The 261,992-nt window shown below is 41.5% G+C and overlaps 1 protein-coding gene across 21 annotated transcripts; it reads left to right on the forward strand.

The window, feature by feature from the left end:
- The first annotated feature begins 28,045 nt into the window (after window positions 1-28,045).
- Window positions 28,046-240,806, forward strand: KIF13A (kinesin family member 13A). 21 transcript variants are annotated; one of them, XM_067006712.1, is made up of 41 exons: window positions 28,046-28,144; window positions 28,418-28,508; window positions 112,231-112,243; window positions 139,434-139,494; window positions 155,522-155,614; window positions 156,443-156,623; window positions 159,479-159,566; window positions 167,326-167,460; window positions 168,142-168,254; window positions 178,228-178,339; window positions 178,713-178,925; window positions 181,032-181,142; window positions 182,776-182,910; window positions 184,641-184,771; window positions 191,832-191,918; window positions 192,005-192,171; window positions 193,269-193,388; window positions 198,064-198,277; window positions 200,153-200,315; window positions 201,569-201,709; window positions 202,455-202,604; window positions 205,916-206,077; window positions 206,597-206,770; window positions 209,372-209,523; window positions 210,565-210,697; window positions 210,882-211,028; window positions 215,226-215,264; window positions 216,890-216,989; window positions 218,650-218,776; window positions 219,626-219,681; window positions 221,281-221,405; window positions 221,916-222,092; window positions 222,802-222,894; window positions 223,044-223,200; window positions 224,181-224,254; window positions 226,036-226,083; window positions 227,155-227,266; window positions 228,972-229,123; window positions 230,087-230,128; window positions 236,263-237,054; window positions 239,261-240,806. In XM_067006712.1, the coding sequence occupies exons 1-41, from the start codon at window positions 28,090-28,092 to the stop codon at window positions 239,279-239,281; spliced, it is 5,457 nt and encodes a 1,818-aa protein (XP_066862813.1). In that variant the 5' UTR covers window positions 28,046-28,089; the 3' UTR covers window positions 239,282-240,806. The 21 variants fall into 21 exon arrangements, with proteins under 21 accessions (XP_066862813.1, XP_066862814.1, XP_066862815.1 ...); XM_067006713.1 differs by having other exon boundaries at window positions 227,155-227,260; XM_067006714.1 differs by lacking the exon at window positions 230,087-230,128.
- The last annotated feature ends 21,186 nt before the right edge of the window (window positions 240,807-261,992 follow it).

Raw genomic sequence — 261,992 nt, forward strand, 5'->3', positions numbered from 1 at the left:
GTGCAGGGGCTTAGTTGCTCTGCGGCATGTGGGATCTTCCTGGACCAGGGCTCAAACCCGTGTTCCCTGCATTGGCAGGTGGATTCTTAACCACTGCGCCACCAGGGAAGCCCGGCATATTAAATATTATAACAAACATTTATAATGGAAAAAATTTTAAGTAATACAAAGTCCCAGTGGTGAAGTTCAATTAATCTTGGCTGGTGGCAAAGCACTGAGTACGATAAACCCCAGGAGTCTATGTGAGAATCTCAGCTGGTACAGGATGGAGACGGTGAGAAATGGAAGTGGAGTTTTATCTAAGAGAGCAGAGGCTTTAAACGATCGAGAAACCCTACCTTAACCTAAGTGGTATAACTTAGATGTCGTTTCAGTACAGTCCCAGGTTTTTCTGGCCTCTCCAAATACCCTCACATGGTGGACGCTTACTTCAGTTGCTTCTGTGTGATGCTTTCTCTACACTTTCTTCTCATCTTATCAGTCCTCTGAATCCTGACCCTTATTTTCCCATATGGATGACTTTCTCTTTGGCTGATATTGGGGAGGAAAATTAGGGCATCTGCACGATCTTTCTTCTATATTAATGACATTGATTAGTGTAAGAATGAAATATTTGTCCAAAATTGCTTACAAAGGTTAATAACAGAACCTGGTTGTGATACACCCAAAGAGGCAGTAAAAACCCAGCATCTAGAGAGAACAGATACTTCAGCTGTCAGAGAAACAAGAACTGCATCTCTCACCCACTGAACAATGACGTTGTCCTCTAAGTTCTAACATTTACTGACTGGAAATGTCAGAACTCAACAAATGATGATTCTATTGTTTTCTTTTTTCACATATGAATGCTAAAATCTAATTTATTTTCTTCCATGGTGCAAAGTTCCTCAACTTAGTCAAATTCAGGCTCCAAATGTGTGCACATCCATCTTTTTGCCTTAAAAGCCAAAGATGTACCTCAATTTATTTTTTAAAAAATTGGTTTTATCTTCTGAAAATAACTTCAATTTTTTTAATTAAAATTTTTTTTTTATTGAGGTACAGTTGATTTAAAATGTTGTGGTAGGTTCTGGTGTACAGCGAAGCGATTCAGTCATACATACGTATATATCTATTTTTTTCAAATTCTTTTCCCTTATAGGTTATTACAAAATATTGAGTAGAGTTCCCTGGGCTATACAGTAGGTCCTTGTTGGCTATCTATTTTATACATAGTAATGTGTAAATATTAATCCCAAACTCCTAATTTATCCCTCCCCTCCCAAATGTTATCTTCTTAAATGCAAATTCCTGATGTTAATGAGAATCTTCAGGTATAGTAAAGAGACTTACTGGCTGTTTGGTTTGGGAAATTTTAATTTAATAACTTTTGATCCTCAATTTCTTTATGAAATGTTTAGAGTATGACTTAGTCACAGGGCTTTGGTGAGACATAAGTGAATTTTCTTCAGTGGTAAATAGCACTTCTGTCCCTTCAGTTGTTCAGGCAAGAAACTTATGAATCATTCCCAATGCCTCTTGCTCTCTCACTCTCCATATTCAATCCAAAAACAAATCTAAAGTGTCCATCAACAGATGAATGGATAAGGAAGATGTGGCACATATATACAATGGAATATTACTCAGCCATAAAAAGAAATGAAAGTGAGTTATTTGTAATGAGGTGGATAGACCTGGAGTCTGTCATACAGAGTGAAGTAAGTCAGAAGGAGAAAAACAAATACCGTATGCTAACACATATATATGGAATCTAAAAAAAAAAAATGTCATGAAGAGATTAGTGGTAGGATGGGAATAAAACACTGACCTACTAGAGCATGGACTTGAGGATATGGGGAGGGGGAAGGGTAAGCTGTGACGATGTGAGAGAGTGGCAGGGACATATACACACTACCAAATGTAAATTAGATAGCTAGTGGGAAGCTGCAGCATAGCACAGGGAGTTCACCTCTGTGCTTTGTGACCACCTAGAGGGGTGGGATAGGGAGGGTGGGAGGGAGGGTGACACAAGAGGGAAGAGATATGGGAGCATATGTATATGTATAACTGATTCACTTTGTTGTAAAGGAGAAACTAACACACTATTGTAAAACAGTTATACTCAAATAAAGATGTTAAAAAAAAAAACACCAAAAAACAAATCCAGTAGGTGCAACCTTCAAAATATACCTCAAGCTTTTCCACTTGTCTCCCTTGCTACAGCTATTATCGTTTTAGACACCTTAGTTTCTTATGGACTATTGCTCTAATCCTCTGACTGGTTCCTCCACTTTTACTCTTACATCCTCATTTTCCTTACCACATAGAAGCATGGTTGTTTTTTGTTGTTTTTTTGTTTTTGTTTTTGCGGTACACAGGCCTCTCACTGTTGTGGCCTCTCCCGTTGCAGAGCACAGGCTCCGGACGCGCAGGCCCAGCGGCCATGGCTCACGGGCACAGCCGCTCCGCAGCATGTGGGATCTTCCCAGACCGGGGCATGAACCCGCGTCCCCTGCATCGGCAGGTGGACTCTCAACCGCTGTGCCACCAGGGAAGCCCCCAAGCCCTCATTTTAATATCAGTTCTCTAAATCTTAGTGTTCTAGTGGCAAGAATAGACAAGGAGAGACAAGCCTAAGAAAAGTGCATGAATGAAAGAAGAGAGCTACGTGAATCTAAAGCCTTGAGCAAAACCAATCTAAATTGGTTTCCCCCAATTATCCATTGGGTCCCCCAGGTGGGAGACAGCCTCGAGCCAGTCAGCTATTTAGGGGAAACCAATCCAAATGGGTCAATCCTAGAAAAGGACCTGCCACTTACTTTCAACAGCTCTACTGTCTGTCACACCAAATTTCCACTCCCTCACACCAGAGCCATAAAATATCCTTGGCCTTGACCATTCATACCAGGATCCAAGAACTTTCCCTTAAGGTCAGCATGGACTAAAAATCTGGTGACCTGTGATCTATTCCCAACACTTGCAAGAAAAGCTGCCTATATTAGAATAAGACACTTGGTGCTAGCTTGCTCAATTTTAAAATATCTTGGTTAGACAATAAGAACCTAAATACTTGCTTCATTATAGGACCTTAGTCAAATCCTTTGGTATCTCTGAACATTGTTTCTGAATCTATCAAATGGACTGTATGTGTCAGAATTTTTTCATTGTGATGTCAGAAACACAACAGAAAATAACTTATACAGCCACCCCGGCCTCACATCTTTCTAGCTTAACAACTCCAGAGTGAAACAAGCTTCTGTCTCCAGGAGAGACTCTGAGTAGTGAACCTGGGGTCACAAACCATCCCTGAGACAGTCACTGGCTGGATGGAGTCCATATACCCTTATAGTCAGGGAGGAGGGGACACCACCGCTGGTACTACACAGAGTAGAGTAGGGTGGTTTTCTTCAAGGAAAGTTACTGATAAATAAAAACATGTTAACTATACTACAAAAGCCTAACATAATAATGAAGATGATGATGAGGGTGATAATAATAATAGTAATAAGGCCCACACTAAGGCACTTAATCATGAATTTTCTGAAAACTGGGGATAAAGGGAGGATTTAGTTAATTTTGGATAATTATCTTCAAATATGCTCCTTGCTGAGGATTGAGATGATTATGGTATGTTTTCTGCAAATGCTCTCTTCTCTTATTGAAAGCCATTATTATTTTCCTTCCTTTTGCCCTTTGCATTCTGCTCACCATCAAATAATAAACCAAATCTCTTTTTATTTGCCAGCAGAAAATTGTCAAACATACGGGGGACTCATTCACAGAGCAGAATTCTCAAAGGAAAGGTCTGGAGCCCTGTTGCATGTTAGGGTTTGACTAAAGCAGGTAACGAACCTCAGCCAAGTGATGCTTTTAAATTCACAACTCAGTTGGAATATTTCTTGTTTTTTTTTTAAAGGCGTCTTTCTTTTGAAAGGCTATTTTTCAAACCCTCTAATGAAAAAGCTGGGGGATATTGCTATCAATTCTTCCTTTCGTCCCCAAGCAAATAGCATTCCTCTGCCTTGAACAGATGGGGCTCTGTGTGATAAATAACCCAGTGTTTCAGTCCAGCAGCGGATGGCGCTGACATCTTGTCCCCAGTGTTTATAAGCTGGGCTGTCCCTCTGCTTTCATTTCCTCTGATTAGACTGGAGCAGTGTTTAAGAACTCATAAATGGCGAGGGTTCGTTCCAGCCAACCTCGCATGCCAGCCGTTCTTTAGGATAATGATGAGAAGGGTGAGTGCCTTCTAGGAAGGGTTCTGGAGAGGGTGGGAGGTGCGGAGGAGGAAGGAGAGTAGAGCCTCTCACGCCTGCACTGCCTTAGCGCTCTCACTGTATTAATAGCTCAGGCACTGACTGCTGCTGTTAATTGCTATTCCCAGAGGGTTCAGCTGAGTTTCCATTTACAGAGGCAGCTCTAACAAAGAGGGCACACACATATGTACACCACACACACACACACACACACACACACACACACACGCAAAGAAATGTCCATCATTACTGAGTGAGAAAATCACCCATCTCTTCAGGAACGTCAGAGTGTTTGCTGTTCTAATGATTTCACCTGCACTGGATGGAGCTTAGAATATGATTAATGTGACATCAAAGTCCCCTTTATCACACCCTTGCAGATAAGGGCGGCCTGCAGCAGCTACCTTCCAAAGGAGTAGGGATAGACTATGTAACAGTAAACGATGGACAGAGAAAATAAATTCTGGAGCAAAGGGATAAGTTTACATTTCCAAACCTGCAATTTGTTCCTATGTTGTTGAATATTCTTCAGAAGTATTGTGGGTTGGTTCAAAACCAATGATGTTTACATATTTCTGCGTATAAATACCTTTGGGTGCAATTTTCCTTTCTGCCTCTGTTTGACACTCATTTAAAAAAAACTCCATGTAATTAGGACCAGTTGCCAAATGCTTAATGTACATGATCTCTAAACAGTCAACCGCAACAAATCTTTCTTGATAGGCTCTGAGTGCTGGGTGCAGGGGATTGTTGCCCTCATGGAGCTTCCAGTCTGGTCATTTAACATGCCTCTTTTTTTTTTTTTTTTGCGGTACATGGGCCTCTCACCGTTGTGGCCTCTCCCGTTGCAGAGCACAGGCTCCGGACGCGCAGGCTCAGCGGCCATGGCTCACGGGTCTAGCCGCTCCGCGGCATGTGGGATCTTCCCGGACCGGGGCACGAACCCGTGTCCCCTGCATCAGCAGGCGGATGCTCAACCACTGCACCACCAGGGAAGCCCTAACATGCCTCTTGAGTGTGGAATCCAAGTTGCTTGGGGTCAGAAATGGGAGGAGCAGCTCTTTAAGAAAGAGAATATAGGGGGAATTCCCTGGCGGTCCAGTGGTTAGGACTTGGCTTGTTCACTGCCAAGGGTGTGGGTTAGATCCCTGGTCAAGGAACTAAGATTCTGCAAGCCGCACTGTGCAGCCAAAAAAAAAGAAAGAAAGAAAGAAAGAAAGAGAATATAAATGTACTATTCCAAATATTTATTTAGAATGAATAAAGAAATTACAAAAAATTGTAAAAGAGGCCTATCTGAGTGAAAAACCCGTCTCAAATGTTTCATAGTAAATCCTCTGATGGGGAGGTAGGTAGTGTCTTCTCTCAGTTTTACAGATACAAAAAACTGATGTTGCATGAGCCAATGTCTGATTTGGGGTCAGTAAGATTAAGCATTCCACTGCTTCTCAATCCAAGGAAGTATAATCAAGGCCTGGAGGGTATCCAGGTGGAAACAGCTTTTCCTCAGCCAAGGCGTGGCTCAGATTCTGCTGGCAGGAAAAACAAGATACTGCCCAGACGTCTCTGCTTCCATCCAAACCAGGGGACAATATGACCCCTTGAAACATTTATTACGATCTTAGGTCTTGTTTTTCTTGGGGTTCAGGTCCTTGCAGTTTGGACATTTCTGACTTTCCCTGCGGTTAGGCCTGGTTTAAAATTCCATGTGTGATGCTCTGTGACTTTTGCCTGTAGAATAAAGAGGGCGAAGCAGGTTATCTTTTCCCAAACTTTTCCTCAGAGCATCAGACCCACAGGGTGTGTACAAGCATTGTGACAAAGAGGCGCGTGGGCACAATAGCTTGGAAATGCTGGATGAATGAAGGTGAAAACTGATTTCTTTAGTACTGTTCTCTTCAGGGGCCTTATTTCGCTAACGTGCACAGTTGCCCTCCAAGAGGGAAATATAGCATGCAGCTTTTCCCAAACTGACTCTATGTAACAATTATTTATTGAGAGATTACTGTGTGCCAGGCTCTGTTCTAGATGCTGGGGACACAGCAGTGAGTGAACGACATGATACAGAACCTCTTCTTCCCCAGAGTAGCATACAAGACCAGGGTTTCATGACTCCACCTTGGGAAAGACTAGGCTGGATATTCTCTGAGTCCCGTCCATTTCTCACATTCTGTGAACAAGGATAAGCAGCCATTTGGTCACCCCAACTGTGGACAGAGTGTTTCACCTACAGTCTCAGCCCCACCCAGTTCTTGAGCCTTAATTTAGGAGGCGCCTATTTCCTCAAAAGAAAGCCCCCATACCGCTTTCGGGTTTGGCCCCCAACCACATGTCCAGTCTCATCTCCTCCTATGTCCTGTGCGTTCCAGCCACACTATTGTTTTTTCGTTTTTCCAAACAATCCATGCTTCCTTGTGCCTCTGGGCCTTAGCATATGCTTTGAACCTCCTTCACCTTGTTCACTCGGCAAATCTCTGTTCGTTTTTTATTGGAGTAAAATTCACATAACATAAAATTAACCATTGAAGACTATACAATTTGATGGCATTTAGTACAGTCACAATGTTGTGAAACCACTACCTCTATCTAGTTCCAGAACTTTTTCATCACCCCAAAAGAAACCCCATACATATTAAGCAGCCATTCTACTTTCCCGCCTCCCCTCAGCCCCTAGAACCATTAATCTACTTTCTGTCTCTAGTTTGGATATTTCATGTAAATGAAAACATATAATACGTGACATTTTTGACCAGCTTCTGTCAATTAGCATAATTTCAGTACTTCATTCCTTTTATGGCTGAATAATAGTCCATTGCATGGATAAACCACATTTTGTTCAGGTATTCGTTAGTTTATAAACATTTGGGTTGTTTTCACTTTCCGGCTATTATGAGTCATGCTGCTAGAAACATTCACATACAAGTTTTTGTGTAGACATCAATTCTCTTTGGTGTATACCTAGGAGTGGAATTTCTGGGTCATATGATAATTCTGTTTAACTTTTTTGAGGACCTGACAAACTGTTTTCTACGATGGCTGCACCATTTTACATTCCTACCAGCAGTGTAAGAGGTTTCTAGTTTCTTTCTGTTCTATTTTTTCTTTTTTTTTTAAAGATTCAGCTCAAGCTTCATCTCCATTGTAAAGCTCACCATAGCATCTTTTTGTTTTTTCTTGTAACAAGATGAGTTTAATAGTTATTTCATATAAAAAAAATAGCCAGGGGCTTCCCTGGTGGCGCAGTGGTTGAGAGACCGCCTGCCGATGCAGGGGACACGGGTTCGTGCCCCGGTCCGGGAGGATCCCACGTGCCGCGGAGCGGCTGGGCCCGTGAGCCGTGGCTGCTGAGCCTGCGCGTCCGGAGCCTGTGCTCCGCAACAGGAGAGGCCACAACAGTGAGAGGCCCGCATACCGCAAAAAAAAAAAAAAAAAAAAAAAAAAAAGCCAGAAAGAGTATACAACACAAATATAGTGAGATCCATAATAAGTTTCCCTTAGTTTTTAAGTTCACCATAGCATCTTTTGTGTCCTTGCACTGGTCACTCTGTATTTCTATATTGGTCTCCCACACCAGAGATCTCCTTAAATGTGATACAATTACTTCCTCATATTTATATTCCCAGTACTAAGCCTTCAATCAAAACTTGTTGAAGAAATGAATGAATGAACTAGCAGATAATGTCTGAAATTAGTTTTTCAATGTTTAACGGCTGTGTTGTGTGGGGCGATGCCTTGGTATCCTCTTGCTTAGGACCCGCTACGTCTCCCTCATCCCTGTCTTTGTTATCCAGTCTATAAACCTGGGTATTTGTGCCCTAGCCTCCTAATTAATTCCCCAGTTTCCTCCTGAGACTGAAATCTCAATCAGACAAGTCCCCTTGTCTGATTCCTGAAAATGTAATGGATTTATCCAGCCACCACGATCCACTCTGGGGAGTGAGCCCTGCCCGCATGCTTCCAGCCACTGTGTGGGATCCTGCGCTACCCCTCACAGGTCAGCACACGTGGAGACCTGTATTCTCCCCACATCAGATATAGATACTGCACGACACTGAACTCAAATGGCCACAACTTTTAGAACACCCTCTGCAGGGCTATGAGCGGAGGGCTATATCACAAAGAACAAAGCTTAGAGCCCAGTTCATTGGCTTACCTTCAACCCGTTCCATATCATCGTTCTTCTTCCTTCTCTTCTGCTTCCTCTTCTACTTTCTCCTCTTCCATCATTTTTATTTCTCCTCTTCCTTCAATTCCTTCTCTCCTTCTTCTACCTCCATCCCTCCACCTCCTTCTCTCCCCCTTTTTCCGTCTCCTTTTTTTCTTCCTCTTCATCTCCTCATTCTCCACAGCCCTTTGTATGCTTTATGATCTTATAATCAAAGTTGTGACAATCTCTAGACTGTTCCATCGTCTACCGCTAACAAGGTCAGGCTGTTCTTGATGGTGATGATGATGACAGTTATCAGATGTTTCCTCTTCACATGTACCATCTGTCAGCCTTGCAAAGCTCTCTGTGAGCCTGAGAAAGGATGTGTCTCTTGCCCAAGGCCATACAATTAAAAACATGGATCTGGGATTTCAGCCTATGTCGGTCTGGATCTAAAACCCAACCTTCTTACACTCCACTGCTCTAATTCCCCTGATATGAGTTTCCTTGCTACGACGACCACAACCTTCTCCCAGTTCCAATGGAACCGTGATCTTTTTCGAAAGGAAACTGCCAACAGCCTGGTTAATACCTCACACGTGACATTCTTACCCTCAGGGCCTCCTCAGTCAAGACACAGCAGCTCCCTCCAAGCCTTTTCCCTGTCCTAAGTGTTGCTCCTTAAGTCTTGCTGACTTGAACTACTCATTGGCAGTTTATGACATTCTGCTTTATACTTGATAGCAACACATACTGATTTATTTTTTTTAATATATGTCATATGCTAGTCATACTAATAGATTTGTAAACCTATTGTATTTTTTGGAGTACCTCTCAAAAGTCATTAAAATATTTATATTCTTTGATTCACTAGTACTATGTCTGGGAATTGATCACAAGGGAAATACATTTTGAAAAAGCGACGTATAATGATGTTTATAGTGGCATTAATAGAATATATATTTTTTAAATGTTTCTTTTTAAAAAAGCAGGTTATTTATTTATTTATTTTGGCTGTGTTGGGTCTTCGCTGATGCGCACAGGCCTTCTCTAGTTGTGGTGAGCGGGGGCTACTCTTCGCTGAGGTGCGCGGGCTTCTCATTGCGGTGGCTTCTCTTGTTGCGGAGCACAGGCTATAGGCGCGCAGGCTTCAGTAGTTGTGGTTCGCGGGCTCAGTCGTTGTGGCATGCGGGCTTAGTTGCTCCGCGGCATGTGGGATCTTCCCGGACCAGGGCTCGAACCCGTGTCCCCTGCATTGGCAGGCGGATTCTTAACCACTGCCCCACCAGGGAAGTCCAATAGGATATTTAAAAAATCAAAGACACCCCCCCGCCAAAACCCTAGATGTTTAACAGTTCAGAGTGATGAAGTAAATTACATATGAATGATGGGATATTATGTAGCTACTGAAAAGAATAAATGTGATGGTTATGTCTTAACACTGAAACTAGTAAAAGTTGTAGGCTACAATTCTGTATACACTATGATCCAACTATTTGAAAGTGACATGCATATATCAATACAGGTTGGAATGGATCTCATAGTTAGAAAATAGATATAAAGTTAAAGTGGTGTGAGAATGGGTGGGGATTTTTCTCTCTCTTTTTTTTTAAATCAGAATTTCTTCTTTGCAACATTTTTAAATGGATGAAATGGTGGACTGTTAAAGTTCTGAGACAGTTCTAGATGGTGGGTGGGTCTCTTCATTGATACTCAAGTTCATCTATAGGTGGCAATGGCTCTTCACCCCAGTGAGCAGTGGAAGTCTTGGGCATGACAGCTCTGGCTTCTCAAGTGGTCTCATGGCAAGAGTAACCTGCCAGGGGGCTTCCCTTCCCTGGTGGCGCAGTGGTTGAGAGTCCGCCTGCCGATGCAGGGGACACGGGTTCGTGCCCCGGTCCGGGAAGATCCCACATGCCGCGGAGCGGCTGGGCCCGTGAGCCATGGCCGCTGAGCCTGTGCTCCATAGCAGGAGAAGCCACAACAGTGAGAGGCCCGTGTACCGCAAAAAAATAAAGTAACTTGCCAGAGAATTGTTTTTTTTAACATCTTTATTGGAGTATAATTGCTTTACGATGGTGTGTTAGTTTCTGCTGTATAACAAGGTGAATCAGTTATCCATATACATATATCCCCATATCCCCTCCCTCTTGCGTCTCCCTCCCTATCCCACCCCTCTAGGTGGTCACAAAGCACGGAGCTGATCTCCCTGTGCTATGCAGCTGCCAGAGAATTTAATTTGGGATGAATACATCCCAGTGACATTGGAGTGTGAAGCGCCAGGAAACAAGAAAATGGAATTGATTTGCACAACATTTCAGCTAGAGTACCCACCTGGGATGGTCTATAAACAGATAGGAACCTTTGAGGCAAACTTCGTAAAAATTAGCAAAGTAGCCTCGTAAAAATTCAGGCTCTCCCCCCAAATTGGAGATTGTTTAATTTTCTCCTCCCTAAATGCTTCCTCAGATTAACTGCACCCATGTGTTGCTTAAATACATTCTTCTCTGCACAGTGAAAGAGGCAGGAATTTTAATGGTGATAAATTAAATGTCTATAACCAACACACTAGGATCCAAATAGTAAATGTTAATCAGAGCTGTTAAGTAAACCATGACAAAATTCTTTTTCATACCAACGCTTCATCGGCAATGAGAGGGACATGACCAGTCTAGCCCCAAAGAGGGAAGACTCACCTGCAGAACTCATCTCAGAGACATTCCAGAATGATTAGGCATCACACAGGCCACAACGTGAAAGGATTTGGTCGGGCTGGGAGTCAGCAGTTCTTCTGGGAAGCGTTTCATGCTTAAAAGCTAATAACGTTATCCTGGAACTCAGAGAAAGGATTAATAATGGAGGTTTAACCTTCAGATAACACTTAGTACACTTAGTTGCTCCAGAATATCCAAATCCTTGAAGACAAAAAAGAGGAAGAATGTTTGCAGTCAAATCATAGCTTTGGAAACACCGAACTTCCTTTAAAAAGGCAGATGGGTGGATGTTGAACTAAATTCAAGGGTGTGTCTGTTCATTGGGTGGATCAAGATGATGCATCAGTGCTGCTTCACCTACAGACAACAGTGTGATCTCAGACCCTAGGAACAGCTCTGTCCTCTGGGTACAGCCCCTAGGAAGCCCAGGTTGAAATCACTTCTTTGTATTATTAGTCAGCCACCAATTGTTTTTCAGATGAGTATTCCATTCATCCTGGCTATGTGACCACTAAAGTCTGAAAGCCCTAACTTACTGCCATACAGATTAAATGATCTCTGTAGTTCAGAGGCAGGATGATGTGCTCAACTGAGAAAAGGAGTGATTTCTAATTCACAACCAGAGACCAAAGCAGGGGGCCAGGAGACAAGGATCCAACGTACAACTACAGTTATGATGGGTATGGAGGGAAAGTGCCAATACATACATTTCATGGCTATAAGAACAGGAAGCTCGTGTCAGTACAGGTGCTCCAAGAGTCACGTGTCAAATGGGGATTCAATACGCAAGGAGTTCAGCAGGAAAAATTCCTGCATGAGAGAAAATGAGGAGAAAGCCATGCAAGGCTCGTAGGACCATCAGACTATCACGCAAATCTGACCTTAAGGGAAGGCGAGGGGGAAGGAAGATTGGGTAGAAGTGTGTCCTCAACTGCTGTGCAATTAAAGGAAGGCTCAGCAAGCCATTGGGTAGCCCCCAACCACAGTCAGCTGTAGAGGCATCCCCTGTCTTGCAGAATGGCCTGCCTTAGCATCTTTGCTTCATTCAGTCCCCGGCAGCCCTTGGGGGGCATCCCCTCAGCACACACACTTCAGTGGATTTCAGAGCACAGGGCTGGGGTTCTTGCTCAGTTACACTTCCCAAAACCGGAGGTCTAGAAAGCCCAGTCTCAGAGTTGCCTACAAATCAAAACCCCACTAGTACTGACGAAAGGGTGGTTTGGGTAAGGATACAGATTTTTGAATATAGGCAGCTGATGGAAAACAAAAACAAAACAAAACAAAACAAGAAAACCAAGAACCAAGCTTTGGGAGAAAGTTAAAGGTGAGCAGAGAAAGGGCAGGATCAATTTCTTACCTTAACTATGAGCCTAGCCTACTAACCCGCTAACTTGACCCACGAAAACAAACAAAACTGACACTAACCAGCTATTTTGCTATAGAAAAGTCAACATTCATTGACTAATACTGACAGTTGTTATGGTTTGGACTTTAGCCTCAAAAGATGAAGAAGATTGGATTTAACCAGATGTTGGATTTTAGAATATTTTCCCCAAAGAACAACTGATCTGTTGAATATATTGCTCTGGATGGAGTTGGAATAAATTTATACCAGAATCTTGGATATCTGCCTGTTTATTTTGAATAATACTAGGCTAATAAAACACAGGCCAAAGCATCTCTCTGAAACAGATCAGTCAAATCAAATGAAATATATGGAAAAAGGCCCAAGTGCAAATGAAAATTTACTACATGGTTAAGTTGGCATTTCTAATTAGCAGGCAAAAGATAATTTGATAAATTGTGTTGGAACAACTGGTAGCCATCTGGAAAAAAAATTTTTGAATTCTTACTTCATATGTTACACCAGAATAAACTCAAGAAGGATTAAACATTTAAATGTTAAGATAAAATAAAAGTACTCTTGGGAGAATTTTAAAATCCTCTCTGAGTGGCAAAGGACTTTCAAAATGTGAAACAATACCCACATGCCATGAAAAAATAGAAATATTAATCTGACCAAAAAAAAGTAGTTTTTGCATGGGGAAAAACACCTTAAAAAAATGGAAGACATAAGCTATAAAAATGCTTTTGCAATTTATATTATACAAAGGCCCAATTTCCCTAAAATATAAAGAGATCCTATAAGTCAGTAAGAAAGACCATCAACCAATAGAAAAATGGGCAAAGCAGATGAAGAGCTATCTCATGAAAAAATATATAAATGGTTCTTCAATATATAAACATGTAACTTCATTTATAATAAGAAAAATGGAAGTTAAAATCATGCTAAAAAGTGAAAAAGCAGAATTTTTCTGAGATGCTAGTGTTTTACTATCATACTGGCAGAGAGGAATAGCATGCTGCCTTAGCTTTGGTCTCCTGAGAAGCAGGGACCCAGATGGGATTAGATATGCAAGAGGTGGATTAGGGGCCTTCCAGTGAAGGCAAAAGAGAGCCTTAGCCCCTGATGCTGATCTGACCCCTGGGAAGGCGAGAAGGAAGGAGGAGAGAGGCTTGGATAGGGAGAGTCTCAGGCTTCAGCAGTTCTAAGAGAGTTCGCCCAGGCTGATAGAGAGTCCTTGAGCTGAAGTCACCTACAGAGGAATCCCACATCTTGCAGGAATGGACCTTTGAAGTCCTGGCTGTGCTTAGCCACCGGCTGGGTGGAGCCTGTGGGAAGCCTGGCTTCATTGCACATGCAGTGGTGGATTCCAAACACTGCAGTAATAATTACACTTTCTGCAGCACGAAGTCTGAGTGGTGCATTTTCAAGGCCATCATGCATGCTTTGTTAGCAAAGTTAGAGGGAAACAGGCATTCTACATTGCTGATGGGAGTGTAACTTGGTATAAACTCTACAGAGGGCAATGAGCTGGACCTCTCAAAATTTTCAATGTACAAGCCACTTGAGCCTGCAATCCCACTTCTGCGAATTTTTCTTAGAGACGTGTATGTTTGAGAACATTCGCTTTGGCATGGTCTGTGATAGCAAAAGATTGGTAATAACCTAAATGTGCATTCAGTAAGGAGCTAATTAAATAAATTATAAAACATCATGCAGCTATAACCAAAGAAGAAGGAAGCTCTTCCTGGACTGATATGAAACAATCCTTAAGCTACACTATTAAGTGACAAAGGCAAGGTGATGAACAGTACAAATAGTATGTGAAAATTTGGGTTCAGAGTTTCTATGGGGGGGGGTATAGATGTACAAATTTGCTTATAAATGCAGAGAATATCTCTGGAGAACACAAGAAACAGGAAACATTCCTTGTCCGGAGGAGAGGAACCCAGCTACTGGGGGCCATGATGGGAGGGACAATTTTCACTGATTATCATGTTTTCCTTTTGAGTTTTGAATCATGTGAATTCAGAAATTAAACACAAACCTATCTGCATAAATACAAATTTAAAAAGAATGTGTCTTCCTGACACATTCTGATGCATGCTGTTGCTCTCCTCAATAAATGAGAAGTGGATACTGTGTCCCTAGGGGATAATTACTCCGCATAAATTACCTTGGGTCAGCCTCCCAGCTACTGACATAGAAACTCTCCCCTCACAGAGTCTAAATACTTAAAATTTACAAATCAATATAAAAAGCTTAAATAAAACATGTTTTATGCATCAACCTTGACAAATGTGCCTTCACAATGGTCTGCAGGGTTCACATTTCAGAGCTTTGGATCCTTCAGGATCTCACTCAGGAATGTAATATTGGGATAGAGCTGGCCGTTGACCTCCCCCTTCTCTTGTCATGTCCCACTCCATCCTGAATCATGACCGCCCTCCCCTGCACACATGTGGACCAGTCTGCATATTCACAGCTCATTTACACCTCTGAAAACATTCCTCCTTTGACCCCCCCTCAGGGCAGCAGCATGGGCAACCCAAAGAAAGATGGAGGAACCCGGAAAGAGATGCATATAGATTCCGGAAGCAGCATCGAGGCCATTTGGGAATTTCAAAGCATCAGGTATCTGGAGAGCAGACAACAGCTGGGGTGGTGGAATTCTAATGTGTCAGGTTGGCTGGGCTGGATGCTATTTCTCAGAAGTCCCTTACCTGGGTGTCTTGTGGGAGAGTTGGTGGGTGAAAGGAACAGCAGCCATTGTGTAAGTCATGTGCACAGTTGCTAGTCGGCTGCCTCACCTCACGCCCACGGGCCAGGAGCCTGCAAATGCTGCATCTGCCCCTGGGTCCTCCTCAAGCTTCTCTGACTCCTAGGCCAGCTGTGTGTGTGTTTAGCTCCGTGACAGGGGCCCTGGCTTTTGCAGGACACCCATACCATTGAGGTCAGAGTCAACAAGAACTGACATGGGTTTCAGTCAATCTTCATGGGGCTCCTGGGCTCCAGTCTGCTCTTGATCTTCCCACTTATGTCCATCTTCCCTTCCCACCGCCTGCCCTGTGGACTTCAAGCAACAGCATCAGACATGATGACAGCAGCCTTACAGAGGCTGCTTAATCACTCCCATTAGTGTGCAAGGTCAAAGCCCTACAACAACTCTCTCTCCCTGCAACCCTCCCCACAAATGCGTGCGTGTATGTGTATGTGTGTGCATATGTGTGTGTGCGTGTGCGTGCGTGTGGGTATGTGTGTGCATTGCGTGTGTGTGTGCATGTGTATGTGTGTGTGCATATGTGTGCGTGCGTGTGTGTGTGTGTGTGTAGATATGTACATCCCCCTAGTCATTCTGTTTCTCAGGTTGAACCCTAATTCAAAGGTGTGGGCTCAATGGTCACATCCCCTTGGCCCTGTGGACTTCTTGCCCTATGAGAATGGGCATGGCTGGAGCAGGGCCATCCTGTAAAGCAGAGCACCCAGGTCAGGGGTCTCAGGTGCCCAGGAATAAGGGGACACATCCCAGGGTAAGAAGAGGACAGAAGGTGCCTGGAGAAAGGTAACTATTTAAGACAGATGGTCAGGGGTTATTGTGGAACATTTTGTATTATTTTAACCTTCTGATTTCTTTATCATGGTCATGCTCCTGTGTTCAATACCATCATTGTGTCTGATCATGAATTATTGACAAAGTTCATTAAAAAACCTAATTTGCTTTGCACTAGGTTTGCAAATGACCTATTTTAGGTTCATAATTATCTCCATTTGCAAAATGCATCTACTTGTTTTGTGAGAAATTACCTGTTTCTAGTATTAGAGCCTTTCTTTAGAAATTTTTTATTTGTATTTATTTTTATTTTTAGACTATTATGAAATATTCTTAAACATTATAAATCAAGAGAATATTATAATAAACCCCAACATAACAAGCACCTATATTAACTGACGTTAAGCCACTTCTGCATCATCTGTGATACATATTTGATAAAGTATTTAAAGCAAATCCCAGACATCATATTTTCCTTTAACTAGTTCAGCATCTTTTTTAAACATGACATTAATTACATAACCAAAATACTATTATCACTTCACAAAAGTAACAATTTTAAGCACATTTTACTTAATTATCTTCTAATATCCAATCCATATTGAAATTTCGCTGACTGGCCCCAAAATATCTCTTCACATAGTTGATTTGTTTGAATCAGGATCAAATACTCCATACACTGCATTTGGTTGTTTTGTTTTAAAGGCTTTTACAGGAAAATTTATTGTCACTCCTTTCTCCCCTCGTCAAACTTATGAAGATACTTGACCTTTTATAATAATGATTTCATAGACTGTGGAGGCAATAAATACATATGTATCCAGAGCCTTTTCAAGGTCAATAGATGCTTGAACTTCACTGAGCTCTTGTGGAGAAAGCATTCACATAACCAGCAAGGGTCTCAACAGCCTTACAAGTGTTGCCTTACAATCTATTTTTGGAAACACATCTTTCCACGGCCACTACAGTGCATTAGTTCCTCCACAGAAATATGGGGTTTTCTTATTCAAAAGGAAACATTTTTAGAGCCATATTTCTTCCATTTGTCTCAGAATTTTGGCAAAGTCTTTAGGAAATGCTTTCTAAAATTACAAAGCTGTACCAGCAGCGCTACCTGGAAAGCAGAGCAAGGGAGTAGGAAATAAAGCATCCCTCAGCAAGGGCTTCGTATGGAAACCCGAAGTCCTCCTAGCTCCCATGAAAGCACTTTCCCTGGAGAAAGATTTTGCAGGTTATTCTTCTCTTTCCATCTTAAAAACCTTCTGGAGACAACTACAACCCCTGCCAGCAAAGATCTATAGAAGTGTTTAAGAGGGCCTAGGAGGTTAGAAATTATAGTCAAAGGAACAGACACATATTCTGAATCTTTCAGTGAAGGAAAAAGGGTTTCTTCACTTCCACAGGGAGGGAAATATTACTTCATTTACAGCTGCCTTTAATTGACTCCAAACAAGATTAGTTTGTGACTTTCCCATGGAATTTTCACTCATCTGTCTTTTTTTTTAATATGAAAAACTTGTATTCATTTACTCAAATATATAATTGTCACCATTCTAGAACAATTATTTTTCACTGATTTATTCAACCCCCTTATTATAAGTATTATATTTTAGTTTATATTTGACTCTGTTTCTTGCATTTCTATTCTGATCTGTTTTCCCCTTCTACTGGTTTCAGTGTACATGAGTTATTGAATTTATAATACAAATTTTAAATAATTACTATTATAATAAATATTATTTTATTATTTTAAATCACTACTAATACTTTATGTTTTAATATTTACTGTGTATTAGGCACAATGCTAAGTGTTTTAAATGGATTATAACACAAGTTACTCAGGCCTCTACAAAGGGCATAGTACATCTATCTTAATCAGTTGAAGTAATAATTGTTCAGAGAATGTAACTAAATTGTCTAGAATTGCATAGCTAACAACTAGTTGTCTGTCTTGATATTAACGTCAGTAAAAGAAAACTGTTTTGTTTTTTTTTAAAAAAACAAATATATCAGTGCTTGTTCATGGCCAAGAGCATCGTCTTTACTGAACATTCCAAGGAGCCAGGGGTTTGGGGGAGTTGGGGCCAGACACAGGGTGAATTAGTATCTTTGGTGGCATAAGGCAAAGACACTGGAGTCTGACACATTACGGGAATTACAGGGAAAGCCAATAGGAACCCTTTCTTCACTGGGTTCTGCAAGAGAATTAAGCCCAATGCCCCAAGGCATCCATTGTGTGTACTGAATTAACTTTTCTCCCAGGCATCTAGCGCAGGGCTAGTTCTGTGCTAACCTTGGGAGAAATGATTAAACAGTCACTGGAATCATTTTCTGTGTTCTGTGGTTCGGAGGAGAAACCTGGGTTGATGAAAGTCTACAAAGCATCAAGTTAAAAGGCGTGGGCAGAGCGCCAGGCAGAGGCCTGAAACAACGTCTGGAGTTGAGGTCAAGTAAGACCTTAGGCTCGCCAGGCCTGCAGCTTCACAGAAAAGGAGTTTTGAATGGAAAACCTGTGTCCTGGCCAAGGGTTAACATCCTGAAAGGTGTTAGGGAGTGCGTGGAGCCGGGGTGGACAGTCCCCTTCAAAGCAAGTTCACACATTCCAGTGATGACATCTTAGCACTCTGGGGTCTCATCTCTTGGAATTGCCATCACTTTCATGAGAGCAAGCAGACTAGTTTATTTTCACTTATACTTTGGTTTTGTACCAGCCAGTATTACCCAGCAGATTCACGCATTTTACCTCTAGACTTAACTACAAATGACTTTAAGCTGTTTATGAACAAACTGAAAAGACAACCTGTGGAATGGGAAAAAATATTTGCAAATCATATTTGATAACAGGTTAATATCCAAAACATAGAAAGAGCTCATATAACTCAATAGCAAAAAACCAAATAACCCAAGTTAAAAACAGGCAAAGAAGCTACATTGATATTTCTCCAAAGATATAAGAAAGGCCAACAAGCACATGAAAAGATGTTCAACATCCCTAGTCATTAAGGAAATGCAAATTAAAACCACAGTGTGATATCACTTCACACCCGTTGGAATGGCCATCATCAAAGCAAGACAAGAGAAAAACTGCTGATGTGGATGTGGAGAAAAGGGAACCCTTGGGCACTGGTGCTGGGAATGTAAATTGGTGCAACCATTATGGAAAACAGTATGGCGAATCCTCCAAAAATTGAAAATAGGGCTATCGTGTGATCCAGCAATTCCACTTCTGGGAATATAACCAAAGGTAACTAAAACACTAAACTGGAAAGATATTTGCAACCCTATGTTCTTAGCAGCATTATTTATAATAGCCAAGATGTGGAAACAACCTAAGTGTCCATCAATGGATGAATGAATAGAGAAGTTGTGGTATATATATATATATATATATATATATATATATGTATATGTATGTACACACAATGGAATATTATTTAACCATAAAAAATGAGGAAATCCTTCCATTTGTGACAACATGGATAGACATTGAAGGCATTATCCTGTGAAATAACTCAGAGAAAAACAAATAGTGTATAATCTCACTTATATGTGGGATTTAAAAAACAGAAACAAAAACAAAAAACAACAACAGGGACTCCCCTGGTGGCGCAGTGGTTAAGAATCCACCTGCCAATGCAGGGGACACGGGCTCGATCCCTGGTCTGGGAAGATCCCACATGCCACGGAGCAACTAAGCCCGTGCACCGCAACTACTGAGCCTGCGCTCTAGAGCCCGCGAGCCACAACTACTGGAGCCTGTGTGCCTAGAGCCCGTGCTCCGCAACAAGAGAAGCCACCGCGATGAGAAGCCTGCACACCGCAATGAAGAATAGCCCCCGCTCGCCGCAACTAGAGAAAGCCCGCGGGTAGCAAAGAAGACCCAATGCAGCCAAAAATAAATAAATAAATAAATAAACAAACAAACAACTGTATTAAAAACAACAACAACAAACTCATAGAAAAATACATCAGACTTGTGGCTACTAGAGGCGGGGGTGGGGGGAGCGGGAACTGGAGGATGGTGGTCAAAACATCCAAACTTTCAGTTATAAGATGAATCAGCATTAGGGATGCAAAACGATGTAGAATATGATGACTACAGCTGACACTGCTGTGTGCTATATAAGTGAGTTGTTAAGAGAGTAGATCCCAGGAGTTCTCACCACAAGGAGAAGATTTTGTTTCCTTTTCTTCTTCTTTCTTTTTTTAAGATTGTATTTATATGAGAAGATGGATGTTCGCAGAATCTATTGTGATCATCATTTCACAATACATGTAAACCAAACCATCGTGCTGTACGCCTTAAACTTACACAGTGATGTATGTCAGTTATTTCTCAGTAGAACTGGAAAAAAAAAAAAAAATCAAGCCCATCTTCCTGGCTTTGTTACTGACCGGCTGTGTGACTTCAGTCACACCACCTAATGTCTCAGGTGCCAGTTTTTCTAAGGCAGTAATTGGATTAAATGATCTCTCAGATCCTTTCCAGCTGGAAAATCCCAGGACCAGGTGACAAATGAAGACCTGACAATGCTGAGAATGTTGACAAGAACGTGTCACAGCCTCTGAAGGGAAAAGAATTTTAAAACATCACGATAACCCGTGCATTTACTTCCATGCTATTTTGCAAAGGACAGAGAACCCACTACTCAATTCATTCATTCAATGGACACTCCTGAGAAGATACTGGGTGTCAGGCTCTGTGCCATGGGCTAGCCATATGCAGATGAGCAGGGCACGTTTTCTACCATCTTGAACAACAGTAAGAATGAAAACATCTACCTTTTCCTGGGTTCCTTTGAAGTGCCCATGACTTCATAGATTCTAATTCCTTAAGGAGCTCACAATCCAAGAGGGAGACAGCTAATCAAACCAATGGATTGCAGATGCCTTTAACTGACTCCAGACAAGATTAGTTTGCTAATTTCCCATGGAATTCTCACTGTCTTCAGTCTGTCTTGATAGTAATTTGACTAAAAGAAAATTGTTGCTTTTTTTTCAAACAAATGTATCCATGCTTGTTCATTGACAAGAGCATTGTCCTGACTGAACATTATTACTGATAATGTTACTAATAATGGCCCATCATAACCCACTTTTCTATTCTATCTCCCATAGTATTTTATGACTCTTTTATGGAAGCTGCATAACGCATTAAACTGTAAAGCATAATAGTAACAGACTATTACTTATATTGCCTATCTTATTTTTTTGTGCCAGGAAAATATAGGTAAGTCAGGGCAAATCTATTATCCTTCTTAGGAAAATCACTCACATGCATGTTCCAATTTGTATGTGCATTGAAATCCCAAGGCCACCACTTCCCAGATATTTGACCTTGAACAAGTTACCTAAATTTTCTCTTTATTTTTTACCTATCATATAATGAAGAAGAATAATAATAGTGTGTACCTCAGAGAGTTATTGTGAGAATTAAATAATTAAACTGTGCTTGGGAAGTAGTCAATGCTGAATAAATATTCATTACTGTGAGCTATTGTGAGACATAAATAGTATTGTGGTAGATGGTTTGGAGCCCTTCTCTAAAGGAAAAAACTCACTTTGTTTTCCATCTACTCACTACTCACTGAATCTGTCTGTTCTCCAAATGTGTGGGGTTTTCACCCTTATCAAGCAGTTCTCCAATTTTCAGGAGACACCAACTGGGTTTCCTAAAATTTAACTCATTTCTGACACTATCCACCTGGAAGTAGCTTCAGATCCCACAGGTTAAGGGCTCAGGCCAAAAAGACTGCTCTCCCTTCCCACCTCAGATATCAATACCAAGTCCAGGTCATCCTACGTGTTCCCATGACCCCCTCCTCTGTTCAATAATTTGGAGAGCAGCTCACAAAACTCAGGAAAACAGTTTATGTACTAGATTACTTGTTGATTTTAAAAGGATACAACTCAGTTAGCCAGGTGGAAGGGAGGTGTGTGGGAAGCGGCACAGAGCTTCCATGCCCTCCACAGGTACACTACGTTCCCAGCGCCTCTATATGTTCATAATACTGGAAGCTTCCCAAACCCCATCTTCATGTTTGATTCAACCTCCAGCCCCTCTCCCCTCGTCTGAGATAGGGGTGGTGGGGGTAGGTGAGCTTTAAGTTCCAACCTTGTAAGCACATGGTCAGTTTCCCTGGCAACCAGCCCTCATCCTGTGGTTATCTTTACAAAAATCACCTCGTTTCCCCTTTAATGCTCTGGAGCTATTTCAGGAATGAAGGATTCAAGCCAAATATTATAGTGAAAGATGCTCCTATGCTCTAATCACTTAGTAATTACAAGAGTTTTAGGAGCTGTGAGTCAGGAACCACGATGAACACCAAAATATATATTTCTTTTTAACAAATCATTTTGCATTTTTGATAGAAAATGATAACACAAAAGGTGCATTAGAATGGCCACACTTTTATATTGATGGCAATACAATTTTTATAAATTTCTTTTGGGAAGCAATTTTTCACCAGGTATAAATACATTCCTATCTGGTAATCAACATTCTGGGAATCCTTCCTGGATTTAATAATACAAAATGCAGGAGAAGGTGCATGAATGGAGGTGTTAATTTATGTGTGTGTTTTATAAGTTTAAAGTTGGATGCATATATAGTTCTTATCATATGACAACATCACACCCACCTTGGGGGAGAATTACTCCCCCGCCCCATCAATGCTAGCCTTGACCATGTGACTTGCTTTGGCCAATGAAAATTGAGAAGTGATACGCATCATTTCTGAGCAAAAGCTGGAAGAGCCATTGTGTGGTCTGCCATCTTTCCCTTTCCTTCTGCCACAAAACTGGCATTGTCCCGGCTCAGGGCTGTTTCATTGGCCTGGGAGTGGAAATGAAAATGACTGGAGCAGAGCCACAGCCAGGCTGTGATGGACAAGCCACATGAGTGAGGCATAAAGCCTTGTTTTAATAAGTCACTGAGATTCGAAGGTTGTTGGGTTACCATGGCGTAACTTAGCCTAGGCTGACGGATACCTTTGTTAAAGTAGATTTATAGAAAGCCTCTTATTTAAGTATTTGCCTGCACCATCATTACTCTTTGATCCTCTGTAGACTTAAGCCATTAGCAGTTTTTACATCGGCCTGGAAGCCCCCTTCCGGCTGAAATAGCTTGAAATCGGATGATTCCAGAGTCTCTGGGATGTTTGTTGATCAGGTGTCTGTCGGATCTTCAGAACCCATGGCATTTCCAGTTTCTAGAGTAAAGCTCTATTAACCAGCTCTTCCTAAAGAAGAGCATATGTGTAAAGTGCACAGACCGGAGGGGGTGGGAGTGGGCGTCTAGTGGCTCGTGGGTGCAGCAGCTGCATTCGTTGCTTAAGCTGAACTTTGGGGATTGTAGAGATGGTTGAAAAGAATATCCGGCCACGCTGTGCTGTCAGGGAAGCCCTCCCAGCCTGTCCGTAGCTCAGGCCCACGACCAGGATCTTCTCTGTCTAGGTCAGCTCTCTGATGAGGCTTTACTTCTACACAGCAGGCCCGTGACCTCAACAAGCTGCCTTGTTCTTCCCCGAGCTTCTTTTTCCCCAGACTGACTCCAGAATGCCACAGTCTGTCTGGTTCCCAGAACTCCCCTTGCTGCTGCTGGAGAAAAAGCACGTCCATCCTTTTATTAGCTTTTTTTTTTTTTTTTTCCTGCTTACTTCAATTTAGTAGAGAGAGATAAGAAAAACAAAACAAAACAAAAAACTGAGCCTGGGTGCCTTAGAAGTGTTCAGATTCTTCTTAAGAAGTCCATGCAGTTAAAATCCCTGGTCTACGGCCTGTGGCACCTTCTTAGATGGATAACCACTGGGATTTCTGCTTGCCAAATGTCTGAAGTTGGGGTTCCCACAAGCTCCCCTCCCCACCCTTTGGGACCTTCTTTCCATAGAAGGGCCCCGGGGACGCCCCCCAGCCCCCCAGCCCTTCATAGCAAATCAGCCTGAAGAGCCAACAGTGGCAGGACAACAGGTTCCCTTTGCGGACTTGAGTGGGTAATTTGTACTTTTGAGGGAATGCCACTTGCGCGTGGCAGAGCTGGAATTTGAACCCGGGTTGCATGACCCCCGAGTGCATGCTTTCACTCCCTGCACTGTACTGCCTTTCATTTTTCATCGTGTTTATAATCTACGTCCAACTCTACATATTCCCCTTCTAAAGGGACTCATGGATGAAGGGCAATGTCAGTAGTATTTTGTGTCATTTATCGACATTCTCCAAGATGACAAAATACCATTGCTACTGCTCTATGAGCATCTTCTTGTCTTTTCAGTCCCACTGGCACTTTCCCCAGGTTAATTCTATTCTCACTGTGGAATCTATAGGAGCAGGAGTGAAGCTCAGCCTTGATAGAGACCTGGAAGCAGAACCTGGAAGGTTTTCAAAAACCTGAAAACCTAAACAGTTCTCACTTCCCTAAGTATCCTTCACAATGGCTTCTGAATTCTTCTTTTTCAGAGCAGTGTTCCAGGCCTCCCTGTGAGCATGAAGAATACAGCCTCTCCGCAGCCCTCAGGTTGACTTCAGGGGGTGCCAGCTTCCACTTACAACGCTGTGATGAGAGTTTCACCAGTATTTACTTATTTTATCCTCATAGCAACCCTATGAAGTAGGGACTTTTTCCATCATCAGTCACCACCATCCTATTTCACAAATAAGGAAACTGATGTCCAGAATAGTTAATACAGATTTTCTTGCTCAGAAAAGGAAGGTTCAGGATTCAAACCAGATAGTTTGATTCCAAGGGTCACACCCTCAGTCACAACCCTATGAATCCCAAGCCCAGATTTCCAGGGGGAAGAATCTGATAGACCCAGCTTGTGGCAGGAATAGCCCTTGGGGTCCAATGAACTGTATCAGGAATGTGGGGCTATGTAGTACAAACATGGTAGCTGAGGCCCAGAAGCCAAGGGGTGGGGTGTCAGGGGAGAGGGACCAGCAGTTCTCAGAAAAAGTGGAACATCGTATGCTAGGCATTTACTCAGAAAGGTGTCTACTACATCCTGTGGGGTAGAAGTTCAGATTCCCCATTTACTCATGAACCAGCTGAAGATGGGGGGTGCGGTGCAGTGGGGAGTTCAAAACTTGTTCCAGGCTACCCATGAGACAAGGTTCAAATACAGCCCATCTAATTCCTTACTTTATCATAATCTACTATTATAGGAGGATACCCAGGACAGTTGAGAGAATGCATTATGTGGCAAAGTGTATTTTCCAAAAAAGGCTGCAACAGGTATCTCCCACCTCACATGATCTTACAAGATTAACTGTGACATTTCCCCCACTGAGATAAGGGGACTATAGTTCTCTCCTGAGATTGGAGAGGGCTAGTGAGCCTACAGAAGTGACAGGACAGAATTTCTAAGGTAAGTTCATAAAAGCTGAAAGAGCTCACATTGGTGCTCTTACAATGCTCATGCTTAGAACCTAACCACCATGCTGCGAGGAGCTCAAGCCCGCCCATGCAGAAAGACCATATAGTTCCTAGAGATACCTGTCGTGCTCCAGCTGTTCCAACTCCCCGTACTCCGCCCCCCACCAATTCCAGCTCTCATCTGACTGCAGTCTCTGCAATCTCATGATTGAGCCAGATGAGCCCCTCCCAAATTGTTTTAAGCTGCTGATTTGGGGGGAGGATGTGTGATAAAACCAGAACAGCATATTCTTCTCAGGAGCAGAGGTCTTCAGAAGAATGTGAGAACCATCTTCACGTATCTGAAGGGCTGCCACGCAGAAGAGGAGGTTGACTTGGAGTGGGGAAGCTCTAGGTGGCAGCACTAAAATCAACAGTTGGAATTTACAGGGAGGCAAATTTGATTCTTCACAGAGCCCTTCTCCAACTGTGGAGTTTTAGAGCCATCCACTAGTGAGCGCTCGGCCAGCAAACATACCCAAGCAGAGCGATGACCGATTTGGGGGAGGTTGTAGAAGGGTCCAGAAGACCCCAAAAGGCACATTCCCAGCCTAAAAAGATGTAATTTCAAATGAGTTAAGGCTAAATCTGTTTTGAAGAAGAAACAGTTCTTCTTAGAAGAGGTGAGAACTAATCTGTGTCTTTAAAGTTGGAGAGGGTTGGGAAAGGTGAAAAGCAGGACCACTCAGCAAAAAAAAAAAAAAAAAGGGGGGACTTCCCTGTTGGCACAGTACTTAAGACTCCCTACTCCCAATGCAGGGGTCTGGGGTTTCATCCCGGGTCAGTGAACTAGATCCCACGTGCACTCTGCAACTAAGAGTTTGCACACCACAACTAAGGAGTCCACCTGCCACAACTAAGACCCAGCGGAAACCAAAAAACAAACAAAACAAAAATCAGTGGAAACTATTTAACCAGCAACACCAAATTAATCATGGCCCTCTCACCTTAAGACCTATTCTTATCTGTGTATGGTGTGTTATGGGTCATCCTCCTCCCAGACCCTCTCCAGTCAGCTGCAACCCTCAATTCTCACATCCCAGTGGTTGCTAAGTCTTTCACTCTTATCTCCACAGTAAGTCCTGCCTCTGCCCTTAAGTGTTCCATCTGCACTACCATTGGCTTTGCTCTAGCTATCATCCCCTCTTATCTAGATGACATTCTTTTAAGAATCAGTCCTGGGAATTCCCTGGTGGTCCAGTGGTTAGGACTCCCCACTTTCACTGCCGAGGGCAAGTGCGCTGCAAAGCCAAAAGCAAACCAAACCAACCAAACAAAAAAACACCCCAAAGAGGCAGTCCTGGGCTCCAAGACCAAAGCCTTCATTCAGTTCCCATTGCCTTTGGAATAAAGTTGAAATTTCTTAGGTATTCAAGGCTTTCGTGATATGACAGAGAAGGTGGTGGTGTCAAGCCCATACTTGGGACCTGTTGGAGACAGAATTAAACCTCAAAGCACCTGCCAGCGGTCTAGTCATACCTGACTCGGGGCTGTTTTTCCCGCCACAGAGTGTGTGTCTGTAGCACAGGATGCGTGACTTTATTCATGTTTTTGGGTGTCCTGCACAGCACTTTGCACACAGTTGGCCCCCAATACAACTTCCAGTGACCTTGTGAATGATTGAATTTCTACACGTAAGCAAACTGGAAAGATTTCCCCAGATCTAAACTCGGGATTTTAGACTTGGGTATGCTTCAACATGCCCGGCTCCCAGTAAGCGCCCAAGAAGCACTTGTTGAACCGCATAGAAGAAATCAGATTCCCCCGGTTCCGCCCTGGCAGCGAGGTGGGCCTTTGGCAGGACGACGGAATCCATGTCTATTAAATTCTTATGTAAGAGTGAATGACCCTCCAGCCCACTTGACAGCTCTCCCGCAAGAAAAGTGCAAAGGCAGGGGAAGGAAGCGAGAGCAGTCTTTGCAAACACACTCTTTTCGGTGGCAGAGGCACAGATTGATTTCCAGTCTCGGTTCACCACACGCATCTGAAAATGCAGCTGCGCGCTCTGTGCGGTGCCGGGCGGGCGGAGGGGGCGGCGTGCCGGCATTTCGGTTGAGGCGTATTTCATTCCGTGGGTAAGGCCTGCCCACCCGGCACGCCCAAGAGCTCTGGGGCTGCGGTGACAGCGGCCCCACAAGGTGACTCGAGTTCAAGGCGGTGCCCGTGGGGTCCCCGCAGGCGCGGGTGCAGGCCGGGCCCGGAGAAACCGGGCGCCCCGCCCCGGACTGCAGCGGCCCCCAGCGCCGCGCCGCTCGCCGTCCCCTCCGGGTTCCGCTGGGCGCCGCGCGCCGCCGGACCGGGCCTCCCCGAGCCGCGGGGGCGCGGGCGCGGCGAGGCGCGGAAGATGGCGGCGCGGCCGGGCCCGGGGCGGCCGCGAGGGGCCGCGGCGCTCTGCGGTCGGCTGGGCCGGCGCGGCTAGAGCGGCGCCTGGGCCCGGGCGGCGCGGCCTCCTCCCGCCGCCGCCGCCGCCGCCGCGCCCCGCCCCGCGCGCCCGCCCGCGCGCCCGCCCCTCCCCGGGCAGCGGCCGTGCCCCGCGTCGCGCTCCCCCGGGATGGCCCGCGCGCCTCGGCGCTGCCTTACGGAGCACACGGCGGAGCAGCGGCGGCGGCCGCGCTCGGGGGGCGCGCGGCTGCGGCGGCGGCGGCGCCGCGCGTGAGGGGCCGCCTGGGGCCGAGCGGGCGCCGCCAACATGTCGGATACCAAGGTAAAAGTTGCCGTCCGTGTCCGGCCCCTGAACCGACGAGGTGAGGAGCTTTCCGCTCTTTTTCGTTTGTGGTCGGGATGAGGGCGGGGGCAACTTTGGAAACTGCGGGGCCGCGGTGCTGGAGCGGCGGGAGCGGAGCCGGAGCCGGAGCGCCGGGGCGGAGGCGGCGCCCGCACCGGCCGCGGGGACCCGGTGCGCCGGCTCCCGGCTCCGGGCTCGGCCGCCTCCCGGGGGAGTCCCGCGCGGCGCGCAGAGGCGGGGTGCGGGCACGGATGCTCGGCTTGGCAACGTTCGTTTTCCCTTTTGCTTTCAGAACTGGAACTGAACACCAAGTGCGTGGTGGAGATGGAAGGGAATCAAACGGTCCTGCACCCTCCTCCTTCTAACACCAAACAGGGAGAAAGGTAAAGCGGGTGCCGAGAGCGCGGGCAGGAGGGTGCAGCCCCACCGCCTCCTGCAAGTTTGAGCCAGGAAAATGGGAGTGCTCTTGCCTATTGTTAGGAGGACGGCTTCAAGTTTGTCGCACGCTCCTGTCTAAAGCAGTTGCAAGTCCAAGTTCCTCTCTCTCCTCCCCCTTGTCCCCTCCCATCTAGAGCGGCATCAGGCAGGGCACCCCGGCCTGAACCAGGACCAGTCCACTGTGTCCCTGGCCGGCTTCGAGGCACCCGGAGGGGGCCGGATGGGACCCTAGAGATGATTAGTCCAATAGCCACATTTTACAGATGAGAAAACTGAGGCCTGAGGCGAGCAAGTGACCACCCCAAGGCCTGGTTCGTGGAACCCAGTGCCCCTGGTTCTTTCCACCACTGTACTGTTTGCTTTATTTGGCAGAACTGTTAAGGAACTTTGTGTGTAAAATGGGGGGTGGGAGGGAACACACACACACCCCCCCCCACAATAAAGCAGAACAGTTTTGTACGATGCAGGCTCAGGCCTGGACCATTTAAGATCTATTTTTTTGTTGGTGCTGGGTTGAGATAATGCCTGAATGTAATGCGCGAATTTCGATTTTCAAGGAAACAAAAGTAGTGCCCGGAGCTGTGTAGACACTGGGGGGATGTTTAAAAGGGACTGCATTTACTAGATGGCAACATTTGCATTTGAAAAGTGGTAACTGTTGGATCCTTATTAATTCTGCTGTATTCCACGCAACAGTATGGGAAAATGCCCTAAAATAATTTGAATATTTGGCATTTTTTTGGTAAGCCCCTGAGAAGAAAACGGTTGGAATTCATTTAGTATAGCAATGCAGTAGCTTGTAAAAATAGGAAAGAGAAACCAGGGAGATTTGACAAAATTAATTCCTCTCTGACAGAGTTTGTGTTTCTAAAAGTCACCTGTTGATTGATGTGTTACAATTTAGTGATTTTTGTTGTTGTTCTTCTTCAGAGATTTTTTTCACTAAAGAGAGACTCTGAAGTAGAGTTTGTTACTTTATTGCTAAAGGAAGCAACTGCCTTCATTCTATAATCATGTGGTGTTCAGGCGTAGTTTTACTAAATTTGGGGGGGAGAAATTATCAGGAGGTGAGTTTGGGGATTCTTTGCTTTTTGTGCTGAGGCTAGAAATTTTTATCCAATGTGCAAACATTCTGCTTCCTGTAGCAGATTGTTACGGTGATTGTAAATAGCTAAGTTGTATTTAAAATACGTTAAATACTTTTCAGTAATGGATGTATCCTTGAATAATATTTTTAGATACATTTTAGATATTTATAGGATTTTAGACACATTTATATATTACTTAGTAAGTAAACTCATTGAGTAAATTAAGATATTTACAGATTAAATTAGTCTCCCACATCACCAACATTTCCATCCCCCCCCTCCCCCCGCCGGCAAACTGAATATTGTTTGAGAAAAAAATTCTGCTGGGTCAGAGTCTTCAAAGCAGTCTAGGAAACAGGTAGAATGTTAACTCCTTTTATGTAGCTGTGGCTTCTGTTTCCCTTGCTGGTTTGACACCTGCTCCTTGTCACTCTTAACCATCAGGAGTGTTACTGTTAGCTACTATTTAATGAAATGAAGCTTTGTCATTTGTGGGCAGACACAGATTTAGTGTTGTGGAATTTGGATAGAAATTACAGCTGTAGATGGTTGGAACTGCTAAATAATCAATTGATCATTTTTAGGGCCACCACTGCGGTTACTAATCAGCATCTTTTAAGGAATGATTTGAAGGGTGACTTGGGGATTTACCCATCTGCTTGCTTCTTGGAATAGCCCCTTATCTGGAACTATAAGAATAGCACTGAAACATGGGTGTTCTCTTGTTCTGACCTCCTGACAGATATGATTCTTTGAGTGGTGGATGGGCCCTTTCTGTGGGCTTCTGCCTGGGTGCCTGTCATTCAGTTTACAGACAGACTGGGAGGAGTGAACACAGCAGTGCCGCTTGCAGGTTAGGATTACTGTCTTTGCAAGGAGGGAGGCACCAAATGCATTTTGATTTTCATTATGCAGCTTGGTTTTATGTTTCTCCAGTGGGTCTTCCCTTAAAGCAACAGTGCATTTAAAAATAGAAACAGTTCCTCCCTTGGGTTCTGGGTTGATTAATTGCAACGATGCTTCATGTCATGTTTGCAATTCATTTCTATCATTTGTCTTGGATAGAGCTCAGAGCGAGGCAAGACTATTATTTTTCTTACCTAGAAGTCCAAGGTTTGAAGTGTAAGAAGTTTTAAAGTAATATTGGCAAACCTGTGTCCAATTGACTATCACTTTTTTTCCTGAATATTGCAAGAAATTACTAATGTATTAATGGTTGGAATTTTAAGTTACCGGGTGAAAGCTTCCACTCCTACCGGTAAAAACAAACAAGAGTGCATTGGTTTCCAGGAAAAGAAACAGATAGGCTTAGCTTTCATAATTTTCCCCCTTTATGGAATCAAAGCCAAAACTACATGTTAAGGACTAAAAGATCACAGGTCTTCTGAGGTTAAAGATGTTTGTTTTGGTTCTGAAATTCTAAGATTATAATACACCACGGAGGTCCAGGTTAATAGTTGATGTGTTTATCAATCACCATTCTGAAACATCAAGACATATATGAATATATTTCTTAAAATACCATTGCATTACCATGCAGGAGACATTTATGAAGTTCAGATCATGCGGATACCATGCTTAGCTCAGGGGATCCAAAGATCACTACGGACCCATTGCCTGTGCCAGAGACTCTCACCTTTGAGAGATGTGGGAAAACAGGGGAAAAAATAATTTTAAAAAAATGTGGTGGATTATGTAGATTACACTTTTCCCACTATATATGCCGTATCATTTGGAAATTACCTGTTTGCTCTTCTGTCTCCTCTCCTCTCCTTGAGGCTCTGAGATCTGGGAAGGCAGGTACCTTGTCCTACTGACTTTTGTGTCCCATGCTTCCAAACAGCATCTGGCACATAGCAGGCCCTCAGCAAATGTCTGCAGTGTGATGGTTTGCAGCGTGATGGAGTGCTGAGGAGGGGCTGTGGATGTGACCCGGGGTCTTGGCATCCTGCAAAGACAGGTGGCATTTGTGCCTGTCACTTGAGTGCTAAGAGTACAGGTTCACTTTTTCAAGATCGGGAGAAAGTCTTTTGTCAAAGTTTAAGCATACCTGCCTCAAATTACTTCTGGGTGATTGTGCGTGGGTGCAGGATGTGGAATAGGGTGCAAGCCAGACAATTCATGAAGGGGGAATAGAATGAGAACCCCTAATTTGCCAAAATAGGTAATAGTGTTAAAATCAAAGTATAACCAGATGTACAGTGAAAGCTCTCCTCTCGGCCCACTTGTCACCCCTACTCTGCCCGTCCCCTCACCTCTCCCAGAAAAGTACCCACAGTCATTAACTTCTCATGCATATTTTCAAACACACACACATTATATATATATATATATATATATATATTTCAACAAATATCTTTTCTATAATTAAATACCAGTATACTGACTTTTTTTTTTTTTTTTTTGCGGTACGCATGCCTCTCACTGCTGTGGCCTCTCCCGTTGCGGAGCACAGGCTCCGGACGCGCAGGCTCAGCGGCCATGGCTCATGGGCCCAGCCGCTCCGCGGCACGTGGGATCCTCCCGCACCGGGGCACGAACCCGCCGCCCCTGCGTCGGCAGGCGGACTCTCAACCACTGCGCCACCAGGGAAGCCCTACTCCTTCATTTTTTATATTTATTTTTTTAATATCCTGTATGGGTGGTAGTAGTGGTTTTAAAAATATACATACCCATGTGTATATAATCTGATCTTTATAACTTTTAAGAAGTGAAGCTTTATCATGAGAGTATAATGGAACTTGCTTTCTGCAGAAATTTTTGTTCTTATTTTAAATCATTTTAAAGTAAGTGAATTGTAGGGTAAGCAGCCAAAGCATGTGCATATATCGATATAACCTAGCTAAGTTAAAAGAAAAATTGGACTAAATTTAGGGTTTTAGTAAAGGAGCATCAAAGTTTTGTAACTTGCCCAGTTTTTCCATACTGCAGGGTGGGTCAGTGTAACTTTTAAGGTATATGAGGGCGGGTCAGTGGAAGAATGCTACATCGTGGTCGACTGCATCTATACTTTCTAGTTTATGCGTTATATGTTGCAAGTTTTTGATTGTTTATTCCACCAGGCTGGCTTCCACTGCTCTTCCAAAGTCTTCTAGGATGGTTCCTTCTGTTCAAGTATATCTGTAGACTGGAAATTTAAAAATTAGTTAAAATCATATAAAATGAAAAAGATTCATCACCTAAGAAGCAGTAATATTCCACATTATCTGATTGACTTTGAGTTTTATTGTGTTTTCTGTGTTGTTACTCTTCTCTCTGGCTCAAATATTACAAAGTTGACTGTAAGAAAGCAGAGTATTTAGATTTCAATAATATAGGAGTGAGCATTCTTCATGCATGATATCAGTGGCATTTTAAAGAGTGTTATAATGGAATATTTTCATTAGCTGTCACGTTTTTCATTTCTTTGCTTTACAATAAAGATAGTCATCTCTCACTTTAAAAAACAGAACTAAAGGGCTTCCCTGGTGGCGCAGTGGTTGAGAGTCCGCCTGCCGATGCAGGGGACACAGGTTCGTGTCCCGGTCCGGGAAGATCCCACGTGCCGCGGAGCGGCTGGGCCCGTGAGCCATGGCCGCTGAGCCTGCGCGTCCGGAGCCTGTGCTCCGCAACGGGAGAGGCCACCACAGTGAGAGGCCTGCGTACCGCAGAAAAAAAAAAAAAAAACAGAACTAAAAGTAATTATAATGCTGTGTAGATAGTGATTTAAAAATTATTTTGTTCACAGTTAAACATACATTTTACATTATGCACTGTTGTGTGTACATATGTGAAGGTTCATGAAAAAATTTACTATTTGCAATGTGTCTGTTATTTTCTACCACCTTCTTTTTTCTTTATAAGGGAACTTTATTTTTATTTATTTATTTTTGGCTGCATTGGGTCTTCGTTCCTGTGTGCGGGCTTTCTCTAGTTGTGGCGAGCAGGGGCTACTCTTCATTGCGCTGTATGGGCTTCTCATTGCGGTGGCTTTTCTCATTGCGGAGCACCGGCTCATGGCACGCAGTCTTCAGTAGTTGTGGCTCGAGGGCTCTAGAGCACAGGCTCAGTAGTTGTGGCACATGGGCTTAGTTGCTCTGTGGCATGTGGGATCTTCCTGGACCATGGCTCGAACCCGTGTCCCCTGCATTGGCAGGTGGATTCTTAACCACTGTGTCACCAGGGAAGCCCTACCTGCTTTTGTTTTAATTCATTTTAGAAATGATGATTGAGACTTACAGAATTAATTTCACAACCTGCTAAATGGTCACAAGTTTATAATTTGAAAAATACAAGTTTAGTGGCTAAGAGGTTGGGTTCTGCATAGATATATTTGTATATATATTTTAAAATCAGTATAATAGTTTGAAGTGTGAAGTAGTTTTATACTTTATAAAGGCTGTGGTTTAAAAAGAAGAATCCTCTTCATTTTTAGTCCCAGAGGCAGCCACATATAGTGATTTTAGCTTGTTCTTTTGGAATTTCCCTCCATATTTCTGAGTAACATGCTGGTAATGCTAGTTTTTAATTCGTTCTCTCTGTTCTCTTTCTGTGCCTTATTCTCACCCCATCCCTGAATTCTCCCCATCCCCCATTTTCCCAATATAGTTATATAATGTATCAATAGTGTTTCTATTATTTAAATGACTGTATAGAACATTATTTACAGTTGAGCCATGTACTCTTCCATGATTTCTCCTATCATACAAAACTTTTTGTTTTCCCTGGAGTTAATAATTGTTTTTATTTTTTTCCTTTCTCTCTAATTTGCTTCTTTTCTACGTACTTACCCTTAATTCAACATTTAAATTATCTGTCCCTTGCCCACATCTCCTTTCAAGACATTTGGATATATCAAATGCTCTCTTGATTTCATCTTCTTAGAGACATTTCTCCTTGACCCTTCTAACATGTTCCTTTATGAACTGGTAACCTTCTCTGCCTGATGTAGCTGTCATCCTGGGGGTTCCTGTCACATCATTCTGAGAATTCCTTTTATTTCTCTTCTGTGTGGAATCTGTTTTTCTGTTTCTTTTTTCTTTCTTGGGTTACTGCCTCAATTTTGTAGAGCATATCCTTTGGTAGCTTCCTGAGAAAGAATGTTTGGGAAGTAAGGAATTTTGAAACCATGAAAATATCTTTATTCTACCCACTTACCTCGTTAATAGTTTGGATGGGTATCAGATTCTCTTTTGAAGATATTGTTGCTTTAATGTCTTCTAGCTTCCAGTGTTTCTCTTGAGAAGTCCAAAGCTATTTGGATTTCTTATCCTTTAGACGTGACCTAGATTTTCCCTTTCTGGAATCCTATAGAATATTTTCTTCCCCATTTTTGTGAAATCACAATGGTGGGCCTTTTGGACCTGGAAACTTGCATCCTTCAGTTCTGAAAAAAGAAATTATTGAATTAATTCATCAGCAAACACTTTTTAAAATTTACTCAGTTCTTTTCTGGAACACTTACTTGGACATGGGGTTTCCTGAACTGGTCCTCTAATTATTTTTCTTTTCTACTTTTTATCTCTTGTTTTTATTCAACCTTCTGGGAGATTTCATCTACTTTATCTTTCAACCCTATGTTTAATTTTTATCATATATTTAATTTCCAAGAACTCTTACAGTCTTTTTTTGTTTATTTTTTAAATAGCATCCTATGCTTGTTTTCTGGTTGTGGCATTTTCTATGTCTTTCTGAGGACACTAGTTTCCTCTATATAATTGGTCTTTTTTTTTTTAGTGCATAGTTTTGTTGGTGTTGGTGTCTGTCTTTTATGTTAAATCTCAAATGTATAGATTTTGGGCTTTCTCTAGGACAAAGACTATATATGATTTATCTTTGTGTTCTTAGGGCCTAGATTCAAGAATGTCCAGCACACAGAAAGCATTTTGTCAATTCTCTTTGTTGTTTTAAAAAAATTATTATTATTAAATGATTCTGTCAACTCCCTTTTCTTTTTAGCTTCCAACAATAGAAATAAAAATGCTTTTCTTTTTCTTAAGAGCACGTGTAAATGCTAGAATTAAAGGTAGTAGCTGCCTTATACAACTCTTAGCTACCCACATTAATGAAGATAATCAGTGTAATCTGTACCAAAGCTGGAAAAATTAGAAAAATCCTGTTTTTGTATCACTGTTGCAAAAATTTTAGTTAGGAGATTTATTTATTTTTTGGTCATCATTAATTTTAAAATATGTATGCTTATTGGGCTGGGGAAAGTTTTCAAAATGATACCAAACTGGCCAGTTTATCATCCACTTGGCTTCTTCTGGCAAAATCTAGTTAGAGATAAGTGGATAACTTGGATTGTTTCCAATTTTCAATAAAATTATACATGCTGCACACTCATATTTTAAAGAAATTTATAGGCCTTCCCTGGTGGCGCAGTGGTTAAGAATCTGGCTGCCATTGTAGGGAACACACAGGTTCAAGCCCTGGTCAGGGAAGATCCCACATGCTGTGGAGCAACTAAGCCCATGTGCCACAACTACTGAGCCTGCGCTGTAGAGCCTGTGAGCCACAACTGCTGAGCCCACTCACCACAACTACTGAAGCCCGCACGCCTGGAGCCCATGCTCCACGACAAGAGAAGCCACCGCAGTGAGAAGCTCGTGTACCGCAGCAAAGAGTAGCCCCTGTTCGCCGCAACTAGAGAGAGCCCGTGGGCAGCAATGAAGACCCAACACAGACAAAAATAAAAAAAAATTTTTTAAAAAAGAAATTTATAAGAAAAAGTCTTCCACAGATAGTAAGCTTTCTGAAGACATCAAGGTCTCTCAGTTATTCAACCACAGTTATTACCCTTTCTCAAATCTTCACTGGAGCTATTGAGAGTTTAAAGGAGTTTGGAGAACATTACTGGCAAATGAAACGGAGAAACCAACAAGACATATAGAAAGGCTCAGAAAGAGAACTTTGTACCTTCACAACATAGGAAATGAAGTTTACTAACAACACAGCTGTCAATAAAGGAAGTATGCTAAAATTCACATGAAAACAATCAAGAGTTGATTTATATGGGATTCAGGGGCTATCTTTTCAAAGATTACTCTACACAATATTTCTGGGAATTTAGATTTGCAAATATAAGAAGAAAATATGAGAAATTCTTCCTTGGAAATTAGTTTATTTGGCATTTTACCACCCAACAACTATGTGGAAACTAAATAAGCATGGGAAAAATGTCAAGTTTTCACATCTCTAAAATTTTATTGTAAAAATAGGTAATTCTTATATTTGTAAGATCTAAGGTTAAAAAAAGAAAAGTAGGAGAAATTCTTGTAGACTCTCAGAATTAGGAGGACAACCAGTCCAAGCCTTATCATTTGCTTGAATGCAGTCTTGATTTCATTTTACTACGAGATGAACAATTCAGTGAATAATTGATGAAGCAGTAGAACTGTTTTACCAAATCATTCTTGAAATGAACTTTTCATGTCAAAGCACAATTGTGTCTTTTAAAAAGATTGCTTCCTTAGATAATCTAAAATGTTTTATAAGAAGCATGACAGAAATTTAAAAGGGCGGTGGGGGCAGGGGGAAGGTGTCATTGTCTGGGCAAACCTAACAAATCCATTATTCTTATTTTTCCCCTTCATTTTGTCCTTGTCCATATAATATAAATATTTGTAATTACAATTTTGTGTTTTGCTTTTCTCGCATTTATATTTTGTCATGCAACATAGTTTTCATAATTATAATTTTAATTATTGAGTAGTTTGTTGAGTTTCATAATTTTAAACCATATTTCTATATTTCTGGACCTGAAAGTTGTTCCTCTTAATGATTGTAAATAACTGAGAGCATCTTCAAGGAACTTTCTAAGAATCCTTTGCTAATTGCGAGGCATTTCTTCCCAAGCAAGCTTGCTACCACAAAAATACATCTTTGAAATTGCATGACAACATGAACTATTCCCGTATATTACGAAGGAGTTAAAAGTTGATAATTTTCGGATTTAAGTATGAGCTAGATCATGGAAAAAATGATTTTGTGTGGACAGTAATAACCCAGGGGTTCTCACACTTAAGAGTGCATCAGGGGACTTCCCTGGTGGTCCAGTGGTTAAGAATCTGCATTCCAATGAAGGGGATGTGGGTTCAATCCCTGGTCATGGAACTAAGATCTCACATGGCATGGGGCAACTAAGCTCACATTATGCAACTACTGAGCCCTCGTGCCGCAACTACTGAGCCCATGTGCCACAACTAGAGAAAAAGCCCGCATGCGATAATGAAGAGCACACGTGCTGCAGCTAAGATCTGATGTAGCCAAATAAATATCAAGAAAAGAAAAAAACAGTCCCACCCAAAAGGTTCTGATCCAGTAGCTTGACTTGAGAATTTGCATTTCTAACAAGTTCCCAGGTGATGCTGATGCTGTTAGTTCCGGACCAAGCTTTGAGAATCACTGCTTTAGACCAGGACTGTCCAATAGAATTTTCTGTGATGATGGAAATGTTTTACGCATCTGCTCTCCAATATGGTGACGACTGGCCACGCATGATTACCGAGCACTTGAAATGTGGCTAGTGCAACCAAAGAACTGAATTTTAAATTTTATTTCATTTTCATTAGTTTAAATTTAAACTGCAGGTGGCTACTGTATTGGACAGTAGGGGTCTGGACATGGTTCTAAACCTTGGTTGCATGTTAGAATCAACTGGGGGCCTTTAACAATCGATGCCTGCGTCCTACCCCCAGAGTTTCTGGCTTAATTGGGCTGTAGTGCACCTTAGGCACTGGGATTTTTAAACGCTTTCCAGATGTCCCAGTTATGATTGTTGTTTAACAAGTCATCCCTGAAGTTAGTGGTCTGAAACCACCATTTTTTTAATGCCCCTGGGCTCTGGGGGTCGGGAATTTGGACAAAGTAGATATGACTTTTCTCTGCTCCTCAGCGTCTGGGGCCTCATCTTGAAGACTAGAAGTCTGAGGGTGTGGCCATCGGAGGGCTTGACCGGGTTGAACATCGGAGGTGGTTAGCGCACATGGTTAGTAGTTGACTCTCATGTGTAGTGAAGGTTGACAAACACTGATCTAGTTTAATAAAGCAGGCTTTAAAGCCCAGTTTCACAGCTTGTCCTTTGGTTTATTTTACCATTCTGATTGTGATCATGTATGCAAATTCTCATAACCATTAACATTCTCAAAACTAAAGTCTGAAAGCCTCATAAAATCAGCCTAAATATTTACCTTATTAAGGTGACTTATGGAACTGTAATAGGGTCTTCGTATTATTATGAAAGTTAAGCCTCACAAAGTTAAATAAATTCTCTCCCATTTGAGAAAAGCCGCCTATTCTCTAGCCAGGTGTATTTAATCAAAATACCTCTTCTTATTTCTTTTTACTTAAACTGTGGCAGAGGGGGAAGGAATTACCTCCATTATCTGTCCTTCAGCTGACTCCTCCACCTGGCTTCTTGGGAAGCACAGGTTTCTCAGCTTTCTAATGGCCTGTGGACCACAGTTCCCTGCTTCAGGCCCTGGAACTATGTGGCAGTCCCAACCTCAACTCCTGTACCATTGCAGAGCCCTAGGGACCCCGTCTGTGTGGAGGCTCAGGACGATGTGGTGACTGGATGGGAAGTCTGGATGCTGCAGGGACCTGCCACTAACGTGGTCCGTATTCTTGAGCTAGCCATTAACACTTCATCTGTCAAACTGCGGGCTAGACTAGGTAACCGGTAAGGTTTTTTAAGCTCTAAAATGTAGATTTATCCCAACTATACTTACATGTAGAGTTGAATCAAATAGAGTAATAGGTAACATTTACAGGGGCTGAAATGGGTTGGGTTGTAATTTACTTCTTGTCAGAGTGTTAGGAAAACCGGGGAGGGAGGGTCACTGTTCTTGGGAGGCTCTGTTTGCCTGCAGTAGCTGATGCGAGAATTGAAGGTGTCAAGTGAAATAAGACAGCCACTAGCTCCAGATAGCTGAAGCCATTATCAGCTAGCCGGGGAGCCCGGGTTCTTTACAGACATTCTACATGCCTCCTGTCTCAGCTAGGACAGCAGGTTTTATACATGTCTACAGGGCATTATAAATCTTCTGATTTGGTCCTTTCTATTAGTTTTTATCTTGTACAGTTGTGTTCTTTTGGGGAACCAGTGATTTCTAAGCTGTTCTCTCAGGCATACAGCTGTTTTATGTGATAAGTCTGTATGTATGGGGGTGGAGAAATGACATTTCCAGAGCTGTTAGTCTAAAACTTACTTGGGCAGTTTGTTTTGTTTCTGAGGGTTCTGTTATAACCTAACCAAAAGAATGGGTAATTCCCAATATTTCTTATCTTCAACTGTGAGATGAATTCTGTTTAGTGGGAGAGAGAGAGAGTGTGTGTTTCTTTTCGGGTTTGTGTCCTCTTACCCATTCTTTTGAAAGCAGAGTGGAGTTATTGATTCTGTCTGACCCTTTAGAGTCTGGTCTGTAGGTGTGATGAGCTTTGCTACTGTTAGAAGAGGTGTGAGGAAAAGCATCTGTGTGCAGTTGCCTTGACAGAAGAAGTTCGGAGGCTTGTTTTTTTTTTAAAGACAGGGAACAGGAAGGAAGGCTTTGAGGAAAGGGAAGCTTTACTGTTTGTTGTTGGCTCTTTGTGTTGTCTTGAAGAGACACTCCCTAGATTGTACACCCACCAAGAGTGACCACAGCTATTCATGTATCTCAAGCTGGGAGCCTCAGGGGAAAATCAGAAAGGGCAAAACCATGCTGAACTGCTCAGACATTCCGTTGCAATATTGAGTAGATCTATCCCCAATTTTGGAAGAGCCATGCAGGAAACCCTCATGTAGTTTGTAGAGCAGATTAATAAGCCTTTAAATATACTTACATTTTGTAGTTTAATAAAACAAGTCCTCAGAATTGTTGCTTTCTGTGCCCACCTATCTATAATCCCAGCTCAGTAGAGAATGTGTCAAGATGTATAGCTGAACTTGTAACTGCTTTTTAAAATTGGATAACAAACTGTTATGTTTTGTTTTGTCTTTTGTTCTCTATCTTTAGTAACTTCTATTTATATTGTTAATTAAAGTTTAGTATTCCCTGTACAAATTGTAACAGGGGATGGTTACATTATTGTGTTAAGAAAGAGCCTTAAAAGTACTTGTTTCTAGGGTAATGCTGTGAGTAAGGAGGAAGAAGTGAGGTAGGGAAAGCTTATCAAGATAATGGTGTTAAATTTGAGCAGCCTTATCCAGTTTTAAACATCTGCCTTTTTGATCTAGAGTTACTGTAACAAACAGGTAACATTAGCATGGTAATGTAACTAAGTTTGTTTTGTTTTGTTTTGTTTTTGATGCCTTTAAGTTTTGCTGGCTTTGACAGTTATCAATAGAATAGTATTTCCCTCTCTGCAGTGACAGCTTAGTCTGCGTTTTTGTGATGAATTATGCAGTGGAAATAATTTTTCCCAATTTTTTTTCCTTTAAATACTGAACAAAGAGTCTTCCTTATTTGTGTGTATAAATGAATTTTTTCTGAATGGCAGGGTACATCTTTGCTTTTGTAGTTTGATACATTGAAATAACCTCACCCATCTATTTAAAAGTTAGCCCAGATAAAGTTTAAATGTTCATAAGTATGTGAATTACTTTGTATTTGAGCCAGAGCTTTTACTCGATGAAAGGAAATCTTTTATTTGCCTTTTGTGTGTTTCTGTGGCCATCCTGTTGGGTGTAGATATCTAGTTTTGTAAAACACTATCAAGTATTGGGACAGAATGATGTAGTGGCTGAGAGCCACTCAGAGGACTTGGGAGACCAACTGCTTATATTTGAAACTGATTATGTAACTGACCAGCTGCAAAATATGGGGCAAGTCCCTTAACCCTCTGTGCCTGTGTAGTTCCTCATCAGTAAAATGGAAATAATAAAATTACAGACCCATAGCAGTTGTGAGGATTACCTGAAAAACTGGGTTCACTTCTTGGTGGGTGTCCGAGAGGGAGAAGGAGGATTTATTACTTGTAGCAAGTAAGGAAAACACAGGGGATCTTTCTGAAAGCTGTGGTTCCCCAGCAGCAGAATTGGGGAAGTTTTAAGCTAAGGGTAGGTGCATATTCATGAAGGGGCTTGAGCCCAGGAGAATTCAGCATAGAATTGGGGCAAAGGTCAACAGAGTCCAGGCTTTAGTTGATTGAAGTCACAAAAGGTCAACTTCAACATTCTGTCCTCCACCAGAGTGGGGACCTTCTTTCCTACAGACTCAAAAATATGTATCAGATTACTATGTATACCCCTTGAGGAGGAACTAGGACTCGGTTTTACGCTGAACTGTGTTTCTTGACTGCTTTCCCTTTGTTCCTGCATCCCCTTGCTTCATTTAAGAGCATTAATTACTGAGACCTGTTCAAGGGCAAGCACTGTGGCCAGGCTTAGATCCCCAAATGGCTTAGGTCAAAATGGCTTCTCTTCTGTCAAGGAAGCCATGCCTGGTTCACTTCCTCCAGGGACCCCCTACCCCATCTGTTTATAATAGCAGGGTACCTTGCACAGAGCACACATTAAGTGTTGACAATTTAATATTTTTATTAACATGGAACACTTAAAGCTTGTTGACCTACGCTTTGCTTCTCATTACAAGTTTAATAAATGAAGTTTTTTTTTTTAACATCTAAGAAGAGCAATTAAAGAAGGATGTCTCTGGGCTTCCCTGGTGGCGCAGTGGTTGAGAGTCCACCTGCCGATGCAGGGGACACGGGTTCGTGCCCCGGTCTGGGAGGATCCCACATGCCGGAGTGGGCTGGGCCCCGTGAGCCATGGCCGCTGAGCCTGCGCGTCCGGAGCCTGTGCTCCGCGACGGGAGTGGCCACAGCAGTGGGAGGCCCCGCGTACCAAAAAGAAAAAAAAAAAAAAGTACGTCTCAAAATTTTTGCTTTTAATTGTTATGCATTTTCTGATTACTTCTGATTTAAATGTGTACACTTCATGCAGTATGTGGTGACACTTTGTGGTGTTAAATCAGACACTTGCCATGTCTCAGCTGACAGACCACAGGAGCAGTGCTCTGTGGAGATGGATGTGTTGAATTTTGTTGAAAGGGAAATTCCTTCTATGACAGGTGTTCGCCAGTCTGGTCATTTGGCAGTCATTCCTTTGGGTAAAGAATATATGCCCCTAAATTGTATGTGAACGCATTAGGAAGTGTAATTTTTTGACAACATTTTGACATGTTTGTAAAAGTATGTTTAGGAAGAATGGGGGGCTGGCGATGGGAGGCTGCACCAAAGCCCTGGGATGAGATCTGAGGGGGAAAACGCAGTGCAAAGAGCTTGCCCCGGAATTTGACGCATTGCCAAACTATCTGAATAACAAGAGAGTTCCAGGTAGTGGGTGTCCGTGCATTGTTTCCTTAGACACAGTACATTCTCAGTAAATGTCTGTTGTGCTTGATTGTATTTCTGTTAATTGGATATATGGTTACTAGGCTGTAGTTAGTATAGGAGATTTGTAGGTGGTCAGTACTACCTAGTCATAGACTGACTTCTGAGGAAATGAACATCTGAAGCTACTGAAACATTGTATTCAGTAATATTGGGTTTCTATGCTTTTTTTTTTTTTATTCTGAGGAAACTGACTTTATTATCCCAATCCCCAGGCTGGTGACTCTTGTTCCAATGTTTACCATACTGGAGACATGGACTCGGGGCCTCTCTAAAAATTCAAAATAGAGACATAGTTTTTCTTGTATATCTGGTTCTCTGGCACCCCTTAACTGAATATACATTATCCTGAACTCTCTTATTTATTTATCTGTCCGTTGGTAATCTTCTGGTTTTTGGTAGTCTTTCACTGACACACTAAAATGCAGAAAATACATTTAGGCTATTTTACAGAAATATTCGAGTTTCCTTTGAACTTACTAGTCATTTTCTTAAACATTTTTTGCAAAAAGATATACCAATATGGAAACCTAAATGCATGCAGATTTGTGGGTTTTTTAAAATAAGGGAGCGATGTACGCCTTCTCAGAAATTTCGGTCAGATTATCCAATTTCCTGTGTGCAGAAATACACGAAAACTAGAGCGGAAGATAAAGAAAAATGTTGATGTACTAAATACTTCGTACATTTACGTGAGTGGTCGTCCCGTGTGTGCTCTGCTTTTCTCCTTTCTCCCTCTACATGTCAAACACCTCGGCCAGCACTCCCAGCCTGTGGCTTTGTAAGTGGGGAAAATACAGGCGTGTTCCTCCCGTTTGCCTCACCCTCTCTCAGCCGTGTCCTTTGATGTCTTCCAGGCTCTCAGAGTTTGGTGCTGCTGCCCTTGTTCCACCCGTGGAAGCAGAGAACTTGATGGGGCGGTGGGAGGAGGAAGAATTAAAGGAATTGAATTGGCCTGGGCCCTGACCCTCGTCAGAGCCGTCTCAGTGATCTGGAGTCAGCATTAGTCTGAGACTGGGGAGACAGGGTCAGACTACATGGGCCCCATTCCGTAGCTGGAATGTTTTAAAGTATCTGAGGTATGTATTAGGTATCTTCAGTTTTCATTTGGGAAGATAAAGCCTTTTTTTACTTGATTAGTCAACCTGCATGGTTAAACTGGCTGTTCATCCGCATGAATCAGAGCCTGTCAGAGAGAGTATCATTCCAGGTGGGACCCTGAATGCAGAGGAGCATTTTTATTTCAGGATTCTGAGACGGGATCTAATGACAACATGAAAGTGAAGCGATTTCACATCAGTTACACGCGTACAGCAATTTGTCTGCTTCAGTTACCCGTGTGTGTTTGATTCTGATCAATGTCAACGCTGTCTTTGACTGCAAGTCTGGATCCCGGATAGGCCCGGCTCTGGGAACTCCTCCCTAAGCCCCTCATCTAGTGAATTCTTTCTAGGGATGTCAGTGATAGGTCCTGGCAGGCGTGTTGAGCAGAAAGAGGTTATAGCCGTTCGGAAGCCTTGAATCCGTTACCCTGATCATTCTGGTGCCTTTTCTCCATCCATGTGGCCAAAACCCGTGGCCCTGAGTAAAGACAGAAATAAGTATTGCAGAAGGCCGGCTTGTTCACATGTGTTTGCCTACAGTGGGCTGCTGTGAACGTGCACGCAGGTTGGTCCTTGATCTGATTTGGAGTTGGTTAAGTAGGAGTAATGTGGTATTTGTGGTGGGTACTGAAAACTCGTTAGGATTTGAATGTGTAGAAAAACCAAACCAAAGCTACCTCTTTCTGGCGTCTCCTCCTTGAAATCACCAAGCCCCTGGGTAGAATGAGGTAATTTTAGAGTACCCTCACTTGTAATGTTTGCAGCGCAAATGCTTGCTAGCCAGAGTCCCGTGGTCCCATTCTTGAAGCCATCTCTGCCCTGGTCGTCCCACAGGTGCCCCGTGTCATTAGGAAGTAGCAGGCTGCCCTTTTCTGAGCAAGGTGGAATTGAGAGAAGCTGTAGTTTAGGAACTGGTGTGCATTTCGGGGCCTATACGCTGGGAAAAAACAATACTGTTCATGTTTCTAGTTTTCTGAAAAGCTGTCTTTCGCAAAAGCTCTTCCGTTGCTTGTGGCTTCTCGCTTGCAGTATGTGGCCCTTTAATAAAGACTTGTGCTTTGACAGCAGGGTATCACATCAGCACATACAGCCACGTGGCACTGGCGTCCTGACTGTATGTCCCTGTGTGAAAATTGTCAGTGGGGGCAGAGGCCCTGGCCAGTATCTGGTGCCACCTGCTCTGGGGGCTGTTGCGTGGAGGCCAGCCTGGTGGGAACTGCCTAGTATCTCCTATGCTTGCTCTGACGGGGGCGGCAGATAGATGCTAGCAGGGCTCCTTGCTGTTTTGCACAGTTTCGTGAATGATCTTTGGGGTGTGTCAGTCTTCCGAACTTGACGCACCTGTTTCTCATTTTGCCCAGGCTCTAGCCTTGACATTGGGCTGGACTTTTGGGAAGAAGCTTGGCATTTTATATTTTAATAAACGGTCCAATCTTCTTTGTCTCTTTTGGTGGTTGGGGAGCTCTGTGGGTGGTGGAGAGGAGATAGAGCACTTGTAGGCATCGTGTGGGTACCTTAGTCCAAGTGCACCGACCACTTGCCACCTCCACCCCAAAGGTCAGCTGATCCCCTTGGAGGGTGGGCACATGTGGACAGGCCTGCTCTGAAGAGGCCGCCCAGGGATTCTGGTTACGTGGCTCAGGAACCCTAGCTCTGTGAAGAGCTATTCCAGGCTCCTGGTCCTTCTCCACTAGCTTCTAGAGAGTTTTCCAGGTTTGAGGCGTGGCTTACTGTGAACATTTTGTTAGTGCCTGTGTGCATGCTTGTGTACTTGCGTATTTGTTTATTTAGCTTATCTGCAAGCAGAATGATACTTGTAAAGTGCCTTGTGTTCATTTACTGACAGTTCATTATAGCTCTGTGAGTTCTGTCATGGAGTGCTGAGTAAATGTTTCCAAATACTTGAGTGGAAGATAATAATAACCGACTTCATGGCCCTGGAGAGTTTGTGCAAATGGCTTATTGCTCCTTCTAGATGTAAACTTAGGGCAGAACCCCTGGTTTTATTTATCTTCGGTTTCTTTGTTCCTTTCCCCCAGTAGCCAGCACATGCCTCGTGCATAGTAGGTGCCTCCTAGATGCTTATGATCGGATGCCGTGAAAGATATGGATCTGCATTTTACAAGAAGAGCTGTGCCTGGTACATGAGTCTACGGGTGGAGTGTTTTTTATGTGATCTTCAGGCTGTGTCTGTCATGTCATTTGTGGTTTTGCCACTTCTAGTCTGGGCCTTAGGAGACCTTTAATTTTTGCACTCTATTATTTCATAGTTATAGGCTCTGCACTGTTACGTGATCTGTTTGTCTTCGATAATGGCAGTACAAATGTGGCTCTTGAGCCTTACAACTTTGACTACCACTGCCCGGGGCTGACAAAGCAGAGGCCGTAGCTGCTTAGTATCCCTTAAGTAAAGGTCGATCCAGCCATGGGGTCACCCAGACTTTGACAAAGTTCACATTTTTAATGTCTGCTGCGTACCATATGTGGCAGCCTCGGCAGCAAGCTCTGTGCGGGTAACTAGCAGAAGAGAATCCTGTCCTGGGCAGAGTCGTGAGGTTAGGTATGTTCCACTTCCTGTCGTGCTAGAGCTTTTGTCTGCCCCAGAGGTGGTATGCCATCCCAGACTTGGGTGGATCCTAGAGCAAGCTGACTTGGTTGGCACTGCTGTGAGTCGATATGAGAAGAGAGGAGGTGCTATGGGGAGAGCCGGTGGGGGCGGGGCACAGAACTGAGAGGAAGGGAGGATGCTGGGGTGGTGGGGAGTTGCCCGTGCATCTTCCTCCAGCTTCATCTGGAGTCCGGTGCCTGTTACCCTGGGTCAGCTCCCTGAGTTTTAGGGGCTGCTGGCCCACTTACTCTTCTTTCTCCTAGTGGGTAAGGGCACCTCTCATCCTCTGGTTCCTAGGCAGTTGGGTTGATTCGGCATCTTTTACTTGTTCTCGAGGCAGTGTTTTTGTTGTTGTTTTAATTCTGAAGCACACGTACCAAATGATGCTCTAAGATGGTCACTCTCCCAGGGGTTCTTCGAGGGTGGTGGGCAGTTTGTAGCGCATTGTCCAAGAGTGCACGTTGGAGTGGGAGTCGCGTGAGGCTGGCACTCTACAGGGATAGCTTTGAATCTGTTTTTATTTATATTTTAAAGTAAACTATTACAGACTTTATTAAGACTCCACAGCCGTTGTAGACTTTCTTTAATAAGCACTTTATTGACAAGTTACTTTTTTTTTTTTTTTTTTTTTTTTTTTTTTTTTTTTGCGGTACGCGGGCCTCTCACTGTTGTGGCCTCTCCCGTTGCGGAGCACAGGCTCCGGACGCACAGGCTCAGCGGCCATGGCTCACGGGCTTAGTTGCTCCGCGGCACGTGGGATCTTCCCGGACCAGGGCACGAACCCGCGTCCCCTGCATCGGCAGGCGGGCTCTCAACCACTGCGCCACCAGGGAAGCCCGACAAGTTACTTTTGATACATGTCACAGTGATTACCAAACATTCACTAGTAACAGTCCCATGGCTGAGCCTTGTTGGGTCCAGAAATCAGAGCAGGAAGGCAGAAGGCTCAGTGGGGAGCCAGCTGAGAGTAGGGGAGACCCCTCGCTGCAGGTCTTACCAGGGGGAGGTGAAAGATGTGGGACGGTTTACTGGGAGTTGTTGCCAGCAGTAGTTTGTATGGTCAGGTATTTCTTGACTCTGGAGAGAACCAGGCATCCAGGTTCCTGGAACCTGCAGGCTTCTAGGAAAGCTTTGGAATTTGGATAGTTTTCTCCACTTTAGGCAAGTTCAGTTTTCCAATCCTTGAGCAGCTGGGTGTGAGATGGACTCCTGCTATCTTTCCTTCTTCACAGCACTTTAAAAATGACAAAGTAACAAACAAAACAGTTCTACTTTTATTATTATTATTTTTAAACACAAGGGTCTGTGTGGCTGACCTTTTGGGAACTCAGGCTAACTTTTGCTTGGCTTAGGGCTTCCAAATGCAGGGAAGCAAGAGGCATATTTCCTTCTTTCTCTTTTTGAAATCTTAAATAACTTTTTAATATAATTTTTTTCTAATTATAAAAGTGATGCACATTCACTGTTAAACAACTTAGAAGATATAGGATATTAGAGAGATGTAAAATAAAATTTGCTCATCGTCCTATTAATATTTTGATGCAATTCCCTTTTAATGTGCATGATATTTTATACTGCTGAATGAAGAACTTATTTCTTAAGGTTATGAAAACACAGCAATTGCGTACTGCGTCTAGGCTGTAACACTAAAATCTTAGAATACTAACTTCAGCTCAGCATTAGTCCAAGTCAGAGTTCTCACGGACATTTTGTGTGTGTGTTGCTTTATCTTTGTCTAAAATTAATTAATCAATTTTATTTTTGGCTGCGTTGGGTCTTCGTTGCTGTGCGCAGGCTTTCTCCAGTTGCGGTGAGCAGGGGCTACTCTTCGTCGCGGTGCGCGGGCTTCTCATTGCGGTGGCTTCTCTTGTTGCCGAGCACGGGCTCTAGGCGCGCAGGCTTCCGTAGTTGTGGCACACGGGCTTAGTTGCTCTGCAGCATGTGGGATCTTCCGGGGCCAGGGCTCGAACCCGTGTCCCCTGCATTGGCAGGTGGATTCTTAACTACTGTGCCAACAGGGAAGCCCTGTTGCTTTATCTTTAATATCTCTCTTCACCAAAGCTTTCCCCTCCTCAGGCTACCTTTTCCTTGAGAAAGTGCTCAGCACCAAAGGGAATAGAATGTCTACTCAGCCAAGCGTGATCTGTGGAATATTTGGAATGTTCCCTCCCTCACTGATGAGGCAGCCTTAGCGGCACTAGTTCTGGAATCCAGGCTCCCTGGGTGTAAATCTCAGCACCGGTGCTTACTAGCTGAGTGATCTTGAGCAAGCTGCTTAACCTCACCAAGCTATAATTTTCAACTTGGTTTAAAATAGATAAAGCACTTAAAATGATTTGTGGCACATGGAAAATATTAAGTGTTAGCTATTTTTATTAGTGCATTGTTATTAATGCAGTAGTAAGAACCGTAAAACAGGGTTGATGCTGAAGTAGTATGATGAATAATGACGATAAGAACAAAAATACTTTTAGATAATTTCTCAGACTTATTTGATGGGAGGATGTAGTTGTCTATGCCTGATCTATGTTGAAACAATCAAACATTGTACTGTATTTGGATTAGGTCTAGTTTTTATTCATATCCTCCATTTATGTAAATGCTCAAATTGTCACATCTTGGCCAATAAGAATCTTCTTAATTGTGTTCTTTCATCTACTCTTCAGAACTTTTGAAAGTATTCTTGCTCACTGGCAAAATTATGTTCCAGAATCTTGAATACTTACTGTGTCAAGATATAAATCCATTTAGTGGAAAAGAACATTAGAGACAAATTCCAATTGGTGCACCAGGTTATATCTCATATGTATTAAAGTTGCTATGTTAGGTCACTTTAGAGAGAGAATTAAAAATACACACATGCACACGTATAATTTTTATGAGTTGACATTGATAATTTTAATTTTAACCTTGCCTTTATCATACTACTTACCTATTTGAAAGTTTTTAACCCCACTGTTGTACTTCTTTTTAATTTGATAAGCTTGTGATTATTTCTTAATCTAAAATTGTGACTAAAGCTAATGTGCTCTTTATCACCACAAAGATAAACTTAAAATAAAACAACAAGGTCAATATCAATCCTGATACTAAAGCTACTAAATAAGTAACAAGATTTAACATCACAGATGTCTTCGATGGCTGTGCTCTGAAAACATCTCACTAATGAAGCACAGTTAAATTACTTTGTTTTGAGTCACTTGTAATATTTTTTTTTCCTTCCGGCTTCTAAAAAGAGAATGGAACTTTTGACTCAGTAAAAGCTATGTAAAATTTTGTAAGGACCAGGGAAAGAGTTTCTATGTCTGGACTGAGTTTCTCTCAATAACTGTTGAAATATTGACCAATAAAATGGTCTTTAGATTTGAATCAAATAAACAAGAGCCTTATTTTTAGTATTTGTATTTAGTATTTTAGTATTTAGTATTTTTAGTATTTAGTATTTTTTTTTTAGTATTATTTTTAGTATTTGAACACTGTTCTCAGCTAGTCAAGTTTTAGATGTTTGTATGTCTAGCCTTAATGGAAACATTATTACCAAATTAAATATGTGGACAGACCATATCTAGAGATTAAACATGACCCAAACTAAAAACTATCAGAGAAAACTAATCCCGCATTTTGAGTTGGGACACCTTAGTTTCCTTTGATTTTTTTTTTTTTTTTTTTTAATATACCTTTCAGAATTCTAAAAACATTTATCTGGAACAAAATCAAGTCATCTTTGAAGATCTTCAGATGGTGTTTACTTAAGTCTGTGAAAAATTTGCCGGGCTAGTATCATTTTTGTCCAATACACATTATTAACAAAAAAAACAAAAAACAAAAAAACAAAAATCCCCAAACCAAAAAATACCCCAAACTTTAAACTTCTGTGTTTCTTTTCAAGAGACCAGCATCAGGGTATGCTCAGCTTGACAGCATTCTACTTTTATTTTCTGCTTTATCAATGATGAGCTCCAATACTTATTATCTTTGCTTTTTCTACATTTGAGGGCAATAGGGAATAAGGTACAGTTTCCAGATGTCAACTTTTGAGAACCACAGACAAGACTTATTAACACATCCTTTTAGGCCAATGAATCATCATAGCTTCTGACAAGTAGGAAAATGGACTTATTTGAACATTATTTGCATTTTGCCTACCATTTTTCAAATGCATTTTATGAGAATTAGTGAGGTGGCTACAAAATGAGCAGCTAAAAGAAGAGGAAGAGAGTTAATGGAGCTGGTTTACTCTAAACTGAATGATTAGTTCCTGGATAACATTCTTTAAAATCAACTTTATTGAGGTGTAATTTACCTGCAATAAAATGCACCCATGTTAAGTGTACACGTTCTTGCGTTGTAGTAACTGCACACATCTGTGTAACCACCACCATAAAGATCCAGAACATTTCCATCAAATAATTCTCTTGGGTCCTCTTGCAGTCATTGGTAATACATTGTTCATGTTGTAAAACTTTTTCTCCCCATGTTAACCCACATGCCACTCTTCCTCCTTCTCTGGATCCCACTTTTATTGGTCACAATGTTGAAAGGGAAGCAAGACCCTTCGATGTCTACACCCACTGGTCATATAATTACACTATATGGGATAAATGATTTTCCTTGTGAACTTGAAGTTTACAGTGCAGTAGGAGAGAGGACGGACAGACCTGCAGTCTAAATAATTGACTCAAATGCATACATGTTAAGATACTTTGAGTCTGGCTGAAAACATAAACTTCATCCTACTCGTTGCATTGTCATTAATAAGCCAGAACTAATTGGAGAAATCATATTTTGAGTCAAGCATGAGGAAGATTCTAATTGAATGGAAAGATGTAGCGTGGCTGTGTTTATCCCTACAACAATGGAGGCTCCAAGGACAGGGGGAGAAAGGGCCACTGGGAACTTGTCAGGTCAGATAGACGTAAGAGTCTTGAGCTCTCTGTGGCTGAGCTGTCTCCGGGTCTCACTCAGGGTACCTGGCAATGACCTCCAGACTCAGGTGAACGTTCGTTCAGCTCCCACACCAGCATCAGCTTTTCCCTGAGGGCCGGGCCAGGGTCCCACGGCTCCGTCTGGCTCCACCTTCAGGCTCCTGCCTCTTCCTGGCTCTGCGCATCTCTGTAGTCAGGGTCTGCTGTTTGCTGCCTCCCTCCCCAGGTGCCTTCGCAGATCTTTTCTGTACTCTTCCCCTTTATGGCCTTTGTTATGGCTTACTACTCGCTTCTCTCCTGCGTCTTGGCCTTTGCAGGAAAAGCCTGACCTTTTACAGCTATTTCAAGCCTGTACTTCAATTTATTACCATATTTTCTCTGAATCAAAAATACTATCCATTGTAAGACTTGTCAGTAGTGAGGTGCCACAAAAGAAAGAAAAACTGTTACTAATTGAGTCATTAAGCCTTGATTATAAGATGTGTCCCAATTCCCAAATGTTAAAATGTGGATAAAAAACAGTATCACCAACTAAACTGAGCACTCCGGAGCACAGACTGGAACACAGGGCTTGGGGAGGATATCCAAAGTAAAAGGAGAAGAAGAGAAATAGTTTGACACTGGGAGTAAGATGCCCAGTGTACATTGTAAAGTCTGTGTAGTTTCTGGAGGTGGACCTCATATTTGGCTGGAATATTCTAGAAGCCCATGCAAAAAGAAAAACACTATGAGTTATATGTCTATAAGAAGAAAACAAACCAGTTGCTCAAAAGTAAAATAGCTATTGTTGTTACTAAGCCCTGGATGAAATATTTCCATCTCCTCTTTTTAAAAAAAAAAAAAATATTTATTTATGTTTGGCTGCCTTGGATCTTTGTTGCTTGGCGTGGACTTTCTTTTTTAGTTGTGGCAAGCGGGGGCTACTCTTCGTTGTGGTGCATGGGCTTTTCATTGTGGTGGCTTCTCTTGTTGGGCATGGGCTGTAGGCGTGTAGGCTTCAGTAGTTGTGGCATGCGGGCTCATTAGTTGTGGTACACGGGCTCAGTAGTTGTGGTACACGGGCTCAGTAGTTGTGGCTCACGGGCTCTAGAGCGCAGGCTCAGTAGTTGTGGCGGGTCTTAATTGCTCCATGGCATGTGGGGTCTTCCTGGACCGGGGCTTGAACCCGTGTCCCCTGCATTGGCAGGCGGATTCTCAACCACTCTGCCACCAGGGAAGCCCCGTATCTTCATACAGTGTCATTTAGTGAACAGTATCCTCAACAGCATCTTTACTATCAATGCAATCACGTTTCCCCCCCAGCTTTATTGAGATATAATTGACATAGGACATCGTGTAACTTTAAAGTATACAACGTGTTGATTTGATGCACTTTTATGTTGCAAAAATAATCACCACCTTAGCTTAGCTCACACCTCCATCACGCCACATAATTACCATTTCTTTTTTGTGGTGAGAGCGCTTAAGATCTGGTCTCTTAGCAACTTTCAAGTATATGATATAGTATTACAAACTATAATTGCCATGCTGTGCGTTAGATCCCCCAAACTTTAAATGCAGTCACTTTGAGTGGACTGTTTTTGTCTGTTTAATTTACAGTAGTTTGTTGGTAAAATATTGTAAATGCAGTTTGTCTCTCTTGGTCTGACCTAATTAAGGAATAATATAAAGGGCTTAAAATATATTTGGTGCTTGTTGGGCCAATTTTATGGTGATTTCAAGTCCCTAACTTGATTCCTGGGATTTGGTTAGGCTCATATCTTAACTTGCTTGATTATCTCCACATCAGTTGCTACTTCCCACCTTGGTAATCTCAGCTCCTTATCAGGTCCCCCGCCACTCCAGCAAAGTCCCACTCCTTACCAGGTCCAGATCTTACGAAGTTGCATATTGAAATTCTTACATTGTTATCTTCTCCAGTCTGAAATGTCCTTTTCGCCTCCTCTCCACAAACTCATGTTCATTAGTTCTTTTTAGGTGATTCAAAATCCATCCTCCTTTCTCTGACCCTTGTTTTAACTTCAACCCCCCTTAACATTATTTAGATAATTTTAACTATGTTATGAACTTGTTCATTTACTTTTTCATAATTAAAAAACAAAACCCAGATTGTAAGTTCAGCTTTTCTTAGATTCCATATATGTGATATTAGATAGTATTTGTCTTTGTCTGGCTTATTGCACTTAACATAATGTCCTCAGGGTCCACCCATGTTGTCACAAATGGCAGGATTTCCTTCCTTCTCATCACTGACTAATATTCCAGACGCGTGCGTGCATGCACGCACACACACCCCACACCACACAGTCATCTTTATCCTTTCATCCATTGACAGGCACTTAGGTTGTTTCCATTTCCATATCTTGGCTATTGTGAACAATGTTGCAATAATCATGGGAGTGTATGTTTCTCCTTGATATCTTGCTGTTATTTCCTTTGGGTATACACTCAGAAGTGGAATTGCCTGATCATATGGTAATTCTGTTTTTAATTTTTTGAGGAACCTCCATGTTGTTCTCCATAATGGCTGCACCAATTTACAGTCCCACCAACAACGTCCAAGGGTTCCCTTTTCTCCACATCCTTGGCAATGCTTGTTATCTCTTTCCTTCTTGATGATAGCCATTCTGACAGGTGTGAGATGATATTTCCTTGTAGTTTTGATATGCATTTCCCTAATGATTAGTGATGTTGGGAATCTATTTATGTACCTGTTGGCCATTGGGATACCTTCTTTGGAAAAAATGTCTATTTCATTCCTCTGCCAGTTTTTAAATCAGATGTTTGTTTTTTATTATTGAGTTATGTATATGAGTTCTTTATGTAGTTTGGGTATTAACTCCTTATCCCATATATGGCTTGCAAATACTTTCTCCCAGTCTATTTTTGTCCTTTTCGATTGTTTCTGTTGTTGTGAAGAATTTTTTATTTTTAATTTCCATTGACTCATACTCTTTACTTATGATTCTACCATGTTGGTAACTTTTAACTCCTAACATTTCTCTACTGGTTGGGGAATCACAAATGCCATCCAGAATGAATGCATAATGCAGCTTTTCCTAGACTGTAACCACAGCCTCTTGGGGAGGGCATGTTAGTTGGTGGGAACTGAGAACTTTTAGTTGCACGAGGAAAACTACCATTAGATGTCCCCGACGTTCATATTCATTTTTGGGGTTAATGTGGTGGTTTAATAAGTGTAAATTGAAAATGACCTATTTTGCCTGAAGAGGAGTCCTATCTACTTCAGGCAGGGTAGACCTCTATTTGCTGGGGAGAAAACTACTGACACAAAAGGTGTTAGAATCATCTTATTTTAGGATTGTTTAGTGACTGCCTGTTTCCAGCTAGTTTATTTTTCTAAGAATACATTCTTTCCTCTCCTGCTTTCCAACTCTTGACTTGTATGTGTTCATACAGAGAAACATCTGGTATTCCGAGAATTTTATTTTTGGTGGCAACTGAATATTACTGTACTTGCATTATATCTAGTTCCCAAGCATAATGGAGCATGGTTAATAAAGAGCAATTTGCAAATGTACATAAAATTCATGGTTCTGTATGAGTATGGCTGAATAGCCCATGCACGCTCTATGAACATAAATGAGAATGTCTCTCTAGAAGCTCTCATGAACTTCAGGCATCATGTCAGTTTTACTCGTCATTGTGTACTTAGCACACAGGCTTAACAGTAAACATTGAATGAATGATAAGATGTATATAGCTCCTAAACAGTGACTTGTAGGTAGCTTGCCAACATATTAATTTTTCATTTAGAAATAAGTAACACAGAACTGTTAGCATTGCCAAAATATGTTCATAATTGAATTTTTATCCATTCAAGAAAATAAATAGGGGATGAAAATCAGTTTAGTGTTGGGGTAAATAAAACCAGGACAATGGATTAGATGGAGTAAATGAAATTAAAATACAAGAATAAGTCATACACCAAGAATTAGTTGAAAGTATCACATTATACATTCAAGGAGACTATGAAGCAGTTGAATAGAAGTTTGAAATTTGAAATACTATGAGGGTAGTGGATGGGAAAAAGTAAATTGCTGTTAGAATATCCAATTGTTGTCTTTGCCTCTCAAAACTCAAATAACAGCTGTACTACATTTATAGAGAATAGCCTTTACTATTTATAGCTTGAGAACCAATGTTACAAGCAACAAACTATGTATTAGGATATTTACAGACATTTTACTTCACAATTTTAGTTACTCAGAATTCTGATGTATCTGGTTTTCACCAGATACGGGGTTAGTTGTGTGCTGTGCAGAACCCCCTATGCAAATAAAGATTTTCTTAAAGAACAGTTGCAAGAAATTTTTCTGCTAAGAGGGGCCAGAGATAACATTTTCCAGGGAACAGTTTTTGCCACTTCAGTGGATTTAGAGTTTAGGGTGGTGTGATGGATCATCTGGAGACAGTAGATGAAATCAGTATCGCTGAAGATAAATTACAGTTGATTAGAATGGGTGATGACTGTGCTTTGGTTAAATCCCTCATTGTGCACAAGGTATAATTGGAACTAGATGAAAGCATAGCGGCTTGTAGAGGCAGGTGTCTATTATATAAAAAGCTTTCTATTTCTGTGTCAGGTTATCAGACAGAAGGCTGCTTCAGTAGCAGGGTTTGGTGACATTTCATGGTTGAAAATTTTCTCTGTGAGTATTTCCTGGAGGAAGACTGGTGCAAGACTTTAGAGTGTTCTTTCAAAGCTTTTTGTAAAGCTGTGGGAGCCATTGTGATGGCCAGTTTCATGATAGAGTGTGAACGCGAAGGAAAAAACCTCTACCAGGCTGTTAGATACTCCATACACATCATGTCTTCAAATATTGTGATCACCCTAATACTACCTTCACTAATTATTTCGTTTAGGCAAAACCTGTCTCCCTAGTTAGATTGTTAATTTCCTGCCTATTGAGATCCTGTCTTGGATTTCATGTTCCTCTCTTGGCTGTTCTTACAGTGCTAGGCAAGAAGTGGGTGACGGATAAGACTGTGCTAATTCATTTGCAGAGGGAGGGCCACAAGCAGGTGGCACTCACAGCTGCAGGGCTGACAGCCTTTGAAAGAATGTGCGCGCTCTGGACTTCTGTGGACCTTCTTCGCAACGAGTCCCTAGAGCAGGGGCTGTAGGCACAGCCTCTGGAGCCAGACTGTCTGAGTTCAAATCCCAGCTTTTTCAGGGACCCTGGACAAGTTACCTGACCTCTCCATGCCACAGTTTCCTCATTTGTAAATGAGGATGACAGGACCTACTTGAGGTGGCTGTAAGGACTACGTGAGTTAATGCTTGAAGAGTGTACTTAGAACAGTGCCTGGCAGTGAATCTGCATCCGCTTGCTTTGCCTCTCATTTACCCTCAAATTGCTAGACCGTAAGATTTAAAGTAATATTTGCTTTTAAAAATTGTATTTATGATCTGAAACAGATGGAGGTCATTTCAGGCAAATCTGTACACGAGGATAACAGTCACTATCAGTGGCATCATCTTTAACCGTAAAAGACAATAGTTGGCGTGATGAATAAATTTGCTTGTATTTAAGCAGTTATGTAGATGTGCGAACACCAAGTTGGTATAAATTAAATGTACAGGTTAGTGCATGGAAACAAACTGTATTGATTTGGTATAACCTTTTCCTGGGACTTTGCAAGAAGTCACAGTAAACAGGGAACTGCCAGCTTACACATAGCACACAGCCTCTTTGGTTTAATAAACCGTGACTTTGCTTTCAGCTGTTACTACATCCAAATGGCCACATCATTAAGATTAGTTCCACTGGTGTATTGGAGTAAGATAAGATAAGTTTTGACCCAGAAATAGGTACTTTTTGTGTTACAAACAACGAGTGAGTGCCTTTTGTTGTGTTTGCTCAAGAAAGGCACTTGTGCAAGTATATTTGTGGAAATTACAGGGAAGATTTGTTTAGCCAGATGTCCAGATTGGTGTGTGCAGGGAGAAAAATCCACATGAAACTTTGTCCAGTCAGTTATTTATATACCTGAGTGGTTCAGAAATGAAAGAAAGCAGAGTGGCTGTTAAATGAATTGGTAGAGTAGATCTGTGATTGTAGTTGTTATGTTTAAATAAAAACAGGTGCTAGTCCTGGCTTGGCTGCTGACTACCAGATCCTGGGCAAGTAACTTAACATCTGCAGAAACAGCCCCAGTTTGTAAATTGAGGAGGTTGGACCAGATCATAAGTAAGGCTTCATCTGACTCTCATGTTCAGTGATTCTGAATTTAAAGAATTGTATAAAAGTCTTTGTAAACATGCACGTAATAGCCAGTTGAACTTTGGTCATAGAATCAGTATAATTCTACCTGTTGTGAAAATGTCTTAAATGTAATGTAAAGGAAGATATAATATTGAAAAGCAGGCAAAATCAGGTAATTAGAATGAAAACTAAGAAAAGTTTTTCTGAAGAAGCCTAATACTGTATTTTAAATTATGCTGTATATTATACTTAAAATGTAATACTGGTAGCATGTTTAGTAAGCTGCATTTATTGAGCAGCTGTTCCAAACCTGAGGAATGATGGGATTTGTGGAGACCTTAGCCACCCCTCCCCGCAAAAAGGGGGGGGAAGATGTTGTCCTTGAACCATAGGAGTTTATTACCTGTTCAAAAATACTGATCTAATTATTTAGTTTTAAGGAATTTTTTCAATTTCAGTTAAGTGATACCTATCATAGGGGCTTAAAAATTTTTTTTTTGCCTTTCCCCCTGGTTATTAAGAGAATAAATGATAAACGAGAAACCACCCTCTTCCCTTTTACTTCCTAAGGGCAGTCTTTTTTTTTTTTTTTTTTTGTGGTATGCGGGCCTCACCGCTGTGGCCTCCCCCGTTGTGGAGCACAGGCTCCGGACGCCCAGGCCCAGCGGCCATGGCTCACGGGCCCAGCCGCTCCGCGGCATGCGGGATCCTCCCAGACCGGGGCACGAACCCGTGTCCCCTGCACCGGCAGGCGGACCCCCAACCACTGCACCACCAGGGAAGCCCCTTGGGCAGTCATTTTTAAAAGTTTGGTTTGTATCCTTTGAGAAAGAGAGGGAATATGGATGTGTATTCAGGCACCTGTGTATATATGTATATGCATATAATTTTACCTAAATCAGATCATATGAAGCATTCTCTAGGTTGCTTTTTAACTTAACAGAATAATGCCTTCCTTTACCTGTGAATGCATATGTGGCTACCTCATTCATTTTAACTGTTTCTTTTTTAACTACATTTCATTGTATGGATGAATGATAATTTATTTACTCATTCTCCTATTGAGGATATAGCTGGATAAGTTTTCACTATAAACAGTACTCCAGTGAGCATCATTTTTCCTTTTGAGGCCAAAAAATGAATTTATTTGGACTTTGTTAGGACAGCAGCCCAGGAGACACAGATCCAAGAAGCACTTGAATTGTGTTCTGCCAGACTACAAAATGGGTCAAGTTTATTCCAGTGAGCATCATTATATATTTATCTTTGCCTTCTTATTTCTGCAATATAAATTTTTTTGAAATTTATATTAGGTAAAAGGATCTGAGCATTTAAATTTTAAATACACACTGTCAAATTGCTTCTAGAAAAGTTGTATATAAAATATTTTTGGAAGTGTAAAACATTGTTTAAAAATCTATTTTTAAATTAAAAAAAATTGAAGTATAGTTGAGTTACAATATTAGTTTCAGGTGTACAACATAGTGATTCAAAAATTTTATAGATTATACCCTATTTAAAGTTGTTACATAATATTGGCTATATTCCCTTATGCTTAAAAAAATTTTTTTTTTAAGAAGGAAAGATCTGATGAAAATGAGGCCCTGAATGTTATATAGCTGATGACTAGATCAATAAAATGTGGTCTACTCATACAATGCAATATTAGGTGGCAATAAAAAGGAATGAAGTGATGATGTGTGCTACAACATGCGTGAGCCTTTAAAACATGATGCTAAATCACAAAAGCCCGTCATAAAGGACCACATATTATATGATTCCATTTATATGAGAAGTCCAGACAGGCAAATCCATAGAGACAAAGTATGATTGGTGGTTGTCTAGGCCTGGGGTGGGGGTGCTGTGGGAAATGGGGAGACTGCAAATGGGTAAGGGATTTTCTTTTGGGGTGTTGAGAATGTTCTACAATTGTGGTGATGACTGCACAACTCTGTGAATATACCAAAACCCATTGAATTGTACACTTTAAATGGGTGAATTGTATGGTATATGGATTATATCTCAATAGTCATTTTTAAAAATGAAGTATATGGAGAATTGCATCAGAGCAGACGTGGAAAGTAGATTCTGGCAGTGTGGAGCTCCTTTGGTGTGGATTAGTGATAACCCACATATTTAGTTATTCACAGCCAATAGTATTCTTTTAAGATATTTAAAATTAAAAACTTTAAAGTCCTTCAGTAGTTAGAAGTTTTTCTAGGTGGATGGTTAAGGGATATTTATAATCTAAGTATTTTTTTAATGTTTCATTTGGATTTGGTTAGGTACAATTAAAAGTGTACTTGAGGATTATTAGAGGAATAAAGATGAATTCCTAAGATGGAGAGAGAGCTATTGCTTATGATTTTGCAAATGCTCAACTGTTGAATAAATAATGCTTTTGTTAAAATTCCATGGGACGCTCATCCAGAAAATAGGGTATAAGAAAGGGATGTGTGTTTGCATGCATATGTTCTACTATCTGTTGGTCCTAAAGAATGTAAGAAGGTAAATTTGACCAGTGAAATCCATAATTACAGTGCTTTATTTGGTAATTCATTAATAAATTACTTTGTAATATCACATGTATTTGAGTAATTATATTTTTAATCTTCTGTTTCTCTAATCAGAAATTAGGTTTGCCCTCAGATTTGTTCATATCCCCTCTGGTTGGTTAGAATTGAATCAGCTCGCTCACAGCCCTTCTTTTCCTTGTACACTAGGAAGCAGAGATTTGTAATTTTGTATTTACAGAGATCAACAGAAAAGATCAGATGCCCCACACGCTGAGGCTCTGCCAGATGTAATTTACATTTGAACAAGGATTTACAAAAGAACAAGGATTAAGTTAAACAATTAGAGCAGTATGCTACAGACTATATCCTAGGAAAACTATTTGGGTCAATAGTTTTTGTTTTCAACAGGCTCTTGCATTGTGAGTGCCCAATAAATTGGTTGTAATTAATAATTGTCTTAGTGCAAGTCTTTGTGTAGGAAGAAGAGAGCTAGCTAAAATTAGTTTGTGACTGCATTTTGTAGAATTGTATCATTTTGGTTAATCAGTGAATTTTATTTGGTTAATCAGTGAATCATTATAAAACCATTATAATGATTACTTTTAAAGCCCACCAGTACTGTATTTGTCATTTCTTAACGGTGTTTAGTTTTGGCCTCTTAGTTTGTCATTCTTTAGGCATCCAAGCTTGAGTTGGCACTCTTTTTCCTCCCTCCCTCCCTCCCTCCCTCCCTCCCTTCCTCCCTTCCTTCCTTCCTTCCTTCCTTCCTTCCTTTCTTCTTTCCTTCCTCGCAGTATTATGACAATCTGTGTTGTGCAGGGTATTTTAAACTGGGGTCAGTGAATCCCCTCCAATTAGATGTAAAATGATGGAGGCATGTGCAATTTCCAAGGGTGAGAGTTCATATCTTTCATCAAAATTTCAAAGATTTTCACAACTCTAGAAAATTAAGAACACTGTTGTCAGGTATATTTTATGATTGTGTTTAAAAGCATGTTTTTCTTTTCCTATCCTAACTGGTTTCCTATCCCAACTGCACTAACAACAGAATACATTTAGAGAGCCAAAGTCTCCAGACCTTGGTCACATTGTTGTTTATACAGAAGTGCTGAAATATAACAGCAGCTGTCTGTTATTTCTCTAATCACTCAGTAGCCAGAATTAAAATGTTGTGGCTGGCTTTAACTCATAGCAGGAATACCTTTGTGGTTACTCTCATAAATATTAAGCAGGACTTTTTCCAAAAGCCATTGGTCACATGCTTTGTCTCACTAGTAATTAACTTATCAATGAGCTGTGGCACACTCTGGTGACTTTTCCCTAAAAGATTTATACTTAACAGCAAACCAGGGCATGATAATTTTTTCTATGCAAAGTGCCTTTTTGACCCAGAGGAGGTTAATGTAAATTTCTAATGAACTATGATGTATGGTGGTAGGCGAGTTTCAGCACCCCTGTTGAGATGGCATACACTCCCATATCATCTGGTCTTATTTTTCCTTAAGTCATGTTGTATATTGTACATTTGACTTGTGTATTCATATTGAATATAATATTGTAAAGCAAGAAGCTGTTTATTGTTAGTTGAAAGGTATCTATTAGAGTATGGATTTTGCTTTCAAAGAGCTTATATTCTCTCCTGCACAGCCCTTTGTACTGTGAAAGAGGACGTGATTGAATATATGTCGTTTGGGAACAAAAGCATTTCTTCTCTTCAGTTTTTCTTTTTCTTTTTTTTTTTTTTTTTGGCGGTACGCGGGCCTCTCACTGTTGTGGCCTCTCCCGTTGCGGAGCACAGGCTCCGGATGCGCAGGCTCAGCGGCCACGGCTCACGGGCTCAGCCGCTCCGCAGCATGTGGGATCTTCTCGGACCGGGGCACGAACCCGTGTCCCCTGCATCGGCAGGCGGACTCTCAACCGCTGCGCCACCAGGGAAGCCCCTCCCTTCATTGTTTATGCAGCATAGCTTATTGTACTTTAGAAAATGCACAGTGCTTGGACTTCCCTGGTGGCGCAGTGGTTAAGAATCCGCCTGCCAATGCAGGGGACATGGGTTCGAGCTCTGGGCGGGAAAGATCCCCACAGGCCGTGGAGCAGCTGAGCCCACGAGCCACAACTACTGAAGCCCACGTGTCTAGAGTCCGTGCTCTGCAACAAGAGAAGCCACCGCAATGAGAAGCCCGTGCACTGCAATGAAGAGTAGCCCCACGAAAAGTAGCCCCTGCTCGCCGCAACTAGAGAAAGCCCGCACGCAGCGCTGAAGACCCAACGCAGCCAAAAATAAATAAATTTATTTTAAGAAAAAAGTAAATCCACAGTGCTTGAGAGGGTGAATTGATTTCTGTCACTGTTTTCAGAAGTTGGGAGAGATTTGTCTTTTTGTATTTCTTAGTCCCCAAAGAAAGCAGTACTCTTTTTAAACAGAAATTTGTGAATCTACAGTGTCCTCTCCCAAAGCGCCAGCACTTCCGGTGTCATAAGAAACCACTTTGCTCCTGGATGACAATATTAGGCCAGGACCCTTTAATAGTGTACTGTTGGATGCTTCAGTCTGGTTATTCCAGAACCTCTTCATCTGAGACCAGTGGGAGGGAGCAGGTAATGCACTTCTGCGATTCATTACACTCCAACGTGACTAGAATAGGATAGAGGCATAAAAAGGGTGTTCTCAGTATCCAGTGATGTTTCTTATGCTGACTTTTCAGTCTCTCCTTGGGCAACAGTTAAAAATTTTTTTTAAATTTTGGAAAAAAATGTCAAGTTGCAAGAATAGCAAGCTTCCACATTTTAAGCCTTTGCTGCATTTGCTTAATATCTCTGTGTATATATAACACATATTTTTATAAATATGTATATAAATTTTATCTTGGGGGAATTCCCTGGTGGTCCAGTGGTTAGGACTCGGTGCTTCATTGTTGTGGCCGGGGTTCAATCCCTTGTTGGGGAACTAGGATCCCATAAGCCGTGTGGTGCGACCAAAAAAAAAAAAAATATTTTTTGAGCTCTTTGAGAGTAGTTTGCATATATCATAGCCCTTTAGCCCTTAATATTTAAGGGTGTATTTTCTAAGAGGATAACCCAAATTAGAAAATTTAATCAAATTTTGAAATTTTGACGTTAAGGAGGAACCTGGAAACGAAATAAAGTAGCTAGCCTTAATTATTATTTGTTATCACATTTTGCTAAGATAAATTTGTTCATTTTCAGTTGAGCTCTCTAAAACAGAACTATTTACATTTCCTTTATTTAAAAAAAATTTTGAAACATTGCATATGTAACAAAGGAGTATATCATTTATATGTTTGGTCTTAACAGTTAAGAAAAAATTGAAGTACCCTGTATCACCACCCAATTTGTACTTTTGAAGCCCCTTGTATGACTTTCCTAACTCCCTTCATTTCCATTGCCCCGGAAAGGAAATTACTCTTCAGACTTTTGTGTACTTCTTTCTCTTAATTTTCTTTATTAACTTAACTACATTTACTTCTGTGTTTGCCTGGTGTTGACCTTTTTGTAAATGGATTGATTCTCTTTGCACTTTTTCCTCCATTTGCTCAACTTTTACGGCAGAGAGCTTTATTAAGGCATAATTTGCATGTAGTAAAATTTACCCATGTAGCATACAGTTTGGTGAGCGTTGGTAAATGTCTATCATCGTGCAGTCATCTCCACAATCAACTTTTTTTTTGAGATATATTAGTCCATGTTGATGCATGTAGCTGCAGTGTATTCACTTTTGCTGTTGTGCAGTATTCTATTGTATGAATATACTAACGTTTATCCTTTTGTTGTCAGTGGCCATTTGGGTAGTTTCCAGGTTTGGGCTTTTATGAACAATGCTGTTATGCACATTACTGCTGGATGTGTGCATGTTAAACTTTACCATATATGTATAAAATTGTTTTCCAAAGTGATTACATCACCATCAGTAGTATAGGATAATGATGCTACTTGTGCTAATGATAGTACTTAATATTATCCAACTTTAAAATTTTTATCAATTTGGAGCATGTGAAATACTATCTCAATTGTGATTTTAATTTGCGTTTCCTACATAACTAATAAGGTGAACATCTTTTCATATATTCATTGGCTTTTGATTTGCTTTCTTTTTAAAGTGCTTGCTCATTTTTTGCCCACTTGGCTTATTTTTTGTTTTTTTCTAATTGAGCCCTAGGAGTTATTTTCAGACTGTGCATATTACTCTTTTGTCATATACAAATATCTTTTCGCCAGCTTGTGGTTTCTCTTTTCACTTGGTTTTAATTGCTTTTGATTATCAGAAGTTCTAGTTTTAAAAATACTCAAATCTATTCTTTATTTTTATTTAAAGTTAATATTTTATGTCTTGTTTTTAAAAGTCCTTTACTACCTGAGGGCCATAAAATACTCTTTTGTATTTTCTTCTGTAAATTTTAAAATTTTACATTTCACATTTACATCTTTGATTTAAATGCTTGAAGTCGATTTTTTAAAATATGGTATGAGGTAGACATTAATTTTCCCTCTATATAGATAACCTATTGCCCCAGCACTGTGTATTGACTATCCCAGCTTTTCCCACTCATCTGTGATACTAGTTCTGTCATATCAGGTTTCCAGATAACCAAGGATCACTTTCTGAGCTCTTGATTCTGTTTCAGAGCTCTGTGTGTCTCTCCCTGGGTACTCTGTCCTCTGTATTACCGATAACCATAGGGCCAGCTTCCCGTCTTTGCTCTGCTTCAGGGGTAGCTTGGTCCTTCTTATAGATTTCCATTAAGAAACTCTGTTGTTAGGTCAGTCTCCCAAGGCCTTGGAAATAAAAGCAAAAATAAATGAATAGTACCTAATCAAACTATAATCTTTTGCATAGCAAAGGAAGCCATAAACAAAGTGAAAAGACAACCTATGGACTGGGAGAAAGTATTTGCAAATGATGCAACCGACAAGGGCTTAATTTCTAAAATATACAAAAAGAAATTATGTTGTGATCACCTTGGGTGTATAGCTCAATGTGGAAGGAACTGACATCTTTACAGTACTGAATTTTCTAATCCAAGAATACGGTATATCTCTGTTTCTTCTTTAACAATAGAAATTTTAAATTAAAAAAGTCTTCATAAAGTTCTTACACAGCTTTTGTAAGATTTGCACCTAGGTACTTAAAAAATTTTTTTTTTGGCTAAGTGGGTATCTTTTAAAAAACTTTATTGCAGTATATAATATGATATGTGCACTTTTCTATATGTATAAATGAACAGCTTGCTGAATTCTAAAACTGAACACCAGCACCCAGATCAAAAACCAGAACATTTGCAGTTCCCTAGCAGCCATTCTCATCTTCCTTTCCCGTTACTGTCCTGACTCCCAAAACCATGGATCAGTTTGGCCTGTTGATATACTTGTAATGTAAATGAACCAGAGAGTCTGTGTTCTTCTCTAACTGGCTTCTTTTGCTCAGTGTTATTTTTGTGATCATCTAGTTGTAGATTGTTCACTCTCATCGGTGTGTAGTATTCAGTTGTGTGAATATACCACAAGTAGACATTTAAAGTTGCATTTTCTGAGTCATTTTGTTGTAGCTTAGAACTGCTATTGACTTTAGTATATACTGATTTTTTATAGGCAGTAACCTTGCTAAATTCTCATTAATTCTAATATCTCTTTGCAGATTGTTTTGGGCTTTCTTTATAGTTGGTCATATTGTTTGCTAATAATGATGTACTGTTTCAGGTTGTTTTTTTTTTTTTTTTTTTTCTGGTCCTCATATCTTTCATTTCTTTTGATCAAGATAAGAGACAAGCGTAAAACAAGCCAGATGCAAAAAAAAATGGGATAAATATTTTATGAATAAATTAGACAGGTTTTCCTTAGATTTTGGAAGAGAAATTGAGCTGGAATTTCTAGTGTATTTTTTAACGACTCTAAGGTTCTGCTACTGTCTAGTGCCTGTGCGGTTTGGACAGGGGGAGTCTTGTTTGGGAGGAGTGATTCCAGGGGCAGTGGCTTCTTTGCCCTTGGCCTCTGGTTCACATGTGTGCAACTGGAAATGAATCTCTTTCGTGGGATCTTGACAGGCTGTCACAATTGGTTAATCTCTTCTTGGTTTACCAGTGCAGCTGGAGAGCCAGAGGTTGTAGGGGCAGTGGTAATCTGTGTTCTAGCATATAAGTTTGTCACTTAATTGAATGAAATAGATTTGGGGCACACGGCACCCAGAAAGGCACAAGTAAGTTCTACTCTCCTGGGTCTGCATCTGAAAGACTCTAGTGTATATGGATTAATTGAAACTCCGAGAAGACAGGGTGAGGTTTTAAAAGAAAGTTAAAGTCACAAAAATCTTGAATCACAGGTTGCCATGTGATTTCTCAGAAGATGACAGTGATAAAAACAGTAAGGCTCACCTATGAAGTATCAACAGGGAATTTTTGCTTTGTTTGTTTGTTTTTTTGCGTTTTTTGCGGTATGCGGGCCTCTCCCGCCGCGGAGCACAGGCTCCGGACGCGCAGGCTCAGTGGCCACGGACCACGGGCCCAGCCGCTCCGCGGCACGTGGGATCTTCCCAGACCGGGGTACGAACCCGCGTCCCCTGCATCGGCAGGTGGACTCTCAGCCACTGTGCCACCAGGGAAGCCCAGGGAATTTTTATAACTACAGGCTAAAACTGTATAGTAATATAATTATAGCTTGAGATGCTGAGTAGTGAGAAAAGTCTTTAATAAGTATGTGATGATTAGAAAAGCATATTTCTAGCTCGTGATTCTTTTCTCTTATGTGTTGAAGGTGGATGCAGGAAAGTGATAAGCATCATCCTAATGCAGTTGAAGCTTTCTTAAGTGATCTCCATTTAACCATTTAACTGGTGCTCCCTGCTCTTTCCGTAACACAGATCAACTGATGTCCGTGGTGGGTGGAATGTTCCTGGACATTCCAGTTGGATCCCCAGGCATTTCCATCCATCCCAATGGAGTTGTAAGGTACCAAGCATTAGTAGTATTTGACCTTAAGTTATGGAATTTAATTAAATATTATGTAAGTCAATGAAATATGAATGCAAAAAGATGAACTTCTATGAAATATAGAATCAGTGACGGTGAGTTCTTAAAGTGTGGTTCCCAGATCAGCAGCATCAAGAGCTTCTGGGAACTGTTAAAAATGCAGATTCTTGGGCCCTACCAGAGACCTGATGAATCAGAAACTCTGAGAGTAAGCCCCAGGAATCCGTGTTTTACCAAACCCTCCTGGTGATTCTGCAGCATGCTCACGTTTGAGAACCACTGTGCTAAAACATATTGCAGTTGATCTAAGTACAGGAAGGGAGAGGGATTATAAAAATATAGGAAGCTTCTTTCTGCACTCAGATTGTGTTTCAGAGATCTTTTAGTTCTTGATTGTCTTTAAAGAAACAGAAACCAAAAATTGGTAACGGGTAATGGTGTAGTTTACGTAGAAAAAACAACCAGAACTCCATTCAGCAGACCATTTTCCAAGAAATGTCCTTTGCCTCACATCTAAAGATTGGTGAATGAATGAACATATGCTATAAATTAACATAAACGTGTTTAGAAGTACTAGTATCAGTTTTTATGATTCTCTGCTTTAATCTGTTTTTTCCACTTACTGTCCAGCTGCTGAAGTGAGTCCATGCGAGAGGAGAGCTTTGACTGTATTTGATAAATCTAGTCACCAGGGCTGATAGGCATCCAGTATGTACTGGAAGAGCTGGTCAGCCAGAATTTGTTCTGAAATATGTTGTGTCGTTTGATCCTTATCATAACTTTATGAAGTAGGTACCCGTTTTAGAGATGGGTGGGGCTCAAATTTGAAGATTATACAGCTAATTAAATGACAGCACCAAAATTTAAATCTAGATTGTTCTCCTGGCGGCGTAGTCTAAATATCAGTGAACAGAAATATGTATATTGATATAGAATACCTTGGATCTTTGAGAAGAAAGAGAACCAGGAATTTGGTATCTATGGCAAGGCCTTCGAATCCTCACCATGGGCCCCCTGTGCCCCAGTGTTTCCCATAATAATGTTCATAGTGAATAGCATATACAACCCATATTTTCCTGAATCATACATCTAGGAAGTATAGTGAGTTTCTGCTGTATTTCACTCTGAATTGAGAATCAAGGCAAAAAACAAATGTATTAGCTTGCTAGGACGACTGTAATAAAGTGCCATAGACTGCGTGGCTTAAATAACAGAACTTTATTTTCTTACAGTGCTGGAGGCCAGAAATCTGAAATTAAGGTGTGGGTAGGGTTGGTTTCCTCTGAAGCATCTCTCCTTGGCTTGTAGACGGCTGTCCTCTCCCTGTGTCTTCACGTGGTCATCCCTCTGTGTGCGTCTGTGTCCTAATCTCCTTTTCTTATAAGGACATCAGTCGTATTGGATTAGGGCCCACTTTAATGACCTCATTTTAACTTAAAGACCCCACCTCCAGATCTACTCATGTTCTGAGGTACTGGGGGTTAGGACTTCAACATAAGAATTTGGGGGAGACACAAGCCCCTAACAACAACTAAGATGCTTTTGGTTAATTAGAATTTTCCCAGAAGGTCAAGATGTTTTATTTGAGATTTGAATGTCCTTGACTTCTCTTTTTTTTAAAACATAATTAGACCAGAGTTCATGGAACCAGGCTAATTTGAAATCCAGGTGAGAGCAAACCAGCTTCTTAATGGGTTTTAGTAGAGCAATATATTTGGGTAGCAGAATGGATTCCATCCTTCAAAGACCAGTTAAAGCTTCTTTGATGATTTAGAATCACATATGTTAATGCTAACCAATGAAAAGTTCGTCATAAAAACTGCTAACTACAGGAATTATCGTTATGGGGGGAAAAAAACCTTGTAGGACTTGAAGTGTAAATAATCCTGGTTTACATCAGGTTAATTACGCAGCCATTACTACAAGTTCTGCCTTCAGCTGCATTTTACGTATGTCCCTCCCGTGAGAGCTGCTTCTGAAAACGTGTCAGCTTTGTCTGGTAAGGAGAAAGTGGAGTTCTCGCTGAATTCTGCTGGTGCATCTTGAAAGAAGGGAAACAGTCATTGGAAGGAAAAAGTATACGCAGTATGTGATTGATTTTTGACCCCTAGTTAGGTTTGACTCTTAGGTTCACTAACAGCGTTTCCCTCCCATGTGTAAAATCCGTTAAACAGTAATGCTTTTTCATAGCAAATAATTTCTGTGCCCTCATCTCTCATTACTCAGTGTGATGGTTGTTAGAAATGTAGAATCTCAGCCGCCGACCCAGGTTTAGTGAATCAAAACCTGTATTTTAATAAGATTCACAGGTAAGCTGTAGGCATATTCAAGTTTAAGAAGCACTGCTTTGGATGGTGATAACAACAGGACTTTAATGGAATTTTAAAAATAAAAGAATGTCCTACAATGTGTTTTGCCTCTGTTTCCGTTCCATTGTTATGTCCAGTTGGTCTCGGCAGAATTCTGGAGGATTCTCTGGCTTGTTATCAGCTACATAACCTTCTTTTTCCTTCCATTTCCTCGTTTATAAAAGAAAATAAGACCTTAGTGTGGAAAGATTAAAGGAGTAAATGTATGTAGGGCTTTTAGAACAGTGCCGGGCACAGAGAGTTCCGCACCCAGCAACTTCTGTTGTTACCATTATTCTTATTAATTATTACTGCCAATCACCACTACCACTACCAGAACCAAATCAAACAGCAATGACTTCGTCTAGTGCAATGCCTACTACAGAAGTAATAAATGTCACAATTTTTTTTTTTTTTTTTTCTGGTACGCGGGCCTCTCACCGCTGTGGCCTCTCCCGTTGCAGAGCATAGGCTCCGGACGCGCAGGCTCAGCGGCCATGGCTCACGGGCCCAGCCGCTCTGCGGCACGTGGGATCTTCCCAGACCGGGGCACGAACCCGTGTCCCCTGCATCGGCAGGCGGACTCTCAACCACTGTGCCACCAGGGAAGCCTCACAATTATTTTATGAAGAGCAATTCCTACCATGAATACAAATGTCATACTAACCTATCAGATAATTCACCCAAACTTTTAAACCCCTCTTTGAAACAAATATAAAATGACAACAAAATATTTAAAAGCTTGGTGGAGAAAAGGTGTGCATGAACCATCCATTTTTCTGTTGCCTGTCTACCATGAAGAAACTCAAGCTCGGTGTTTCGGTCAGGATTTTTTTTTTTTTTTTTTTTTTACAGAAATCGTTGTATCCTCACCAGAAAAGCTCTGGTGGCAACAGTCATTGGGCACATGTATTTGTTACAACTGGCAGTCCAGAAACCTGGGCTCTGGTCCTGTCTGCTGCTGACTAGCCGTGCTGACCTGAGCAAATTACATACATGTGAAATGAGATTGGACTCCATCATCGCTAGTGCTCTCATTCTGAGAATCATGTATGTAACATGATTGTTACATAACATGTATGTATGTAACATTCCAGTACGGCCTGTATGAGACTCATTGCCATTTCAGATGGTTAGACTCTCAGACCCTGATAGCAAAAGAGTTGAATGATAAGCTTCTGCTAGAATGGCCTTGAGGAGCTATTATAAATAAAAACAAATCAAGTATAACTTATATCTCTGTTATGTTACGATGAAGTATATCATCGCTGCTTTGCTGAATATTGGATTTCAGATGTACTGAAATATCTGTTACTAAGATATGCACCAGAATGTCTTATGTCTTCCTTGCAGGAAATGTTGTTTATAGATATCTTCTGTTGTTTTACTGTTAATACGTAGCAGATGCATGGGGAGGGGGAAAGCATCCTAGAGCACCTTTGAGTTTTTCCAAGATTTAAAATTGGTTCTCTTTGAATTTTTATTCTATTGGAACAAATAATGGAGGTCTTAAAGAAGAAGGAATTTGTGCCAACTTGCTTACAGAGCAATTGCGTATGTATTAGAGTTAAGTGACTCTTGTCTTTATCATTGTGGGGTTTTTGACGTGCACAACTATAAAATTTCACGTGATTGGTTGACTAAATTGAACTGGTTTTACAGAATGAGTAAATAAAAATTAACTGAGTACATCCTACATATTAAAACACTGCCTTTGCTGGTTAAAGATGTAGCCTCTACAGGAGTTAGGTTCTAAAGACTTTCAGTTCCAACATAATGGTTCAAGGAAGACCTACACATGGCAAGATTTTTTTTTTTTTTTTAAGTACCATATTGAATCCAACTTAGCTCAGAAAACTAATATACTAGTTTCTGACATTTCGGTGAGACTTAGTTGCCAGATTTCAAGGGAAAGATATTTCAGTTAGTGCTTCTTTATTCTTTGAATGGAATTTATTTTAGATTAAGTCATAAGTGTGTGTTTCAAGGCTGACGTAATAGAATAAGCCCTATTCTTCATTAGGTGAAATGGTAGACTTACACATTCCCTCATCTTTCAGGGCCAGGGTATATATTCCATCTTCCTGAAGACCTTCATGATTTCTTCTGCTGGGAGCAATGTCTCCACCCTCCAAATTTCAGGAGCACTTCATCCCTTTCTTATTGCATTGATCACATCTTATGTTATTTTACCATTTTTTTGTATGCTTGTTTTATTATCCTTCCTTCCCCCCTCCTCCTTCCTTCAGCCGGTCTTTGTTGAGCACCTACTATGTGCCAGGCACCCTACTTCCTGACACATAGTAGCTGTGTCAGTTGGGTTGCCTTCTGTTTAAAAGCAGGATAGGTTCTCATCCATTCTTACATTGTACAACTAATAGTCAAAGAACTATCAATGCTTGAGGTGCTGAGTCCATCTCTAGAATTCTCTAATCAAAAGCCTGAATAAATCACCCCAGTTCTCCACTTAAAAGGCACCATTGCTTCCCATAACTACATGAAGAGACCTTTTGTCACTTTTCCAAACAACACAATTAGACATACTGCATCTTCAGGGCTATGAAGTGAGCTCTTGTAAGCTATGCTCAGCAGCTGCAACAAACATCTACCAGGATGATGGAGTAAGGCAATCAGAGGTCACTGCTACCTCGGAGGGTGATCCCTACTGAGTGTGCTTTCACTAAGATTTAGGACCAGCCAGCAATGACAACTCCTGGAATCACCAGAGACTTCTAATTGCTGTTCTTGACTTTGGATTGTTGGTGGCCAGTGCGAAATCCAGACTCCTTATTCTTTTCCCCTAACAAATTTTCTAGTTGTCGCTATTTGGTTTTTTTCCCCTCTGAGGGAATGAGAACACATTGAAATGTAACACATAAATCTGCTTCGTAGAAATCCTACTATGTGTGTCAAAATGAATATGTTTTAAAAAATAATATGTTAGTATTGCTCATTAATTTCACTTGTGAATACAATTGAGATTGTCGCTTTGCTGAATTTTAGGAGGTTTGTTAACTTTCAGGAGCCTCATCTATGAACTAGGGTAATAGTAGCGACATCATGGGATCACTGTGCACGGATGAAACAATATGTGTGAAATACTTGGCACCGGGCCTGGCACGTCATACCTTCAACTTTTAAAAAAATTTTTATTTGCCTTTCCTTCTTACAACATAGCTTGGGACTGTGAGGCATAGAACAGTGCATACACTTAAGCCTCTCAAAAATGTGAGGCTCGTGTTTGGGGAGTGGGTGGGGTAGGGGCAAGTTGGCACAAATTCCTTCTTCTTTAAGACCTCCATTATTTGTTCCAATAGAATAAAAACTCAAAGAGAACCAATTTTAAATCTTGGAAAAACTCAAAGGTGCTCTAGGATGCTTTCCCCCTCCCCATGCATCTGCTACGTATTAACAGTAAAACAACACTGCCTTACTGAAAGTTTAGGGCAACGTGAAATAAGAAAGAATAAGAATCCACCTGCCAATGCAGGGGATACAGGTTCGAGCCCTGGTCCGGGGAGATCCCACATGCTGTGTTAACAACTAAGCCGGTGCGCAACAACTACTGAGCCTGCGCTCTAGAGCCCATGAGCCACAACTACTGAGCCTGTGAGCCACAGTTACTGAGCCTGCGCACCTAGAGCCCATGCTCCGCAACAAGAGAAGCCACCTCAGTGAGAAGCCCACGCACCGCAATGAAGAGTAGCCCCCACTCGCCACAACTAGAGAAAGACTGAGTGCAGCAACAAAGACCCAACACAGCCAAAAATAAAATAAATAAATTTATTTTAAAAAAAGAAATATGTAAATATATTGGCCTTTGCCCAAGTTCGTGATGCAGAGATCCTAAATCCCTTGTAATTTTCTAGGTGATGGGGACATCTTTTGTTGTAATGAGGCGACTCTTGGTAGGCCCCCGGTTGGGGACTGTTCACGAGAAAGACCAAACCATAAATAGAGACTTGGAACCTTCAGCCCCTTTCTGCCTTCTCCTGAATCGGTGACTGGAAATGCAATTAATAATCGATCATGCCTATGTGATGGAGCCGCCATAAAAAAGCCAGAAATGTGGGGTTCAAAGGGCTCCCGGGTTGGTGAGCAAACATCCCTGTGCCAGGAGGGTGGCGCATCCGAACTCCACGGAGACAGCAGCTCCCGCACTTGCGACCTTTGTGGATCTCTCCCTATGTACCTCTTCGTCTGGTTGTTCATCCATATCTTTTATCATACCCTTTATTACATAATAAACTGGTACGTGTAAGTGTTTCCCTGAGTTCTGTGAGCTATTTTGGCAAACGACTGAACCTGAGGAGGAGGATCTATACACCTCCGGTGTATAGATGGTTGTTCAGAAGCACAGGTGATAACCTGGACTTGCAGCTGGTATCTGAGGTGGTGGGGGGACTGAGCCCTTAACGACGGGGTCTGATGCTCACTCCTGGTAGACGGTGTCAGAATTGCTTGGTGGGGAAACTCACAGATCTGGTGTCAGAAGTGGTGTGAGTATAAGAGTAAAGGGAAAACGGTGGTTTTTTTTCTACACAGGCAATGACGAGGTAGCCCAGCCCTCTCTCCTCCGCTGGCTGATGAACTGTTCTAATAGTGTCACTTCAACATGGACTTCTACATAAGTGATAAGAAGTCACGATTAGTTATTCATATTCATTTGAGTTGGTTGGGTAGGGTCTTCTGTATTATTCTCACTGAAGGAAGTTTCTGTTTTCATTTTAAAAACAACCTCTGCACAGTCAGTGCACTAAGATGAAAGGTGGTGAGGTTTAAAAAGTAAGAGTCATTGTGGTTTTAAGATCTCTTTAAAGCCAAGTAAAGCAGCAGATTCTGTCTTAACTCAAGAATCGGGTTGGGGCTTCCCTGGTGGCGCAGTGGTTAGGAATCCGTCTGCCGATGCAGGGGACCCGGGTTCGAGCCCCGGGCCGGGAAGATCCCACATGCCGGGGAGCAACCAAGCCCGTGCGCCACAATTCCTGAAGCCCGCGTGCCTGGGGCCCGTGCTCCGCAACAGGAGAAGCCACCGCAGTGAGAAGCCCGCGCACCGCAACGAAGAGTAGCCCCCGCTCGCCGCAGCTAGAGGGGGCCCGCGTGCAGCAACGAAGACCCAACGCAGCCAAGGACAGATAAATAAATAAATTAATTAATTAATTTAAAAAAAGAAAAAAAAAAGAATCAGGTTGGAAATAATTTATCTTTTTAAAAGCCTCATTTATACTAATCGGTGTAGTAGAAACCAACTTTTGAATTTTGAAATGAGCCAGTTTTTTGTTATATTACCTGTATAAATCTAAGAAGATAAAAATTTTTGTTTACAAGATAGTCTTATAAAAATATCAAGGGTAGTCTTCCATCTCTCCCCCTTCCCCTCTTCTATAGATTAGGGCGAGAGTCCTGAATTTTGAGAGAATTAAAATGTCTTCTCCTTTTGGGGCTTGGTACTTGGAGGTTCGTGGACCTGCTAGGGTAGTAATTCTCCATACCTGGCTACATGTTAAAATCACTTGGGTGCTTTTAAAAAAATATTCTGCACGGCCCATCCCCAGAGCTTCTGATCACTTGAGGAGGACAGAAAGATACAACAAGGTCGGGCGCCCCAAGGACCCAGCTTCCCGCGGGATTGTATGCCCAGGTTTCCTTGCACCCACTCCCCCCAGCAGAATTGCAGCTGAGCCAGGGGTCAGGGGCACTGAATTGCCCTCATTGAGCCCCTGGGGACTCGGGGTTTTTCTGCTTCCTACTGCCTTGGGTCTCAAACTGGCTGTCCTTAGCAGGAAATGTCTGCGAAAGACAGGAGGAGGTTAAGCAGGAACCTTTTTTTTTTTCCCCTAAAGAGAATAAATGTTTCTTCAGCGTCTGCTTGTGACATTTATTCAGGAGAGTGACTAATTTAAAAGAAAAGATTACTAAGGCATTAAAACGCTCATTGTAGAAAATTTGAGAACTATGGAAAAGCACAAACAAGAAAAGAAAGAAATATCTGCAATCCCACCTCCATGAAGGAGAACCGCTGTTAACATTTTTGCCTTTTAATGCCCCTTCATCTTGCCCAGGTAAATTAGGAAAATGACAAAAATAGCCAAAATTAAACTTTCATTTATTGAATATTCATTTTGGGCCAACAAATGAAGTTGCTGTTGCCCTTAGAGTGGTAAGAATCCTGTAGTTCAAGGTGTAAAGAAATTTGCTTCAGGTGTTGCAGCTGATAAGCCAATACAGGATCTACCTGGTTGCAGGGTGAGGGGTTCTAATCCCTGGGAGACGGCAATATTTATATTTGTGTATTGCTTAAAAAAAAAATTGGGTCACATTGGACATTGGCCATATTTATGACATGCAGTTAGCACAAGAGTATTATTTTTAGGTGTTGTCTTTCTATTATGACATTACTGGCGAGTCTGTTTATGATATTAGAATATTGCCAGAATATCTCATTTGACTTTCTAGCTGCGGAAGCATGTAGCCTGGGGAGAGTTCAGGGTTCCTAAATTAGGAATGGGGTGGTGTTCAGCCTCCCTTTTCTCTAGTAAGCAGCTGGCTGATGTTTCTCCCATGACCACCTGCCAGGGAGTGAGAGCCAAAGCCTGGGCTCTGCTCTGACCCCACCAGGGTCACCTAAGGATTTGAAGGAGGCCAGCACCCTTTGGCCATTAGGCAGTCATGACCAAAATATAGCCTCCTTTGTAATTACAATGAAAATCTGTCCTGGATTTTATAAAAATTTTTTTCCCTCTTTTTATTCTTTTCCACTTATATGCTTGTTTCCTCCATTATTTAAAAAATAAAATAAAATTGACCCTAAATGGCATAATTTACATGGAACTCAGTTATAAAAAGCCGCTCTTTTTGTTTATAAGAGAAAGTATAACTCTAAGTCCTATGTTTCCATAGTTACATTGCATTGTAATAAGATAAAAGTCAGACTGAAAGAGAGATCCGAAAGGCACTCCATGCATTGACTGAGATGAATGTGGTTATAAAGCAGCTGTACCAGGTTTTTAGTCAGGAGCTTGGCAGGCAGGTTGAACTGCCTGAAATCTCCCATTGGACGAAGGGCATTTCTAATGCTTTGTGTTTAAGGTAAAAATGGATTAAGGAAAGTTGGACCGTTGCTTCTGTGTTGGGGGTTTGTATTTTACCAATACTTAGAAATATGATTTACTAACTTTGTTCCTTTTGGAACTGTACGTGGTATTTTTCCCCCATGCAGGAAATCAATAAAATCAATAAAATTAAAAGTCTAAGTTGCCAGCTTGATCATTCTGGTTTCTACTCCTTTTTAGCTCCCATTCATTTCATTGTTTTCTTTATTCCAAGAATCCTGGAGACTTTAGGCTGAGTATATATTTTACTGGGTTCAAACTTTTTCTTTTATTCTGCCTATTTAAACGGCATTACCAACAAGGACCTACTGTCTAGCATGGGGAACTATACTCAGTATCTTATAATAACCTATAATAGAAAATAATCTAAAAAAGAATAGAGATATACATACATATATATAACCGAATCACTTTGCTGTACACCTGAAACTAACACATTGTAAATCAACAATATTTCAATAAAAGTTTAAAAAATAGGGGCTTCCCTGGTGGCGCAGTGGTTGAGAGTCCTCCTGCCGATTCAGGGGACACGGGTTCGTGCCCCGGTCCGGGAAGATCCCACGTGCCGCGGAGTGGCTGGGCCCGTGAGCCGTGGCCGCTGAGCCTGCGCATCCGGAGCCTGTGCTCCGCAATGGGAGAGGCCACAGCAGCGAGAGGCCCGCGTACTGAAAAAAAAAAAAAAAAAAAGTTTAAAAAATAAATGGCATTAATTTTTAAAAACATGTTGTTTAATGTGCTTTTGTGATTAGATTACTTGATGAGACCCGGAGTGGGAGAGGGGTAAGGAAATGGTACATGGTCAAAAAAATCCAACAATAGTGTTCTCTATTTGAAACGTTTATTATTGTTTTTTAACAGTAAAACTAGTGTGAAGTCATCCAAGTTGCTTGATTTTTGCTTCATTTTCTAAATTTAATAGGAACTGAAAAAGGGTAGATTCAAGATTAGGTATGAAAATTTCAATAGTGATTAATAGTCTCCACTGTAGAGTTGTAAATTGCCTTTAACTCACTCTTTAATGGACCAGTGCAAATACACTGCTCTGAGAGTTGGTAATTGATGCTTGTTTGCATGGCTCTGAGTAATTTATAGATTAGCTTATGCTGCTTTCTGAGATTCATAGAATCTCTTTCTGTTTAATGTATCACAATTCAGCCTGCTGTGTTCAGTATATAAGAACGTAAAAAACTCTGATGCTTTTGGAACTTGGAGCAGAACTTCAGATAGTCCATCAGTGGGGTTTTACCATTTATGAAGTTTCTGATCTCATCGATTGTCATTTCCTTAAAAATCTGCTCAGTAGGAGAACAGTTATTCTAATTCACAAGAAAACGGACCCTGCTTTTTTTAAACATCCCTCTCCGCTAAGCAGGGGAAGGATACCATTTATTATCCATGTCATCAAGTTAAAAGGACATTTTAATAACATAAAATGTCTAAAGGTAAAAAATGAGGTTGGAAAACCTGATTGAATTACTCTCTTAAGAAGAAGACTATAAAATTTCTTCCATCCCCCCTCTTTTTTTTTTTTTTCTGTGATTAATTTCAGGAAGTAGCTGCTTGGAGTTAAAACCAGAACTTTTCATCTTTTTCCACATAAAATGTATTATAAACCTGGTTTTATTTTCAGGGCAAGGGTCTAATTACTATGGTTCCATTCCTTTTAACTTTCTGTCATTCTTTTAAAGCAATTCTCCCTGTGGCCAATCTTGTTAGTTTTCTGCCCTTTATACTGTGCTTGTGTTACCAGGGATTTGCTACTAAAGGTTGTTTTCAGGAGCCCCCCTCTTGTGAACTGTGTATGACATTTGTCTGCTGCAGGTAAAACAGCCATTAGAAAAATGATTTTATTGCAGGATCAAATAAGATGGCTTTTCATGAATGAAACTTTTTTTTTTTTTTTTTTTTGAATGCAACTTATCTCACATCACTTCCTGGTAAGAAAAGCAACCAAATTATGGATGGGGCAAAGGTTCATGAGAGAAGTTGTGTTCTGTCTTATGTTTCCTAGTTCCTTGATATGAGAAGTGATGGCTTCATGAATTTTGGCCCCAGCATATGGATTCTGATACTACAAATTGCTATTATTATTAATACAGGTGACATGGTTAATTTTTAAAGAAACAAAGTCTGCAATTAAAGCAAGGCAAAACATTTAAGACAGAAGAAACAGAGCTATTTTTGTAACCCAAAGACCAAAAATATTTTGGTGCATGGTTTTTGTTTTCAAGGAGGGTGACCTCTGAGCAAATCTGTGCATTCTGTGGTTTGGCCTGGGTCTGGTCAGTACCTCTCTGCCTCCTTTGGGTCATCTCTGCCTAATGTAGGGTGCTTTCACCCTCCTGGTGCCTGCAGATCTTACCTACACTCTTCCTACATCAAAATGGAAAAAGGATGGATGATCTGATTCACTATTTTTCCTCCTTCATAGTCATTGTACTTTCACTGGACCTTTTATTTGAGGTATTTCCTCCCCTTTTAAGACAGCACCATTATTACTAACACGTATCGATCACTTGTTGCACGGCTGTTCCTGTGCTAGGTGTATAACAGTCTTGTAGGGTGGATGAAAGTATATCATTTTATGAGATAAGGGCCATAAATCTCAGTTTAAGCAATTTGTTGGAAGCCACATAGCTCAGGAGTGGAGGTGCCGATTCTCTTCCGACCCGTAGCCTTGAGTCTTTTCTCTGCGTTACTTTGATCTCTACCTGTGGGTTGAAGAGTTGCCCTTTGAAAGATACTGCTGTAGTAAACGACAGGGTAGGCAGTCCCCACGATTTAGGACTAACATGCTCACTTACCTGATCCAATCCGTCATCGGCCTTTTTGGTGGCCCCAGGTCATCTAGGTACATATTTTGTGGTTTCTGGCACACCTGTTACATTTCAGTGGTACTTCCAGACCATAGCTACTTCGTAGCTTCTACCTCTTCATAACATCCAGTATGACTAACAATATTATTGATCATAATAATAGCTAAAACATACAGATAAGAAATTGTTTTATTCACTTTGCATAATCATTTAATCCTCACAAAACTCTGTTAATCCCATTTTCTAAATGAGCGAACCGAGGCTCAGTGGTGGGTGATTTGGGCAAGTCACCCAGCTGCTAAGTGGTGAACCTGGCACTCGGGCCTGGGCATTCTGGCTTCAGTCTGCAGGTTAACTGTTTCTCCACAACACCTTTCATCCTGTGCCTGCGATACCTTGTCCAACTCCACTTGTGAAGTTTCTCAAAAGAAGAATGTATTTGGAATGTATTCTTTTCTTTGTTGTTGAGGGGAGAGAGGGCAAGCCAAAAACTCTTTTACAGATGCTGCAAAATCTTATACTCGCACTGTCTTGGGTTTCCTTTGTTGCCATCACTTGAGAGCTCTTAAGGTCACCTCCTCCAATTGTATCACTCTTATAGAAGAGGAAACTAAGGCCCAGAAAGATTTAACAATGTGCCTGAGGTCACAAAGCTTATGTTTTGTAAAGTAACAATGATATATTGCAGATATTCTTATCTTACCATGAACTGATTTTTTTTTTTCCAGTTAAGTTTTTGGATAACCTTGAGCAAATAAAAAGCTTGACTTTTCCTCTGCTTTACTCTGTTGTGGTTTCCCTGGAGCTGGCAAAGATTTTCGAAATGTATATGTTCCAGGACTTGAGAAATAACTTGGTGAAACTAATCAAGATCTTCGTGAGATGTTGGAGCTGCTGACTCCAGTTTTCTTCTCTTCCTATTCTCCAGACTTCCTCCTGGCTTCAACCCTGTTATCCCAGTCAAGGTCCCTGGCCTGTACATAGGCTTCCAGAGCTTGCATTGCTTTTCTGGAATTTGTGCCATAGTGGTCTACAGCACAAGGGTGTTTGGGTGACAGTTCCGGTGTGTGCAGACTGGTGGGTCAGGGAACTGTTTCTGGCCCTGGTATGTTGGAAAACAAAGCAAGGTTTCTAAGTAACCCCCAAATAGATTCATGGACAGGATAGAGAAGCTATTACAGATGTTCTTTATTTCTTAAAAAAAGATCTAAAAACTTTATGAAACTACTTAGGGATTTTTTAAAAGTGGATTTTGATAGGTTCCCACGTTGCTAACTGACTTATTATTTAGCCATCAGTATTTTAGTCTGGCTGACTCTGATGTTTAATGGCATTTGTTATATGAAACATTTTGTATTATTTTTCACTTTTACAGAAGACATTCAGGCATACAATAGAGTATGCAATATTTAGTTAATTTATAAAATATAAGCTTGGTGCCCAACATGAGTTTAAAATTTTAAACAATGTGTATGTCATGACCCCATTTTGCGGAGAGAAGTGTGTGTGTGTGTGTGTGTGTGTAGCATATGTCAGAGGTTCTCAAACTTTGTCACACATCAGAATCATCTACAGGTCTCGTTAAGATACAGGTTGCTGGGTCCCACCCATAGAATTTCTTATTCAGTAGGTCTTGGTTGGGGCCTGAGAATTGGCTTTTCTAACAAGTTTCCAGATACTGATGCTCTTAATTGGGGACCACATTGTGAGAACCATTGTGGGAGAGAGAAGCATAGAAAAAAGTCTACAAGTATACTGCACCATAAAGTTAACAGTAGTTACCTCATTTCTGGGTAATGCGATTACAAGGGCTTTTATTTTTATCTTTATGCTTTTCTGTATCCCCACCCCCCATGACTGAGTATTACAGATATCATCAGAAGAAACAGCATTTAAAAATTTTTTGCAGGTTCTAGTATTTCAATTCTCATGAGCACATATAGTTTCTGTTCTCCATTGTCTAGTCTTATACTACTGCCATTATTTTTAAAAAGTTTTGAGAACTCTGTTTTGTGTCCCTTGTTTTTATTTTGTCTTCCCAAGATGCGAGCATTTAGAAGGGTGTATTTTGTCACATGGAGTTCTTGTTTCTGTTGTGGTGCTAAACATGAAGTGTTCAATAGGTTCTCAGTAGCTCAGTTAGTTAGAATATCAGATTCTTTTAGGCCACATCACTTCTCTTGAGACCCCACGGGATCCTATTTCATGAATACAGATTGTATTTGATATGCCTTTGATAGAGGAAGGTCTCCTCAGAATCAGAAAGAAGAGTAAAGAATTTGTCCAAGGCAACCAAAGTAAGTCAAGACCAAAATGACTATCTAACTCTGTTGACCTCAGAATAAATCAACCAGCCACCAACCAAAAAAATCTCGGCACTGAACTATCACTTCATCATAAAGGCTCTCCAAAGTTCACCCCTTACAGTTTTAAAAATAATATGTGCATAACAGCAAACATGAAAAACAAAACCTCAAGAATGTAGTGCTTTCCCATGAAAGAATAGCAAGGGTATTATGCATATATGTGAGTTTCATTAATATTCTAGGAAGGGCCTCTCTTAATTGAATATATGTTTAGATGTTGACTAGCTGAGAAACCACAGGACTTAGAATCCAGAGAACTAATTTCTAGGTCTGTTAAATTTTAGGCATATTACTTAGCCCCTTGGGTTAAGCCCTAGAGTGTCAATGGTAACATTGGCCCTCTGAACGCTGTGGGTTGTTACCGTGATCAAGTGAATCAACTCTCAGAAAACCTGGTTAGAAATGTTTTATAGCTCTAAGGCAGTGGTGTGATCTGAGCAGTGATTTCATCAGTGCCCCTTTCTCGTCCCCAACCCTGTGGTCTCTTACGGAAATTTACGTGACTCCTGGTCCTTGGGCTTTAGAGAACATTGAGGCAATGTTTGGCAGGTCCAGGTTCTTCTTGTCCACCTTTCATCCTGCCCAGCCAATTTGGCAGGAATGTGCATTGGCCTTTGTATGACCTCTGAAGTCAGACAGCTTTAGGAAAAGCAAGACCTTTTCTGAAGGGTGTTTTTCCTGATAATTCCATTAAGTTCCTTTCCAATTAAGATGTCTCCCGGAAGTTAAAGTAAGTTACAGTCTCTACGGAAATCCATAAATCTGTTATATAAAAAAGTGATCTCTCACCTGAGGAATTTGTCACTTCATTGTTCACTGCCTCTCTTAGGAAGCTAAGGAACTAGGCCTTTGTAACCTCCCTTATAAGTTCTTACTTCTTCACAGTTCCAGCTAAGCTTACACTTAATCTGTCTACTTCCTAAGTAAATACCCCAGAATGGTTTGATGTGTACTGACGAAAATTTCAAAATAACTTGTGAATTCCTAAGAAAGGGGTGATTTTGCTCTGCATTCTGGTTCCCATAGCACCGGACAAGTTTGGGGTACCTCTGAATTCATTTTACCCTTTGAAGAGGAGAAGGATAATACACTTCAGGAATGGTACCGTCTTTTTAAGCATTGCAAGCAGACTGTAACCCCATTTGTAGTTTTCTTTGCCTTAAGGGTTAGTGAGTCTCATGTAACAGTCTCCCTACTTGTCAGCTGTCCTTCAACACTCTATGCCGTTGACTGTTGTCTGTGGTTGTGGGATTGGTATGATCATGAAGGTTGGCTAAGACATGCATGTGTAGTTGCTTCACTCCTGCTGGAGAAGGAGGTCAAAAAGGTAAAACCAGGTGACTGGAATGTGTTTTTTAGCCCCAAACATACTTTATTCTAATCTCTACAAAGCAGTTAATGGTTTAGAAAATTAATTATGGGCATCTTGCACCTGTTTCTGGAAGAGCTGCTCTGTTGGTTGGAGAAATTCTTTTGAGTTACTGCTTATCACATGAGCTCGTTCTGGAACGCTCACATGATCAGATTATTTGTAATCTTGTGTTTAGCTTTTACGTTTATTTACAGTGCCTGTGATCTTACCTTAAATTCTTCCTCAACATTTCCATTGCATACTGGTCTTTCTAAGTTCACCTTTAAAATATTAGTGTGACCCAAATTATTCTGAAGTTGAAGTTTAGGATTTGATGTGACCTCTATTATATGTTTTTTGCTAATGTCTTTTTAAACATTATAACTTTTTGGATGGTTATCTTATGATGACATTTAACACAGTAGGGGAAGAAAAATAATTCTCCCTCTATCCTCTTGAGTTCATGGCTGAGACCGCTGTAATAAATTATTAACAAGAGAAAAATACACAAATATTCTCATGTATACATGAGAAAGACCCAAGCAAAAATGAGTAACTCCCTGAGGGGGCCTAAGCCACCACCTTTAATATCATCTTCAGCTAAAGACAAAAGAAAGGTAGGGGTTGTGTGTGTGTGTGTGTGTGTGTGTGTGTGTGTGTGTGTGTGTGGCAGTTACATGAATTTACCAGGAAAAGAACAAGAACAGTATAAATAAGGGTAAGGGTTGTTAGATTGAAGTCCGTGCCATCTCCATTGAGTTTCTTATGATTTAGAGTCAGCCTTCTCTCCCTGGTACAGAGAGGGATAATATTACAATGGTTATTTCCTTTATAAATGTAGATGTCCCTTAAAAAAAGAGTAACTTTTCTGTTTTCTGAGCTTCTCCAATATCTGCTATTTCTCAATAATCCTTATGCCGAAGGAACATATTTTCGGATGGCATAATCTGCTATCCTTCAGCACACGTGGCCTTACTTGGAGCAGGGAAATATTTCTTGCTTTGTACTATTGTAATAGTAAGATGTCTTGAACAGCATGATACAGAGCAGCAAAGAAAGAGGTATTTATTGTGAGGCTTTTACTACTTTACAGTCTACTTGAATCATACGGATATGGAGGCCTGATTGTACTATACCATTTTATATAACGGACTTGAGCATCTGCAGATTCCTGTATCTGTAGGGGATCCTGGAACCAATCCCCCAAGGATACCAAGGGATGATTGTATATAGCAGAATAGAATGAACTCTGAACTGTCTTTTCCTTTGTGGTCAGTGAAGTAGAACCTATTGTGGCCTCTGTTTCCCAAAGTGTCTTTTGGGGGTGGCCTCTGATGTAGCAAGCAAACTGGTGTTGCCAGGTTCTAATTTGTTTCACCAAATCCCCAGGTTTTTAGCTACCTGGACCTACTGTCACCACCACCCCAGGCTTCCTAAGAGCATCCTGATTCCTGTTATCTATGCTGACTGGTGTGAAAAGATTCCTTTGAACTTCATCCAAGACTGGTTTGGAATCCTTCAAACATTTTGAAGAATAAGAAACTCCAAGGTGGGGAGGGGCGGGCGGTATGGGGGATTAAGAGGTACAAACTATTATGTATAAAATAGCCTACACGCATCTATTGTACAGCACAGGGAATATAGCCGATATTTTATAATAACTACAAATGGAGACCTTTAAACATTGCGGATCACTATATTGTACACTTGTAACTTCTATAATACTTTACAGCAACTATACTTCAGTTTAAAAAAATGAAACTCCAAGAGTATGTTTACATGAAATACCCAAGCTGTAGAGAAGCATATAATATATACCTGAGTGGTGTTCATTTTGGTTCATCAAACCGTATTTTGCCAAGCCTGAGAGTGAGGTGAGTTGGCCCAGCTCAGTCGCTCCCTGATCTTGGTTTATTTTCATACTTAAACCAGCCTGGGAAGTAGAAACCTCAACTTTGGCAGGAGATTTACAGCTTTCATATATTGTATTTTCTCACAGCCTGCACTTTCACCTAGTATACCTAATAGGACGATTCTGAATGGCTTTTCTCTTTAAAGTCTGACTTTCACATATGACCCGGCTGCTGATTATGAAAAGTGTTGTCACTCCTCGACAGCATCTGCCCCCGGGGTGTTTGGGGGCTGGGGCTCCAGCGCTGCTGGGACTCCAGCGCCGCTGGGACGCACACTGCTTGCTTGTTGATACCGAGAGTCTTCTGGCCTGGGCCAGCCTCCCCTGGATTATCACCACCCTGTTCCTTCTAGGAGAAATCTTGCTTTTTTATCTGTCTCTGAACTCAGTGATTATGAAAGTAGGGAATTATCTAGACGCAGATTGTTTATTGTGGTGAAATATACATAACATACCATTTATCATTTAACTATTCTCAGTGCGGTGATAGGTACATTCATGGTGTTGTGCAACCATCATTATTTTCAGAACTTTTTCATCATCCCAAACAGGAGCTTAGTACCCATTAAACAGTAACTCCCCATTACTCCTTCTCCTAGCTCCTGGTACCTCTAGTCTCCTTTATGTCTGTGTGAATTTAAGTATTCTTAGTCCCTCAAAAATGTAGAATCTTTCAATATTTGTCTTTTTGTTTTTGGTTTATTTCACTTAGCGTAATGCCGTCAAGGTTCACCCATGTTGTAGCATGCATCAGAATTTCCTCCTTAAGGCTGAATAATATTTCCTGTGTGTATATATCTCATTTTGTTTATCCATTCATCTGTTGATGGACATTTGGGTTGTTTCCGTATTTTGGCTGTTGCTAATAATGCTGCTATGCACATGGATATACAAATATCTTTTGGGGTCCCTACTTTCAGTTCTTTTGGGGAAATACCCAGAAGTGGAATCGCTGGACCCTGATTACATTTTAAGGCACCACTTTCAGATCTGACTATAAGGTAGTCTTCATCTGCATATACCTGATTTTACTTAAGCATTCTCCAGCTATTACACACCTAAATTATAAGTAATTTTTCCATCAAAGAAAGTTTCAATCTCCTGCTTATTAGGCCTCTGCTTTCTCAGTGAGTGTGGAATTGGGGTTATTGTCTAGTCAAGAAGCAGCTAGCTAAGCTTTGTTTCGAATCCCAGGAAAACCGTCTAAATGTGTCCTCAAATACACAAGGAGATAGATACATTTAGGAACTCATGGAACATTATAAGAACTGAATTTCTTGGCAGGCTTATATTTTAACAAAAGATAAACAGTGCTTTTCTTTTCAGAATTAATAGATACTTGGATGTAATGACCACTTCCATTACACGTTTGTTGGACATCTTCACTGTAAGATGAGCCGGTAACCTGAGAATGTCATCGGTATGCTTGCCTCTGCGGTGCTATGGGCACAGCAGATTCTCATAAGAGTTGGGTTAGGGGCAGGGTAGAAATAACTGACATCTTTAGTAAATGTCACTATTTATACTACCAAACAGTTTTCCTTCTGATTTGCCTCTGTCCTATCCAAATATTCTCTTTGTTTTAAGTAAGTAATTTCCAGAGCAAACTGACAGCTAAGTGTCTGTTTTACTAAGTGTCCCTTTTCCCTTCTAAGAGATAACACTGTCTTTGTCATCATTCTCATGGCCACTCTCCGTGAATGACTGCAGTTAATTGAACCGATTTCTTAATTAAGCGTTGAGGTGAAGAACGTCACTTGAATGCAGTGGGCACATATGCACACACTAGGGACAATCTGCCCTTACTCACAGGGATGTGTTGTTTATGTGCTCTCCTAAGTTCAGTGCATGGGAAGTGTTCTGCTTTCTGTCGTGCAGCTGTCTCTTTAAAGTGATGGAAAAACCATCTACACAAGATAGAATATAATGTCATCCAGGTATGTAGCTTTAAGCGTCATCTTTATTCTGACCTCTTGTGCATGCAGACTGCCTATTTGCCTTCTCCACTTAGATGTCTAATTGGCCTCTCAAAGTTAGCATGTTTAAAACCAAACTTCTGATTCCCCCCCCCCCCAAACTCGCTCTTCTCAGTCTTAACTGTTTTAGTAGTAGAAGGTGATTCCAGTCTTCCTCTTGAACAGTTGGCTTTCTCATTGGTTCCTCTCTTACCCGCACACCTCACATCAGTTCATGAGCACGCTGAAAATTTAAGTTAAAACGATAAGTGGTATGTTATGCATATTTCACCACAATAAACAATCTGAGTATAGATAATTACCTACTTTCATGATCACTGGGTTCTGAGATAAGAGAGCAAGATTTCTCTTAGAAGGATTAACACCAAGATTTCTCCTGGTGATAATCCAGGGGAGGCTGGCCCAGGCAAGAAGACTCTGCTCTTGTCCTGAAGGAGACCTCTTAACATCTCGGTCCCCAGGCACACACTTGCCTCAGGGTTTTTGCTCTTCTCAGTCCCTCCACCTTGAATCTTCTCCTCCCAGGTACCTGACGGATGGATTTGAAGTATTTGTTGATTTGTTTTTTCTTTTGGAAAGCACATTTAGAGGGAGGGGTGAATTGGATTTGATTCTAATATGGAGATCCTGTGTAAAGACAAACACCTTCTTAAAGAGTGTATCCAAATCTATCTCCTGTCTTAGCTATTGTACATCATAAGGTGTAGGGGAGGTCAGGTAACCCATGTTTTATAGGCATCTGTTGCTGTCACTTCTGAACCAGCCCAGTGTTCATTTCATACCCACCTGCAACCAGCAACAAGAGAAAGAAATTGTGCGTGGAACATAATAATTATAGTAAGTGTATTTCCATCTACATGTGGGAGACTTCGCAGCTTAACAGTCTTCTTTGAAGATTGCTTTTTCTCTGGCTTTTTGCCCTTTCTGATCCACAGCTTCTCAGCTCACAGTGCTGTCCTTCCTCTAACTCTTTGTCCTTGTTCTACTCTCTGTAAGGGAGACCCATTTTTTCTTTGGGCAAAGAAAGAACATTTAGTCCATCCTAAATGCAAGCTTTATTTAAGAGAGTCTGTCCTCTTTGTAGAAATGTGTTTATTGCTTATAGACTTTTCATTTCACCTGCCAAGTCCTATTACTCGAGTGACTAAAAAAATCTGCAGTTTATTTATAAAAGTACTTTTATCGATTAATCCAAGAAGAAATGTAAACGTTTAAATCAGACAAAAGGAGAACAAGGCGCACTAACACATTAAAATGTAAATTAACAGCATGGAGAGCGTCCTGTGGGCACATAGCATAACTTATTTCAAGTCCAAGACTGGAAGTTGTGCAGAAAACCCCTAAAATGTCTGTTGTAAGCAGCTCTAACAAGCACTGTAGCTAATGGCAGGAAAATATTCCAAATCAAATACAGGTCCTGCTGGAACCTACGGATGTGACTTTTCTAAGCATGTTAATATCTCAAATATTATGTAACTGGAAATATAATCTGCTCACTATGGTATCTTTCAGTTTTAACAAATATTTATTCCGTGATCATGGGTGTTTTTTTTCCCAAAAGTTTTAAATAGAATTAATTTTTAAATTCTGGAATCTTATTTTGGAGTAAAAGATTTTTTTAAATTGAAGTATAGTTGATTTGCAATGTGTTAATTTCTGCTGTACAGCAAAGTGATTCAGTTATACATATATATATATATATATAAATATATATACATTCTTTTTTAAAATATTCTTTTCCATTATGGTTTATCATAGGATATTGAATATGCTTCTCTGTGCTCTACAGTAGGACCTTGTTGTTTATCCAGTCTATATATAAAAGCTGACATCTGCTCACCCCAATCTCCCACGCCATCCCTCCCCCAACCCTCTCCCCCTTGGCAACCACCAGTCCGTTCTCTATGTCCGTGAGTCTGTTTCTGTTTCATAGATGGATTCATTTGTGTCATATTTTAGATTGCACATATAAGTGATATCATATGGTATTTTTCCTTCTCTTTCTGACTTACTGAAGTGAAAGATTTTTGAGCAACTCCACGTATTAGCTATTGAAGTAGGTGCAGAAGCTATTACAGGATGACACACGGCTGAGCTGACGAGCTTACTGTGTACATACCGGTTGCTGTCCTCTTGGGGCTGCGCTGCTAGATGACTCTTAGGGAAAGATTTTTGAGAGTTTGGGCTTCCCTGCCACCTGAGATCAGACACGAAGACTGCTGGCATATTCCTAGCTGCGATGTTGGTAAAAGGTGACTGGAGAATCAGGGGAAGTTGGGAAAGGGTTAAAGAGCTCTTATGTGAACCTTCAAGTGCAGCTCGTGCAGGATTTGGGTCTGCTGCCTTTTTGCTGTCCCTTGTCATTTGTCTAAGTGGTTCATTTGAAAATTTGTGTCCATTAATGCAGTAATTGTGTGAGGAGGGTCACTCCTAATCACTGTATACTGTCTTTCCACAAGCATGAAAAAAACCTAGACTGTCAGCTACCAAAAAAATGCAGGAGCTCGCGTCTGGCAGCCTCCAAGTCTCTGGAACAAGGAAGATGTCATGGAATTTCCTGTTTTAATTGCAAAGACCAGTTGAGTTCCAGGGCCATTCTTGACCTTATCATGGTTGATGAGTCTCTCCAAATAGAAGTCTCCCGATTCATCCACTTTTTTTTTTTTTTACAAAATGTCTTTTTACTACCTCTACTTTGAACGTATATCAGGCACTTTAGAACATCTAGAAAGACTAGATATTTCAAAAAAGGACTTATTGTCCACTACATATACAGTAGTAAGGAGTAAAATGCACACACAAAACCAAGGTTCTAATATGCAAACGTCTTCTAACTGTGACCAGTCTGGCACAGAACCTTCTTTTCTTCCTCCTCAACGCCTTCCACTCCACGTCCTCTAAGCCACTGGACAAACGTGGACCTCTGTGGCTCCTGATGTCGCCTCTACTAGAGGCGGTCAAACAGCTCCATTTCGAAAAGTCATTTCCAGAAGACATTTCTTTTATACGGTTTTTTTTTTTTAAAGAAACAAATGGGCATTTACAAGACATGTGACTTTAACTCTATCATACGTCGGCAACCTCTTCACATCTAGAAGACCTACATGTAGCGAAAAGTTTTCTTTCGAAAGGTTGGGGGGGAAGTTGAGAGCAGCTTTTTCATATTCTATACACAGGCCTTCTATAAACGGCCAGTAAATCTTCCCACAGGGTGGCGGGCACTTCCTATTGGCCGCACGTGGTACGTGATTCTACCATTTCTATCTTCCGACATCGAGGTCTTGGTAGAACGACGACCCACCGCCGGATGACCCGCTAACGTTCCACCCGTCGTCGACCGGGGCTCCGCTCACCTTCCGGGCCCGTTAAGGCCTTTGCCCGTCGTTGTCCGGACGAGGTGAGGTCTCGTCCAACTGGGACAGAGAGGTCCCCTCAGGTCCCGGATCCGCGCGGGCTCCAAGGCCTAAGGGTGGCTGAGCTGGCGTCCACCTAGACCCCCGTTCCCCGGGCCCTCCGCGGCGTTCCAGTGGCCGCCATTCTTCTCGCCCTGCCACGCCCGACGCCCAAAGGCGCCACGTTCTTGGTGGCCTGCGGGAGGCTTCGCCTGACCGCTGCAGCGTGGGGTCAAGAGACCCGGCGGTGGGCGGGCTCCGGGCTCCGAGGGGCCGCCGCCATTAGGTCGCGGAGGTGGGGGCGTGGGGGGGGCAGTTCGTTGCTGCTTCCAGGCTCGGGCCCTGCCAGCGGGTGGCTGCGGCGAGGGCTCTGGGGCTCAGCAAGACACAGCCTGAGCCTGTCCCGGGGCCCCTCAGTTCACCTGCCGACCGGAGGCCGCAGGGCCTGGAGGGCCCCGGGCTAGAAGGCCGCGATCCGCTTCTCTCCGCGCTCTCTGCCGGAACTCCGGACACTTTATTTTTTTAAAAAAATTTGTTTGTAAGACTTAAGGAGAGGCACTGTTTTTTCTTTTTTCTTTTTAAATTTTGAAATATACCATATATACAAAAGTGTATAAAACATACATAAAGACTAATAATAATAAAATTGAACACCCACATACTCTCCATTCAGCTGAAGAAACAGATTACCTGTGCTTAAGAAAAGGAGAGTGGATGGAAGGCAGTATTGCTTTCAAAATAACCTCACTTTCCTGATTTTTGTGTTCATTATATCCCTTAGCTTTTTTCTTTCTTATTTTTAAAAACAGTTTTATGTTTAACTGTGCATCCCCAAACAATATTTTGTTTAGTTTTGCCCTTATCGGGGAACTTTATAGAAATGGAACCATACTCAATATATTATTTGGGGACTTGCTTCTTTCTCTCAGCATTTATGTTTTTGAGATTCATCCACATTGATGTGTAGTATTAATAACTGTAGTTCATGTTCTTGTACTGCTATTAAGGATTGTATCGTGTGGATCGCCACCATGTCTTTTTCCATTCTCCAGGTTTGTTTCTTTGTTGGTATTTGGAAAGCAATATGGACCCCAAATTTAGCAAGTCAACTTGCCACCTAAAGCTTCAGAGTTTGGCCCCTTTCTGGTCAAATTCCCTGAGTCTATGTTGGGAATTTCCAAGTGGTTTGCTTTCATTTGTGGGAATACTGACTGTCCTCATTTCTGGAGACCTTCTAGAGAATGGACTTGTTTTGCCTTCTCCAGGGGTTGTTAGTTCTTGACCTGATTCTCCTAGGTCTGGAATCACAGCCCCATTTCTGCAGGATCTTGCGTATGAGTCTTTCCCTGTGAAAACCACACTTCCTTTAAGGGCTGATCTTTTGTGGAGGTGGAGGGACAGCTAGAAACCCAGACGCTCTAGCTAGAAGCAGGCTGGTCTTCAGAGCACAGGAAGATACTGAGACACGCTCTTCTTCCTGTGCTCGGCTTTCCAAGGGCATCCTCCTCCCTTCCCCTCCCCTCCCCACCCTGTTTCTCCTCTGGAATTGGCAGGTGTTCTGTTCCATTGTGCCCCCTACCGAGGGAGCCACTTTAGGGGCACTCCCATTGTTTAGTTTCAGATACCTCTGTGGAAGCTCTAATAAAAAGCTCAGCAGGTTATATTTATTTTCAAATTTAGGAACATTTTCTGGAAAGATTGTTCTAAGGGGTTACAGGTGTCATCGTTACGGTCTTATGACACTTTTGAAGGTAGGTCTCAGAATAAGTGAGTAGGTTTTTCCTCTTTCATAAAGTGGAGCCTGTGAGTGTGTTATTCTATATTAACTGGGTTTTGTTACTTGAGATTTGTTCAGCTTTCCTTGAAGTGTGTTCTCCTGAACTTATATTAACGGTTGCCACATAGGGAAAAGTAATTCTGCAGTAAAATAAAGTTAAATCAGTTTCTTTGCTACAGGAGTTCTCAGAGCCTTCAATACACTGTTGTGCTTTGTGAATATTTAAATGGGGAGCTGGTAGAGACGGGAGTTCAAAAACATGTCTGATTATAGAATCCCCCCTCTTAGTGTATCTCGCAGTAATAATCCGCCCCTGAATACTCTTTGGGAAAGAAGGCATCATTAATATATTTTCCGTCGTTTACGTTGGCTTCTTTTACCTAGATCTCAGGATTGCAGTGGAATCTCCTAGTGCCTTAAGATATGTCCATATGTCTTGAGGGAGGATGTGAACCTTTAAGGGCAAACTTATTATTTTCAGTTCACTTTCGATTTAGAATACATAGGCCAAACGATCAAGTGTGTGTGTGTGTGTGTGAGTGAATAAGAGTAGGGCAAAGAAGGAGTTTTGTAAATTGAGAGAAGAATACTCAGCTTTTAATGGATATTCATTGCCCTCGGAATTATATTCTATGGAAGTAGCAGAATAACAAAAAGGGCCCAAACCAAAATTATCTTTTTGTAAATGTCTCCAGGCAAAGAAAGATTTCGTGTATGAAAACACTGATGAAAATGGTTGATCTTCCCAATGATTGTAAACAAAAAAGTTTTCTACCTTCCTCCCTCCCTCCCTCCCTCCCTCCCTCCCTCCCTCCCTTCCTTTTTGGTGAGAAGTGAAGATGATGATGCAAAGGACACTGAGTTATCTTTTTTTAAAAGACTTGTTTTATGACAGGTACAAGGTCTGCCGATTTGGCACATTATATAGATTTTATTTTGGGCCTTGTCAGGAGTACGTTTTCTTCTGTTGTTTACTGTTCTATGTTCTCTTGGCCTTGAACATATAAAAGAGATGGAGACTGAAATGAAAACTGCATCTAATTATACCTCTTCTACCAAAATACTAAAACCAAAAGCAGAGAAGCCAGCTCAATTCTTATACATTTTATTTGTTTGTTTGTTTGTTTGTTTATTTATTTATGGCTGCGTTGGGTCTTCGTTGCTGTGCGCAGGCTTTCTCTAGTTGTGGTGAGCTGGGGCTACTCTTCGTTGCGGTTTGCGGGCTCCTCATCGTGGTGGCTTCTCTTGATGCAGAGCACGGGCTCTAGGCGCGCAGGCCTCAGTAGTTGTGGCTTGTGGGCTCTAGAGCGCAGGCTCAGTAGTTGTGGCTCACGGGCTTAGTTGCTCCGCGGCATGTGGGATCTTCCCAGACCAGGGATAGAACCCGTGTCCCCTGCATCGGCAGGTGGATTCTTTTTTTTTTTTTGTGGTATGCGGGCCTCTCACTGTTGTGGCCTCTCCCATTGCAGAGCATAGGCTCCGGACGCACAGGCTCAGCGGCCATGGCTCACGGGCCCAGCTGCTCCGCGGCATGTGGGATCTTCCCAGACCGGGGCACGAACCCGTGTCCCCTGCATTGGCAGGCGGATTCTCAACCACTGCGCCACGAGGGAAGCCCTGGCAGGTGGATTCTTAAGCACTGTGCCACCAGGGAAGCCCAGAGAAGCTCAATTCTGAATAACTGAAAATTGGCTATAATCCTTATCTAAAATATTTCTTATTCTGATAAAAAAAATTTTCAGCTCTCCCTGCTGCTTAGATTTTCCCACCCATAAGTACTTTAATATAAGTAAAATTTCCAGATAACTGACACTTACTTATTCCTTCAAATGCCAGACCTTAACCATTTTGCTCTGTTTTCCCCTCTGTCTTAAGCAGAGGCCAGCGGTGACTGGACGTGATCGCGAGCAGCTATCATTGTCCGTGTGATGAAAGGAGCTTGGGTTGCTCTGAGCTTCCCATCTCTTGTCACAGTGTTGGGTTGTCAGGAGGCCAATCCTGCTGCCACCTCCCTTCTTAGCCTTGGATGGTGGCTGTCCTGCCTGCTGGGTGCTGGAAGAGTAGACAGCAGAGCAGGTCGAATGGGCGTGCGTACAGCAGCTCCAGAATGAGCGCCTAGTCCTCTCCAGCAGGAGTAGAGGTGTGGCTGACCCCTTGGGGCTGTCGAACATCTCTTTCTGGTGCTCATAGGCTTTCATCTGGATACAGGAGGACTGAGGTCCTTGGGGAAAGGAGTGCTTCCTATCCTTAGATCCGTGTAAAACCTAGATGAGCCCTTTGGAAGTTTATAATCTACTTGTTTGCTTCCCCAAACTGAATATGAATCCACCTTGGCTCGGACATTAATATAACTTTTGAAATTCTCTAATAGCCTTATCTCAGGAGCATTAGCTATTCCTTATCTGCACAAGGCTGGCCATGTACGGATACTTGTTGAGGACGGGTTCATTGTAGTCTCTCGTTATACGATGGATGTGGTGTGAGGTTGCGTGATGCTGTATTATACTATTCCCTCTGCATTTGTATGCGTTTGAAATTTCCCCTAATAAAGCATTTGTAAAAACATAACACTGCATATGTATTTGATTGGTTTTCAGACAAACCTCAAAGAGTGGAGTTACTCAGGGAAACATCACGTTGTCTCAAATGGTACTAGTAACCTAGTGATGAGAGCCACGGACTTCATATATCCATAATTCACTTAACAGATATTTATTAATCTGGTGCCTGACAATGTTCTAGGCACTAGGAACAAGATAGAGGGAAGTCCTTATTTCCATGGATCTTACAACTGTTAGATCCAGGGGAGAAGGTCTGTAGATAAGTAACCAGGTAAAGGAGATGGTTTAAAGTGGTGAAAGGTACTGTGAGGAAAAGAGCCGAGTAACATGAGGCAGCCTAGGTGAGGTGATGCCGGCGGCAGCAGCACGAACTCGAGAGTTAAAGAAGGCTTCCCCGAGGGGAGCAGGCCGTGCGGAGGGAGGGCACCCCAGGCAGAGGGGAGCTTCTGCGCAGGCGCCCTGGGATGCGGATGCTTTCTTTGGGGGGCGCCTCTCACCTTTAGGAAAGCGACCCCAGAGAACGTGCAGTCCAGCCAGTTTATCTGACCCACGTGCCCACTGACACCCAGAATCAATGCCTGCAACTCTAAGAGCTGTCGAGTAATCCAATAAATAAGCCAGTAAACATATCCTTATTAAGAGGACTTTCAAATCAGTCATTAACCAAAACAAAGCAGTCACTTTTCTGCAGTAGTAAAATAAAGGTACCCAGTTACTTGTATAAAAATAGACTTCCTTTCGAGTATGACCATCATAAATGACTGTGTGGGATATCTGCGTTCTTTTGGGATGTAGTTCTGAGATTGTATTTTATGCGTGTGTTTGTTTCTTCAGTAAACATGTATTCTGTCCTGTGTAGCAAGCACTGTGCAAACTGGACAGGACAGAGCCGGGACGATTGTGACCCAGCCTCTGCCTGGGGGGCACTCAGAGTGGGAAGAGACAGGTGTCTGTGACCAGGCCAAGTGCTTATCAAGTGCCAGGTGTGGGGTAGGTGGTCATGAGCAAAGCAGACCCGGGCGCAGTCCCGGTGTAGCTCAGCTTTAAGTGGACAAGACAGACAATAAAGCACAACACTGACAAAGTATGATGGGTGCCATGAGGAAAACTGATAGTGAACAGAAAGGGAGTTCAAGATGGGGCAGTCAGGGAAGGCCTCTCTGGGGAGGTGGCAGTCTTGTCTAGTATGAAAAAGAACCAGGGGAGAGGACATTCCTGGCAGAGCAGCATGGGTGGTGGCTCTGAGTCAGAGAAGAGTTTTATGAGTTTACGGTGGTTAGAAAGGAGAAGACGGAAGGTGGGAAAGGTGAACAGAGGCCAAATCCTATAGAGGACATTAAGGAATTTGTTGACATCCCAAGTGCCACAGGGAGTTATTGCAGGGTATTAAACCAGGAGAATGGTAGGAAATTTATTTTCAAAAGATCATTCTGGTTGCAAGGTTAGATGTGGAGTTAAAGGAATACACCAAAAAGATCCTAATCCTAGTTTTACCATTTGCTTAGTCTTGTAGGCTGTTTACTCATCTGAGAAATGGGGCTAATAAAGTCCACCTCTTGTGGTGGGGAGGATTGAGTGAATAAGATAAGGTGTCAAGAATCGTGTAATGGCCAGAATATGCTCAATAACATCATTACCCTCCTTGTTCTCCCTCCTTCTCATAGAGTAAAATACAGAAGGAAAGTGCTCTGGAATCAGTCTCTGGGGGCCTTGGGGACAGCATCGCTGGGCCCAGTGGCAGCTCTGTAAGGGGATGGGTCCTGTGTCCAGCTGTGGAGCGTTTTGTCTTTCTATTTGAGGTTGATCTGACCCATTCAAGAACTGGATTAGTAATAATGGCTTTATTAATGACTTGCTCCAAATGAGATGATGAGTTTAGTATAACAGATTTCCCCCTTTTTTCTTGATGCCTTCTGAAGGAGAGAAGTAAGTTGTGAATGCAGTACTACTATCGCTCCTTTACTGATAATTCTCAGAGTTCTATCAGGAGGATCTGTGAACCTTAACGCTTCTTGTTTGTATCTCGCACGCTCATGTAGACTAAAGACACGGTCTTCACTTAATTTACTTGTTGTCTGGAATCTCTAAACATCTTCCACAAATAATGAGGTTTTTTTTTTTAAAGTTTGGAGGAGAACATTTAATTCTCAAAAATTCCGTCGTAATGGTCTTCACTGGGTTCATGTGTGAGTTTGCCTAGTGGGTAAAAGATTTGTTTTTTTTAACCATGTAAATAGTACGTGCAAAGAAAATGCTGTTCAGTGGTGTGGGCATAATACATATAACACAGGAAAGCAGCAGCTGCCCTCAGAGAGTCGGTAGTATGATTATAGCCTTGTGTTAATAATCCTAAACTTTCATGAATTGGTCTCAGACTTGCCTGTGGTCGATTCTGCTCTGGGATGGTGACCGGCATTGGAGGGAGATTACATGTGGAGTGTGGTTAAGTGGTATTATTTTGTCTTTTGTTTTGTTTTGTTTTTTGAGAGAGTTTATTTTTTGCTTAGCTTAAAAAAATCTTTTAATAAAAACTTCCATTAGAGCCATTTGAGGTTCCCAGCAAAACTGAGCGGAAGGTAGAGATTTCCGATATACCCACTGCCTCTACTCATACATAGCCTCCCCCATGATCAACATCCTGCACTAGAACAGTACATTTGTTACAGTTGATCAACCTACACTGCACTGACACATCATAATCGCCCAAACTCCGTAGTTTACATTAGGTAGGGTTCACTCGTGCTGTTGTACATTGTATGTATTTGGACAAATGACATATATCCATTGTTGTACCATACAGGATGTTTTCATTGCCCTAAAAAATCCTCTGTGCTCTACCTATTCATCCCTTCCCATCCTCCCAGACTCAGGCACCTACCCATCTTTTTACTGTGTCCATAGTTTTGCCTTTTCCAGAATGTCATATAGTTGAAATTATACAGTATGGAGCCTTTTCAGGTTGGCTTCTTTCACTTAGTAATATGCATTTAAGTTTCCTCCATGTGTTTTCCTGGCTTGACAGGTCATTTCTTTTTAGTGCTGTGGTTGGATATAATTTAATATTGATCCATGGGTCCTGCCTTGAATGTTTTTAGATATACCTGGGCTCTAGAATCAAACTGTTCCTAGTTTGCCGTCCTCAATGAAGGTTGAGTTGTAATTTTCCTGCCTTCATGATTCAACTCAGTGAGACTTTGAAGTTTAATGGCTCTGCACAGACGTCTTACAGCCCAAGTGGGCTGCTGAGTCAGCGTGTCTTGACCTCACAGCCCTCAGGGAGGTGAGTCCTGCAGGCTCTCAAAGTCCACAAGCATCTGGCGTCAGCACCACAGCTGTTTCTATGGCAGATGGAAAGAAGGAGATTATAGGTAAAATAAACAGCTGAAAGTGGGAGCATTCCATTACTAGAAAGTGGTCGAGGCAAGAACAGAACCCCCGCAGTCTGGTTTCTGCATCCCTGCTCTTAGCCACGATGCTGGACTGGCTCTCTCTCTCTCTCTCTTTTTTTTTTTTTTAAACACCTTTATTAGAGTATAATTGCTTTACAATGGTGTGTTAGTTTCTGCTTGATAACGAAGTGAATCAGTTATACATATACATATGTCCCCATATCTCTTCCCTCTTGCAGCTCCCTCCCTCCCACCCTCCCTATCCCACCCCTCTAGGTGGTCACAAACCACCTAGCTGATCTCCCTGTGCTATGTGGCTCATTCACACTAGCTACGTTTGGTAGTGTATATATGTCCATGCCACTCTCTCACTTTGTCCCAGCTTACACTTGCCCGTCCCTGTATCCTCAAGTCCATTCTCTAGTAGGTCTGCATCTTTATTCCCTTCTTGCCCCTAGGTTCTTCAGACCATTTCTTTTTTCTTTTTTTTTAAGATTCCATATATATATGTTAGCATACAGTATTTGTTTTCCTCTTTCTGACTTACTTCACTCTGTATGACAGTCTCTAGGTCCATCCACCTCACTACAAATAACTCAGTTTCGTTCCTTTCTAATGGCTGAGTAATATTCCATTGTATATATGTGCCACATCTTCTTTATCCATTCATCTGTTGATGAACAGTTAGGTTGCTTCCATGTCCTGGCTATCGTAAATAGAGCTGCAATGAACATTTTGGTACATGACTCTTTTTGAATTATGGTTTTCTCAGGGTATATGCCCAGTAGTGGGATTGCTGGTTTGTATCGTAGTTCTATTTTTAGTTTTTTCAGGAACCTCCGTACTGTTCTCCATAGTGGCTGTATCAATTTACATTCCCACCAACAGTGCAAGAGGATTCCCTTTTCTCCACACCCTCTCCAGCATTTATTGTTTGTAGATGTTTTGATGGTGGCCATTCTGACCAGTGTGAGATGATATCTCATTGTAGTATTGATTTGCATTTCTCTAATGATTAATGATGTTGAACATTCTTTCATGTGTTTGTTAGCAATCTGTATATCTTCTTTGGAGAAATGTCTATTTAGGTCTTCTGCCCATTTTTGGATTGGGTTTTTTTTTTTTTTTTTTTTTTTTTTTTTTTTTGCGGTATGCGGGCCTCTCACTGTTGTGGCCTCTCCCGTTGCGGAGCACAGGCTCCGGACGCGCAGGCCTAGCGGCCATGGCTCACGGGCCCAGCCGCTCCGTGGCACGTGGGATCTTCCCGGACCGGGGCACGAACCTGTGTCCCCTGCATCGGCAGGCGGATTCTCAACCACTGCGCCACCAGGGAAGCCCTGGGTTGTTTGTTTTTTTGATATTCAGCTGCATGAGTTGATTGTATGTTTTGGAGATTAATCCTTTGTCAGTTGCTTCATTTGCAAATATTTTCTCCAATTCTGAGGGTTGGCTTTTCATCTTGTTTATGGTTTCCTTTGCTGTGCAAAAGCTTTTAAGTTTCATTAGGTCCCATTTGTTGACTTTTGTTTTTATTTCCATTTCTCTAGGAGGTGGGTCAGAAAGGATCTTGCTGTGATCCATGTCATAAAGTGTTCTGCCTATGTTTTCCTCTAAGAGTTTGATGGTGTCTGGCCTTACATTTAGGTCTTTAATCCATTTTGAGTTTATTTTTGTGTATGGTGTTAGGGAGTGTTCTAATTTCATTCTTTCACATCTAGCTGTCCAGTTTTCCCATTACCACTTATTGAAGAGGCTGTCTTTTCTCCACTGTATATTCTTGCCTCCTTTATCAAAGATAAGGTGACCATGTGTGCGTGGGTTTATCTCTGGGCTTTCTATACTGTTCCATTGATCTATATTTCTGTTTTTGTGCCAGTACCAGACTGTCTTGATACTGTAGCTTTGTAGTATAGTCTGAAGTCAGGGAGCCTGATTCCTTCAGCTCCGTTTTTCGTTCTCAAGATTGCTTTGCCTATTTGGGGTCTTTGGTGTTTCCATACAAATTGTGAAATTTTTTGTTCTAGTTCTGTGAAAAATGCCAGTGGTAGTTTGATAGGGATTGCATTGAATCTGTAGATTGCTTTGGGTAGTAGAGTCATTTTCACAATGTTGCTTCCAATCCAAGAACATGGACTATCTCTCCATCTATTTGTTTCATCTTTAATTTCTTTCATCAGTGTCTTATAATTTTCTGCATACAGGTCTTTTGTCTCCTTAGGTAGGTTTATACCTAGATATTTTATTCTTTTTGTTGCAGTGGTAAATGGGAGTGTTTTCTTAATTTCTCTTTCAGATTTTTCATCATTAGTGTATAGGAATGCAAGAGATTTATGTGCATTAATTTTGTATCCTGCTGTTTAGTTTTCTGGTAGCATCTTTAGAATTCTCTAGGTATAGTATCATGTCATCTGCAAACAGTGACAGCTTTACTTCTTTTCCAATTTGTATTCCTTTTATTTCCTTTTCTTCTCTGATTGCTGTGACTAAAATTTCCAAAACTATGTTGAATAATAGTGGTGAGAGTTGGCAACCTTGTCTTATTCCTATTCTTAGTGGAAATGGTTTCAGTTCTTCACCATTGAGGACAATGTTGGCTGTGGGTTTGTCATATATGGCCTTTATTATGTTGAGGTAAGTTCCCTCTATGCCTGCTTTCTGGAGGATTTTATTGTAAATGGGCATTGAATTTTGTTGAAATCTTTCTCTGCTGCTGTTGAGATGATCATATGGTTTTTCTCCTTCAGTTTGTTAATACGGTGTATCACGTTGATTGATTTGCGTATATTGAAGAATCCTTGCATTCCTGGGATAAACCCCACTTGATCATAGTGTATGATCCTTTTAATGTGCTATTGGATTCTGTTTGCTAGTATTTGGTTGAGGATTTTTGCATCTATGTTCATCAGTGATACTGCTCTGTAGTTTTCTTTCTTTGTGACATTTTGTCTGGTTTTGGTATCAGAGTGATGGTGGTCTCGTAGAATGAGTTTGGGAGTTTTCCTCCCTCTGCTATATTTTGGAAGAGTTTAAGAAGGATAGGTGTTAGCTCTTCTCTAAATGTTTGATAGAATTCGCCTGTGAAGCCATCTGGTCCTGGGCTTTTGTTTGTTGGAAGATTTTTAATCACATAGTAGAATAAACCTGATATTAGGAGAGATTGGTAACTCACTGATTGGCTGATTGGGTCCTTTAACCAGCGCTCACTGAATACAAATTATTTGCAAGCCATTTGATGCACACCAAGAGGGCTTCAGTCAGTTTCAAGTAGATGGTCATCACTGTGTCTCCCTGCCTAGTCAGTGGAGATGGTATGGCCTATGTCTTTAAAACTTGAGTCTTGCTGGGTGGCAGAGAGATTGTATATCTGTGCAGAAAAAAAATGACGATTTTAAAAAATGGAATTTTATTGTATTATATTTATACATTCTTACAACCCTAGAACATTTTTGGAGGATCATCAGAGTTGTAAAATAATAAAATTAATTTATAAAACTTGAAGTGATTAGAAAACCTCTAGTGGGAATTCTAAGACTTTGCTCTTATTCACTTTATTTTAGAAGTTTCTTGCTTCTATAATAAAGTTGATACATCTTTATTGCAGAAAAATATTTTTGTAATTAAAAAATTTTTATTACTGCTATTCATATATTTTTTAAATGCAGGTTTTTAAAGTTGAGGTTTAGTTGATGTATAATATTATATAAATTTCAGGTGTACAACATAGTGTTTCACAATTTTTAGAGGTTGTGTTTCATTTATAGTTGTTACAAAATATTGGCTATATTCGCTGTGTTGTAAAATATATCCTTGTAGCGTATTTATTTTATACAGAGTAGTTTGTACCTCTTACTCCCTCCCCCTCTCTTGCCCCTCCCCGCTTTTTCCCTCTCCCCACTGGTAACCACTAGTTTGTTCTCTATATCTGTGACTCTGTTTCTTTTTAGTTATATTCGCTAGTTTGTTTATTTTTTAGATTCCACATATAAGTGATATCATACAGTATTTGTCTTTCTCTGTCTGACTTACTTCACTCAGCATAATACCCTCCAAGTCCATCCATGTTGTTGCAAATGGCAACATTTCATTCTTTTTTATGGCTGAGTAGCAGTTCATCATATATATATATATATAGCACCACATCTTCTTTATCCATTCGTCTGTTGATGGTCACTTAGGTTGCTTCCTTATCTTGGCAATTGTAAATAATGCTGCCATAAACATTGGGGTGCATGTATCTTTCCGAATTAGTGGTTTTGTTTTTTTTCAGACATATACCCAGGAGTGGAATTGCTGGGTTATAAGGTAGTACTATTTTTAGTTTTTTGAGGAACCTCCATACTGTTTTCCACAGTGACTGCACCAGTTTAATTCCCACCAACAGTGTTGGAGGGTTCCCTTTTCTCCACACCTTTGCCAGCATTTTTTAATTGTGTTCTTTTTGATGATAGCAGAAAATGTTTTTGACAAAGACTAACAAAACGGCACTTTGTTTTTTTTTTTTTTTTTAAATCACCTTGTCTCGCTGTTCATTTCAGTGGACTACAGTAGTGAAGCTTTCAAACTATAAATGTTCTTCGTGGCCTATAGGGCATATCTTACTTTGGTAATGCAGTTCTGTGCTTTGGTACTCAGCTGAAAATTCAAGGTCTTATTTTGGGAAAGGGCCAAAAACTGTTTGCTCCTTTGGGTTCTGTTTCTAATGCTGACCCCTGACCTTTTTTTTTTTTTTTCTTTAATATCTTTATTGGAGTATAATTGCTTTACAATGTTGTGTTAGTTTCTGCTGTATAACAAAGTGAATCAGCTGTATGCATATATATATATATATCCCCATATCTCCTCCCTCTTGCGTCTCCCTCCCACCCTCCCTATCCCACCCCTCTAGGTGCTCACAAAGCACCAAGCTTATCTCCCTGTGCTATGCGGCTGCTTCCCACTAGCTATCTGTCTTACACTTAGTAGTGTATATATGTCAGTGCCACTCTCTCACTTCGTCCCAGCTTCCCCTTCCCCCTCCCCGCGTCCTCAAGTCCATTTTCTACATCTGCGTCTTTATTCCTGCCCTGACCTTTTTTAATGCCAGCTTTCCAAGTCCTGAAATAGTACTTCTAGATTCTTCAGCTTCATACTGAGAAAATAAATGACAAATTTAAAAATACTAGGTCATTTTAAAATAAAGGCTACCTTTAAAATTAAATCATTATCCCTGTGGTCACTTTGTCGGCTGTCATGGGTATAGCAGTGCATGGGGCCAGATGTCAGGTGAGACCCGCCCGATGATGTATGCTCAAGTGTTGTCCATTATGCAGCTGACCTTGGCTCTTTGCTAAAAAAAAATTAATATCCTAGTTTAGTTCTTATAAGGGTGTTCAACTTCATATATGTTTATCTAATTATTTCCAAGGTTTGTTTTTTCTCTCTATTCTTTTCCTTCCTTTATCATACGTGTTTTCTTAAAAACCTTTTTTTTTTTCCTTATGGGAGAAAAACCCTGTTTTAGAAGTGCTGTCATAGCCAGAAATCACTGTGTCATTGACAACATAGTGAGTGTTTTTTTCCCTCAAGGTTTTACTATTATACATCCATTTAAGGTATGCCATCACTGAGGGAAAAAGAATGCAGGGCACCTTTCTGGGCCTGGGGTCTCCTGCCAGTCCTGGGCTGCCTCTCTGTTGCTCCCAGGTGGTCCTCATTGCTGCTGACCCCCTCAGTCATTCCTGTCTTCCCAGCAAGGACACTTGAGACTCAGAATATTTTGTATTCACTTTCATGCTCGTGTATTCTTTTTTTCCTCTAAAACTCATTTCTGAAAACATTTTGAACATCTTGAACTTTTTTTAAAGAGTATAAGACCATCCATATATCCGTTGGCGGCGTTCCAACAATGGTCGACATTCAGCTGTCCTTGTCTGAAGAGCGTATTTTAAACATCATGTTTCTCTTCATTTTTATGAACATAACTTTTCTCTATTGCCAAAAGAAAGTGCTCTTGTTCTTCAGCTCCCAGTAACTTTTTCCTAGATAAAATTAGTTGGAGCTATGTTAACATTTTGCATTCACTGTCCAGGAGGGCTGTTTGTTGTAGCACCAACAATAGCATGTAACATTTATTGAACAATAACTATGCACCAGTGGTGTGTAGCATTATCCTGGCCACTGAGTGTGGTCCTGAAGGGGTGCTTTTCTAGCCTTATTTTATTTTTTTAAATTTATTTTTATTTATTTTTTGTATTTTGGCCACGCTGCATGGCATGCAGGATGGTTCCCCAACCAGGAATCGAACCCGGACCTCCACAGTGAAAGCACCAAACCCTAACCACTAGGCAACCAGGGAACTCCCCTTCTTTCCCCATTTTATAAACACAGGAACTGAGGCTCAGAGGGTTTACATAAATGTGCCCCAAGTCAACATGACTAGCTGATGGCAGAGCCAGAGTTGTTTGGCTCCAAATCCTTAAATCTTCACCACTATCCTGTCTTACTTCTTGCAGAAATTCCAGCCAAATGTAGTTATGCCAGAAAGATGCAGTCCAAAATATACCCCCCAACACCAAAATTAAGCCACAAGTCTTTCCACTCTGGTGTCAGTTTAGTTCAGTTTTTCTTTTTGAGTTTTATTGAAAATGAGAGCAAGTTAAATGGAGTGGTAAATTTTTAAAAGAAGTAGTTCACACTGAAGGAATATTGGGATGATTGGGTTTTTAAATTGCAGATGCATTTGGGATTTTTAAACTCAACAACACATAAAATATGAAGATAGTTGAAGCCATTTGTTCCTTCATTCATCTCATCAGGGCGGCTCCAATGTCTGCAACGGAAGGACCATAAGAAGTCATTCCACACGACGCAGCGGTGGTTCCGTCCCCGCGGATGTAGAGCGGGGAGGTCAGGTGGTAGGGCACGTCAGTCAGCACATTTTACAGAATCTTCCTTCAAATCAACTGTTTGCTCTCTCCTTTCCATCCTACTTTTTCTCTTGCCTTTGCCTCTATGCCAACTTACACACCACACAGGCTGCGGTCGTTGCCAAGTAGAGGGTCACCAGTACATCTCACTGCTGACTGTGTAGTTGGTGTGGCCTCGATCACACCCTCTTAAAACACATCTGGCCATGTTACACTCATTGCACAATGAGTGTACAATATTCATTCATTGCACAATATTCATCCGTAACAGTCGCTTCTGGGAGAAGTCAAAGTCTGAGTGGCACTCGGTGCCCTCTGTGCTTTGGTTGCTGTCTATTATTTCTACTCGATTGTTCTCAATCCCCTCTGCGTACCTGCTGCTCCCTGAGCCTACCCGGTACTCTCCAACTTTGTTTCTGCTCTTCTCTGCCTGACGTTTGCTCCCAGCACATCTGTATGCACGTTTTGGTGGCTTTATTCATAGCCCTCTCCAGGGGTGCTCATTTTCTGCTCCCCCGGGGAAGGTGGTAGTTTGCCACCTTCTTCTGACTCTACACTGCCATGGAGCAGCCATTCCTCTCGCGTGTAAAAGCCATTCCTCCTTTGAGATTCTCCTACACGTTCCTGAAGGACCTCGACACAGAGCTAATTGATACCGTTAAGCACGTGGATGACCCACGTGGACACAGATGAGCCGCGTCATTGAACGTTCGCATACATTGCTCTCCAGGACCCTAGCCTAGGCTCAAAGGGCTTTCACGAAAATCTTCTAGACTCAAAAGAGGCAATATACGGTAGCTGTTATGAGTGGGGGGGGAGGGGAGGGGGCTCTACAGCCAGAGACGGCCTGGGCTTGAATCATGGCACTGCTGCCAGTTCACTGCGTGACTTTGAGTAAGTCACGCCATCTCTGTTCCTTACACCCAGTATTTTTCATCTCAAAAAAAATAATAAAGGGAACTTCATAGGGTTATCAAATACATTAAATGAGTAAAATCAGGTAGGACTAACAGAAAAATATAGTTAGAGCTCCGTAAGTGTTAGTTATGAATTAAAGTGATGATCGTCCATTCCATTTCACAGACATACTGCTGTGACCAGCTCGGAGTTTACCGTTCTGAAACATTACACCTCAGTCATTGACTGCAACATCTTCTCCTGCTACCACTACACCATCTTTGCTCTTTCACTTTATCCAGACCACGAGTTTCTTCTTGCTTGCTGTTTTCTCCCAGCCTGTCATCCTCCTCCTGACTTGACTTCCTTCTCGACCCAGCCTGTGCTCTATTGGTTATTCCCGTTGGACTGTATCAGCCTCTGTCCAGCCACAGGGATTTGAGTTCTTGTGAAGCACCACCGTCAGAAATATTCATAGGTAGAAAAATCAAAGTCTTCTAGAAAATAGGAGGTTAGGAGGAAGGCAGTATTAAACATACCTTAAACCCAGTAGATTCCAGAGGACATACTCTTCCAAGCAAACCAGATATATTGGTGTTAAAAGTCTGCTCTGGTTGGTAACATTTCCCCTTAAATGAATCAGCTTCCTATTTAAAAAAGGATAACCAACAAAGACCTATTGTATAGCCCAGGGAACTCTGCGAAGTGCTATGGGGCAGCCTGGATGGGAGGGGAGTCTGGGGGAGAATGGGTACATGTATATGCATGGCCGAGTCGCTTTGCTGCGCACCTCAAAAATCACAACGTTGTTAATCGGCTATACTCCAGTATAAAGTCAAAAGTTAAAAAAAAAAAGAATCAGCTTCAGAAAATTTTGCTGTAGCTTCATATAAGCTTTATGACCTGCTGACTCTATTACCTCTTTTTTAAGGTTTTAAAACCAGGCTTTGTCATGGAATTTAATGCTTTTGGCATTTGCATTCTTCTTGTGGTTGGTTTGAGAGGCTCTTCAAAATATGTAACCCCATCTGCTTTTTATAACTCATAGAAGTGCTTGTTATATGTTTTAAATGTATGAATATGTTCATTTGTTGGTATACAAGTATATAAACTCATCTTCAAACTGAAGTTAATCAACTGTCATCAAAGATGAACCTTTATACCTACCTATCCAACCAAATCCCAACCCTGTATCATCCTGTGTCCCACTGTCTCTTTCTGTGGACAAACTACTGAGCTCGGTGACAGAACAGTCCTACGATGCTCTGGTCCTCAAGCGAGCTGTGTACTCCGATGCTTTTTGCACACGCGGTTCTCCCTATTGGGATGACGTTTCTTCAACCTGTCAGCTGGGTGCCTCTATTCAGCCTTCTAGATTTCCCTCTCTGAGCAACTTCTCTTCTTTCCCAGTTCATCTTTCCCTCTTTGGGGCGTCTCTGCACATCACAGAATGTGTATAAGTTCCATTTATTGTTGTCTGAAAGGCAGCATGTCTAATTTATTTTTGTACCTCAACAAAGTAGCACACAGTATGTGTTTAAATATTTGTTGACTGAATATAGCTCTTTGTTTCTGTCTGTGCTTTGACACTCATCACAGCCCACTTGATATTAGTTATTCACGTATGTGTCCGTCTCTGTTACAAGGTGTTAAGCTTCTTGAGGTCAGAGATCATGCCTCATTCCTCTAATGTCCCTCAAAGCACCTCTGATATGCAGTGTAGGAATCGGTACTCATTAAACGCTTGCTGGTTAACAGGATTACTTGGACTCTGTTGTGACCCAGTGTTTAGCTCTCCAAGTGGGAAGTGAAAATCAAGGGCTTTATAAAGTATATGTCCTTAGAGTAATCTCCAGGAGTCAAATGTCACTTAGCTCTATATCTTTCTGATGGAGGTTGTGGCAGTTTCCAACCGTCAATCAATGACATCATTAACACATGGAAGAGAACTTTCTGTTTTAGAAGAAGTCACTGATCATTCATGTCTCCTGAAGCACTGACTGGGGTTAGGGCTTGTGGACATCAGGGTCTTTGGCCATCTAACTTGTAAGTAGCTCACTGTAGTCAACAGGCTGTAAATAATGGACAAAAGACTCCTTGTCCCAGAAATCTTTCAGTGTGAGGTGTGAGGAAAGAACGACAGCTATATAGGATTGCTGTCGTTGTAATATGCTGTTTATACTGCCTTATTTATTTCACACTCTTGTTAAACTTTTCAGGTTTGTACTATCTACTAAATTAAGTACTGACGGCTCATTTCAAGACTTGGCCCGATATAGATCCAGCTTATCTTTACAGCCCCTTTTCCATGTGTGTGTGTCTCCTCTCGTCTCACCAAACTGAACCTGCATTTCTGAACCGAGTTGACCTCCGAAGGTTCTGAGGGCTTGACCCTTGTTCGCATCCCATCGAACTTCTCTGTATGAATGCTGATCTAGAGAAATAATTATTTTAAAGTAAGACATTGGAAACAGTCTACATTTTCTGACAATCCTTGACATCTTCTCTGCTATTAAATGCAAGCAAACTTGCCCCCGTGGAAATTCCCAGGTTCGATCCCTGGTTGGGGAACTAAGATCCCACAAGTCACGTGGCATGGCCAAAAAAAAAAAAAAAAAAAAAAAAATCTTGCCCCCAAATTTTGGAATTGTGGGATTGAGCTGGTGGTGGAAGAAAATCCTCACATCTAGATTATGTTTAACCCATTAATGTAAAAAATTACTTCTGAGTTCTTATAATGATTTCAGTTCTACATAAATATGTGGCATTGGGGACTGAGATCATGCAAGTAGCATGTGGCATAGCCTCTGCCTTCAAGGGGTTTAGGTCTTGAGGATACACGAGATTCCAATTCAGACAGAATCACTGAAGGCTACAGGACTTTATGTGTGCTCATGAGTGTTAAGTTGTTTTGTTGACCATAGGAATCCTGGGGTATCAGAGGTAGTGAAGGCCAAGGTGCTCTCAAACAATTGATGAGGAATTGAGAGAGTGGAGCTTTGAGCTGGATGTTGGAGAGGAGAAAATTCTATCGGGCAGAAGGGGGTGAAAGGCATGGAAATTACATGAGTTGTGTGAGAAATGCACACAGTGTGGGTGACCTTGCAGAGATCCATCAACTTGCTTGTCCTTGGAGAGGAAGGAAGCTTTGGTGTTTTGCAAAGGAAAGTTCTTTGTAGTTCATTGGATGTTTGTTAGCCAGGAATATCGCCTCTCTCTCTAAGTGAGCCACGCAGGTATCAGCAATAGGCTGGACCTAACAGAGTTAGACGGAACTCTTTGTTGTTAAGACTTTATTGATATAATCAACAAAGGCTGTAACTTAGAAAAAAAGTATTTAATATTGACTATGTTCCTGATAGATTTTTATATTATTAATTTTCTTTCATAGATACATATGTGAGAATTTTAATCTTTACATTGCAATATCACATTAGTTGTTTTTTTCCCAAAGGATAGCATGCTGTATTTGGTTGTAGTATCAGTATTACTCATGTTGGAAAATTTTTTCTTCACAGGCCCCCCAAAATGATATATAACCTCTGGGGATTGGGGCAGTAAACTATGGTTCTGAATTAGGATAACTTAGTTGCTTATCACCTAATTCAAACCTCAAGAAATGTTTGTTTACCAGTTAATGAAGTACAGTTGTGATAAACTAAATGACCTACTTTTCCTTCTATAGCCAGGATCCTTGTTCTACACTAAGCGATGAGTAATTCGGGTAGTGGCAGTTTCGCTTAGTGGCTTGCCTCTCTCCCATGCATCCCAGTCTCACTTTATTCTTAACAAGCCATCCTTAGAAACACGAAAGAAGGTAGCAGAACTACATTGGCATTCCCATGTTATGTGCTATCTTTCTAAGAGAGAGGGATATACTTACAAAGTACTTAAAATGTTGAAATAGGACTGGTTTCCTGATAGGAATAAAGAAAACTGTATTGAAATATCAATAAGGAAATGATAACTCTATTATTGGACAGCGAAGGAGGTCAGTGTACTACTGTCTACAAACCAGGACTTGTTCTGTGCCACTGGTGAGGGTTATGGTACAGTCCTGAAGCGCGTGAGAACCCTGGAGAAATCCCTGGGGTTTCTGTTAGCATGTGCTACCCCCATTAGATTACTTGGTTCATTGTAGCCTAAACGCGAAGCATTTATTTTATTAATTTGGCCCATGCTGTTTCATATGGTTGCCTTACCGCAAGCCAAGTCAAGTGGCTTTTCTTTACCCTGTTAAATAAAGCCGTGATTTAAATGGCTTTTAAATAAGAGAAGGCATTGTCAAAAGTACTGTGCATGAGGTTTTTATCATTGTTCTTACCTGCTCAGAACAGATGTCTTCTAGAGCAGTTGTTCCACTTAAGGACATTTTCTTGGCAGAAACCTCAAGTTTTATGCACAAAGACCCCGGGCTTCCTTAGAATTAAAAACACTGATGCAATTTTATAACAACATCTATAAATGTTTATCTTGTTTTAAAGGACAGACGCACAGAATGTTGAGACTTGCTTAATAGCAGCCAGAGATACCAGTTTTTCTAGAAAGTTTCTCTCTAAAACCTGAAGACAAAAATCACATTCCTATTGTGCCTTCCTGGGGTCTTAACATAAGGACTCATTAATTTTTAGCCAATTTATGGAATTTCAAGAAGATAATTTTTTATCTTCATCATTATAAGAAATGTCATGATTTTCTTTCCCTAGATTTAAAGGTTAGAGTTACCTACCTGACTGTGGAATCCATGGAGTTTCTTTCCTTGATTCGGAGCTCTGGGTTTTATTTGGGGCCCTCAGAGTTCTGTGGGGAGTGTTAGACACAATGATGGAGAAAGAGCACCATGCTGGTTTTGCCTGTACCTTTTGGTTTCCATGCCCTCTGCCCTGGAAAATCCATTTCTTATTCTCATGATTCTTTTCCCTGTGAAGAAGGATTGAAGCCACTGGAAAAAGTCCCCCATTTCTATTTAACAATAATTTTGCAGTTTCTGAATTGATGATATTGGAGGTTGATTAAGAATAACCACATCGGGCTTCCCTGGTGGCGTAGTGGTTGAGAGTCCGCCTGCCAATGCAGGGGACGCGGGTTCGTGCCCCGGTCCGGGAAGATCCCACGTGCCGCGGAGCGGCTGGGCCCGTGAGCCATGGCCGCTGAGCCTGCGCGTCCGGAGCCTGTGCTCCGCAACGGGAGAGGCCACAGCAGTGAGAGGCCCGCGTACCGCAAAAAAAAAAAAAAAATGCGTGTGTTGTTGGTGATAAGGAAGGATGTAACTTGCTTTTAAATTTCTATTCAGAGTTGAAATATGTGAAAATTGTCGTCTAAACCATGGTTTTTAATTGGGGAAAAAATCCCATATTGATTAGAGTATTTTTCAAAGGAAATATACATGTATATTAAGGTGAATTTAAGAAAAATTTAAATGTGAAAATTGATTTTAAAGTATTTGACTGCATGCAGTATGACTGCAACATCTTTCTTTATTCTGATGCTCTTTCTGTTGGCTTTTTTAGAATCATTAAAAATACCTCTGAATGACTGGATACATTCTATTAAACCATGAAAGAAACTGACGCCCGCGCTATATATATATATATATATATATATATATATATTTTTTTTTTTTTTTTTTTTTTTTTTTTTTTTTTTTTTGCGGTACGCGGGCCTCTCACTGCTGTGGCTTCTCCCCTTGCGGAGCACAGGCTCCGGACGCGCAGGCTCAGCGGCCATGGCTCACGGGCCCAGCCGCTCCGCGGCATGAGGGATCCTCCCGGACCGGGGCACGAACCCGCGTCCCTTGCATCAGCAGGTGGACTCTCAACCACTGCGCCTCCAGGGAAGCCCTCGCACTATAGTTTTGAACAAATATAAAAGTTTATCACCTCAGGCAGTGAAGTGAATATGGCTCCTGTCTTTGAGAAGTTGAATATCTTTCAGATCATGTAATCAAGATGCTGAGTTTCCCTTGTTTTTTTTTCTCTTTCATTGCTTCCTTCTGACGTGTGCCTGCTGTGTTGACAACCCTCTCTACGTCTGCTGCTGAATGTTTTGTTTCCATCATTCAGGAAACCTCCCAAGGTAAGCACTGATATGGAATTTGGCATGCATGCTGGCCACGTGTGCCAAAATCCTGAATTTTATCCATCACAATAACCCATGTGAAGCACCTCTGCTTTTGAGAAGACAAATTGGCATTCTAATGTAAAACTTAAACCATGAGCAAACAATTAATGTTGGTAATGATATAAAATGCTAATGGTCCTCTACATTTACAAAGCACTTTCATACATTATTTCATTCTTGGAATTAATGCTTGGGTCAGAACAAACCTGTTTGGTTACTGTTTCTGTTTTATTGATGATGAAATGAGGCTCAGAGAGATGAAATAAAATGTCCTAATTCACAGATAGGGTAAGCGGAGAACTAGATAATATCACTACCTAGAAAATGGAAAAACAAAAATGGTAACATAATGATAGGTTAGTAACTATGGTTATTGACTGGACAAACTATCTTTTCTGGATCCTACTAAGAATAATTGATAACATCAGAAAAATTCTCCATACTTTTAGGGTTTCAACCATCTACCAACTTTATGTGCTTTTTTTGGAGTTTCTAGCCAATCACAAAGTCCACTAATTAGAGCTAGCTCCCTTGTTCTGGCCAGCCTTTGATGGCATGTGTGCCAAATGTTAGAGAGTAGGTAGGAAAAGAAGAAAATGAGAAGCAGGGCATCTGAATGACCAACTCCTAAATAATTGAAGGCTGATTTTATTACTGGTGAGTATTTTATTGGGTATCCAAGGGACACTTAGTGCCAAAAGGAAGGAAAAATGCAACAAGCCCCTGACCAGTGATGCTGGTTATAGCTTTGTTTTTTGAGATGGGATCAAGTCAGGCTACACCCACACACATTATCTGGTCAGAATCTAAGGCATGTTGAGTGAGGGGAAGAAATCCGGAATAGATTAGGTTTCCTTACCTCTGGGATTATGAAGGAAAATCTAACTTAGCTTTTGAAGTATTAAAAGCGACTAAATTGCTAAATGTTAGCCTTTATGTTTATTGAAGGCAGTATAGGAATGGTCCTTGGGACGAAGAGTTCCGGCTCCAAGAAGGAAGGCATACATTGAACAAATAATGCGAAATCTTTTTTTTTTTTTTTTTTTTTTTTTGTGGTACGCGGGCCTCTCACTGCTGTGGTCTCTCCCGTTGCGGAGCACAGGCTCCGGACGCGCAGGCTCAGCGGCCATGGCTCACGGGCCCAGCTGCTCCGCGGCATGTGGGATCTTCCCGGACCGGGGCACGAACCCGCGTCCCCTGCATCGGCAGGCGGATTCTCAACCACTGCGCCACCAGGGAAGCCCCGAAATCTTTTAAGAAAGAGGAAATATATGATGTTTAGAAGTATAAGCACTGGCATCCTGGCCAAATCTGGGGGATTGGAAGGTTCTCCCTGAGCAATTGTTGATGTGGATATATCCCTAAAATTTGCAACCAAAAATGTCTCTGCTACTCAGAAAGATGGGAGCTCCCCTTAAGTAGCTCTTCCTTCCCTTGCTGTTGGTTCCTAGAGGTTTCAGAACAGACAGTCAACCTTGTGATATATTTCATCTTTCCCTACAGAAAAAGGCAATGAAATCCTGAGCAATTCCACATGTGGTTACTTAATGTAGGAGAAACAGTGAAAGGAAAAAGAGGCACAAAAACACATTTTCTTAAAAATCGCTAATTGCTTTATACACAGAAAATGTTCTGGTTATTTTCTATCCAGTATCTATAGTATGGTGGTTTCACTAGGTATCCTACTGATAGTTCCTAAGAAGTGTCATGAAATTATCAAAATAAAATGAATGTTAAATCACCACATTTAAATACGTATGTGCATGCCATGAGACACATCTGGAAAGTATAAAGATCATTTGAAATAAAATAAATGACATAATAGAGTCAAATTTTTTAAAAAGTCACTAAAATAGATAAGGTCTTTTCTTGCAGAAACTGTAAATATTGAAAGCAAATGGGAAATGGAAAGATATTTTTAATTATGATTATATAAGCATGAAATTTTACTAATTTAAGACAGTGAGATTTTGAACATGAATAATTAGCAAAAGCATCAAAGAAGACAGGTTGTTTCGATTTAACAAATATTCTGGGTAGGGGCCAAGTGCTGCATGAATCAGACCTGATCCTAGCATTCTAAAACGGTTGGGGTAGGGAACATATGCACAATATAAAATCAGTTGTGTTAAAGGCCACAAGAGGAAAATATTTGTGGAACTCATAGCATGAAGAGTCCTGTTCTGACTTCTGCAGAACTGGCAGCTAAGACTGGACAAAATATTAAAAACCTATACTTGTAGGCACTGGAAAAATACCAAGTTAATGGACAATTACCAGACCAAGATCTAAGAGGAGGTGGAAATGTAGAGAGGTGAATCTGGTATTTGGGTGTTTGCCATTCAGACAAAAGTAGCTTAAAGGCAGAGCTGTGTTTCTGACAGTCTTGTAGGGTCTAGGGGACCTAGGGGGGAAAAGTGTTGGAATTCAGGGTCTTCCAGAGGTGGAATCCTTGGCAAACTTCTTATGGTTTTGGTTGGCAACATGGTTTGCAACCCAGCCTTGAGTGGGGTGTAAGGGTGAAACAGAAGTAAACCAGTCCTCACATGGATTGTTGTGTGATTGCAAGTTTCTTTGTGTGATCCAGGAAGTCTCGAGCACTAAAAATGGATCAAAGTGATCCTAGAATGCAGGTCCCCATCTCACCTGGCAGGAAAGCAAATGTAATCCTGTCTCTAATGATTCTACAAGGCATTTAAAAAATACAATGTGCAGCATCCAATCAAAGATAGAGGTGCATTGCAAGATAAGGCAACGTGAACAAGAACTATGCTAATATATATATATATGGAATCTAAAAAAATGGTACTGATGGACCTAGTGCCAGGGCAGAAATAAAGATGCAGACACAGAGAATGGACTTGAGGACACGGAGGGGAAAGGGAAGCTGGGACTCAGTGAGAGAGTAGCATTGACGTATATACACTACCAAATGTAAAATAGATAGCTAGTGGGAAGCTGCTGCATAGCACAGGGAGATCAACTTGATGCTTTGTGCTGACCTAAAGGGGTGGGATAGGGAGGGTGGGAGGGAGACCACAAGAGGGAGGGAATATGGAGATACATGTATGCATACAGCTGATTCACTTTGTTGTACAGCAGAAACTAACACAACATTGTAAAGCAATTATACTCCAATAAAGATTTTTAAAAAAACTAACATAAAGAAGTAGAATCACAGATTCTTCAGATATTCAAATTGTTAGGCATGAACTTTAAACTAACTATGCTTATTATATTCAAAGAGATAAGAGACAAGATTTTAAAATGTTAGAGAGGACTGGAAATTATATAAAGTGATAAAACAAATTTGGAAAATTACCCAACAGGAATTCTTACCCTGACAAACCCCAAACCAAAATTAAGAACTTAGGGTTTAGCAGCAGAATAGATCCAGCTGAAGAGAGAGTTAAATAATTAGAATATAGGTTAGCAGAAAATATCAAAATGAAGTACAGAGGAGACAAATGGTGCTGGAACAACTGGACATCCACATGCACAGAAATGAACTTAGACCTTATACCCTTCACAAAAATTAACTCAAAATGGATCATAGATCTAAATATAAAATGCAAAACCATAGAACTTCTAGAAAATAACATAAGGGAAATCTTGGAAAACGTGGGGTTGGTGATCAGTTTTTAGATACAACATTGAAAGCCTATCCATAAAAATAAAATTGATTAATGGGATTTCATTAAAAGTAAGAACTTCAGCTCTGCAAAGACACTGTTTATAGAATAAAAAGGAAGCTACAGACTAGGAGAAAATATTTGTAAAACTAATCTGATAAAGGACAATTATCCAAAATATACCAAGAACTCTTAAAACTCAACAGTAAGAAAGTGAACTACCCAATGGAAAAAAATGGGCAAAAGACCAGAAAAGACCCTTCATCGAAGAAGATACACAAATGGCAAACACACACATGAAAGAATGCTCAACATCCTATGTCATAAGGAAATTACACATTAAAACAACACTGAGATACCACTACACACCTATTAGAATGGCTAAAATCCAAAAATCTGTCAAGACCAAAGCTTGTGAGGATGTGGAACTCTCTGTTGCTGGTGAGAATGGAAAGTGATGTAGAAAGACAACGTGGAAGTTTCATGTAATGCTGAACATATTCTTATCATACAACCAAGCAGTCATGCTTCTAGATATTTACTCAAATGAGTTGAAAATTTCTGTCTATACAGAAACCTGCACATGAGTGTTTACAGCAGCTTCATTCAAAATTGCCAAAAACTGGAAGCATCCAAGATGTCCTTCAGTAAGGGGATGGATAAGCAAACTGTGGTCATGATCCTGATTCTTCTCTCAGGCCTGACCCCAAAGGGAAAGTGCCCACTGGACCTTACAAATCTCGCCACCAACTTGGATTCTCTTGTCATTAATATGTGTTTTCCTAAGGAATATCTTTTCATTATTCTCTGTGTGGGCAGTTATTGAAATTATGTCTGATTATATGATGATGGTAAATAATCATCACCTAACTGCAATATTTACTGTTTCTATTACGTGTAAGGATTTTGTACATTTTACTAAAAAATATTCTAAGGTAGAAGTGCTGATTAGGAGAAAGGAGGGGCTGTCATTTTGAATATTTGGTTGAGTTCTCACTATTCCTACCCAACTGTTATGAAGGAAAAAATCTCACATTCTTTATATCCATCCCTGGAACTGTACTCTTAGAATGCTATTTTCATTGTTACAATTAATAATAGCTATCTTTAATTCAGCACTTACAATATGCCAGGTCCATCCACTTTATTTTTTATTTTATTTTATTTTTTTTGGCTGTGTCGAGTCTTGGTTTTGGCACATGGGATCTTTGTTGAGGCATGCAGGAACTTTCTCGTTACAGTGTGTGGTCTGCTTGGGTTTCTCTCTAGTTGTGGCGTGTGGGCTCCAGGGCATGTGGGCTCTGTAGTTTGTAGCACACGGGCTTGGTTGCCCTGCGGCATGTGGGATCTTAGTCCCCCAACCAGGGATCAAACCTGCCTCCCCTGAATTGGAAGGCAGACTCTTTACAACTGGACCACCTGAGGAGTCCCTGCCAGATCCACTTTAAATCCAAATTAAAATTCAATGCCAACTTGGATGCCTTCAGAGAGGAAGGGAGGAAATGAGTAGTTGCCAGGAGGAGTGAGAGGAGAGGAGAGATGAATAAATAGGTGAATTACAGGATTTTTAGGGCAGTGAAACTATTCTGTATGATACTTTAAGGGTGGATTATGACATTATGCATTTATCAAAACTCAGGACTGTACAGCTCAAAAGAGTGAACCTTAATGTATGGAGTTTAGTTATTAATAATGTATCAATATTGGTTTATCTATTTATAACAAATATAACACACTAATGCAAGTTATTAGTAATGGGAAACTGCCAAGGGGTGTTCAAGAAGAGGGAGTATATGGAAACTCTTTGCACTAGCTGCTCAGTTTTTCTGTAAACCTAAACTCCTTTAAAAAATTATTATGAAACAATAAATGTAATTCATACAGAAGAAAAAAGAAAAGCCATGTGATCATCTCAGTAGATGCAGAAAAAAGCATTTGACAAAGTTCAACACTTATTTATGATATAAACTTGCAGCAAGCTAGTAGTAGACAGAAATCTCCTTAAAATGGTAAAGGGCATCCATTACACATCTTCAGCTGTCATCGTATTTAACTTTCCATCCAAGATGGGGAATAAGACGAGGATATTGCTCTAGCTACCTCTATTCAACACTGACTGGAGTTCTTAGCCAGTGTAATTAGGCAAGAAAAAAAATAAAAGAAATTCACCAATAAAGATGTTAAAAAAAAAAAGAAATTCAGATTGGGAAGAAGAAAGCAAAAGCATCTTTATTTGTAGATAATAAGGTCATATATTTGAAAAAAATTAAGAAATCTCTAAATAAACTTCTAGACCTTAACAAGTGGCAACGTAGCAAGAAAAAGGTGAAAATACAAATTGTACTTCTTTACACTAGCATGAACAATTAGAAAATAAAAATTTAAAACAACCCAATAAATTACAGTAGCTTCAAGAACGTTAAATACTTATGGACATACTTAGTGAAAAATGCACAAGACCTTTTTATTAACATCCCACATACATTTGGTCATTGGATTGTAGACAGATGTGCCGAGAGATGGAGAAAATATCAACTGTGTTCAGAGAATGACATAGCATAGAGATGGACTACTGGTACATGAAGGGGTGTCCTGGGTGACACATCCAGAAGGAGGTTGAGGAAATTCCCTGGTGGTCCAGTGGTTAGGACTCTGCACTTCACTGCCAAGGGCCCAGGTTCGATCCCTGGTCGGGGAACTAAGATCCAGCAAGCCATGTGGTGTGGCCAAAAAAAAAAGAAAAAAAGAAGGAGGTTGAAACCAAATCCAGCTGTGGAAGACGTTGACGCCAGGGTTGAACCTTGATACCTTCAGTGTCTCTGTTGCCTATTTTGAACAAGGCAATGGTGTAGTTCAGGCTCCCTTTCAGAAGGTTAATCTGAAAGCAGAGCATAAAATAAATTGGGTTTGGTCAGTGGGTGGGCTTGGGATGGTATTCAATAAAATGTGCCAGGAAAGAGGTAATGAGGGCCTGCACTGGCACGGTGCCATGAGACTGGAGAAGAGGAAGGGAAGAATATCAAAACATTGCAGAACTAAAGTAAAGTATCCAGAACTTGGGTGCATATAGCATGTGGGAGAAGACAATACAACAAGAGGAGTCAGAGTTCAGGTTTAGAGTGGGTTGAATTGGAAATGATGGTAAAGCATCTCATAGAGATACCTAGCAGGTTGTACAAGGTTTGTAGTCTGCCCTAGAAAGGTCAGGTAAATTCTTGTGGGAAGGCGATAGGAGATAAAGGAAGAGGTATTGATTATGTTGTCAAGGAAGAAAGGATTAAATGGAATAGAAGACCTGAGAATAGAGGCTAACACCCTGGGACCCATCCTGCTCTAGGGAATGGAAAGATGGGGAAGAACCAATGAAAACTCAGAAGAGAAAGCAGGTACTCATGTGGTACTGCTGCTCGTGATGGCATTGAGGGCACATACTTACACTCACCAAATTGTTTTCCTTTTTTCTTAAAAGTTATTTTTTCTAGTGTTGTATTAGGACAAGGAAAAAAATATTCTTCTGGTTGACATTTAAAAGTGAGATTAAACTTTTTTTGTATTGCATGGTTATGTAGCATATTAGAATAGAAAGGAAAATTTACACAAACTTATCCTGGTATAAATTGTCTTGTACTATACATTTGGATTTTTCTCTTTGGTGTTACATTTTGTAAATTTGTACTCCAGAGCGGAGAAACATTTATTTTAGCATGGGCTGAGTGCATACCTATTAATCCTTTAACCAGGAGCATATTATGCAGTGTTTGTTGGAGTGTGTTCTACTTCCATTAAAAAGAAAAATAAGCTTTAGACAAACACGGAGACACCTGCTTTATGCCTCCTCGTTAGTTTAAAACAAAGAGCCTTGGGACTTCCCTCGTGCTGCAGTGGTTAAGAATCCACCTGCCAGTGCAGGGGACACTGGTTCGAGCCCGGTCTGGGAAGATCCCACATGCCACGGAGCAGCTAAGCCCATGCGCCACAACTACTGAGCCTGCGCTCTAGAGCCCTTGAGCCACAGCTACTGAGTCCATGTGCTGCAACTGGTGAAGCCTGCACACCTAGAGCCTGTGCTCTGCAACAAGAGAAGCCACCGCAGTAAGAAGCTCGCGCACCGCAACGAAGAGTAGCCCCCGCTCGCCGCAACTAGAGAAAGCCTGCACGCAGCAACGAAGACCCAGTGCAGCCAAAAATAAATAAATAAATAAATAAAACAGAGCCTTTGCCTCATAATTTTCAGGGTTGGAATAGGTGTGTTTTTCCTTATTGGTCTGAGTGTAGCTTTGAGTCTAAGGCTTTGGTCTTAGGGGTATTTTGCAGATGGAGGTAAAGACGGGACATTGCTTGTTTGGTTAGCCACCTTCTCACAAGCGTTGGATTTTGGCAGAGAGGTGGTGCAGAGGGAGAAGACACATATGTAAGATCTCTATCTAATTATGTGTTATGCATGCTTTATTGATAGAAAACAGGAAAATGTCCCAGTCACAGTAGCTTTGCCTTCAGAAGCCCACTTCTGGATCTCCCCGATGGCCCTAGAATCTCAGGCGTGTTCTAGGACCCTTCACTCCTCCTGCTTTTGTCATTTCCGGCCCAAGTGTCTTACTTTCCCCCAGAGCCACGCTGAAATACATGCAGAGAAAAACAAATGAATTCTTCCTCCTTTTGCTGTTTTCTTCTTCATCCCTCGGTGTTTACTGAGCACCTTCCATGTGCCAAGTGAGCACTTCGGAGCTGGAAGAAATTTCCGAACTCAGACTGTTCAGACCCTCTTCTTTAAGACCAAGGAGACTGACGCTTAAGGAATGAATCAGCCAAGACCATCCAGTGAGAGAGCTTTTGGGCCCCCATTCTAGGCCTTCTGATTGCTGCTACTATCTGTACATGGTTGTAAAGTGTGTTTTCCATTTGTTGGGTTTTATGCAGTAAAGGAGATGGGAAAGAGTAAGAAGGAAGAGTTTGGGGGAAATGTAAATATCTGCAAGATCACTTCGATAAGGATCATATTCTTTTTTCCTCGGTTTGCTCATCTTTAGAGTCATGATCATCGTTCCAGTATCTCCATAAGTTAGGGTAAGAGTCGTCTGAACAGCTTGATCTTGTTAGTTAAACTCGCTTTAAACGTTTTTTATTTTATTTACAAGCATTGTTAGGAACTGCCGAGCCTCAGGGTGTTTAATCCCTCTTCTAGTTACATAAATTTGTTGGCAAAATTGTGAGCAGGAGAAGATGACATCATAACAGAATAAAACTGTTACTTTTTGAAGGCAGTTTCCCTTAAAGAGTCATGCTGCCATACCAAAAACCTGCCTTTGCAAAAACTACTCAGAAAAGAGTAGGGGGAAGTCTTACTCTGTACAGCCTGTGCCATCGGAAGTGCAGTTTCATTCAGACTTGTTTTACAGTGTGTGACCACCATCATTTTCCTCGTTCACTTTGTGCATTTCTGAAAACCGAGTGTTGGCCTCAAACGACATGAGTTCCTAGACCTGTGCTGTCCAATGCAGCAGCCTCTTAGCCACGTGTGGCTTTCGAGCGTGTGCTAGGTGGCGGGTCAAAATTGAGGTTTTTGTAAGTGTAAAATACACACCAGACATCAAAGAATTAGTATGAGAAAAAAAAAAGATAAATTTTTAGGTGTATTAGGGTACATTAAAATATTATTAAAATTGCTTTATCTCTTTACTTTTTAATGTGCCTATAGACACAATTTAAATGACATATGTAGCTTGGATCATATTTCTGTCAGACAGCACTGTTTCAGGCCAAACACATGACTAAGTACGGAATGTCTTTTCGGCATCCGTCCTGAGGCTTTTGTTTATTTCTTTTACCCTGTTAAATACAGCCGCTCTGCTGTCACCCCTTACATTTCTGCCTTTATATCTGAGTCCGTGAGTGTTGCAGCTGCACGAATTGAATGGCAACACAGCCTTCCTGCTGTGCGTTTTCCCTAGGAAGCATTTTTACTTTATTCATTCAAAGGTCATTAATTCAACAATTATTAATTGAGAACATTTGCAGGAAGTATTGTGGGGATCAAGAGGTGATTCAACTAGTGGTTCCTGCTCTCTGGAATTCAGTGCGGTGAGGAAGATTAAACATATACAGCACTGTGAGTAGTGGAAAATAGATTATGATAAACATCAGCATTCATTGTTCCAATATGTTGTGACTCCGGAGGAAGAAAAGCTTCCTAGTTAAAAGTGGATCTTGAGGAGGGCCTTCAAGTATGGGGAAGGTTTCAAAAGGCAGAAGTATGGTATAGGAATCAAGATGTATGCCAGGAACAGAAACAAAGTAATTGATGGTAGAGGAAAACTTTCTCTGTTCCTAACACATCTGACCCCATATGTATGGGTTTTCCAAGCCAAACAATTCTCTTTGGATACCAACTGGGTAGCCTACAAGTCACTTCAGTTCTGACAGTAACTCCCCAGAGCTGGCACAGACCCCATAGATAAAGGGCTCAGTCCCACAAGACTGTGCTCCCTCAGACACTAATAGCAAGTAGTGGGTTTCCAGGTTAAATGCTTCTGACTTTGCTACAGATCAGGACTTTCCAAGACCCCCCACCCCCTCAGGTTTGCTAGTTGGCTAGAATGGCTTACAAATCTCAGGAAAACACTTACTTAGGTTTACCGGTTTATGATAAAGGGTACAGGTGAGCAGTCAGAGGAAGAGGTATGTATGGAGAAGTCCGGAAGTGTCCCGGACACAGGAGCTCCCGCCCTTGTGGAGTCACGTCACCCTCCTGGCACATGGATGTCACCAACCCGGAAGCTCTCTGAACCTTCTCACTGAGGGGATTTTTTTTTTTTTAACATCTTTATTAGAGCATAATTGCTTTACAATGTTATCTAAGTTTCTGCTGTATAACAAAGTGAGTCATCTATATGCATATGTATATCCCCATATCCCCTCCCTCTTGTCTCCCTCCCACCCTCCCTATCCCACCCCTCTCGGTGGTGGTGGTGGTGGTGGTCTCAAAGCACTGAGCTGATCTCCCTGTGCTATGCGGCAGCTTCCCACTAGCTACCTATTTTACATTTGGTAGTGTATATATGTCCATGCCACTCTCTCACTTCATCCCAGCTTACCCTTCCCCGGCCCTGTGTCCTCAAGTCCATTCTCTACATCTCTGTCTTTATTCCTGTCCTGCCCTTATGTTCATTAGAACCTTTTTTTTTTTTTAGATTCCATATATATGTGTTAGCATACGGTATTTGTTTTTCTTTTTCTGACTTGCTTCACTCTGTACGACAGACTCTAGGTCCATCCACCTCCCTACAATAACTCAATTTCGTTTCTTTTTATGGCTGAGTAATATTCCATTGTATATATGTGCCACATCTTCTTTATCCATTCATCTGTGGATGGACACTTAGGTTGCTTCCATGTCCTGGCTATTGTAAATTCACTGAGGGAATTTTAGGGAGACACGATCGATTATTAACTCAGTCTCCAAGCCCTCTCCCATTCCTAGAGATGGTGGGAGTGGGGCTGAAAGTTCTAGGTTTCTAGTCAAGGCTTGTCTTTCTGGCAGCCGGCCCCCATCCTGAAGTTATCTACAGTTCTGCAATAAGTTGCCTTATTTAGAACAAAAGAGGCTTCTATCACCTGGGAGCTTCCAAGGTGATAGAGCTCCTAAATGGAGCTCAGTGTCAGGAATAAAAGACTTCCTATCACTCACAAAAGTCCAAGAGCTTTAGGTGCTCTGTGTCAGGGACCAAACATATATTTCTCATAACATCACAGATGTCTTGGGAAGTGCAAATTTTGGTAGAGTACAGGTCATCCCCAGCAGTGAACCCTGTCACCCTTTACAGCTTGATCTGACTGCACAATAAATGTTTGCAACCCCTGGACCACCTCAGGTGCTTCTGTGACCTGGGGCCTTGGAGTCAGCACAGCCTCCTCTATGTGCTGGACCACCAGGCCTGGTCCAGCAGAGGGTGGTAGGCACATGAGGTGAGGCCTTGGTCTGGAGGTTCTGAACCAGACCCAGAGATTGCTCGTGGTAGGTGATATCAAGGTGACTCAAATTCCATCTGGGTTTAATTTTTTTCCTTCTTAATGAGCAACATTATTCAGATATTAAAGCTGAATAATAAAGGATTAAACTTGGAAGGAATGGAGTATTTGAAAGAGTTGGAATTGAGTTAGTGCTGAATGGAAGCTCTATGCTCTGTCAAAATATTGGTATGGGATTTGGGAGAAATAGTTCCTATTTTCAAGTTTTTGAAACTCTGGATGGTTTTCAGAGTACTTTTTCGGGGGTGCCTTTTTCCATGGGACTGTTTATATTCATAACTTTCAATCCATTCGATGGATGATCAAGCCTCGTTTATTTCTTCCCTTAACAGCTCTCGTATTTGTATATTTCTTCCTGCAGTAGTTGGGGGTCTTTCAGCTAAAAGTGACGGGAACTCAAACTAAGTGAGCCATAAGATAAATGTGTTAGAAGGACTCTCGGAAGTATCAAAGAACTCAAGGACAGGAAGTGGCTGGCGTTCAACTACAAGTACTTCCTGCCTCCCCATCTCCTTCTCTGTCCCCATGTGTGTCCCCTTTGTTTCTTTCTCTCTCACTGCAGACCAGCTCTGTCTGCTTTTCTGGTCCACCTGGTTAGAAACATGGCCTTGACATGTCCCAGATTTTACAGCATTAAGATTTTACAGTCATTAAAGAAAGACTGGTTTGACTTTCTTAGTCCCAAATCCAGAAATCCCATCAGGCACCCACTTGAGACCAGTTAACTGTGGTCAAGGGATCATGGGACTGTGAGTGGTCCAGCCTGAGCGCCTATGTGTGTCTTCCCTGCCTTCCCCTCCCCCACCCCCAAGAAATCACATATATAATGTGTGAATTTATATGCCATATAAAAATATAGCAACGACCCATCGGAACCAAATGGCTGGAGTGCAGGTTAGTATAATTCTGCAAAGAAAAGGTGCTATTTCTAGAATAAATGAGGAATGGGCCTCTGGACCAAAGAAAAGAGTGCCTATATTCACTACAGCTCCTCTCTGTCCCCGCTGAGCCTGGGTATTAGAAGCTTTCACCTTCATCATAATGATTTGCTTACTGGACTCTTTTCCTCCTGTTTTACACCAGTTCAGTCCATCTTCTGTGTCGCTGCCACTGTGATCATTCCAAAGTGAGAATGTGATCCTGTCATTTGCCAACAAGCTAAAGTCCAGCCTTCTTAATAACAAAGCATGTAAAGTCTTACATGCACTGACCTCAGCCTGTGCCCCGTTTTTCTCTCTTTCTTCCCCTCCCCACTGCCCTTTGCACACTACTCCCATCACGCCCAGCTCCTTACCTCTGTTGCTTGGCTAGCTCCGCTTTTACCTGGACTGCTTTTCCAACTTGTCTTCTCAGTAATTTGTCTTTCAGAATTCAGCTCAGGCTTTGCCTCCTCTGGAAACCTTTCCTGATCCTTGCCACCCCGACCCCCTGCCGTGTAATTATTCCATCTTTGTATTCCTGCCAAACCCTGTACAGTCAGCTGTCTGTGTCCACGGGTCCCACAGCCACAGATTCAGCCAACTGCAGACTGAAATTTTCAGGGCAAAAAAAAAAAAAAAATTTCCAAGGAGCTCCAAAAAGCAAAACTTGAATTTGTCACACTCCAGCAACTGTTTACATAGCATTTATATTGCATTAGGTTTTGTAAGTAATCCAGAGATGATTTACAGTATATGGGAAGATGTGTACGGCTTGTATGCAAACACTGCAACATTTTATGTAAGGGACTTGAGCATCCTTGGATTTTCGTATCCATGGCTGTCCTAGAACCAGTCGCCCAGGGATATCGAGGGAGAACTATTCTACGTATTGTACTCTTTCCTTTTCCTGGTTACTTTCCTCAAATAGAATCTGAGAGCCTGATAACTAGTTGGCTCTTATTTCTGTCCCAATTAGCTCATAATACATACTCAGTAAATGCCTATTAAATGCATGCAAAAATAAATTAATTCTTTGAAGAAACACTGCTTCATGAGCCCTTAGAAATTTGAGCTGCCATGTAGAACAGTACTTTCCATGACATAGTTGTTTCCTATAGCTTTGAGGTCCCTGGGATCAGGACCCATGCCTCATTGCTGGTAGATGTGCAACAGATGCTGTCAGCTTGCTTTGAGTCTTTAAGATGCTTGACATCTTTACAGTTGGACAATATTGACATTATTTGGTGTGCATATATAGGCAACTGTAAAGGAAATGATTGATCCCCTTGTAAAAGGATAGCAGTTACTTGACAACTTTTTAAATGTGAAGTTGGTGTCCATCAATAGAACTCACCAGTAATCAGAATGATCGTTCTGGCTGGTGTCCCTTCTTTGATGCCCAGGAGCAGATATGCTCAAATACAGGCTGGAGTTAGCACTGGCAGAGATGCTTTTGGAAATAGCAGTGATGAAGACAGTTCTGATCACAGAGGCTCTCCTTTCAATTTCAGTCCTGCTTCTCCAAGTTGAATGAAGCTTAACTCTACTTTTTTTGTGACGCTTCACATCTCTGATATTAGGAGAAAGAGATGAAAAAGCAAAAAATGTTGAAACTTGGTGTTAAAAGGAAAATTTCAACGTGACATGAAATGTAGGACTTTAATTCTTTTTAGTCTGGTTCAGTTCTCATAACACAATGTGGGGACACATGACCACATTTGGCATATGTATTTCATGTTAATTTTACTCTTTCAAATGGACAAAATTGAAAAGTAACCACCAACAGGACATTGGCTCGCCGATATTTATAAAACCAGAGAAATACGGTTTGTGGCAAGATCTCAGGCACAGTTTCCAAAATCAGTAGTGGCCAGGACAGGCAGTTAGTTGCAGCTGACTCTGCAGATGTGAACAGTGGATGAATTGTATCCAGAGAGGAGGATGACAGGATAGCATGAGTGCAGAGAGACACACTCCTTCGTGCAAAGCAAAGCCAGCCCACATAGAGTAGACTTTTCTCCCCCACGGGAAGCCCTTTTGATTCTTTATTTGGGGGCTAGGAAGTACACAGTGTGTTTTGTATTGATCCTTTTGACACAGAGCTCAATGAACTATAGCAACTCTCTTGTCATGGCCATATGAACCTTTTTTGCCTTTTCTTTTTTCTTTCTTCATTTGCTTCATCAAATAGGGAGCACGTATCTACTGTGTCTATGCCTGTAATGACTGAAGAAATGAATTAGCACAGGCCCTGGCTCAGGAAACCTCCCAGCTTGAGCAGACTGTAACACACTTAGGATGGTGCCTGGTACATAATAAATTCTCTATAAATGGCAGCTGTACTGTTAACGGGGGAGAGGACCCCCTCAGTAGATACCATCAAAACTGATAACAGTAGCTGCCGCATACTGAGTCTTACTGTGCACCAAGCATCGTATCAGTAGACAGTTCGCTAAAATGCCCACAGTTCTAATTTAATATAAAATGTGTGATTACTTATGTAGAGTGTGTATTCGAGAGGAGAAGCTATGGACTGAGGCAGCACAGAGGAGGGAAGTCAAGGAAGCATTGGAGGAGGTGACATTTAGGCAGGTATTGAAGAATGGCCAATGAGGTGAAGAGAAACAGGGGACTGCAGGAAGGGGAGACTTTCTTAGACTTCTACATTTTCTTTTCTTTTTTCCCCTGGACTTCCCACCAGAGGATTTCTTGGTCATTGGTGGAAGCGCTCAGAGCTGAAGAGATGGTTGACTCTTGACATAATATGTAGGTGAATAGGGGAGCTTGTTCCTGTCTTTTGGGAAAGGGGTGGGAATCCAGTAAACACACAAATAATGTCTGTACGGTGACACCTGTCTTGTCACTTCCACAGTTGAGTGGAAACAGACTTTGACCAAGGACTGTTGTGTTATCTACTACCCTGCAGCACTGTGGGAGGATTCACACTCACCCGTGCGGGTTGTTTTAAGCAGCCATCATGTGAGATAACAGATTTACAAGGTGGTTTCAGTGAACAGTCATTCACCATGACATTGCTTTAAAAAGTAAATTCTCAGAGTATTTTTGTTTGGTGGAATTATGTACAATAAAACCATTAGGAAAACCAAGGTCCTGATCTCTCAGAATTAATTATATAGAACAAAGGAAATCTCTCTATCTCTTTCTCATACACATACACACACAATCTGGTCAGATAGGTATGAAATTCAGAGTAAGAAGTAGTGTCCTTAAGAAAGGTTTCATAAGGGAGTGACATGTGAGATGATGCTGAAATAGTTTAATAAGGAGAAATTTGAAAGGAAGTAGTCTTTGACTCACTTTGCTAGAACTCTGATGTGTATGTTTTTAGATATTTCTTTGCCTAAAATTAAATTATCTTGAGAAGAGTATTGGGTTAATGACTTTCTGCCTAGAGAGGAGTTGAAGGGTATGAAAGTGATTTTGGAAAAAAACATGCTTTTTAATTTTCAAGAATAGTTCTTTTATGTTTTCTCTTTGTGACTAGACCAAAAGTGACTAGAGGACAAAAATCCATGGCTAATGCATATTTGAGTTCCCTGTAGTACCTAAAACTGAGAGGGGTGGCAACTAGGTATTGGCTGAATGCTTTCTGGATGAAATGTTTTATAACTGGAGAACATGTTAGTGAAAGTGTGCAAGTAGAAAGGACAAATGAAAGGATACAGAGGTAATACAATTGAAAGTACCTTTACATTTGGTTTTTATGGATCAGGAAAATGATTACAGATCACATTTCTTAGAACACCAATGCCCTCTTATTCTTCAAGGAATATAGAAGATGCTTTCTTTCTTTCATTTTTAAAAATGGCAAGTTGAATTTTGCTGAAATGCCAATGAGATGGGACTTTTAGATAAGAGTGGACTTTCACTGTGCTGCATCCTGCTCCTAAGTCCTGAGGCTTGTTTGCCTCAGAGTGTATATCACCCAGCACATTTGCCTTATTAAAAACAGCTTGTGATAACTTTATAGGATGTTCAGCAGTTCACAGAGATGCAAAGCTAACATTTTTAAGAGTGTGTGGAAGGTGGGACAGATATGTACAGCAAGCTGCAAGGAATTAAATGCTGGTCTGAATTTTACAAGTTGGAAACTGAGAGAAAGGAATGGGATTCTGAGAAGGTGGAGTCACATTTTATTGAAAACAGTGAAGACAATGACTTTCAGATTTTAAAAACAACTGGGGAGCATCTGTACCTTTGGCTCTTTTTCTAGTTGAAGGATCTTGGAAGTTGTGGGTCTCTACGAAAAAAGGTCTCACGATGTTGATTGGCATTGATGAAATATGAAAAATACTTGGTTTCCAAATTTGATTTTTTTTTTTTGCTCAGTTGTATCCATTAAGAAGTCCCCGCCCCCACCCTTGCCCTTCGCAGGCCTGCGGGACTAAGCGTCGCGGCGGCGCACTCGTGGCAAGAATCGGAGGAGCAGGAAACAGCAAGGATAGGCTCAGGGCCCAAGTCCCTCAGATTCCCCTCAGTTGTTGGAAGTAGCATCCAAACTGAGTGTCAGAAGCCACTCCATTCCTCTCCTGTGGTGAGCCACCTCCACCCTCCATCATTACAGATTTCTCTAGACACCTCAGTGTCCCAGTTTGTCTCCTACAGAGGTGTGCATAAAGATCCTCTACCTGACTTAGAATTGTACTAGCTTAGCAAAACTTGGAGGTCTATTGAAGAAATTTAAAAAGTAGAGTAAAGGGTCACCTTTGTGACCAGAGCCAACATTGCAGCTTGAACATCACTGAGCTGGAAGCCTGGGACAGAGAAACAGGGTTAATCTTGATTAATGGTGGAACAAATTTTGGACCTGTTGAGATTGAGAAGAGTGATTTCTTTGAGATCCTGAAGGGTGAGATCAAAGCCACCTGTCTGCCAGACAGGATACTGGACACTGGAGCGAGAGAGACAGGAGACCTCCCTATTCATATCTGACCATACAGTACCAGCCAGGAGATCTCCGTGGGTCCCAGAGGCAGACCTCACCTCAAAACTCTGGGATGACCTTGGATATTCCACAGGCTGCATGTCAGGCCTGTGCCTCTGAGGTGGGAGAGCAGAGTTCAGGACATTGGTCCACCAGAGACCTCCCGGTCTCCATGGAGACCTCCCGGCTCCATGTAATATCAAACAGTGAAATCTCTCCCAGAGATCTCCATCTCAACACTAAGACCCAGCTCCAGTCAACGACCGGCAAGCTACAGTGCTGGACACCCTATGCCAAACAACTAGCAAGACAGCAACACAACCTCACCCATTAGCACAGAGCCTGCCTAAAATCATAATAAGGTCACAGACGCCCCAAAACACACCATCGGATGCAGTCCTGCCCACCAGAAAGACAAGATCCAGCCTCATCCACCAGAACACAGGCACCAGTCCCCTCCACCAGGAGGCCTACACAACCCACTGAACCAACCTTAGCCACTGGGGGCAGACACCGAAAACAGCGGGAACTACGAACCTGCAGCCTGTGAAAAGGAGACCCCAAACACAGTAAGTGAAGCAAAATGAGAAGACAGAGAAACACACAGCAGATGAAGGAGCAAGGTGAAAACCCACCAGACCAAACAAATGAAGAGAAAATAGTCAATCTACCTGAAAAAAGAATTCAGAGTAATGATAGTAAAGATGATCCAAAATCTTGGGAAAAAAATGGAGAAAATACAAGAAACATTTAACGAGGACCTAGGAGAACTAAAGAGCAAACAAACTGATGAACAACACAATAAATGAAATTTAAAATTCTCTAGAAGGAATCAATAGCAGATTAACTGACACAGAAGAACGGATAAGTGACTTGGAAGATAAAATAGTGGAAATAACTACTGCAGAGCAGAATGAAGAAAAAAGAATGAAAAGAACTCAGGACAGTCTCAGAGACCTCTGGGACAACATTAAACACACCAACATTCGAATTATAGGGGTCCCAGAAAAAGAAGAGAAAAAGAAAGGGACTGAGAAAATATTTGAAGAGATTATAGTTGAAAACTTCCCTAATAAGGGAAAGGAAATAGTTAATCAAGTCCAGGAAGCACAGAGAGTCCCATACAGGATAAATCCAAGGAGAAACACACCAACACACATATTAATCAAACTAGCAAAAATTAAATACAAAGAAAAAATATTAAAAGCAGCAGGGGAAAAACAACAAATAACATACAGGGAAATTCCCATAAGGTTAACAGCTGATCTTTCACCAGAAACTCTGCAAGCCATCAGGGAGTGGCAGGACATATTTAAAGTGATGAAAAGGAAAAAACTACAACCAAGATTACTCTACCCAGCAAGGATCTCATTCAGAATCGACAGAGAACTTAAAACCTTTACAGACAAGCAAAAGCTAAGAGAATTCAGCACCACCAAACCAGCTTTACAAAAAATACTAAAGGAACTTCTCTAGGCAGAAATAGAAGAAAAAGACATACAAAAAGACACAATAGAAGAAAAAGACGTACAATAACAAACCCCAAACAATTAAGAAATGGTAATAGGAACATACATATCAATAACTACGTTAAATGTAAATGGATTAAATGCTCCCACCAAAAGACATAGACTGGCTGAATGGATACAAAAACAAGACCCATATATATGCTGTCTACAAGAGACCCACTTCAGACCAAGGGACACATACAGACGGAAAGTAAGGGGATGGAAAAAGATATTCCATGCAAATGGAAATCAGAAGAAAGCTGGAGTAGCAATTCTCATATCAGACAAAATAGACTTTAAAATAAAGACTATTACAAGAGACAAAGAAGGACTCTACATGATGGTCAAGGGATCCATCCAAGAAGAATAACAATTGTAAATATTTATGCACCCAACATAGGAGCACCTCAATACATAAGGCAAATGCTAACAGCCATAAACGGGAAAATCGACAGTAACACAATCATAGTAGGGCACTTTAACACCCCACTTTCACCAATGGACAGATCATCCACAATAAAAATCAATAAGGAAACACAAGCTTTAAATGATACATTAAACAAGATGGACTTAATTGATATTTATAGGACATTCCATCCAAAAACAACAGAATACACTTTCTTAAGTGGTCATGGAACATTCTCCAGGATAGATCATATCTGGGTCACAAGTCAAGCCTTGGTAAATTTAAGAAAACTGAAATCGTATCAAGTATCTTTTCCAACCACAACACTGTGAGACTAGATATCAATTACAGGAAAAAACCTGTAAAAAATACAAACACATGGAGGCTAAACAGTACACTACTAAGTAACCAATAGATCACTGAAGAAATCAAAGAGGAAATCAAAAAATATCTAGAAACAAATGACCAGGAAAACACGATGACCCAAAACCTATGGGATGCAGCCAAAGCAGTTCTAAGAGAGAAGTTTATAGCAATACAATCCTACCTCAAGAAACAAGAAAAAGCTCAAATAAACAATGTAACCATACACCTAAAGCAATTAGAGAAAGAAGAACAGAAAAACCCCAAAGTTAGCAGAAGGAAAGAAATCATAAAGATCAGATCAGAAATAAATGAAAAAGAAATGAAGGAAACGGTAGCAAAGATCAATAAAACTAAAAGCTGGTTCTTTGAGAAGATAAAAAAATTGATAAACCATTAGCCAGATTTATCAAGAAAAAAACTGAGAAGACTCAAATCAATAGAATTAGAAATGAAAAAGGAGAAGTAACAACTGACACTGCAGTAATACAAAGGATCATGAGAGTTTACCACAAGCAACTACATGCCAATAAAATGGACAACCTGGAAGAAATGGACAAATTCTTAGAAATGCACAACCTTCTGAGACTGAACCAGGAAGAAATAGAAAATATGAACAGACCAATCACAAGCACTGAAATTGAAACTGTGATTAAAAATCTTCCAACAGGGCTTCCCTGGTGGTGCAGTGGTTGAGAGCCCGCCTGCCGATGCAGGGGACACGGGTTCGTGCCCGGGTCCGGGAGGATCCCACGTGCCGCGGAGCGGCTGGGCCCGTGAGCCATGGCCGCTGAGCCTGCGCGTCCGGAGCCTGTGCTCCGCAATGGGAGAGGCCACGGCAGTGAGAGGCCCGCGTACCACAAAAAAAAAAAAAAAAATCTTCCAACAAACAAAAGCCCAGGAACAGATGGCTTCACAGGCGAATTCTATCAAACATTTAGAGAAGAGCTAACACCTATCCTTCTCAAACTCTTCCAAAGTATAGCAGAGGGAGGAATACTCCCCAGCTCATTCTGTGAGACCAGCATACCCCTGATACCAACACCAGAGAAAGATGTCCCAAAGAAAGAAAACTACAGGCCAGTATCACTGATGAACATAGATGCAAAAATCCTCAACAAAGTACTAGCAAACAGAATCCAGCAGCACATTAAAAGGATCATACACCATGATCAAGTGAGGTTTATCCCAGGAATCCAAGGATTCTTCAATATATGCAAATCAATCAATGTGATACATCATATTACCAGATTGAAGGATAAAAACCACATGATGATCTCAATGGATGCAGAAAAAGCTTTCAACAAAGTTTAACACCCATTTATGATAAAAACCCTGCAGAAAGTAGGCATAGAGGGAACCTACCTCAACATAATAAAGGCCATATATGACAAACCCACAGCCAACATCGTTCTCAATGGTGAAAAACTGAAACCATTTCCCATAAGATCAGGAGCAAGACAAGGTTGCCCACTCTCACCACTGTTATTCAACATAGTTTTGGAAGTTTTAGCCACAGCAATCAGAGAAGGAAAAGAAATAAAAGGATTCTAAATTGGTAAAGTAGAAGTAAAGCTGTCACTGTTTGCAGATGACATAATGCTGTACGTAGAGAATCCTAAAGATGCTACCAGAAAACTACTAGAGCTAATCAATGAATTTGGTAAAGTAGCAGGATACAAAATTAATGCACAGAAATCTCTTGCATTCCTATACACTAATGATGAAAAATCTGAAAGTGAAATTAAGAAAACACTCCCATTTACCACTGCAACAAAAAGAATAAAATATCTAGGTATACACCTACCTAAGGAGACAAAAGACCTGTATGCAGAAAATTATAAGACACTGATGAAAGAAATTAAAGATGAAACAAATAGATGGAGAGATATTCCATGTTCTTGGATTGGAAGAATCAACATTGTGAAAATGACTCTACTACCCAAAGCAATCTACAGATTGAACGCAATCCCTATCAAACTACCAGTGGCATTTTTCACAGAACTAGAACAAAAAAGTTCACAATTTGTATGGAAACACCAAAGACCCTAAATAGCCAAAGCAATCTTGAGAAAGATAAATGGAGCTGAAAGAATCAGGCTCCCTGACTTCAGACTATACTACAAAGCTACAATAATCAAGACAGTCTGGTACTGGGACAAAAACAGAAATATAGATAAGTGGAACAGGATAGAAAGCACAGAGATAAACCCATGCACATATGGTCACCTTATTTTTGATAAAGGAGGCAAGAATATACAATGCAGAAAGACAGCCTCTTCATTAAGTGGTAATGGGAAAACTGGACAGCTACGTGTAAAAGAATGAAATTAGAACACTCCCTAACACCATACACAAAAATAAACTCAAAATGGATTAAAGACCTAAATGTAAGGCCAGACACTATAAAACTCTTAGAGGAGAACATAGGCAGAACATTCTATGACATTAATCACAGGAAGATCCTTTCTGACACACCTCCTAGAGAAATGGAAATAAAAACAAAAATAAACAAATGGGACCTAATGAAACTTAAAAGCTTTTGTACAACAAAGGAAAGCATAAACAAGACGAAAAGACAACCCTCAGAATGGGAGAAAATATTTGCAAATGAAGCAACTGACAAAGGATTAATGTCCAAAATTTACAAGCAGCTCAGGCAGCTCAGTGTCAAAAAAACAAACAACTCAATCCAAAAATGGGCAGCAGACCTAAATAGACATTTCTCCCAATAAGATATACAGATTGCCAACAAACACACATGAAAGAATGCTCAACGTCACTAATCATTAGAGAAATGTAAATCAAAACTACAGTGAGGTATCACCTCACACCAGTCAGAATGGCCATCATCAAAACCTCTACAAACAATAAATACTGGAGAGGGTGTGGAGAAAAGGGAACCCTCTTGCACTGTTGGTGGGAATGTAAATTGATACAGCCACTATGGAGAACAGTATGGAGGTCCCTTAGTAAAAATAGCACTACCATACAACCCAGCAATCCCACTACTAGGCATATACCCTGAGAAAACCATAATTCAAAAAGAGTCATGTACCACAATGTTCATTGCAGCTTTATTCACCATAGCCAGGACATGGAAGCAACGTCAGTGTCCATCCACAGGATGAAGAAGATGTGGCACACATATACAATGGAATATTACTCAGCCATAAAAAGAAACGAAATTATTTGTACGAGGTGGATTGACCTAGAATCTGTCATACAGAGTGAAGTAAGTCAGAAAGAGAAAAACAAATAACGTATCCTAACACATATAATTGGAATCTAAAAAAAAAAAAAAAAAAAGTTCTGATGAACCTAGGGGCAGGACAGGAATAAACATGCAGACGTAGAGAATGGGTTTGAGTTGAGGACAGTGGGAGGGGCAAGTGTAAACTGGGACAAAGTGAGAGAGTGGAAATGGACTTATATATACTACCGAATGTAAAATAGCTAGCTAGTGGGCAGCAGTCGCATAGCACAGGGAGATCAGCTCCGTGCTTTGTGACCCCCCCAGAGGGGTGGGATGGGCGGGGGAGAGAGATGCAAGAGTATTTGTATAGCTGATTCACTGTTATAAAGCAGAAACTAACACCATTGTAAAGCAGTGATACTCCAATAAAGATGTGTTAAAAAAAGAAAAAAAGAAGTCCCCTGTCTGCCACAGTCTAATTAAGATACTAGTGACTTCATAATGAATAGGTGAAATAAACATTTAAGAATTCTAATGAAATTAGTTAGAAGTCTTGAGTAAATATATTTCTCTAGTATAATGTGCTGGCTTTGAAAAAAATTATTTTGTTTGAAGTGGTTAGTTTCTAAAGAATAACTCAAGAAAATGGTTTTGTTATCTTTTTTGAAATGTCAATGATTTTGTATTAGAAAATACGAAAATCATGTCCTCTTGTTACAAACCTTTGTGATTAAATTATAATTAAATTTTTAGCCATGAAAAGAAAGATAATAGTTTGTGAATAGTAGTTTGTTTATACTACTAAGAAGATTTCAAGGGAAATGATTGGGCTACCTAAGACAGAGAAATTATTTTAAACATCTTTAACACTGTTTTCATAACAGTCATACCAAATAATTATTCTAGCACCAAAAATTGTTCTAATTCTGTGCAAACTACAAATTATACTTGATGTGGCCATACTTGTTTATCCACGTGAACCCTGGAATGATGGTGCCGGAGAGGACTCATCTAGTGACCAAATCTGTATTTGACCCTTGAAGGAACCAAGTTCCCTGAAAATGTGCATTGAAAGTAATGCAACACTAAAAATCTGTCTTGCAGTTTGAAATTCTACGTTTTCATAACAGTTTCTCATGTTCATTCCGTGTTCTTATCTGCATTCCAACATCTTCTGCTGGTATTATGTTTATTTATTGAAAAATTATTACATACAGTGGCTGCTCTCTGTGAGGTACCAACCCAGGCACTAGCATGAGACAAAGCCCCTGCCCCCAACAGGTTCACCTGTGAGTGGAGGTGAGACCCACACCAGTTGAATTAAGCCATAAAGCAGGAGCACATGTGAACTAGTGCCACGGGAGCTATAGAGTGCTGTGGAATTTCATAGGAGGAGGGGGGATCCCTGGTAACGTGCATTAAATAAAAAAATGATAACAAGAATCTTTTCAGTTGCTTTGAGCTTTTAGGGGAAATCCTTCAGATTTCTGGGCTTCAACTTTCTTACTGATAAATGTTGAGTAAAAGCATAACCTGTACTCCATGACTGGTTTGAGGGAGATGACCATTCTAAAATGCTTGTGATCAAAGGTTTTGAAATTCGAGACATAATTCAGTTCAGGGAGAGGCCAGTTTTTGGCAAGAAAAGAACAATGATGTCTGCCAGTACTATCAGGGCCCTTTCTCTTCTGCAGAGTTTTAACATTTGTCTGAATTTGGGAGGGTGAATGCCTAAAATGAAAGATTGCTGTCTTCCTTTTTATGAGCAAAAACAACTTTAGACTATTAACCGTTTGTTAGAAATGAAAGTTGGCACAGAATTTGGAATGATTATTACTAAGGGTAGGCCCCCCAGTTTTGGGGTGGATTTCATTTTATTTCAAGTAACATTACTGTGAGTGTAAATCTCTAGCTTTCTAACCTTGTATGCAAAATAGCAAGCTGTTAAATACAAGTGTTAGGTAGGTATGAAAAATTAACATACAGGAAATAAATTATTATTTCATTGTATGTAGCAACCACCAAGAGGAATTCATTGAGACTTTAGAGGGAAACAATGAACATACCTAGAAATTGGAAAGTAGCCTCTGTTGGCCATTTAAAGTAAGGAGAGTTGATTTAGGTCAAAAGGAAAGGAAAATGTTCTGAGATTGAAACTTAAGTGTTATAAGATGCCATTAAAGGGAGGTTGTAGAATCTCCTTTTCTGGAAATGTTTAAAAACAAGACAGATCTTCACCTCTCAGGAGAAGTGTTGAAGTTCCGTCCTGCCTTGAGGCAGGAAGATTAACTGGATTAAGCCTGTGTGGTCTCTCAAGTCTTTGGAAGAGCCCTTGAATGCAGTAAATATTTCACACTCTGTTGGCTGAAACTACTTTCATAGCTGTTCATTTTAACCTTGGTTGTCCTAAGACCAGAGTGAACGTTTGTATAAATAACAAAACTGAATTTGGATTTGAGGTTGATGTAAGTTGTGTGTGTACCTGAATCAGTTTTAAAAGCATTAAAGTACATGTAGTGCTGAAACTATTCAGAGCATAACTTAGTCTTTTGATGATGTGGAAAGTACCTTCTTTCTTGCAAGTTCTCAATGACAGTAATCATTTAATAAATAATTACAAAGCAGCTACTATGGACAGTGCAGGATACAAATATGAATTAGGTATGGTTCCTGCTTTTAAGGATCTTTGTCTACCAGGGGAGATAAAACATATGCACCCATCATATACATAAGTGAAAAATAAAATAATTGGGATAGGAGTCACACAAAAAAAGGATTAAACAGTGTTGTGAGAGTTCAGAGAAGAGAAAGCAAATCCCTTTGGGTTTAACCAAGGAATACTTCCTGGAAGAAAAATATATTGAACTGGGCCTTAAGGAGTATGAACCATTCTGAAGGGTGGAAATAAAGAAAATGACAGAGGTGGAATTGTACTTAGCAGCTCCAAGGTATGGAAAGTTCAGCTGAAGCTTAAGGAATTTGGGGGACATAGGCTGGAAGGGTCTCATATGGCCAGTCTCAAGTGCCAGGTCAAAGTGCTTGGGTTCTGATTGCTCAGTGCTTAGGATCTCTTGGCAATGATTAAGCATTAAAGGGTCTCTGTCCCTTTAGGATTGTAATTTACCATTAGAGTTGCAAGGGGTGGGCAGGCTGTAACAAGGAGCCTGTGAAAATCACTTCTGAGTCACCTGAGCCAGTTTGCTTGAGGAGTATGCTGAAAAACACTAGTTTCAAGGCATGTTAATAGGTATTACTCTCCTCACCAAAAGTAACTGAGAAATAAAAAAGTTACACAACTAAATGGGTTTATTTGCTGGAGGACTTTTCAGAGACTTTAATATTGAGAATTGCATAGAAAATCTTAAGCAGGGTAAAATATCTACCATTTCTGAATGATGTAATCTTTATTTCATGGACCGTCTCATGAAACTGCTGTTCCTTGGTGCACACTTTGGGGAACGTTGCCTGATGCATTTGCTGATGATGGCTGGAACATGAGTGGTGGTCATATGCGTGGGAAACAGTGATTAGATGTGTGTCCTCATGGAGGCAGCATGAGCCATTCCTGCTACACAGTAGGCATTCAGTAACTATGCAGAAAACTAAAGCATGCGAGCGTGAATTATTGATTTATTAACAATACTTGGCCCAAGACTGGGAGTACAAGATTTCCGGGAACGTGGGGAGTTTTGACAAAGCTTTGGCTATGCTAGAAATGGTAGCATCATGGAAAGTTAGAAGGAGCTGGTGTAAATGAAAGTTGATCACTTTAGTGTTTCTTGTGAAGCCATGGAAGGTCTGGCTGGAGAGTTTCAGCAGATGCTGGAACCATGGACTTGGGAGAGAAGCCATTGTTCTTTCTCACTAAATGTATCATTTAAAAAATTTTGGCTAAGATGTCTCCTTGTTTGAATTATGGATAAGTAGCAATTTCTATGTGCAACTTAGTCTAATACAAGAAAATAACCGTCTGTTTAGTCTGAAAGAAACTTCAGGGCTAATAAAGCATCAAACCTATGGTGTTTTCTCATTTTTTTTTTAATAAGACAGTAGCAGGCACCCTCATCTTCATCAGTGAATTTTTTTTCAGTCTGATTTACTCATGGAAGTTAATTAATTTTTAAGTTTAATGTTTTGTTCTTTCACTCAGGTATTTGCGTTTGATTATTGCTTTTGGTCCATGGATGAATCTAACACTACAAAATATGCTGGTAAGTTGGCTCTCTCTCTGCACTTGACGGTTGGGCCTCTGGCCTCTTCTTCCATTATGTCTGTTTTCTTTAATTATTCTGGAGTTCTGTTTTTCCCATAAAATTCGCACTCATTCTTTCCAATTCTGGCACGTGGGCTTTGAAGTCAGTGAGATTTGGTTTTAGGATTTGGTTCAGCCATTTACTTGCTGAGAAGCCTCGGACAGGTTTTTTCCCACCCTCATTAAGCTTCAGGTTCTTTACCTGTAAAGGGGGTATGAAGTGTCCTCAGAGGTGTTCCAAGGATTAGAGATAACGGGGAACCACCTCAGGCTGTCAGTGGAAGGTGTTGTGGTTCTTACACGAAGAGGAGGTTTAATGTGCTGTGCCTTTCCTTGCCTCTAACTTTCAGGGAAGGCACTGCTCCGTTTAAGCAAGCAAAGCACAGATGCTGTTGGTTTCCAGGGCCCCCTCGCATCCTGGGTGTCCTAAAGTAGTCAGTGGTGATATGAACTAAAACTGTACATTCCTCAGGGAAACATTGCCTCAAGGGCCCACATTTTGCTATTGTTCCTTCCTTGCGGCATTTTATCCCGACTCCATTAAATACGGATGCCTGCTAATTTTATTTGTGATCACAGGTGAATCTTCACCTTTCCTGGGAGTTAAAATTACTTTAGCTCAAAAGGGAAGCATTTGTTTCAGTGGAGGAAGTCTTTGTTCCTTCCCTTCTGACTGTGACCCCTTTTTCTTAGATATATAGTCTTATTAATGAGCGTTTTCTCCTTATTTCTACTTATAAGAATGTCAGCTGAATGACTTTCCCATTTACTAAAGAAAGAAAGAAAGAGAGAGAGAAAGAAATATTGAAAGAGGAAGAAAGGAAGGAAGAAAGGGAGAAAGAAAAACAGTGAGGGGATGATGGTGAGGATGTAGCTCTTAAAAGATCAGAGGGTAAGAGAAGTTACTTGCTTATAGGAAATTGTGTTTATTGATAGCCTTTTCCTTGCTGCGTAAAGCAAATCTGTTGAGAAATTTGATGAGTAATTTTTTTCAAAAGTTAATGGCTGGAACTAGGAAAATTCCTTCCATTGCTCACATTGGGTAAATTAGCCTTTCTTTCCAAACACCATTCCTGCAACTTCAGCAGTGTATTTTATTAATGTGAGTAAATAGTTCTTAATATTGGTTGTAATTAGTTTGTCTTTTTATCAGTCCTTTGGGAGTCTATATAATAAATTCTACAGAGTCTAGGAGAGTCAGCCTTGACTGTTAGCACAGTATAATTTTGTGCTGGGTGTGTGCTTTGGGATTTAAATAAACAAAAGTAAAACACTTCATACTGTGACAGAAACAGATGAGGACAAATGCTATGGCTGTACAAAGTCCAATCTCTCACTCTGTTCAGTTGATACTATTCAGGATATAGTCAGATATAGCTCCCTGTATTAGAACTCTTATGCAATTGTCAGATACTTTAGAGGACTCCTCATCACTTATAGATAAAAATCTGTACTCTTTGGAGGACATTTAAGATCCTTTATTTTATAGCCCCGTCTACCTTCCCTACCCCTCTGCTCCCTGACTCCCCACCACCCCTTCTATGCTCCAGCCCAGTGTTTCTTCTTATTTAACCTAGGAAGCCAGAAAGTCTCAGAATAGTTCCTTAAGTATTCATGAAACTTCTACTGTGTGCAGCCTAGGAAGCCCTTGAGAAATTATAACCTAAGTTGGAAAGCAAAAGAATGCATGACAAACAACAGTAAACGTTTTGAGATAGTATTTAACCTCTAAATTTTACAGGTTTTAAGTACTATAGAAAACCCAAGGAGAGGCAAAATGTGGAAAGACTGAAGTTGCCTGGGAAGGCATCATAGAGGAGATGGGACTGAAACTGGACATAAAAGTTGAGCATAGATTAAGCCACGGGGCAGTATGGAGGGCATGTGGACGAGAGGAAGCAATACGGTGTCGAGGAAAGCACACGGACTCTGAACTCCACCCTGGGTTTAAGTCTCAGGAAGCTTGCTTTGGTTCTCTTAGACAATTTAATCTCTCTGAGTTACAGTTTCTTTTCTGTAAAATGGGAAACACGGCAGTGATAATACCTATCTTATATGTTGTTATAAGGGTTCAGTAGGTAACTTAATGAGCTGACCGATGGAAGGTGCCCAGAAATGATACTTAGTTTGGCTTTTCTGTAAGTGAGGATGCAGAAGTGGGAGTGAGCATGGTGTGTAACACTGGCCTGAGCAAAAGATGCATTCTGGGGGGGAATCAGTGGGAGACCTACTTGTACATGTTAAGTGAGGCCAGATAATAGGAAAGTTTAAAAGCTAGACTAAGAAATGTAGATGATATGGTGAAAAATAGGAGAGGGGCTATTGGAGTGATGGGTTTAAAATAATGCGTTAGGAAGATTGTTTTTCTCTTTCTTTTCCATATCTCTACAATCACATCCTCCATTACTGCCCATAGAGACCATTCTAGCTTTCTGCAGTGTATCACTCATACCTCTGGATGTAGGACAAACTTTTTTTTTTTTACTCGAGATAATTTTATTAAGTACAGATGATAAAATTAAAATGTGAAAACTCAAGATTTCTGTAGCTCTTCATTACAAATAGTATGTGCCGAAGTATTTTAAAAGATTAAAATGATTTTTAAACATTTTGATAGCTTAAGCTTTACTAAATTTTAGCTTGCATGATCACATCTAATACCATGTTCCTGGTATTAGCCCTGAAATAGGATTCTCTTGGTCGATGGAGCAGAGTCTATTTACAAAATAAGAGGAGTTTCTTATTCTTTAGGTATCCCCATTATTGTACAAATTCTGTGACCACCTCAGCGAAAAGTAAAATTCTTGCTTACTATTCTTTCAGGGTTTTTTGCGCTCATTGTAAATAATTTGCCTAGTGAATATATTACTAGTAGATTAGTTGATTGGTTTCTATACTAATATGATTACCTTTCTCTTTTTTAAATTTAATTTTTATTTTATATTGGAGTATAGTTTGATGTCCCTTCTCTTTAATTAAAAGAAGCAATTCCTTCTTAATTGTGAATAGAAACATTAAGATGGAAGCATTCATTCTCTGATGGGACATAGAAGAAACGGAGAAGGGGAAGCACATAGTTCCTGAAACTGACCTATTTGTCAGACTCCATGAATAATGGCATCATTGATACTGAATCGGAGCTCTTGAGGCAGCTCTCAAAACTTGGGGGGCAGAGAGGAGGAGGGAGAGGGCAGAGAGATGAGTGCATGGATTGAAAGAGCAAAGAGGGGCTCTCAGTTTCATGGGGTGTGTCAAATGTTAAATTCTCAATTATGTTTTATGTTACTCTGCTCATTTAAAAGCTATAGCAAGCAAGAGCTTCCACTTTCAGACTGATTTAGAAACCCATAATTCTATAGTAGGTATAATGGCACTGCAGTGGGTTGGGTGGAGTGGTTGAAGCGTGCAGGCTTTTAAATCGAACTGCCTGGGTTCCAGTCCTGCCTCCCCCACCTTTTATCTATGTAAGATCGGGTGAGTTCTGTTTCCTCTTAGGTTAGATAAGGCTGATAGTAGTTCTGATCTCATAGGGTTGATTTGAGGACTAAATGACCTGTTCATGTAAAGTACTTAAACCACAGGAAATGCTCACTTAATATTTATCATCGGAGCTTCCCTGGTGGCGCAGTGGTTAAGAACCCGCCTGCCAATGCAGGGGACACAGTTTCAAGCCCTGGTCCGGGAAGATCCCACATGCCGCGGAGCAACTAAGCCCATGCGCCATAACTACTGACCCTGCGCTCTAGAGCCCGGGAGCCACAACTACTGAGCCCGCGTGCCACAGCTGCTGAGCCTGCACTCTAGAGCCTGTGCTCCGCAGCAAGAGAAGCCACTGCAGTGAGAAGCCCGCGCCCCGCAGCGAAGAGTAGCCCCCACTCGCCGCAACTAGAGAAAGCCCGCGAGCAGCAACGAAGACCCAGTGCAGCCAAAAATAAATAAATAAATAAATTTAAGAAATATTTATCATCATCTTTATCACTGTCATGTTGTAGCAGTAGTAAGAATAGTAGCATCAGTCCTTTGGAGAGAAAATGCATTGTGTGTGCTGGTATTTATGAGACCTGGTTTTGCCACAAACTGCTAAACTTTGGGGATGTCTGTTTCTTCATCTGTGAAAGGAGGATGTATAACCTAGAATGATCTCAGATCTCTTCCAGCTCTCAGATTAAACATGAATCAGACATTTTATGCTGGCCACACAGCTGTTGCCGTGGACTTTTCAGAGTCAAATCAAAGGCTTGTTTGTTAAGCCATTTGAATTGCATTGAATCGTGCTTTGAGACATTTCACAATTTAAATGTATTATCTCTTATCACCACCTTTTGGTTAGCGAGTCTGTGCATAATTCTGAATCTTTAAGCAAAAACCCTTGTGCCAGGGCTAAGAAAAAACAGAAGTAACCTACAAAATCAGGCACCCACAGCGTGGGATTTCTACGTAAATCCTTTTCCTCTCCCCAAGCCCAATATATACATACACATAAACATAGATCAGCATTGAGGATTATAATGTTATTATAGTGAATACTGATAAACTTGAGAGCATCATAACAGATAATAGGCCTTTCTAAATGTTTAAATCACTACTAATTTCATTTAAGGGCTTCTCGATAATAAATCAATACATTTTTTATCACTGTCTAAAATGTGTCATGTTGGTTAAATAACAATGACTTCCAGTAGCCTTGGTTTTGCTTTTCTTCCTAGCAGGAGAATATTTTTCATAAACCTGTTTTTCTATATATCTTCATACCAAAAATAAAAATCAGTCTAGTGGTGGCATATCTGGGTATCTATATGGACAAGAACATTTCCTGACCTGAGAGATTCTAAACTGTTGACTTAGAAATTATATGACAGTTCTCACCATATGGTATGTTGCTCAGATTTGCTGAAACCTGTGTTTTCAGGCATTGTAATACCCTGCAATTCAGGAGAAATGTTCTACGTCTGATTCTTGTTCTGCTAACGTTGCTTTGTACCGTGAAGGGACAGCTGAGTGCCTCCTAGCTATGGCTATTGCCGTGGGGAGAATAGCCATGTTTGCTTCTGTTCCTATGATGGGAGAGTTTATGGGCTCAGAGGTAGAAATGGTTTCTGTTTCATATTGTTTAACTGTGCATCAAAATTTACATTCTATAAGTTGGCGGTAGCCAAAATAGAACCAATTTTTTAAGCAGACTTCCAAAGTATTTGTTATAGCATATTGTATTGATTCATTATTTTACTATTCAAATGTATATGAAGACCTCAGCAAGTGTCTTGTGTAGAACAAATACTCAGTAATTGTTAGCTGTTAAGTTTATCAAAACTGTGGAAGTTTTCCCTGTGGTTATGAGAAGCAGTAGTAGTTGACTGTGTGAAAAGTTTGTTAGAGATTCACTATAAATGGTGCATGCCATCTTAAAAGACATTTATGAAACACTGACTGCAGAATCCTTCTAGATTTTTCTTTCTCTTTTACAGTCTTACAAATTCTTACCCATACCTAATCTGACAGTTCTTTTAGGGGCTCACCTTTATCAAGTTGTTCCTAAGCATCCAAGCTAGTTTTCTTAGAACCAGCAACTCTCTTTTTGCATTTGTTAATTATGTAATTACAGAGAAGTGTAACTGACACAAACCAGTTCAGGAGCAAACATAACTGACCCTTTGTGGGAACATAACTCAGCTGGTGGGGGTCCAGAGAGTTGTCTCCCAGTTGGGTGATTTAGTGTGCAGTAAGCATGCAGCAGTGTATTTTACAGATGGAAGAGAGAATGTTAATTGAGAGAATCGGGTAAGTGAAGGTCAGTAAAGAAAAATTTCTCTGAGGTAAGTCAGCTAGGCTGATACTGTTAAATTTTGTACAAGAGTGTGTGTGTGTATGCTTCTCTTTCTTCTCACCTCTACTCTCAGATTTTTTAATCCCACCCATCCCTGCCTTCTTCCACTTTCCTTTCTTTGTCAACATCTATTCCTTAGAGTATTTCTTGGCGCCCAGAGACATCGCTTAACTTAGTTAAGTGTGTTTAGAGGGGTGGATAATAATAACAACAATAGACAATAGCCTTCTGAGCACTAGTTTCCCAGCACTGCGCTCATCCCTTTACCTGCAGCAGGTCATTTAATTGTCAAAACACCAAATCAGTAGAGACTGATATTGCTCCCATTTTACAGATGAGAAAACTGAGGTTCAGAGAGGCCCTGCTACTTGTAAGAGAGCTGAAAGCAGTGGTAAATGTGGATTTGGGTCAGTGACAGTTACATGTGAAGATTTTTTGGATTCTACTGCAATCCCAGGCTCTCCTTTCTTCTCTCTCATCCCAACAAGAGGCTGTGCCTAGGGAATCATGTTATTGGAGTACTCTGGCTTGGAACCTAGCCAGGAATAATACTGTTAGCGTTCTCCCTCCTGTCAGAAGTTCTCCCGAGTCCTGAATGCCTGTGTTTGATTTGGGCTTTGTTCTCCACCCCCCAGCTCAAGTACCGTCAGTCTTGTGCACCCCACAGCCCAGAAGAGATATTGAGTCAGGTCTGCCTCTGTGTCAGAGGGACGCAGTGGCAGACACTGTCGAGCAGGTAGAGGTGAAGAACGGCTGCTTTTTCAGCAGTCGTTATATGTGAAAGTACCCTCGTGAATCACTCCAAAGTGCATTCTCTGTGAGACAGTCCTCACAGCTCTTTCGTCCGGGGCCCCGACGCCTGACCCCTCCTCTGTGACTCAGCCACTTTATATGGCAACAGAAGAAAGGAGCTGAGGTTCACTGCCAGCTCATGACTGGCCGCAGCGCTGTCAGGGGGTGGAAACATCCATCTGGGCGAGTCACCCAGGCCGCGCCGCAAGGAAAGCGCCTGAGGACTGCAGTGCTGATAGCTCCCAGATGCCACTGTGGAAAAGGGCCCCGTGTCTACCTTTACCCTCCAGGCCCAGGTTCTCAGGGTCCTTTCACCAGGCCCCTTAATGGCAACTCTTCTATAGTTTATTCAAACTTAAATCTCCTGTCATCAAGTCAAGCCTTTAAAGCCCTAGTTCCTTTATCTAAGCTCTGTAGTTTTGGGTCATTTAACTTAAACCAGGTTCAAAGTCACCACGTGACAGTTTCTGAGAGTTGCACTGTTTGGGGGAGAGATTACCTGGAACCTCGTCCACGATCGGCATTCCCCACCCCTTCGGGTACGTGTGGGGTGCCTGACCGGCCTTGCAGTGTCCAGGTGCTCGGATTTAGAGCCGGGCCACCTGCCAGGTCCAGACTCATCACGGCGCCAGCGCTGTCAGCCTGGTTAGGAGTGGAAAAACACCCTCACAGATGCGCAGGGCCAGGAACTCCAGATCATACATATTGAGCTTTTTTTTCACTCTTAACTCCAGTGAAAAAAGAGATGGGGAAAAGAAGGAAAACTGGGGATTCTGTTTAAAAGGATAAAATCGTGTCAAGATCCTGGCTTGCTCTTCCACGCCACAACCTTAGAAATATTCTGTCCACATGTCACGTCCAGCCTTGTATCTCCATACTTAGTGCTTTTGTCAGCCATGATCTATGTGAGACTGCCTTGGTTCATGCAGATTGTGAATAAAACAAGGTTATGCCCTCTTATTTTGTTCTCCCATTTCCTAGAGCAGAGCCCACTGTGATGTGTCACCCTGTTCCCCGTAAGCAGTCGGGTGTCAGCCAGCATATGCACGATATGCACTTTCCCTGCCATCCCTAGTTTCTCTTCTTCTGTGCTTTGCTATCAGGGCCCTCCTGCAGTGAGAGAATTACCTTGGTTACCCAGCTCCCCGTGCACATGCCTGGTAGCTTTGAGGCCATTGCTGCTATTCCCAGGAGGGACAGGTTACACACAAGTGTGGAGACTCGGGGTGTTAGCTTTTCAGAGAGCTGTACCATGTGTGACTCAGGGTTGGGTGGGTCAGATCTGTGACTTTGCTTGCAGAAATTCCATACAGGAACCCTCTCTACTGTTCTGACATCGTGTTGTGGTTGCTTCGGGCATGCCTGGGTTTTAAGACTTGTCCACACAGCTGTAGGAGTCTAATCATAAACCCCACGGAGGAAATTGGCACCTTGGTCATGGTTATGAACAAGTGAGGTCAGGTTTGCCCTGTGGTTCCCCTGTGCCAGGCACGTGGAGCTGACTTCTATAGCGTGACACATTCTATAGAGTGACTCTGTGGCAGGGGTCCTGCGGAAAAGTCACAAGCTCTTGGCTTGGACTGTGTTGTGCCTTTGTGTGGTTTGTCTGGGATAGAAACAAATTCTCATAGATCCTCTTGCTTCCCTCAGGACTTCTGAACTTACCCTTCTGTTTCCCTTCTGGGCTGGTACATACTTCCCGAGACAAGTGGCACTTCGTTCCATTTGAGTGTGAACCGGAGTCGGGAAACATTTAGGGTAGGGATAGTGCACCTTTTATGGATTCCCTGGTTCCCACTATCCAGCATAAATAGCTTTTTTTTTTTTTTTTTTTTGGTATGCGGGCCTCTCACTGCTGTGGCCTCTCCCGTTGCGGAGCACAGGCTCCAGATGCACAGGCCCAGCGGCCATGGCTCACGGGCCCAGCCTCTCCGCGGCACGTGGGATCTTCCCGGACCAGGGCACGAACCTGTGTCCCCTGCATCAGCAGGTGGACTCCCAACCACTGCACCACCAGGGAAGCCCAAAATAGCTCTTTGTGTGTGTGTGTGTGTGTGTGTGTGTGTGTGTGTGTGTGTGTGAACTAAGCTTCCAAAAGCAGTTGACAAATTGCTTTTTTTCTATGCTGAAAAAAGGGACTGCTGTGTTTAAAAAATAAAAAGGAACAAAGTAAAAAGAAACAAACAGAAACACCTTCCGTCTTTTGGATAAACCAGACTCTCCTTAATAGACTGCATAAGCATCTTTGATGGTTAATGTTTTCTGTCCATCACAGAGTGAAGTGTAGCCACAGTTCATGTTTCATGGAAAACTGGTTATGCTGAGGAGGACAGAAGACTGTCTAGAGTCTACAGGGCATTTTTAGGCTTTGGTTGACAGTCTTCGCTTTTTTAAAATAATCGTTTGTTTTACCAGTGGTGGCTGAAAGTCACCAAACCAAAGAATTGATTAAGTATAACCCCAGCCAGGGATTCATAGAGCTACAAAGGCGCCAGAATAAAAAGATAAGGGGAGCTCTATAGTGTCTGTTTGTATTCAGTTTTATTGATATGATTTATTTAGTTGTTTTTTTCCCTCTACCTTTCTGAGATATCTTAATGCTGTAAACAAACGGTAAATACTTTTCCTCCACTGGACAACATGGGTCGGCGTATTCTGGCCCAGATAATAATTAATGGTACCGTTCCTTCTTCCTTTCCTCATCATGACCCCCGCCCCCCCCACACACACACATTCACACAACCTCTGCTTTCTGTCACGTGGGAATATACCACCATTGCATTTGGTCGGTGGAATTTTAAAGGTGGGACCACTAGAGGTGCTAGAGAAATAGCAATAAATGATTCCTTTAACTTTTTTTTTCTAAAATTAAGTGTCTTTTATCTTTAAACTTGGATTGCCTCACAGAATTGTTGCAAAGATAGAGGAACTATTGAAGGAAAAATTATTAGATGATTACCTCCTTTTCTGCACCAAAATTAATTATAGTTGATTAAAGATTTAAGAGATGGTGTGAATTATGGATATTAGCTCAGATATATTCTAGACTTTTAATGGCCATGCGCTATGGCAAATGCTTTACTGTGCTGCCCTATTTAATCATACCAGCAACCCAGTAAGAGAGCAACTATTATTCCTGTTTTACTAGTGAAGGAGATCTTGCCCAAGGTTACATAGCTGGTAAGAAGTAGAATTCAGATTTGGATATAAAACTGGAAAAACCAAAAACAAAACTAGAAGAAAATATGGATGAATAACTATGTAATTTGGGGCAATAATAATCCAGAAAGATTTTGGAAGCATAATAGATGAAAATCATAAAGGAAAAGATGAGAGATTTGAATATGAAAGACCAAAAGCTTTTGTATGACAAAGAACAACATAAGACTTAAAGGTAAATGACAGATTGGGGAAAAATATGTACAATATATAATAGACCAAAGGTTAATATCCTTAATACATGATGGATATTTAAAAATTAATACTTAATTACTAAACCAATTGATTTATAAAAATAAACATAGCACCCAAATAGTCAATTTACTAAAGAGTAAATACAAATGGACAATAACCTAAGGAAAGGAAAATTTAAATTTAACAAAACAAAAGGCGCTTTTTTTTTTTTCTATTAGTCAAAGCCAGGAAGAATGATAATAGCCAGAGTTGTTGAAGGTGTAGAAAAAAGATTCATGCATTGCTAGGAGAGTTAGTAATTTGATTTTTTTTTGGAGTTTTGCCTAGTAAAGTCAATAGAAAAGTGTACAAAGATAAATGTGTAAGGATAAATATTGCAGAAAAAAAGAAAAAGGAAATAATCTAAGTATCTATAATAGGTTGTATCAAAAAAAGAAAAAGGAAATAATCTAAGTATCTATAATAGGTTGTATCAGTTAATAGATTGTGTCAGTTAAGTATACAGTGGAAATTAAGCAGAGCTATTAAAAATGGTAATGTTGCTGAATCTTTGTAGAGGTGGGAAGGTATTCATTATTCCTTAAAAGGTAATAAATTTCCCTTGAGACATGAAGTCATAGTGACAAAATGGATTCCATTCTCTTTAGAATCCAGTCTTGCTTAGATTTGTAAAAATACATGAACTTTACAATATAATTCTTTGTATTTTCCCTTTTACAAATTGTGTTTTGGGATAGCTATTTAAGGATGGAAAGGAGATAAATTCTTTCCAGAAACACAGTGTAATTGTTTTCTACTTTTTCATATTCCATTTTGTGTTTCTCAGAATGTTTTCCTTTCCTAGTTATAACTACAACTTTATTAAATACAGTAAATCTCAATTATATTCAGTCTGTCAAATGTAACCGTAAATATCTAACTAAAAGAACTTGACTTTTTGGAAAGCATATTTGTACATTTAGTGGAAATTGAAGAGACTGGTTTATTTTTTTCAGTCATATATATTTTGTTTCAATGTCTAGGAGGTAACTATGGGTGTCAGTAAAAGTGTAATCTGTAATTTTTATCAAAATTATTTGATTCGTTGTTACATATTATGTTGACACATCTGTTCACACCCCAGGGCCTTATTTAACAAAGACTATTGTAATCTTGAGGGGCTCATTAGAATTTCAAAAACAGCCATTCTTTAACCAAAGTGTAAACCCTACAATTAACTTTTTAAGTTCAACCAACAATATTTTGATGCCTCCATCATCACTAATGAGGAAAGGGACGCCCAATTAAATACACATTAGTCTAAGAACAGTAGCGTCACCAGAACAATTCAGTAAATAAGAGTGTGTACTGTGTGCCAGGTACTCTGCTAAGATGCAACAGCTCCTGTTTTCAAAGGAGTTCACAATTCAATGGTAGAGACAGACATGGGAAAAAAAAATACTGCAGTGTGTTGAGTTCTGGAAGTTTGTTTTTTTTTAAAAAAAAAAAAACATACCACGGAGACCAGAGGTGGGAATAACTGATTCCCAGTGTCCTGAAGCCTGAGTCACTGATTATGGATGGGCCTCAGTCCATCTGGGAGTCAACACCCACAGGCTCTGCCACTCTCTGGCGGCCCCATCTTGGGCAACTGACTGACTCTTTCAGAGTGCTTCCCTCACCACCACCCCATCTCCTTATTGATCACAATCCATATCAAGGTATTGCAAGGATTCAGCAGTGTAGAATACGGAAAGTGCACTGCAAATGGGGCAGTTGACAAAAAAATACTTTTTTTCTTCTTAGCAGCATAAATAATAAAAGTGTACAAGTTAAATAGGTTAATTTGTATCCTATTTAGTATCTGCAATAATTTGGAAATAGGCCAAGCTGAAATTCATTCTTGTATTTTTTATATCCTGGAGCATTCTTTGATCATTTTTTGTTTTTAGTACAACTTTAGTATACACACCCTGGCTGGTGGTGGTGGTGGTTTTTTCACCTGACACATCATAAACCTATTTCACGGAGCTCTATAGCATTCATTCTTGTTTTTTTCAGTTAATGATCTTTGGTTTTAAAAGATGATTCCTACCAAGGAAAAAGAAGACTTGTGATTTGCCCTTGCAAAAACGTTGAGAAAATAATTCCTCATAATTCCAGCCTACTCAGCATCAGAAGCAGAAACCAGAAAGTAATCCATTTCACTATCTGATAAAAGAACAGATATAAATCCTTGATTGGTTAATGACTTTAGGCTCTGTGAAGCCAGGGTGAAAAGCTCTTTGACCACAGTGCTTCTCTGCAGTTGAGTCCTTTCATCAACTCAAGCTCTTGCTTTTTTCCAAGTTACTAAATATGAATCAAAATCATGAATTACAGTCAGGATGTTTGACCTAGCCAAGTCTTAAAGCGTCTTGTCCCCATCCTCACCCTACTCCCTTTATGGGGGCTGGTTAACCAGTGTGGAAGATCAAACGAGATTGCTCCATTCATCTGTTTGTGCCAAGAAAGCGGTGCTTTTTCAATGCCTTTGATGGCACTTAGGTCCTGGCTGAGGACCACCATCAATTCTCACAAGCCTGAGCACAGGCTGTGTTTAATTCCCCATTTTGTGCACTACAGGGCTTAGGTCCAGATTTAAGCCTGTGCTTTGGCATAGGCCTTGGGAATACATGTGGAATAAGGAAGGTCCTTTGAGAAAACGTGAGAAAAGAATATCGATGTGTATGATAGATCAGCAACAGGATGGGTCAGATATTTTCTTAGCACAAGACTCTATCATACTTAACTATAACATAAATGCATCTTTTTATTGGACTGTAGTTGATTTACAATGTTATATTAGTTTCAGGTGTACAGCAAAGTGATTCAGTTATACATATATCTATTCTTTTTCAGATTCTTTTCCCATATAGGTTACTACAGAGTATTGAGTAGAGTTCCCTGTGCTATATAACAGGTTCTTATTAGTTATCTATTTTATATATTGTAGTGTGTATATGTCACATCCAATCTCCCTATTTATCCCTCACCCCCCTTTATCCCCTGGTAGCTGTAAGTTTGTTTTCTACATCCGTGACTCTACTTCTGTTTTGTAAATAAGTTCATTTATACTGCCTTTTTTAGATTCCACATATAAGTGATAATCATGATATTTGTCTTTCTGCATCTGACTTACTTCACTCAGTATGACAATCTCTAGGTCCATCCATGTTGCTGCAAATGACATTATTTTGTTCTTTTTTATGGCTGAGTAATATTCCATTGTATATGTGTACTACATCTTCTTTATCCATTCTTCTGTTGGTAGACACTTAGGCTGCTTCCAGGCTATTGTAAGTAGTGCTGCAGTGAACATGGTGATGCATCTTTTTGAATTATGGTTTCTCTGGGTATATGCCCAGGAGTGGGATTGCTGGTAGTTCATATGGTAGTTCTGTTTTTAGTTTTTTTAAGGAACCTCCATACTGTTGTCCATAGTGGCTGTACCAATTTACATTCCCACCACATAAAAGCATTTTTGAAAGTGTGTCTTCAGTGGATAAGAATTTTGACAGTACCTTATTATCCTCCTAGTTTATGTGTGTGTGCACATACACACACATCTTTAGGTAGTCTTCACAGCAAACCGTATTTTTAGGAAGCCTCTTACAGTTATACCCTTTTTAAAAAATCCACATATTCCACCAACATGTATTTATTTATTTATTTATTTATTTATTTATTTTGTGGTACACGGGCCTCTCACTGTTGTGGCCTCTCCCGTTGCGGAGCACAGGCTCCAGACGTGCAGGCTCAGCGGCCATGGCTCGTGGGCCCAGCCGCTCCGCGGCATGTGGCATCCTTCCGGACCGGGGCACGAACGAACCTGCGTCCCCTGCATTGGCAGGCGGACTCTCAACCACTGCGCCACCAGGGAAGCCCAACCAACATGTTTTAAATGCCTCTTTGGTAGAAGTCCATAGTTGAGAAATAAGTTTATATAAATTTGGTATATTTTCTCCTGATCCAGTTTCTTTTCTTTACTTTAGCACACATAGATATTACACATACACACTACTTGACATAAATTTTTACATTATATGTACAGTCTGAACATGACTTTTTAAAAACTCAACAGTGTTTCTGAATTCTAACATTGTTTACACACATAGATTTCTTTTGCTTGTTTTTTAAAACATGGTGTGTAATATTCCATCATATAAAATACTCACATTTTACTTATCTACTCCCTTACTAATGGGCATTTAACTTGATTCCAGCTTTCAGTATTATAAATAATGATGCCACGAACATCCATTTACAGGGGTCTCTTGTGGGAGTGGGTCTCTAGGGCAGATGCCTCACAGTGGGTCAGAGAGCCTGGGCATATTTCTTTTTCTTGGTGCTGTGAGGTTTTCCTTGGAACGGCTGCATTTGTTTATTCTCCCACCAGCAGCTTATGAAAATACCTGTTTCTTCAATCCAGCTATATTTGATACTGTCAAGGTTTTTTTTTTTTTGCCAACCTAATGATTGGAAATATTTTTTCTTTTAAATTTATTTATTTATTTTTGACTGTGTTGGGTGTTCGTTGCTGAGCCTGGGCTTTCTCTTCAGTTGCGGCGAGCGGGGGCTGCTCTTCACTGCGGTACGCAGGCCTCTCATTGCAGTGGCTTCTCTTGTTATGGATCATGGGCTCTAGGTGCACGGGCTTCAGTAGTTGTGGCACATGGGCTTCGTAGTTGTGGCTTGTGGGCTCTAGAGTGTTGGCTCGGTAGTTGTGGTGCACGGGCTTAGTTGCTCCACGGCATGTGGGATCTTCCCGGACAAAGGCTCAAACCCTTGTACCCTGCATTGGCAGGCAGATTCTTAACCACTGCGCCACCAGGGAAGCTCAGAAATATTATTACTTGTTTCATGTTTACACTTTTAAGAGTCCTATTCTGCAACCATGATATGTCATTATATAATAAGAGACTGCTAAAATCAGATGCATCAAAGAAAGACATATACCCAAAAGCTTATGTTGTATTGCTTTATTTCCAAACATAAAAGGAATTGTCATTTGGATAAAAAGATTAAACTGACTCTTGGACAAACATTTATTAAGCATTTTGTACTAGGCACTAGGATTACAAAGATAAACAGATTATAGTCTGACATCAGTCAGGGGCTTCTCATTCCAGTAGAGGAAAGAGGTACTTAAACCAGTAGTTTCTGCACAAGGGAAGGAGAAAATCACTTTACTTGTCTTAATGGTGGGGACTGAATGTTAGAAAGGCACCAATTTCAAAGGGTAGTAAATGCCTCGTTAAGTGTTTAAAAAGATTTTCACACCTTAATGTTTAGCTGGGCACTACCGTAGTATAGATGGTACATGACAGAACTCCCCCAAGAGCCACGGTGAGCTGTAGACAGGCTCACAGGCGGGAACCTGTCCCCAGATCCCCGGAACACAGGTGAGAGGGCCTGTGCTCAGCACATCCCCTCCACCAGCAGTGAACAGTTGCTCAGCATCTGGCACGTACTTAGCCCCGTGCTAGGGGCAGAGGTGCACACACATACCAAGATGTGGATGATGAAGTTCCTGCTCATCAGAAGCTCAGAATCCAGATGGGGAGATAAGACAATTTGTGTTGAATGACACTTTCATACTAACTCAGGAAAAGAAACTAAACCAAATTCAAATGATGCTTCCATATGGCCCACAGACAATGGACAGGAAACTTGAATGCCTAGAGAAATTTCTTAGAGGGAAACAGTGGGTAGAATCATAAACTGATCCAGGTACTGAGCTATAGTGTAGAAGAGTAGATAAGCAAAATTGTGTACAACAAGTTCTTTAATCCACAGCCCTACACATAGTAGATATGCAATACACTTAACATCTTTTTGGATTGAGAGAATGTGTTAATGACTGGGACTCGGTTATTACTACAGATATGTCAAGAAAAATCAGTCTTTTTAGTTTTTTTGTTTGTTTTGTTTTTAGGTCAAGAAGTGGTTTTCAAGTGCCTTGGGGAAGGAATTCTTGAGAAAGCCTTTCAGGGGTATAATGCTTGCATTTTTGCATACGGACAGACAGGTAAGTAGCCACTTACAGTCAGCGATATTAAATGTGCATTTCTTAAAACATAGATATAGAAAACACTTTGGGAAACCATAGGAAAATGCTTCTGACTTCACGGGTTTGGCTGAATTAGATAATGAAAAGTAATCCCCATTTTGAAGGTTTGACAGTTGTGGTAACTGAGTAATTTTAGTGTTAATGAGCAAAGCAAGTTTTAAACTATTAACTGTCATTTTCCTAAATTATAGTTTTAACCTGTATTTGAACTAGTTTCTCGGTATAAATGTAATAGTGAAAAACTGTAGGAAAACTCTTAGTATCGTCCTCTTAGTATCATCTAGAGGACTTCACCAGGATATTAAACAAAAACAGCCTAGTGGCTCAGCCATTAGCACCCTGAGCCACCATCATTTCAGCTATAAAGTTGGAATAAATCAATAAATCATAACAATACTGCCTGTTGTCACATCACAGGACAATATTTCACAAAGGTGAAATATTGATATTTTGTGGGTAAAATACTGTTAATGTTACTTGATGGTGATGTTTGATATTTACCATGTGTACTTTTAAAGATTACATATTTGTAGTGCTTACATTAGTACGTATCCATCTGTAAAAGAGGTGCCCTCTGGGTCTCACGGTGAAAGTCAAACTGGAGGCCGTGAGTATAATAGAAAGAATGGTAGCCTTGGTGTCCAAGGGACTGGTCTTTTGGGGGCCAAATTATCTACTTCTGCCGTGTGACCTTGGCTGCTGTGTATGAAACACTTGTGAGGTGGAAGCGTTACAATTTGCTTCTTCCTCTTCCTTTCTCCTTTCTTTCTGCTTGCCCTTCTCCAGGCTCAGGAAAATCCTTCTCCATGATGGGCAACGCTGAGCAGCGGGGCCTCATTCCAAGGCTCTGCTGTGCTTTATTTCAAAGGATCTCCCTGGAGCAAAATGAGTCACAGACCTTTAAAGTCGAAGTATCCTATATGGAAATTTATAATGAGAAAGTTCGGGATCTTTTAGACCCCAAAGGGTAAGTTAGCGGTTGAAATTAACCTTGTAGTAGGGGTAATAATTTTAAGTGATCCTGACGTTAAAGTTGCACGTGAGTATATGTATTTGTGCCCTTGGTCAGTACTCTAGTTTCAGTTCATGTACTGAGAAATCATCAGCTTCTCAAAGCCTGTTGGTATGTCTAGTATTCATAGTTTATCCTGTATTCATGTATAGTTGCTTACATATGCCATTTAAAAGGATATTTTTACTGTTTTGTTATTTTTGCCACTATGGTTTATTCATAAAAATTGAGCTAAAAATGACACATTGGTCCTTCCATTTATGTTGGAAAGTAGCACCTCTAAATTGGAGGCAAAGTGGTTGAAGGTTTCAAATGACCCAGCCTAAGCAAGTCATTCTTTTCCAGGGATGTACACTGGAATCATTTGGGAGGCTTTTTAAGGATACACTGGCCTGGGCCTCTGCTCTAGAGCCTATGATTCAGTAGACCCAGGGAGAAACCCAGGCATCTGCATTTTTTAAAAACTAGGTGATAAAAACCAGATGCGTTTGTTTCATAGAGGAAGGAGAGGGCCATTTACTTTTTTATTAATTAAAATTTTTATTGATTTAAAAATAATATATATAAAAATTTAGAAAGTAGGTAAATGTAAGAAGAAATAAAAATGACCTATAATTCCATCACTCAAAAATAACTGCTGTTAACACTTTGGTGCATTTTGATCCTGTGTTTCAAATCTATGGGGTGGATGTGTGGTATGCGTGTTTAGGTTATTCTCTAAATACAATTCAATATCTTGAATTTTTTATATAACATGATGAAAAAATTTTTAAATGTGTTTAGCAGCTGTATAATCAAGGGTATAATTAGAGGCATAAGATAAAAATTATAGATGAAAAGGAAGTGACCCAATCATCAGAAATAGTTTTAGTTATTAACTGTTTAATGCATATGAAAGAACATTTACAATATATATAAGCTTTAAAGAATAATAAAATCAATGACTGTCCTACTCACCGTTTGGCCTAATAAATGGAACATGACCAGTATTTTTGAAGCCAGTATTTTTGAACCAGTATTTTTGTATGCTCCTCTTTGATACTATTTCAATTCCTACCATTCCTACTATTATGAATTTTATGTTTCTCATTATCTTCCTCCTCTTTAAGAGTTTACACATAATTTTGCACAATTTTTAACTGTGTGTAAGTGGCGTCATAATACGCGTGTCCTTCGGTGACTTGCTACTTTTCCCCTCTATGATTCATTCGTTCTGATATATGAAGTAATAACTTATTAATTTTTACTGCTCTTTAGTATTCCATTGTATAATTATACCATTATTTATTCTATCTCCTGTCATTTGTGTGGTTTCCACTTTTTACCACTACTTTGCTGCTCTGAGCATTCTTGTACATTCCTCCTGGTGTACAAATGCAGGAGTTTCTAGGGAATACATCTAGAAGTGGAATTGGGGGTCAGAAGCTACAGAATCTTCAACTTTGGTACTGCAAACCTGTTTTCCGAAATGGTTGTACCAGTTTACACTCCCACCAGCAGTGTACGAGAACCCCAGATGTTAGACACCATCAGAAGCACTTGATATTGTGCTAGATTTATTTTTTCTTGCTCATGAATAGCATTAAAGAATCTCTGGTTGTGCAAACAGACTGAGCCAAGTTCTGAATCCATGGGCATCAAAGCAGCTGTCTTGAAACTGTGCACTTGGTCTGCCCTTGTTTAGAGTACAGCAGAATTGCTTGTTGTCACATTGCATTCTTCATCCTTAAAATAAAGTTAGTGAAACCTACTTTGTGGAACTGTGAGATTAAGATTAAGTGAGATAACTGCGAGATTCTTAGGGAACAATGTCGAGGCTTCGGGAAATGCTCATTCTTAGTTTCTGTTTTCCACACTTGAGTGATGCCAAGCGTTGACTCTTGATTTGAAAAGTGATTAGTATCTGATGAAAAAGGTGACGTATACAGTATGTCTATAATATATATTATAGCCTTACTTTTCCTCTCAATTATCTATTGATAAGCTCTTCAAATGGGTCCCAAACCAGGATTGCCATTTAAAAATTCAAAAGAGCCCTGAAATCTTCACCAGCAGAGCCAAGTCTAAATGTAGGATAAATATCAGTAACTATAAACAACTCCTATACTATAACATTACTTTCTGTATAAAGTGGTCAGCACAGAAGCAGCGTAAATCAATGCTGCTGATCTGAAAAGGTAAATTAAAACACTTTAATATTGTTCACTACTTGCTCAAAACTTTAAGACATTACTTACTGAGAATATGCTTATTTATGGAATAGCCTGAAGGTTAAATTCAATTCTGGCATGTTCTTTGCTTCATTTTCTTTTTTTCCTTCCTCCCACATGAAATTGAAGTTCATCTACTAAAGCAAGTTGGCCTAACCTAGTATTCTGTGTACCGGCTGTTTAGTTTGGGAGTAGAGATAGAATTTTTTTAAATAGTACGTTACTTTAAATAGAAATCAGAGTATAAAAGACATTCCTCATAAGAAATGCTGTTTTGCTAATCCAAATAAAATAGCTTTTAGAATGCTTTTTGATTGTTAAAAAAAAATTCCTTTGAAATTGCAATCTTAGTTTCTGAGTACGCCTCTCACTGTTGGGGCCTCTCCCATTGCGGAGCACAGGCTCTGGACGCGCAGGCTCCGTGGCACGTGGGATCTTCCCAGACCGGGCACAAACCCGTGTCCCCTGCATCGACAAGCGGACTCTCAACCACTGTGCCACCAGGGAAGCCCTCTGAGTACTTTTAAAAATACTTTCTTTTTAGAAAGAAAAGCTCAAGTTGGGTCTGACTCATTCATTCCTTTTTCCTTTCTCTCAAAGGAGTAGACAGTCTCTTAAAGTTCGAGAGCATAAAGTTTTGGGACCATATGTAGATGGTTTATCCCAACTGGCTGTCACTAGTTTTGAGGTAAGTGCCATTAAAAAAAAAGTCATTTAAAAACTGACAGTAAATTGAAGTATATAGGTAATGTTGAATATATTTTTATGTGAATGCTTTATAGCATATTGATACTGTTCATGGTCTCAGAAACGCAGTATTAACCACCCCAAACAGAAAGAAAGGGCTTTAATCACACTCTTCAGCCTGCTTGGTTGTGAAGGGTTTGCAGTATTGTTGGGAGGCCCAGTGTTTTGAGATTGATGAATATTTTCGCTAATAACACTCTGCTGAAACAGTTCTCCCTGAAGTTTCCAGTGATGTCCTTCTGGACAAATGTAAACAGTATTTGGTAGTTATTTCAACCCTTTCTCTTTGACAGGGTCTCCTGCCTTAGTTTCCATTACTTTTCACTCTTCGGCTTCTTCTATTTTTCTGAATCCATCCTTCCTCCGTTGACCCGTTTCCTTTTCCTACTCCTTGACTTTTATGCCTTCTCATGTCCTGGCTCTATGTTTTGTCCCTATTTTTATTGTCATTACTTTGGAAATCCCATAAAAGAAACTGCTGTCTATTGCTGAAGAATACCAATGAGTAAATGAATGGGCAAATATATCACTCCACTTAGAAGTGCCATCTATGTGTTGTGTTTGTCTTTACATCATTTCAGACTCAATAGGACTAAAATTAATCTGCGAGATAACTCTCTCCAGCCATTTAAACATAGACAGTTCTATTATTGCTTAGATCAGAAATAAAGTGCAGTCATTACTTTGAAAACACTGAGATCCTGAAATGAATGAAAACCCCTCTGGCATGAAGGTGCTATGTCAACACTTTTGCTAAGGTACCTGGCTCGTAGCTCGGTGTTATAAGGATCAATGTCTGTCTCCTCCTGTTACTCATTAGTAAGAGCTGGGGAATTTGTGATTTGCATTCAGCTCTGCCTCTTATTAGGTGTGGGAAGAGTTATTTGACCTCCATGAACTTCAGTGTCCTTGTGTGTAAAATCAGGAAAATACTTCTTTTATGAAGTTCATTCATCAAAAATTGTTTAAGAGCCATAGGTTCTGGGTGTCCTAAAGCAGGTATACAGAGTCGAAGAAGGAAAGTTTCCTGTCCTGGGAGAGCCACGGTGTTGGAGGAGGGAGGCAAATAATCAAGCAGTAGAGAGCTGTGCAGGAGAGTTAGAATAAAACAAGGTAACTACCGTTATTGAGTATCTGGAATGCTCAATAAATATTAGCTCTTTTCTCCTTAGTAACTTGCAAAGGGAAAAATAGGTACTTAACAGAGAAAGAAGACAATTGCAGGATGGAAAGAATGGGGGGGCAGCAGAGTAAAGATGGTGGTGTGGGAAGACGCGGAGTTAGCGTCTCCCCACAACTTGGGTGCCTGTGTGCCACTGGTGGGGGACTCTGATGGACAAGGAGATGGGAGGACCCCCAAAGTGAACCACTAGAATGTAGGGGGACTGAGGAGGGGAGGAGAAGTGGAGGCCAGACAGGATCAGCACCCCTGAGGCCGGGGAGATCAGGAGAGGCAGGCAGGAGGGACTCTCTGGGAAGAGCGGGAGAGGAGCAGAGGGCGAATACCTGGCCCACTTGGGCCGGGGAGCCTGCTGAGCTCCCAAGCTGGTACCCCCTGGCCCAAAGCCCCATCTGGGCCACGTGGGTCCTGGTAGCAAGGAGGGAGGCCCGAGAGGTCAGGAGAGACAGGCAGGGGAGCCATCAAGGAGGAGTGGGAGAGGAGTGGAGGGCGATTGCCCCACCCACTTGGGCACAGGGAGCCTGCTGGGCTCCCAGGTGAGGTCCCCTGCCCTCTGAGACCAGGGGTGGGGGGCACACCTGGGACCCTTCTGTTCCTTGAGCCTAAGCTCCACCCCCACCCCCACCAGCTCCCAGGGCCTTTACCAGCCCTGTGGGTCCTGAGCATTGGCCCCACCCACCACCCAAACCTTACCCTTGCTTAGGCCCCACCCTCCACAGCCAAGGCCTTCCTCCCCCCCGCCCCTTTTTTTTGTTGCCCCAGGTGGCTTGTGGGATCTTGGTTCATGAGCCTGGGTTCAGGCCAAAGCTCCTGTGGTGGGAGCTCCAAATCTGAACCACTGAACTAACAGAGAACCTCAGACCCCAGGGAATATTCACTGGAGTGAGGTCTCATGGAGTTCCTCATCTCAGCACCAAGACCCAGCTCTACCCAATGGTTGGAAGCCTCGGGCCAAACAACCAGTAAGACAGGAACACAATCCCACTCATGAGAAGAAAAACCAAAACCAAAACCAAAATGAGATGGCAAAAAAATATGTCACAGATGAAGAAGCAAGGTAAAAACCTACAAGACCAAATAAATGAAGAGAAAATAGGCAATCTACCTGAAAAAGAATTCAGAGTAATGATAGTAAAGATGATCCAGAATCTTGGAAATAAAATGGAGGCACAGATTGAGAAAATACAAGAAATGTTTAACAAAAATCTAGGAGAACTAAAGAACAAACAAACAGAGATAAACAACATGATGACTGAAATGGAAAATACACTAGAAGAAGTCAAAAACAGAATAACTGAGGTAGAAAAACGAATAAGTGAGCTGGAAGACAAAATGATGGAAATAACTGCCGAGGAGCAGAATTAAGAAAAAAAGAATGAAAAGAATTGAAGACACTCTCAGAGACCTCTGGGACCACACTAAACGCAGCAACATTTGAATTATAGGGATCCCAGAAGAAGAAGAGAAAAAGAAAGGGACTGAGAAAATATTTGAAGAGATTATAGTTGAAAACTTCCCTAACATGGGAAAGGAAATAGTCACCCAAGTCCAGGAAACACAGAGAGTCCCATACAGGATAAACCCTAGGAAAAACACCAAGGCACATATTAATCAAACTAATAAAAAAAATTAAATTCAAAGAAAATATATTAAAAGCAGCAAAGGAAAAACAAAAAATAATGTACAAAGGACTCCCCATAAGGTTCCAGCTGATTTTTCAGTGGACACTCTCCAGGCCAGAAGGGACTGGCAGGATATACTTAAGGTGATGAAAGGAAGAAACCTACAATCAAGATTACTCTGCCCAGCAAGGATCTCATTCAGATTCGATGGAGAAGTCAAAAGCTTTTCAGACAAGCAAAAGCTAAGAGAATTCATCACCACCACACCAGCTTTACAACAAATGTTAAAGAAACTTCTCTAAGCAGGAAACACAAGAGAAGAAAAAGACCCACAAAAACAAACCCAAAACAATTAAGGAAATGGTAATAGGAGCATGGTACTGATAATAACCTTGAATGTAAATGGATTAAATACCCCAACCAAAAGACACAGACTGGCTGAATGGTTACAAAAACAAGACCCATATATATGCTTTCTGCAAGAGACCCACTTCAGACCTAGGGACACATATAGACTGAAAGTGAAGGGATGGAAAAGGATATTCCATGCAAATGGAAATGAGAAGAAAACTGGAGTAGCAATACTCGTATCAGATAAAATAGACTTTAAAATAAAGACTGTTACAAGAGTTAAGGAGGGACACTACATAATAATCAAAGGATCAATCCAAGAAGAAGATATAACAGTTATAAATGTTTATGCACCCAACATAGGAGCACCTCAATACATAAGGGAAATGCTAACAACCATGAAAGGAGAAATGGAGAGTAACACAATAATAGAAGGGGACTTGAACACTCCACTTATACCAATGGACAGATCATCCAAACAGAAATTAAAGAAACACAAGCTTTAAATGACACAATAGACCAGATAGATCTAATTGATGTTTATAGAACATTCCACCCAAAAGTGGGAGAATACACTTTCTTCTAAGTGCACATGGAACATTCTCCAGGATAGATCACATCGTGGGTCACAAATCAAGCCTCGGAAAATTTAAGAAAATTGAAATCGTATCAGGCATCTTTTCCGACCACAATGTTATGAGATTGGAAATTGATTAAAGGAAAAATACTGTAAGAAACACAAATACATGGAGGCTAAACAGTGCACTACTAAATAACCAAGAGATTGCTGAAGAAATCAAAGAAGAAATTAAAAAATTCATAGAAACAAATGACAACGAAAACACGCCAACCCAAAACCTATGGGACGCAGCAAAAGCAGTTCTAAGAGGGAAGTTTATAGCAATACAGTTTCACCTCAAGAAACAAGGAAAATCTCAAACAGTCTAACCCTACACTTAAAACAACTAGAGAAAGAAGAACAAAGAAACCCAAAGTCAGTAGAAGGAAAGAAATCATGAAGATCAGAGCCGAATTAAATGAAATAGAAATGAAGAAAACAATAGCAAAGATCAATAAAACTAACAGCTGGTTCTTTGAGAAGATAAAATTGATAAACCCTTAGCCAGACTCATTAAGAAAAAAAGGGAGAGGATGCAAATCAATAAAATTAGAAATGAAAAGGGAGAAATCACAACTGACACTGCAGAAATACAAAGGATGATAAGAGACTACTACAAACAACTATATGCCAACAAAATGGACAACCACGAAGAAATGGACAAAGTCTTGGAAAGGTACAATTTTCCAAGACTGAACCAGGAAGAATTAGATAATATAAACAGACCTATCACAAGTAATTAAATTGAAACTGTCATTAAAAATCTTCCAACAAACAAAAGTCCAGGACCAAATGGCTTCACAGGCAAATTCTATCAAACATTTAGAGAAGAGCTAACACCAGTCCTTTTCAAACTCTTCCAAAAAATTGCAGAGGGAGAAACACTCCCAAATTCTTTCTACAAAGCCACCATCACCCTGATACTAAAACCAGAAAAAGATATCACAAGAAAAGAAAATTATAGACCAGTATCACTGATGAACATATATGCAAAAATCCTGAACAAAATACTAGCAAACAGAATCCAACAGCACATTAAAAGGATCATAAACCATGATCAACTGGGATTTATCCCAGGGATGCAAGGATTGTTCAGTATACGCAAATCAATACAACACATTAACAAGTTAAGGAATAAAAACCATATGATCATCTCAATAGATGCAGAAAAAGCTTTTGACAAAATTCAACACCCATTTATGATAAAAACTCTCCAGAAAATGGGCATAGAGGGAACCTCCCTCAACATAGTAAAGGCCATATATGACAAACCCACAGCAAACATTGTACTCAATGGTGAAAAAGTGAAAGCATTTCCACAAGATCAGGAACAAGACAAGGATGTCCACTCTCACCACTCTTATTCAACATAGTTTGGAAGTCCTAGCCTCAGCATTCAGAGAAGGAAAAGAAATAAAAGGAATACAAATTGGAAAAGAAGAAGTAAAACTGTCACTGCCGATGACACGATACTATACATAGAGAATCCTAAAGGTGCCACCAGAAAACTACTAGAACTAATCAATGAATTTGGTAAGGTTGCAGGATGCAAAATTAATGCACAGAAATCTCTGGCATTCCTATACACAAACAACAAAAAATAAGAAAGAGAAATTAAGGAAACGCACTCTCTGTTACCATTGCAACACAAAGAATAAAATACCTAGGAATAAACCTGCCTAAGGAGGCGAAAGGCTTGTACTTAGAAAACTATAAAACACTGATGAAAGAAATTAAAGATGACAGAAACAGATGGAGAAATATACCATGTTCTTGGATTAGAAGAATCAGTATTGTGGAAATGACTGTACTACCTAAAGCAGTCTACAGATTCAATGTAATCCCTATCAAACTACCAATAGCATTCTTCACAGAATTAGAACAAAAAATTTTACAATTTTTATGGAAACACAAAAGACCCCGAATAGCCCAAGCAATCTTGAGAGAGAAAAATGGAGTTGGAGGAATCAGGCTCCCTAACTTCAAATTATACCACAAAGCTACAGTAATCAAGACAGTATGGTACTGGCACAGAAACAGAAATATAGATTAATGGTGCAGGATAGAATGCCCAGAGATAAACCCATGCACATATGGGCACTTAATTTACGACAAAGGAGGCAAGAACATACAATGGAGAGAAGACAGCCTCTTCAATAAGTGGTGCTGGGAAAACTACTGCTACATGTAAAAGAATGAAATTAGAACACTACCTAACACCATACACAAAAATAAACTCCAAATGGATTAAAGACTTAAATGTAAGATCAGACATTATAAAACTCTTAGAAGAAAACATAGGAAAACACTCTTTGACATAAGCCACAGCAAGATCTTTTGTGACCCACTTCCTAGAGTAATGGAAATAAAAACAAAAATAAACAAATGGGACTTAATTAAGCTTAAAAGCTTTTTCACAACAAAGGAAACTGTAAACAAGACAAAAAGACAACCCTCAGAATGGGAGAATATATTTGCAAATGAAACAACAGACAACAGATTAGTCTACAAAATATACAAACAGCTCATGGAGCTCAATATCAAAAAAACAAACAATCCAGTTAAAAAATGGGCGGAAGACCTAAATAGACATTTCGCCAAGGAAGACATACAGATGGCCAAGAGGCACATGAAAAGATGCTCAACATCACTAATTATTAGAGAAATGCAAATCAAAACTACAATGAGGTATCACCTCACGCCACTCAGAGTGGCCATTATCAAAAAATCTAGAAACAAATGCTGGAAAGGGTGTGGTGAAAAGCGAACCCTCCTGCACTGTTGGTGGGAATGTAAATTGATACAACCACTATGGAAAACGGTAAGGAGGTTCCTTAAAAAACTAAAAATAGAATTATCATATGAGCCAGCTATCCCACTACTGGACATATACCCTGAGAAAACCACAATTCAAAAAGAGGCATGTACCACATACAGTGTTCATTGCAGCACTATTTACAATAGCCAGGACATGGAAGCAACCTAAGTGTCTATCGACAGATGAACAGAGAAAGAAGATGTGGCACGTGTATACAATGGAGTATTACTCAGCCATAAAAAGAAATGAAAACTGTAGTTACCTGTAGTGAGGTGGATGGACCTAGAGTCTGTCATACAGAGTGAAGTAAGTCAGAAAGAGAAAAACAAATACCGTATGCTAATGCATATATATGGAATTTTAAAAAAAACTGGTAGTGATGAACCTAGTTGCAGGGCAGGAATAAAGAGGTAGATATAGAAAATGGACTTGAGGACATAGGGTGGGGGGGCAAAACTGGGATGAAGTGAGAGTAGCATCGATGTATATACACTACCGAGTATAAAATAGTTGGCTAGTGGGAAGCAGCAGCTTAGCACAGGGAGATCTGCTGGGTGCTTTGCATTGACCTAGGGGGTGGGATAGGGAGGATGAGAGGGAGGCTCAAGAGGGAGGGGATATGGGGACATGTATATGCATATGGATGATTCACTTTGTCGTGCAACAGAAACTAACACAGTATTGTGAAGCATTTATACTCCAATAAAGATCTATTAAGAAAATAAAGTAAAATAAAACCTCTGCTGAGCACAGGGAATTCTACTCAATACTCTATAATGACCTCTATGGGGAAAGAATCTAAAGAATGAGCTATGTGTGTATATGTATAACTGAATCACTTTTCTGTACAGCAGAAACTAACACAACATCGTAAATCAACTGTACTCCAATAGAAATTTTAAGAGATAAATAAAAAGAACAGGGGAAACATTTCATCCACTAGAAAGCACTGAGGGGGTAGAAGCTCAAAACAGGCTCCGTGGAGGAGAGGCGGGAGGTTTATATGGAAGGGTGGTGACAGATGCGTCATAATTAACACATACGCTTGATGGGCAGGATGCTGTTCTTGGGTTTTTTGCTTCTAATATTTTCCTTCCGCTTTTTCTCTAGGATATCGAGTCATTGATGTCTGAGGGAAATAAGTCTCGGACGGTAGCTGCGACCAACATGAATGAAGAAAGTAGCCGCTCGCATGCTGTGTTCAGCATCATCATCACACAGACGCTGTATGACCTACAGTCTGGGGTGAGGGATCGGGTAGAAGCTTCGGTAGCAGTGAAAGAACCCTGCCTGCATGAGTGAACTGTTTCATGACTGGATTCAGCGCCTGAGAACTTTATGCCAGCTCTTCTACTTACTAGCTGAGCTACTTTGCTTACATCATTTAATTTGTTAGGTCTTACTTTATATATAACATTTAAAAAAAAATCGGATTCCTGGTATAAACTCCCCAGAGAACGTGGTGATGTCACCGTACAGCTTTTAATATGTATCCTTTCATACTGAGATTCCCCCTAAAAACAACTGGGTTTACTTCATAGTCATTAAGGGATATTAAAGAGGAAACTGCAACATTTAGCCGAAAGAAAGCTTTTTCAAACAAAAGAAGGATTTGACCTGAATATGGAGGAATCCTCCTGTCCTGGTATGTTCTCATAGGTGCATAAAAGCTCCAGCTTTCTGACTGTATTCTGGGAAGCCCAGTGCACTTGCTTCCCAACCACAAAACAAAATGCCGCGCTGCTACGCCAACCTAAACGTTGCCGTGAAATTGCTAGTCCAAGAACTCCTCTTACAACTTAAAATCTTCTCGAGGAGCATGCCTTGTTGTAGCGGGGTGGCTTTAGTTGTGGGGCTGACATGTATGTAGGCGTGTGTGCGGTTTCTGCACTCATGTGTGTCGTTCCTCTCGTTTCTCGCGACTAGAATTCGGGAGAGAAAGTGAGCAAGGTCAGCTTGGTGGACCTGGCGGGTAGCGAGAGAGTGTCGAAAACGGGAGCCGCGGGAGAGCGACTGAAAGAAGGCAGCAACATTAACAAGTAAGAGGCTGGTGCAACTCCCGCGTTAGACTGGAACGCCCCACCCAGCTTCTTGTGTGCCTGGGGGACTCGTCGCATTATCAGGGGTCAGGTGGCTCTGCTCACAGAGGGTTCAGAGTCCGTGTAGCTTTCGTGAACTGGGTTGAAGAAAAACATCCACCTGCCTCTAATGAGATGCATGAGGTTTATTTAGTAAAACGGCCCAAACATTGTACAAACACCCAGTGTATCATTGTATAATATAGTCTGAGGTGAACACAAGTTGCAATTTTGTAAATCAAATCATATCTTAAATTTAACTCGTGGACCTTATTCTGAAGAGAAAAATCTGCTTCGAATCCCTCTGTAAGGCTAATACTGTTTAAACATCAATACCTCCCCCCAGAAAGTAACCTTTATTGACGAACTGCCATCCTGAAATCTCACTCTTTGCCTTGAGTGCCTGCAGGATGCCCGGGGATGTGGTGAAGGCTGAAGGGGAGCCAAGGTGCAGGGTGTGTAGGAGTTGGCCCGGTGGACAAAGAGATGAAGGCATTTCACTCAGAGGGCACAGCAAAGGCACCGTAAATGCCCATAATGTGCTTAGAACAAAGCCTGGCACATAGTATACACTGAATAAATATTAATGGTTGTAACTCTTATTTTTATAAGCTGTATAAACAGCATGAGTAGAAAGTAGCTTAGTTTGTACTTGAATTTTTCTGTTGAGACTTAGTAACTTGGGGTTTTGTTTAGGACAGAAGGTGACAAGAGGTCATATAGTCAGGAACATGTTTGTGCAGCTTGCATTTCAAAATGGTACTGGCACATTGTAATTTTACAAAAGTTTACAAAAGTTTAAAATTAGCAGTGAAATATCACCCCCTCTATCAGATGGACAGAGCTGTGCTCACTGCACAGACTGCTGCTTTACGGGGTTAACTTCCAGTCATTCTGTCTCCTGCTCTAATAACAAAGGATTTTGCTCTATTTCATGACAAAGCATTGTAGGAGCCCGGGCAGGCACACAGCTCTGCATTCCAAAATGAGTGCAAGAACCAGGTTGGGGAAGCAGAAATGAGGGTGTGAGGGTGCAGGTACCAAAGAAAAAAGACTGTCACCCCTCCTAGACACTTGTTTACTGGTGCTAAGCCATGCCAGTCCTTTGCCTGTGTCTACACTTGTGGGAAGCCACTGGGAATTCTGTGCTGTGAATTTATGGAAATTTTGAGTACGGCTGGCCTTCGTGTGTAACGATCACTAGTTTCTATTGACCTCTTACTATATGCCAGGCACTGTTCTGATTGCTCTATATGTAATAACTCACATCAGCATCGTGAGATGGGTCTATTATACCCATTTTACAGATGAGGAAACCAAGGCAGAGAGCAGTGAGATAATATATCCAGGGTCACAAAACTCTAAGCGTGGATCTTAGACTTGGTTGTAGGCAGTTTGTCTCGAGAGCCCAGGCTCACCCCACGGCTGTACGTGGGGTGCCAAGTGTTCTGTTTGCCGGGAAGAGTCCTGACTGATACTTTTTTTTTTTTTTGGTGGTACGCGGGCCTCTCCCCACTGCGGCCTCTCCCGTTGCGGAGCACAGGCTCCGGACGCGCAGGCTCAGCGACCATGGCTCGCGGGCCCAGCCGCTCCGCGGCACGTGGGATGTTCCCGGACCGGGGCACGAACCCACGTCCCCTGCATCGGCAGGCGGGCTCTCAACCACTGCGCCACCAGGGAAGCCCCTGATTGATACTTTTGTCCCAGAGGAAATATTAATTGTGCCCCCTTCAATTTGGGCCCTAAATTATGTAGTGTCTCAAACTGGACTACCTCAAGGCCACATGATAACATGATTCAGGTACTCCAGCTACTGGCTCTTTTCCATTATTTATGACTTAATGGATTGAATGGCATTCTCTTAGCTTCCTACTGTCTTTCCTTAGTTATATACTGGCTCTTTCACAAATGGATGTGTGTATTTCTTACTACTAGTCTGTGAGATATCTACATTTTTATGGTTCTTTTTAGTTTTGGGGGCACTTTCATATGCATTATTTCATGTGATGTTCATTATATGTTCATCTGTGTAAAGATGAGGTTGGAGATATTTAAGTAGTATGAATAAAAGCTGAGCAGACGTTTATTAAGCCTCTGCTCTGTGTCTGGCACTGCATCAGATGTGGGGATGCAAGAGGAACTTAGATATTGTTGTAGACAGAATATTGCTTGCCTGTCCTCCAAATATGTCCGGGTCCTAATTCCCAAAACATGTGCATATTTTACCTCACAAAGGGATTTTGCAGATGTGATTAAGTTAAAGATTTTGAGATGAGAAGGTTATTCGGATGGGTCTGATGTAATCAGAAAGCTCCTTATAAGTGAAAGAAGGAAGTGGCGGAGCCAGCGTCAGGGTGACACGGGTGAAAAAGACCTCCCAGTCCATTGCTCGCATGAGGACGGAGGAAGGGGCCGTGAGCTGAGAGACGTGGGCACCTGTAGAAGCTGGAAAAGGCAAGGAAACGGTTCTCCCCTCGAGCCTCCAGAAGGCACGTAGCACTGTCAGCACCTTGGTTTTAGCTCAGAGAAGCACATCCTGGACTTCTGGCCTCCAGAACTGTAAGATGATACAGTTGTGTCGTTTTAGGCCACTGTGTCTGTGGTTATTTGTTACAGCATGATTGCTGCCCTCGAGGAGCACGTAGGTTAAGATACAGTAAGTTACTTCATCCAAAAAAGCAAAAGAAGGTGGGGGGATTTTCTTGAGCAGGTAATGTTGAGAAGCGCTACATCACCCAGCATTGAAGCATGTTTTTTTAGGACACATTTGCCAGCCTGTGGATGTTTGCCAAGCTGGTCTTGTGCTTTTCCCAAAATAGCTGGCTCGAAGGGAGTGGAGCTGTCTCTGAACCCTTTCCCTTGAACCTTATTAGTCCAGGGCTTTTTTCTTTACCCCACACATCTCTCTCAGCTCCCTGAGTGGGTGCATATGTGCCGGGAACCCACCGTGGGTCCAGGTCTCCACCAGGTGTCCTCCAAGTTCTCAGCATGGTCATTGGTACTTAGTCACTGAATTGATGGGACATCTTCTCACAGTAGGACCATGTCATGGTCTGCACAGCTGTCTTAGAGACCTTTGTAGAAAGAGAGGCCCATAGTCCTTTACCTGCAGTTCCAAAATCCAAAGTGCTCTGAAAACCAAGTGCTTTTCTGATTTTCTTCATAGCTCACTTGTTGGTGAACCCTCACCTGAACTCTGATGAGGTCTTTATCTTCATTTATGGTCTTTGTTTTTCATAAGTTTAGCTGCAGAAATGTTCATGAATTTTACTATGGCTGCTGTCCCAGATCCCACCAGTGGCCATGGGTAAGTGTGTGCACTGAACTTCCTCAAATCCAAAATATTCTGAATTTCAAAACACGTGTGGCCCCAAGGGTATCCAATAAGAGATAAATGGACCTGCACTTTTTTGTTCCGTTTAGCATATATGTGTTGAACACCGACTGGGCATAAGAAGAAAGGGATGAGTAAGATCAGACCCTGGCCTCAGGAAGTTCAAGGTCCAGTGGGGAAGGAGACCCTCGAAGGAGTGATATTGATACATTAACTGCCATAGAAACTGACACACAGGGTGCGGTGGGGACATGGGTGACAACACAGCTGGCAGGTTTGTGGGAGGCTTCCCAGGGAGACACGGGAGCTTCTTAGTTACAGAAACTAGGGGTGTAACCTTTCTGTGTCTCAGTTTCCTCACCTGTGAGACGTGGATGAGCAAACACAGTGAGTAAGGCTGTCGTGGGGATTAAATCAGTGACGACTTGTAGCTTAGAACAGGCCTGCCTGTAGTGAGCTCTATGCAAGTGTGGACCAGTAAAATAAATAGTATAGTGAAACTGCTGCCTGACAGTTCCACAAATGGTTTTTTTAAGCCTTAAAATCAGTGCCCAGTGGAGGGCTAGAATTAAAGAAATCTCTGACATGTTTCCTAAGCTTTTTCTCAGCCTCCTACTGCGGCTTCTTTATATGGAACATTAATAATCCTCTTAAGCAGACCTGCCAGGGACTTCTCACAGACATTAGTGTCTGCTTAATGGGCTATGGATTTAGGGGCTTCATCTCTCCTTAAGCTCTTAAGAGCTTTACAGCACACGTTATTCCTTCCCGCGGAGAGCTAAGGCACTGTGTGGCTGTACCGCCGAGGCCTGTTCAGGGCTGGGGAGGGATAGTCATCTGCAGACCATCTTCACAGGGGGCACGTCCGGGAGTCTGTCTGCTACTCCTCCGTCTACTGAGGGCAGAAGGACGAAGCCTCTCCCTGCTCCTGGAGACTGGCCGGTTCAACTTCTCTGAGAACTCACTTAGATCATGGAACACCCTCTAATACCCCTAGGAATGTCATTGAAAACGGTTCTGTATTATTCTCAGCAGTGGCCAACCGTTAAATGCCAACAGGATTCATCTAATGAGTATCTTCCCCCGTCTCCTTTCCATTTCAATGACTGTGGTTAATAATAAAGTATATGCTAAACATTTCCAAAAATGGCCCCTACTGAACAGTTGTTTGAGGGATATTAATATATGTTACTCCTAGGATTCTGTCATATAATTTGTTTTAATAACTTGTAAGCACAGTGTTTCTAGTGTTTCATGTGACTCGATCCTTTTGTTCTTCTTGAGCACCCTCCATGACTCCTGTTCACTTCCTCTCGGCAACCTCATTTCAGTGGGTTTTTCCTGCAGAACTAAACATGAACTTGTACCAGGGGAGAATAAAAGTGGCCTGCCTTCTGTCCATTATTCAAGGGCGGGTGGGGGTCCTTGTTAATTTACCACTTGTGCATTGCAGGGTCCACATATGTGAAGACAGAAATCTGAATAAATGTCTCTGTATTTAACACAAGAGACCCAAAAGGGACAGAGCAGAAATTTGCTCCTGAGGATGCAGTAGCCACATCTTTTGGGACATGTGCCATTGTTACTTCAGTGTTTCCCAAAACATCCTTGTGAAATACTAGTTCCTCAAGTGGCTCTGGGGAAAAAAAGACCCCTGGATAAATAATTTTAAGAAAGGCTACTTATAAAGCCTTCCTTTGGAGATTCCCAGTGCTAAAAGCACTCAGAAATCCTGCAGTCATGAATCCCGTATAACTTCATGATTCCCTGAGCTTACTTGATGACAGAATTCTAGGTATAACGTCTATTAATGTCTCCAGAACAAATGTGCAAAAGAACGTTTGTTTGTTTGTTTGTTTGTTTTGGAAGTGTTCGTATATGCTTTTTTATTACACCACAGCAACTGAAATGGAAATGAGATTGGGAATGATACTCATTAGATGAACATTTGGGTTTAATGATTTGCATTAGTCACTGGAGAACAGTGGTGAGTGGATATGAGGCCCATACTGTAGATATAACTGTTTTCTTTCCTCTCCTGTCATGTGATGGTGCTGTCCTCTCCCCATAATTTTCCACATAAGTTGCCACTTTGCATTTCTCCTTTCCCTGTAAGGAGTGGGGACTTCCTGGGGAAGAGGGCTAAACTCAGTTCCACTAACTTCATCATCTTTTGACTAACTCTGTAGAAGCCAAGGATTGCATTATGCTGTAAGCAAGCAACAGAAACCACTGCAGTAACAACCAAGTGATGTGGCAGTGACAATGACAAGGACAATGGCAACCAAGTGTTAAGTGATCTTGCTCACTTAACAGGAGGTCAGAGGCAGGTCCAACACCTCAGAAAGGCTGTCAGGCACACAGCTGTATGTGCTGACCTTAGTATTATGCGTTCATGTGGTTCTCAAGACCTCAGGACCGCGCTACCATTCCAGGCATTGTATCCACCTCTGTGTTCCAAACAAGATGGGGACATGACCACTGGCTTCTGTCAGCTGACTGTGTACCTTTTCTATCAGGAGAACCATAGCCTGCTTGGAAGCCCCTCCCAGGAATACCTCCCTACATCTCATTGGCCAGAACTGTGTTTCATGGCTTCTCCGAGCTGCAGAGGACTCTGTAGAGATTTTAGCTCAGTACATGCTTCCCAGCAAAATCAGGTGTCCGCTGGCAAGTAAGAAGGGGAAAATGGATATTGGGCCAGCACCCACAGAGTGTACCCAACCGTCATCGAATTAGTCCTTTGTAGAAAGAGGTTCGTCTTCTGTTCTTCATTGTATTCTAAACTCAGCGTAGTAACTTGGCAGATACGGACTGAGTGCTTTCTGTAAGCCAGGCATAGCAGTCTCTGCTGCCACCGTGGTCACAGTCTGAGTAGAAAGAGCAGTGCATACACAGCTGACTCTGATAAAGTTTAAGAAGTCCTGCGCTTAGGATCTTAGAAAAAGATCACTGGAAACGTAGGTAAAATAGATTTGAAATCCATCCTAGACATTATAGATAACTCACATTACATCACATCTACTCCTAAGGGAAGGAATCTGGTGATTGGAGTTTCAAGGGAAACTAGGTAGGTTTAAGGAAGGTATAGAACAGCAAAAAAAAAAAAGTTGAATTATGACAATTTTTAAAATTGGGGTACAGTTGCTTTACCATGTTGTGTTGGTTTCTGCTGTACAGTGAAGTGAATCAGCTCTAAGTATACATATATCTGACAATTTTTTTTTTTCAGTGAGCCACTTTGATTTTTCATCCTCCTGAGTTTTATTTACTTTCTTTCTGATCCCAAATTCTCCCTTGTTATGGTTGGCTGTCTGTTTATAGATGTTGTCCCCTGGCCTAAGTCTTCCTTCCTCCCCAGCCAGCCCCTCCCCCTTCTCCTCCCAACCCCCGCCCAAGAACGTGTGGCGAGGGATTTAACCATTAGGAGCCTCCTTACTGTCTCCGCCTCCAGCAGGTTCAAGAAGGGGGGAGCAGTGCTTTGCTAGAATGAGAAAGATTCCTGGAGTAACGTTTTCAGCCCCTAAAATTGGCAAAAAACTCCCACCCCTTTCTGACACCCGTGAGCTGCCTGTTTGCCTCCAGGGTGAAACAGCAGGGCTAGCAGGGCCCATAATTAGCTATTTTGTTATATTTTTAAGGTCCCTGCAAATAAAATTCCCATTAAAATATGTAAGCCTGGTGTTCAACTTTCTGACATTGAACTTTCAAATGGTTTTTAGGATCCTAGATGCCCCTGGATCACTGCTTCCAGAGGGGAACCCAGAAAGCGGGGGTGGCATGGACCCCTCATCACTGGGTAACCTGGTGACCTCTCAGTCATCACTGAGTCCCAGTCATTCTGCAGTTTATTTCTTTTTGTTCCAAGAGGACCATATTAGGTGCCGATGAAGTTCTTGTTTTGAACGTATGCACACCGTTGGGTAAAGAGCATGGCTTCTACAAGTGTTAAGCTTCCCTGACTGAATAAGTTATAGAGCTGTAGGACCACTGTTAACCTTAGAATTGGCGATATTGACCCTTGAGTCGCTGAGCTCTTTATAGTTGGTATGAATTAAAGTAATTTCTGCTGCATTTGGGTTTGAAACATTGGGGATAGTCCAAAGAGTTGCTTCCAAGTGAAAATTTCATTTCAATAGTAGCAAAATGTGAAAAATGCCCAGGATTTTATAGCTAAAGCAGAAATGTGTTTTTGCCTTATACTGAACTCCTTTTTCCCTCTATTTCATATATAGCACATGCCATTTTTCTTCCTTAAGATTTCTTTTAAAGTGTACAATTCAATAGCTTTATGACATTCATAGAATTGTGTAACCATTACCACAATCTAATTTTAAAACATTTTCATCATCCCCCAAAGAAACCTGGTGTCCAAATCATTCCTCCTTCCCCCCAGCTCCCCAGCCCCGGGCAACCACGACTGCCATCTCTATAGGTTTGCCTCTTGTGGATATTTCATTATATAAATGGAATCCAACAGTATATGGCTGTATCAGTTTCCTAGTGTTATAACAGATTACCACAAACTGGATGGGTTAAAACAACAGTAATATATTTTCTCACAGTTCTGAAAGCCAGAGGTCCAAAATCAAGGGGTTAGCAGGGTTGGTTGCTTCTTGGGGACTCAGAGGGAAAACCTCTTCCATGGCTCTCTCCTACCTTCTAGTGGTGGCCGGCACTCCTTGGCTTATGGATGCATCACTCCCGTCTCTGCCTCCATTTGCACCTGTTTTTTTCCCCCGTGTGTCTCTGTGTCTTCTTGTGGCTTTATTTTAAGGACACCAGTCATTGGATCAGAGCCCTCCCCAAGCCAGTATGATCTCATCTTAACTATTTGCATCTGCAAGGACCTTATTTCCAAATGAGGTCCCATCTAAGGTTCCGGTGGACATGAATTTGGGGGTGGGGAGTAGGCATTGTACAACCCAGGACAGTGGCTTTTTGTGTTCGTCTTCTTTCTCTTATACGTTTGCGGGGTTCATCCATGTTTTGGCATGTATCAGAACTCCATCCCTCTCATGTGGATGAATAATACTCCTTTGCAAGGACAGGCCACATTTTATTCTTCCCTTCGTCATTCGGTGGACATTTGGGCTGGTTCCACATTTTGGCTGTTGTGAATATTGCTGCTATGAACATTGTTCTACAAGTTTTTGTTTGGACATATGTTTTCATTTCTCTTGGGGTGGATTTGTTTAACTTTTAAATTTGTCGATTATGATACACATATTTATGTCACTTGGCAGTGATGGCTGTTGGTTATTAAAATTCTGACTCATTTTTGCCTCTTGGAATTGCTTTGTGTTTCAATGACTTTTCCAGTGACTCACCTTTGGAGAATTATATTGTGTGGTGGGAAATATGCTTTTACTCCTTTCAGCTTATTTAATGGAAATCTATTGTTAACATTAGAAAGAAAGCTATGTAGTCTTTCACTTGCTAAGCTCTAGTCGCATGCTGATTTGTGTCCTGCCTTGTTTTTTATAAATACGTAGTAGCTTTTAATTTTTTAATCATTTACAAAGGGTTTTGTCTTTATGATATGTAACCTTCCTTGCAGTCCGGGGAGATGTCCTGAGACTGCCCTTTTCTGGCTGCTAAACTTGGAATTCAGTTGATTTCTTTTAAAAGAGCAGTTGGTACTTAACTATGATACGAGGATGTCCTTCATCCCTCAATACCACAAATCTGTTGTTTCTATGGTGATCTTTTCTCCAAGTGCAGAGAACATGTATTAACCACCACGGGACACTCATTAGCCTAGACTAGTGGTTCACAAACTCTCCCTGCATCAGAATCACCTGGAAGGCTTGTGAAAGCTCAGGTTCCTGAGTCCCACCATGAATGTTTGATTCAGTCGGCCCGCGGTGGGGCCTGAGAATGTGCATTTCTAACAAGGCTGCAAGTTGTGCTGGTGCTGCTCCTCCCAGGACCACTTTTGAGACTCACAGGCCTGGCACCTGAATGTATGTATCACTTTGGGTATTGTTCAGCCAGGGCTTCTCAAAATTTAATGTGCATGTGAATCTCCTGGAGATACCTTTAACCGGTTCTGATTCAGTAGGCCTGGGAAGGCTTCCAAGATTCTGCCTGGGTCGTTGTTTGTTTTTGTAAAACTGTAGCAACTCCACATTGAAATAAGCTTGCCAGCTTTAAGCAGATGAACAGGATGTACCTTGTAACTGTAGTGGAAGGGTGCTTTGCAAGTTACACTGTTACTCTGGGAAAAATCAGAGGCCAGAGTGGTCCAAGTTACACTCAAAGAGTAAATGGTTGAGACTTTAAACATAATATTCGAAGTAAATTATAATTCTCTAGTGCGATCTTTTTAAATGTATGTTTCCAGGTTCTGAAATGTACGTTTCACAGGTCCTGTGATTGAACGGAATAGATTCTACAGGGATTCTAAATTCATTCTTTTAAATTAATGGGGTTACTTTTTGTTTTCCTTTTTCTCAACTTCTTGACAAACGAAGGCAGACTTGATGAAATCAGCTTTAGGGACTTACAATTTTTTACTTATTACCTAGAAGGATTATTATTTTATGAAAACAAAATAAATACTCCATGAAACTAATTTTCTAATTTTTCTCTTGGCAGATCACTCACGACCTTGGGGTTGGTTATCTCATCTCTGGCTGACCAGGCAGCTGGCAAGGGTAAAAACAAATTTGTGCCTTATCGCGATTCAGTCCTCACTTGGCTTCTTAAGGTAATTCATTGTTCTCATGTTCTTTTCCAACTAGAAATTGGCTGTTTCAGTGGTGACAGCTGAGAAGTGTGTGCAAAATACTACTCAGCGAACTCCTGACAATACTGTTATCCTGATTCCTAAACATGCAGGATGAAAACTCATTCCTGTTGCCTTTTTTCCATTATGATGCTGTTTGACAGGCATTGTACGTTGATGTGACTAGAGAGAGGCCACCTTTCATCTGCCATAAACTTATTTGTGAAATACAAACCCATTTCCACACTGAGTTTTCTTCACCGAGGAGGTCCTCCGTGCACGTTTGCTGCTTCCCTCATGCGTTGTGCGTGGCACGGGCCTCGTTTCCTAAGAGGCTGTTTGAAATATTTTGCAGGACAATCTGGGGGGCAACAGCCAGACCTCTATGATCGCCACCATTAGCCCAGCAGCAGACAACTACGAAGAGACCCTCTCCACGCTGAGATATGCCGATCGAGCCAAAAGGATCGTTAACCATGCCGTTGTGAATGAGGATCCCAATGCAAAAGTCATCCGGGAACTGAGGGAGGAAGTGGAGAAACTGAGAGAGCAACTCTCGCAGGCTGAGGTACGGCCAGCCCCGTGCTCCCTGTGATCCAAGCTCCCCGGCTTGTGGCGTCTGAGCGGCGAGGCGAGGCCGAGCTCGCTTGCACTTCCGGCTCACCTCATGTGGTTCAGCAGTTCTGAGTCGATGGGCATCTTCTCCGTGCTAAGCACTGTGAAGACACAGGCGTATAATGCAAGGCTCCGTCCCATGAACTGACAGTCAAGGAAGCAGACAATTAAAAGAGAGGTGCTGCTATTGCCTGTTTGCTTCAGTCAATCGGTTGGCCCTTGAGCCAAGACCTCTTCCAATGTGAAATCCTAAGACCCAAATATGCTGCTTTGGTTAACATTGTAGATTACATTCCCACACAGCCTTGCCATTTTCAGAGAAATTAGTTCTGTATCATCTCCTCATTAAGTCGTGGAGGACAAGGTGGTCAAGAATAGTTAGCATTAGGAAAAACTCAGAAATCTCCTTTTATTTTATCTTTTTTTTTTTTAATCAGCTCCTGACAGGGAACAAAATCATTTTGCATTGTTACCATCTCTCCTTGGCTTTGCCCAGACTTTAATAACCATAACCCTTTCCAAATAGCCGTTGCCAGAGAGGCACTGTCTCACTGAAATAGTAACGGGACTGAGATGGAGGTCAAGTGCCTTCACTTCAGTCACATGCTTCCACATGCCAGGATTCAGATGTGTACCTAAGGCTTCTAAGTTCACATTCCTTCATACTACTCTCTTCTGACCCCACAAAGAAAAGGAAGTCAAAGCCAGGGATCTGAATATTCCATCTGTTGGTGAACGTGGAGTTGCATTATAACTGTTTGTTTACATGTCTTTCTCTTCTTCTTGGCCACGGGCTCCTAAAGTACAAGAGGCGTGTTTTATTAATTTTTTTATCGCTAACCCCCAGTACAACATTGATACTGGAAAGCACTTAGCACAATGACTTGCCAATGGTAAGTGCTCAATAAGTGTTGCTCTTTTTGTGATTATCATCATAATCATCATTGAGTGCATCAAGCATAATGTTTTTTTAAATCGATGCCAAGAAGGGTAGCAGAACACCTGAAAAGTCAAAGTGCTGATAAACATTGGTGAGAGCCATGATCCTAGGAGGAGAGTATAACAGCTCTGGAATTTGTCTGTAGGTGGATGATCTCCATCCTCCCTCTTTTTCTGGGAATCTGCATTTCCACTGTGACCATATAATCTAGGCCGGGTAGCTAGAACAACGCCTGGACAAAGGGTAGAGCAGAGGAACCACAGCAGGTTCAGGTAGAATTTTCATGTGTGTCCCCTCGGACCCAGCACTAAATGTCACTCCCAGGCTCTGTCAACAGAGTGAGACTCGAGCATCCTCAGCCGGCCTCCACATCATCGCCACTTCAGCTTCCCGTCCGAGCTCTGCCATCGTTCTTGGTCATAGGGTTATACTCTGCAGAAGCTCATGATACTACAGGGTGTCAAAAAAGCATATGTGGCCAAGTAAAGGCCCCCCAAATTTCTTAAGCTGCATATAGCTATATTTAGACCCCTTAATTGTTCTCACTGAGCAAACACAGAGGGAAATTACTGCCTTTTTCACCAGAAGTCCTATTTCCAAGTGAGTGATAAACATGCTAAGTTTATTACCATCAATAAGAAAAGTAGTTCAAATGGCCCAGACTCGAATTTTAAAATAAATGAGAAGAATTGCCACCTTTCCTGGTAGGTTAATATAACTGGAATGTGTTTATTAGTGATATGTGTTGATCTTTGTCTTATTGAAAAAGAAGTCTACTTAAGTAATTTGTTCTCATACTTTTCTATTTTGAAGATGAACTTCAACATCTTTTAGGTCTTTAAATGTGAAATTTAAGTACGATGGATAAAATTACTCTGGGATGATTTGTATCAATTTAATTCAGGGAACTGGAATTTCTCTTTCTCCCTCAAAGAGTAGCAGCCATTTACTCTTTCACTTCATTTGATTAATAAAGGTCTAAAACCCCCTGACAGTGTGTGGCTTAAAATTGCTTCCAACAGACAGTTGATAACCGCTTAGGAAGGACAATAAGGGATTGTCTTGTACACAATGGTGGAAAAAATTAGAAAATCAGATTTCTCTGCTTTCATTTTAAAGGCTATGAAGGCCCCTGAACTGAAAGAGAAGCTCGAAGAGTCTGAAAAGCTGATAAGAGAACTAACAGTGACTTGGGAAGAGAAGCTGAGGAAAACAGAAGAAATTGCACAGGTAGCTTGACAACTTGGGCCTAAAATATTGTGATTCTCTTTTTAAAAAAATTTTATTTTTTAATTGAAGTAGAGTTGATTTACAACGCTGTGCCAATCTCTGCTGTACAGCAAAGTGACTCAGTTCTACACATGTAGACATTCTTTATATATATATATATATATATATATATATTTTTCCATTGTGGTTTATCACAGGATATTGAATATATTTCCCTGTGCTATAGTGATTCTTTTTCATTTGCTGTCTTTTCTGTATAGCCACTTGTCATCCTCAAAAAGTCCTTTAAGGACCTCTTTCTGCTGAACTAGAGCCTGCAAAGATCCGTTTTAGACACTGACTTCATTGTTTTTTATTAACTACTGTTTGGTCCCTGTATTTGCTAGAAGTGTTGCAGAGCACTGAATTTGTACAGGCATGGTTCAGGAAACATCTTTAATATGTTCTGCTTTTCACATTTAACCAGAAACCTGTCCTGTGGTTTTAGATCACCTGGCAAAGCATGCAGCTACCTGACTGGTAGAGAACTCACAACATGCAGAACATCAGTAGTCTTTTCAGTGTGCTTGATTCTTCAGCTTGTTAGCAAATGCTATCATGAACTTTACTTGAGAAAATAAAAAGCAAGGGCTAATCATGTGACTGTGTGTGTATGAGAGAGAGATGAACCTCTACACTGTGCATTTCATGAACAGTTTAATCTCATTGACCACTTGTAGTAAGTATTGGACCATCCCGATCAGGTAGCTTGAAATCAGTAACTGGAACCTAGTCCAGCCTGCTGCTTATATGTGTCTTGTAGGTATCACAGACATATACTTAACTTTCTATAGAACTCCGACATTGCTTTATTTTTCTTCATAGCCCGTAGCGCCTTTGGAAATTCTGTATTTTACTTGTCTGTTTTGTCATGATCTCTCCCCTTCCATTAGAATGTAAGTTTTCATGAAAGAAGGAGCTTGGTTTTGTTTGCTTTTATATGCCCAGCCCTAGATCTGTACCTAACGCATAAATATTTCTTGAATAACTTGAATGAATTTGAGGCCCTCTGCAAAAGGGACCCAGCCTGCTCTCCAGCCCCATCTCCCGCTACTTTCCCACGTTGACTTTCCCACCTGAAATCATCCAGTGCCCCCAGAGCCTTTACTGTGCTTTCCTCTGCCCTCTCCCCCCGGAACACGCTGCCCTTACCTTGCTGCTCCCCAGTTTTTTCCTACTGAAATCCTTCTCGTGCTTCAAGAATCATCTCAAATGCATCCTCTTCCTGAAGCCTTTCCTGGACTCTTCACCCATCATGATTTCCCTCCTTTGAAGCACCACAGCACATTGTTCCTCTCCAATGGCGCAGGGCTCTCCTCTTTTACTTCTAGCAGTTGTGTGGTCTCATCACCTCCACTGGACAGGAAGTCCTTAAGGTCAGGATGGTGCCTGGTTCATCCTCGGTGCCCCTAAAACACTGACTGACACAAGATGTCATGCCTCTAAGCATCTCAGTGAACCTGGTGGAGCTGAGTAGAATGTGCAATTTCACTGGCCTTGTCCCCAGAAATAGTGACTTAAGCTTTCCACGGATACATCTCATGACTAGAGCCACAAATAGAGCTTCCCTGCTTTTGTCTGTGTCCGTGCACAGGAGAGGCAACGACAGCTTGAAAGTATGGGGATTTCCCTGGAGACGTCTGGTATCAAGGTGGGGGATGACAAGTGCTACTTAGTCAACCTGAATGCAGACCCTGCTCTCAACGAACTTCTGGTTTATTATCTAAAGGTAAGAGAGTATATTAATAGATAGTTGCAATCCCGATTCCGTCACGTACGATTCCCACTTGAGTCTGGGTGCCTGTCCCCATGATTTTGCTGTTTGTATCCAGCTTAGCTCTCATTAAAAGTAAGAGGATTGGCAGTTCAGTCAAGTTACCGCTGAGAGGGAAAACCAGCTCTTTTGCGTTCTACTGGGGCTGTGCAGTTGGGCTGATTTCCATCAGAGGAGCATGAGTGAGCACTGGAGGGTGTCAGAGTGATCCCTGGCTATGGCGACAGGATTCTTAGAAGCTCTGGAGGGGGTCACCGTTCTGCTTCTGAGTAATTCTGAGGGGATCTCGAGATCCGCACAAGCCTAAAGCAGACTCCTCTGGAAGATTAGACAGCTAGGGTTCTTCCATATCCATCCCTCCTAAGCCTGTATGCTCAGGACATAACTGTTGGTCCTCTACTCACCTTCAAGTGTGGAGATGGGCGTGGCCTTTTGGGTTCGGCACTTCGGCCTCAGCGTACTACCACTGAGCCGGCCGCAGGGCTCGCTGCAGCAGTTCTCAGACTGCTTCGTTAAGGATTCGGAGCTGCCTCGTGAATATACAGAAGGCAGTGGAGAATAAGCTAGAAGTGAAGAAAGGAACCTCAGGCTTCTGTCATCCTTTTTATTCTACTTTTTCCAGAAATAAATATGGCACAAATAGCCCCTGACTTATTGAGGGTCCACTAATGGACTTAAGAGCTATCCATTTAGGAAATGACGAAGGGGTAAGGAATTGTTTCTGAAATCTTAATTTTGAAAGACCAAGCCTTGCAGTTTCTCTGTTGAATAGGGAAGTATTATTATCATCGTGACTGCATGAGTTTTAGAGCAATAGAACAAACAAAGAGGATGTGCAGTGGGCAGAGTCACCAGGGGTCACAGTCCTCACGTGTCTGAGGCTTGAGGTGCTTAAAAATCATGCTAATCTGTACATTGTATAATCCGCAGGCTTCAGTACTCTGTAATTTGGTATTAGAAACTCAACTATTTTTTAAATCACTTTAAAAGTTACGTATTTGGGGCTTCCCCGGTGGCGCAGTGGTTGAGAGTCCGCCTGCCGATGCAGGGGACACGGGTTCGTGCCCCGGTCCGGGAGGATCCCACGTGCCGCGGAGCGGCTGGGCCCGTGAGCCGTGGCCGCTGAGCCTGCGCGTCCGGAGCCTGTGCTCCGCGAAGGGAGAGGCCACGACAGTGAGAGGCCCGCGAGTTACATATTCGAAAATATGACTTTCCATGAAACTATTTTCAATGATTCTTGAATTTGTAGAGCTGTTTTCAAAGCACTTTCACCGTTAACTCAGGTGATCCTAGAGAAAGAATCCTGCTCACTAGATCATATTAATCATATTGTTCTGGTTGTGCAAAAAAAAAGAAACTGAGGCTCAGAGAGTGAAATGCCTTGCCCACGGTCACATAGACAGTAAGTCGTCATGTTAAAACCGGAGCTCAAGGTATTCTACTATCAAGTCTGACTTCTTTATCTTCTAAAATAATAGCTAATCACTGTTGATCAGGGTTTTTTTTTTTTCTTTATAGTGTTTAAACATATTTTACATTTAGTGCACTAAGGTAAGCTTTTGACCTACAGTGCGCCCGATCTCACATTTTCCATCTGATTCATCTAATGTTGTCATGCATGTGCTGTTGGGTTATTCGAATTGATTGTGGTAAGGGTAGGTTTTCCTTTAATGATCTATTGCCAGGACCATACCAGGGTAGGTGCAGATACCTCTCAGGACATCCAGCTCTTTGGGATAGGAATTCAGCCTGAGCACTGTGAGATTGATATTGCTTCTGATGGAGAGGTCACCCTCACTCCAAAAGAAAATGCAAGGTAAGAAGTGTCCCTTAAAGGTAAGAAGCAGCTCCTTAACATAGCTCAAGTGCCTTATTTTCAGGAGTAGACTGACCCTTTCTGTCTGTTTGCTTAGTTATATCAGAGTTAAGGCTACACTGGCTTTTGCTTTCTGCTTGTAGAGAGCTGTGTAAGCAAGATTTCGAGCACCAGCTTCAGGGTGGCTGATTCTGCCTTGAGTGGCTGGGTGATCTTAGATAAGATACTTCTTTTATCTAATCTCCAATCCCCTCATATGATACATGAGGCTAATAGTAGACAAAACATATAAATCACTTGGCTCAGTGCCCGACACACATAAATATTGAATAAAGTTATTTGTTATTACCCAGTGTAATGCACTGTATGAGAAGCAGTTAATCAGATAACTCCATTATATGAAAAATTCCTAAACTAGGCTATAATATGTAAAAATTTGAGAATTGACAGGGTAGTATATTTACTTTTTAATTTCTACTAAATGATGTCTTGAATTATTTTATAATCACGTGTAAAATGAAGTCCTAAAACAGTATTCCTTAACTCACATAATTCAGAACACAGATTTTTATGAAGAAAACTGTATTCATTTCAAATTATTCTGTTAATATCACCCATATACATTTCGAAGTGATGAAAAACTGAGACTAGCAATAATAGCATGCATGATTCATGAAATTTGTAGGCCTTCTGTTATAGTGATGTATTGTTAAGATATTTAATGGTGAAATGATACCATTCCTTAATTTTTACTTATTCCAAGTTCAAATAGAATTTAGCTTCATGCTGTATCCCCCCTATTAGAAGCTCTGGATTTTTTTTTCATACTTTTTTTTTAATTGAAAGAATTATGTGTGTGTATACACACACACACACAACATGATAATTTGATCATATTCTCTTTTAACACTACAACTGAAAATGATTTTATTTGGTAGATTTCCTCATACCTGATTTTATTTCCATGTCTTTTTATCCTACTTTTCATCCTTCCCCACCCTGTCCAGTCTCCTCCTTTCCTGTAACCTCGGGGCAGTGGTTCATTCATTCGGTATACTTCCTCTAGGCTCTGTACTGGGAATGCCCAAGTATAGTAACTCAAAGCCCGGTGCGGGAGAATATATAGAAACAATTGTTATTATACAAGAAAACAAGTGCTCCTTCTAAAGTGATCTTTATAACCTGCAAATCTGATCACTATAAAAGTGTGTGGGGTTTGCAGGACGGGAGGTAGGGAGAGCTGTTAGGATATTATTACGGTATTGTTGTGGGAACACAGCAGTAGCAAAAGAAGTGAAGAACAAAATATATTTCAGGATTACTTGAGAGTCATCGAGGTTTAGCGATGTGTTTGGGGACAGGATGGGAACTCACTTAGTAAAAGAAAAGAAGTGAGCGATATTAGATTTCTGTCTTAGGAGACGAGATAAACAGTGGCACTACTTAAATTGAAATAAGAAATACAAGAGGAAGAACAGGTTTGGAGGTGATAGGCAGTGAGTTCCCTTTGGAATACGTTGAGTTTGAGGTGTCCTTGGGCTATCAATGTGAAGATTTCCAGTTGCACATTGGATTTCGGGCAGTAGAACTACCCTAAAGATACAGACTGGGCATATTCAGTGTTGCCTGTCTTGAAAGTGGGTCTAGAGTGCATAGTGGAAGGGTTAAACCAATGTTTATGGGATGGTCTGAAGATAATCCATGAAGTAGGGTGAGACAAGGGAGTCAGAGAGGCGCAGAGGCAACAGCAGTTGACAGTGATGGAATCCCAGGGAAGAGAACATTTAAGGAAGAGGTCAGAGTAAAAGCTGAAGAGCTTCTATTGGACATAGCAGTTAGGAAGACATTAACAACCGTGGAACATTTAAGTACCATGCAGTTGTGGGTATGGAAGGAAAGAATGCAAAGAAAGAAGAATAGGAGGTAAGGAAGCAGGCCGAATCTTGGTTGTGCAGATGGAAATGGGATTGGAGACACAGCAAGAGAGGGACATGGTGTGAAGGGATAGTCAGTATTTCCTCAGATCTGTCCTCAAGTCCACTGGTTCTCTCTTGTCATGTTCTACCTGCTGCTTAACCACATTCTACCGAGTTTTGATTTCAGTGTCTCTGTTTTTCATTTGTAGAAGTTTAGGAAGTCTTTTTTTAGATCTGCCTGGTCTCTATTGGTAGAGGCTTGTTTTTACTCCATTGTATGCTTTAATAATTTTATTTTTACTTATTTTATTGCCTATATTTGGAAATTCTTTTCTCTGAACTGGCTGGGGCTTCAATGCAACTGTTTGTTGTATCTGCTGATAACTTTGCTTCCTAAAGCAGTTCATGATTTTTTAGATGTGCTCCTCTTCAGCGGTTTATCTGTAGGAGTCTTGCGGCTTGGGTGAGGCTACATAAATTCCTGCAAAGAGATTTTATATTTGCTTCTTCCAAGTACCCCAGGCATGTGTTCAAGTAGAAATGACTTTTTAATGCTAATTTCTTGGCTTGGGTATGTTACCAAACCAGGCAGTTTGCATAACTTTTTCTTTTTTATATTATTGTAATAAGAATGTAGTATAAACGGCAGTGATATGTTCATGTGTGTATGTTCAGGTGTGTGGTGTGTGTGTGTGTGTGTGTGTGTGTAAGCACCTAGATGGGGTCCTCTAAAGATACAGATGATCACAAAAATAATCAGTAAGTAAGAGAGATAAAGCTTATTACATTTCTCTCTGATGTGCTCTGGAACTATTTTTAGTTTTATTTTAGAATAACACTGCTCAATAGAACTTTCTGAGATAGTGGAAAGGCTCTATATCTGCTAAGACCATTTTGGTAGCCACTACTGAGATGGTGCTCTTGAGAATTAACATACGGCCAGTGAGAATGAGGAACTGAATTTTTTAAATTATAATTCAGAGTTTAAAATAATAAAGGACACTGAGTGACACATTTCTACTCTGGGTCATACTGCTATTCCTGGAATTTCCGGAGGGCTTTTTAGATGCCTTAATAAACAATGGGGAAATACATTTCTTAAAAACTGACTATTGAATGTCTGTTTTTTAGGTAGAAGAGAGAAGTATTCCATAAAATTTTTTTTAAACTCCTATTTTTGGCAAAAGTATGTATGTACATATTTATATATGTATATTGTTAACAAACAGATTTTGAGCAAATTTGAAGATGTAATTGTATTAAATGATTTGTGAATTGGGCAGCATCTCATCAGGCAACGTGAGGGGTTACACAACATGGAAGGCTTTTATAGTAAGGAAGGTGGGACAAGGAAAGGAATTCATCAGCAAGGAACAAAAATGAAAGTTCATTGGAGGAAAGTAAAAGTTAGGTGACAACAGTTTCTCATTAACTGAGCTGTGGTGTTTTTTAATTGGCTGGGCTTGTTGCTGGGCGCAGAGGAAGTCTTCCTTCCTCCTGCTGGGGTAGTAAAGTAGTTGCACTTCCTGTTGGGGGTGCAAGGTAGGTCTCTTCCTGTTGGGGTAACTGACATCTTCCTTTTTTGGGATAATTGGCGATGAGTGTTGGGATATGAGAGTTCCCTTTTCAGGCCTCTTGACTCCAATTTTAGTTGAGGTTTCCTTTTATTAATTTTCACAATAGATGTACATATACATATATATTCTGATCTCATTTTCCATTTTTGCAGATGAATAAGTCAGTTCATATTTCCAAGTAGATGGGAAACAGACTTTTGAAACTTGAGTCACAATGTTGAGAGTCATTTTGAAGAATAAAGGGAGCATGTTAGTGTACAACATACACACCAAAGCTTCACCATGTTTGTGTACGACAGATTAAAAACATTTAAGATGGTATTTCCAGGGTATTTTTTATCAATAAAAACTTAGCCACCAGACTTGAAATATTACTACAAAAGAGTGATTATTTTCATCTGTGAATTTTCCTTATTCCATAACTTTGAGCTTAAGAGTCCCTCTAAAGGTTAGGAGCCAGATAATGAGAGTATATGAGAAAAGTAACTTAGGGAGAAATTAAAACTCAAAATAATACTCATTATTTTTCTCCATCAAACTTCACTTGACAGCCCTTATAGCAAATTAAACTTTAATTAATTGATTAACTATCCCCCTAATGTTTTGTTTTGCTTTTATTGTTTTGTTTTTGTTTTTTAATTTTTTTTTAACATCTTTATTGGAGTATATTTGCTTTACAATGGTGTATTAGTTTCTGCTTTATAACGAAATGAATCATATACATATACATATATCCCCATATCTCCTCCCTCTTGTGTCTCCCTCCCACCCTCCCTATCCCACCCCTCTAGGTGGTCAAAAAGCACCGAGCTGATCTCCCTGTGCTATGTGGCTGCTTCCCACTAGCTATCTGTTTTACATTTGGTAATGTATGTATGTCCATGCCACTCTCTCACTTCTTCCCAGTTTACCCTTCCCCCTCCACGTGTCCTCAAGTCCATTCTCTACATCTGCATCTTTATTCCTGTCCTGCCCCTAGGATCTTCAGAACGTGTTTTTTTTTTTTTTTTTTTTTTTTTTAGATTCTATATATATGTGTTAGCGTATGGTATTTGTTTTTCTCTTTCTGACTTACTTCGCTCTGTATGACAGTCTCTAGGTCCATCCATCTCACTACAAATAACTCAATTTCGTTTCTTTTTATGGCGGAGTAATATTCCATTGTATATATGTGCCACATCTTCTTTATCCATTCATCTGTCGATGGACACTTAGGTTGCTTCCATGTCCTAGCTATTGTAAATAGAGCTGCAATGAACATTGTGGTACATGACTCTTTGAATTATGGTTTTCTCAGGGTATATGCCCAGTAGTAGGATTGCTGGGTCGTATGGTAGTTATATTTGTAGTTGTTTAAGGAACCTCCATACTGTTCTCCATAGTGGCTGCATCAATTTACATTCCCACCAACAGTGCAAGAGGGTTCCCTTTTGTCCACACCCTCTCCAGCATTTATTGTTTGGAGGTTTTTTGATGATGGCCGTTCATTCTGACTGGTGTGAGATGATATCTCATTGTGGTTTTGATTTGCATTTCTCTAATGATTAATGATGTGGAACATTCTTTCATGAGTTTGTTGGCGATCTGTATATCTTCTTTGGAGAAATGTCTGTTTAGGTCTGCTGCCCATTTTTGGATTGGGTTGTTTGTTTTTTTGATATTGAGCTGCCTGAGCTGCTTGTAAATTTTGGAGATTAATCCCTTGTCAGCTGCTTCATTTGCAAATATTTTCTCCCATTCTGAGGGCTGTCTTTTCATCTTGTTTATGGTTTCCTTTGCTGTGCAAAAGCTTTTAAGTTTCATTAGGTCCCATTTGTTGATTTTTGTTTTTATTTCCATTTCTCTAGGAGGTGGGTCAAAAAGGATCTTGCTGTGATTTATGTCCTAGAGTATTCTGCCTATGTTTTCCTCTAAGAGTTTTATAGTGTCTGGCCTGACATTTAGGTCTTTAATCCATTTTGACTTTATCTTTCTGTATGATGTTAGGGAGTATTGTTTTTAAATGCCAGCAAAATCTCTTTTTTAGGTAAAGGAAACATTTATGAGAAGACTAAAATTGTTCATGCTAAAATTTCTGGAGGACTTTTTCTTTCCCCCTAAAAAACTCACAGTGACAGTGCTTTAACTGTATCAAAGGATCGGTTGTTGAGATCTTCTAATAAGCAGGAAATCCTACAAAATCTTTTATAGTGACTTATTTAGGCCACTGACTTCACAGCCCCTTGATAGCCAGTAAGCTGTAGCGAAGTTACATGTGAGGAAAGCTGCACTGTTGAAAGACCACCTGCAAATGTGTGCTGGATAGTTGCTTCTTCAAGATTTGTTCCAGGCAAGTCCAGGATACATAGACCAACATAAACCCACAGACACAATATACATCATTATGGTATAATATATACAGTGTAACAAAGACTATCAGTTTTCTTCCCCACCTCTAATTGTTTGTTTGTTTGTTTTATTGAAGTGTAGTTGACTTACAGTATTGTCTTAGTTTCAGGTATACAGCATATTGATATTACATAATGACCACCACTGTAGTTACTATATGTCACTACGACTGGAAGTTTGTACCTCTTAATCCCTCTTAACCTTTTGTATGATCCCCTCACCTCCCTCCCCTTGATGGATTTTACCATTTGGTTGGTAGCTGTTTAGGATTTAAACCTGGTATTCTTTTTATGTTTTCCCTGAGTTTTTATTATGGGAAATTTCAAACATAAAGGTAGAAAGAATGGTATAACCAGCCTCCATAGAGCCATCATCCAGCTTCAAAAATGACAGCTTATAGAGAGTTTTATTTGTATGTCCTCCACATCACCTCCTCCCTGCCCTCTGGGTTATTTTAAACATATTCCAGATATTGTAACTTTGCATCCGTAAATATCCCCACTTGTATCTCTAAAAGACCAGTATCCTTAAACACAGCTTCCGTACCGTCACACCTAAAATGATAAACAATAATTCCTTACTAATCATACATTGAGGCGGTGTTCATATTTCCCCAGTTGTCTTATAAAGGTTCTTTTTCAGTTGTTTCGTGAAATCAAAGATTTAACCATTGTCCTTGATTGTTGTGTGTCCCTTGGGACTCTTTTAGCCCATGGGTCTCCCTCCTTTGCTCCCCCACTTTTTTTTCCTTGCATTTTATTTGCTGCAGACACCTAGTTGCTTCCCACAGTCGGTATTTTGCTCGTTGCATCCTTTGGCATCATTTAACATTTTCCGCTGCCCTCTCTATTTCCTAAATCGGTTTTAGATTTAAAGGCTCGATCAGGTTCAACTCAGATACGGACAAGAATGTTCCATAGGCGTTGTTGCGCATCTCCATGCGGAGCACATCATGTCCAGTTGTCTGTCTTTGAGGGATATCAGCATCCCTTGATCAGTTTTGCCCAGATCGTGCATTTTGATAGTGTTTACAGTTCTGTTATTCTTTCTTCAGGTATTAGTCGAATATGCCTATTGAGAGACAGTTCCCCCAGTTATCTCTTTGGCTCCTGGGTCTGGGTTTATTGCTCTTTACCATCCGGCTGATGTAGCCCCCCCCCCACCCCGGTGTTCCTTCAGGTCCTGTGTAAACGGCACCCTCGTGGGCAGCGCCACCCAGCTGTGGCACGGGGACCGAATCCTGTGGGGAAATAACCACTTCTTCAGGTAACCGCCTGTGTTCACTCACACACCTTTCGTCTTATCTGAGTGTACAGCACGTTGATGTTCTCTAACGGTGAAAAACCCCACAGAATTAATTTACCTAAGAGGAAGCGGCGAGATTGGTTGAAAGACTTTGAGAAAGAAACGGGCCCGCCAGAGCATGACCTGGATGCAGCCAGTGAGGCTTCCTCGGAACCAGACTATAACTATGAATTCGCGCAGATGGAGGTTATCATGAAAACGCTGAATAGTAATGGTAAGACCCTTAAGCATCTCCTTCCTCACTCTACTCTTTAAATAAACCTGAGGAGAATTTGAGCGTGGCTAGAGAACTGGCCGTCTGATCTCTGGTGTGTCAGGTTGGGGGTTCTGTTGCAGGAATAAAGATTTTGACCTTTTTGCTTATCTCACTTTCTGGATTTTTAGCTTCAAATACCCCTCTTTTTAATTATAAAAAGGAAGTATGAAGAAAAGGCCAGATGGAAAGACGAGTGTAATGTGTGGCTCTGAGGAGTACAGAATAACAACAAAAAAGAACATCATTAAGATCAGGGATTAACGTTAGCTACTGGGGCCTTTGACAGCACAGCACAGCACAGGGAAGACCTGTGCTGGAACTCCAAGTTCATCCCACTCTATTACTCGCTCACCAGGTTGGGAGGAATCTCGACAGACATTCCAAAGTGATGCTCAGACATCAGAATCCCATGAATGGCTCATTTAACAACACGCCTGAGCAGCAAGGCTCCTGTGGTTGGTTTTTTGAAAAAGCCCAGAGAGATGCAGGGGTGACGGGAGGGTGCAGCTCCGGACTCCAGGTGGAGGAGTGCCCAACAGACGGGAGATTATTTCTTCAGATGAGGTTACAGAACTCTAGACATCTCTGTGCTCTCTGTGGCATATCCAGGTGGTATCCATTTAATCATGTATCATCCCACATCACAGATTTCTGATTTTCTCCAATTGCTACCGTCTTATCATATATATATAAATATTTATATTTATATATCTTTATATAAATATTTATATATATATGACCCCCCTCAACAACCAGTGAGTATTTAGTGCTCGCTAAATACTCACTTGTTAATCTCTCCGAGCTTCTTAGCCAGAGCATTTCATCATCAGTGGCCTGGCCCATGGTGTTAGCATGAGTATCCATTTGTGTTCCAGATCGGACCTTGCTCTCCAGTGTTGATTTTATCCATTTAAAAGCAATGTTTCCCCTTCCTTATGCTTCACTCTATCCCACTGCTAAATGGAGCTCCCCTGCGGGGCACACAGATGTGCTCTGTTGTGAGGCTGCAATGCTGGTGGCCGGACAGAGTTCACGCCCTTCACCTCTACTGCTAGGTGGCTTCCCGATCCTAAGCCTGTCTGCCTGGTGGTCATCTCCTTGGTGGTCCTATTTGAAGATTCTCTTCCCTCTCCTGTGGTTTCAGACGAAGCTCCTCCACAAACACTGGGATAAAGGTTGACTGATGGGCTTTAGCATGAGGGAGCTTGACTGGTTCTTAGCAGTGCTGCTCATTGGTGCTTGTGCTACATGCTTTGGCCAAATCTAACATGATGGGGAAGAGGCTGACGTTTTCTGCCTGGCCTTTGCTGCCTGAGGTGCTCTGCATTCTTGATGGGGGGATGCTCCCTTTTCAGTGATGACCCTTTCCTCCCCATGTCCCAGCTCCATTGCCTTCCAGTGGTTGAAATCCGGTGGCTGTTCTTTTCCCCGTGTATCCAACAGCACAAAAGTGTCACTCGTATTACTGCTACTCTCACTAATGACTTTGTTCCTGTGGACAGCACAGCAGTTCAGGACATAGTACTTCTGGGTGAATAGTCACCTGCATTATCCCAGTAATAGACGAGAATAACGGATTTTCAAATCTCTAGAATAAATAATGATCTGAAACCCAGTTCATTTGAATTAAGAATAAAAGCAAACCTAGTATCCATAGACCATAATATGTTCTTCCTGAGGGTTCAGAATAGGAATCAGACACTTAAATGTTTTCACACAGTCAATGGCAGCTCTCAAGTAAAGAGCAATTAAGGGACTGGTGAAGGGTCACAGAGCTTCTTCCATCTGCGATGGAAAGGTTCTCTTTTCCCCCCAAAGGATCTACTTCCCTTTGATTTAGTGCCTTGGGCATCCTGATATGAATTAATTCTAATTCTGTGGGTCACGTAAATTCCCTTCAACCTCCACACCATTACCCTCTCTCTTTTCCATTCTCGGGACAGATAAGGAAGTTTGAGCTCACTGCGTAGTGTTCCTTGGACCCCCTTTCTTTCGGGCATAGTATCCTCTCTTCTTCCTTTGTTTATTCTCTGCCTGGTATGTAACTACGCAGTGAGCTCAAACTTCCTTATCTGTCCCGAGAATGGAAAAGAGAGAGGGTAATGGTGTGGAGGTTGAAGGGAATTTACGTGACCCACAGAATTAGAATTAATTCATATCAAGATGCCCAAGGCACTAAATCAAAGGGAAGTAGATCCTTTGGGGGGAAAAGAGAAGTCTTGCACTGCTGGTGGGGATATAAATTGATACAGCCACTATGGAGAACAGTATGGAGGTTCCTTAAACAACTACAAATAGAACTACCATATGACCCAGCAACCCCACTACTGGGCATATACCCTGAGAAAACCATCATTCAAAAAGAGTCATGTACCAAAATGTTCATTGCAGCTCTATTTACGATAGCCAGGACATGGAAGCAACCTAAGTGTCCATCAACAGATGAATGGATAAAGAAGATGTGGCACATATATACAATGGAATATTACTCAGCCATAAAAAGAAATGAAATTGAGTTATTTGTATTGAGGTGGATAGACCTGGAGTCTGTCATACAGAGTGAAGTACGTCAGAAGAGAAAAACAAATACCATATGCTAACACATATATATGGAATCTAAGAAAAAAAAAGGTCACGAAGAGCCCAGGGGTAGGACGGGAATAAAACACAGACCTACTAGAGCATGGACTTGAGGATATGGGGAGGGGGAAGGGTAAGCTGTGATGAAGTGAGAGAGTGGCAGGGACATATATACACTACCAAACGTAGGGTGGATAGCTAGTGGGAAGCAGCTGCATAGCACAGGGAGATCAGCTCGGTGCTTTGTGACCACCTAGAGGGGTGGGATAGGGAGGGTGGGAGGGAGGGAGACGCAAGAGGGAGGAGATATGGGAACATGTGTATATGTATAACTGATTCACTTTGTTGTAAAGCAGAAACTAACACACCATTGTAAAGCAATTATACTCCAATAAAGATGTTTAAAAAAAAAAGGGGGGGGGTCCTTTCTCTTGTCCTAAAACACCTACCTCTTTGGTTTCTTGGCCTGAGGCTCTAGGCTTACTGAGTTTTAAAACAGTTCATACAAGAGGAAGAAAGAAGATAGGGAGAAAAAGGAAACTGTTAACATTCTCTTGAAAAGTGGATTGGTTGTTTGAGAACAGACCACATCATCTTTGGCTTCTGTCCTATGCCATATCATAGAGTCAGAGTGACTTGCTGATTAGGATGACCTTTTTAAGAATATGTTGTATAGTGATAAAGGCTTAAAATAGGTTAATTAATTCAAAAAGAAAATGTTATGAAATATGTCTAAGAAAAAAGTGTTTCCAGACGTGCTGGGATCAGAGGAGAAAAAGAAACCTCAGTCCCTGTACCTATACCAGGTTTGTGTGTAGCATGGCCAGACCCAGAGTCTCCAGGCAGGGCCTCCCAGGCTGGTCTGTGGCAGGCTTGGGGAGGGATGCTCTGAGTCGCTCTCTCTTGCATATCTGCATGTTGATTTGGGGCCACTGAGAAAGCCTGGTGAGTAGTAGGTTTGCTATGTCGTGGCAGCTGCTAAAGCAGTTTAAAAAGGCCTCAGTCACATTACCTCTGCATTGGCATGGAACCCCCTACCTTAGCCATCTGGGATCATGTGTGTTTCTACTTACCTCTGACCAACAAGTAGAAATAAGAATTAAACATCTTATTCAGTGTCTTTTCGCAAAAGCCCTAGGATATGATTTTATTTAAAAAAATTGGTGTGTTTCCAAGTTATCCCTCTCTGGAAAAGATTCATACACACTCAGTTAGGGCCCTAAAAATGGATGGTGAGGACCCTGTCCTTTCTTTTTAAAAACTAGAGCCTAAATAGAGGAAAAAATATATGTATACTGTTTGAGAAATATGTATATTTTTTTAATTCTGAGAGAACTTTTCTTCTCTAGTCCTTACGTGTAAGATTTCTTTAAACTCCCTCAAAAAAGATCACCATATTATTCTTTTTCTTCCCCCCCCCCCCCGCCCCCAAGAAGTTCTAGGGCTACGGTAGAAGTTCTGATCCTTTGGAGTATGTCACTTTTCACTCTGTGGAAAAGGTCTTACCCACCCATGGTCTGCCTTTGTGTAAAAGGGTTTTTTTTTAGGAGTCCATTTTCCATTGGCCTTTCAAGTTAACATATTTCAGGGACTCTATGTCAGGACTCTATGAAGAAAAGTATTCAGCTTTGAAAAAATAATGAATTTGAGAATTTTATATCAGCAAAGAAGAGTATTTTTTTTAATCTACTATTTAACAGAGTACTAATTCTGAGGAAAACATTGGAGGTAAGAGTACAATTTATTACTAAGTTTATTTCCTACCCCAGACAGTTAGCTCCGATCTGAGTTCAAAACCCAGTTCTGTTGCTTATTAGCTGTGCAGTCTTAGGTCAGCTACTTAACCTTTCTGAGTCCCAGTTTGTCTCATCTTTGAAATGGGAATGCCATCCACCCTTAAGTTTGTTGCAAGGCTTTCATGAGATGATGCATGCAAAGTATATAGTGCCTCTACCTGAGATATAGCCAGCAGCCAGTAGCATTATTATTGCTGCTGTGCTTGTCATTTTTCTTAAAACAACTCACCTATACTCTGCGTATCTAGTGATTTTTAAAAGTACTTTCTACTCTGTTTTGTATTATTTAACCCTGTTTTTAAAGCTAACATGCTATTTTCTTTTCCTCTTCTCATATAGAAAACTACTAAAATTTACCTGCTCATGTCACAAGTTGATAGGGTCTTCTGGTAAAGTCAGTCAATAGCTATCATGAGGTGATGTAAAAATTCCTCTTAATTTCCTTCTCTTATCCTGGAAATTAAAATGAGAGTCAATATATAGAAATATGACACGAACAGCACTGAATAATAAGCAAGTGTGTGAATCTCGGGCTAGTCTGAGAATACGAACACATCTCCTAGGCCCCATGTACTTCAGGGAAATATTTACCATTATGGTGATTTCTTTGTTTACCACCCAGATTGTCTAAGGTAGCGCTTCCCTAGAGACAGCATGACTTTTCTCTTTAGTGCATGTGGTCAGCGCCTTCCTTAAACTTTCTCCACTATATCCAGGCCATTGGTTGTTAGCAAGCTAATGTGCTGCCATAGCCAATTAGCTGTTTAGGACCGAGTCCCACCTACACCACAGCCACCACTCGTCACAGTCGTGGCCCCTTTCAACAAGACCCATTAGTGTTTCTAATACCTGTTCACCCACGTGTGTGTTGGTGATCTCTCAATCTGCAAACGCAAAAAATCAGAAATAGTTGCAAGTGAATTGCTTTCTTGACTATTAACACCTGAGAAATTGCCAGACCGTATCCTCAGTGTTTTCAGACATATGCTGTGATCTGTAAGTTTCCTCTCACATTAGAGAAATTCAGGAGTAATAAATTTGTGGCTAAAATCAGAAATACAAACCCTTTGCCATGTGCTGAAACCAGTGCTAGAAGAGCATTAAAAAAAGTGGCTGTCAGAAAAATCAAATCTCATGTGGCTCTGTCTTTGAAGTTGTCTTAGCTTTCATTGAGTTTTTCTTCTCGGTGGATAGAATCCCATCCCCCTTTCCTCTGTCATCTGCTTTTTGCAATTGAGTGATCTATCGAAACATTAGGATGAGCTCATCAAATTGAAGAAACTCGCATAGTAGATGGGGGGAAAGTTTACCCCCAGGGCATTTATCTAAAATGTTAAGGAAGAGGAAGTGGAGAGGATTTCATCTGGCCTCACAGACAGCACATTGAACGGCTCGATTCTGGGGGAGGGGATGGTTTTCGCTGAAAGAAACACCCACCGCTGAAGGCACCTTGCCCTGTCTCTTGGCTCACCAGACCCAGTTCAAAATGTGGTTCAGGTCCTGGAGAAACAGTACCTGGAAGAAAAGAGGAGCGCCCTTGAGGAACAGCGGCTCATGTATGAGCGGGAGCTGGAGCAGCTCCGGCAGCAGTTGTCCCCAGAGAGGCGGCCCCGGAGCGGCGGCCCGGACCGCCTGGCCGACGGCAGCCAGACCGCTCAGCAGAAAGTGACCCAGTGGGCAGAGGAGAGGTAAGAGGGGAGCGGCGGTGGAGGGGCCCAGAGTCAAGGCCTCGGGGTCTTGGGGGAGGGGGTCGTGAGGCACGTCGAAGCGGGACAGACCTAGCAAAGAGGGAAGTCTTACCCCCGTGTCTGGCTTGGTAGCACTTGCCTTTCCTTTCAGAGACAGCATTGATCTTCAGGATGTATACCGTGATGTTAGTTAAAGATGACACCTGCCCCCTAACCCGTTAGTAAAAATGGTACCAAGTTAGAATACCACTGTTTGGGCTCAAAGTAGAGAACATTTGAATAGTCCTTCAGCATAAAATCATTTCTTCTTCTTTTTTTTTTTTTTTTTTTTTTTTGCGGCACGCGGGCCTCTCACTGTTGTGGCCCCTCCCGTTGCGGAGCACAGGCTCCGGACGCGCAGGCTCAGCGGCCATGGCTCACGGGCCCAGCCGCTCCACGGCACGTGGGATCCTCCCGGACCGGGGCACGAACCCGTGTCCCCTGCATTGGCAGGCGGGCTCCCAACCACTGCACCACCAGGGAAGCCCCCCATTTCTTGTTTTTTATTTCTTTTACTTTGGAACCCATTTCAATACAATTTTAATGTTAAGAAATCTACTAAATGTGAATTTTTTTTTTTACCTTATGACTTTATTTATATCAGAACGGAGGTAGTGGTGGAGGAAACGGTAACAAAAACAGCCACAATAAGGACGATAAATTATTGCTGAGTTCTGTCGTGGTCTTCCCACAGGCTAGGAATGGTGCTTATTTTATTGAATGCTCCCAACAGCACCAAGCCATGGGAACTATTCTTTCTGTCTTGTAGGCTGGACAATCATTTTACATATCTTCCCTCAGTCACCCATTAAGTAAATGAAAAGGCCAGGGTTTGAGCCCAGGTCTGTTGTTGATAGTCCATTATCCTGTGCTGTAATAAAAATAATGGCGCCTGACGTTTCTTGAGCGTTTATCATGTACTGACACTCCATGCAGTCGAAAATCCGAGTAGAACTTTACAGTAGATCCTTGATATCTGCATTCCACATCCACAGATCCGACCAACCATGGATCATAGTGAAAAAAAAATCTCTATCTCCGTGGGCCTATGCAGTTCAAACCCACATTGGTCAAGGGTCAGCTGTACTCTTTATTTCATTCAGTGGGTGATTTTTGCATATCCTATGATGGGCCATGCACTTGGTCAGGAATTAGGTGTAGTGACAAGCAAAAAAGACACAGTCCCTGCCCTGGGGTTGCTTACAGCTTCGTAGAGGAGACGGACATTATTGGTCAAATAATTACACAAATAAATGAAAAATTGTAACTATGACGAAGGCTACCGAGGCAAAAGATGTGGGGCGGGAAAACATATAATGGGGTTCGGACCCAGTTAGGCTGTTAGAGAAGCTTTTATCAGGAAGTACTATTGTGTAGAGTTGAGAAATGAATTACTGCTGCCACAGAAGTCCCTACTTCTCACCTTTTACCAACTGAAGAAATCACATAAAACACTTTCTCCTTACTGGCTCCAGATCTCCCCCACCCCAAAGCACACAGAAGTCGTAATCAATTTCTTTTTCCGAAAGGATTGCTTTATTGGGTTTTGTGTGTACGTGTGCATTACCATATCAAAATCTAGTTGTTTTCAAATGTTATATAATTTAAAACATGGTTTGAAGTTAAGTCACCCCACATGTTTGCTCCTCATCTGTGGTTACCAGTGGAGAGCTCACGGAAACCTGGTGGGAGGATAAGAGGTGAATTGGCAAAAATAGCTTGAAAAATAATTGTTTGAGAGGAGTTTTCTGCTACTTTCTAACAACATGACTCACTTGGAAACGGGACTGTAGTTTTCTTTTGGACATGCTCATGTCCTTTTCTGCTCTGCCACAGGGATGAACTCTTCCGCCAAAGCCTGGCAAAACTGCGGGAGCAGCTGGTCAAAGCTAACACCTTGGTGAGGGAGGCTAACTTCTTAGCCGAGGAGATGAGCAGACTCACCGACTACCAGGTGACTCTGCAGATCCCTGCTGCAAACCTCAGTGCCAATAGAAAGGTAAGAATGTTCTCAAAGAAGATGAGAGCAAGAGGTACAACAGTAGATACTGTAAGTGGAACGTAAACCTGGCATCCACAGAGTATCCGTCAGGAGACCCTGACGTGAGCCGGAGGGTTTGTTCTTTTTAAGACGTCCTTTAGAGACCTTGGGTGTATATGCCTTTGGATATTTTATGATCAGAATATGAGAATTTTGGGGGCTAAAAGCCTTGCTAATTTAAATGCTTTCTTTAAAACAGTGAAACTGGGGCATTCCCTGGCAGTCCAATGGTTAGGACTCAGTGCTTTCACTGCTGTGGTCCCAGGTTCCATCTTTGTTTGGGGAACTAAGATCCTACAAGCCACTGATATGGCCAAAAAATAAATGAATGAATGAATGAATGAATAAATGAATAAATAAAACATTGAAACTAGAGATATATGTAAGTAATTCCTCCTGCTTTTCTCTTTCATATAAATGCCTCCTGAAATGGGGGAATGTGTGTATATTTTGTGATAGTACCATTCTGAGAGTGAATTCTTCAGAAGGAGAAGAAGGAAGACTCATATGATACCTGTTTTTCATACACAGAAGGATTCTTTGCAGCCATTGGGAAGTTTCTTGTCATTTCAACTTGAAGAAATTTTCATTTAAGGAGAAACTTTAGAAGAAATAATTTTTCATCCATTCATTTTTCCCTCCATCAAGCGAGCTAGAAACGAGTCAGTCTTCTTGCGTTTTTAGCCTTTTGACCAAGTAGTTCTCCTTTGAGAAATTTATTCTAAATCTGTACTTATAGACGTGTTCATAAACATTTATGTGCTTTTGTACCAGGACACTTATCACAATGGCCTTTGTAATAGCAAAAATTTGAAGCAGCCATGATGTTGACCAAGAGAATAATTAGTCAAGTGAGTGATACATCCCTATAATGGATGGCTGTGTTGCTATGAAAAATCATGTTTATGAAGACTATTTAACCACACAAGAAGGTGAACTGTGGAGAGAGAATTGGGATAGGAAATTTGTATATTTGTTTGCTTCTGATTGTGATAAAAATAAAATGTGTGTGCATGGGTATGCAAAGAAGATTGAAAATAAACCAGAATATTCCCTAGGTGATAGGGTTTCATCTTCTTTTGTGTACATTATGGGTGTTTTTTTTTTCAAACTTTCTACTTTATTATAATACATATTGCTTCAACAATCCAAAAGAGTTATAACGAGATGTGTTATGTTTGTTTTTTGTTTTGTTTTCCTTCATTCTGCAGAGAGGCGCGATAGTGAGCGAGCCTGCTATTCAAGTGAGGAGGAAAGGAAAGAGCACGCAAGTGTGGACCATCGAGAAGCTGGAGAATAAATTAATTGATATGCGAGACCTTTATCAAGAATGGAAGGAGAAGGTTCCTGAGGTAAGAGGGACAAAATGTAAAGGAGCTTTGGTTGTGCTAAAGGGACAAGAATATAAGTGAGCTAATCGTCAGAACACCCATATGTGCGTCAGTGAATATCTGGGACATTTGGGACATTTATATTAGAAATGTAAAGTGAAAGTGATCTTGAAAGGATCCGTTGGATTGGTCATAAAACCTGTGATCCCCACACAGATAGGAACTAAATGAAGAGAACACATAGCGTGTTCTTATTGGGTTGCTGCTACATTTCAAGTGAAGTGAAGTAGGACAAAGTGAATTTGTGCTGTTTCGTCAGTGCTGTTAAAAATCAGCTTAAATGGAGCCAGCGTGGATTTTGTATTCGTTAGCATATGTTCATGCTCCCCTAGCTGGGTTCATGGCTGGGTAGATGGTAAGAATAATTTTAGAAAGCCCGATCCATTTTTTCTACATTAGTAATGGAAAAAAAGATTCAGTGAAGGAAATGAGGCAAAGCACAGGGAATGAAACCTTGCAGGTGGGGTGTGATAGGTGGGGCTGTAACCAAAGAAGAGCTCTCCCTGCCCTTATGTCACTTAACAAGCCCCTCCCGTGGGATAGTTCTGTTTTATTCGTGTGACATGATTCTATTTTTACTTCTTTTTAATTTATTTGAGTAAGTGCTTTCTTTTTAAAACATTTTAAAATGCTGGTTTTAAATAGTATTGTTTAAGTTGATGTTTTGTTTCCTACTCGCCTTCCTCCCGCCTCTCCTACCATTCAGACAAAGCGACTCTACGGGAAACGAGGTGACCCTTTCTATGAAGCCCAAGAGAATCACAACCTAATTGGCGTGGCTAATGTGTTCTTGGAGTGTCTGTTCTGTGATGTGAAACTTCTGTATGCAGTTCCTATCATCAGCCAGCAGGGGGAGGTAAGGACAAGCCAGCCTCTGAGAAAATGGCCGTGGTTCAAGTTTTTTTTTTTTTTTTTTTTTTTTACATCTTTATTGGAGTATAATTGCTTTACAATGTTGTGTTAATGTCTGCTGTACAACGAAGTGAATCAGCTCTATGTATAGATGTACCACCACATCCCCTCCCTCTTGAGCCTGCTTCCCACCCTCCTTATCCCACCCCTCTAGCTCATCACAAAGCACCGAGCTCAAGTTCGTTTTTTTGTTTTTTAATTCGATTTAAGTTCTGTTCTTGAGGTAGATCAAGAAACTAGGGTGAAGCATCAGGATCACATTCTTCTTTCTCTACTAATATCAAAAGAAACTATCAAAACTAAGGCATGGGGCTTCCCTCGTGGCGCAGTGGTTGAGAGTCCGCCTGCCTGTGCAGGGGACGCGGGTTCGTGCCCCGGTCCGGGAAGATCCCACATGCCGCGGAGCAGCTGGGCCCGTGAGCCATGGCCGCCGAGCCTGCACGTCCGGAGCCTGTGCTCTGTAACGGGAGAGGCCACAGCAGTGAGAGGCCCACGTACGGCAAAAAGAAAAAAAAAAAAAAACTAAGGCATGGTTTTAAAAGATTATTAGAACATGTTTTTTTATTTGTGGTTCACAAGTATTTTCTTTGTTTTAATCAAATTCGAAATCTTTTGGAAACCTTTTTGCGGTACGTGGGCCTCTCACTGTTGAGGTCTCTCCCGTTACGGAGCGCAGGCTCAGCGGCCATGGCTCACGGGCCCAGCCGCTCCGCGGCACGTAGGATCTTCCCAGACCAGGGCACGAACCCGCGTCCCCTGCATCGTCCCCTCTCACCTCTGTAGTACACTTTAGCTCCTTCCTGGCCCTAAGTGGTCTTTACAAGATACAACTTGGGAGGATTATTTTGAAATTCTAAAATATTCAAAGAAAACAATCTTAAGCATCCCACTGTTAACTCCTCTTTTAAAAAAATAATGCCCCTCATATTTCATTTATTTCATTATATTGGCCTTCTGTCAGCCTGAAACATTTCAGAAAATGTTCAAGTTCAAACTTTTTTATATTATCCACTTCAGCTGATGTTTTCATTTTAAATTTAGTAACATCCTTACTTCCTAGATTATCCTTCAATAGCATGCAAACTTGGAAATATTAAGTTATTTTTTGTGATTCTTAGAGCAGACTAAGAATAGGGTGCCATTCTGCCCAAAGGGAACCCAGAAAATAGACCCTAGATTCCCAGTTGTGATGTGTAAGTACACAGCTCACATTCCACATGTAGTAACCCACCTGTGGACATGATGCTCTAGGAAAACAGTGGACTAAGTTGCTTTTTCCCATGGTAAAAATGGGCACAACTCCTATGGCAAAGAGATCTAGTGGTTGAGTCCCTAGTCAGGGTTTCTTAAGTTAGGGTCCATGGTGGGCTTTGAGTATTTCGTTAATCCCCTGAAATTATACTAAAAATGTATTAGGGTCTCAAAAAACGTTGGGGAATAAAAGCTTAAGAACCACTGTCTTCTCACCGTTTTCTCATATTTCCTTTCTTCCCCTCCTCTTGCTCCTTCCTCCATATTTGTCTCACTTGTCAAATACCATCAACTAGTTTCTCTCAGGTCCTGGGTGTCAGGGCCAGTTGCTCTGTGGAAGTTAGATCTGAGCTACCCTTAAAAATAAGCCTCACTATGTAAGATGACACAGCAGTGCCAGAGCATGTGTCCCTTCACAAGCCCAGTCATTGTGACCTAAAACTGTGTTGCCAAAGAAAACTTGGCCAGTTACCACACTCTGAGAATGCAAAGGTCAGGGTCATTCCTATCCTTAAATCAGTTATGTGAAACCAGCTATAAGAGAGACACTGCTAAACTAGCACCAATGCAGAGAACCACCAGGATATTCTGGAAACTTAAGTTCCCCCCACTCCCTTTTTTTTTTTAGATAAACAGTCTTAGGGCTTCCCTGGTGGTGCAGTGGTTGAGAGTCCGCCTGCTGATTCAAGGGACGCGGGTTCGTGCCCTGGTCCGGGAAGATCCCACATGCCGCGGAGCAGCTGGGCCCGTGAGCTATGGCCGCTGAGCCTGCGCGTCCGGAGCCTGTGCTCCGCAATGGGAGAGGCCACAACAGTGGGAGTCCTGCATACCGCAAAAAAAAAAAAAAAAAAAAAAAAAAAAAAAAACCAAAAACCAAACCAGTCGTAAAGAAACAATTTCCTTATAACTTGGTGGCTTTGTATTTGTCGCTCCTCCTGGAGTAGATCTCACCCCCTCACCCTTCTCCCAGCCCTAGGGTCACTTCCATTCTCATTCTCTGCTCCCAAGAGGGTAGGGGAGAGGCTCCATGAGCCCACTGGCCATGACTGTTTGGTTTACTGTTGTAAACACAGCACTTAGTACAGTTCCTGGCACACACTCAATTCTCAGTAAATATTTGTTGAGTGGATAAATTTATCTCCTAACAACCTGCATGTATCTCTGTTAGGATAGCTAGTCTACACTGGGTTTTTATTTACTTATTTGTTTGTTTATTTATTTATTGGCTGCTTTGAGTCTGTTGCTGCACATGGACTTTCTCTGGTTGCGGCGAGCGGGAGCTACACTTCGTTGTGGTGTGTGGGCTTCTCATTGCGGTGGCTTCTCTTGTTACAGAGCACGGGCCCTAGAGTGTGCGGGCTTCAGTAGTTGCAGCACACGGGCTCAGTAGTTATGGCTCACGGGCTCTAGAGCACAGGCTCAGTAGTTGTGGCACACGGGCTTAGCTGCTCCGTGGCATGTGGGATCTTCTCGGACCAGGGCTCGGACCCGTGTCCCTCGCATTGGCAGGCGGATTCTTAACCACTGCGCCACCAGGGAAGCCCCCTACACTGGGTTTTTAATCCTGTGTCTTTCCCCACTTGACTGTAAGTGCCCAGACAGCAGAGCCTGTGTCTTTATCGTGGTGTTCCCACAATGCCAAGTATTTGATCAAATGAGTAAATGAATGAATATGTGAACGAGGGAAATAGATGACTCCAGGTAGAATGTGATAGTTGCCTTTGTGCTGTTCATGGGCTGCCTGTAGAAGAAGGGTAAGAATGCAGATGACTCCGGGAGGCAAGGTACAAAGGCAAATTTGGCTCGAAGTAAGGCAGAGTGATTACAGGGCAGGCGATGGAGTGGGCTGGCTCTGGAAGTACTGAGAGTTTCCCGTTGCTGGGGGTGGCCCAGCGATAACAGTGGAGCTGCTCGCTGGAGATGTGGTAGCACGCTTTCCGTCTCAGGTCAGTATTGTCCACAGGATGTCTTTTAATCCCACGGCGCTCTGGTTCCTTGACCCAGGTTGCCGGGCGTCTCCACGTGGAGGTGATGCGAGTTACAGGCACCGTCCCGGAGCGCGTGGTGGAGGATGACTCCTCAGAGAACTCCAGTGAAAGCGGGAGTCTTGAAGTCGTAGACAGCAGCGGGGAAATCATTCACCGAGTCAAAAAACTGACGTGCCGGGTGAGAGCACAGGGCTGGGAAGGCTCAGATAAATGACCTTTTCAATTCAAAACAATTTTATGGAAAATCTTAGGAGTTTTTCATAGAACATGGTAAAAGTTAAACTTTCTGACGATAAATACAATAACAGACAGTACTTTTCCCAGAAGTGCAGCACACTTTCTGATGACAGTTGTATGAAATTTCAGAAGTCTATGTATGTGGCATGCAAGGAGTGCATATTGTTTAGTGAATCATGCTTTTCTAGTAAAGGTCACAGCTGTGTCAGAAACTCGGTCATTAGGAAAGTTTGAGAGGGATAGTATGCATTTGTCACCATGCTCACATACTGTAATGATGGAACTGTGGTACACATTTCATTACAAGCAGGTAACCCTTAATGAAATATTTTCAGCTGTCAAATGGATGACTGATTTATTTATTTCATCACCTACTCTTAAATTTGAGGTAGATGGATATGAAAAGAATGCATAGTTTGTTTTCTTTATGAGTTATGTTTGCATTTTTTTTCTCTCCCAGGTAAAAATTAAAGAGGCAACTGGGCTGCCCTTAAACCTCTCAAATTTCGTCTTCTGCCAATACACATTCTGGGACCAGTGTGAATCCACAGTGGCCGCCCCTGTAGTGGACCCAGAGGTGCCTTCCCCACAGTCCAAGGATGCCCAGTACACTGTGACCTTCTCTCACTGTAAGGTACGAATGCCGTTACAAAATGAGCTGCTTGGGAGACAACCGGCTGCGGCTCAGTTCAAAAGTCTCCTTGTAACTTAGAGTTTTTTCCCACATGAATGTTTCATAAACATAATAGGTTTATTGAGCTTTTTAACCTCAAAACGTCCTTTAATACAAATTCATATCGTTTGAAAGTGTTTAAAATAAAATCTGGGGACTTCCCTAGTGGCGCAGTGGTTAAGAATCCACCTGCTAATGCTGGGGACATGGGTTCAAGCCCTGGTCCAGGAAGATCCCACATGCTGTGGAGCATCTAAGACCGTGCGCCACAACTACTGAGCCCACACGCTGCAACTACTGAAGCCCATGCACCTGGAGCCCGTGCTCTGCAACAAGAGAAGCCACTGCAATAAGAACCCCAGACACCACAATGAAGAGCGACACCCACTCGCCACAACTAGAGAAAGCCCACACGCAGCAACAAAGACCCAGCGCAGCCAAAAAATAAATAAAATTTTAAATAAATAAATAAATAAAATAAAATAAAATCTGAAAGACCTCTACCTGAAATCTGTGATGACCAGTGACAATTTGCTGCATATTATGTGTGTGCAAACATATGTTCATACACATAAATGGCCAGAGATACACACTCTTACGGTCATGCATGCATAATTTTAAAAAGTTTTTTACAAAAATGTGATCACATTTTTACAGATTGCGGAATTGCATTTTATTATTCTAATACACAGGAGCATCTAACCATATAAGTTGCTGTAGATATTTTTCATTCTTTTGAATTCTCAGCATAGCATTCTAAAGTCCCGTATGAGCCTTTAAAGATCATACAAAATGAGAGAGGCGAATTTTGGGTGAATGTTGGTTGGACCTGTTTTGCGACATCAGCTGCTCTTCCTGTCCTTCATATCAGACTGCCAGCCAGTCATTTCTGACAGCCAGACTCTAGCCTCTGTGTAATTTTGTTTCTCTTTGGACAATTCTTAATAGATATTCAAGACCCCTTCTTTTCAAAAGTGTGCCTATTCTTTCTGGTTCTACAGTTAGAAGACAAATCCATATCACCACCTATAAAATTTCCCATATGTAAAGTCTGTCAAGGTTTTTTTTTTTGAAAGGCTAGGTTTCTCTTTTTTTTTTTAATATTTATTTATTTGGTTGCACCAGGTCTTAGTTGTGGTAGGCGGGCTTCTTAGTTGCGGCACACAGGCTCCTTAGTAGTGGCATGCCTGTGGGACCTAGTTCCCTGACCAGGGATCGAACCCAGACCCACTGCATTGGGAGCATCGAGTCTTATCCACTGCACCACTGGAGAAGTCCCTGTCAAGTTTTTATTTATTTGTTTTTTAAAGATCTTTTTTGATGTGGACCATTTTTAAAGTCTTTATTGAACTTATTACAACATTGCTTCTGTTTTATGCTTTGGTTTTTTGGCCCCAAGGCATGTGGGATCTTAGCTCCCCGACCAGGGATCGGACTCGCACCCCCTGCATTGGAAGGTGAAGTCTTAACCACAGGACTGCCAGGGAAGTCCCCTGTCAAGTCTTTATTTTTATGAGAATAGCCCACTTTTACTTCTTACCTGTATTCACCAAGTCTGTTTCTTAATTCTCTATTAATCTTTTGTTGTTGTCGTTATGGTTCTCTGGATACTCTTGTAAACATTCCCCATCTTTCTCTGGTTCCAAAAAGCTGCTTATTTAGAAGGATGAAACCTGGATTTAAGGACATCCTAGTTAACAACTGGTTTGATAGATGCTAGTCTCAGAGACCTTGGACTCACTGTGTGACCTTGAGGTTTTTTTTTGTTTTTTTTTTTTTTAACCTCTAAAATGCATAGTTTGTGCTGATTGGTCATGAAGTTTATTTTCCTTTTAAAATTCTGGCTCCGTCTCCAAATAAAATAAGAAGTTAGGTAGTATAAGGTTAAACCAATACAGCGCAGCCCTTTCGAGAAATTAGAGTCACCTGAGATTCCACTGAGATGCTAATGGGAAGGAAGTCCGCATGGTTCCTCGCCTCTGCTTTGTTCCAGGTGGTTGCCTCACCGCTCCGTCCACTCAGCCTCCATTTCCTCATCTGTTTGTATTTCACAACAAAGAGTTGGAGCGGGAGGGTTTAAGAGCAAGAGCGCAGAATCTTGGAGATAATCATATAAAATTTAATCCTGTTTTGGTCTTCTAAGCCATAGCAGGGAACAATCAGAAGTTCCCTTTTTTTTTTTTTTTTTTTTTTTTTTTGCTGTGCTGATTGGTCTATTCTGGCTGAAAGTCAGGGTGGTCCCAGGGAAAAGAGAGTGAGCCGGGAGGAAGGGAGGACAGATTCAGCTCTGCAGCCAACAAGCAGTGCGAGGTGTGGCTGCCGCTTTCCTCGGTGTCCTCGTATATTAAAGAAAGGAGTTCAGGTACCTCAGAATATCACTTCCCGTCTAATATCCTGGTTTCTTTGCGGTTTTCTGTGAAACAGCAGCGATGGTTTTCAGGTTGGGATCGGGCTAGTGTACTCTGAAATGAGTCGGTATCCAGTAGAAAGTCAAAAAGGACATTTCACAGATTCCTTTCCGCATAACTCCTGTTGCTCTTTCCTCTCCCCCGCGTGTCCCAGGACTACGTGGTGAGCGTAACGGAAGAATTCCTGGAGTTCATTTCAGATGGGGCGCTGGCCATCGAAGTATGGGGCCACCGATGCACCGGGAACGGCAGCTCTGTCTGGGAAGTCGATTCCCTTCATGCGAAGACAAGAACGTTGCACGACAGGTTTGTGCTTGGCTGAGGGCTTTAGACACAGGGTCAAGGCTCACCCTCGGACGGTGGTTGAAGAATAAAGACTCTCTGAGCCCGTTTCCTCCTTTGTGAATGGGAATGATGAAAGGAAGTACCAGGCCCTGGAAAAATTCGCTGGGGAAAGGAAAGTCTTTTCAACAAATGAGACTGAAACGTTTATCTGTGTACCTTTGTGGAAAAAAACAACCTTGATCTTAATTCACATGATACACAACACTTAATTTGAGATGGAGCATGACTTTAAATGTAAAAGATAAAACTATAAAGCTTGTGGAAGAAAACAGAGAGGTATCTTCTTTTAAAGTTGATCACTTGCCTCTTCCATGACCCAGCAATCCCACTCCTAGGTATTTACCCAAGAAAAATGAAAACAAGTCCATGAGCAGCCTGGCACATGAATGTTTATGGCAGTTCTATTCATGATATCCCCCAAACTGTAAGCAACCCGATGTCCTTCAGTGTGAGAACGTTTGGTAAACAAATTGTGTTATTAGTCATATAATAGAATATTACTCAACAATAAAAAAGGACTCTGTCCCACTCTTACATGTTGTGGGTGAATCTCGCCAACATTGTTCTGAATCAAAGGAGCCAGGCCTAGAAAAGTACAATACTACATGATTCCATCTATACGAAATTCTAGAGCAGGTAAAACTAATCTGTGAGGTTACACAGCTGCTGCAGGTGGTGTGGGGACTGAGTGGGAAGGGGCCTGAGCAAACCTCCTATGGTGATGGCGGGATGTATGCACAGATGTATGCGTTTGTCACGATCCCTCCAAGTCTACGCCTGAGATCTGGACGGTTCACTGCATATAAGGTATACATCAATAAAATAAATGAAAAGAACCTTTACCACAGGATTGTTCTGAGGGTTAAACTAGAAAATAATCTCTGTGACACGCGTAGCACAGTGCCTCGCGGATAGTAAGCGCTCAGGGACTGGGGGCTTCTTCCTGTTGCTAATAATGTCCTGGACAATGACACGGCCGTTTGTTGGAATGTGTTTCTGCAGGTGGAACGAGGTTACTCGCAGAATAGAAATGTGGATCTCCATACTAGAGCTGAATGAGCTGGGAGAGTACGCCGCTGTGGAGCTTCACCAGGCAAAAGATGTCAACACAGGAGGTGTCTTTCAGCTCAGACAGGTACTCGGTTTGTCTTGGCTTCTTTCGTGTTTTCTCCCTGTCCCACTCTGACAGCTTCTGGAATTTTCTAGTTACTTGCCTCTTTGTTCCCTAATTCTTTCCCCTTCCTTGATCCTCTTCCCCCATCCCTCCCCATCCCCATTCCTGGCCCCCATTTCCGCATCACACCCCCCACCCCCTGCAGGGTCATTCCCGGAGAGTGCAAGTCACAGTGAAGCCTGTCCAGCGTTCTGGGACACTGCCACTCATGGTCGAAGCTATCTTGTCCATCTCCATTGGCTGCGTGACTGCCAGGTCCACCAAGCTCCAGAGAGGGCTGGACAGTTACCAGGTGAGACCAACAGATTGCAAACCGTATTTAACAAAGATTGGTTAGCGCAGAATTAAGGCGGTCAGTGATCTGTGACAGAGACCTGTTCAGGAATATAACTGAACTCCTTGCCTTAAGCATGTGTCGGGGGTCTTCCCTGGTGGCGCAGTGGTTAAGAATCCGCCTGCCGATGCAGGCGACGTGGGTTCGAGCCCTGGTCCGGGAAGATCCCGCATGCCGCGGAGCAACTAAGCCCGTGCGCCACAACTACTGAGCCTGCGCTCCAGAGTCCGCGAGCCACAACTACTGAGCCCACGTGCTACAACTACTGAAGCCCGCGCACCTAGAGCCCGTGCTCTGCAACAAAAGAAGCCACCCTGATGAGAAGCCTGCGCACCGCAACAAAGAGTAGCCCCCGCTCACCGCAACTAGAGAAAGCCTGTGCGCAGCAACGAAGACCCAGTGCAGCCAAAAATAAATAAATTAATTAATTAAATTAAAATAAATAAATAAACGTAAGGCCAGCGTTCCTCTTAAAAAAAAAAAAAGCATGTATCGGCCCCTGCCATCCCATCCATATTTCCGTCTGTTGCCTTTTCGCTAGGTTTAAATTACTGAATTGGCTTAGTGCCAATTAATACTAATTTTATTTATAAACACACATCAATGCTACAGTGCTCATTTACTTTAGGCAGGATTTATTTTATATCTGGCCCGAATTATGTTGGGTGTTTGATATTGCTGGCTTTGGCCTGATCCACTTTTATGAATAGAAAGTTGCCCCCATACACTGGTATACTTAACCAGCTCTCTGGAAGCTTTACTTTTTTTTTTTTTTAATTGAAAGTTGTCCTCATGATCATTTTTGTTCATTAAATCTCCTTTTGCTAAGCCTTGTTCTCACTTTAAAAAAAATTAAAAGATGGAACCATCTAAGAATTCATCTCATTTACCAGTCACAATAAACTTTAAGATCAGGAACTTGTCCCCAGGGGCCTGAAAGAACGCCTGTGCTTCACCAAGTCCCCACTTTACTATCAGATGTAATTAGGGACTGGGAAGGATCAGACCGTTGAATTCTGGTTCCGTCACTGCCACACATGAGGGGGAACACACTCCCTGTCGTGATGGGGAGAAAACTTTTCTCTGTAGAGTCTGGGTGTAAGCCCAGCCTATCTTGAGAAGGATTTATCTTCCATCTCAGTTTCCTTTTGGCCTCATGGCAGCAAAGACTTTACTGAAACGTTGTCTTAGACTCTTGGACCGTAAGGAAGGCACCGCTGTGTCAGACACTGCCTTCCTCATCCCAGGCCTAAACTGCCTCCTACTCAAAGCCTGGGAAGAGTACGATTGGAGTTGTGAGACTGGAGTCTGCCGTTTCCAGGGAGGCTTCTCCACCAGACTTTTCGCCGTTATGTGGAGTGGAAGTTGGGTCGTCTCTCACTTGGCCATCAGCTCTGGGGGCAACTGCAGGGCCTGGTAGAAAGAGCACAGACTTGGGGTGAGGAGATCTGGGTTCTTAAGTTTTGTTTGACTTAACTGAGTAATTTAAACTTCGAGGTCCCTTTTTCTTTCCTCCGAAACGATGAGGTAGACGTAATAATAATTCTCTGAGGTCCCTTTCTGCCGTAAAATTTTGTGGCTGAATAAATCTCTGATCTTAGATAAAACTTTGAATCTGTGTGTGTGAACTATGACCTATGAACATGGATCATCAACTGGCTGGCTATTCCCGTTTGATGATCATTTGCAAGGATGGATTATTTGCACTTTTAAAAACAGCTGTACCTCTGGAGTTAACACTGATTTTTGTCAAAATTTGAGCTCTCAAATATCTGCCTTCCCCCAGTGCTGAATGCTCTTCTTATAGTATCTGTCATGCAAATTTAAACTGTGACTGTTTTAAAGCTTTTATTTATTTTTTTATTTTTTCAAATTTTATTTATTTTTGGCTGTGTTGGGTCTTCGTTTCTGTGCGAGGGCTTTCTCTAGTTGCGGCGAGCGGGGGCCGCTCTTCATCGCGGTGTGCGGGCCTCTCACTATCGCGGCCTCTCTCGTTGCGGAGCACAGGCTCCAGACACGCAGGCTCAGTAGTTGTGGCTCACGGGCCCAGTTGCTCCGCGGCATGTGGGATCTTCCCAGACCAGGGCTCGAACCCATGTCCCCTGCATTGGCAGGCGGATTCTCAACCACTGCGCCACCAGGGAAGCCCCTAAAGCTTTTATTTTTCTTTGCTGCCATGCTCAAGGTCATGTCCAGCACCATTTTTGTTGTTGACATAGTACTTTAGAATTATTTTGATGCAATAGCTTGAGCCAACCCAGAATATGCTGATGTCACAACGGTTCTACATCATGAAAGCTCAAGCTGGTTTTTGATGAATAGAAGTATCTTCTTAGCCTAAAAGATAATGATAAATTAGAGCTGTTTGTACTTTATTCATTAATAGGAGGAATTAATTTGAGAAAAATTATTTCAGTAGTGGGCTTACTACTGAAGTTAGAGTTATCCAAATGAAAATGATGGTTACCAAACTAAAGCTAAAGTTTATTTTAAAGTCTACACAGAGAATAATCTTTTTTTTTTTTTTTTTTTTTTGTCGTACATGGGCCTCTAACTGTTGTGGCCTCTCCCGTTGTGGAGCACAGGCTCTGGACACGTAGGCTCAGCGGCCATGGCTCACGGGCCCAGCCGCTCCTCAGCATGTGGGATCTTCCCGGATCGGGACACGAACCCATGTCCCCTGCATCGGCAGGCGGATTCTCAACCACTGCGCCACCAGGGAAGCCCGAGAATAACCTTAACAGTATTTTTAAAGCACTTTTAAAAGGTGGTATATTTTGAAGTATACTTAGATATGAAAATAATATAATTATATTTTTTAAGGCATTTGAAAAATAGTTTGTCTTTTGTCTGACTAGGCCACTCCAGTTCCTTTTTTAATATTAACCCTCCAATAACCATAGAAAAATGAAAGAAGGTTGTTACATGGCCCAGTATTCATTTTGAGTAGAACCTGCCTCCATAGAGATGGATATTCTCTACAAATGGGGATTTCTTTATTCTTGTTTCTTTTTTTTTTTTGGTTGCACAGCTGGTGGGATCTTAGTTCCCTGACCAGGGATTGAACCCAGGCCCTCGGCAGTGAGAGCACAGAGTCCCAACCACTGGACCGCCAGGGAATTCCCTCTTTATTCTTGTTTCTAAGGAAAATTGTCTCAAATAAAACCCTTTTTTTTTTTTCCACACGATGATTTTGTTTTGCAAATGTTTTGCCAAAATGCTTAGTTTATGTAAATATTGTAAAATGTTGCCGTGGGTTCAGGACAGTTCTGATTTTTCTCACCTGATTGGCATGGATACTGACATCCAACAGTGGATAATGATAGAGCCATGTATCCAAACTAGTGGGCTGTGCTCTTACTGCAGTGGTACAGTATACAGAACCTTCTACAGTCTTCCCTCGGTATGTGGGGGGATTGGTTCCAGAACGCTCCCCCCCTTGGATACGAAAATCTGAGAATGTTCGAGTCTCATATATAAAATGGCCTAGTACACTCGGCCCTCCCATCAGGAAGTTTCTGTGGTTGGTTGAATCTGCAGATGTGGAACCTGCGGATAAGGAGGGCTGACTGTACGTGGAGTCTTAGCTTCCCGGTGGGTCTTCCCTTTGATGATTTCACAGTGACAGTGGTGTGGTGCAGGGACAAGGGCACAGACCTGGCCTCCAGTCCTGACCCTGCCACTATCTGTGTGAGCCTTGGTTTCAGTCATTTCATCCTTCAGGCCTTCGCTGCCTCACAGCTAAAACCAAGAGGTTAAGCAAGAGACTCCCTGAAGTCCTTTCTAGCTCTGCTCATTCTAAATCTCAGTCAAACAGCTCACCCAAAAACAAATAGCAACTGTTTGCGTAACAGTGCCATAAGGCCTGACCCAGAGGGGTTGTGTCCAATCCCCAGCTAAGAGAATCTGAGAGAGTTCCCATTTTTAAATGACTGCTTTCTTTATTAAAGAAAAAAATTAAATCTTAAATTCTCTAAGTAATTATAGACAAGTGAATTACATTCACTTTTTGAGATTCGGTTAAATGTTTTATTATGCCGATGTTGTGTGCGCTATCCATTGTAATGTGTGTGTTAAGCTTAAAGACTTATTTTCCTTGTGTGCTGTTTGAGAAAAAAAAATGCATGTCCTTTGTGTTTATTTTTTCCCTACCAGAGAGATGATGAGGATGGTGATGATATGGATAGTTATCAGGTATTACTGCTGCTGTCAATCCTGTGGCATGGGGCACAGCTGCTGCTAATTGCCAGCATTTGCAAAGCCGAGGGCAGGGAGGAGGAAAGGAGGACCATAGAGCAAGAATATGCAGTTTTCACTCGCTTTTGATTTGCTTTCAGTGTAATCAGGGATACAATACTATTTCTATAGATTTCCCTGTCAGTTCAAAATTTATAAGCAGATACTGCATTTTTGCTACGCCATCTCAAATTGCTAGCTCGTAAAGCCTTTCTGAACAAGACCACTCTCACTGTATTAAATTGGTGATCTTAAGAATTGTAGTTATCCATCCATAATCTTTAAGTAGACCTGTCTTTCCTATGTGAACCTGCAGTTAGCTCCTTATATCCAAGAGAGTAGTACTGTTCTAACGTGCCATTGTATTTTGAAACACTTTTGCCAGATAGGAAAACTGAAGACATTTTAAGCACATAGTTTTGTCTAGCCAGTTTTCTTCTCTCTTTAAGGCCAATCTTATTCATAACCTGGAGAATTTAACTCTCAGCTTTAAATCTCTTTTTGGAAATCTAGGGGAGAAAAAATACATGCAAACGTGAAATTTTACCTAGTCAGGGCTGACTGGCCTACTGTCCACGGAATGTGGGATAACAGTAACGGTCAAGGTGGCAAACTGAGATGAAGTTTTCTGGGCTGGTTCCCAGTCTTTGTACTGATTCTCTACATCAATTTTAAAAGCATGTTTTCCTGGTGTGCCTTCCCATAAGTAAAATGTGGGTCCATTGTAGGTAAAGCCTCAGAAGTTCTCAGGGTCTGCTCTTAATGTAACGTCTTAAGGGTTAGGCCGGAATTAAGGCAAGTCAAAGAGCATCCTGAATAGAATTGGTAGGTGTCTTTCCCACCTCGTGATTTCACTAAGAAAGAAAACAAGCAAGTAAAAACAAATGGTAGGGGAAATACCAGTATCCCCTTGGATCTCAGCAACGCCGTTAACTAACGTCCTGTGGCTGTCTGTGCGCTTCCTGCCGCGTGGTTCACGGTGGAGTCCAGCGGCTGCTTCTGGGAGTTCTCAGCATGGCTGACTGCATGTTGGCTTCTTGCATGGGAAGTTTTCAGTTAGCCTCACGGTAGCGGTTGGAGGTAAAACCTTTGCAGCAAGTTTGAAAAGTTCTCCACTGATCTATTCTTTGCCTTTCAGAAAATACATCTTATCCAGCCATCGAGCTATGAATGATGAAAATGCCTGTCATTTTCCATTCCATTTGCTGCTTTGTGATTTGGGCTGTGTTTCTGGTGTCTTGCTTAGAATCACAAACCCTTCAAATGAACAGCTACAACTTAAATACAGACATGCACATGCCATATAAGACTCATCCAACAGCTGGTGTAGTTTGAGCTTCTCTTTTAAGTAGAATTATCTTTTTGGAAATCCAGGGGCTCTGATTTCTGAGTCATGGGATCCTCAGTCAGCATGCAGTGTTCCTGAGGCCTCTTTGCTTTCTTGCATATTAATCACATGGCAATGTTCAATGGCCTTTCCTAATGAAAAGTTTCCTAATCAATTTAAAAATCTTTTTTTTTTAATAAAAAGAAATAGTTATCTGTGGACTCTACAGGAAAATGTTTTCCCTCCCTGATGCCAGGAAGAAGACTTAAACTGTGTGAGAGAGAGGTGGTCTGATGCCCTCATTAAACGGCGAGAATACCTAGATGAACAGATTAAAAAAGTCAGCAATAAAAAAGGTATGTGAGATTAAACTCTTGGCTGGGAGTAGTTTTTTTCACTTCTAGACAGTAGTGGTAGGCTGTTTTCCTCCCTTAGCTGGACTGCTATGTCTTAGCTTTTTGACCCCATAACAATTATAGATATTAGTGAATCATTAGTGTACAGTGTTTAAGCAGGCTCTGAATTTGAAAGTAATGTTTCATTACTTGAGTTAACTGACATTAAACGTTAAATTCAGATTTTGTTTTGATGAATGCAAATGCCATCAATATCGACATCTCCACATGAGGTATTCCAGGCACAGGACCTGGGACTGACAGCAGCTAAAGTAACGGGTCACTTCTGAAGCCACGACACTTGGCAGGTGGGCTGTGGCTACCATTGGGTGGTAGCCATGCTCTTGGCTCCTTCGGGGTGGCCTGAAGCCGGCCTGCAGCTCCACTCACCACCACCCAGCTCCGAGGATTCAGTTTGCTTACGCTGGCAATGGCCACTTGGATTCTAGAGCAGAAATCTGCTCTTAAAACCCCGGTTTCAGGCTTTCCTGGTGGCACAGTGGTTGAGAGTCCGCCTGCCAATGCAGGGGACACAGGTTCGTGCCCTGGTCCGGGAAGATCCCACATGCCGCGGAGCAACTAAGCCCATGCGCCACAACTACTGAGCCTGAGCTCTAGAGCCCGCGAGCCACAACTACTGAGCCCACGCGCCACAACTACTGAGCCCGTGAGCCACAACTACTGAGCCCGCGCACCTAGAGCTGTGCTCCACGACAAGAGAAGCCACTGCAATGAGAAGCCCGCGCAGCTCAACAAAGACCCAACACAGCCAAAAATAAATAAGTTAAAAATGAGTTAAAAACAAAGAAACAAAAAAACCCAGTTTCTCATCCTGAGTGAACGATTCACTCAGTGTGCTTGGTTCTCCACCAAAGGACATGTTCTGAATGTGAATCCACTTCATGCAGAAGTCGGCAAAAGTCCTCCGCCAGTAAAACATCTTGCCTCCTCGTTCTGCTCTTGGCCTAAGAGTGTGTGTGTGTGTGTGTGTGTGTGTGTGTGTGTGTGTGTGTGTGTGTGTGTGCGTGTGAGCGCGCTCGACCTGCGAATGAAAACTCACTTTGCCTATCCCCAGGTAACGCCAGAGTTGATCTAGGCTAAGAGGATTGCAAAATAGATCACATAAAATCCCTTTCATAACGAGCGTGAAGGAAAACAAGTTAGTTTTGCAGCGTGCAAGATATGGTGTTTTTTAATCCTCTATCCTTATGAAATGATGTGTGGTTTTATAAAGCAGTGTCACATCCATTACTGCACTTGATCCTTCTGACAGGTGCGTGAAGTAGACATGACTTGTATTAACCCTATTTGACAAATTAGGGTTAAGACTCATCTGTTGAATGACCTTCCAAAAGTACAGAACTAGTAAAATAACCCAAGTCTTCTAATCCCTGTTCCAGCGCTCTTTCCGCTCTTCCTGGGTTTATGATCTGTTAGGCTAGTGTCCTAGCCCCTCTGAGCCTGTCTGGGGGCTCCGTCTTAAACTTCAAAGCCTCAGTTCCCTATTTGGGACAACGTGGATGTTTAAGGCACTTGTGGGTACCACTGAGTGCACACAGGTTTAAATTTAGAAACTGCCCTTTCTCCCTCTTGGCGCTCGTGCCCTCGTTTTGTCCCGCAGAGAAGACGGAGGACGACGTGGAGCGGGAAGCCCATCTGGTGGAGCAGTGGGTAGGGCTGACGGAGGAGAGGAATGCCGTGCTGGTACCTGCGCCCGGCAGCGGGATCCCCGGGGCGCCCGCCGACTGGTGAGTCCGCCCTTCCTCCTGGGCAGGCCTGACGACGGTGCCGTGGTCTGTGGCGGGTCACGCGCGTGACCTGCCAGGATTGTCACGGAAGACGTTAAGTACCGTGAGCTGGCCGGGGAAGGGCCGCCCAGCCCGAGTGTTCCCCCCTCCCTCTTTTCTTGCCCACTGCAACCATCTTCCACTCACAGGAAGCCAGCGAGCCCTTATCACTGGCCAGGAGTCAGGCAGACGGTCCTCCAGCCCTTGGCATGCGCACCTCGGACACGATTTCCTGCTCTCCAGACATTCTCGCATCTTGGGTCGAAAGAAGGGTGTTTCCAGAGCCTACTTGAAAAGGGCAGAAAATATGTCTTCTTATTTGCCCTCCCGCCTGTTTATTTTGACTCAACAGAGAGTCAGCACTTAAGCACTACGTCACAGTGATCAGTCAGTCAGTGGATTGATCAGTCAGTCCTAATGCCCAGAAGAAACAGCGTGGGGTCCTGGGCTCTGGAGGCAAATTGATCCTGTCCCCTGTTCCTCCTCCAACCATAGCCACTTCCTTCTTCCCATCACTAGAATTATTCTCAGAAAGGCTTCAAATAATCTGTGTTTCAATTAATTACATGTAATTCATATGACTGTAGTTCTTTATATAAGTCACATAATTCCCGTGATTTGTGTTAAGAAGGGTGACAAGATCTGTGAAAATATCTCATTTGTAGAACCTGTATCTGACTCCACAGTGGTTCTCTTCTGCTTTCATGCCTCTGTGGTTCTCTTCTGCTTTCATGCCTCTGTCATGTTTGGTTATTTAACAAGATGTAAAACACATATTTTGTTATGATTAAATATTGTTATTAAATTTAGGATCCCACCACCTGGAATGGAAACCCACATACCTGTTCTCTTCCTTGATTTGAATGGTAAGTTTGAACCTGACTTTTCCAAGGCTTATCACATTGAATTAGGTTTGTAATCTCATCAGACCCGCAGTATTTTGACCCTTAAATCACTTGCCTAATCACACACGTGCCATATTTAGGTGACATTTTTACTCCAACCAAATATATAAAGCCATGACATGTCGAATCACTAGAAGACAGATGTGGAAATTTATTCTTAAAAAGATAGCACTTGAGGGCTTCCCTGGTGGCGCAGTTGTTGAGAGTCCGCCTGCCGATGCAGGGGACACGGGTTCGTGCCCTGGTCCGGGAAGATCCCACATGCCGCGGAGCGGCTGGGCCCGTGAGGCATGGCCACTGAGCCTGCGCGTCCGGAGCCTGTGCTCCGCAACGGGAGAGGCCACAACAGTGAGAGGCCTGCGTACCGCAAAAAAAAAAAAAAAAAACACAAAAAGATAGCACTTGAGAAATTGAGAACTGCATACAAAGGCATGAGAGCAGTTATTGCTCTGAAACAGTAATGGACACGGAAATTACCTGAGAAGGTAATCACCCTTAGAGATCTGAATCTTTATGCATTGCAGGTGCCCAGGAATCTGCATTTCTGACTGGTGCCCTTTGCTCCCCACCCCACCCCCATTTGTTTTGTTTCTAGAACACGATCATCTGTAACCCTGCATGAAGGGTTGTCCTTTACTGTAGAAATTAGATTGAACCTGGGCGAATACAGAACAAGGGTTTTCAGTGTGTTTTAGCAGTAAAATCCATTTTCAATACGAACTTGTGAATGGAACCCCATGTGTGGAATACGAAAGCAGAGTTGCTGAGTTTGGGGCTGGGCAGGCTCTGGCAGGCCTTTCTGCAGGGCCCTTGGGATCCTCAAAGCACAGCCTGAAAACCTGTCTTCTGGAGGGAAGACCAGTAATGGATGAATGGAAGACACAGGAGGTTGGCTTTGGCTCTTCATATGAACAGTTTTTTTTAAAGCCTAGAAATAGACTGTTGCCTCATGAAGTGGTGAGTTCCCCATTATTGGAGGTTCCCCATTATACAAGCAAAGACTGGATGACTATATACAGAGATTTGTGAAGGGTGAATCCTACACTGAGTAGGGCATTGGAAAAAGATGGTCTTCACATTTCTACCAAGTGCTCAGAACTTTGTTTCTAAATTGATAATTTAACCACCCGAATCTCTACACTTGATCTTAGCCAAAAGGCCGAGAAGCGATAACCACTCAAATCTCTAATTTAGTGTAAGTTATGTAAGTAGGACCACAAACTTAACACTACGTTATAGGAGGAATTGACAGAAAGCAGCAAAATTCTAAGGTGTGTTTATGCAGTGAAAATATTTGCTTCCAGGACTACATATAGAATATATTCAGTCCATTTATAGGAGAGTCACAAAGGCATCCTTTTGGCTCCTGGAGCTGTTTCTGTAAAGGATAGAAGCTGTTGTAGTTAGTGGAGTTGCTGTTTCAACTGCAGGAATGAAAAACTAAATAAAATTGCATTACGTGTAAACTTCATCTGTAAAAAGCATATTTAAAAATTTTGGATGCTTGCTTAAAAAAATCTGTTTCCCCCACTTTTGCTTCTGTGCCCTGGACTTGGTCAGCGGATGACCTCAGTGCCAATGAGCAGCTTGTGGGCCCCCATGCATCGGGCGTGAACTCCATCCTCCCCAAGGAGCATGGCAGCCAGTTTTTCTACCTGCCCATCATAAAGCACAGTGATGAGGAGGTAACTGACCTTTAAGAATCTCTTAAAGGGCTTCAGCTTAATGCACATGCCTGTGGGCCTCCCTGCCCATTAAACTGCTGTGGTCTGGGCTTTGGGGAAGAGGACTGGGAACTTTAAAAAATAGAACGTGTGTGGTGTCAGAAAGGCAAGGAGGGACTTACCTGGTGGTCCAATGGGTAAGCCTCTATGCTCCCAATGCAGGGGGCCTGGGTTCGATACCTGGTTGGGGAACTAGATCCCGCATGCATGCCGCAACTAAGAAGCCCGTGTGCCACAACTAAAGATCCCGCATGCCGCAACTAAAGATCCCGCATTGCTGCAACTAAGACCCCTCGCAGCCGAAATAAATAAATAATAATTAAATAATTAAATATATATTTTTTAAAGGCCAGGAAAAACATCTATGATTCAATGTAGCGTTGCATTTATTTTCTTTCTAGTACATATGATGTAAAATTGCTACACCTGAGTTGTCTTGTTTCCATGTCCCCATCCTTCCCCCATCCCTAGGTTTCAGCCACAGCCTCCTGGGACTCCTCGGTGCATGATTCCGTTCACCTGAATAGGGTCACCCCACAAAGTGAACGGATTTACCTGATAGTGAAGACCACAGTCCAGCTCAGCCACCCGGCTGCTATGGAGCTGGTATTACGAAAACGGATTGCAGCCAATATTTACAACAAACAGGTAGTAACAGGGCCTGATTGTGCCGTTTCGTACGTGAGCACAAAGCGTCTTCCTTCTCTCTATCACAAAGTAGTGTTTTGGGGTGTTAATACAGTGGCTGTGCAAATCGCTACCAGGTTATAATCTGATTCTCATTTATCCAAGATAACAGGGTATGAGGATAGCAGAGGTAAATGTCATCCACCAAAGGACTTTTCCACCTTGACCGATTTGAGGCCCATAATCTTAGGAGGCAGTGGAGTTGACGTTTTATTGTTTGAAAAAGGTTAAGCGCCTGGTCCAAGACGGTTAGTGGCAAAACCAGGACAAAGGCAGGCTCCAAATAAATCTCTATCCTAATGCTTCCCCAGATCTCATCTCAGAGGTACTGTCAGCAAAACTGATCCTCTGAGTTGACTTCTGACTGTGCCAGGATAGATTCATTAAACCCTGCCAAGATCAAGTAGAAAGACGGCAAGTGGGAAAAAGGAGGAACCACAGAAAAACCCTGGATGGGCTGCAGATTCTGCAGTCTAATCCCTAAATAACAGCTGGATGTTATTGTCCTTCAGGATTGGAGACAAGGATTTTTCCATTCAGCTTTTTTCTGTTTTACTAAGTGTTGTGTGTATATCAAAAACATAGTAATTGATGATGCTTTTACAATTTGTAAGATACTAAGTAACTTATATTTTCCACATCGCTTAATTGAGCTTTCCTTTTCTACCAGAGTTTCACCCAGAGTTTAAAGAGGAGAATATCACTGAAGAATATATTTTATTCCTGTGGTGTAACCTATGAAATAGTGTCCAACATACCAAAGGTAAAGTATGTATTACTTTTAAAAAATATCAAAATGTGAGTATTGGAGAATGCGTTAAATCTCAAAACTCTTAAATCGTTTTCTCACCACAGTTTTGAGAAAAATGTTGTTCAGGTAAAGGTATTCTAATTGCCTTCTTGTCTCGTTAGGCAACAGAGGAGATTGAGGACCGGGAGACTCTGGCTCTCCTGGCAGCGAGGAGTGAGAACGAAGGCACAGCAGACGGGGAGACGTACATCGAGAAGTATACGCGAGGCGTGCTGCAGGTGGAGAACATCCTGAGCCTGGAACGGCTCCGGCAGGCAAGTAACTGCGGCATCTGGACCAGAGGGTGAGATCACTAGCCTTCATCCCAAATGGACAAAGATGAATGTCTTTCCCAAACACCTTCTCTCTCAAAATCTATCAGAGAAGAAAAACTTGGGTAACCCTCTCATTAGACAAAATAGTTACTTTGACAAAATAGTAACACAAATTCAAATGACTACCTTTTATTGAATACCGCCTAAGTAGTATTGATACATTATTTCATTTAATCTTCAAGATAACCCTGCAAGGTAAATGCTGTCATAATTCCCATTTGTAAATGAGAAAATTGAGGCTGACAGAAGTTAGACCACCTGCCCAAGGTGACCCAGCTAAGAAGGGGTACAAAGTTGGATGTAAACCCAGAAAGCTTGACTCCGAAGCCCACGTGCTTAGCCACATACTCTCTCCCTAACTTTTGGACCCAGATTAACTTCTGTGGCAAAAGCAGGATATTCAGGTGAAAATAATCCACTAGGTAGTGGAACTGCACGGGAGATGTCATTCAATCGAGGCAGTAGCTGAAGTTATGGAAAGTGTGCTTTGAACAACAAGAGGACTAAGATTGGCGTTTGTCAGAAAAATCTTCCTTTAGTCCCACCTAAACTGCTGCATGAGTGAAACACAAGCAGCGTAAAAGTTGATTGTAATGTAATTTCCCAAGTGAGATATATAGTTAGTGATATTTCATCCATGTTTTCTCTGCCCACCTATAACTATCTTGATCCTATTCACAACATAAATGTCTTTAGTTCTGTAGTTTTCCTGGTTTTATTTATGAGGAATGTTTTTGATAAATTAAGCAAAAATTTTTTTTAAATGGATACAATATGATTACAGTTTTGTAAATATGGGAGGAGAGGGAGTGTAGGATTGAAATGATCTTTATTTCTATACTTTCTAAATCCTCCACAATAAACGTATATTACTTTTGTCATCAGAGGAAGAAAAATAAATGTCCTTTTCAAATTTGCAGGCAGTCACGGTCAAAGAAGCACTTTCCACCAAAGCTCGGCACCTGCGGCGAAGCCTCAGCACACCAAATGTTCATAATGTGAGCTCACCCGCGAGGGGCTGCCGCCCGTGTGACGCATCTCAGGGTTTGGGGTGCAGCAAGTCAGGGGACCTCCGGTCGGGGTTTACAGGTGGGGATAGAATATTCGGCACCAGTGTGGGCATCCCAAGGTGCCAAGCCTGCTCCTCTTTTCTAGCGAAGCTTACCAGAGAGCTGTTACATGTAACGTGCCTGAGCTTTTAGTGAATCTTGCAAATTTCTCTCCATAAAGTTATGTCCTTGAAAGAAGTTTTTTGAGATGTAAATAGAATGTAGTTGGTTTAAGGATGGTGGAGTCAGGTAGAAATTCTGCTGCCAGAGCTGCTGAGTGCTGTTCTTGAGTCTATTTACGTTCCCCGTCCTAGCTGCCCCAGTGGATCTTACTGTGCTGCCCATCAGTGTGATAGGGCACCAGACTCCTCGGTAGAGACCCTTCCATAGTGCCTAGTCTTTATTTTGATTACCTTCCTCAACCATTCCATCAAGGAAATCCAACTGACAGAAACTACGTCCAGTGGAGGGGAGTGTTGTCATGGGAAGAAAGGACAGAGCAATACGTGGACCACTGCAAAGTAGCCTCTTTCCAGGAGCAGCGGAGAGAAAGTCAGACCCTCTCAAGGACAACTGTTATTTGCCTTCCCATTCTCAAGAGTTGTCAGATAATGATTAAAAACACAGTAAACATTTATGAAAGTTGTCTTACAGTAGTCCGAAAAGCAAATCCCTATCATCACTTTCATGCAGATTACTTCTTCTGACCACAGTTCAGTTCTTAAGATTGATAATAGGAGACTCATATAGTTGTAAATTGAAAAAAGTCTTCTAATTAATTTAGGCGTCAAAGAAGAGATCATAATGGAAATTAGGATGTATTTAGAACTGAATGATAATAAAAAATGGTATGTATATCAATAGTTGAGGGATGCAGTTAAAGCGGTACTTAGAGGGAAATCCTTAGCCCTAAGTTTCCTATTATTCCATTTATACTGCAGAATACTAGATGGTAGAGAAAATGAAAGAGGTAGAGCTGTTGTTAGGAAATTAATAGATCTTATATTATAAATGTTATTAAAATATTAATTATATTAAAAATAATGAGGAAAACATATATCTTTAAAAGTAAGGAAAGACCACCTATGAAGTATTCTACCCCCCCCCACAAAAATTGAACTTAAATGTGGTCAAGACTGTAGATCTAACTACTAATATTTACAGGGGACAGAGGAAAATGTTAAATGATACCACAGGGATTCATTGAAAATCCAGACTGTGGGAAACGTTACAGGAAAAAAAATGATCTAGAGAAAAGGGAAAACTCATAAATTAAAAAAGACTTACAAGATATATCATCCAGTTGCTGTATATTAACTATCTTGATCCTGATTCAAAATTAACTGTGATAATGTTTATGGACATTTGACCACTAATGGGATACCTGATGCTATTTAGGAATCACTTAATTTTTTTAAGATGTGATAATGGTATTATGGTTTTAAAAAGGGAGTAGGAATTTCTTATCTTTTAGAGATTCATAAGGAAATATTTATGGATAAAAATATTTTAAGTTAGAAAAAGAAAATCAGAATATTTTTAAAGAGGTTGATGATAAATAGTAGAGCAGAATTACAATAAATTCAAATAAATAAGGAAATAATAAATATTAGAAGAAAGAAAGAGGGAAGGAGAAGGTCATACAGCCTTCAACTGTATGTGTGATATTTTATTTATTTAGTTATGTTAAATGTATAAACCACATTGATAAAACCATTCATCCCTTACAGGTGTCTTCTAGTCGACCAGACCTTTCTGGCTTTGACGATGATGATAAGGTGTGTACCCGTGGGCATGGCCAGGTTATTAGTAGAATCTAAGTCTGGAAAGTTAGGGTATATTGGAGTTTTTAAAATCTCTGGACTTCCCACCTTAACCTGATGCAGATCATTGTCTCTACATGTCCATTTCCAAGTTCAAATACTTGATGTGAAATTGCTATGCACTCTGAGTGTTACTTAGCATGATACTTTCCATATCAGGATCATACAACACATAATTGAATAAATATCTGTGTGTTTATGGGTCTAACTCTAAATGACTTAAGAAGGTATTACATCCACCATAGCAAAATCAAAATTATTTCAAATGCAGAAAATTAGGAACTTGAAATTAAGGACATTTTACGGCATTATCATATTCAAATATTTTTTAACATATATTGTATGTAAATTACTATTCTAGGGACAGTAGATGATTCAAAAAGTATAAACACAGATTATGTCTTCAAGAAGTTTAAAATCTAGTCCTTGGAGATAGACATCTCCTGAGAAGTTGAAGTAGGATTAACCAAGTTTATATGATATAAAAGAGGAGGTTTCTCCCTTTACTATACCAATATCTCATGCCAGCTTGGAACTTTTAAATCTCAAGTATATGTAGAGTAATCGTACCACCAAGTTTGCCTGGGGAATTTCAAGCTTATGCCTACTACCCAGGAAAAATATCAATGGAACTGTTTTACTCTCAAAAGTGTTGTTGTTTGGTCTTTAAATTATTTATTCACTCCAGGTATACCTTGGGTATTATAGCACTTGTCATATTGTTCAGTACTTTTCTACATGTTAGTTCTATTTAATAATAAAAATAAATAAAGAAGAGCACATACTGCCATTAAAAAATAGAAAAAAACCCTCAAATCAGGCTTCATTTCTCTCTCTCTCTCTCTCTCTCTCTCTCTCTTTTTGACGCACTCTGTGGCTCGTGGGATCTTAGTTCCCTGACCAGGCGTCGAACCTGTGTCCCCTGCATTGAGAGTGCAGAGTCTTAACCACTGGACCACCAGGGAAGTCCCCATTTCTCATTTTAGAGGGACTTAATTACAGTTAACCCATGTTTCTACCTTGTAGGGTTGGCCAGAGAACCAGTTAGACATGTCTGACTACAGCCCCAGTTACCAGGATGTATCGTGTTATGGAACTTTGCCCAGGGATTCACCTCGAAGGAGTAAAGAAGGTAGTGGTGAGATTTTTTTCTGTGTTATTTCTTTATAATTTCTTAGGAAAGACATGGGGGGAAATTTTTTTATAGATGACATGTAATATGGTAGGAAGCTGAAATTCTAGTTTGCTAGATGATCCAAAACTGTCTTCTTGAATAGAATATATCCTGTTCACTTTTTTTTTTGCTTTGTATCCATTATATCATCCAATTAATAATAGGCTTTTTGTGCAACACTTGTAATTTTCAAATCACATTTCATGTATCATTTCCTGATTTTGAAGTCAGTTTTGAGACACACATATCTTATTACATTATGGTTAGATTTCATTCTTTACCAAAAGAATATCCACCTCTGTCATTTGTGCTGGAATCAAAGTATATTTTAGGAGAACATGTCTCTGGTCCCTAAGGAAATTTCAAAACTGATACCAGAAGTGAATTTGATTGATGACATTATTACCTAAATATAATATATAATCTTCCAATGCCCTGAAGGGAACAGCATTCTTAGGATATGTGAATCGGCTCTGTTACCTTACTTATCCCTTATATTTTACCTACTGTGTGCCATTGTACCAGTGAATTGAGGAGAAAATATAGAAGGAGAAAGAGAAGCCCAAAAAGGTAAGAAATGAGTAAAAGCAAGAAAGAAGAACTGTCCTTCTTTAGTCCTATGGAGCAGGGTGGCTTGAGGGAAAAGTGACTTTTGCAAGAAGACTTACACGGTGCTCTCACTCACTGAGTGTGTATTGAGCCTGTCCTTGCTATATGCAGTGACAGATGCCGAGATCTTAAAATCCAACTGTGGACATGTACATGGGAAATAATAAGTTAGGAAATGATAAAATGCCAAAATGCATGTATAGATTATAAGGGCTCTGAGAATTCAGAGAGATAGAAAATCAGCATGGGGGCTTCCCTGGTGGCACAGTGGTTGGGAATCTGCCTGCCAGTGCAGGGGACACGGGTTCGAGCCCTGGTCCGGGAAGATCCCACAAGCCGCGGAGCAGCTAAGCCCATGCGCCACAACTACTGAGCCTGTGCTCTAGAGCCCGTGAGCCACAACTACTGAGCCCGCGTGCCACAACTACTGAAGCCCGTGCGCCTAGAGCCCGTGCTGCGCAACAAGAGAAGCCCCTGCTCGCCGCAACTGCAGAAAGCCCACGTGCAGCAAACAAAGACCCAACGCAGCCATAAATAAACAAACAAACAAAGTTTAAAAATCAAGAAAATCAGCGTGCGTTGAAATTGGTCTGTTAAGTGATGCTTAAGCTGGATCTTGAAAAGAAGGTAGAAAGTTTGGTTACTGATTTCTGCTGCTGTCCAGCCCTTTGATGACTCTTTATAACTTTGTAGATATATCTGCATTTTTGCCTACCTCCGTTTTAATGCTCAGCCAAATACAGTCATCTCTGAGTATCCACGGGGGACTGGTTCCAGGAGCCCCTGCGTGTACCAAAACAACCGGAGACTATGGAGTGCCGACTGTATATTTACTGAAAAAAAGGAAAAGCAGAGAGAGCATTTCATTCAGAAAGCATAGCATGAACAGCATATGAGTGGACCCACACAGTTCAAACCTGAGATGTTCGAGGGTCAACTGTATTCACATACTGATCTCTTTGTTACGCCAGATATTCCTCTGGCTTGGTCACTGCCTCGCTTTCTGTGTGTTGGTTAAAGTGCTCTGTGCCCGTAAACCCATGCCTTTTGTCTTCCCCAGGCTGTACGTCAGAGAATCCTCATGCCTTAACAGTCAGCCCTTTTAAAGCATTCTCACCTCAGCCGCCAAAGTTTTTCAAGCCCCTAATGCCTGTAAAAGAAGAGCATAAGAAAAGGATGGCACTTGAAGCGAGGCCTCTTCTAAGCCAGGAGGTAAATGCTTGACCTGTCTGTACCATGTACAATAGAATGGACGCGTTATGCCTGTGGAGAAGGAACGCTTTGCATTAACAAATTCAGATGCCACATGTTGACATGTGTGGGTTATCGCTCCATGGTTCCTGCTCTGGAGTAAATATCTCTTTCTCAAGCACACAGGGTCATGGTAGAGTGTTTTGTTTGTTGTTACTGCTGTTGTTTCCTTTGTGCTTAGGGCTTTTTTCAGAGTATTTATTTCAAGTGAGAAAGAGATGTCCCCTAGGTGTTTTGAAAATATGAAAAGCATTTTTTTTTGATTTGATAAATGTGGTTATGCTATTTGCCATAGAATTTGTGTAGTCTTGTCAGATTTCATCAGTAGTTTAACTCAAGCCTGCACAGTTGTTGGCTGCACTACTCACACATAATACAAGTGTTTGCATTGCTTTTCTAACGTGCACGTACTTAACGTGTATGTCGGCCGTCGTTGTCTTCTGTGTGTGATGCATCTGTGTGTCTTAACCTTTGCAGAGCATGTCTCCACCTCAGGCACGTAACCCTGGCTGCATTGTGCCCTCGGGAAGCAATGGCAGCAGCATGCCTGTAGAACACAATAGCAAACGTGGGAAGAAGATTGTAAGTCCTGGAACCATTTCTGTCGTATTGCCTGGTGGTGGGTTTAAGGCCCTTTCACAGTCATCCAAATACTTCAGAAGAAATTGAGATCTGTATTGAGTCTTGGCTTCTTTTTTAAAACATGTGATCATCGGTAATGAAATTTTGCATGGATGTGGCCGTGACCTGTGATTTTTCCAAGTGTTCCTTCTGTTTATTTACTTATTATTATTTTGCTTAGTATAAATTTGCTTAGAAAAAGGAAAAAGCCACTTTTAATGATTCTCATCTTTAAAAAGCATAACACAGAGACCACTTTAACTAATACTGAATCTTTCTAATGAACCTGTGCATACTGCCCAGATTCTGAAGTTAATCTACCTAGAGGAATTGCACTTACTTGCAGTAAGTATTCCTTCGTTTAGCTGTGGGTGTTTGAGAGCTTTTTTTGTGTTGCCTGATGCTATTGTCAAGATTATCCTGTAGTTTGTAGCCTCTCCACCGTCCATGAGTGCCTGTCCTCATCATCTGTACCTCTCAGGCAGCCTCTTTTAATTTGCTGGCAAAAACAGATTCCAATTCCCTTGGTGTCAGTCCTGCTTTCAGGAGGGCTTACCTGTATTTTACCACCGGTAGGTTGAAACTCTACCTGAAAAACCTCATTCCCCGGCACTTGCTTTTCACATTTCAAATTGGAGAAATAGTTTTTAAAACACTATGTACCAGGCACTGGGATCATAAGCGATACCTCAGTTTAAAAATGCAAGTGTAAAACAATAAAAATAAAAATAAATAAATAAAAACGCAAGTGTATATTCTCACGCCTGGAAAGAATTCTCTAATTCTGTATCTCGGCTTTCACTCTCCTGTGGTTTCCTAGGCTTTGGATGCAGCGTGGAGCTGGAGCGGGCTGCTTGATGTTCACATCTGCATGCAGTCTGCTCTCTGGGTAGAGTGTGGGCCCTTTCCTTTCCCAGCTGCACCATGTCAGACTCATTCCAAAGGGTCATCAGCATGAGGTCTTTTAACCCCTAGGTTCTAGAATATGCTGCAAACGCACACTGTGTGAAGCTGACTAGAGCTTGACCCCGGACATGTAGCAGGCCAGGCTCCTGCATGCTTGGAGCACTAGGGGATCTTAAGAAATGACCTTCTCACTCTTCCTGTCCATTGAGGAAAGAAGGAAAGGCATCATTTCCCCCTCCCCTCTGTCCCCCCCCCATTGTCTCTGTGTCCTCCATGTCCTTCTAGCCCACAGTGCCCCCCGCCCCCCCCGCTGGAGAAGAGCCTGCACGCACAGCTGCTCCTCGTCCCCCCCAATCTTAGTGAGCTCTTCAGTCACATACTTGACCGCCCCCTGCTTAATTAATAAAGGCTTCAGCATGGGCTAAAAAGGCCAGGTGGCTAATTTATTACCCCTTCCATTCTCTGGCTGGTTGGTTCTGTCTGTTTATTGACGTGGTACCCATCACCGTGCTACACAGGCACTACATTTTAACCTATTTTAACAATACGTTTTGGTGGAGCACACCATCAAGGGACTGCTGGATGGCCCTTCTGGGACTTCCCAGCAGCTAGTTTCACTGTTCACAATTTGCTTTATAGTTATTTTCTTTACTTTCCTTTGATTGTTTTAAAATAAAACCCACCTCAGGACTTTTAGCTAGCAGAGGGTAGAATGGAACCAGATTCTCTTGGAAAGAGAACCCAGAAAGAGGGCTTCCCTGGTGGCGCAGTGGTTGCGAGTCCGCCTGCCGATGCAGGGGACACAGGTTCGTGCCCCGGTCCGGGAAGATCCCACATGCCGCGGAGCGGCTGGGCCCGTGAGCCATGGCCGCTGAGCCTGCGCGTCCGGAGCCTGCGCTCCGCAACGGGAGAGGCCACAACAGTGAGAGGCCCGCATACCGCAAAAAAAAAAAAAAAAAAAAAACCCAGGAAGTTTTGAGCAGCAGTTAGATTCTGTGTGATCAGACACACCATGAAACCCACTAAGCAGGGTTTGATGGAACCATTTTTCTTGCTGCGATCTTACTTGAGAGACCTGCCTCTGCTCTCCTTAGAAATCTAGCTCACTGCATACTCTTCATCTCTGAAACTATTGAACTGTTTGATTTATTTCAGATAGCAGCTTTTCCAGGATGTTTTGGTAGATTATAAGAATATTACTTGCTTGATCTGAGGTTCTTGTCTCTCTTTTGGAAGATTTCATTTTATTTCTCTCCTAACAAATGGATATAAACTGCTTTATTCCTGTGTTCCCTATTCACTTTCTTTCCTTTTCCACCCTTGGAAAATTAGAGGACGAATCAATGGTTCGGTCAGATCAAAGGAGTTTGCAGTCATTTTTGAGAAGTGATATTGGGACATTGTTCTTTTTATTTTTCAGCCCATCTAGTTACCAAAAAAACCTGTCATTTCACATAAAATATAGTAAATATAGCTGTGCTTAATTTGGGGGGTTTTTTTTTGGCTTAAAACTACACACATTTATTCTCATGTAGCTCTGGGGCAAATGTCTGAAAAGAGTCTTTTTTCCTTTGTTGTCCCATCAATTTGGGAAGATAGACAAATGTATTTTGTGCCTTCTGTGAATAAGATAAAAGCAACAGTATGCCTCTGGAGTCTCTCTTTTTAAGTCATGATGCAGACAGAAGAGCAGAAAGAAGGTCAGTTCTCTCTCTCTTGTGTCTTACATAGACAGCATATGGTTTTTGTCTCTCGTTTTACAGAAAAGGAAACACGAGACTTGTTGAGTGATTTGCCCAAGGTCTCACACTTAATGAGAGCATCAGAACAAAAACCTCACCCCTCGGCAGAATTGGGCTGACTCCAGAGGCTCCCAAAGACAGTGCAGTTTCATCACCTGCTGCTGCTGTTTCTTAAAAGGGGCTGCCCTCCCCTTAGTACCATGGACAGAAGTACTGGGGACCCTTGGCTGATGGAGTCTTTCTGAAAACAGACGATCTCTCTGAGGGACAACTGATTAGAGTGGGAGTGAAAATGACTTTAATCAGGTGAAAGTCACACAGAAGGTCACTGTTTTTTGGGGTTTTTTTAAAATTTATTTATTTTATTTTTGGCTGCGTTGGGTCTGCATTGCTGTGCACGGGCTTTCTCTAGTCACGGCGAGCGGGGGCTACTCTTCGTTGCGGAGCACGGGCTTCTCATCGCGTTGGCTCTTCTTATTTCAGAGCACAGGCTTCAGTAGTTGTGGCACACGAGCTCAGTAGTTGTGGCTCGCGGGCTCTAGAGCGCAGGCTCAGCAGTTGTGGCATACGGGCTTAGTTGCTCCGCAGCATGTGGGATGTTCCCAGACCACGGCTTGAACCCGTGTCCCCTGCATTGGCAGGAGGACTCTTAACCACTGCGCCACCAGGGAAGCCCAGAAGGTCCCTGTTTTAATGTGGGTTTTGATTCCTTCTTAAAATCAAGGTGTTTTGTCTATAGGTAAATATCAGCTGCATAAACTAAATCTCAAAAATCAAATCATGAATATTGTAGCTGTAGAGAAGCTTGAGAACTTGACTCCATGTCCCACCTTTAGGAGGAGTTTTCATTCTTTTTGTCCTTAAGACACAGTAGGAAGATTCTTAGTTTAGTCTCGTTTAAAGTAAAATGATAAATAATGTTTCTGGTATAAAATGTTTATCTAATGTATAAAATAGATAAACAGCAAGGTCCTACTCTATAGCACAGGGAACTATATTCAATACCTTGGGATAACCTATAATGGAAAAGTATCTGAAAAAGAGTATATACTGTATAACTGAGTCACTTTGCTGTACGACAGAAACTAACACAACGTTGTAAATCAACTACACTTCAATTAAAAAGTAAATAAAATGGGGCTTCCCTGGTGGCGCAGTGGTTGAGAATCCACCTGCCAGTTCAGGGGACACGGGTTCGTGCCCCGGTCCGGGAAGATCCCACATGCTGCATGCATGGCAGCTAAGCCCGTGCGCCACAACTACTGAGCCTGTGCTCTAGAGTCCGCAAGCCACAACTACTGAAGCCCGTGTGCCTAGAGCCCGTGCTCCGCAACAATAGAAGCCACCGCAATGAGAAGCCTGCGCACCGCAACGAAGGGTAGCCCCCACTCGCTGTGTGCAGCAATGCAGACCCAACACAGCCAAAACTAAATAAATAAATTTATTTTAAAAAAGAAAAAAAAACATTTAAAAAAATAATAATAAATAAATAAAATGTACAGACCCAAGAGATACTGTCTCCCCCCCATCCCCCCCAAAATAGTCTAACCAAATTCCCTTGAAATACAATGTAAGCCAATTAAGTCCTCTTTTCTCCTTGGAAGGCATAACTTCATAAACTTTCCATCTCCGTTTACATGTTGGAAAATGATTCATCTCTACTCAGTTTTCTTTCTTCTGGAACTAGTTGTCCCCACTCCTTTAGCCTTTCTCTTTAGGTCACTCCCCTAACCCTAACCCTACCCCAAGTGCATAACTAGGTACTGATCCCTATTTGTTTTTGTAGACTCTTTAGTTTTACTAAGATCATTCTAATCCTTTAGGAATAATTGTTTATCTTTGTGATTTTAATAAGTGTATACCCATTTCTACACATTAAACTCATGCTTGAACATTTCACTCAGCAAAGTTGTATTTTAGGATGACAGACCTTTCCTCAGTGTCAGGAAGAAATAACTTCAGGCATAAAAAGAGGCCCCACATTATAAATTCTCATCTTCAAATTTGGTTTTCCTTGCAACAGCTAACTTTTTAGTAATTAATTGCATCAGAGACTCTTGGGCTAGGGGATTATGTTTCTTTGCCAGCTTTAATTAGAAGGAAATAGAAGAGAAACAAAGACCTGAAATCCAATTTTGAGTCTAAACAAGTCAGGTAGAGAATCTAGAAAATATAGCGCAGGTTACTGATTCCGACAGTTCTGTCCAATTTTTGCTCCTTTACTAAACGTTTCCTCCCAACATTAGGGAGAGATCTCTCTACCCCACCCCCTTTTTAACAGTGCTATTTAATTAGAATACAGCTAAAGATAAGACAGAGAGGCTAGTGTTGCCAAAAATTTTGTTTTGCTGATTTCTGGAATTTTATCACTGATATTTGATAGTCACCTTTGATTAATAGACAAGGAATTAAAGACTACTGATGCTTTTAAGTAATTTATATTCAAGCTGTTTTAAAATCTAAGAAGAGTATGAAGCTATTTTTAGGTATTTATCATCTTATGAGATAGAAAAGAAAATATTGCTATAAAATTCAGCAGTTGAAATTTATGTTCCTTGGTAAACTCCCATCTGCTCTCTCCGTGGGGCGCGCTCTTCCTCACTTCCCCATCCTTCTCTCTTCCTCGCCTCTTCTCTCTCTTTTTCTCTCTCTTGTAATGAGTAAGGTTAATGTTTTGGTTCCAGGCCTTTACAGTTACTCTGTTGTTACGCTGATGGAAATTTCATCCACCCAGCAGTGTCCAGGGCTATCCTTCGAGCAAGGACCACAGTCCTTCACTCCCCAAGGGTCGGGACCATGCCTGTCTTTGCTCAGCATCGGTATTCCCAGTTCTTAGGACAATGACTGGCATGTAGAGGATGTTTGATGAATATTGTTGAATGAAAGTCACCGTTTAAAAGAGAAAAGGAATAGTTGCAATGTCATCAGATGTATATGAGGTTAATTAGAAATGACTAGATAGTAATATCACTTATTTTTATTTGAAAATAAAATGGCCATGTGTTTTATATTGTTTTCCACCAAACTTAAAAGAATCATTCACTCAGGGAGAGAGATTGGAAGATGATAACAGCCACTCTTGCATATTTGCCAATCTTTATAAACAGAATCCTAAAGCTCTTTGACAAAAGAGATTTTCATTTAACTCTCACTGTCTTCCTCACTTTCTAGTCACATCTTCTCCCATGCTTCTCAAAAACGCTAGAAAATAGTAATTGTCAGATTAATTTAGTATTTTACAGACTTATAAAATTTAGTGTAATACTGAGAATGGATGTTGAAGTCGTGTTCTTTTCCCTTTCGCCGTTGGGGTGTCTTTATTTACGGCCCTTCCTCCCCATAAAATAGCTCAGAAACGTTTTGCAAATCATCGTATTTATCTGCACTCTGCTCCCCAAGGTGAGGATTGTAAGAACATGTGAAACAGCAGCTCTTCTCTGCCTCTGGCTGGCCCTCTACTCATTTAATTAGAAAGGAGAACATCTCCAACTGAAAACTAATCATGGAGGAACTAATTAAAAGTCTACTGCACTTCCTTCCATCCTTTTCCTTAAACCAGGGGAGGAAAGGTTTCTAATTATTAGTGAGTGAGCATAGAAGAAATAAATCTCTTCATCTTGGATGGTAATGGGTTCATGCTCACAGATCTCTGAGGATACTGTACCTTTGTCCACGACAGGTGCCAAGATTTAACCAAACTCAGAAAACAAAAACAAAAAGCACTATAAATATGTGACGGTGAATGCCTTTAACAGTAAAGTGTTTACAACCTGTCTCAACAGTGCAATCGCTGTAAGGAGCTGGTGGCTGACTTTTGCTTCATTTCTGTAGGACTCTGAAGAGGAGGAAAACGACCTAGAAGCTCTTAACCGGAAGCTGATAAGTTCACAGCCTTACGTACCTGTGGAGTTTGCCGACTTCAGTGTTTACAATGCCAGCTTGGAGAACAGAGAGTGGTTTTCTTCTAAAGTCGATTTGACGAACTCAAAGGTCCTGGAGAAAGAAGTGTCCTGCAGCCCCACCACCAGCAGCATCACCAGTGGCTACTTTTCCCACAGTGCCTCCAACGCCACCCTGTCTGACATGGTGGTCCCTTCTAGTGACAGCTCAGATCAGCTGGCCCTTCAGACAAAGGATGCAGACTCCAGTGAGCATCCCGGAGCATCACTTGTGCATGACTTCAGACCGTCCTCAAACAAAGAGTTGACAGAACTAGAAAGAGGCTTGGTAAAGGATGAGATGACGATGGTGCCACTCAAGGAAAACAGTGCCTTAGCCAAAGGGAGCCCATCATCCCAAAGCATCCCGGAGAAAAGCTCCAAAACCTGCTGTAGGACCAGCTCATGTTCAGAACAAGATGCCTGCTCCAGCAAAAATGGCCAGCCGGCCATGGGATTCTGCCCCAGGGAGGTGACCGTAGAACATACCACAAACATCCTCGAGGACCATTCTTTCACAGAGTTTATGGGTGTGTCAGATGGGAAAGATTTTGATGCTTTGACAGATCCTTCTGCTGGAGAACTTTCGAGTAGGAGGAACCTACCAAATACAATGGACAGTAAGAGTGTGTCAGATGGGCCACAGGACCCCGGCCAGCTGTGTTCCTCGGCAGAGAGTGACCAGGTGATACATTCCAGGGACGGTCTTTCGGGTCCTGTGCTACCGATGGGCGCACCTAATTGTGCCCCAACCGCCAGAGGCCCTTTATCACAGTGACTTAGTAGGAGAGATTCAGTCAGATGTTTCCGACAGGGACAAGGGGCCCACTTGGGGACCAAGTTCACATGCTGCCCAGCTGGCTGGCTCTGGCGGAGCAAGTCTGCTTTCATAGTTTCCGAGTGGGGTTATGACGTATGTAGGACCAGCATATGCGTTCACATTGAATTAAGCGTTCACCTCGATAGGGATCAGTCAATCTCGCGCTCACTCCCCGAGATGTTTAATTACGGGCTCTCCCACCGTATCCTGGTAGCATCTACCATATTTCATCACATCTGTGATTTCTTTGATTATTAGATACGCTATTATTTCATGTATCATTAAAGCAAAATACTTCCAATTAAACTATATCATATCAGCAGTTTCAGAGACGTTAAAAAGCACGGGGTGGTGCTGGGGCAGAGATGCATCGCAGAGTTGATAAAATACATCCATTTGGTGCCCATGGGATAAGAAATGCTTTGGGGAAGCACAGGTGAATCCCCTGAGCAATTTAAGTGTGGGCTTTGGAAGTTACCCAGGTTGCTTTATTACAGTGTTTAATTTTCGTATTGGAACAAAATGGGCTTTTGCTAATATTCCTGAGGAAAATAATGAATCGTATAATTACGAGTACCACCATCTCTTCCCATCCAGGGTCACTGTTTTGATCCCACACCCCAGCCATAGCTGTGTAAGGGGTATGGGAGCGCCCGTCTTAGCAAGACAAAGAGCCGACAGAATTAGAAAGCAGCTCAGTGAAGGAGCAGATAATCAGCGTGCCCGTCTGTCTCTCTTGTTTTTTTTTTTTTTTTTTTTTTGTCTTTAACATCTTTATTGGAGTATAACTGTTTTACAACGGTGTGTTAGTTTCCGCTTTACAACAGAGTGAATCAGTTACACACATACACGTGTTCCCATCCCTCTTCCCTCTTGCGTCTCCCTCCCTGTTTTGCTGAGGAAGTGATCATCCCGGTTTGCTGGCTTCTTCCTCCAAGTCTTCCCTACTAGCCCTTAAAACTTCAGTGTGTGGTCATTAATACAGCATATTCATAAATAAACTGCAGTACACAAATAGCGGGGTCTCTTACAACTCAGAAAATACTTATTTCCCCAACATAAGAATAAAATAAAGTTACTCATTACTGTTCTTGCAAGCTAAACAGTCATTCGTTTAAAAGTCTTCAGCTTCCTTTACACAAATTTTAAGCAGAATGTGCTTTGCTGGCCTACATCAGCTTTTTAGTCCTTCTTCCAAGAAGTCCAGGAAGAATGTGGTCCAGGGGTTCATTCTTCACCCGGGAACAGTGCTTCTCAAACCTCAATGTGCAGTAGACTCACTGGGGGGTGTTGGGAGAAGATGCCTCTTAAAAATACAAGTTCCCAGGAGTCGCTGCCCCGCACACCTAAGGTTTTGTTTCAGTCCCCGTTGGCGTGGGGCGAGGGGTGGTAGGGGGATAAGGCTTTCACAGACCCCTCTGCTGAAGGGATACAAGGTAGGGTGTCTGAGGGCTGGCCGCCCTGTTAGAAGCACGGCCCGGCCCACAGAAGGGGGAAGAGGGGGCAGCAAACTCCCCCTCCCCCCTGCCTTGTTTCGTTGCCTGGAGTATTTAGAACCCAGTAACAGGAACGCTACCTGATTTTTGCTTTTGAAAGGTTCCAGAATAGAATAGTGTGTCCCTGCCAAAGGTCTTGGTTTAAAAGTGGAATTTACAAAAAACGTTGGTTGTATCAGGGTAATGTGGGACTATGGTGAGTTTTTTCTTTTTTAAAAAATTGCTTTAGTATTTTTGTTATCTTGGTTTTAATTTGTTTTGACGGTGTTCAAGTCTGAGCACTTTTTAAGCACTCAGGTTTGACTTTTGTTCTCACCTTGGTATGACTTAGAGTGTAGACCCAGCAATACAGTGTTTTTACTTTAACTTTAGGTCTTGCTGTCTGTCATTACTTTTCTTAGAATCTTCAGCCTTGGAGCTAGGTTCGTCCCTTGTGTAGAGTACATTCTAGAACTGGATCCCGTAGTCAGCCAGATCCTGCAGGTCCCTCTAGGAAGAGCCCCTTGTGGGGGGTGGTCTCCGTGGGTGGGGAGGGCGTGGACAGGAGCTTGCACTCACCAGCCTCTGTGTTCCAGGGGAGCACGACCGCTCCGTGAGAGGCAGCAAGCCAGAGCACCAGCCCGTCTTTAAAACATGCTGCGGCCCAGCCGGACCTCGCACCAGCGCCGAGAAGCCGTGGCTTCGGGGACCACCTCCTTTCCCCTCCCGAGCCGGCAGAAGCCGCGCTTTGTCACTCGGCTGAACCGGCAGCCTCCGCTTTCTTCCAGAGAACCGAAAATCCCGGCTTAATGAAGTGGCAGTATTTTTGTGTGCACTCACTACACACCCACACTGTGTAGAAACCTCCACTCCACAGATTCAAACAGACTTTATTCTTGTACAATTTTAATCAGTTCTTACTGTAGAATCTGGAGTCAATGCTCTAATTTTTTTTTTATAAATAGTATATGTTATGTATATGAAATGGTATCTATAGTATGTCTGGAGACAGACAAGTCTGCACACTAAAGTGGGGAGAAAAGTGGTTTGTAGAAAATCGGAAGGTACTGGACTTCGTTACAAAGCAGCTTTGGGCGATCTCTCAGAACAGGCGCAGATGAAAAAGATTGTTTTGCCTGAGAATGAGGTTGTAAATCCCTCTTTGCAGCAAAGGTTACAGAATGCCGTTCTTTATAACCAAAGAACTTACACAAGACTGAATGTTTTTGCTGTCCACTCTTGTCTTATGTGTACATACGTGTTTCACTGCAAGTTCGGTGCCATACGCCCCTTGGCTCCCAGGCCACGTGCTGCTGTTCTCTGTCCTGTTTCGTAAGCACACTGAAGAATGTGATGGCTCCGTTCTTTGGTCTTCCACCTGGCCCGCCGCCTGCTGACTTGCCGTGGAATTGGAACCGTTGACAGTGACTGGGGCTCTGACCCCAGCGTTTCTGGTCCCTTGGTCCAGGCCATCCAGGCAGGTGGGATGCAGAGAGCAGTGTTACTGTAAGAAAACACAGGGACAAACCAAGAGTTGCGGGGAGGGGGTGTTGATTTTCGTCTCTTTGTGGTTTTGTTTGGGGTTGGTAGGTTTTGTTGTGGTGTGGTTTTGCCATTGTTGTTTTACTTCGATTTTGGAAAATGCTGAAGGGATGGAATGAGCTGTAAAGTTCACAGGTGCCCACTTCACCGTGTTCGCAGGAGATGATTGAATACAGAGGACCCTGCCGTCTGTGTCTTCATTCGTAAAATTCTGTTACCGATGGAGACCCTGAAGGATTATGTGTGTGGAAGTTTTTTACAAAAGTACTTTCTGTACCTATTGTGTAGATGCCTGTACAGTTGGTCCGGATGTACAGCAATAAGTGTGTCGTGGGAGCGAGAGAGTATGTACAGCCTGCTGTACCTTTTCCCTTTAAGTTCTTAGCATCAGTGAATGAGTAAGATATTGGAGATTTTAATGCAAAGCTGCTGTTCGTGATTTTTGTGTATAGTGAGCTGACTGTAGTATTTTACTATCGTCTGTTTAAAAAAAAGAAAAACTGTAATTTATGTCCCTTTCAACTTTATTGTATTTAATTGGTACAGATTGTGTGTGTGTGTGTGTTTTAGAATACAGACTGTCTAATTCCGATTTTAAAACATCTGTTGTTTGTCTTTAATTACTCTGCCACTAGTTTCAGATCAATTTTCCATATTTGTTTGTATGCGTGTCCCTGTAGCTTAAACGATAATAGTAACAGCAAACATTCCTTGAGGGTTTACCGTGTGCTAGGCACTGTTCCCAGCTTTTGATACAGATCTCGCTTCACCCTCACAGCAGCGGATGCCATAGGTTCTGTTGTTATTAAGTGTTGGACGAAAGGAAAACGGAGGTGGAGAGGTTGGTGAGGGAGCAGGCGGCAGAGCCAGGATTCAGCCCACGCTTCCGTCAGTGTCTCCTGGTGTTCTGTCTGATGACGTGTCGTGGAGGGATAGGCCTCCTAAGGGAGGGCCGGGCGCCTTCAGAGGGCAGAAGGCAGTGAGTGGTGAGTGTCCCAAGTCCAGGCTGGCCGACGTGAGCGGGGAGCGTCTGCAGCAGACACGGGCCGAGGTGGCTCACACGTGGTCACGACAATCAAGCGTTTCTTCAGAGGAAGCAGCAGGGCCTGCCTCCCCGGAAACAGTGGCTCGAGGTAGCTTAAGGTGAAAGAGTTATCTAAAAATGGTTTTCCAGAATCTTTTCAGAAAAGATTCACAAGAGCCTTTCCGATGTGGTCAGGAACTAGGTCTAGCCTGTTCTCGAAAGTGAGTGACTTACATAGACTTCCAGGAAAAAGTGGGTGGGGGAAAACCCAAATTATTTGAATTTTATGGAATGGGAGTTGGGGCAGGAAAGCAGCTATTTAATGTTTAAATAAATCATGACAGCCACCCATACAGTTTAAGACAAAATGAGCAAACTGTCATTCCCTTTACTAGTATGAGATTAGTGGTATTTGGTCATGGACATTGTCATTTGTCATTGACTATGGGAGAGCACACTGGTTTTAGAACATACTGGATAGTTAAATATAGGTGTGTGTTTACCAGTCAATTTCCAAAGTACGGTATTACTGCTGTCATCCCATTTGTTTATCATTATTTGGACACACAGTTTATCATAGCAAAAATTTAGCCCTGTGTTTCTAGGGTACCAACTTACGGGAAGAATAACTGTTCATAAAAAATACCTTCAGGGTAGGTAAGGGCCAGATACGATCTTCCAGAAATCCGTCCCTAGCCAATACTTATTTTGAAAGTTACAATATTCAAGCTTTAGAACTATGTTGAGGAAAAAAACGATAACTAATTACATGATTAATCTTTAAAAAGTAAAGCTTTCTGGTCATGTAAATTTGAAAAGTCTTGAAAGAAGATATAATTGAATAAGAGTTCTTGCTTGCTTTTCTAGACCAAGAGCTAAAAGTAGAAAAGGATGCTACCAGTACACAACCACGTAGAGAGATTGTTGTTTTCAGCCTTCAACTTACTGCGCTAACACTAGCACAGGTGTCTTTCTGTAATATTGAACCTACCTCCTAAATTAAAAAACAACAGCAGGAAGTCAGTCTGTAATTTGTAGCAGTTTGTCTCAGGTTTTCTCCTAACCTGGGGGAAAGGCAGTCTGTTCTCATCCCCAGACATCTGGGGGTGGAAAGCGTCCTGCTGGTGGGGGAACCTGGAATATGGAAGACTCCTCGAGACTGCCAGGAGACGAGTTCTCCCCTTTAATACATTATGAACTGGAGCTGACAGGAGTGGAGAAATCCCACAGTCTTCTATTTAACCTGCTTGTCATTTGTTTCTAATCCCCTGAGCTGAGGGGTAAGAGAATTGTAGATTTGAGGGCCCCTTAATGGTCATTTTTTTTCCCTCAGACACTGTGAATTAATTTAAGTTGAAATAAAACTCAGTCTTCATCTTTCTGATGTTCTGGGACACACACTCTACCGCTGTGTATTTTTGGAAAAACAAGTTATTCTCTCCTTTGTGAGGGGTGCCTGTATCACTGCATTCAGTTCTTAGAAGACTGTCGCTCGAGAAGATGCTTGGGGTGCCTCAGTCACTGTCATCTGAGCCCAGTTGGCAACAGCCACCATCTTCGAGCTGGTTATTGTAGGTTTCTCGTTGCCAGATTGTGTCCCTGAGAAAGGAACTCTCGAATCTTTGTGGGGCCCTATTTATGAAGGCATTGAGAGGCTGATTAATAGAACAATGGATGGTTTCACAAAGAAAAAGGTAAGTTAGAACTGGAGTCTGTGGAAGAAGATCAACTCAGAAAGGGGAAGCAGGCCCAGTTTGGTTTGGGGAAGAGTAGTAGAAACCAACTTGACCCTTTCACGATACCGAAAACACTTGTAACTATTTACACTTTGAAACCAGAAGACACTGGTGTTTCTAACAACTTTATCTGCCTGAACCAAGCCATAGAGAGATGTTCTTAGGTTTCTTTGTTATTGTTTGTCTTAGTCTAGCGTGCCACAACTTCATGTAGTTGATTAGTCACACTTGTTGAATCAGCATAATCTTTACCAAGCATATGGTTAACCACAAATAAGCCACTTAGAAACAAGCTACCTAGAAACACCAGAGTTAAAATACTTAGTCACAGCATCAGCCAAGAAAAGAGCAATTCACCGAGAATGATGATTTAAGATCTAACCTCAGTCCCACTGACATCCAAGGGTGTCTTCAGGACAATATGAGAATGCCAAGTCACCAACGCTTATTTCCTGGTCTTTTGATATGTAGCGGTGTATATGTGTGAGAACGCCAGTGCATTAATATTAGTTACCTATTGCAAAATGAACTACCCTTAAACTCAGCAGCTTAAAGCAACAATAAACATTTGTTATCTCACAATCTCTGCAGGTCCAGAATTCCAGCGTGGACAGTTCTAGGCGGTTCTGCCTCCGGCTGCTCATGAGGCTGCAGTCAAGATGTCAGCCAGAGCCGCAGTTATCTGAAGGCCTGACTGGATCTGGGAGGACCCACTTTTCGGGTGGTTCAGTCACACAGCTGGTGAGCTGGTGCTTCCTCTCCATGCAGACCTCTCTGTGCTGCTTCAGTGTCCTCACGACATGATGGTTGGCTTCTCCCGGGTGAGCGGCTCCGGAGAGTAAACACAAGCCACAAAGCCTCGTATGACCTCATCTCAGACGTCACACTTTGTCACTTCCACCATGTTCTATTCATTAGAAGTGAGTCAGGAATGCAGGGGAGGGAATTGGGCTCTTCCTTTTGAAAAGAGAACATCTAAGAATTTGTAGACATATTTTTAAATGACTGTAATTTGTTAAGAGTTATAGGGCTGAGGCCATGGGCCAAAGCAAAGCTAACTGGAACCTATGAGTGAATGTAGAAATGCAACTCATTTGTAAACAGTAAGGTCAAAAGGAAAGCCACATTTCCATGGAATGAAAAGTGAAAATACTAGGACTATCTGAATATGTGAGTTATAGCCAGTAATCATACTGCACTAATATTTCTGGTAGAGGCAAATGATCGGGAACTATTAACTATGCTTCTATTTATAGTTATATTTTCACATTTGATTCTTTTCAGATTTGCTTCATTAGAGGTACAATGAATAGATTTAATGGCTTTGCGCAAAATAGAAAATGAATCTTAGGAAATTCAAACACATCATTTCTTATTAAGGCGAGCAATATTAATGATTAGCTTTAGAAATAAAACTGCCAACAAAAGAAGGGTTTATGAATGTAGGATTTTTTTTTAATGAAGCCACTGACAAAGGTAGGATTATTTTACTATTAAAATGTCATACACTTCCAAATGTTTGGAAATATGCAAAAGGGTTGGTTCAAGGCTCTTGAAGCTTGTAAAATAAAACTCTAAATCCAAAAGAGGATGACTGGAAAAAACTTTTAAATAAAGGGATTTTTAAAAATAGTTTAAAAGAGAAAAACAGGTTAAAAAATAAAGTAAAAGTAGGTGAACAAAAAATGGTGCAGATATGTAGAAAAGGATTCCTGGGTTGTTTTCTTCCTGTTTAAAATTAGACTCGGGGGGCTTCCCTGGTGGCACAGTGGTTGAGAATCCGCCTGCCAATGCAGGGGACACGGGTTCAAGCCCTGGTCCAGGAAGATCCCACATGCTGCGGAGCAACTAAGCCCGTGCGCCATAACTACTGAGCCTATGCTCGACAGCCTGTGAGCCACAACTACTGAGCCCACGTGCCACAACTACTGAAGCCCGCGCGCCTAGAGTCCGTGCTGCGCAACAAGAGAAGCCACAACAATGAGAAGCCCGCGCACCGCAATGAAGAGTAGCCCCCACTCACCTCAACTAGAGAAAGCCCGCACGTAGCAACACAGATCCAACGCAGCCAAAAATAAAATAAATTAAAAGAAAATTAGACTCAGGTAAAAATATTCAGTCAACTCAAACTCAGCGTTGGGGCGCTCTTCCCCTCTGTTCCTCCTCGCCTCCCAGGATGGGTCTAGAAGGCACCTTTAGTTGTCCTGTCAGCCAGGAGAGGTGCCCGTATCTGTTGCCCTCTGCTGCCTCCTGCTGACCCCGGTTGAGGAGTAGCTTTTCTCATCTCATTTTTGGGCACAGACTTCTGTCTTCATCCACCACTGATGTCAGTGATGGTCTGTCATCTGAGAAACTTTTTGAGGACAGTTGCTCCCAGGAAACCTGGCAAACGTCCTCTGCTGACCAGCTTTCCCTGCTGGCCTTGCACTGGTACTTGTGAGGCTCAGCTCTTCCTGCTCCAGATCTGGGCTGTCCACAGTGCAGCCCCTGCCATGGCACTCCGTACAGGAGTGCCCACATGTGGCAAACCCTGGACAGTCACGGTGACTTAAAATTCTCAGCTGTTAATTCTTCGGCATCATTCATGGTGTCTTTCAGGAACTTATCCGTGCCACAAGAGGGACAAGGTGGATGCTCTCTGGAGCCCATCCCTTCCCTCCATCCTACCAAAGCAAGGCTGGGAGGGTGCCAACAGGGAGAAGCAGACCTCAGCCTAGGCAGTCTCAAATTCCCTCTCAAGCTGTCCTAGCTTCTAATGGTTTTCCCAACATCTTATCCCAGACAAAGACATGGTGGACTAGGTCTCCTCCTACAGACCAGGAAGCAGCCCCACCATGGTCTCAATCTCTTCTCTCATCCCCTTTCTTGATTCCATCTTTCTCCTTCTCTTCCTGTCTCACAGGAACCACCTTTATACCACAGAGCCAGTCTCTCTATACTGACTCTTAACAAAATGCTCAGGCCTCCAAACTTTGCTTGAATATGTAAAGGAAGGCTCTTGGAATTAAAACAACCCTTTCTCCTTCAACAAAACATGGCTCTCAAGGTTACTTATTACCTAGGTGAGGTCTGAAAGCTAAGCTGTGCTCAAGATAGTACCCACCACTCTGTGACGGAAGACGTGGAACTGACACAAAGAGTGGAGAGCCAGAGAGTAACATGATTTGTAGGCAAAATGATACGTCTGTTTAATATTAACAAATACCCCGTTGCATCATTATTGGGTGTAAAGTATTTCGTATTCACTGTCCCCTGAAATCATTTCAACAACCCTGTGAGGTAGATACTGTCATTACCCCCTCTTTGTAGGTGAAAAAAGTCTTAGTTTAAGGATTGTCAACATCATAAGGGCCAGAAAATGATGGAGCTGAGCTTCAAATCCAGCAAGATGATCATAATCAGTCTATCGGTCTCAAAATCCTGTTCAGAAGAACTGTATCGTGGTTGCAGCTGTCACACTTGACTCTTAGTTTCTTTGGATTTCCAGCAGAGAAGGGAAAGCTGCAGGCAGAGGCATCTTCCTTTCTCCTAGCTCAGAGACTTTGCTGTCTATACCGCCTTCATTTGGGGATCTCCAGCCTCTAAGGAAATGAAATATAGCCCTTAACTAAAGGTTGGGGCATCCCTGATATGGATTCCATAAAGGGATAGGTTGGATCAGTCTTCAAAAAATAAAAAACAAACAACTTTTAAAAAACTTGAAATAACAAGCTTATTCTAGTTTAAAATCGCTCAAGGTCAGACAGCAGGTGAATGGCAGCTCCAGGCCTGACGTCTGTTTGATGCCAAAGCCCCCTCTTTCTATTGAAGCAGGTTAATCCTGCTGACCTGACTCCAAGCACCTTTCCAGGTCTACTTCTCACTGGTCATGCCCTTGCTCCAGGATCCCTGTACTCTGGTGAACATCTATCCGAACCATGCTTATCTGTATCTCCAAGACTCATGCTCTCCCATCAAGAGGCCAATGGAATAGTTCCAAAATTCTGAGAGAAAGTCAATCTGTGCTTCAGTTTCTGGTTTGTTACTAATTCAAGAATGAGGGCAAATAACATTTTAGGCAGAGACAATGACTTTACCACTAAAAGACTATTAAAAGAAGTACTTTAAGAAGAAGAAAATTAAATGCAGATGGAAGGAAAGAGTGGTGAGCAAAGAAATCAGTCGATATATGGTTAAATCTAAACAAGCATCAACAGAACAAAACTTGTGTGTGAGTGTGAAAATGACGTGGGACAAAAATATGGTCAACAGTTGAGGAGGGATTGGACTGGAAAGCATTCTGTAGAGCTTGTGTCCTTCTGGAAGAGGAGAGAGACGGATCGGTTTCAGACGATTCATGTTAAAATGGAAGGAAGGAAGAAAGGAAGTGTTACAGCTTCATAACCAACAGAAAGGGAGGAAAGGCAGGGACAACAAAACCGTTAACCATTAGTAGGCAAGAAAGGAAGGGAAAGGCAACATAGAAAAAAACAGGGTAGGACTTCCCTGGCAGTCCAGTGGTTAAGACTCCATGCTCCCACTGGAGGGGGAATGTGTTCGATCCCTGGTCGGGGAACTAAGATCCTGCAAGCTGCGAGGCACGGCCAAAACAACAAACAAAAAAACAGGGTGGACAGAATGACCAAAAGAAAAGGATAAAAGCAAATCTAAGTAAATCCATAACCACGATACTTGTAAATCGTCTAAACTTACCAATGCTGTCAATGAAAACAAAGAACACATCCGAAATAGGGTGAAACTCACTGGAATTTGAGTCAGGAGATATCTGTTCTATTACTGTCACAAAGTTGTGACTTTGAGCATATAGCCTTAGCACTCTGGACTTCAGTTTCCTATAATGAAACACAACAGTAACAATAAAAATTTATTAAATGAATGAATTAGTAACAAATGGAAAAAATGCTTCACAATCTGACAAACCATCACAAAGAGCAAGGTTATTATCTAAAGTACAAATATATAAAACAACACAAGTATTGAGAGAAAATCAGCTTTCAGCCAAGAGAGCACTTGTTGGCAAGACTCGCTGATGAAATTTCCCCGGGGATTAGGTCCATCCAGGCTGAGTCCCAGAGCAGGTCCCGGAGATAACAGCTGTCACCTGCCAGGATCACTCTCCACCCCTCAGGAAGCACGGATCTTCATTTCTGTAGACAATAAAGCCTCAACACAATGGATACTTACAAAGTTGAAAAAGTCACTCATGCGTTAGTTGTGGGACTGGCTCAGCGCAACTTTATAGTTCGTTTCAACCTGTGAAGTCTGATTTCTTTGGTTCTCAACTCCGTGCCTGTGTTAACCTTTCAGGAAGAAAGGACACTGTGCAGGGAAACTAGTTTTCTTTATTTACAGCATCTAGCGGAGTGCTCTGTAGACGGTCGGCATCTGTTACACTTTTTCCTGATCAATCAGCTTTGAATAGATACTGCTGCTTAATCAACTTTTTTCCTTCCAGTTTTATTGAGTTATAATCGATATACAGTACTGTAAGTTTATGGCGTACAGCATGATTTGACTTACATACTCATGAAATGATTATCACAATAAGTTAAGTGAACATCCATCATCTCATATAGATACAAAAATAAAGAAATAGAAAAAAACTTTGTGTGTGATGACAGCTCTTAGGGTTTACTCTCTTAACTTTCATATGTAACATACAGCCATGTTATCTATATGTATCACGTTGTACACTACATCCCTAGGACTTCTTTATCTTATAACTGGAAGTTTACAGTATCCTTTGACCACCTTGATCCAATTTCCCCTCCCTCCATTCCCCCGTCCCCTAGTGACCACAAATCTGATCCCTTTTTCTGTGAGTTTGTATGTATATTTGTTTTTGAAGTATAATGACCTACAATACTGTGTTAGTTCCTGTTACACGATATAGTGATTTTTTTCTGTACATATCAAAATGGTCACCGCCATAAGTCTGCTTACAATATGTCCCCATACAAAGATATTACTCAGTTATTGACTGTATTCCCCACGTTGCACATGTCACACCCTGGACTCACCTATTCTGCAACTGGAAGTTTGTCCCTCTTCATCTCCTCCATCTATTTCTTTCTTCCCCCCACCTCCCTCCCCTCTGGCAGCCACCTGTTTCTTCTCTGTTATATAAAACTGTTCCTGTTTGGTTATACTCATTTGTTTTATGTTTTAGATTACACTTGAAATTGAAATCATACAATATTTGTCTTTCTCTGTCACTGCTTAATCAACTTCAAAGAGAAAGATATATTTCTCAAAAATTAAGCCTGGAGTGAGATATTCAGTGTAAATTTACTTTCCTAAGGAAAAAAGGGACTTCCCTGGCAGGCCAGTGGTTAAGACTCTGTGCTCCCAATGCAGGGGGCACGGGTTTGATCCCTGGTTGGGGAAGTAGATCCCACGAGCCGCGAGGTGCAGCCAAAAAAAAGAAAGAAAAAGGAATTCTTGGAAGCTGCTTAAGCTACATTCACTTCTCTGCTCCTGTTCAGCCTGCCCACTCCCTAATTTTTCAGGCCCTTTGCCCTGTTATTTAATATGGAGTAGTATTCTGATGTCATGATAATAACACATGACTTTTTGTTGAGTCAAGTCAATAAGCATAGCTGACTTTTATAAATATCAACTACCATCCCAGGGGGGAGTCTTTTTTTTTTTTTTTTTTTTTTTTTTTTGAGGTACGCGGGCCTCTCATTGTTGTGACCTCTCGCGTTGCAGAACACAGGCTCCGGACACCAGGCTCAGCAGCCATGGCTCACGGGCCTAGCCGCTCCGCGGCATGTGGAATCTTCCCGAACCGGGACACGAACCCGTGTCCCCTGAATTGGCAGGCGGACTCTCAACCACTGCGCCACCAGGGAAGCCCCCAGGGGGGAGTCTTTCCAATCATTACTTGCGAATGATTTTCATCACTCCCTAGGACGTAATCCTTTAAAAGCCCCAGTTTAGCTCAATACTCCTAACCTCATTTTAGAATAAAATAGGCCAATGGTATTGCCAGCCCGACATGTCCTACCTAGCTAGCCATATTCACTTTTAAAAACGATGAACTAGCCTCTCCAAATAAATTAAGAGGGTGTTTAGCAACAATGTAAGCAAATCAATGCAAGCGATTTTTAAGAATCTTACTTTGTAATTTATGCATGTTGGGAATATATCTTAATTGCTTAGGCCTTTTCTCTGGAAGTATTCCCAAGCCTTGAAAAACTGGGATGCTTAGATCTGCTGATGATTCTTCCTAAGAACCAAGCAGCATTTAGGTCTCTGGGAAATAGTTTTGCATTTGACATAGGATGGAGATATGTTGTCGGATGGTCCTGTTTGATGGGTTAGACTGAGATTTTCTTCTTGGAATGTGGACAGGACACTGAAGGATGAGAAAAGTGGGGTAAGAAATAGATAAGAGGAGACGAGACTCTTGAACAGCCTTTTGCCCTCCCGGTTATCTTCCCTTTGAAAGATGGATACGGAACTCCACACTAGATTTTGGTTCTGTGCAAGGAACTGGATGTTACCACTCCAGGGATAAGAAAGAAAGGGAAAGAAGGCAGAAGGTGTGGGAAAGAAAAGGGGAGTCATTCTCAGAAGCAGGCCAGAGGACGAGTGCAACTGAGCATGTAAGAAAAATGGTGGGAGTTTTAAAAAAATATGCATTCCTAGATTCAACCCTAGAGAGTCTATAGATCTGGTTGGGGCCCTGACAATCCATGTTTTAAATGCTTCCCATCTGCTGCTGATGCCAGATTTGGGGACTGCTGTGGAAAAGCAAAGTTTGTGCCTAAAACAAACCAGGATCTAATTCTTTAGCTTTGATGTTGGGGGAAAAAAAAGGGGGGGAGGGATGGGGCCTGAGGATGTTTAAAGTCAGTTGGTTAGGATACTTTCCTTTATTCTCACCTTATTCTCTCTCCCCCTTTCAAGAAAACTGTTTCGTATTCATTGCCTGGCAGGGGGTGAGGGTGGGGAGAATAAGCCGGGGTGAAAAGGAATAACCTTCCAAAAACCTAAGATCCTTAGGGGAATTAGATACACAGGATAAATATTTGAGAGCTGGAGGGTGAGGCCATGCCCAGAAAAAGATTGAAAAAAAAAAAAAAAGATTGCGAAAGATTGTCTAGGCAGAGGGTATTTAGGAAGGGGAGGGGAACAGAGAGGACACAGGTGCCTGGAGTCCTCCATCCAGAGGAACTACGTGCCCTTCCCACCTGAGACAGTAGGATTCAATGGCGAAAAGCCTCAGGCTTCACTCCCCAAAGCAGAGGCCTGGAGCGCAGGGAGACCCTGGAGAGGGAAGGGCTACACCGTGCATCTCAGCCCAGGAGGAATGAAAAGGCCTGGACTGAAGGGGGCAGAAGGCCAGGAAGGCGGGGTGTCTTGGCAACAATTTGCAGGCACAGAGAACATCAAGAAACATCCCTCCCCACAGCATGACATGCACCCTAGGAACGACTCTAGGAAGAGACGGGGTGCTGAGACCTGACTTGACTTAGTTTATGTTTCTGCTACCTCTAAAAAGTGGGGTTTTGGAACAGAAATTCTGTTGAGTTAAAGAAATAGGAATTTACATTTCTTGAATACCTGAGTCATGGACACTCTCATGTCTGCTCATGTCAAGACATGTCTGCTGCACTAGAAGCTAATCAAATGAATAACGGCAGCATCCCATGATAAACCACGGAACAGCCTGGGTAGGTATGGGGTAGGGATGATATGCTTGCAGTTGAGTTTCCTACAGTTCCGGTCAATAGCCAGGATATCTTCATTCTAAGCTAAAGATCACAGGTAGAGTTGTAAATCACTCCAGCATGCACGCAACTCTCTAATTCTAATCCAAGACATTCCGAAATAGTGCCAAGAAGAAGGGTGGCCAGATTTAGCAAAGAAGTTGTCCCATGCATTATTTGCACAACTGGGGACATTTTTTTTTTTCTTTCGTTGCAGAGCACAGGCTACGGACGCGCAGGCTCAGCGGCCATGGCTCACGGGCCCAGCCGCTCCGCGGCATGTGGGATCTTCCCGGACCGGGGCACGAACCCGTGTCCCCTGCATCGGGAGGCGGACTCTCAACCACTGCGTCACCAGGGAAGCCCTGGGGACATTCTTATACTAAAAAATCATTCGTTGCTTTTCTGAAATGCAAATTTAGCTGCGTGTCTTCTAGGTTGTCTGGCAACCCTACAAAGAGGGGAACTCACGGGTGCGGGGGCCCAATAAGACATCTCCCACTGTCCCCGACCTGTTTAGCAGAGCCCTTACTCCACTCCAGAAACCCTGCCAAGGCCCTGGCTGAGAAGCAGCTGGACAAACGTCGGTGAGAAGAGGCCGGAATGTCAGTGGGCTGAGCAGCTTCCGTAAACATCTCAGACTCCACTCCCTGCACCCACCCACTGGCTGTGGGAAGTTCTAGAATGCTGCCTGGCTTAAAGAAAGGAACACAGGTTTTGAAATTAGTCAAATGTGAGTTCAGAGCCCATCATGTCAACTACCAAGTGTATGACCTTGAGTGAACTCCTTGACCCTTCTCTTTTAGACAACTCCCTAAAAGACGTTGGAAGGATGAAAAAGAAAGCACGTAAAGCACACAGCGAGGTGCATGGCTCACAGTGGATACCCCTTAGTGCTATTTTTTTAAAAATAAATTTATTTCTGGCTGCATTGGGCCTTCACTGCTACATGCGGGCTCTCTCTAGTTGCAGAGAGCGGGGCTACTTCTCGTTGTGCCGCGTGGGCTTCTCATTGCAGTGGCGTCTCATCGCGGAGCACGGGCTCTAGGCTCGCAGGCTTCAGTAGTTGTGGCTCGCGGGCCGCAGAGCACAGGCTCGGTAGTTCTGTTGCACGGGCTTAGTTGCTCTGTGGCATGAGGGGTCTTTCCGGACCAGGGCTCGAACCCGTGTCCCCTGCATTGGCAGGCGGATTCTTAACCACTGCGCCAGCAGGGAATCTTGACCACTGCGCCACCAGGGAAGTCCCTCTTTAGTGCTATTATTTCATGCAATTAATTACTAAATAAGAGTGTGGGAAACTTTAAATCATATTCCTTGGTCTCTTCCTCTCCTCTGGAAGATCCTACTTGGATATTGCAGTTATCTGGGGACACAATTTGTCCCGTTGCAAACTCAGAGCTATGTATCTCTGTCTAGAGTTTACATTTTACAGTATTTTCTTTTACCCTGTTCTTGTATACTAAAGAATGTATTTACATCTAAACAAAGGGCTAGGGAATTCCTTGGCAGTCCAGCGGTTAGGACTCTGTGCTTCCACTGCAGGGGACCCGGGTTCGATCCCTGGTCAGGAACTGGGATCCCACAAGCCACGTGGCCAAAAATAAAGAAATAAATAAAACGGTTAATTGTAAACAATAAATAAATAAAGGAATAGCGTACTCAACTCGTTCCTTAGTTGAGCATTCTGCTCACGATTCCACTGGGCCCAGGGTATGGGGACAATGCTGGTTTAGGGGAAGCTTTTTTCTGACTGAAAATTGTTTAAAATAAAGAATGTAGACTTACAGCCATTTATGCAGTACATATTTCCAAAAGGAAATTTATCTGCATTAAGTATTTATTCAAAACACTTAAAGTAAAAGTATAACCATTTCTACTTGTCCCGAAACGGCAGGCCCTATTTTGTCATCACGTTTCTATCTGCAGAACATATGGCTCAGAATATAGTAAATATTTGTTGCATACTATTCCAAAGGTCTGGTTTTAAAGGATATATCCTCCTCCTGTGGTTCCTATTTGAGTATAATCCCTGAGGGAAAGCACTATCTTCATCCGATTACATAAAAGTGATTTTTTTTTCTGTTTACTTCTGACACAGCAAGTGGTACATGGTCTAAGGTAAACTGTGTTTAAAAAGAAAGGGGGGATTAAAGGTGTTTTAATAATAAAAGATTATTTTAACAAACTAAAGTATTTTTGAAATGCACAGAAAAGTAATTCCATCACATAAAAGTGGTCGAGGGAAATAACAAATTGAAATAACGAACCTCTGTGAATACGCATTCAGCCGTCTAGTAAACATTTATCCAGATTGCACCTGGTACTCTGGATATAAAATGTTAGGCAACCATGATGTTGCAATAACGAGGGTCTTTTCTTTCTAATGTATTATTTATTAGTCCTTCATTATTTACGACGTTGGTAAGTGATACTCTGCACGTCTGTAGCACCATTTCTGCAAAGTACCCCTCATCCCTCCTTCGTTTATTTTACAGTATGTGAATTTGGGTCAACAAGGATCCAGTCTAGACTCAGAAGACTGACTTACGAAGGCTCAGTCCACCAAAGGTGAGTTCACGTCGGCTGCAGACCTGGCAGAACTTTTGACTGAGTTTGCAGGCATTGCTCATCGTGACTATTTGTCAGAATTTAAAATGTGCTCTTCCCTTTCTCTCCTCAGCCCTCCCTTCTTCTCTCTTATGTCACCCCTTAAACATTTCCCCTTTCTTTTTCCATATTGCTGGCATGGGTAGGAAGTTGTCAGTGAAAGTTGCTGAAAAAAAATCTAAACAAATGATCTTACTTGTCTTGTTTCGACTTGATGTAGAACTGGCCGCTGTACTTCTGTTTTCCTTAGTTTGTACTTAGGACAGAAAGCTTCTAAGAACTATTGCATTTTTTTTTTCTCTACCTCAGTCTTTAAGACTTTTCAAAAAAATCCCGTTCGAAAGTTAACGATGGAGGAAATGAAGGGGGAAAGTCAGCTCCTTTTTGTTTGTAAACTCAAAGCAAACCCTGAGAAAAGGAAGAGGCTGTTATCTGAGCAAGTGTAGCTGCAAAGGGCAGGCCCAGATGATGAGTTAAGGAGAGGCATAGTCACAAGGGCCAGCAGTGAAAAGGGAAAAATGGCTTTTGCTTCTTAACTGTCTACTCCTAGTGGCCTTTTGCAGGTCGGTGTCCTCACCACCTGTTTGCAGAGTAACTGCCATTCTGCATGGCACCATCTAATCTGGGAGAGACAAGGAATTACACTCCAGTGTGAACAGGCAGCAAGCTAAGATCGTTCATTGATCTCTGCACCTCAGCTGAAAGACATGGGTCTAAAAGCAGGTGCTTCTTATAGTAAGTGCTTAGGAGTTACTGCTGCCTCACAGAAGGGGCAAGATTTTATGACCACACAAGTGAAAAAGAACTGGTTTAACTATTACTAATTTAAAGCATCTAAGTTGTGGCTTGGATTCAATTGTGGCTGGTAGAGGCTGTGCGTTGCTTGGTTAGGGCCTCTGTGGAGACTTTTGCATGCTTTGATGTTTTAATTCTGAATCGAAAGCTTTGTGGGCAGAGGTAGCTTTCTCTAACCGGAGGTGGTCTGTTTAACAGGCTTTGCTCCATGTCTGCAGAGTTGCCTTTGTTTGGCAACACTGCCTATTTAATATTACATGTAGAATAGTATAACTTCACTCATATTTGCTTTGGAGAATATTTGTAGAGTTCTTTTTGTTTTTTGGTTTTGAAGAACCATGTTTGTGGTGACTCATGATATGCTGTTGTCCTTATAATGGACCCAAACAAGGTGAGATAGTTTGAAGACAGGCTGTGGGTTATAGGTACTGGGTTTAAAATCATCTTGTTAACTATTATGTTTGGTCAGTTGCTCTGTTAAATCAGCTCTGCTACCTGCGGTAATAGACACTAAAAAAGTACTAAATCCAGAATTTCATTTCAGGTAATAGTCTAGCTTCCTTTGGAAGAAGAAGCTAATGAAAATTAAAAATGTTTAATTTCATTTCTGCTCACATTGTGGTAAAGGTGAAATGCACCAAATGTTAAATAAGAGGGGAAAAAAATCTATATGCACTATAAGCTGCAGGTTCATCAACTCTTACTTAAATTGTTGATTGGAGACTAATGAAGAATAGGGATTCCTAAGCCTGCTCTTTACAGAAACTTTGGTTAACTTCAATACCTTGATGTCTTGATGTGTGAGCGTTGATATGAACAAATGTGTTTATATTTGGCCTATAGGAGGGGAGGTATGTGAGAGCCTTTTAAAAACGATTTTTCATTTCTTGTGTTTCACAACTTTTTAGGCCTTCCCTGTTGTAAGAGTTAAGAAGAGCTATAGGTGTGTTGTGGAAAGAATACTTTTGATGGCCAATGTCAGGGAAGGAATTTTTACTCTAAAGATCCATTACTATTTAATTTTTTTTCCAGAAGTAATCTTTGGAGAAAATACTGTATCTGAATTTTGTCTTGACTTCATAGCACCTACATAGGAGGTCAGGCTATTAGTAGGTAATCTATTTAATTGCTTTTATAATTTGTTAAGTAGAAAGCTGCCGTCATTCGTGTCCTGACAGTTTAGGAAAGTGAAAAAATCTATAGATTTTACTCCAAGTTGCCTGACTTCTTATCCAACATTTTAGATATTAGTTGCTAACCCAGTACCAAGAATATTCCCCCTTAAGAGTTCCTACCTTAACATTGGTTTCGTGAGTGTTTGGAAAAGAGAAAAGCCACAGCAACTCTAAGGAAGTAGTCTGATATTTCTTTCCAGGATTTCTCTCTGCTCACAGCTTCTGGGATTGTGAGATGGTTTCCTCTCCATCCATGTCTTTTGTTTCTTGTGGATTAATTCTAAAAGAACGTGTGTACGAGTAAAGAAGGCTAGTTGGGAAGTAGCAAAGTGCTCAAGTATATTTCATAACTGATGTTTAGTTTCAGACTGTTGACATTTCAGATGTGCTCTACGAATTCTACAGGATGGTTCATCCTTAAAACAGTGCTTCTCAGATGTCCTGTGTATAGGAGTCACCTGGCGATCTTGTTGAAATGCAGATTCTGATTAAGTAGGCCTGGGATGATCTTTATTCTAACAAGCTCCCAAGGACTGGTGCTGCTAGCCTCTGAGTAGCGAGGGGCCAAAAGACACCCTGTAAGCTAAGTAGGTTGTACCTTTCTGGTGGTGGGGGGGTGACGTGTACAGTAGCGTTGTTAACATGTTAATTAGTAGAAGGCTCTTGAAAAGAAGTCTTAATAAGTTAGGGTCTAATAAATTCCAGCAGTCTCTACAAATGCTTTTAAAAAATGAAAATGCTTGGTCTCACTGTGAGCAAATTGAATTTTGCAAACGTTATAGTGTTACATAGATTGCAACCTTAGTGATGAGTCCAGTTTTCAGATGAAACTGAGGAATTATATTAAAAAAAATAAACTAAGCCATTAGATTTATTGTATGGGATGAATTCAATAGCAGGTGTTTAGAATTTAGAAAGTAGAATTTGGGAGTAATTATCAGTGTTACGTGCTAGGGGTTAATAAGAGCATAATACAGTAAACTTTAAGAGAATTCAGCAAAATAATAAAGTATAATGCACTATGTGGACAGAGGTTGTTTTAATGTTTTGTACACTGACATATATACTAAATGCTGAGATTAGAAAGCAACACATAGTAGGTTCAACACATAGTAGGTGTTAATGTTTAGATTATGTTTGTAAATTGTTTATAAATATCTATATCCTTCTTTAGCCTTGATCTCAATTGTTTATGTTTATCCTAGTTAACATTTTGCCTATAGGCTAATATATGTTTAATCTTTGTTGAATTCATTAACTGTCTTAAATATTAGGATGGGACCGGTCTTCCTGAATTTGGTTATCATTTCATTCAGTAAAACTGAATTTCCATTTAGAATTGATGAATTTAAAATGTGCCTTCAGCTATAATGGAAGGTACATAAACACATATATGCCAAAAGCTACTATATATTGACATACGCAGTCAGGAAGAAGAAAAATGTTATATGGCATGTTGGAATTAAGTGATATAAATAGTTAATCAAAATTTGATTATATTAGTTAATTCATTTAGTCTTAAGTATTACTTTATTCCCAAAAGACAGAGAACACAGTAAGTTAATGAGAGTATAATGATGTACATCTTTCAATATCTTCCCAATGCTGTGGCCTCTCTGTCCCTAAAATACAGACAAAAACCCCGATACTCTTCTAGAATCCCAACCCCACTTTGAGTTTTTCCAGCTGAGATTGAAGTTCATTATATCATTATAATACATTTTTTTTTAAAAAACACTAGTTTAACCTTATTTTTCTATCTAATGAAATGTTTGGTAATAATTATCACATAGAAATGTCTGTTGGAAGATCAAGGAGATCTGTCTAAAACTACTCTCAATAAAATAATTTGCTTCAATACACATCATAGCAGATACCTCATTTTGTGTAGGTAGGGTAAATACATACCTTTCTAACTTCTTGTAACTGTCATCTCTAAATACTCCTTTGGCCAGAATTGTCTTACGTTTTGAAGAAGATATAAAGGCTGTTTTTCAATCCAGGTTGTGTGTAGACCAAATTGTATTTCACTTGTAATTGGTGGATATTCCTTATCTCTAAAGAAAGGTCAGAAGGCTCTCTATTTGCTAATTTATAATTGTCAGATGTATACCATATTATATGGGGAAAAATAAAGATGTTTCTTTGTGGGGAGGGACTTTAGTAGTAACAGTCTTCATAAATTAAGATCTCTTCCAATACACCATCTGTTTTGGCTGAAAAAAACTGGATCCACATTTAAGTGAGGTTGGTCTAATTTTTGTTTTCAACTTATTGAGATGGAATTTCTGTCCTTCTGTGTTTTGTGTCCATTTCTGCCACTTGATCTGAATATGAATAGCTGTCTTTTTTTCCCCTTATCCTTCATAGAGACAAATGCATTGAATTCTATAGATTTTGCTAACATGGCTTCTCTCTGTGATTTGGAGGTCTGATGTACAATATCCTTTCCACCCAAATGCACCTGTGGATGTACTCTTCACTCGCATCCTTCAACATATCCTCATATCCCCATGCCATGATGGGAGTCCTGGAATTCCCAGGTGATCCTAAGCCAGCTATTTGAGTCTAGTCTTACCAATGGCTATCATATCATACAGTTGGCAAACGTCTACGCTCACTATGCAGTAAGACAGTACAGGATCTCAACATTTTAGTCAACATGAAGGCCGTCACAGAGAGATTTCTGAAGTGTGGAGTTCTCCACTGAACTGGAAGAAAAATCTTTTAAAAAAATGTTTAAGTGGTAGTTGGGTTCCTAAATTGGCTACAAAAATGGCAGAGTGATGGCAAAGGTAAGAGGATAATAATTCCTGCATAATATTTTCATAGGGATCTGTTTACAGTGCTAATGAATGCTTTATCATGAATAAAGAAATGAATTTGAGAAATATTAATTTGTTATGCAGTATAGAAAATGAATGTATGCAAGCTAGGAAAGGTTACATAAAGTAGTTCAGCTGTATTTATCATTGTATTTATTACAATAAAATGGAAACAGTTGGCATTGGTAGTAATTAGATGTTGGGCAAATGAGCTAAAGTATATGTAGAGCTACTGCTGTGTGTCAATACTGTTCTATGTGTTCCGATTATAGCAGTGAGGAGAAAAATCTTGGCATTTAAAACCTATTAGGGGAGAAATTAGTTTCTGTTAAAATACTCCCAGTGAAACAACCCAAAACACAAGATCACTTCTCAGAGTTATTTCAGTTTTGTCTAGACCTAAAGACTGATGGGAATAGAAGTAATGAATAAAGGATGAATAAAGAAGATAACCACTTTATAATAGAAAATCTGCAAGTGAGAGCTTCCAATTCTGTGAACTACAGAATATCATAGGTTTTGTAGGGATTAAATTTTATCATTTATATAAATTGCTTACTTACACATACTAAATAATACATATTATACCCTTCCCCCAAAACTTAACTCCTAATATGGCTGGAAGGATTTCAAGAATACCTATTATTATTCCATGCCCTTTGATATTTTTCCCAACTTATATATAGTATCTCTTAGAGAACTATTCAGTAATTATTTGTATGTTTGAAGGTGGGCAGATTAAGTTTTATAATCAGAATAACTTATTATAACCCATTCAACTACTAGTAATTCCTAACTGAACAATGAGTTCTGTACCAAAAGTGTGTGAAGAATTCTAGATTTGGTGATTTGTAACTCCAAACTGAATTTCAGCACAGACATCATATGATTTTAGAAACTCAAACTATGTACAAGAAGTTATTTCATCCCATAGCGAGGCTGATACTATTTCAGGGTAAAATTAGGCAGTGGAAAGTTTAGGATGCAGATTTCTTCTTGCATCTTATTCCTTCTCTGCTGTCAAGATTGGTAAAGTTTCCAATAACTCAAGTTACCTGAATGTGGGACTAAAGTATTATTGTTCCCTCACATTTATTTTACTTCAAAGAAATAATCATAAAATAAGTTAAACAACTGAGATCAAGGCTAAAGGAGGATGTGGATTTTTCCTTATCTCCCTGCATCCTACTAATCTTCTATTCTGAAGTTTTCTCTGAGTGTGGCCCAGCTCTTTCGCATGTCCTTTCCTTTCAGAGCTCGGATATGAATGCTGTCTCATACACCAAATAACAGCCCCCAAGAAAAGAATGGTTTTTGAGTCCCAGCCAGTTTATTCTCCTGTGCTGGAAATTTTGAGTTTGGTAGGGTGAAAAGGGCAAATGGTATGTGGCTACAGTTCAGTCTCCGATATATGAAGTGCAATTCGAGATTCAGATACAGATTCTTCCTGGGAGTTGGCTTATTAGGGATTACCTTACTCTGCTTGTCACATACCTAGCTAAGAATCATGAAAGACAACTGTATTGAAGAAGGATGAAGTGCTTCAGGGGGAAGAGCTTGTATACCTGGAGAGTCTAGTGGGGAGTTAGTGGTGGAAGGGGGCATGAAGCTAGGACACTGAAGCGCAAAAGGAGGTAATTAATTTTGTCTATCCTATTTGGAAATTTTTTATAGTCTTGGTGGTTATAGTCAGAGGTGCCATTTGTTCTGTAAACCTATGCCTTATATGGCATGATTCCTTAGGTGCTGGAAGGTACTACAAATTCCAAGGTACTGTAAGTTTGGCTTCACCTTTTGACTTATATGATTTATATAGTGATTGGAATTTTGGAGTGAAGTTTGGTGGTAGAGATGGTATAAAAGTCTTGAAGTTAGTTTTTTGTATTTGATAACTGGGTGATATTAGATGCTTTGTATCTAAGCAGTTATTATTAACTATACAGAGATACATAAATCCTTTCATCAGAACCACCAATGTGTTGAGGTTAATATTCATTCTATTCGCAGATGAGGAAACTGAAGCTTAGAAAGAGGATCAGTAACTTCCCCAAGGCTACAGAGCTAGTAAGTGATAGATTTTAAATTAAGTCTATTTGACTCCGAAGTTATTTATTAGCTTTAAAACCAATTGTCTCAAATGGAACATTAAGCCTATGTTTCTTCACAGTAGATTTTCTCCCTAATCATTTGGTTACTTGTTTGAACTCTTATAGAAAAGCTGGCTTATAGTCCTGGCTTTGACTGCGCAGCTCAGTGTCCTCCAGTATGCCACCTGAATTCTCTGCACCCCTGTCTTGTCCGTTGAATGAGGGCTGGACCACGTGATCACCAAGATCTTTCTGTCAGCTCTTACAATCTCTCTACTTTGTGGATTCAGTCTCTGAGCCTAGCTCGCTTATTCACTTTCCTAAATATAATGCCTTCTATTTGGGGCAAATATATGTATATTTTTATTACTGGTAATATACCACTCATTTCTAATGTGAGCTGACTGCTGTAGGTAATCATTTATTGCATTTCCTGTTTACCAGGAAATATACTAAGTGCTCCATTTGGATGATCACAACAGGTCTATTAAGGTGGATTTTAAAGTTCCCGTTTTATAGGGGGGAGGAAGGTTTTGACTTATCCAAGGTCAAACTAGAGAGTGGTGGAGTGAGAATTCCAGCACTTGTGTGTATTGACAACAAAGCCCTTATATGTTAATGGAACATTAACGAAACTATGTATTTTCTATTTCTACTTTAGGCTTAAAGATCATGGACATTGTCTTTTCAACCAGTTTTTTTCTTTTTATAAGGTATTGTTAGTTTCTGTCTGTGATTTTACGATCTGCTCACTTTCTGCCCGCTTTACCAACCACGGGGAGAAGGCGACTGGGAAGGAGGTTACTCTTTTTGTGCTAAA

This window comes from Kogia breviceps, chromosome 10, assembly GCF_026419965.1.
Source record: "Kogia breviceps isolate mKogBre1 chromosome 10, mKogBre1 haplotype 1, whole genome shotgun sequence".
NCBI classification, from domain to species: domain Eukaryota; kingdom Metazoa; phylum Chordata; class Mammalia; order Artiodactyla; family Physeteridae; genus Kogia; species Kogia breviceps.

What these genes read in the sequence shown, in the direction of transcription:
- KIF13A (XM_067006707.1), top strand. Translation starts at nt 28,090, where the DNA reads ATGTCGGATACCAAGGTAAAAGTTGCCGTCCGTGTCCGGCCCCTGAAC. An exon ending in TAAAGCACAGTGATGAGGAG is followed by an intron (nt 221,406 to 221,915) that starts GTAACTGACCTT and finishes CCCCATCCCTAG; the next exon opens with GTTTCAGCCACAGCCTCCTG. An exon ending in GCTTTGACGATGATGATAAG is followed by an intron (nt 226,084 to 227,154) that starts GTGTGTACCCGT and finishes TCTACCTTGTAG; the next exon opens with GGTTGGCCAGAGAACCAGTT.